We start from the raw sequence: 288358 nt of genomic DNA, 5'->3' as shown, positions 1-288358 counted from the left end.
GTGACCATCATTGCTTCTACCAATCCTGGAGCTCTAGCCCTTTCCCTTATATGCCATGCAGAAGTGGGAAGACAAATATTTTCTTTACAAAGTTGAATTGAATTTTTAAATCATATTATTTGGCAGCACCCATATTCTCAAGCTGTTCAATGCTTTCTTGGCTGCTTTTCAGACATGTAAATTAAACTAACATTTCTGCTCTGACTATTTGTGAGTGTTTCACAAGGTGACTGTTTTATGAAAGTTAGTTCTGCACCAGAACTTAAAACATTTTAAACATAACTTTCCAAAGAAACCACCTCATTTACCAGATAGCATGTCTTTTCCTCCTAGCAATTAGCTAAGTATTGCTGTCACATATTTTAAAACAGTGATCTCAAGGTGGTTGTCTACTTGGCTGTGGTGGATGTTCATCTGTAAGGATAAGATGCTGAGTGTGAAAAATAAACATCACTTATATCTGGGACTGGCATGTCCTACAGCCTGTTCCTCAATGAGAAACCAAGGGTCTCCAGTGTAATTAGGCAACCATTAAGCACTTAGCAACCTTGACAGCAACAAAATGTCCAATTATAGCAAATGAACCAGGTCGTCTGCTTTGCTAGGTAATTATGGCATTTGAAAAGTAAAATCCAAACTCTTTTTAAAATAGCGTGAAACAGAGGCAGGAATACAGAATTATGATTTTGGAATTAGATGCAGTGGTGTCTAAATTAGCTAGAGTGCTTTACTGAATGACTTCACTTCTGAGCCCTAATTTTCTCATTAATAAAATTCTCATAGAATTGGAGTAAATCTGGAGTTGTTTCTGCATCTTTTAATCTGCTCCATTGATCTTTGTGTCTTTTTATTTCAACACACTTTATCACAGTAGTGTAATTTCAAGTCAGTGTGGCGATGCCCCTGCATTGCCTTTGTTGTCCTGAACTGTTTTTGCTATTCTAGCTCTCTTCAGCTTCCAAATGAATTTCAGGATTGTTTTCTCTAATTCAGGAAGTAAGCTATTAGTATTTTGATAGAGATTACATTAAATCTATATAACAGTTTTGGGAGTATGGCCATTTTCACTATGTTGCTTCTTATCTTTGACAAAGGGCCCAAACACCTTCACTAGAAGAATGGTAACCTCCTTAAGAAATGCTGGAAAAACTGGATTTCTAAGAAGACTAAAACTAGATATCTCTCACCATGCACTAAACAAAGTTGAAACGAATCAAAGATCTACATATTAAAACAGAGACATTAAAACTGCTGAAAGAGTGAATAGGTAGAATTCTTGAAACTATAAAAGTATGAAAAGACTTCATGAACAAAACTCCAATTGCAAGATAAATATTACAGAGTCAACAGTTGGGTTCTCATCTTATTAAAAAGCGTTTCCACAGCAAATGAAATCACCAACAGCGTAAAGAGACAATTTAAAGTGTGGAGGGAAAAAATTGCTGGTGCTCTTCAGCCAAAAGATTAATATCTAGAATATATGAAGAATTTTTATCTACCAAATTTAAAAACCTACTACAAAAATACATAAGTTTCAGATGAAGAAGTACAAACAGCAAATAAATACATAAAAATGTCTTCAACATTGTTGGTCATTCAAGAAATACAAATTAAAACAACAATGCTGAGATTCCATCTCACCCTAGAAAGAAGGATACTACCAAGATATCAACCAATTAAAAATGCTGATGGGGCTCTAAGGAGAAAGAAACCACTGTCGGTGAGAGTGCAAACTGGAGCAATCACCGTGAAAATGTCTGTGAACGTTCCTCAAAAATCTATAACTAGAGGTCCCATTGAACCCAGCTATTCCCCTTCTTGGTATTGTCCCACAAGAATTAAAAGGAATATATCACAGAAATATATGCACACCCATATTTATAGCAGCACAATTTGTAATAGCCAAATCTTAGAAACAACCCAAATGCCTGTCAACTGACAAATAGATAAAGATACGCTTTTTTGTACGATGGAGTACTGTTCCGTTATAAAGAAGAATAATCTTGAGACATTTCTAGGTAAATAGATGCACTTTGAGATCATACTGTTATCTGAAATAAATCAGATACATGCATGTAAATATTTCAATGTTTCTCTGATGTGAAAGTTTTAATAAAGGTGAAAATGCATAATGGAGTGTGAAATAGGAAGAAGGTGTTCAGATGGGAAAGAGAACAAGGGAGGGAGAAAAAAGAATGGAAAAGACAAAAATGAAAAAATGAAGGAAAATGGGAAAAAAGCTTTTGTAAGTAAGGAGAGGTAAAAGGGTTTCCGGGGGGAATGAAATGAGAAAAAAATAGTCAAGATATATCATGAACATGTGATAAAAGCAGCATAGTATTGCAAAAAAAAACAGGCCTGAGGATGAGAGGAACAGAATAAAAGATTCAGATAAATCCTAAACACACTCATGCACCTTATCTTTGACAAAAGAGCCAAACAAGTTCACTGGAAGAAGGATGCTCTGTTTAATAAATAATGTTGGAAACACTGGCTCTCCCATGTTGAAGATTAAACCTAGACCCATGTCTATCACCATGCATTAAACTAAGGTCAAAATGGACGGGAGATTGAAATATTAAAACAGAAACACTAAATATATTGGAAAAGAAAATAAATAGAAATCTCAAAGAATTGGTGTAGCCATCTACATGAACAAAACCCAGACTGCAAGGGAAATAGTACAAAAAATTAACAAATGATATTTCACCTTATTAAAAATCTTTTGCAAAACAAAAGAAATCATTAACACAGTGAAAAGACAACCCACAGAGTGTTTAAAATTTATAGCCAGTTGTTACACAGATAAATAACTTATATCTAGAACATATAAAGAATTGAAAAAAATTAGACCCTCCTCCCACCAAGTTCAAAGACCCAATCCAAAAGTTGGACATCTGAGATGAATTCACATTTCTCAGATGAATAAATACAAATGGAAAATAAATATATGAAAAACTGTTCAACATCATTGGTCATTTGAGAGATGCAAATTACAACAGCACTGAGATTCCATCTCATCCTAAAAAAGAGTGTTTATTATCAAAAAGTCAGCCAATACCAAATGCTGGAGGGGATGAAGGGGGAAAGAACACTTCTCTACTGATAGAAATGTAGACAGATGAAACCACTGTGGAAATCAACGTGGCAATTCCTCAAGAAAGGTAGAATAAGAGGTCCCATTTGAAGCAGCTATTTCTATTCCTGGTATCTGTCCATAAGAATTAAAAACAACACACCACAGTGATATATGTGCACCCATATTCATAGCAGCACAATTTGTAATAGCTAAATCTTGGAAACACCCCAAATGTCTATCAACCAAGCAATGGATAAAAATAGATGTGTTTTTTCCTATAATGGGATATTACTCAGTCATAAATAAGGATAAACTTGAGACTTTTATTGGTAAATGGATGCAACTTGAGACCATACTCGTAAGTGGAATTAATCAGACCAATCAATATGTGTAAACAATGTATTGCCTCACTAGTGTGGAAGCTGAACAAGTAAATAGGATGAAAATATACAAAAGATGTTGTGAAATAGGAAGAAACTGTTCACAAGGAAACACAAACTGTCATGAGGAAATGGTGAAAGGAAGACAGGTAAAAGGAAAAAATATATATATACACACAAGATAGTTAAACTGCTAGTTCTCTTAGTTCCTTAGAGAGAATTCCTGGATTAGAAAGGATAAGAAGTGGATAAGCCAAGATATGGATCATGTAGTTTCTAAGAAAGTTCCTGTTACACCAAATAGTAAGTAAAGATTATCCATCTGTGTTTGAGATTTGTATACTGACATCACCAGAGAAGTGCATCTGACTTGGATCCTAGAGCAGGAGCTGACAGATGGACAACTGGGAGAGGGCACGGGCCTTGCAAAAGATACTAGCTCATAGCTGCACAGCAAGAGCATCTGAGAGGAGAGCCAGGTAGTGAGGGAACCCTTGTGTGGGAGCAAAAATGCCCAATGAGGCATTAGGCACTGACAAGCTATAAAGTTACATGGGAGGCATCAGTTTTACAGAAATGACCTGAGTCTAGGTGTTGCAAAGCAGAATGTATCACGCAAAAGGGAGGGATGAGTCTCAAATCAGAGAGTTCTGAGAAATTTGCTAGTTTTTCTTTCTTGGACCCACTGGAAGCAAGATAAAAAGGGAAGACAGGATATTGGAGGATACACTAGTTAGCAGGACTATAACTGAATATGGAGTCCTTAGAGAGTGGACAATGCTTTTGTTCTTGTAGTGATGGTCAAGAAGCTGGGGAATCTAGATCTTCATAGAAATTCAGAGAAAACAGACATGTAGGGGCCAAGGGAGAAAGACAGTGAGCTTTGAGCTTGTTGGTTGAGGGGTGCTGCCCATGGAACTAGAACCTGGCAGAGTCTAGAGTTTGTGTGACAGGGAGGCAGAACCAGAATAATTTTGCTTGAAGTCATTCAGAGAAGAGGTAGCATAAGGTGGATGCATCTGAAGAGCATCAGAAGGCCAACCCTGAGCTGAGGAAGAAAACATTACAGTGAGGTTACATGAAGTGTCTGCAGGTTGAATGGAGAAAATAAAGCTCTAAAATCACAGAACTCATGGGAGGAGTGGTTCAAGGCGGCTTCAGAAAATGTGGAGTAGGAGCCAATGGGCAGAGAAAAGGCCATATCTGGTTATCATGCTAAGGTTTAAAGCACAGGTTGGTCTCCGCACCAGGAGAGGCTGATACTGGTCACCACCAAGGTGTACAGTGTTGCACCATGCTTTCCTATCTGGAGGGCCTGATGTTCTAAACCAGTACTTCGAACAGATGAATACATAAGCAAAACTCCCTCCCTTGAACCACCAAGGCATAGGTACAGAATTTCTCAAAATCCTTCATGTATGCCTGGTACAAATTTGCACCAATTAAGTCCTAAGTTCTAATGAGATTCAGTTGGTTCATGTGGCAAAAACATTAATTAAGAACAAATATTACTGTTAAAACTCTCAGCAATACTGCCTAGGGTTTTAACTGCCAGGAAACTAGCAGTGCCAAGGATCTCTAAATGATGATACTCAGCCAGTAACCATCAAGAGGCCAATTGTTTTCTGGCCCATGCCCCTGTGGTGCCATCACTCCCATTTTTTTTTGCAGGGCTCTAGAGCAGCCACCTGCTTCCCAGTATATTTAACCTCTCCTTACCTACCAAGAGTTGGGAATCTTTGAGTAGAAAAGATCCTCTCCAGGAAAGGCAGAACAATTATGGTCTTGGATGCCAGGTTGCAGGTTCCAGTTGAACTGCCTCTTCCTGGGCCTCACAGGGTGTCTTGGTTTAGAGTGGACAGAGGGAGGGTGCGGCTGTGGGAGTGGGAATGGGAGGAAACATGCTCCTCAATTATTATGCATGAGCATCCAAGGCAGGATCATGAGAAATCAGGGATCTCTTATCCCAAGATGTATTTGTCACTGGTTAATATATCTTTGTTATCTACTGGAAATTCTTTCGATAGGAATCAAGTGATCATAAGCCATTTCTTGATCAAACATTATTATATGGAAACAACTAGATGAAAGAAATCAAAATATTTTCTACATGTAATTAGTATTTTTTCCTCTCAACTGTAGGTGAACCTTAATTTTTGACAGATGCAATTTTCACCCCCAGAGGCTGAATACTGATTGATGTCACCTGGTGTCATGGTGCAGTCTGAACTGATCCCACACTAACACAGTACAGAGGCTCCTTGGGTGACTAGTGGAGCCTAAAGGAAATGCTGGGTCCCTCAGCCTCATAAACACTTACTTACCTCAAAAGGTTCTCTGGACCATCTCAATTCAAGGGTTTGCCCCATGGTCTTGCTCTTCTGCCTCTCCTGAAGGGAAATCCACCTGCTGGTAACAGCCATTTCCCTTAATTTCATTTCCCTTAAATGGGAGGACCATCCTTTCTCAGATGCTCAGAGTCAGAAGGAGCCACATATCATGTTAAATCCAGTAGGTGGCGGGTAGAACTGTTGTGCATCTCCACTAGGTCCATCATGTCGGCACCAACAAAAGATCTTCCAATGGGTTAAGGACATCATGTCAAGCCAGTGAAGCTTCCACAAGGTCCACCTCTGTCTAAGAGCTTCTGGCTCTGTTTCAGGATCTGCCTCTGTCCCAAAATAAAGCAACTTGGGACCAGTCTCTGACTCTTTGTGGAATCTGCACAAGTATGAAATTCATCTCTGTCCTTTGAAGTCTTGGACTCTGAGAGCTCTTGTTACTTGCCCAAACCTCATGTGTCCTGACTGATATGCCTGCTGTACCATTCCCATTGCATTTTTTTCAGTCCTTCCCACCATGCAGAGCTGCTATCTATCTTCTGGGTCCCCTGTTGTTAGTTTAACACAGCTTGCATTGGGGTGTCATCCTACTGTAACACAGTGACACTAGTTTACTGTCTCTCTGCCTCTCTAGCTTCTGATCCACAAGGGCAGGTGCTGCATCCAGCTTAATTACTGCATGGCTCAGTGTGTGCCTAGGAATGTTGGTGGAGCAAATAAATGAATGAATGAAAGCTTTTAAAGAAAAATTGTCATGCAAGTGGCTAATCATTAGTTTACTGCTGCTATAAATCAATGTACTTTGTTAGGTTTTAAACAGGGGCACACATATTACACTGCTTCTGGAATTTAATTTGAATTAGGCACTTACGCTGCAGTTGATTTTAGTTCAGTCTTTTAAAGTCTCACATCATTCATTTTCAATTCTATTTGATACTTTATTCTCAACATATGGGAAACTAGAAAGAACTGGACTTCCACGTATTTGTCTCAAACTTTAGTCACTCAGACATGAGACACAAGGATAGCAGTGTGGAAGCTGTAGGGTGGGAATGAGTGTCTGTCTCTTAGACAAGTTCCAAGTGAGAAGAAGCCTTATAGGACTTCTGTAAATGAGAATCTTACTCTAGTTTTGTTAGCAGCTCTGTCACCCATTACTCTACTATTCATTCATTTCTCAACCCTTAACTGGAGGTTCATTACACATATATATCTGAGACACCTTGGCAGACACGCTATAGTCCTTGTCTTTGTGGAACTTTTAGCTTTTTCTTTCTGATCTTCTAAATACTTAGCATTCTCCCCCCAAAACACAAATATACATGCTTATTTCACACACAAACATAGATGTACTAACATTCAAAACACACACACAGACATACATGCACATACACATGCTTGCACATACATACCCATATACCGCTATGCAACAAGGCACACACATGTACAAGTATGCAAAGCACCTGTACAAGACAGGCCACACACAGATGCCAATATACATACAAACACTCTCACACATGCACACATGCATGCACACACTTTCAAGCTCGTAGCATAGAGGGAGCACCAGAAAGACAGTACTGGTGATGGCAACTCATCCTAAAATAGTTTCTGTGAAAACCGTCAAAGAAGCCATGAATTACTCTGGACTATTTTGAAACAGATACAGTAGCACTTTTGTCATTGTGATATGTTGACAAGTTTCCTGAGCACTGATACTGCAATCATTATTTAAGGGAAGGTTCATTATCTGCTTCGGGGAATTTCACCAAGTGCTTTTCCTTCTCAGTTTCAAAGGAAAATCTACTCGGTGTGCAGACCATATGAAGAGATAATCAACTGCCTTTGAGGAGTAAAAATGCTGAGACAGCAGGCACCGCTCTGATAGCTGCAGAACAGGACGCCTCTGTGCTCCAGCCAGGAAAACAGCTGCACTCATCTGGCCCAGAGCTGCTCCATGCCATCGTGGGCTACCTAGTCACGTGACTCGGATAGGCTACCTCTGAAATTAAGGGAGGCACTCCTCATTTTATTTGTTTGTAATTGTCCAATCGATGCAGACTACACCATTCTGTTTTACTAATCATAATTTCAGTGTTAGAGAATACAAATGAGGAGAATCCTCCAGTATGAGGCCCCCTTGTGGTGAATTTGCAGACTTGCTAGATGTTTTACTTTACGTGGGAAGATAAGCCCCCACGCACAGCATTCTTCTTGGACAGAGATTGAGACACACTGATGCCAGATGTCCGCTTGGGCACAAGAATGGGAGGCTGGCTAATGAGCCTCTGTTGTAAAGGGCGTCATCCTTTATGTTCCTCTTGCAGTCACAGATGATTGATGATGAGTGAAGAAAGACACACTAACAAGGGGCACTGAGAGAACCAGCCAGCTTCTCCTGTGCACCTGCCGTGTTCTGTCTTTCTTGGTGACATTCTTAGCAGTGAAACATTTTATGTTGTAGAAACTAAGTGACAGAGTTAGAAAACCTCCAGTCAGGAGAATTGAACACTGAACTTCAGGAGAGAAAGCCAATAACCTATGCCTTTTTTGGGGGGGGGGACAAGTTATCTCTCACAATTCAGGCATGTTTGGCTGTGAGCTGTGGGTTCAGAAAGTCAGCAAACTATTTCTTGCTAAGTGAAAGATAAAAATAATTGTACTGAGTAGGCATATTTTCCCACTGAAAACCTGCTGATTTTTAAGCTACTTTAGAAAATATCATCTTTCTCATTCATTTCTGTTGTTAAATTACAGTTTCATGTGAGCACATTTTGGTACCTATGCTCTATATTTTTATACAATAACTAACTATTGTGTCAGATTCTTGTACCAAGGTATGCTTTCATATTTCTTCAACTAAATCATCATTTGCGAACAGCCTGAGACTTTTTTGCAGAGCTAGAGGGTAAAATCAGAGACTATTCTTGCAAAATGATGGAAAACAATATGAATAGTTGACTGGTTTTCAAATGACTGACACATAAGTAATAAAGAAAATGGCTTCTGTGTACTCAACCTATCTACACAATAGAAGATACTACTTTACCTGAACCCGTAATAGTCATTTTGAAGCTCAAAGTAGAAAGATCTGATTATATTTAAGAGGTGTCAGGATTTCACATTAAACCTTATGATTTTAATGAGCTACATTTGTGATTCTGGGTAATTGTGGGGCATCCCCTTAACAAGATGTGAGCAGCCATGTTTTCTCTAAAAGTAGCTATGTGACAGCAGCGTGATAGTACTGTCATCTCTGATGATCATCATTTGTTTTGAATGTAACATCAAGCTAATAGCAAGAGTAGCTCTTGGCATCAACAAGGCCCACATAGTGCTTGTTGGAGGCATAACATTCCTCACATGGAGCAAGTTGGATAAGTTTCAGCCACAACTGAGGTTGCATACAACACTTTTTGGAACATGGAATGAAAAGCCACATCAGAGCATTTTTACCAGTGGGAGACATTAGTCTTGTATTTCATCTGAACTTAAATGTTTTTAGAAACCATCTGTACTCAAGGAACATAAGCCCAATGGTGTGTGGTACCTGGTTTTTGTTTTAAATGTGTCATTTAGCACCAGCAGGATTGTGGGGGTCAGTTTTTATATTTTAGGATCTGGTTGATGAGTCTTCCTGGAGTTCCTTGTCCCTGCTCCCACAAAAGTGGTAACTTTTGTCAAATTCCCACTCATGATAATCTTGATAGTAGCAGGAGGCAGAGACAACAGTTCAGGAAACATAAAAATTATTACATATGAGGACTCAGTAACATAGCACATATTTTATTTTGAACTAATTATATGGGGAAGAACAGAAAGAAGTAATTCATCCATGTTTCAGGCCTATCTTAAGCGAGTTTAAATAACAGAAGGAAATAGAGGTCTGGCATTATGGAGAATGGGGTTTGGGATGTAAAGAAAGCTTGTGAGCTGCAGTCTACCTCCTGCCCCCTATTTCTACAGAGATTCCTGGGATGGAGGCCCAAGCAAAAGGCATCAAGTCAGTGGCCACATCTCAGTGGGGACAATTTTACCTACTGGCATCCTTCTCCATTCCATGCTGAAACACATCCAAGTGAAGGGCTTCTTTCCCGACTCTGTACTGCAAGCTCCTGTGGTCTGAGATAAACCAGTTTGGAAGGAGGACTTTTATCCTATCACATAGCAAAGGAGAGAAGAGGGTCCATTGGTTCATGCTGGAAAAAAAGCCTCAGTAAATGGGAAATTCACAGCATTTGGCATCACTTCAAAGCACTTTCAGCTTCTATTTTAATAAGGTGACATTGGAAATAACCTTAAATTTCTTTGAAAACTCAGAGAAAGAAAAAAATCTCTTCAGATACTCTGCCATAAAAATAAGCCCAAATGTTAGGTGGAGAAATTCTAAATTATAAAGCAAGTGCTCTTTGGATCACCCTGTGACTTTAAGGCCCAAATTGATGTAGTGAACATGATCATTATTCTCTGCAAAGCACAGAAAAGAAAGGCAGAAAAGTGAGTCTCAAGTGCTGCATGTTCCTGTGATTTCTGTATCATTAAATGATAAGATAGTAAATGGAAGCTCCCCTAAAGTTTAGGGATGCTTTAAAATTGGGTTACAATGAAAGGAAAATTCATCCTGCAGTTAGGGATCTGAATCAAAATTCCTTCATTAACTGAATTTCATGGAGTATGCATGGAGCTATCCACGGTGCTGAAAATACATCGGGAAGGCAAAACATTAACAATTGTTGCCTTTTGAGATACAGAGCAGAAGAATCCAGCCAAGTACCACTGGAACCTGCCCTGGGTTGCACAAGCATGTGCTAAACTGTAGACTCATGGCCAATAATAAATGCCTAATGCTTTAAAATCAGAAAATAGTAAAAACATCTGAGTTAATAGTTTATAGTTTACATTCTAGGGCATAGTCAATAAACAAAAAAGTAAATGAAAGCTGTGCTGAATAAGAACTGCTATAGGAGAAACGAAGCATATGAGAATGAGAGTGACCCAAGTGCATTGTTGTGAGATGATTGTTCTTGGCAAAAGGCTCAGCAAGGGCTCAGTCCTAGGAGAATGTGTGCCTGGGAACCTAGAGGGACAGCAAGCTGACTTGGTGGCTAGGACTGAGCTCCCTTCCAGAATACAATTGAGGACCAGCAGACAGGCTCATCAGTGTGAGGACTGAAAGATGGCAGGAAGGCAGGGAGTAAGGCAGTGCAGGAGAGAGCCGAGGGATCCAGGGAGGAGAGCAATGAGGTGTGGTGGGACTCTGGCAGGTGATGCTGAGTGCATGATGCTGAAGTGGACATGACTATGATGCAGGGGAGAATCATAAGGCTGCCCAGGAAAGTGGCCTGAACCTTGAAAGAACAGGGTTGTCATTAAGTAAGAATAGGAGAGTCAGCTAGGAATTGTAAAGAGGTTTTGGCAGCGTCCAGGACACTCATGGGCTGGATTAGGGCTTGAAGTGAAGACAACCAGCAAGGAGCAATGTTTCCTAGGCCCATCCAGCTGGAAAGTATGGCAGGTGGCAAGTGGATAGCTGGCCTTGGCAGGTTGGTGATTCTGACCAAAACAAAGGGAAAGAATAGGTGTTTTTTTTTTTACATATAAAGAAATGAGAGTGATCCATGGAATGGAAGGAAGTGAAGATGCAAGGAGGAAGTGGAGAGGGGGTCAGGATCACTGGGTGACTCAGGCAGGAGGGCATGGTCAGAGAAGTGAGCTACACAGATAGTATATGGAATTCAGGAGCAAAACATTTGGCATTGTGACTCTAAGTGAATGCAGTTCTTGGCCACGAACATGGAAAGGAACAGGCATGGTGGAAAGGGCAAAAGAACAGTCAATCCATGTGATGAGTGAGTGCTTTTGGTGGCAATTTGAATAATCACAGATGTGGTAATTCCAAGAAAATCAAGAGGAGAAATAATCAAGAACTGAATGTTAAGGGTGGGAGTGAGGTTATTGAAAAGGAGTTTCTATTACTGGTCCAAAGTGTGAAAACATTGAAAACCAATCCTAGCTGTCTGTTCTCCTATAAGATACCATGAGGGGGTCAGGCCAGTGCTTATCAGGGAATGGATCAATGCAAAGATTCTGACTATTGGTGGGTGGACTGTCAGAAGATCAGTTCTGGTAGTCATGCCAGAGCCATCTCTGGTGGAGAGCCTGCCCTCACCCTGTCTGTTCATTCCCATGCCTGTTTCACCACCTGGAAGAAGAGGAAGGCTCTGGGATTCTGGGTGGTGTGTGATGAGGTGGGAGCCATGGAAACATTAGTAAATAGTTCATCTGGAAGCGATGGGGGAGAAATCCACATTTGCATAACACCAGTTGGTTGGCCTTCACCTGTTAGACTGATTTTGTTTTTTCAAATAAATAAACTAAAGCCCAGACAGTTTAAGTGACATACTGGCTCCATTCATAAAAGCTGTAATGCTGACCTGGACCTTCATTCTCCTCTGGGTTCTCTCCACCTTGCTAGCAGAGACACACTCAGGTAACCCCACTGGGAAGTGGGTGAATGGTTCAGAGGGGAGCCTTGATGGCTGCGTCAAGGTGATGTGCTTGGAGTCAACCCTGTCATTGACCTGAAGCTGTGAGTTGTAAATGGTCTTATAATAATGGAGGACCTTCTTGCATAAGTCACATGAAGAGCGGATTTCCTCACCCTATATGGCCTGGGCAAGAGTTCCCTGCCTATGATGTCCCAAGACCACTGCTCTACTTACTTCCCTTTCTCCAGTATGTACCTCTCAACTGGCTCCAGGCTGCCTCACAGGCTGACACAACAGAACTCCAAAAGAAGAGCCCAGACGGTCTCCACACCAAGCTGGGTCCCTCCTCAGAGCTCCAGGAGAAGCAGGATGTGGAGGATTACATTGCATCTTCCAGTCTTCCCACAGGGTCTCCTGGGTAAGATGGCATCTGACGGGGAGAATGTTTATGTTTCTCACTTTGGACACACACACACACAAAAAAAACAGGAATTGCTGGTGCTCTCAAACTGAACTTCAAAACTTGATCAGTGAGAAGTCATCCTCATGCATCCACCTAGCCAAGCTGCAGTGCTGGGAGATGTTAGCACATATTGCTTAGTGGGCTGAGGAAGGATCTGCAAATGTAGTTGACATTTGTAGTCATGTGGTTATGAGTAAAGGTGGCCTCAGTGTAAGGGGTTTTCAGCCTATCAGCTGGAGGTCTTTGGTTTTTTTTTTTTTTTTTTGAGACTGAATCACACTGTTACTTGTTTTAGTTACTTTTCTCTCATTGTTGATACAAAATATCCAACATCCAAAGTTAAAGAGAGGAAGGGTTTATCTAGCTCACAATGTGTTGAGGTTTCAGTCTATAATAGGCTTACTCCAAAACAAGGTGGCACATGGCAGAGGGACAACCATTCATAGTGGGGAACACAACAAAATCAACAACCAAAGGTGAAGAAACAAGCCTCTTTCTGTCCTTTATATTGTATGCAATGTAGGGTCAGTGAAGCACTCAGACCTTTAATCCCAGCATTGAACCATGAATTAATCACCAATTCCAGATTCAGCCACCCCCCCCATTACTGCATGAGGCTTTGAGGGACCACATGGGCACAGACCAGAACAATATGCCAGGCTGGTCTTGAACTCATTATTTAGCATAGACTGGCCTTGAACTTGAAGTGATACTCCTGCCTCAGCCTCCTCTGTACAGAAGTGCACCACGATGCCTGTCCAGCTGCAGGTTTAAAGAGCAATGACTAGGATTTCCCAGAGGATGAATTCTGCCTCAAGGTTGAGCATCTATTTTCAGCCTGTTCTGCAGAGTTCAGACTTGCCAGGCCCTATCTGTAAAATTATAACACCTTATACTATCCCTTGGCAAATGTTCAGACGAAGCTTGGCCTTTTGTCCACAAACATCTGCTAAGATGTCAGACAGTGAAACTAATCAGGAGTGAGGGACACAGGTGATCTGTCACTATTTCAGAAAGAGACCTGCAACTCTGAGCCACTCTCCTTGTGTGATAAAGTTATGTCAGGCTTCTAATGTTGAAAGAAAATTCAGAAGTCAACAGATTGAGTGCTGTTGAGTCAAATCCACTTACTACCTAATTTACTGCCTAGAAGCTGCCTCTGGGGGATATTAGTGAGTTGGGACTCAAATCATTTAATTTTTCATCAGCCTATTTTGCAATTGAAAATTTACAATACACAAACATTTATTTAACACATGAATTCAATTTTTGCTGGATGCTTCCTCTACTAAATTACTTATATATTTTTTATAAAGATAAAAAATGAAACAAAACAAAACCACTTTTCCAATTACCAGCTGCTCAGCCCCAGAATGAGATGGGGTCCCCTCAGGTTGGGAACCTGTTCATTATGCCAGAAACTGAAGGCTGAGCTCATGATGGTTCCATAGCTATTTGTGTCTGGAGAAATAACCAAAAGAAAATAAAAGATAAAAGAATACTACCAATTTTTACATTATTTGTCACAAGCTATTACTTTTCTTTTATGTTCAGAAATAGTTAAGTGTCAATGGTCTGACTTATATTTTTGTAGTCATGGAGGCCAGAGATGAAGATAAATTCGTGATGCTCTCCCAGGAAGCAGACTGTAAAGCACATTCCTTTGCTCACTTTCAGCCCTGAGGGTGCAGAATGAGCTGATCATATGGAAGATGCAGGGGTAGAGAGACTAAAAACCAAGGTCTTGTGGAAAGACACCCCTCAATCCAGCTGTGTTCCTGTTCCTTGGCCAGGAAAGCCCTCCCCAGGCTTCTGGGCTCAGGACCCTGGTGAGCAGTCGCTCCAGCCCTCCTTCACTCAGGCAGGCACATGCTACCAGACCTCCCAACCTTCCCTAGCCCCTGTGCTGCTCTGGATAATCTGCTCTAGATGGTCAGTAGTTCCAAGCCAGCTGCACTCCTAAGTTAAAATGGCAACTTCCTCCTTAGAAGACAGCTCTTCTGATTCAAAGTAAAATAATTTTGAACATGGCTAACTTCATCTGAAAATGACATTCCTGTGTTTTCAGCAAGATTATTATTTCTTTAGTAAGTAGGTCTCTGTTGTTCCTCCTGACACTGTTTGTTTGCATAGCCTACGTACTGGATGACTTTTGATGTCTTCAGTTGGATAAACTCACAAAGCAAATGTTATTCTCTCTATCCTACATGGGTCTTATGAAAGTTATGTGTGCCCAGATCTTGAGTGCTGACCCCAGAAGGGTTTTATGATGTGTGGGGAGAATGTGGAGTGAAGGATAAAAACTCAAGTCCTAATCATAAGTTTAAAAACTGGCTCTGACTCTGTTTAGCTGCCTGGTCTCCCATAAATTACCTACCCTGTCTACCTCACATTTCTCCCCTATAAATGGGGTTGATACTATTGAAAGCATTTACCGCATAGGCTTTCTGTGAGGGTCAACATTGTTACCTAAGAGTTCAGAGTGCCTTGGTATTAGTAAGCATCTGTTAATAACCACTTTGTTATTGTTATGAGGCCTATCACAACTCAGGTTCCAATCTACTTCATTCATTACAATGCTTTTCTAATTATCCAGAAATTATAGAGAATGTGTTCTTATAACTCAGGTCTCAGGAAATGAATTTAACACTGCAGGAGCAGGGAGCCACAGCTCCAGTCCTGATGTAGTAGGCATGAAGCCCCCCATCTCCAGGGAAACCTGAGAAAACTATAGCATTCTGCGCACACCACTCTCAGTCAGATGATCCAAAGAATTGACGAAAGTAGGTCAAAATAACAGCAGAAAGGAATTCTGCTCTCTAAGGGGTCTTTTTTTGGAATATGAGGGATCAGATGGGAGAGACAGAATGGTTGTCAACTGTGTACTGGTTCCTCATAAATAACGCTTGTTATAATGATTATGTATTATTGTGACATAATATTATAATGAATTATAGACTCTCATAGTATACAGTGTTTTCTTACCGACAAATCAGTCCATCAATCTTCAGTCCTCAACTATTCTCCTCAGTTGCTAAGAGGCAGAGGGAGATTTTGGATTAGGCAGGGGCCAAGTTAGGAGTCAGTACAAGTTCCAGGGCCTGGGTACCACACAGCAGGGATATGGGTATTGTTGCAGGACAGCGTTCCTTTGTCAGTGTTTTGGTGGGCTTGCCAGAGGGCCATTGCCTAGGCAGAAACAAAGCTTTTTTGGCACGGCTTCTACTGACCAACATGTGGGTGCCCTCCCCTCACCCCCAGGCATGCACACTTTGTAAGACTCAAGCCATCTCCACCATCTGGTGTGTGACTTCCCAACAGCTTCTCAGGTGACAGGTGGGTGTGCATCCACCTGCTCCCCTGGGATTTTAGGAACTTTGGGGAGCCTCCATCTCCCAGGGAAGGCTAATGGTTCTCATCTCACAACCCCCATACTCTGCCCACTCCTGACTTTTCTACATCTGAGTCTACGGGACACTGTCAGAGACTATTGGATTTCATCAAGAGATTATCCCCTTTGAGCAAGACTATAGTTTGGCTGTTCGAGATTTATGGACAATAAAAATTCTTCCTCACAATAACCACTAGATGTGTCTGGCAGCAGAACAGAAAAAAAGCCTCTTTGTTGTCAGTCTGTTGTCCCAACCACCTTCCAACCTCCCAGGGTAATATTTACATCCATGGTGTGGAATGTAAATGTGTCCTAATTTAGCCCACTGCACTAACTGGAAGGTAACTGGAGAGCTCTGGAGAGGAACTAGCTGAATTAGACAATAGCCAGGAGTCTGTCGGCAAATATCATATCAAATGAGGACACTAGAGTGAAATTGTTCCTTGGGTGATAAAAACTGAATGCAAAGTCTTCCCTTCAAGATGACTTAAACACCATAGAGTGATTTCCTGTTTGTAAAACCACCCCAGGTGAGGCTCTTTACTCAAAGCAGCTACACATGCATCCTTCTGACCTATGCCATAGGCACCATGGAAAGTGTGTCAGTGACACCTCTTGGTCCCTGCAGGTCTACACTAGGTTCATTATTTTCCTTGCAAGCAATGAAAACTTAAAGTGCTTCCTCCTAGACTATGCACACATGCCCCTTAAGACCCCAGGATGGGCCCAAAGCATGCCTGCTAATGAATGATCCGTGGGTGAATCTGACACAGGAAGCCAAGGGCATGCTACAAGAAACCCTTCCCCAGACAAGGGAGAAGTAGAGGGGATAATTCCCTTGTCTTCTCTTCCCATAAGTCTAAGTGCTATCTTCTAACAAGAAAAATAAGGCCAAAGGATTTGAGGGTCAAGGAGCAAAAGAGAAAAAAGGGATGTTGCAACCAAAAGAAACCTGGATCAAAGCATATGTGCTGGAGTTTCCCAGAGGTACAGATTGTTCCATAAAGGTGTGGCTGGAACAAAGACAGCAGGAGCAGGTGGACAAATAAGAGGCCCTAGCTTTCAGATCCTCCTTCACTTCTAGTGGCCACCTTACAAAGTACTGTGGATGGATTGCTGGCAAGAATTTCCCAAGGATGGATGGGACTAGGGCAGTGGAAGGGAGTTTGGGATTTTGCTGCTCATCAGGGCCACAGCAGAGCACCCAGAGCAGAAATCAGCCTGTGTGTCAGGGTTGGAGAAAGGCAGAGTGGAGACTTTTCAGGACTCCTCTTCCAGGCTCCTTCCAAAGGCTTCACTTACTCTCAAAGACTCTGTGACATTACACATGTGAGCACAGAGTTTCATATGCTGGACAAGTAAACACCCTCAGGGCTCCGACCCTGGCTGTTGATTAGCTTGCTTTTCTTTCTTTCTTTCTTTCTTTCTTTCTTTCTTTCTTTCTTTCTTTCTTTCTTTCTTTCTTTCTTTCTTTCTTTCTTTCTTTCGTACCAGGGATCGAACTCACAACCTTGTGCTGGCCAGGCAGGCGCTGATGCTGCAGAGCTAAATTCTCAGCCCATGCTTGGCTTTCTTCGTAATACTCAGAAGCTTTCCCAGACTTGGTAAGGGAGGCTGGTAGCCTAAGAGCACTCTGCCCAGATAGCTTGTGTTTGGCTTGTTATGATAAAGCCAAAGTTTGCAAGATAACCCTGATTATCTGAGGCTGGTGCTTGGGTCCCTTTCTGTCCGAGTTTCTAGAAAAAATTAGCCTGGGCCACATGTGCCTTTCCCTAGCATAATGTCACTGCCATGATCTATGAAGGGGCTTTTTGGAGAGGAACAAGCCCTGACCATAGCCACCGTTTGAGTTACCCACCCAGAGCAGGCTGGGAGGTAGGCATCTTCCCAGATTTATACAATAAACGTTTCTTAGAGTGCCATCCATCCAGTCCTTTTTTCCATGGCACCTTAGGTGCATGAACTGTCACTCTGATTCTTCCTTCCAAATCCTGCCACCCTTCAAATTTTCACAGTTTGCTTGAGTTTCTCAGTATTTTTGTTTTATTTTGATCATTTTTAACATAAATGAAATGTCAGCACCCATCTTCCAGGCCTGTCAGGGTTGTATGGGAGGACACAGACAAAAGAACATATAAGACTGACAGACATATTCTGTGACTCGTTGAATATACACAGTTATCTCTGAATATATACATCCAGACCCTCAGAACTAAACTGCAGCTTCTTTGTAGTAAATAATTTTTCTTTCAGTAAAATTTTAAAAATAATTTATTCTTAATGAAGTTCATCACCCTGGGGATAAGAAATGCCTCCCAATCTGTGGAAATGTTAACAAGTTTTTTTGTCTTCTTGCAAGTATATTTAGATCCAGGGAGTAAGGCTGGTGACATTATTCATGGAATGCTGGCCTTGTCCTCACCTTGAGGCTTGGAGAAGGAAATGCTACCAGTTTCTCTATCATTCCCTTCTGACATGGGCCAAATTTGCATGACTTCCAATGATGAGATTGAGGGAAACCACGTGGTGCTGAGAGAAAGCATACTGCAGAAAACAAGAAAAACAATATCACATCACCCTGTGTCCCTAAAGAAAGCAGACCAGAATCCAGTGACTTGAAAAGCAATGCATACCCTGGTTCCTTCAGAAAGACTTGATATCAGGGTCAATGAGATTTAGACTTTAGAGACATCAGAGGAGAACCCTAATGCCGAGTAACTCAGTGCCTGGAGTAGGACCTGAAAATATGCTATTCCAACATGCCCCAGGTGATGCTGCCTCTGAGCCTGGAGCCCACTTTGTGATCATCATTGGGATTTCCATGGGTGTAATGGGGAAGGAAGTCAGATGGAGCAGGGTGCTCTGCCAGGTCCAACTGTAGCAGCTGCATAGATCTGCAGGAGACTGATCTTTGAAGCTCACACTTACTCTCCTGCAACGAAATTGTCCTGAAAGTTCCTGGGCAAGAGCTGCATGAAGACAGATTCTTACAAAGAGCTTTTCTTATTCTAACCACAAGGAACGGATCACATTATGTAACAAGCCAGGCTCAGCATCTCCACCTTTAATTCTTCCATGTTACAATTCCACCTGCACTTTTCAGATTTTTCAACCAGAACAGATTAATTTTAAGAGACTTACAAAGTAAACCATCTACAATGGGCAGAAATAAAGCTGCACAGGAGCACTTCTATCATCTAGTACCTGGCTGTGAAATGCTTTATGAATTGTAAATCACGATCACAAATATCACTTAACCAAAGTATAAGTTTTATTCCAGTATTGTTATCATCCCTTGCTTGCTTGATTTGTCTCCCCTCTTGGGGAAAGAAGCCCAGAGGCTGGTCCTAGGCCTTCGAAATGGGTCCTTGGGAGGAAGAGAAGAAGGAGAGAGGGAGCAATAAAGCAATAGCAATGAATTACCTACCATGTAGTCACTGCAAGCTATAGGAGTCATGTGTCAGCCTCCGTTTTCTCAGACTGTGGCCTGGGCTCTGATGGCCCGACTAGTGTTCAATAAAACACTGAGAATGAACAAGTCTGATTGATCAGCAAAGTTACTCATCAACTTCTCTCTTCTTAACCTTGTGACAGGGGTCAGTATATGATATTAAACAAGTTTCCATAGCCTGTTTGCATGTGGCCTGGTTTAGTGTCCCCACTATCTACCTGGAGGCATATTTGATTTGGGAAATCCTTGGCTTTGCTGAATCTTAGAAGTGATTCTGTGGTATCATGCAGAAGTCTGGCCAGGCAACCCTGTGATACACTACAGAGGACTGGAAGACTGTTGATTTTGGGATGAGTGTCTGCTCAGCATTCCTGAGAAGGCATTTTCTTTTCTTTTTTTTTTTTTTTTATTTTTATTTTTTTTTATTTTTTTTTAATTTTATTTAAGGAGAAAAGAAAAAAAAAAGCAGAGAAAGGGTACAAGTTATACAGATTTGCAGAAAAAAAATGAACAGTAGGAAATCACTAGTTAATGGATTACATATTGTCATCTTAGAAATAATTGTTCAAGTCAAAAAATTAAAGCTTGTAAAGTGGACATTCCATCAATGATACTGCAAACAGTTCTGTTCAATGATCCAATAAAACTCTGTGATATCATATTCTATCTTATACACTTAAATATACATGCAGTTATATAGTTTAGAGCACTTTCTTTTCCTCTCTTTTGTACAATGACTATTACACATTTTGGGTTTCATTGCTCTCACGGTTCTTATTACTTTTTTGGAAGAGAGTAAAACCAAATGTGACATAACAGAACAGAATCGGTCAAGTCAAAAGGGTGGACATAATAGATAATGTGAAAACATAATACAAGGTGATCAACAATGGTTACCATAATGCCTCCTGCTATCTCTAATAGAATTGCCTATACCATTAGTTATAATACAATTGAACAAAACAGTAAAGAACAAAACCGACAAAACCAAACCATTGGAGACATTGTAGGTCTTCAAAAGTAGATAAAAGTCAACGAGAATGGGCGTTATAATGAATCTCATTATCTTCACAGCTGATGCCTAAATTTTCGAACCTGATACTATCCAGCAAAACAGAATAGGGGAACATCAGTTAAAAACCAGATGGTGAGAGTAATACAGGGCTTTAAATCGAGGTAATGGAAAGTCAAAGTGGGTTACTATAATATATCCTGCTATTTTTTTTCCTTTAATTAAAAGGATAAAAATTTTAAAAAAGTATTAAAAAAGTAAATAATGGAGTGGAGATTGAGATAAAAGAGGGCATAACAGCGAAACAGCACAGATCAAAACATAACCATTTAAGCAGAATAGTGTTTCACCACCAGATAATCCTGACCTAAAAGTAGTTACCATATTGTCTCTTTCCTTGAAATCCTTGAGTACAACTTCGTATACTGTAGCATTAAGTATATCAAAACAATGTAAAACCATTTAAGAGAATGACAGCATTACAGAGTATTTAGAATCGACTAACAGAAAATGAATAATGGTTTCTGTATAATCTCCTTGTCTTTAAAAGGTTTTTGCTTATACTATCGTACATAATAAAATCCAGTAAGATACAACCTATTTAGACCATTGGAGACAGAAGGACAAAAGCTAGATGAGACTTCAAAACAAGATGATACTAAATCAGTATTACCTATTAAGATGTCATTTTCTCCAAAATAGCTGTTCCTATCATCCAATCTTCTCTGCCTCATTTCTGTTGAGCTCTTATTCTGTCAGTAGCTGTCAGTTTGTCTTCTTCACTTTGTTCTCTGCTCCATTCGTTGTGGCCTCCACTATTTCTGGATTCTTTGTATTTTTCTTTTTTTAGAATATCCTGCAATACTCTCTGTAGAGTTGAATTGGTGGTTGCAAATTCCCCCAGTTCCTCTTTATCCTGGAAGCACCTTGTTTTTCCATCAATTTCCAGGGACAGTTGTGCAGGATATCTCAATCTTGGCTGGAGATTATTATCTTTCAAAGCTTGAATTATTTCCCCCCATGCTTTTCGTGATTTGATGGTTTGTGCAGAGAAATCTGCTGTAATTCTGATGGGTGCTCCCTTGTAAGTGGTCTGTTTCTTGTCTCTGACAGCTTTTAATATTCTGTTCTTGTATTGAATTTCTGGAATTTTTATTATTATATGCCTGGGTGTTGCTCTGTTTGGGTTGTAGGTAGCTGGGGTCCTGTATGCCTCATACATCTGAGTATCTTTACCTTTTGCTAAATTAGGAAAATTCTCCTGGATTATTTCTGTGAGTAGCTTTTGTAGTTCATTTGTTTGTGTCCCTACTTCTTCTTTTATGTTCTTAATCCTTAAGTTATGGATCCTCTTATCATCTTCTTGTCTTTGTATTATTGCTGTTTGTTTCTTTGTTATTTTTAAGAAGTTTTTCATTTCATTCTCCCATATTACAATTCTGCCCTCCAGTTCAGATAGTCTGTCCTTAGTTTCTTTCAAGCTGTTATGCCAGTCTTCGATAGACTTCTTAGTTTCTTGGTAGTCCCTTTGAACCTGCTTCACGTATTCTATGCTTTCCCTGTTTTCTCCATCAAACAATTCTCCCCTCTTTTTCTGTTTTTCCATTCCACCATCTGTTTTTTCTTGGGTGGGGCTTAGCATTTCTCTAACTATTTTGCATACTTCTAGCTTCAGGTCATTGATAACTTCATTCCTGAATTGGTCTATGAGGCTCTCTATATGGTGCTTTATGTGTATGGTGCGGTGTCCGTTATTGCCTGTTTCTCAGAATTGGGGGCCGAGGAGCCTTTCTTGTTGCTGCCTCTTCCCATATTCTCTGTTCCTTATATATGCAAGCTTATATGAGAGGCCCAGCTTCTCTCCCTGTCAGCCACAGCCTGATCGAATTGTGCCGGTTAGGTGTTCCCACTCACCGCTGCGCACCAGGCAGCCTACGCAGGGGCCCGCCCCTCCCGGCCTCCGTCAGGCTCTGGGATCTGGGTTGGGCCAGCCTACGGGGTCCGCCGGCAGCATCACGCAGGCCAGGCACTTTTCACCAATCCTGTCTGAGAGGGGAATGTGTGGCTGGAGTCGCCACCGCGCCCTGCTCCCACAGGACTGCTCAGGCCCAGAAAGTCCGCTGGAGTCAAACTGTGGTGGAGTGTCAGTTTCTCTCACTCACCTTGCCACAAGTCAGAACATGCCTCCCTGCCCGTCCTGTTTTCGACTCCGTTCGCAGACTCCCGTTCTCAGAGTTTCCGCGCGTCTCTCTCCTTGCCGAGCCGATGTAGAGGCAGCCAGCCACCGCGCGGTGGGAAACCCAAATTGCGGCTTCCAATGGCGCAGGGTCCAGCCTCAGCAGCGAGACTTTTCTGTTCCTGTTTTAGCACCAGGACTGCATTCCAAGTTGGTTTCTCTCAGCCGATTTCGTTCCTGAGTCAGCAGAGCATAACTCCACCTGCTTATGTCTCTTTAGTCCGCACCATACCTGGCTTCTGAGCCTAGTTTTTCAGAGAGCCTCCAGTAGTTGCTGTTATCTGTCCGCCATGTTCTCCCGGAAGTTGATCGAGAAGGCATTTTCCTTGGAACATCTCAGCACCCAACACTGGTCAAGCAAAAAGACCTTTGAGACTCTAAAACAAATCAAAATCTAGAAAAGGTTTTCATCCTGCTATGATCCTGGAAAATGCTATGAAAAGTTATAACAACATATAACTGATATTTTATCTGCTACATATACACATGTATATATGTGCACGAACAGAATATGTGTGTGTATGTATCTCTATGCATCTCAATGAGCCTCTAATGCAGAACTTGCCATAACCATTTGAAATCAGGGTTCAGAGGGACACATGATTAGCTCAAGGTAATATGACCAGTTTCAAAAGAACTAGAATTAAAAGCAGATAGTTGTTGAACCCACAATGAATTTCACCCTACTATGACAGCCTATAGGAGCTCTGGTGGGCATTTGGGGTTGTTGATTCAGGTGAGGGAACTGGCACAAAGTGATATGCAGCTAAGATTCTCCCCAGTGAGCTGTTAGTCACTCTAGGGTCTTCACTTCATGTCACTGTGGACCCTTGTGCACACCAACTTCCATGGTTACCATACCAGTGGACACTGATGGCTGAGAGTTGAGGAGGTTTCTTCCTTGGGATCCTTCCAACCAAGGAGTCAGTCACAGACCACGTGCTGGGAACCTGAGACCTGGCTTCCTGCTCTGAGATGCCCTTTTGCAATCATGGAAGACTTGCCTGCTCACCCTGTGTTCTCATCCTCTACCTCCTGGATGGTGATGCCACTTCTGCAGTCCCTGCTGCTGCTTATTGAGGTGTGGTGGCAATAAAACAGGCCCACAGAGGAGAAAGGCACATTGCTCTGGGTCCTAAAATCCAAGAGTGCCACCAAGATCACAACTGAGATAGACCATGCCCACCTATGGGAGAAAATGTCTTCAGAATACTGTTGTTATGGATTCAAAATGGTCTCACCTTCATCCCATCTTCTGACTCCAGATTCAGAGTGATGGGTGCTGGCACTGGGTCACAGAGATACAACCCTGAGCTCAAAAATTACTTTATGAGTTTGTTGTCTCTCTGTGACCTAGGACAGCCTGCTTCAGCCACTTGACAGAGGACCAGATAAAGGGAAGAAAACTAGGACTTTCCAGGTTTCTTGGACAAACCTGCTGTAGACACTGAGGGCCACTCAACCTCCAGGCAGGTGAAAGTGTTCAGGTAAGACCAAAAGAATCACTTGACCAACCGAAAGGCTCATGAGTTAAGTGAATATTTGTGTTTTAAGCCATTGAGTGCAAGGTCAATTGTTACATGGTGGCTCCTGTGACTGTAAGTAACTGACACACCTGTATCATTTGAACTGACAGTTATGACCACAGGCGAGGCCTACAACCAAGACCAAGAGTACTTGAAGGAGACACCTGCTACTGGGGCCCAGTGGTGTTCTCAGCTATTTCTGCAAACCCTGTCCTGAGGAATTGCTTAAGGACAAAGGAGAAGGAAATCAACTGGCAGACCTACTTGCTGAAGACCTATTGTGGGGGAACTCAGAGAGCCGCTGCTCCCTGTTTGTGTCTTAAATCATATTGAAGATTTTATGGGGAACGAATAGCTAAAGGAGTGGATTTTCTTCCTCTTCAGAAGTGAGCATGGTGCCTTCCTGGGGACAACCATACTTCCAGGGAAAGAACAAAATGGACTCAGTTCCTGAATAAAGAAAAGAGAAGCATGATTTTTCATTCTGAAATGGACTGTCTCATCTCACCATAAATGCAGCTATATGATTTGATGTGACTTTATAGCATGGTGCTATAGTAATCAATACTAAAGAGATAAAGTGATGCATTTGGACAGTGATGAGCCAGAGAGAAACAGGATTGGTGGAATCAAATTAAACAAAAATCTGGAACAGAAGCGCAACCCTGACTTTCCATTATTTGAGCTATAGAAAAATTCATTTCTGTAAACATTTTTTAAAAAGATTTCATCCAGTTATTTCAGGATCTCGATTACTCTTGGAAATGAGACAACTGGCAATTTAAAAAAGGTTCTTTTAACTATTCAGTGCCAAAGGAAAATGTGAGGAAGACTCTATCTGAATGAATAAGACATATGTGTGCTGTTGACCTTCACAATACCTTGTCTCATGTGAATATGCTCAATTGCATTGTGTGACATGCATTTTTCTTTCTTCTGGTCCAATGACATTTTAAAATATTTCTCAGAGTCAGGATAAATAATCAAGTTAATCTTATTTTTCTGAAGTCCAAACAAAGGGAAAAGAAAGAGCAGATGTATATTTATCACTGACAAAGTAGATAAAGTCAAAGTTCCTATAAACCCATGATTGCAAGGGTAGATCCTCCTCTAAACCCAAGAAAAAAGTTCTGGGGGTTGACATTATCATAAGCATGTACCTTATTCTCTTCAGTGATACTCGGCATCCCTATGAAACAGACTTGGGTTGACTCTGGACAGCACTGGTCTACCTCAAGGCCTACTATCTGCCAGACCAAGAAGCCCCCAATGTGGGTGGGATACTGTGAGGGAGTCTGGGGTTCTGCATTACAGGCACACGGGATGTCACTGTGTCTTAACTATCATTCCCCTGACAGCACCTGACTATGGCTTTTCCCTGGCTGTTTTGGCTGAATTTGACAAGCAGCAAGTGACAACTTTTCAACCAAGGACTTTGCTCAGAGTTGTTTTGTGTTTTTATTTCGTCAGATTTCTGCTTTAGGATCTCTGAATGGCCAGTCTCCCCATTTTGCCTGGAATCTGATATGCATGGATGTTAACCAGGTTTCCCAGCTCCTCCTCAGTTGAAGAGCCAAGTATCCTTGCTCACATCTTGACACAGACCTGAAGGTAATACACCAGGACCATGGGTCAGCACCAGCATTCATGCAAACATTCATTCATTCATCTGTTTATCTAAGAATGATTTATTGAGAGCCTGCTCTGGAAGAACAGAGTAGTATTCACGAGTATAATAAAGATGTACAATGAGCTGTGGGAATACAGAACGATGTGGGATTAGAAATGCCACTGAGGTAATAAAATGCTTTTCATGAGAGATATTTGATTTAGGCCTTGAAGTATGAGGAAGAAAAAAGTGTTCTAACCTTCTCTGGCAGAGTTTCCATGTGGAAGGGGTACTGTGTCATGGACTAATAAACAAAGGACATTGCCCAATGATTCACAATAGAAGACATAAATGTGGGCTTTGAGCTAAGAGCCATCTTTTTTAAGTGATTGAACCTCAATAGTTATGGGGTACATGTAAATCAAAACTATACAAAAGTATTATTTGTTGCCAAATAGATTAGAGGACTTAAAACATTATAGCACTCCATGATGCTTAATGAGCTGAGTTGACCACACTCATATACTACTGACTGGGCAGATGCACTCAGAATGTTAAAAAGGATCCCTGCCAGGTGGTCTTCTGCAATGTGAAATGGAGACAAAGAGCTGCATCCAAAGATAACCATTGGAACTATGCACATTAGCAATGTTGAGAACCCTACAAACTCAACCTAGGAAGATGAAAAGCTCATGCATGAATTATTATGTGCTCATAAAAATCATGTTTATAAGATATATTCAATGAATGACATGGAAAGCTCATATTCAATGAATGACACGGAAAGCTCATTAATGTAACAAAATGCATAATTAATGTCAGTTATACAAAAGTTGTGTGTTATGTTGCCTGCCTTTAGGGATAGCAATGTATGAGTAAATTCACTTTCCAGTATGGGAGTTTATCATCTTCAGCAGAAAATTTCACATGAAACTCTTTTAACTGATTCTCTGGTAGCTCACCCTTGCAGAATAAGGCCAACTGACCATGGTCCAACATATCTTCACTGAAGTAGACCCTGGGTGGAGAAGTACAAAATAAACCCAGACTCACTCTCTCAGGAAGTAGGAATCTATGTGTTCTGGTTTGAGTATGTCCCTTCAATTTCACTTGTTAGAAAAACTTGTCTCCAATGCATACATATTGAGCAGTGGGCTGTTCGCAAGTGGTGAAAGTTTTACTTTCACCAGTGAGTTAAGGGAAATAAGCACTACTGGGGCACTGAAGGAGTGGCTTTGTTTTAAAAGTGAGTTGTTTCTTGCTGTCTTGCCCTGTCTCACCATCTCATACTCTCTGCATGTTAGGATGCATCAAGAAGGCTGTCACCAGATGCTAAGCAGATGTCAACTCAAGGTCTTGTACTTCCTAACCTCTAGAGCCATAAATAATATAAATATTTTGCCACCTAACATCTGATAAAGGCTGTGTCAGTCTTCTTAGGCTACCACAACAAAATATGGGTTGGGCAGCTACAGGTATTTATAATCTGAACATTCTGGATGTTAGATGTCCAGGTAGAATATTGACAGATTTGGTTTCTCCTGGGCTTTTCGTGTTCTCCTATAGCTGACCACCTTCTTGCTGTACTGATTTCCTTTTACAAAGCTATCAGTCAAACTGAATAGAATCCTACTTTTACAAAACCTTAATTACTTCTTTAACGACCTAATCTTCACATGAAGCCACATCATGGGTTAGAGCCGTGACGGCGAAACTACAGTATGTGTGCTGCAGTGAGCAGATGGAGTCCTCTCTGCAATGACATCATGAATTATATTCAGGTTTAACTGTAGTGTTAATACTAGGTTTTGGGTTAAAGTTTGGGCAATTAGTTTCTAAAAGTTTCTTCATCACTGGGTTGGTTTCAATATATAAAGTTGAAGGGAGCACAATTCAGTCCATTACAAAGCTCCAAAATTTTTGTAGCAAGAACTGAGTAGAGGGAACTTGCTGTGGAGTAGAGAATGAGTGATCTTCACAATATCTTGGAGAAAAAATAACAAAAAGACATCGAATTTAAACAGTAATTGTCTCTGTCTTACCTTGAAAGTACAGCAGAGTTTCATGTTCTTTTATCACACAGGGAGAATTTGCAGAATAGAAGAAAGGAAGTCCTACTGAGAAAGACCCCCAGAAATCATCACGGGTTCCTCCCTCATTGTGCACTTAACTGGTGAGTTTAACCAGCTCCTGCTTCCATAAGGATGTGTCAGATCATGTGCAGTTGCATATGCACAATGTAGAACTCTATAAAGTTAGTAAACAAATAACTACTGGTTGATTGCAAGTTGCATAATTTCCAATGCCTCAGCACAGGTGAAGATGTTTTGGTTTGGACCAGGCAAACAGTAAGTGGTTTTTTTCAACACCAGTGGTCTCCAAAAACCTAAGAAAACAATTTGAAAAAAATCATACTGTGGAGTTTATAACATGCACAGGAGTAAAATAGCTGGTAATTAACATACAGACCAGACAGTGAAAATTGAAATATACTATAATAAATTTCTGTATTAAAGGCACAGCTATACAGTAGTTGAAGGTTATTTGTGGTATTTTAATTATGCATGTTTCCTATAAAGAATAATATATTATTTTTAGTGATGATTATTCCCAGAATACAAGAGTGGTTTACATTACAATCAGTCAATATAATTCACCATATTAAACAAACTTATAACCTCAGTCTACGTAGAAAATGTATTTGTTAGAATCTAATGTCCATCTCTGATGAAAATATGAGTAGGTAATAAGCAGAAGACACTTCTTGCTTATGAATGAACACCTGAACAAAAATGATTGACCTTGAGTTCTTTAACCTTACTAAATTGACATATACATCTCTAATGTTTTCTTTCAAATTGTTTTGACTTTTTTAAGTGTGTGTGTGTGTGTGTGTGTGTGTGTGTGTGTGTGTACCGGGGATTGAACTCATAACCTTGTGCTTGCCAGGCAGGCACTTGTGCTGCTGAGCTAAACACCTGACCCCAGTTTGTTTTCAATTTTTTGACAATCATCCTATGTATTTTTTAAATATCCAGTTTGCAAGGGGATAAGCAAGCACGTCAAATGGACAGGATGTCTTGTTCAGTGGAGAGTGAAGAGGTATTGGAAACTATTCTGAATTTCTAGGGCCTCTGGAATTCTGCCATTCCATTAAAGCAGTAAGAACACTATAAACAACTGTCAAAATCAATTTTTCCAGGACTCTGTAAATTAACCATAAGCTCATAACAATTTTAGGAACATTTATTGAAGAAAAAAGGTTGTATTTTAAAATTGTATCCAAAACATATAAATAACACATACAACTTGATAAAAAGAAAAACAATCCAATAAAAATGGTCAAAACATTTGGGTAAAGCCTTCAGTGAAAGATAATGCTAAATATTTGAACTATATGCTTTAAGTAAGTCCTTTTTATTCTACATAAACTAAATCCCAGTGGAATTGTTTTCAAAATTTTAATTTTAAAATCTGAGCAAAGTATTTGAGGATATATATGCTTAGGGATTATATATGAAAGACCAAAAGCACATGAAAAATTGCTCAGTAGCATTAGGAATTATCAAAAAGCAAGTGAAGTAGAATGATGTAATATCAGTATGTTAATACGTAAAAATTAAAAATTTTGGTGATGGAGAAGAAGCTACTATACTTACATTTCTGGGGGGTTAAATATGCTACAACTACAATTTTGAAAAACAGGGGCTTTTAAAAGTTTATTGGTACAATTTAGATGAATAATAATAATTAGATGAACAATCATCATATGGAATTTTTACCAATGTATTCTATATCCTGCTTCCTCTTTTTTCTTTGGTCCCCTCCCCTCCTTTCAATCACTATCCCCTTGGTACTTACAAAGGTTTCCACGGTATCTTTTATTTTTTTGTACTGGGGATTGAACTCACGACCTTGTGATTGCCAGGCAGGCACTTGTGCCACTGAGCTAAATCCCTGGCCTTATCCTCCTTTTTATCATCTTTTGTTTCTTTTCCTTTCTTTCCCAATCATCCCTCCAGTTCCTCTCTCCTTGAACTATTTCTTCCAGTTTCATAATACCTATTGTACACATTGGTCCTTATTTACTCTTTCAGTTTCTTACATCAAAGAAACAATGCAATATTTACACATGTGTATCTGATTTATTTCACTTAAGAGTATAGTTTCAAGATCCATCAATTTACCAGGAATGTCTCGTTTATCCTTCTTTATGGTTAAGAAGTATTTCATTGTATAAAAAAAAAAACACATCTTTTTATTGGTGCCTTGATTGATGGCATTTGGGTTATTTCCTAGATTTAGTTATTATAAACTGTGCTGCTATTAAACATAAGTGCACATATATTGCTTTGGTATGATGTTTCCGATTCTTTAGAGAAGGTACCCAGCAGGAGAACTGCTGAGTCAAATGGGACCTCCAATCCTAGTTTTCGAGGAATTGATTTTCAGGTCTGGTTGGTGTTGGTTTTTTCCCCAAAAAGTTGTTTTTATTACAGGGATTTTGTAGCATAATTTCAAGTCAGGAATTGTGATGCCCCTTGCCTTGTATTTGTTGCTTAGGATTGTTTTTGCTCTTCTAGGTTGCTTCTGGAACCAAAAGAGTTTTCAGAATGTTTTCTCTAGCTCTGTGAGATATACTAATGGTATTTTGATTGGGATTTTTCATGTTCATTAATATTTGCTTTATGTAGTTGGGTACACCAGTATTTGGTGCATATATATTTATGACAGTTATCTCTTGTTCTTAGAATTTTCCCTTAACAAGTACACAGTGACTTCTTTGTCTCTTTTGATCAGTCTTGGCTTGAAGTTCACATTGTCTGAAAGTAGAATAAACCCCTACTTTTTCCTGGTATCCTGTCACATGAAGTATTGTTTTATATCTTTTGAATTTCAGTCTATGATTTTTTGAGACAAATATGATTTTTTTAAAATTTTATTTAAAGAAAAAAACAAAAAAGAGTAGAAATAATACATAATTTCATAAAGAATAATCAGTAAGAAATCACTAGTTGATAAATTACATATTGTTCCTTTAGAAATAGATGTTCAAGTTACAAAAGTAAAGCATACAAAGTGAACATTTAAACAGCGAGACTGCAAAGAATTCTGTTCAACTATCCAACAAAAACTTAGTAATAGGGTGATCAATCCTACACACTTTAACATACATGCAGTTATATCCTTTAGAGCACTTTCTTTTCCTCTCTATTTTACAATAGCAATTATACATTGTGGGTTTTAATACTCCTACATTTCTTATTACTTTTTACACTAGAAATACAATGTGATGTTTATAAATATGATTCTTATTTATTTCAGTAATGGGAATAGCCTCAAGTTGTCTCCATTTGCCTATGAAGGCCTCAAGATCATCCTTTTTTATAGCTGAGTATTATTCCATTGTATTAAAATACCACATCTTTTCATCCACTCTGCAGTTGATGGGCATCTTTTAGCTATTACAAATTGTGCTGCTATGAACAAGGGTACACACATATCATTGTGATATGACCTTTTCAGTTTTTCTGGGATAATGTCCAGGAGGGGAATAGGGTGATTGAATGAAACTTCCAAACCTAGTTATTTGAGGAATCTCCATACTGATTTCCATAGTGGTTGCACCACTTTACACTGCCACAAACAGTGGAGCAGTGTTGCTTTTTCTGCACAGCCTCAGCAACATTTGTTATCAGTTAATTTCTTGATGGCAGCTCTTCTTTCTGGAGTGAAGTGAAATCTCAATGCTGTTTTAATTTGCATTTTTTGAACGACCAATGACGGTGAACATTTCTTCATGTATTTATTTGTCACTTGTATATCTTCATCTGAGAACTGTGTGTTCATCTCAGATACTCATGTTTGGAGAGGGTCTTTGAATTTGGGGGGCTTGATGTTTTTTAGTTCTTTATATGTTCTGGATATAAGTTCTTTGTCTGAGGGGTTGTTGGTTAAAATTTCCTATTCTGTGTGTTTTCTTTTCACTCTGTTGGTGATTTCTTTTGAAGTGCATAAAATTTTCAATAATATTAGATCCCAGTTGTTGATTCTTTAAAGTGTTTCCCATGCAGTTTGCATTTTGTTCATGAATTCTCTGCCTAACCCTATGTCTCCAAGACTTCTACCTACCTTGTCTTTCAGTAGATTTAGTTCTTCTGTTTTAATATTTAGGACTTTGATCCATTTAGACTTTAGTGTATGGTGACAGGCATAGATCTAGTTCCAGTCTTTGGCATGTGGAGAGCCAATTTTTCCAAAACCATCTAACAGCTTTTAGTATTCTGTTTCTAAGCTGTGTGTCTGGGATCTTAATTATTATATGTCTGGGTGAAGATTTATGTTGATTGTGACTGTTTGGCATTGTATATGTCTCACTTGTCTGCATATCAGATTTTTCCCCATTATGGGAAATTTTCTGCTATTACTTTTGTGAATATTTTAGTTATGTCACTTCACTGACTCCTGCATCTTCACTGATGCATATTAGTCATATATTGTTGCTCTTGGCATCATCTTAAAGCTGCTGGATTAAGTTCTATCCTTTCATGATCACTAATTGCAATCCTATTCTCAAGGTCTGAAATCCTATCCTCAGCTTCATTTAAACAGTTTTTGCAGTTTTTAATATAAATTTTTTGTCTCTTGGATGCCTCTGAGTTTGTTTCACAAATTCTGCTTGTTTTTTATATTGATCATTCAAGGTTTCAATCAGTTTCCCATGCTCCTGTACTTTTTTCTCTATTTCTTGCTTAACTCAGTAACTTCTTTACTAAGGTTATTATTTCTATCTTTACATGGAAGAATACTTCTAATTTGATGTCCTCTATGGCCACATGGAGTTGTTTTTTATTTCACTTGCTATCTTTTCAGAGACTTCAAGTGTGTTACTTTTGAAGTCTTCTAGTTCAGTGTCTCCTGTTCTTGCTCTTGGTGGACTAGATGTTTGAGATTGCATTTTGCTTTTTTGTTTTGCAATTTTCCCCTCTAGAGTAAATATTTGGTCCTTCAAACCCACTAATGTCAACTGTTGGTAGTATGTATCTTGGGGTCCTAATGTAAGGTTGATGTTTGCCCAATTGCTGGGTCCTACAATAAATAGGTGGGCCAGTCACCTGACTTCTCGTTGCAGGGCCTGTTGGGTGAGTCCTATATTCTTCCTGGGCTGACAAGCCTAGTAGTATTGATGTAGGTCAACTTTTAGTTCCTGCTATTACTGTATCTTCGGGTTATTCCAGGTCATCAAATCTCCCTGTATGTAGTGTTTATGTTGACTGAGGCCCTACTATGTCCCTACTGTGTTCCTGTGTGTCTCATAAGCCCTTTTGATTTTCTCCAAGTTGGGGGAGTCCTTATTGGCGCACTCCTCACCCTGCCTGATGTTTTCTGTATGCAGGAAGGAGTCACCCTCACTCTTATCAGACTCTCCAAGGTCTTGCAGTTAATTGGAGGGAGCTTACTACTGGCCCTATTTACCCACTTTACACCTCTATTATAGGGGCATACTCACTACACTAACTGGAGTGTGCTGAGACCTTCTGTTTGGATGAGGCAGTTACTGAATCTCCCTTCAAGCTAGCACAGTTAGTCCACTGTAGTCCAAGGTTCTGGGAGAAAGGATGGGAGCTGAAGACAAATAGCAGTATTAGGTCCAGGAGGTAGGGAGTGTTCCGAGGGGCCAGCAGATGTCCTGAGTCCTGGCATCTGCAGGGCACGGGCCATGGTCCCAGGGCAGCGTGGCGTTCTTCAGTGCTGACTGGAGTCATGCAGGAAGTGGGCAGCTCTGCAGGCCAAGGTCTGAGCACAGCATGTGTTTCTCGAAGCCAGTGGGAATTGCGCAGGAAGTGCACAGTAGCTAGGGCCAAGGTCCCAGGGCGGTGTGGCAATCTTCAGTGCTGGCTGGAGTTGTGCCCATTTCCAGATTTTGAACCATGTTTCAAAGCTTCTTCAGTGCACTGTGAATCATCTGGCTCACTTTTGGCTCCCAGGGCAGACTGCTGGCAACTGCTTGCCACTTGGAGCTTGCTGGGTGTGGGCTAGTTGGGTCCACGGGGACTCCATGTATTGTTTGGTGATTTCAGATGCAGAGCATGATCTTATTGCCTGGGAGTGAAGTTCTAAGGCTTTCCCATGTACTGGAATAACCTGCACTTGGTCAGGGCCTGGAACTAGATTCTCGGCCCTACTTGCTGCTTGTTCACTTGGCCTGGCCTGGTTACGTCCACGGGTACCTCATGTGCATCTGAGGGTGATTTCAGATGGCATGGTCTTACAGGCTGGGAGCGAAGTTCCAAGATTTGCCCATGTGCTGGGATTCAACCCACGCACATGATCAGGGCCGGGGACTTGATTCTGAGCCCTGCTTGTTGCTTGAAGTTCACTGAGCATGACTGTCAGACCCACGGGCACCTCTCAGATGTTTAGGTTGATTTCAGATGCAGGGCATGGTCTTACTGCTTGTGAGCAAAGTTTCAAGGTTTTCCCGTGTGCTGGAATTCAACCTGTGCACATGGTCAGGGCCCAGGCCAAATGTGATTCTTGTATGCAGCATATTGTCAGATCTTGCTTCATGATCCATTTTGCTAGTCTGTTTCTTTTTTTCTTTTTTTTTTTTTTTTTGTCTCTTTCCTTTTTATCGGTACCAGGAATCGAACTCAGGATTGCCTGCTTGCAAGGAAGGCACATATGCCGCTGAGCTAAATCCCCAGACCCCCAGTCTGTTTCTTTTAATTGGTGAATTGAAAGCACTGATTAACATAACTGATGTGTATTGCCTTATACTTCTTGTTTGTTTTCCTGTTGTTCTCCTGTCTTTCCCCTCTGTTTACTTGCTTGCTATGCCTGGTGAGTTCTTTCTATTGGTGATTTGTTTTTGAATTGTGGTCTTTCTTATGTCTTTCAACATTTTGGAGCACTTATTTGGTGGTCATTAATTTTGTCAGTTCTTTGTCATGGAAGTATTTTATTTCTACATTAATTCTGAAAGATAGGTATGCAAGATACATCAATCTGGATTGGAGATTGTTTCCTTTTTGGGCTTGAAATACTTTACTCAGCACTTTCCTTGACTTGAAGATTTGTGTTTAGAAGTCTATTGTGATTCAAATGGATTTTCCTTTATAATTGATTTGTTTCTTTTCTCTATCCACTTTTAATATTCTGTTCCTGTGTTAAATTTCTGTAATCTTGATTACTGCATGCCTTGATGTACATTTGTTTTTGATCATTTGGAGTTCTATATGCCTCTTTTATCTGTATGTCAAATTCTCTATCTATATTTGAAAGTTTTCTGCCATTACTTCTGTGAAGAGATTTCTTAAGGCATTTGTGCTATCTCCACCTTTTTCACTGACTCCAACCAATCTTAGTTACCCTTCTTTGCTTCATCTTTCAGGTATTGGCTTGATTTTCCATGGTCCATTGCTTATTTTTAAGGTGTCTTTCTTTTCATGGTTGCTTACTGCAATCCTATCTTCAAACCAGATATATTATCTTTGCCTTCTTTCAATCTGTTGCATATACTTTGAATGGAAGTTTCAATCTCCTGGTTATCTGTTCAGATCCTGTCTCATGGCTTCCATTCTTTTCTATGTTGGGCATTCATGGTTCCTATCATTTTCCTAAACTTCTGTTTTTATCTGTGTCTAATCTAGATTTGTTGGGCAGTCATCATTTCTTTTTTTTTTTTTTTTAACCTGAGAAATTAGTTTTTCTATAGCCACCTCCACTTTTTTTTTCTTTTTTTACTTCTGCTGCTATCATTTCAGAATGTTCCAATGTGTAGCACCTGATTTCTTCTATCTCATCATGCTCTGGACTTGTCTTGGGTGGACTGGAGGTCTGAGCTTGCATTTTCCTTCTATGTCTTGTCCTTTTATAATTTCTATGTTGGTGCTTCCAGATTTCTTATAGCTTCATCATTAGTATCATGGATTCTCTAGGAAATGCTTGTTACTCAGGGATGCCTTCATGGGTCTTGTGTCTCTCCCAATAACCTACCTTCCTAATTTCTTAAGGATGTGAAGTTGCTATCTATTTGCTGCTGCACTCCATCTTTTTGTACTCAACTGTGGTGATAGTTTTTACACCAGGCCATCACAGTGTTGTCATATGAGGAAGAAAAACTGATTACAACATGTATGACATACTAGCAAAAGTATTACTATTAGCAATAACAATAACACAAAGGACAGCCTAGCAACTGACCAATTGTGGTAACTATTACGTTAGTACCTTTGAATATTGGAGCAAGCGCTACAGTTATACAACAATATTTTGCATATACCAGGAACTTGTACATAATGAGTTTCCCTTGGTAGATTGATATTTTCTGCCGGTTTAGTGGATCTCCTCCGGAAACAGCTTCTTTTATTTTATTTTTTAATTTTATCTAAGGAGAAAAAGAAAAGAAAAAACAGAAAAAGGGTACAAGTTATACAGAATTTCAAAAAAAAAGTGGGAAATCACTAGTTAATAGACTGCATATTGTCATCTTAGAAATAGTTGTTCAAGTTACAAAATTAAAGCATATAAAGTGGACATAAACAGTGACTGCAAACAGTTCTGTACAATGATCCAACAAAAACTCAGTAATATGGTTATCTATCTTATATGCTTAAATATACATGCAGTTATATCCTTTAGAGCACTTTCTTTTCCTCTCTTTTTTACAATGACAATTACACATTTTGGGTTTTATTACTCCCACAGTTCTTATTACTTTTTTTGGAAGAGAATGAAACCAAATGTGACATAACAAAACAGAGTCAGTCAAATTAAAAGGATGAACATAGTATATAATGTAAAACAGAATACAAGGTGATCAACAATGGTTACCATAATGCCTCTTGCGACCTTAAAAAGAATTGCCTATATCATCAGTTATAATAAAATTGAACAAAACAGTAAAGAACAAAACCAATAAAACCAAAACATTGGAGACATTACAGGACTTCAAAAGAAGATAATAGTCAAACCAGAATGGGCATCATAGTGAATCTTACTGTCTTCAAAGTTGTTGCCTATATTCTCAAACTTGGTACTATCAAGCAAAACAAAATAGAGTAAAAATCAGTCAAAACAAGATGGTGAGAGCAATACAGCATCTCAAATCAAGTTAATAGGAAATCAAAGTGTGTTACTATAATATATCCTGCTATTTTTTATTTTTTTCCCTTAATTAAAAAGGTAAAAAAAAATAATAAAGGAGACTGAGATGAAAGAGGACCTAACAACAAAACAGCACAGGTCAGATCATAAACATTTGAGCAAAATAGTGTTTCATCACAAGATATCCTGACATAAAAGTAGTTACCATAGTGTCTCTTTCCTTGAAATCTTTGAGTATAACTTTGTATACTGTAACATCGCACATATCAAGACAATGTAAAACCATTCAAGAGAATGACAGTATTACAGGTTATTAGGAAACAACTAACAGAAAATGAATAATGGTTTCTGTATTATCTCCTTGTCTATAAAAGTTTTGTTTATATTATCACATATAATAAAATCCAATAAGATACAACATGTTCAGACCGATGGAGACAGAAGAACAAAAGCTTGATGGGACTTCAAAACAAGATATTAAATCAGTACTAGCTATTATGATGTCTTGTTTTCTCCAAAATAGCTGTTCCTACCATCCAACCTTCTCTGCCTCTCTGAGCTCTTTTTCTGTCATTAGTAGTCAGTTTGTCTTCTTCGTTCCACTTTCTGCTTCATTCATTGTGGCCTCTCTGCCACTGTTTCTGGAATCTTGGTATTTTTCTCTTTTAGAATGTCCTGCAGTATTCTCTGTAGAGTTGAATTGGTGGTTGCAAATTCCTCTAGTTTCTCTTTATCCTGGAAACCCCTTGTTTCTCCATTAATTTCTAGGGAGAGTTGTGCAGGATATATCAACCTTGGCTGGAGGTTGTTGACTTTCAAAGCTTGAATTGTTTCACCCCACGCTCTTCATGATTTCATGGTTTGTGCCAAGAAGTCTGCTGTAATTCTGATGGGTATTCCCTTGTAAGTGATCTGTTTCTTGTCTCTGACAGCTTTTAATATTCTGTTTTTATATTGGATTTCTGGAATTTTGATTATTATATGCCTGGGTGTAGTTCTGTTTGGGTTGTAGGTGGCTTGGAGTCCTGTATGCCTCATACATCTGAGTATCTTTACTTTTCCCATACTAGGGAAGTTCTCTTTGATTATTTCTGTGAATAGCCTTTGCAGTTTATTTGTATGTATCCTTGCTTCTTCCTTTACATTCTTAATTCTTATGTTATAGATCCTCTTATCATCTTCTAGCCTTTGTATTGTTACTGCTTGTTTCCTTGTTATTTTTAAGAAGTTTTTCCTTTCATGCTCCCACATTACAAATCTGTCCTCCAGTTCAGATAATCTATCCTTAGTTTCTTTCAAGCTGTTATGCCAGCTTTCCATAAAGTTTTTAGTTTCTTGGTAATCTCTTTGAACCTGCTTCATCTAATTCTACATTTTCTCTATCTTCTCCATCAAACAATTGTCCCCTTTTTTTCTGTTCTTCCATTCCACCATCTGTTTTTTCTTGGGAGGTACTTAGCATTTCTTTAACTATTCTAATTATATCTTGCTTTACTTGGTTAAATACTTCACTTTTGAACTCGTCTATGAGGTCCCAGAGACATCACTTTATGTCTATTGGTGCCATACCTGATATTGCCTGTTTTCTGTCCTCATTCTTCTTTGCATTTACTTTTCCTGGATCAGTGTTCTCAGGATTGGGGACTCAGGACCCTTTCTTGTTGCTCCCTCTTCCCATACTTTTTGTTCCTTCCATATAAACGTATATAGGAGGCCTAGTTTCTTTCTTTGTCAGTTACAGTTTGTTTGAATCCCGCCCGCTAGGTGTTCCCACCCACTGAAGTGTACTAGGGAGACACAGACCTGGGCAGTCTATACTGGGCCTGCCCCTCTAGATCAGTCAACCTGATGAAGGCTTCACTGCATTAGGGTGCACTGCCAGGCACAGGGACCTGGTTTGGGCTAGGCTACTGGGTCTTAGTCAGTGGCATCACCTAGGTCAAGCACTCCTCACCAATCTTGCTTGAGAAGGGAATATGTCACTGAAGTCACTGCAGCATCCTGTTCCGGCTAGTCTTCCCAGTCCCAGAATGTCCTCTGTCGCAGCCTCCTAGTCTATGGAAGGGTCCCTGTTCCTTTCAATCACTGCAGGTCAATGTAGGGCTCCCCACCAGCTCTGCTCACAATTCGGTTCACCAATTCCCACTCTCATAGCTTTCACGTCTCTATCCCTTCTGTGCTGATTCAGATGCAGCAGCAGCAGCAGCAGGAAATTCAAGCGCAGTTTCCAGAGGTGCAGGTTCCAGTTTTGGCACTGAGACTTTAGCTGTTCCAGTCATAGCACCAGGATTGCAATTCCAGTTGGTTTCTCTCAGCTTAGTTCATTCATGGTTCGGCAGGGTATATCTCCCCCTGCTTAGGACTCCCCACACTGCACCATTCCTGGAATCTAAGCTGGCTATTTCAGAGAGCCTCCATAGCTGCTGTTATCTATCTGCCATGTTCTCCTGGAAGTCCTGGAAACAGCTTCTAAACATTGCTGAGCCACTCCCACTACTGCTGCTGGGCTGTTTTGGTCTGGAGTGGTTCCCACAAGTGCCCCTTTGAAAAACACTTTAACAATCTGTGTGATAAAGTTAAACATACATTTGTTCACATAACCTAGAAAGTCCATTCATATCTCACTAAAAACAAATGAAAACATGAATTATACATAAATCATTATATCACTTTTTTTCATAATGACCAAAAACTTGAGACAACTAGAAAGTCTGTTAGTGGATGAATCGATGATGATGTACAGGCATGTCTATATTAATACTGCAGGATATTACTTCCTAATAAGAAGGAAGGCATAGCAGGTAACAGCCTATATATAGGCTTTCATTTAAATACTAGAATACATAGAGCTAATAGGATGCAAACAAGTGAGTGGTTGCCTGTGGCCTGATGTTAGCTAGTGGAATGGCTTTCTAAACTATGTTCTTGGAGTAACAGAGATGTCTACATTTTTATTATAGTGATGACTACATTGGTGTTTACATTTGGCAAAATCTTTCAAATGGGTGCATTTACTGCACAAATCATACACCTCAAAGTTTATTTAATAGATTATAAAATAAAAGAAACCACTGAAAAGAAACACTAATTTTTCTTCTTCTATAATAATTTCATCTATTTGAGAATTTTGGAAAAAATGGCATGCATTTCCAAAAACTGGAAAATTCATAGTATTTTATCAGAACATTATGTTCCCAGGAAAGTAAGACAGCTATCTACAGTCCCTGAATGGGTACACTGTGAATCAGCTCCTATCTATGCTACTGAAGTAGTCATTAATAAATGTATTGTCACCTAATGAAGTATTTTTTTCAGAAAGATATAACTGGAAAAGAAGCAATCTTGGAATAGCCATTAAAAGCATAGGGTGTTGGAAAGGAACAAATTTTTGGAAGTGAATTCTCTATAGACTACTAACCCCTCAGTTTCCCAGCACAAATCCAATTATTCCTCAGAAAGTATGTGGACGACCAGGGTGATGATCTCCTGACCTCAGAAATAGTAACCTATTTCATAGACTGAATGTTCAATTCTTGCCATGTGCCAAACATTGAGCTGAAGATCTCACTCAAGATCACAGAGTTAATGAAAAGTCAGAATTCAAATTTAGATATCCCCCACTTAGTGTTGCCCTAAGGGTGGTCATGTCTTATGCAGATAAGACAGTAGTGACTGTTTACAGTGCTGCTTTGAAACCATGAACATGCTGTGAAATTATTTTATTTTCTGCAAAGGGAAAATTTTCATAAAATATTTCCCAAAGTTGAGATTGCTTGTTGTCTAAAGCCTCTCTCCCTTTTACCAAGTTGAAGTCTTTAGTTCAGACCTTCCACCACAAAGTCTAAAACTTACATTTCCAGACACTGTAACAAACAGGTTCAGATGGGTAACTTATAATCTTCAAGTAGATATGGTCATGTTTCAAGCTTTCCCTTAAGGAACAACAGGCATGCACATATTACATCTTCCATATCTTGCTTGGCCTGTGGCAGAAATTCCATTTAGAACCATATGGGACATAGTAGTGAGCCTGGGTCCCCAGGGCACTAAGAGCAGAGCCCCTGAATTTTTGTCCTCAACATTTCTGGTTGTTAGAGACAAAACTCAATATGAGTTCTTAGATAAAAAAGATGGGAATTTATTGTTGATCCTCATTTTTACTGACTCTGATTTGAAAGAAATACTTGAAATTATCTTAATCATGGAGTATGTATTAAGTGCACTTATAGAGAAAATCATCTATCATCTGTGTAGAGAGTGGAGCCAATGTGGAGCTAAAGAAGGAAAATCTGAGGCATTACTCCAGAATATGAAATCGAGAAGGATATAGAATTCCATACATTATCCTGTGAAATATGCATCATGCACATGGGGTCAGGGGAACCAGAAAATTCCAATCTTGTGCTGTTGAAAGCAGGATATAAAATACTCCCGAGAGGGAGCATTTGACCTGGCTTTATAATGTCACCAAATATGATGCAATAAATGCTAGAAAGTTTACTCAACTTCCCAAAGGAAAAATTGAGCTGTAGGTATTGAGCACCTTGTTCAGTGTTTCTTAAAGAGTGGTTGAACTCAGTAGGGCCTTATCGCTGGCAGTGTGACCCAAAGATCACATCATCCAGAAAGCCTGATGCCTCCTAGAGCCTCTCAGCTCACTGGTGACAAAGGAGAAAATGACAGAGAATAAGGGCAGAAAGGAATGCAAAAAGGAAAGGAGGCATCACAGAGGAAAATCAGGTAAGTTGCACTAGATCCAAATCTAAAACTTGAGTACATGCAAGGACACGCTGAGTAAAGTGAAACAGCAACCCACAAAGTAGGATGACGTATTTACGAATTCTGTGCCTGGTAAGAAGCTGACACCAAAGATGTATAAAACTTCAATTCCACAACAAAACAACTAACCTTATTAAAAATAGGCAAACAATTTGAAAAGACTCTTCTTCAAAAGAGACATACAAATTACTGGTAAGTCCATGAAACATGCTCAAGATCACTAATCATTCAGAAATGCAAACCAAAACCATAACTAGATATTACTTCACATCTATTAGGATGGCTGTTATAAAATAAAGTAAAAAACAGCAAATATCAAACACTGGCAAGGATGTGCAGCAGTTGGAAGTCTTGTACATTTGGTGAAATGTAGAGTAGTGTAGATGGTATAGAAAACAGTTTGACAGTTCATAAAAAGGTTAAACATAGTATTGCCATCTGATCCAATTCAGCATTTTCTCTTCCAGGGGCAGACCCTCCAATTCTTTTTAAAGTTAAAATAAAATGAATGGAAGTAAATGGAGGTACTGGACCTGGAATTTTCCTTGTGGAAAAATACAGACAAAAAGAGAAAAAATATATTCACAAAAGGCAGAAAAATGAGGGGGCTAAGTCATTCGTTTTGGAAGTATTCAAATTCATGTGCATTTTGCTGAGGTGGAATTGGCCAGTGAATACATAGAAATAACTATAAAGATGATATGGAAAACAGGTACATATAATATTTTTCAGTGTCTTTTGCATCCCACCATCCACCCCCATGAAATATTCTAAATAAATTCTAGCGATCCACGTACCAACTGTCCTTTAATGCAAAGGCATTGCAAGGCAGCCCTTTCTAGGCAATTTATGAGAAATGATGAAACAGTGTGTGGGATGATAGTAATTAGTGCCTCAGGAGAAGTCTGTCCTTGGCATGGAGCAGAATCCCTCTTCATCAGCTGAGGGAGTACAGGCTTTGCTCTGCACTTGGGGTGCAACTGGGTGGGTTGGCTTTGCTTGCTTTGAGCCCTCCCACCTAACACCTGGAACAGCCTGCGGGACAGTTTTTACTTTTGAAGTTGCTTCTGTCTGGATACTCTGTATTATGATTGCAACCAAGCTGACTTACATTTTCTAGAAAGGGCTTTGAGTGTACACACATAGATCAAAAACCAATTGCAACTTTATACTTTTATTTATTGAAGGTATTTTAAAGTTATTCTGTATTTCCCTGTTTGTTTCATTTCATATTAATATCTGAGGTGTCAAAAGTGCTTTTTTAACCAGCTGTCTGCATCACTAACCATGTATTACAGGTGTTGTGCTTGTAGCCTTGTGTTGTTCTGTTCAGCCATTTACACATTGCTGTTTCACTGTGGCACAATGTCTACTATACGCAGCATTGTGCTTAGTGCTCAGGAAATCACATACATTCCACTTCAGGGAGGAATGACTAATACTATGAGATGTTGTGGTCATCTGTGCCAATGCTATGTAAACGCAGAGAAGACAGTGGCCAGCCTTGCCTTGAAATCTCAGGCGCACAGGACATGATTTCTGGGATGGTCCCTGAAGGAAGAGGTGGGTTGTCATAGTTGAAGGAAGTATTTGGAGAAGTTGTACATTGCAGGTGAAAAGTACTTCAAAGTATCCTGTCCATTTCGGAAGGGTCTAGTACCCAGACAGGCTGGATGGAGAAGTCACTATTCTGATGTCACTGGGGCCACAGGTTTGAGAACCAAGAGACTTTGCTCAAGCCTCACCCCATTTCTCCTGGAAATGGGTAAAACTGTCTTCTCTTTTCTTGTTTGACTTCCTGCGAAGCTTCTTCTCCTGCTTTAAGAATGCTTAATGATGCTCACCTTCTGCTTGACACTCTTGTAAAGTCCATGCTTCACTCATGTTCCAGTGGCTCCTTGTGGGGCTAAGCTCCTGTCCTATAGAACAAATCCACTATGTAGCTTAAACAATAAACATTTATTTCTTATAGGTCCCCAGGCTACAAGTTCAGGACCACGATGTCAGCAGAGTCAGACCTAGCCAGTATTTTGTTCAGGCTTGTAGATCTGTGTCTGCTCTTAATTCCCATGGGGTCTCTCTTCCTCTTTTAACAAGAATATAATCTCATCACAGTGACTCCCCCCTTATCATGTCATCTCACTTTCATCCCTACTCAGAGGCTCCATTTCCTACCACTCTCACATGAAGAATTAAAGTCCTCATAGTTAGATTTGGGGAACACTAACAGTCCATACAAAACCTTTGTAAGAGAAGCAAAGGAAAACACTGGCCCCAGAAATCAAAGTGCAATACAGCAAAAACTTCAACTCCATTTTTCTCCATTCCCCCAATCCAGGCAGGTTTGCAAGTACATGAGGACCATGTGTTTTTCACTAACATATTCTTAGAATTTCACAGTCATTGGATATTTAGCAGCTAAATCCACAGGTGTCTGGGCCAACATATATCAGGGTGATTTGGCCTTCAAACAATCTTTCCTGCATAATGATGGGCTGCTTTGATGGACTATACAGTAGCAGACATACCTCCATTTCGAAACGGGACCTGTAATCACAGGAATGCTGGAAATGGAAAGCACTCAGGCTTCCAGTGTGAATCTACACCTCACCCCTCATTCCCTGCATTACCTTTTTTGGTATCCCCAGAGATTTGCTCTTGAATTTTTCATTCATGGGCTTTTTATGAGCCAGGTCCCTGCATATGGGACTTGACTCCAGCAGGCACATGAATGGTGTTATTTTAAATTATTTTGTTGCTTGATGTTAACAGTGAAATAGCTGTAGGACAACTTATCAGTCTCTATGGTTTTTCATCTGACTGAGGGGAAATGAATGCGTTTATTTTGGGGATTGCAACTTTTCTTGATGTTATTGTATGAGAAATCTGAGTAAGGAATTGTCTTTTTCAAAAGTTTAGGTACTATTCAAGATCTGGGGATGTAGCTCAAAGGTAGAATGCTTGCTTAGCAAAGTAAAAACTAAACAATTCTTTTTTGCTTGTTTAAAAAAAAACTACCACCACCAAAAAACTTCATGTTGCTAGGCGACATTTCCATAGTAGCAGGAATGAAGACCAGTATTTCCTGAGTTGTGGAAGTACCAGACAACCAAAGCTGGTCCTTCTTCAGGTACTTCATCAGCCAGTGGTGAAGGAATCTTCACCAAGGTGAATAATAGCTTCTCAGCTCCAGCTATCCTGGTTGAAATGGACAAAATATGCTGGGCAGCCTTTGGGTAGTAATGGAGAACCTGTATCAGGGCATAGGATTATCCCCTGTGTCATTAAAGTCAACCACTAACAGATTTAGGGATTTATTTGTTAAGCTCAATTGGGTGCTTAGCCAGGTGACACAGGGAAATGGAGCTTTAGTCAGGAGTAACATAGTCATCTGAAGACACCTGTTTAAGATCAGCTCACCAAAGTGGTTCCAGGAGCTCCGGCTCACATGATGAATGCTACTGGACTGTGTTTCATACTGTCATGGAAGGTTTTGTTTGACCCTCTTGGCAACTAGACTGTATCAGCATGGCATCATGTTTCCCTTTTGTTTTTTTCATTTATGACACTGGTTCTCAGTGCCTATGTGTATGCATGTGAGGGGATCCTCTAAAAGACATCTGGCAATGTTTAGAGAGAATTTTTGGGTTTTCATGACTTGGCAGGGCATGTTGCTGGCATTCAGTGGGTAGAGGCCACAAGTACTGATAAGTATTCCATAGCAGCCCCAGAGACAGAATCATCCAGCAAACCAGGCAGGTCAGCAGCAGGTAGGTCATGCCTGCTATGACCTACCTCCAAAATAACATGTAAGAATGCGAAAAAATTCGTTGATAAGCAATTCTAAGGTTATTTCATTAGAAACTTTTACCCCCGCCGCATGATGCAAGTCCACCTGACTTATTTCACAGAAGAAAATGGGTATAATATACTGGTAATGTGCATATAAATAATACTAATCTTTAAAGTCCTTATCAAGGTATTTATCATGTTTAGGGTTATGTTAAGTGCTCTATAAAAATTACATCATTTAAATTTTTCAACAACCTAGGAAATAAAAATTAATTAGTCTTTTCATAGATAAGATAACTGAGGATAAAAGAAATAGAGAAATGTCAACAGTAAGTATTGACAGTGGGCTATAATATACCAGGTACTGCTTGGAGGGCTTTATACTTTCTGATTTATGGTCCCTTGAAGGTAAGTTTCTTGTCATTCTTGTCCTGCAGATGAGGAAGCACAGATGTTCTAGAGCTAAGTGAGCTACCCACAGATATGCAATTTATCACCGGCGACACCACCATATGAACCGGCAGTTTGTGACATTTTTCATAGCCCTCCTCCATCGCTTTTCTGAACTCAGCCTGCCTGTGAAAGGTGGGACCAGTTCTCCTTTAATTTGGGAGATTCTGCACCCAGAGCCCTTTCACTTAGGGATTGCACTTCAAGTCTTATGAGTAGCTAATGCCTGGACAGAAGGACAGTGCTCTGGACTCTCAGATGTCACTGTCCCTGAGAACTTCTAGGAATTCCACAGCAGTCAAGCATGTCATCCTGTGTGGAGCACGCTCCCAGCCACTGTGGCACTGGCAGAGGGAGGATCAAAGGGGAGCTCATCTAAGGGTGCCCAAGTATCCATGCTAGGAAGGTAGGTGGTGGGACTCAAGAGAGAGAGACCTGATTGGGTGCTGATAAGGTCACAAAGGTACCAATGCAATTACCTGGAGAGAAAAGCACTCACAATAGAAATTTTCTTTGTGTTAAACAGGTTTAATAAGTTTCTTGGGAATTACTGATTACTTGAGTTTAGGGAAGGGATGATGGACCATGAAAATAGAGTGAAAGAGGAGAGAAAATGTAAGAAGACTGAAAGACCATTGAGGAAGAATTGTTTATTTGTTCAAAAAAATGGTTGGTAGAGTGACGTCTCCCTTTTTCTTGGCTGCATAACACAGATGTAGGAGAATGTGTAATGTTACTGGCAACTTTACAGCTTCTGTTTCTGGTGCAGTGAACTTCCCTGCTCTCCTGGGTGTGACTATGGTCCCTGATGTTATATCTTGCCATTCTATTTTCCTTACCTTTTCCTTACACACTCATATTTTGAGTTTAAATCATTTTTGCAAATATGTAAACAGATTAATATTTTTATGTGTTTTTCTGCATTTTTTTGCTTTTACTCTCAGTGTTATGTAAATGAGAGCCAACAGGCTGTCACTCTGCACTGCTATGTAGTGCTCCAGTCCACAGTTCCTTCCTGACTGAACTTTCCTCCTCTCTGTGAATATTTGCTTCACTTTCAGTATTTCTGTAAACACATATAAAACACAAGCAAGGATTTCTTCACCATATATGCTAGAAAGCAGAATTATTAGGACATAAGCAACACATACTAGTAGATAACACCACACCCTGCCAAAGTTGCCATGCCAATTTTTAAGACTTTTTAAAAACATTCTGCTCCAGATCATTTCCAACATTTGACTTAATGTAGGGGTTTAAGATATATGATTACCTAAGGGGCATGTTATGATTACTAATGCTTTGGTTATCAAATGGTATGTAATGGAAACATATGATTTTAATTTGTGCTTTTATTATTAGTAATGGAGAACAATTTTTCAAAGTTTTACTGGCCATCATAATTCATCTAGAAAACCCTTACTGGTTGCTTTAGCAATGAATAAACTGAATTTTTATCTTTTAAAAAAATCATATTTTGGTGATAATGGGGATTGAATACAAGATCATCACACCGAGCTTCATTGCCATCTCTTTATTTTTATTTTTTGAGAAATCAGCTCTCTTTGACTTCTTGTTAAGTTGTCCAAGATGTCTTGAACTTAGCAATCATTCTGTCTCAGCCTCACGGCTTTCTGGGATTATGGGGATATACCACTATGCCCATTATTTTTTTTTTATTAACAATGAATTGTACATAGTTATGGGATGCAGTGTGGTATTGTGACATATGTTGTCTTAGTCATTTTCCCATCACTGAAGCACAATACCCATCACCTGTAACTTGAAGAACAATAAGTCTAATTTGGCTCACATTTTAGAAGTTTCAATCCTTGCACAATCAGCCAAGGTAGAGGGCCATGCTGGAAGACAACTGCTCATGGCATCCAGGGAGCAGAGTCAAGAGAAGAGCCAGGGAGAGATAACCTTCCAACTCACACCCACCTTCCAGTTAGTTTCCATCTTCTAATGAGTCAGATGTAATGCCCATATGACTCAATCATCTTCCACAGTTCCCACTTAGGATAGCATGAGACTTTAGTGGGATATCTAGATATGAGTCATAACACTTCTGAAGACCCAAATACTGATGCACATCTCTGTGTGAAAAATGCATTCACTCCACCTCTAAGAATAGCAACATTGCTGAAAAGTCTCCCTTTAAGACTTAAGGCAAACCATTAGCTGTGTCACTGTAAAAGTCAAAATCATGGTTAAACATTTTTTTGACACACAAACTTAAAAGCATAGGAGAAATATTCCTATTCCAAAAGGGAAGAATGGGGAATAGTGATCAATGGAGCCAAAATAAGACTGAAAGGCCACATGGTGAGTGCCTTTCCTGTATCTCCAAATCTAGCATTTGTGGCAAGTTACAATGAGATGTAAGTTCCAAATGGCTAGGGTGCCACTCTCCTCAATGCATTTCCAGTGGTTGTAGCTCTCATAATTTCTCTCTTGAGATGCTTTGCTCACTTCTTGAAATTATCCACAGATGTCCCACATTCCTGGCTTCTCTGAATTTCTGGGGTCCCCACTGCACTTTCAGTTCAGTCTCACAGTTTCAGGTACTGCTTTCTCACAGATACACTGCACTGAAACTATGCTTAAAGCCTTCCTGATCCCACAACTTCAGCACTGTGGATGATGCGAAGGTAAGCTGTCAGCTTGAGCTATAACCAGATCCTTTTGGATAATGACTTCAAAGGCCTCCAAGTGCCTGGGTAGCTGAGCACAGTAAAATTAATCCCATGGTACCAATTTCTAAGATACCAATTCCCTAGGCTGCCATTTTCCAGAACACTGCCCCAGAGCTATTTTCTCAAAGTGAAACCTTTCATTTTCATAATTTTGAGCCTGCAATGAGTGAAGTCTTGCTAGTTCCTCACATGCCCTCAAACCATCTTTTCTGTTGTCCTGATGCACAGTACTATATTTGACTTTTTAATGCTAACCTTTTCAGCACCCAGCTCTCTGTAGTTAAAATTATTCAAAACTGTTAAAATCATTCAGCTGTGCCATTTGCTCTTGATTCTCTATGTAGAGCTGGCTGGAAGCACTCTGTAGAACCCATGTAAAACATGAATGTTGGGCTTGAAATTTGCTTTGCCAGATTAATTGGCCCTTTGTCTTTTATCTTATTCTCCCTTAAAGTCTCAGGACATGAGTGAAATGTAGACAAATTTTCTGGCAGAGGATAATGCACTGCCAATGGAATCCTTCTCAACTAAAACTTCCAGTTGTGGTCAGGATTTGCAAGGAAAGTAATTATATACAGGACACATATTTATTGAATTATTATCTTATGAGAGTCATCCAAAGAGTTAAATACAAGAAGTGCAGGAAATATATCCACACATTAAGATCCAAGGAATCCATCTGAGGGACTGGATCCCACAGCAATGTCTTCATGAGTCCCATTTAAAAACCTAGAGCCTGTGACAATGCCCCTGACAAATTCAACTGGAAGCCTAGAGCCCACAGCAATGACTCATGCAAGTCTATTTCACAGATCTATGCTAAGAAAGCCCAAAGTCAGCAGTAGAAGCTAGAAATTCTGTACCAGTTGGATGAAAGTTCTGTGCCAGTAGGTTGAGGGTTATGCACAGGAACCAGGAAGTGATGCTCAAAGTAATAACAAGAGCTCCCTTGAAAAGTGCCACAGCGATCCTCATCTACAATGAGGTTCTGAGCTCCTCTGATAAGAATAGCTTAGTTCATATCTGGAACCCAGCATGACAAGCTTCTCTTGGAGATTTAGCAGTGCACTCTCTCCCACTCTGAAGCCAGGAGTGGTAAGATAAAGACCAGAGCTTCCCCAAAGTGAACCACAGCCATTCTTAGTGAAAAGGCCCCAAGCTCCTCTGCTTATGAGAACCGACAAGTTTATATCAGGAAAAAAGCTTGACGAAGTCCTCTGAGACAACCAACAGCAACAAGAGAACCAAAAACACCACTGAGAACCAACAACAGTATTTGCGCTTCTCCAGTTTGCCTTTTTATCTTGGCACCAATCCTCAGGTGGACCATCCATGCACTGCACTCTGCAGATTCATTTCAGCTGGTATTACAAATTGCCCTCCAGTTATCATTTCACACTTCCTTAGCCTAGTCTTTGCTATATGCATTTTTATCAATATTTTGATCTATGTTCTGATGAGCAATTTCCATCAATCTTGGCTTTCAGCCTATTAGGTCTGTTTATTCAGTTGGTACCTCTTTCCAAACTACTCCCTCAAACCAGTTCCAAAGACTTCTGAACCAAGGTCAGGAAACCACACAGTGATCCAACTTCTCTGATGTCAAAATCTGTTTTAGTCACTTTTCCTATCACTGAGACACACTTATATAATACTTAATGATCAAATCAGGGTATTACCATACATATCACTTCAAATATTGTTATTTCATGCTGAAAATAATCAAAATTCTTTCTTTTAGATAACTTTGAAACATATAAAAATTATTGACTATATCCCCTTTTGTGTACTAAAGAGTGCCAGAACTTAATCCTCTTGTCTGCCTGTATTTTCCCTTATCCCAGTTAACCAACTCTTCTCTATCTGTCTTTCCCTGATTCTCTTCCAAGTCTCCAGGAATCATAATCTTGCTCTCTAGATCCATGAGACAGGCAACTATGTTTCATTTATTGATTTTTATGATTCATTTACATTTATAAAAGTGTAGTATACTAGCTTAGTGTTGTATCATTTATTGCAAGCAGTGAGGCACAAGAACAAAGCTCATCTTCTCGGAAGAGAAAATACGTTATCCTGAAACTTGTAATCCTCAGGGCTATCTTTGTCATGGGAAACTATACCATACATGCGTGTTTCTGGGTACTCTTCTGTTCACTTTTTCTGTTGCTCTATTCCTGTATTAGAGGTCAACACTAATCAATTTAATTAGTTTTAAAATATGTGTTGAAATTTGGTTCTGTGAAAGTAGTTTGCACACCTTTTCCCTCTTTTCCAATTAAAATATAGAAGCAACACCTCCCCTCCCTAGAAAGCGGTGGTGGTCTGGCCGACTGTAGCCCTTCCAGGGGGAGAACCAGCAGTGTCTCCTGAGATCCACGCCATGTTGGAACTCAGGACTCTGGGAAGCCAAGCAAGCTCCTCCCCTCCCTGGTAAGTGGTGGTGATCTGGCCGACTGCAGCCCTTCCATGTGGAGAACCAGCAGTGTCTCCTGAGATCCACGCCAAGTTGGAACTTAGGATTCTGGGAAGCCAAGCAAGCACCTCCCCTCCCTGGTAAGCGGAGGCAGTGTGGCAGACTGCAGCCCTTTCAGGAGGAGAACCAGCAGTGTCTCCTGAGATCCATGCCATGTTGGAACTTAGCACTCTGGGAAGCTAAGCAAGCACCTCCTCTCCCTGGCAAGAGGTGGTGTTCTGGCCCTTCCAGGGGGAGAACAAGCAGAGTCTCCTGAGATTTGCACTATGTTGGAACTGAGGACGCTTTGAAAACAAATGACCATCCTGCTTCCCTGCTAAGCAATAGTGAACCTACTGCTACATGGCCTAGAGTCAAATATCCCACTTCCCCTATCCTCCTTCTACCCCCACCCCCTGCCCACTAGCAAATGGGAACCAGAAATCTGAGCATTTCCTGGGAGGTTGACCATAGCTAATAAGAGGGACTTCCTTCTAACATTTCTTTGAAGGCAAATATTTTTATTACTGTTTTGTTCTTTTCTGATTAATGGTACTGCTCTATATAATATTCTATTTTGATAAGTTCTATAGTGTTCTATATTTCATCTCATTTTGATATACGGGATTGAAAGAACAACTATTATAAAGATAAAAAAATATACTGTGATACCTATTACTGTTATCCCGGTAACCTGCTGTGAACTTCTGTACCAATTTCACTGTACAATTTTAGTTGGCTTTATTCTAACTTGTTCTGTTGTATACTTTCAAAATAAAAAATATATATATAATGTGCATCCTTCTTCACTCTACAAAGCACAGACTTAAAAATACTGGAGAGAAGGTCCACTGTCTAGTGATACTGGGAACAAAGAATGCCATGGAACCAAATTTCCAGGGCTTTTTTCCTCTTATATACCAGACTTGAAACTGAATAAGTAAACCTTAGACATGTCAGTGGACAGTGGCCAAAAAAATAGAAAGCTGTCTTCTTAAATTGAAGAGCCAGAAAAGGGAAAGTCAGCAGAAAGAGAGTGTTTGAACAGTGAGTGCAACGCTAGCTCTGTAAACACACACTCTCAGTAAAGGCTGAGATGGGAGCCTCATAAAAATAACAAGTTCAGAGGAGGAGCAAAGATGGCAGATAGATAACAGCAGGCTACAGAGGCTCCCTGAGATAGTCAACTTAGAATTCAACATAATACAGCATGGGGAGTCCTGAACAGAGGGAGATGAATTCTCTCGTCCCAAGAAGAAACTAAGGTGAAAAGAACCAATCAAACATACAGTCCTGGTGCTATTACTGGAACAGCTAAAGGTTCGGTGCTCCCACTGCAGCACCCGAACCCTAGTGGCAGCAACCTACCAAGCCACCTAAAATCCCACCGCTTCGACTCACTGGAAACGCAATCACACTGAAGTCAGGAGTCGGCGAGCCAAACAGAGAGCTGCACTGGCGAGGAACCTGCATCAACCTGTGGTGAGAGACAGGAATAAAGCTATTCCACAGAAAAAGGGGCTCCAGAAGACAACATCTGGAATTGGGCAGGACTGGCAAGAAAAAGGGGCAGCAGAGACTTCAATCAGTTGTTCCCATTCTGAACAGGATTGGTGGAGTGAGCTTGGCCTGGGTCACACAACCTGGCTGAGACCCAATAGGTTATCCAAAATCAATTCCCTAGGCAGCAGTGACATTAACACAATGACGGCCTCAGCAGGTTGACTGATCTGGAGGGGAGGGGCAAGCATACACTGACCCTGTTTGCAACTCACTAGCACACTGCAGTGGGAAGGGTCACCTAGCCAGCATTCTTCAGAAGAATTGTAACCAACAAAGAAAGAAACTATGGTCTTCTGGAAGAAACAAAAAAAGATGGGAAGAGGAAGCAACAACAAAAAATCCCCAGGTCCTAACCCTGAGAACATTGATCCAGGACAGGTAAATACAAAGGAGAATGAGAACAGAAAACATGCAATATCAAACACAGCACCAGTGGACATAAAGAGTTATCTTTGGGACCTCATAGATGAGTTTGAAAGGGAACCAGTTAGCCAAGTAAAGCAAGATATAAGAAAATTAATAAAAGTGACGCTAAGCATCCCTCAAGAAGACACAGACATAAGAATGGAGGAACTCAAACAAAGGAGAGAACCATTTGATGAAGAATATTAAAAAATATAGAATACATGAAGCAGATTCAAAGAGATTACCAGGAAGTTAAAAACTCTATGGAATGATGGCAAAACTGCTTGAAAGAAACTAAGGATAGATTATCTAAACTGGAGGACAGGTTTGCAATGTGGAATTATGAAAGGAGAAACTTTTTAAAAATAATAAGGAAACAAGCAGTAACAATACAAAGGCTAGAAGATGACAAGAGGATCTATATCTTGAGAATAAAGAATGTGTATGAAGAAGCAGGGGTACAAACAAAGGAACTATAAAGGCTATTCACAGAAATAATTAAGCAAAACTTCCCAAACATAGGAAAAGGAAATGATATGCAGATGTATGAGGCATACAGCACTCCAGCCATCTACAACCAAAACAGAGCTGCACCCAGACATATAATAATCAAGATCCAAGAAATTCAATATAAGAACAGAACATTAAAAGCTCTTAGAGACAAGAAAAAGATCACCTATAAAGGAAGACCCATCAGAATCATGGCAGACTTCTCAACACAAACCATCAAGAAGAGCTTGGAGTCAAATATTCCAAGCCCTGAAAGAAAATAACCTCCAACCCAGATTGATATACCCTGATAAACTGTCTCTAGAAATTTATGGAGAAATAAGATGCTTACAAGACAAAGAAGAACTTGGGAAATTTGCGACCACCAATCCAACTCTACAGAGAATATTGCAGGGCATTCTAGAAAGATAGAAAATTACTAGGATTTCAGGAACAGTGGCAGAGAACAGTGGTCTCAATGAATGGAGCAGAAAACAGAATGAAGAAGATAAGCAGACAACTGATGGCAAAAAAAGATCATAACAGAAATGAGGCAAAGGAGGTTGGTTATAGTCTCAAATATAGATGGCCTTAATACACTAAATTAAAAAAAAGAAGCACCCATAGAGTAGATCAGGAGGTAGGGTCCACCAGTATGCTATTTATAGGAAATATAACTAACATGAAAAAGAATACATGGACTGAAAATCAAATATGAGAAAACAATGCTCTATGTGACAGAGAACCAGAGAGTAATAGGGGCAACTAGACCAGTATTTGTGGACAGGCTGGAAAGACAGGCTGTAATAGGTAAAGGCATACAATTAGATATCAAGTCCAGGAGAGAGAACGTTTGGAATCACTTAGGTAAATAACAAGTTGCACCCTCCTCCAATTTAAAACCAAGGGTCTTGATGAGACCCAAAAATGCACAGTGTACCCTGGGGAAGTGGAAGGGGAGTGAAAAGGGAGGGAGAGTCTTAAAAAAGTTGGCAGAGGATATTGTTAATGGTGTATTAGGATTTAAAACCAACATTACTTGTACCACCCTGCTTAGATAGATTTTATTCTGTCCCAGTTTGTCTACTTGCATTAGACTTGAGGGCACAGACAGCTATCCCCAAAACATCAGAATATAGCACAGCAATCATCTTTAATTTCCTATTAACTTAATCTGGAGCCCTGTATGATTTATACTGTTTTATCATGGCTGATCTTAGTTAAATCTGGCTTGTTTGATTGCTGTTTAATATCAACAGATTTTATTCAAAACTGATATGATTGATAGTACCAAGTCGGAGAGTATAGGCAACTACACTGAAGATGACAAGACTTATTATGATACACATTCTGGTTTGATTACTGCTTATTTTTGAAGTTTTATACTATATACAAGGTTGTGTTTTTATTAATACTGTTATGTACTGATATATTCAATTATACTATGTCAGATGATATACCCAATCTATTGAAGATAACAAGAGACAACACAGGAACTATGGTAGAACTCCTCGTAGAGTGGTCTTATATGTCTTTTTCATTTCATGTGTTTAAGACTCATGCGTGTGTAGAACCTATAAACAGTTTGTGACCACTGATTTTATGACACATGATGAAATGAACAAATACTTTGAAGAAAAAGAGACACTAAAGTACCCAATGCTGAATCTGGAGTGTCCTACTGTGAAACCCAGCAATAGTATTATTGTTTGTTCAGAGTGATATTAGCCTACTTGGGTTTGTTCAATCTCAACATAATTGAAGATATGGATAACTGCATGTATGTTTAAGTGTATAGGATTGATAACCATATTTCTAAGTTTTTGTTGGATAGTTGAACAGAACTGGTTGCAGTCTCCCTGTTTGAATCCCCATTTTTATGCTCCACTTTAATATCTTGAGTAACTATTTATAAAAGACAATCTCTAATCATCAACTAATGATTTTTTACTGTTTATTTTTTCTTTGAAAGTATGTATTATTTCTACCCATTTTCTATTTTGTTTAGTCTTTCTTTAAATAAAATTAAAAAACAAAAAAACACTGCAGTACCCAGTGCTTATCCCAGAGTGTCATGATTTGAAATCCAGCAGTACTATTATTCTTTGCTCAGAATGATTTTACCCTGCTTTAGTTTGTTTAATCTCAACATAAAGGAAGATATGGATAACTGAATGTGTGTTTAAGTGTATAGTATTGACAACAATGTTACTAAGTTTTTGTTGGATAGTTGAACAGAACCGTTTGCGGTCTCACTGTTTGAATTCACACTTTATATGTTACACTTTTATATCTTGAACAACTCTTTGTAAGAGGACAGTATGTAAACATCAACTAGTGATTTCTTACTGTTTATTTTTTCTTTGAATGTATGTATTATTTTTACTCATTTTCTGTTCTAGTCTTTCTTTAAGTAAAATTTAAAAAAATAACATACCCAATGCAACAGAAACATGGAGATGACAGGAGAAGGGCCCTTCAGTTCCTTGGAAAATGAACAATAGAATTTACTCAGTCTAAATAACTGAGGCAGCAGACTGAAGAACTGAGCAGAACCCCTGACCCTGGGACACAAGGATAAAGAATCTATCCTTTGTGTCAGATGCAGTTCCAGGCAGAAAGGATGGGAAGTGAGTTGAAAATGTACTAAGGAAAATAGTGCCCAGGAATTTCTCAGATTTGACAAAAAGAATGAAAATCAGAAATTCAAGAAGCTAAGAAGGGCCAGAGATACGACTCAATGGAACAATGCCTCCCACGTAAGCACAGTGTTCTGAGTTTGATTACTGGTACAAAATCAAAAAATCAAAACAAGACAAGACAAAAAAAAAAAATAAATAAAAACCCAAAAACCTCACATAGGACAAATGTGATGAAATCATCACTAAGACACAACACAGTCAAACATTTGGGCACCAGAGACAAAGGAAGGGGTTTTGATAGTAAGGAGAGGAAATAGCCAGTTATTTAGTGGGAACAAGCAGCCTCACGGGTGTTCAGTATTATCAGGTTTTTGTTCTTTTCCTTTTAGGTACCTGATGGATGTAAAATGGTAAAAGAGCCTGTGGAGCCAAGAAGTTTCACAGCATATTTCAAGAACTGAAAGATGTAACACTCAACCCAGAATATTTTATCTTATAAAAAAATCCTTCAAAACTGAAGGAGATATTAAGTCACCTTTGCAGATAATGGAAAGTTAAGGTCATTTGTTATCGGAACCATGACCCTATATCAATAACCAAAGGGAGCTCCTTATGGGAAAGAAAATGATAGCAAAATATACCTTAGAATATCAGGAAGAAAAACAAAGCAAATAGTAACATAATGCACTTTTTTCATTTTTGTAAGTTGTTTATAATTTGAAGCAAATTTGTAACACTGTATTGTTTGAGAACTAAATATATGTAGAGGAAATATTAAAAATAACCATTTAACAGGAGAAAGCTAAGGAATGTGAGGGAAGGTAAGATTTCCAACACTTTTCTCATTGATATACCAGGTACCATTAAAAAATACAATGAATAAAAAGCTTTATCACAGTAAAAGACAAAGGTGCTATTAATCCTCCTCAAATACTCTTCTTCACTTCAATTATACCTATTTTGTTGGTTTTCCTACTTCCTGAGGGATTAGGCTGTCTTATTTTATGTTTTTAGTTGTGCTACCATGGCTGTTTCAATTTTTTGAAGTGGTTCAAAATATTTACCTTTCATGATCCTCTTGACTTTGGAGACGAGTCAGAAGTTGAATGGTGCCAGATCCACTGGATAAACTGGATAAAAACTATTATGTTTTTATGAGTTGCTTTCCATTGGAGGACACTTGAAAGTAGCCTTCACAATATATTTTATCAAAATTCTTAAAAGAGATTTACAGTAAAGGACTTCCAGAAAGTGACAAGAACAATGAGATAAATGTGTTCCATGCAAGGGTGAGTAATTTGAGAAGGATTAATGCAATGTGTCTTTTACTGTAACAATTATTTGAATCTAAACATTCATTGCATATTTCAAAGACATTTCATATCAGAACTCTGGTCGGTGTCACTTTACAGCCTTATGCTGATATTCAGTATTTTCAGTTTTTTTTTTTTTTTGGTTTAATTTTAGGTATTTTGATGGACATAAAAAATGGGCATTTTTTCCTGGTAATTAACATTTTCAAACATTTCATAAATATGTACTTTACTTTATGAAATGTCTAAAGTCTTTACTTATTTGGTTCTTCTGTTACTGATTTGCAGAGGATTTTTTTTTAATTTTAAAAAGCAAAACAAAACAAGAGAATAGAAAAGATACAGAATTTCAAAAATAGATTAACACTAGGTAATACTGTTATCCTAGAAGTAGTTGCTCAGGTTATAAGATCTAGGCATGAAAAACTGATCAAACAATCAAACCATGGGCACACAAATCATTATTTTTGATGAACTAACAGATTAGTATAGTTATCTGCCTTGTATATGCACACATACACATATGTATACCTATTTATATAAAATGCTTTCCCTTCTTTATTTTCTCCTTTCCACTGTCTCAGTTGTGTTTTCCTTTTGAGTACTGTCTTTCTATTTTGTCATCACAATATCTATTGCATATTTTGTATCTTATTATTCTTTAGGGACTTTTTACACAAGGGAAACAATATGATATGTACAAATGTGAGTTTGATTTATTTCACATGAGTATGGTCTCAAACTGCCTCCATTTATCTATAAAAGCCTCAATTTTATCCTTCTGTATAGCTTAGCAATACTCCATTGTATAAAACACCACGTCTTTTTATACATGCTGTGGTTGATGGTAGTTTGGGTTGTTTTCAATATTATCTATTACAAGTTGCACTGGTATAAACATGGGTGCACATATATTGCTACAAAATGATGTTTTCAGTTTTTCTAGGAAAATACCCAGAAGGGGAATAGTTGGATTGAATGGGACTTCCAATCCTAGTTTTGGGAGGAATCTTCACACTAATTTCTACAGTAACTGTACCAGTCTATACTCCCACCAAGAGTGGAGAAGCATTCCCTTTTCCCTACATCCCTGCCAACATTTGTTATTGGCTGATTTCTTGATGGTAGAGTTTCTTTCTGGAGTGAAATGAACCTCAGTGGTGTTTTAATTTGCATTTCTCAAATGACCAGAGATGTCAAATAATTCTTCATGTATTTATTTGACATTTGTATTTCTTCATCTGAGAAGTGTGTGTACATCTCAGATGCCCATTTTTGGATTGAGTCTTTGAATTTAGATGGCCTGATGTTTTTTCAATACTTTATATGTTCTAGATATAAGTACTTTGTCTGAGGGAAAGCTGGTAAAATTCTTTCCCATTCTGTGGGTTTTATTTTCACTCTGTTGGTAATTTCTTTTGAAGTGCAAAAAAATTTTAATGAGATCCCAGTTGTTGATTCTTTGAAGTACATCCTGTGCAGTTTACATTTTACCCATGAACTCCTTGTTTACCCAATGTCTTCAAGATTTCTACCTACCTTGCCTTCCAGTAGATTTAGTGTTTCAATTTTAATGGTAAGATATTTGATTCATTTTGATATTTGTTTAGTGAATGGTGATAGACATGGGTCTAGTTTTAGTCTTTGAATAGGAGTAGTGATAGTGGATCCCCTTGCCTTCTTCCTGATTTTAGAGTGAATGAAAGCTGTCAAGTTTGGCCCATTTAATGTGATGTGGTTTGTCATAGATGTCTTTTATCAGATTGAAGTAGATACCATCTATTCTGATTTTCTATAGGGTTTTTTTTATAATGAATGAGTGTTGGACTTTATCAAAGTCTTTTTTTTTGCATATATTGAGATGGTTATGTAACTTTTGTCTTTGGCTCTGTGGATATGGTGTATTACATTTACTGATTTGCATATGTTGATGCATCTTTGCATTCCTGGTATGAATCCCACTTACAGGATATAATCTTCTTGGTGATTTGCTGCATTCTGCTTACTAGTATTTTATTGTGAATTTTTGCATCAATATTCATTTGGAAGATTGGCCTATAGTTCTCCTTTTTGGTTGGATCGTTCTCTGGATTTTGTATCAGAGTAATACTTACCTCCAGAAATGAATTAGGGAGAGTTTCTTCCTTTTCAACTTCTTTAAAGAGCTTGAGGAGTATTGGTGTTAAATCTTCTGTAAATTTATTGTAGAATTCTTCCACAAATCCATCAAGACCAGGGCTTTTCTTTGTTGGTTATTTTTTAATAACATTTTAAATTTCGGTAACTGATATTGGATTATTCAAATTTTCATATCTTCTTGATTCAGCTTTGGTAATTCATAAGTTTCTACGAATTTGTCCATTTCTCCATGTTTTCCTGGCTATATGAGCAAAGATTTTCAAAGTAGGTATTGATGATCTTCTGAATTTCCACAGATTCTGTAGTAACTTTACCCTTTTTATTCCTCATTGCATGAATTTGAGTTTTTTCTTTCCCTTTCTTGATAAGATTTGCTGGGGTTTATCAGTTTAGGTTACTCTTTCAAAGAGCCAATTTTTCAATTCATTAATTCTTTGTATTGTTTTCTTAGTTTCAATTATTTTAATTTCTGCTCTGATTTTTATAATTTCCTCCCTTCTATGAGTTTTGGGCTTGACTTGCTCTTTTTTTTCTAGAAACTTGAGGTGCAGCATTAGGTTGTTTATTTGTGCTGATTCTATTTTCCTGTTGTGACAATTCATTGCTATATTTTTCCCTCTTAGGACAACTTTCATTGTATCCCACAGGTTTTAGTATCCTGTATCTGGATTTTCATTGAATTGTAGGTATCATTTAATTTCTTCTTTAATTTCATCTGTAACTCACTGGTTGTTCATGAGGATGATATTTAAATTCCATATGTTTACGTTTTACTGTTTCTTTTGCCATTAATTTCCAATTTCAGTGCACTATCGTCAGATAATACACATGGAATAATTTCAGTGCTTTTCTGTTTACTTAAACATGTTCTATAAACTAATATGTGTTCTATTTTAGATAAGATCCCACGTGAAACTGAGAAGAACGTGTAATCTGAAGTTGTTGAGTCGAACACTCTGTAAACATCCAGTAAGTCCATTTATTTACAGGTTTAATTCATTTCTGTTACTTCTTTTCTGGCCATTTGTCTAGTTCATCTATGTCTTTGTGACAATGGGGTATTAAGGGCCCCCATTATAACTGTGTTATTGCATATTTGTGCCTTTTCCTGTCTACTAGTATGTGCATTAAAAGCTGGATACTCCTGTATTGTGTGTATATATTTATGATTGTTATCTCTTCCTCTTGAATTTTTCCCCTAACAAGTATATGGTAACCTTCTTTATCTCTTTTTATCATTTTTGGATTGAAGTTCACATTGCCTGCAAACAGAATACCTATCCATGCTTTTTTCTAGGTTCCTTTCACATGGAATACTTTTTTCCATCCTTTGACTTTCAGTCTATGAATTTCCTTTTGAGTTAGGTATGTTTCTTGTATACAGCTTATTTTTGAATCCTGTTTCTTGATCCATTCTACCAACCTATTTCTTTTAATTGGTGAATTGAGGCCATTTACATATATGGTTATAACTGATATGTATTGGCTTAACTTAGTCATGTTATTTTCCTGTTGTTTCCTGCTTTTCCTCCTTGTTTAATTGCTTGTGAAGCCTGGTGGTTTCTTTCTGTTACTCTTCTGTGAATTATGATCATTTTCATCTCTATCTAATATGTTTTTCAGTACTCCTTCTAGGATTGGTTTGGTGGACATGAGCTTTTTCAGTTGTTCTTTGTCTTCATTAATTTTCAAAGAAAGTTTTTAAAGGTACATCAATCTGGACTGAAAGTTGTTTTCTTTCAGGGTTTGAAATATGTAATTCCGAGCTCATCACTACTTAAGAGTTTGTGTTGAGAATTCTGCCATGATTCTAATGGGCTTTTCTTGATAAGTGAGTTGTTCTTCTCTCTTACAGCTTTTAGTATTCTGTTTTTATGCTGAATTTATGGGATATTGATTATTATATGTCTGTGTATAGGTTTATTTTGGTTATGACTATGGAGTTCTATATGCCTCATTTAGCTATACATCAGACTCTTTAACATGCTTGGGAAATTTTCTGCTATTTCTTCTGTGAATAGTTTTTTTGTCATTTGAGGTGAGTCCTGCATTTTACCTTTCACTCTTACATTGTTTTTCTTTTCATCATCTCAAAGCTGTTGAATTGTTATTTCATGGTCCCTTGTTATTTTTAAGAGTTGTTTCCTTTCATGGTCACTAGATGCAATTCTATCTTCAAGGTCTAAAAGTCTATCTTCAGTTTAGTTCAAGTGGTTTTTCCAGCCTTCAATGGAATTTTTAATTTCCTGGATATTCCTTTGAATTTGTTTCAAGCATTCTACTTGTTTTTTATTTGTTTGTTCATGGTTTCTGTCATTTTCCCATTCTCTTGTACTTTTTAAAATCTGTGTCTTCTCTCTAACTATTCTGGGCAACTCCTTTATTATTAGTGTCATTTGTTTCTTTACCTGAGAGATTATTTCTAATCTGATTTCCTCCATCGCTTCAAGGATTTGTTTCTTTATTCCATTTGCTATTTTTCTGAAATTTCAGGTATATTACTTCCAATGTCCTCTATTTTGATGTTTCCTGCACTTGTTTATGATGTACTGGGTATTCAAGATTGCATTTTGCTTTATCAGTTTGTCTTTTTTTCCTCTTTGGTTTATATTTTGATTCTTTCAATCCTGCTACTCTCAACCATCCATTGTGTGTCTTAGTGTCTTACTGAATGGTTGATATTTGCCCAGTTGCTTGGTCCTACAATGAAGGGGAGGGGCCAGTCACCTGAAATCCTCCTGCAGGGTCTGTTGAGTAAGTCCTGTATTATTCTTAAGCTGACTAGCCTAGGAATATGGATGTGAGCCAACCATTAGTTCCTATTGTTAATGCAGCTTCAGTCCCTTCCAGGCTGTTCCAGGCTGCTAGGTACATCTGTCTATGGTGTGTGCTCCAATTTGAGCCTTACTGTGTCACTTGGGAGTCTTGCAAGCCCTTTCAGATTCCTCCATATAGGAGGAGGCCTCACCAGATTTCTCACCAACCCACCTGGGTTCATTTTATGGAAGAAGGACACGCCTACATTCTTGCCAGTTTGACACAATCCTCCATGTACGGGGAGGGTTTGCTGAGGCTCTCGTAGATCCCCTGAGGTCCTCTACTGGAGCGGGGAACTCACCACATTGTCACTAGTCTTCCATGATATTCTAGGTGGGTAGAGGGGTTGCTGAAGTTCCCACCTGCACACTGAGGTACTGCAGGTGGTAATAGGGTTCACTGATGATCCATAGGCTGTTGAGCTTTTTTGAGTGTGGGGGAAGGATGGCCAATGATCCCAGGGGCTTCTAAGGTTGTTCAGGTATGGGGGAGTTCAGCTGAGAGTCTCAGCTGCTGAGGTTGTCCAGGTTTGAAGAACAGTGCCTGATGATTCTGTTGGAGGCAGAGGTCTTTCAGGTGAGGAAGAAGGGTAGTCAAGGCTTCTGTCAGCTGATGAGGTCATCTAGGTGCAAGGGGAGGGCAGCCAATAATCCTGTTGACTGATATTGTTCTCTGGATGTGGGGTGCCGAGGTTCCCCTTGACTGATGAGATCAGTCAGGTGCAGGGGGACTGTGACCAATGGTCCTGTGGGCTTCTGAGGTCTTACAGGTATGGAAGAAGGGCAATTGAGGTTCTCTCAGCTGCTGAGGTCATCCAGGTCCAGGCGAAGAGTGGCCAACAATCCCTTAGGAGGCTGAGGTCTTTCAGGTAGGGGAAAGAGTAGTTGAGGCTCGCCTCAGTTGCTGAGCTTTTCTGGATACAAGGAAAGGGCAGTCAATGATCCCATTGGCTACTGAGGTCTTTCAGATAGCGGAGAAGGGCAGCTCTGCAGAAGCTTTTTATGTGGACTAGATATTTCTTATACACTCTGGAGTCTTTGTTAGATATATGCTTTACAAATTATTTCTCAGTTGTCAAAGTATTTTTTTCAGTTTCATAGTGATGTTTTCTAAAGGGCAAAATTTTAAAGACATATTGATGAATACTAATATATCCATGTTTCTTTTTATTTTTATACTTTCTCTGTCCTATAAAATTTTTGTCTACCCAAAGATGAGCGTGAGATTTAAACATGCATTCTTGGTTAGAGCTTAGCAAATAGCTTTTACATTTAGTTATATGATATATTTTGCATGAGGGAAGAGATCAGGCCTTCTTTTGTTTTTTTGAAATTTCACACTTTTATGTAGTAGTTCCAGAATTATTTGTTGAAAATATTTTTCTTTCCTTACTGAGTAAATTGTCAGGTCTTGACTAGTCTTGCCTTTGCAGTTACTTAATATATTTTAGGAGAAGCTTATCAAGGTCTATTAAAAACCCTTTTGATTTTATTTTTTTGATTGTACTAAATTTTAGCATTTCATAAGAATGTGAATCCTTAAAATACCGTCTTTCTGTTCTTTTTAAATGCTTTAAAAATATCTCAGTAAAGTCATACAACTTTATTCATAAAGAAATTGCATATTTATTGTTAGTTTACTCTTTGGGATCTCACCTTTTGTTGCTATTGTAAATAGTATATATTTAAATTACATGTACCATTACTACATGCATTATGGAAATGCAAATAACTTTCTTATATTGATTTTTTTACAAAAAACTTGTCAAATCCTATTTTTATTCTTTCAGTATTCACTCTAGAAATGCTAACATGCATATTTAATTTGGCAAAGTTAAATTTTAATAAGTATCTTTTACTTCCCTTCAAATCTACATGCTATTTTTGTTGAGTGCTGTAGTTCTAACTTAATTTTTAACTTCACAAAATATTCCTTCATTCTTTTCGCCTCACAGTCAAGGAAATATTCTCATCTGTTCCTTCAACTTGCTGCATCTCTCATCTTCCTCCTGAGACAATTCTCCTTCCTTCCTGCAGGCCCTATCACCACTCTGTTGGGGAGGTCTGTTGGCTCACATCCTCTCAGTTTTCATTACTTTTTCCACATCCTCACATTTTGTCTTTACGTTTTTATTTCACATTTTTACATTTTATTTGGGTACTGTGTTCCGTAGTTGTCAAAAATGAATTTTGGGGCTGGGAATTTAGCTCAGTGGCATAAGCGCCTGCCTTGCAAGCAGGCAGTCCTGCATTCGATCCCTGGTACCGATAAAAACAAAAAAGACAAAAAAAAAAAAAAAAAAAAAAAAAAAAAAGAAAAGAAAAGAAAAAAGAATTTTATTCTCACTCTATTCATTTCTTCCATATACTTGCTGATTTCTTGTTTCCTCTAGTTGTTCTGTAACTAAGAGACATATGTTAAAATTTCCCATTGCAATTATTTATGTGTCTACAAGAGAATTTCATAAGTGTATATCTTGTACATTATTGGGCACATATACATGAACAACTACTATATTTTCTTATTATCTCATTATGAGCTACCCACTCAACACTTAATAAGAGTTCTTTCTTAAAAGAATGCTTTGTTTGATATGAATATATACAAACCAGGCTTTTTCCCATTGGAGTTTGAATACCCAATTATAAATGAGCTCTCTTATGCAGCACCCCATCTATAGAGATAATTTGATGCAAATATTTGTTAGTCTGGGAGTTGGTCTGGAGCATAGTGGTTTGTCTAGAAAGACTGAGGACCATAGGTGGAGAAGAACTTTGATTACCGTATGAGTCAGGTATTGTTTTTTCTTTTCTTGATTACTATATGAGTCAGATATCTGTTTTTTCAGATAGCTTCTCCTCACATTCATTATCATCAAATACGCTATTTGTAGTCAACTTCACATCTTTCTACATAGCAAAAAGGCACACTCGTACAATTCACAGGAGCACAGCCCTTGGGGATGTATTTGTGTAGGAAAACAGTTTGGCTGTCCTGGATTCTGCAGTTTAACACTGTGTGATACATAACAACATTCCTACTTTAGATGTCATTCATCAATCCTGCTACCATGAACAATGGCTTCCAATGGGTTCTTCAATCTTTGTTCATGAGCTTCTTTGACAGTGCCCACAAAGTCTCCTTCAATGGATGCAGGAAATTGGCTGGCATTTAGCACAAGTTCAGGAACTGGGCACTTGGAATTTCCATAAATTCCTGAAAAATATTTGACTATTATTTCTCTGAATAGTGCCTGTCTTTTATTTCTTTTTCTTGAGATTTCACCAGACATGCACTGGCCATATCTACTTTACTGTCCATTTATTTTTATCCTCATTTCTGTGTGGGCCAGAATCACCACTGAGTGATTTCTGGGTATGTGATGCTTGTCCTGTCTTCTTTTGGGATGTGTCTAATCTGCTTTTTAATCTACAACTTGCATTTTAAATTTTAAACACCATTTTTTTCATTTCTAAAGGATTTATTAAATTAACATAGAAATTCACTTCCATGCTTTTATAATTTCTCATTTTTCAGTCTTAAGTTTAGTATATTACTTTAAAATATTAAAAAATATTTAAAAACCTTCATAAAGGGATACACTAACATTTTTAAATGTATCAAGCACTCAGATTTTATAACAAATATTCTGTGATTCCAACCATAGTTGAGTTCCAACCTTTTGTTTTCCTATAAATCTCAGCTGTGGGCTTCTTCCTTTCTGCACTTCTTGTTTCAAGATTTGTCATCTGCATCCTTCTCTGTGGCATGTCTTTGGGGGTTGGATTTACAATGCATCACTCCAGACTTTTTGTATCCCGCACTGTGAGAATCTGAGGTCCCTTCCCGTCCAGGGCCACCTCAGACTCTTTCCTGAGTCACAGAGCAGGTACTAATTCTGACTCCAGCAGCAGTGTGTGCGTGTGTAGTCTGGGGCTGCACATTGCATAAGAACATTTTCTCCCCTGAACCTGAAGGTCACTACTTCCTGTTGCAGAACATTATCTCTTGGGAGAACCCTGCTTCCCCATCCTCCTTCCAGGAGCATCATGCAGGTGAGTCCCTGTCCCCATGGCATGCACTTGGCTTTTCTTTTGCTGATGTCCAGGATACATGAACCCAAAGGAAAGCTATGAGTTGAACTTTGCTCATTCTCAGACATGTGGAGAAGTAAAACTAGGGACAATATTTAGAGAAAACACCTTTTGAATTTGGGTAGAATGTTAAAAATGTCTTTTCTTGTCACGAGATATTTAGTGGAGAAGTAGGCACTTTTGGCAAGTGTAAGGGATGGACTACAGAGGACAAGGACATTTAGACACAAGAGATCAAGCCACAGGCTTACTCCAGGCTCTGGGGCCAACTCACCTGTCCTCATCCCTTGTTTTTATCTGTTGGGAGCCCTCCATGACAGCTGCCGGGCAGTGACACAGGATGCAGTGGATGGTCCCTGAACCCCAGCAGTACATGGTTTCATTATTAGAAATCAGAGAAAGCAGCCCCACATCTCACTCTCCTGAGGGATGCTTCCAGATTACCCTGAATGGCCTCCTCTGTTTGCTTTTTGTGTTTAGCTTGGAAGGCCTTAGAGGGAAGTTACAGTAACTACGGGGATACTTTGTGCTTCTGCCATGTCATTGCCAGGATTGCAGATGTGGAGGGGTTGTCATTCTGTATGAATATTTAATTTTCTCAAGATCACATAGTTATCCTGGTAGAGACCAGAAAATAGGAGGGGAGGGGGAGAAGGGAATGCACAAGGACCAGTTGTAAACCTGGGCTCCCTGTCAGCCCCACCTGAGGCACTTTGGCTGGCCTGGTGGGGCTGAGACTTTCCCCATAATTGTCCCATGGGCTTCTTACTTTCCAAGACCAGTCATTCTCTGCGTAGTGGACATTCATCTTTCTGACAAAAGTGCCCTGGACTGAGTACAAGGAACCAGGATTCTGACCCTGATTTGGTTGTCCACGGACTGCCCTGCAAGCCAGGCAGAGGATCAAAGGGTTTGGTTAGGAGTCCTTGGCTCCCAAAGCTCCTGCATAATTCTCATCATTAGGGTTTGGGCATGGAGCTCCTTGGTGTGGTTCTTCCTCTAACCCAAGCCACATGCTGCAGCGGTACCCAACAGGCAGCCTGGTCCCAGTGGGTCCAAGTGGGCAGCTCAGCTTTGGACTGTGTGAATCTACCAGGTGGTGTGAAAGGACCTCTCCAGAAAGCAGAAGCCCTGGGCCCAGCCTGCTTTCTCTCCTCCCTTTTCAGTGCCTATTAAATTTTACTCTATTTGTGTGCTTTTTTTCTGACTATGTAGGAAAATATTTCCTTCTGTGGCTCAGGGAGGTAGCTGTGGCTGACCTGCTTGTATATGGTTCAAGGGCTCTAAGCTTGTGGATGGGACTGTCAGAGCTCAAGTCACCAGGTACAGATACACAGATAAATTCTGGGCAGGTTTTGGATGGATCAGAATACTGAAAGAGGCTACTGTTTAATCTTAGGTTTGCAGTCTCTTTGATACCTTCCCCTCCAACTACTCAGGCTCCCTGCACATTTAGTTTTACTTTGCAATGAAGTTCAGAACATTTTTCATGTTTGTCAGGCTAATATTCATTGAGCTACCATGTCCCACATCACTTATCTAGGGAGAGGGACATGCATCAGATGAAGGAGCCCAAAGGGATAAACGTGCTACTGAACCTGGCAGTGGGGTAAGAATGGAATTTTAAATGCTTATCAGTCCTTGCTGGCTTTCTCGAAGCCTGACCTCAGCTCAGACCTTGGGCAACATTTATTAAACTCTCTTTCATTTTGCTTCTAAGAGATCCTTGCTTTTGTTTGAGAAATCTGAGCCTGCAGAGATACTAGGACCTACCCAGACTCACCTGGCCACTCAAAGCAAAGCATGTCCAGAATGAGCTCCTGATGTACCTCCTTCAGTGTGATAATGGCTGGCTTGATAAAACCCCTCACTTATGTGCTAGACACCTGAGGTACAGCAGTGTTGGGGCTGGGAACTCCCTGACAGGTACTATCTTGAAGAGAAAGGTCTTTATGAGGAGAACTCTTCTTGAATAGAATGGTGATAGCATCGCCTTCCAACAACTTGAGGATGTCTTATGGGAGGGCTTTTCACTGGGGAAAAGGTCTCCTCTTGGTCAGGCATGAGCAGTCTATTCCAATGGCCCAGCTCTCTTGACCAGGATCCCCATGAAAATCTCACCTTCCTATAGCCCCATAGTTTCAAGTACACAGTTCTCCTTTACCACTTAGTTCCTTAAATGATCAAAACTCTTGCCCTGTCTATGCTGAACATGGACAAAGGTTAGAAGTAAGGTGCCCTAGGAGTTGGTCCCAAGGTAAGAATGTTTCAATATATTTATTAATGAGTTGCAAGGGTCAGAGAAAAAGCTAAGTGGCAGAATTTGCTGAATGCACAAAATTACTTAAGTTAACCATTTAGGGAAGAAAAAAAAACAGACTATATTCTGCGGTAATGTATTTTTTTCTTACTCTAAGACTATTTTATCAAGGTGAAATATATGAAGACAATCAGTGGTACAGAGGCCACATTTAGTATCTTCAATCTTTTCTGCTGAAATATAATTCATTATCGAGAGTGAAGAACCTGAATTTAAAGGATTGTGATTACTGGAGTTTAAGAGTTACCACTTTTCAAGAACCTCTGATGCAATGAAATCAGAGGCATATGGAAAGCAGTTGTCTGGCTCAAGAGTCTTCCAGAGAGGAGGGAACAAGGTAGGACACATCCTCTGGTCACAAGATATCCCATAACCTCTGCAATATCCCAGACCTTTGGCCTCCTTCTCTTGAAAGCTCTGTCTCTGGGATCAGGTTTCTGGGTCTGTTTAACAGCTCTACCCATATGAGCTCTGAGGCCTTGAATATATTGTCAAAAGTTTCCTTTTGTCCTTTATACAGGCACTTCTTGATGGTACTCTGGGATGAGTTTAGTGAAATGATATGTGAAATAGCTTAGGATAATATCTGGTTTTGGATGCATGGCCAATGATCACATGCTGCATTGTTATTCATCTGCATATAATCTGATGGAATTCAAAGCAAGCTCTCCAAAGAGTCCTGCACAAGAGCCTCGCCCTGGCTGATCAATGGCCTCTGGCAAGTAGATCTGTTCACTGAATGACACTGTCACTTTAGGTTTTTGTTGGAGTCCAATCTATAAGCATGCAGCCAACACTTTCGGCTGAGTTCAGTGCTTCTAACAGTGTTGTACAACAAGCCTGGAATGTGGGTCCAGTGTGTACTGATGTAGGTACTGCTAATAGAATGGGGGTGTGTTGGTGAGTTTTTAAAATTCTGGACAAGATCCCATAGGGAGATGCTGAGCTACAAGGAAAGGTCCAGATGTGCTTCTCTGAAAGTCTTGGTCTCTGTTGCCGCTGAGGAAATTGTCCTTTAGACTCCGTCTTGAATTGAGATCCTATACTTTGCCAATTTGAACTTGGTCACATCTACTTCTTCACTGCTTTCGGGGTAGACAGTAATAAGGTTTCCTCTTCCGTAAAGAGGAGACTGGTTGGCTTCCAAAGACAGGCAGGTGTTTCTCAGAGCCCTAACTGTCGAAACTTTGTCCCTATGCATTTAGCACTGTGGGTGCTTGCTCTCCTTGGCGGCTGGTTATGCCTCAAACTGTAAGACTGTGAGAAACACACTCTCCACATGGTCCTCTAGTTCAGACCAAGACATTTCCAATTAACAGTTCTGTTGGAAGGTGTTTTCCTATTATGACCCCACAATCACCAGCTTGGGTGAATCAGAATGTGCCTTTGCAGGAGGAATTGGGTCCTGCAAATTTTCTCGCCTCAACTCTAGTTAAAAAAATCAGAGGATATGTTGCTTTATGTTGGACAGATTGGATGGGGGTTAAGACAATTGCTTCCTCCACTATGAGATCAGCATGCTTTGGAATAATGAAATAGAACTGCAAATGAATATAAATGTTCGCATTGGAATGAGAAGTTTCTGTGCTTTCTGACTGGCAAAAGGCCTACTTAACGTAAATCATTATGGCTTTCTAGTTGTTTACTGGAGCTTTGAGGAGAAAATGAAGTGATTTCATGTCTCCTAAGCCCATAAATCATGCCACCATATGTGTGTGCTGATGAGGCAGGGAAGTCACACAGCTTGTGAGGATGGCGAGGACCGTATGGTCTTCCCTTCCCTCCTTTGTTGTACATGCCTGTAAATCACCTTTTAATAGGATTAAAGCTCCTGGCCCCTTCCCCAGCAACTGGTGATGTCACACAGCAGTGGGACCACAAAGGGCACAGAAGGCTTCATGGGCATGGAGGTGGCTTATGGCCTACCACTCTTGGAGCCCATGTTTGGAGACTGACCAGCAGTTTCTGATCTCCTCTGCTACCCATGACTTTTTTCTCTCTTTTCTCGCCATCCACACCTCCAGCTTTCCCTGCTTTTGCTGGATGAAAAGAGAGGAATGAATGGATTGGGTGGAGAAGGGCTCAGAGACTGGCTGTGTATGGACATTAATGGACACACTGAGTGGATCCCTAACCCTCTCCTCTCTTTCGCTGACCTTCACCTTGGGGGTGGATAGGCTATATAGGTAGGTTAGGTAGTACATAGAGAGACAGTAGATAGATGATAGGTAAGTGGCTAAGTAGGTGATAGGCACATAGGTGGATACTAGATAGATAATGGGGAAATGGGTAGATAATAGTAAGTAGAAAGGCAGATGATAGGTAGGTAGGTAAAGAGTAGATAATAGGTAAGTAGATAGGAATCACAGATTATGGGTAGGTAGGCAGGCAGAGGATAGGTAAATAGTTAAGTAGAGAGAAGAATGGCAGATAGATTTGCATAACTAGAAGAGCAGCAAGAGCTGCAGGCTGTTGAGGGGGATGCCCTGGAGGCAGTGATTACTGAGATATGAAACACTAGACCCTCTCTTTTCTGTGCTCTGCACAAGAGAATTCCTCACTCTCGGCCTCCAAGGCAGGGAGGAGGCTGCTTCTCTCCAGAAGTACTTCCCAGCCAGCCCCCAGGGGCTTGCACCACATCTCTGTCCCTGAGTGGGCAGAGCTGTAGGCAGGCCTTAGATATGCAGATTTGGCTTCAAGAAAATAGTGCCAGAGAGAGGGGGAAAAGTGGTGGAGAGAAAGGGATTGCAGAGCAGAAGAAGCTTCCACTGAACTTCTACAAGCCCGAGCCTAGACAGACTTGCGATGTCCTGTGGACACCCCATGCAGCAGGATGTTCTCACTTGCGATGTCCTGTGGGCACCCCAAGCAGCAGGATGTTCTCACTTGGATGATAGGGCCTGGACTAAAATGGCAGGAATCAACAGCAGGAGCATAGAAAGGAAGCCAGAATGAATCCCAGTTCTGGGAATTGTGCCTCTAGAAGCCTTGAAATCCTTATTGAAAACCAACTGACTCTAGCACCTGTAACCCAGAGAACAGAGGAGGGCCTACTACCTTCAAAATAGTTTGAAGACTTTTGCCTGGTTTTAACATTCTTCCCTCCTCTTGCCAAGATATAGAGGAGAAAGTGGCTGTGGGGAAGAGGAAGCCAGAAGGAGGATCCATTAAAGGATATCTCTACTCTGGGTCCCCAGGGGAGTGTCCTGTGCAGTGCTGGGTGCTGGACATACAGGACACCCACATAGAATATCTGGAAGCTGTAAGGTCACCCAGATCCATAACTCAAAGAAGAAGAAAACCCAGTTCAGTATGTCCCAGAAAACTAGTAAGACACAAGAGTAGTAACTGAACAGAATAGCAACCCAGCGCCATCCCCCCAACTCCACACCACCTACCGTGTTTGGACTGGTTATGTGTAGAACTGTGTTTATAATTCTTTGATTATTTAAAAATTATAGTGTGTAATTATTTTCAGTTCAATTAGCATTCTTCTATAACACCATTTTACTGGAAGAATAGTATTATATCCCAAATGAGGCTGCACCCACCAAAGGAGTTTCTGTGTAGATACATCTTTTGCAGGGATGCAATTCAGCCCATTAAAGCAAGTTTGTGATCTTTGCAGACTAAACAAGAAAGTGGGGAGTTTAAGAATCATACTCAAAGGGGGAAGTCTTTATGTGGGACCTTGATGGTGGCGGCCAACAGAAAGAGGAGACTTTTTACGTGTGAGGCTAAAGGTGTCACAACAGCCCCTTGTAAGATTGGAGGTGTGTGAAGAACATTAGTGAAACTGTTGTGGAATTGCATACCTGAAAAGCAGGAGGAGCGTTAGTACTAGGGCATCTTTGTACCTGTTTTCAAGGAAGAACTTGGAAGGTGAAATGATGAGATTGGCAATGACACAGGACCCCTGCTAAGGCTGGGTATGTCCAGGGAGAGAGTCAGACCGGCAAGGGTGACTGAATTCCAATGTAACAGACATGAATTCACAACCTTCTTCAAACCACAGGATCATTCTCCTAATTCTTCTCTCTCATTTGTGAGATATGTGCTCTGTATCGATGAGTGGGCTTCTTAAAATGTTTTCAATAACTCATGTACATGCTAAATGAAAAGTAAAATTTGCAGTTATATAGGATACGTTGAATTAAAGCTATTTATTGCATCTTGCAACTTAATGTAAAATTCAACATTGTACAATGTAATACAGTATATGTACACATTACATACATGCATGTGTGTATATTTCACATTATATGTAGAAAGTAATCAATATTTTAAAAATGCTGTGAAATTTGACATTTCATTTCATTTCATTGACTCACTATGCTTTTCTTTATTTTCCAGACATTCCTTAAACATTTATAACAAAAATTATAACTTATTACAGCATCCTTTTCCAAGTATGCCCAGCTTTGCTTGCTGGGTGGTCCATGGGCCTGGTGTGCCTCTGTTTCCCTAACTGTATACACATCCTCTTCTCACTCTGCACTCACATTGAATGATCCATCTGCATCTGCGATCTGGGTGAGTTCAGACAGCTGTCACTCTCAGTTCTAGTTTCCCTGGAGACTTTCCTTCTGAACTCCAGACTGAAGTTTCTAACGGCAATGAAGAAATTTTCCCAGGTGCCCCATCAGCCTTCAAAGTCAGTGCACCCAGGTGCTGTGGCTTTGGAGAGTGATTCTCAGTGGCACAGATTCTAAGACTCACAGGACTGTGGAGACCTTGCTCACATCCTCCTCCTTGCCCCACAACTCCCCACACAGGGAATGAAGTATCAAACTATGATTCCTTTCATCAGACCTGCTATTTGCTTCCGGTGGCTGGTTGCTTTGCTGGCTTGGATCCAGGACCTTCTCATGTCTATGCTGGTGGGTTTTCCCGGGGGAAGGACCAGGCTGGATCCTGGTTTGCTTTGCAAAGAAATCCATGTGATGAGTGGGTGGGGGCATAAATGCTCAGGGGACATCACATCCTAGCCCTCCTTCCTGTCCCCCTGGTATTTATTTTAACTTTGCAGGCCTGGAGTGTGGGAAATGTTTTCATCTCTCTCTCTCTCTCTCTCTCTCTCTCTCTCTCTCTCTCTCTCTCTCTCTCTCTAACATTTTTTGCCATTTTGCTAAAAACAAAAGGATACAAAATAAATTTTAAAAATCTTCTCCAGTCTGCAAAGTCTCATCCCACTCATCTCTCCCTAACATCCTACATTTTGTCTTCCTAAAAGGTAATACATATTTCAGGATTCATTAGGATAGTAGGTAATTCACATGTTTTCTCCTACCTTGAATCTTCACCTGGTTGGGCAACATTCTGTCTCTCCTTAGCTGGAAATTTCTGCTAGTTTTGCATATTAAGGATACATTTCAGATTATTTTGATTAGTTGGGAGAATTTGAGGCTAATCTGTGTATAAACTCTTACTATAGAAAGTTTTATACTTTTACAGAGAAATACAGGATCTGTGCCGATAGGGTGCCAGACCCCTGTCCTGCCCAAGTGAACTTCTGGGGTACTTCCTAGGGAGACCCCTGAAGAGTTGCTCAACAAGTAGATGTGCCCACCAAAAGCACACAGATGGGCAGGTAGCCTCAGATCAGTTTCCTAGTTTTTGGTCCTTGAGGAAATGTTGCTTTCCATCTATGGCATGTATGATACCCACGTATGCTGTGGTTGCTATTTGTCTGCTTTTGCCTTTGTCTGATAAAGGGGTATGAATGTCCCTACCTACTAGACGTCCTAGTATGAGTTTGTGTTCTCTAAAATCAAAGAATAAATCAAAGAATGAAAGAAACAATGGGGGTTAAGAGCAGAACGTATTTATTGAGAGAAAAAAGCTTCTGTCTGAGAGACAGAAAAAGTCCCGAGTGGGTGGCCAAAGACTGTGTTTTCTAGGGATTTTTATAGAGTAAAACCATGAGGTGAGACTGATCCAAGGTGGGGAAAAATGGACTCTCAAGGTGAGCATGAGGTGAGACAGGACTATTGTTAACCAATAAGATTAATTGCTCAGGTAAAATTGATTAAATTGGGGACAAATAGATAAAAGAGTAACATAGCAAGCAGGCATGCTTAAAGAACAGTGACTCTTTCTGTAGGGGGTTGGGGTGGTGACTCCTGGCTTTCTTAGGGTGATGGAGACCTATTTAGTTAGGATGTGGGTGCATTTGTTTGATCCTTTGTCTTGAGGTCTGGCTCACAATGGGAGGTGTCTGTCTGCCCCAAGGTTGCTAGGTGTCTGTCCTGCACTGGCTCCTTCTAGGACCTAGCCCTGTCGGACTGCCTATACTATTGCTTTCTTTCTTTCTTTTTTTTTTTTTTTTTTTTTTTTTTTTTTTTTTTTTTGTCTTTTTCCTTTTTATCGGTACCAGGGATGGAACTCACGACTGCCTGCTTGCAGGGCAGACGCTTATGCCGCTGAGCTAAATCCGTAGCCCCTGCCTATACTATTTCTAACTCAGTTGCGTGTGACACTACCAGATCAGCAGTGGCATTAGCATCTCACAGGAGTATGAAGCTTACTGTGAACTCTGCATGCAAGAGAGCTAGGCTGCGTGGTCTACATGAGACTCTAATCTCAACCCCCTTTTCATCTACAGAAAAATTATCTTCCACAAAACTGGGCCCTGGTGCCATAAAATATTGGGGACCTCTGTGATGGTCAATATGGGAAATGCTTGGATGAATTCCATTGAAACAGGAGCCAGAAACAAGGTGTTAGATTCTCTTGTGAGTCCATCCTCAAAGGAACTGATTGGTAGAAACCACTGTGTTTGTGTCATGCATAATTTACCACGGAGCATGGTACAGACTGGGGACTCACAGCATTGTGCTAAAGAATACAGCTGAAACTGTGGAGAGAAATAGCAAAAAGCAAGGGCCCCTCTGAGGTTCTTTGAAAACAGTTACTTGTGTCTTTCTGCTTTAGTTTGGAGTCAGGAGTTTCCAAGACACTCAGACTGCAGGGCAGTAGGCAGCCCAAGGAGGGACTTGCCTGCTGGCCAGGCTAATTAGCACAATCATCCCAAGAGCATCCTATTATGTGAGAATGCAGATGAGAGTTTCCTCCAATTCAGTGCAGCACCCATCCATTGTGGAGCTCCTGCTTTCCCAGGAGACCCGGATGTGGCTAGCTGGACCTTTCCTAGGAGCCTGAGCTATACTCACAGAGTCTTGCTTCTTGCTGAGGGCAGAATGCAAGCTGGGCAATGCCAATTTCATTCCCAGCCTCCAACCAACATAGAAGGGACCAGTAACTCCTACTCAAACAGAATGAATTTAGTTTAGTTATAAAACTCAAGATCAAAATGGTCACATTACCTAACATGTGTGCATATACATATCTGTGTGCATGACTTAGGGTTTAAGCAAAAAGTATCAGCCTTCTCATCTGCAGAGCTCTCTGATCTTAGGTGAGAAAACGAATCTTGTCAGTACGCTTGTATCAAAGAGAGATAAATTTACTAATTGAAAAATGGTTTGCGTGGAGGAAAGTATGGGGATGGCAGCTATGTAAATTAGCATATGCCAAGATCTTGGAGAGAACGGGAGGAAATTAGGCAAATTAGGAGAATGAGGAATCAACCCTAGAAGCACACTGACAGCACTGGGTATTTTAGTTTGTATCAGGAGGGGTTGCCAAGGAGCTGAGAAGTGGCGAGAACACTAAGGATGTCCCAGGTATGTCGGGGGGTGTCAGGTGGATGACAGCTGGGCAACAACCAAGATCAGGCTGGCTTTTCTAGCCAGCTCTTAAATGCGTGGACCCTACTGCCACCCTCACAGGAGGCTCCCAAGAAATGCTGGTTCCCTGGGGTCGAGATTTTGCAGAGTAGCAACCTGGAGTTCACGGAAGCCTCTTCCCTGCCCTCAGCACGATCTTCCCAGGGATGGGCTAGATCTCACAGCTGATGCTCTAGGCTGTTGTCAGAGGACAGGGAGGCCGAGAAATCCGGCCTCCAAACAAGGGACCCAGGTCTGCTGCCCTAAGAACAGCCCAATGACTGGGACAAGCGCCGCCTCGCGGTGATAAACCAGCATTTATCCAGGCTCTTTTCTGCAGGATTCACCTGAGCGCTCTGGGTGAAGCAGATTCTAAGAAAAGGGTCTGTCTGACCTTAATCACTGGAACCTCCAGAAGCAGGAGAAGTCACTTGGAGCAAAGCATGGAGAAGCAAGGTCCTGTGCCCCGAGGGAATCCAGGACAAGCTCAGAGAGGGCAAACCCACCCTGCAAAGGGGACATCTTGTGCAAAGGCCCTGAGGCCACCTGTTTGGTGCTTCACAACACAGCAAGTCCGGGTAGGCCTGGAATAGGGCCTACCAAGTCAGAGGAGGGGCTGAAGTCAGCAGACACCATCAGAAGCAAACTTTAGGCCTACTACCAACCCCTGGATTTCTAAGCCACGTAAGACCTTTCAGGAATTTAGGAAAAATATTTGCCAGATATGTCGAGGCGGAAGTCATACCTTGTCCAATAGTAGTTTCGGGGCGCCCACCTCACCATCGGGAACTACAATCCAGTATCAGTTGAGGCCCTGCACCCTATTCTGGGATTAAACCAGCTAATGCACCTGTGCCCTCAGCTTCTTCGGGCGGCAGACATGCCTTGCTTCTGTGCCACCACTTTAGCTTGGGCTTGGTATTGCGCGTGGAACCCGGAGCCAGGTCAGCCACCGCGCCTTCCCTGAGGTGCAAATCCTCTCCGAAAGCCGGCGGCCACCAGTGGCAGCACGGAGGCCAGCAAGAGGCTGCAAAGGACAGGCTCAGCCGGATCCTGACCCGGGAGTCTCCAGCCCCTGCCCGGTTCCACGGCCTCACTCCCCACCCTCTTCCCACGCACTACCGCCGGGTCCCGCGCCCTCGCCTCCCCGTGGCCTCCTGGGCGCAGTGAGGCCGGGGGCGGAGACGGAGTCCGGCCCGGCCCGGGGGCGGCAGCGGCGGCGGCGCGCTCGGAGTGGGGCGCGGGCAGGAGGAGGGGCTCCCGGCGCGGGGCAGGGGCGGAGCGAGCCATTGCGCCGCGGAACCAAGTGAGTTCGCTTCGGAGCCCGCCGCCGCCGGCCCGCACCTCGGGCGCCCGCCGCCCCGCCGCCCCCGCCGCCCGCGCGGGGATGTAGGATGCTGGCGGGCGCCAGGCTCCAGCGGCGGCGGCGGCTGCTGCAACAGCCACAGCAGCCCCGGCGGCGGCAGACCGTCCTCTGGCCCATGAATGCGGACCCGCCGCCGCCGCCCTGGCTTTGGATGGTCCCTGGCCCAGCCGGGCTGGTCCGGCTGGGTGCCGGAGTCGCGCCCCCGCCGGTTCTGCTCGCCGCGGCCCAGCCTCCCGCCGCCCCGCTGCTCCCCGGGCTGCCCGGCTGGTCAGCCCCGGGCGAGCCCTTGCTGCCACTGCTGCCTCTGCCCTCTGCGCCAGACCACGCCGCCGTGCACCACTATCCCCTGCTCCACGGACAGGTAACGTCCCCGTCCCCAGCTCTGTCCTGGGCGGCTCTTTCCTGCGCTGCCCTCGCCGCGCAGAGTGGCTTTGGTCCTCCCCCGGTGTCCTCGCATCCCCAGCCCATCAGGGCGCAGTTTGGAAGCCGTGCATCGGCAAGAAAGTTCACGCTTCGACGTCCCGTTTTGCCTCTCCGCAGTTTTTGCTGTATCTTTTCTCTGCCTCTGGACAGAGTCCTTTGGAAACCTTCATCCCGGGCCAGGATTGGGACAGCCTGACCGTAACTTTTGCCCTCGCCAGGGTCGCTGTGCAGAGCGCGGTAGCCAAGTAGCCGGCACCGGAGCCGAGCGATGCAGCCTCGTACAGCGGCTGACATCGTCTCGAAGTTAATACTTTTACAGTCTCTGCCAGACTTGAAAAGCGAGCTGGGAATCAAGAGCGATTTCTGATTCTCATCTGATTTCTTCCCCTTGCAAATAGACTGAGAAAAATGCTTAAGAGAATTGAATCAATGGAAACTAGCAGGGGAATCCTGCCTTTAATACTGACAAATGCTACCGACGATTTTCCCTCCTGCCCTAGGCCTGCCTGGGTCCACCAAATTCGCTAATGCCTATTCCACTTTAGAAGAGTTTGGCGTTTAAAGCCTGGAATCAGAAAGAAAAAGTGACTGTATCTTTGATTAACGGTGCAACAGAACAAGGCAGGTTGGTTGTGGCAAGACCCATTGTTGCCTAATTATGCAGATGCATTTAAATCAGAGAATAACATTTATTTCATGCGAAGGATTGACCTCATTAACATATTCAAATGAGCACTGCTGGAATTCACCTTTTAATTAATACCATTCTAATATTGTCTTGTGAGCTTTTTAAACGATGTAGTTAAACTCCTACGTTGTTTTTTAAACTTGATGACACATCGCATATACAGTACTGGATACCGTATTTTGATATATGATTGGGTTTTATTGGATAAACGCTGATTGCTTTTGCTATATTTTGGAAGGTTGTTATATCAGAGTGCTACCACTAGAGGTATATAGTGTCAAAGAACTACATTTTTTTTCTATATAGAAAACTGCATTTTTTCTTGCATAAATTTAAAAAGAAAAATCCAGAAAAACTTCATTGTCAATTACTTAAATATTTTTGTGCTATCCAGTTTTAAGTAACAATACTTAGAAACAGAAGTGCATTTTCACAGATCAGGAGAAAAGCAGCATTATGATTTTAAAACAATAGGTATTGAAGTGTTCCGTGCTTGTTGAACAATGCATTTTATTCATTCTGCCTTGATGAGGATCAGTGATTTTAACTGGGGAGTTACCTACCTTGGCTTCCCCTTTTGATATTTTTCTTTTTATTCTTTGTACTAAGATCATTAGTTATGTGATACTTACATTTTCTTTACTGTTGAATCTATTTGTGTTGATGAACCTTGGTAAACTTTGACTCTTAACTCTAGCTATTTGCATTTTGAAAATATTGGTTGAAAATATTGGCTTAAGATTTTTAAAACGATAATGGTAATCCATTAAGATGCTCTATTGAAAAGAGTGTCATAAACTATAGCTCTATGCTTGTTTATGAAAAGAATTGAGGGCTTTAAAAGGAATACCCTGTTTTTCTCCTTTCCATGGTGGTTTCTCATTATCTCTGAGCAGAAACCCATTTCTTACTGCATCTTCATGGTTTTGTGCTTAGTTCTTTTTCTTTATTGAAGAATGCAGTATTGGTAGTGTTTTTTGCTAATTCAGCTATGAAAAGTTCCATAAATTTCTCTTCAATTTGTAAATGTTTATTTTTCTTGATTGAGGAAAGAAATTTTTCTTGGAATCATATATATATATATATATATATATATATATATATATATATATACGCACACATTAAAATTCCTTTTTGGTTCCATTTTAAAAATTATTTTTATCAATACATGTTTGCAGTACATAATAATGACATTCATCATGGGGTATTGGTACATATGCATAACACATTTTAAATCTTTCTATGACCCCTTCCTCTCTCCTCTCTCTCCCTCTTTTCATTGTTTGGTTTCTTTCCCATTTGCAAAACATCTATTAAAATTTATTTTTTTGAAAGCAGTTATTCCAGTGCCTTTGGTACAACGCAGAGTTGATTGACTTGAGCTAATGAGGACTCCCTTCTTTCTTTGTGTTATAGTGGCTGTTGAGTGGCCCTTCTCCATCAATAGGACTGTCCCCCTCCTCCACTGTGGAGTTGGTGCCCATTTTCCCACATGTCTGCGCTTCGACTCTGCCACCTCCTGTTGGGAAGAGTTGGATAGATAAAAGGATACCGAATTGCAAGGTACAAGTGCAAATGTTTTAATTGAATAAGTGGACTTTTAACTATTAAAAGTTGTTGGATATTATCATATCAAGAGAAAACATCATGCATGTTCTAATTGTAATATACTGGCGATGTAGCAATAGAAATTGTTTTAGACTTAGATTGACCTTGTCAAAAGCATCAGCAGAACAGAGGTTCATTTTGTTTTAGCTTAAAATACTTGGATTCCATACAAGAATGTGACATTAATTTTTTTTAAAACTGGGAACTATGCTCCTGAGCTAAACCTGCAGCCCCTAGCCTTAATTTTATAGACTGCTTTGCTCTTAGTGTTGCTTTTTGTCTTTCTGATGGCTTGGTTTGACTTTTAAATTCAAATTTACGGATGACATTCTCTTACCTTAAATTGTGTGCCTTGCCTTAACTTTTATGCTTTCATTGTTTGTGGACAGATTTTTTTTAATGATTCCTTTGCTCTGGATTCAATGTGGATACATCCTGAGGAGTCCAGACTTTTTCATGGCTATGAGAAGCCTCACGTCCTGGCCAATCAAATAGCTCTGTCGCTGTCCAGACCAGCACCTGCATCCAGGCCTCTTTCCACCATGGTGTTAGCACCTCCGTCTCTACCAGGTTGGTTCCCAAATAATGGTGGCAATCTTTATCTTTGTCACAATTTAGTATAAAAGATTCTTTGTCACTTTACTGGCATATATTATTGATAAATCCTCTTGTAATTTAATTTATGGTGTGAATTTACTTTTAAAATGGTCTTGGGTAGCTCATTCACTTTCCTTCCTTTCCCTCCCTTCCTTCCTTCCTTCCTTCCTTCCTTCCTTCCTTCCTTCCTTCCTTCCTTCCTTCCTTTCTCTATCTCTGTCTCTCTCTCTGTCTCTCTGTCTCTGTCTCTGTCTCTGTCTCTCTCTCTCTCTCTCTCTCTCTCTCTCTCTCTTTCTTTCTTTCTTTGTTAAGAATATAGAACTACTTTGGTTGAGATTTTCCCAGTATTGTATCTGTGGTGCTCTCTTTGTAGAATTGGATCCTGGTTTCTGTTGACACCTCTTAATAGGGGCAATAATTGATCAGTCTATTTGTTTAAAAATGTTATTTGCCTCTTGTGAGGTACAGACAGGCATGGTTGCTGGGTTATAGGACATGGACACCCATATCTGATTTCTGTGAATTTTGCCTTTGTGTTGGGGGTGCTGGAGAGGGGCAGAGAATGGCTGCTTATTGGAGAATGGCTCTGGTTTTAACTTTGAAATCTGGTGACCCGAAAGAACATTTGTCCTGGTACAGACTCCCGTGAAACAATCCCAGGATGAAAGATTGGAAAATAAGCCTATGTCATAACAGGAGAATAAAATCATCTTATGAATTTTTAAGTTGATTTTTTAAAATCACCGTAACATATGATCATATTATAAAAGCAAATGCTACTGGTGCCAAAATTGTCTTGCGGCCCCTTCCATTATGGAATATTTTATGACTTTAGAATTACATTATCTTCCTGTAATTTCCTACCTACCAAGCTTATCTCAATATGTGTCTCTAAAATTCAGTAATAAGGAGATGTTCCTGTGATAATGCCATGCAAGTCTAGGAGAGATATATTTATTTTCCTCTGTTTGCCTACCTATTTATTTCAGTTTGCTATAAATCTTGTTTAGTGTTAAGTCGGGAAGAACAACACACCTATGGGTGTTGCTCACAGGCCTTAATGATTTTTGACTGAAATTTGTCTTCTGTCCTTTCGGTTGTGCATTATTGATTAGTTGAGCACTGTGCATGCAGACGTTTATAAACATTTTACACTAAGATTATCATGTTTCCTATTTAACATAGTAGTGATAAAGATGCTTCCCTGGCATGTATCATACCAAGGTGGCATGGCTTTTGGTGACTCTTAGTAAATGAAATTGTATTTCAGTTTTCTAATGTACTGGCAAGAACTGTTGCAAAAATAATAAATAAGTTCACTCTATAAAAAATGGTAAAATCAGTTCACCTAATTCAACCAAGACTTTGAATGAAGCTCCTCTGTTTCCCAGTGCGTCACTAAATATGCTATAGAGCCTTTCTCAGCTCACTGGAAATTCATTCTATGAAAATACCATTTAATTGGAGCAGATCCTCACAATGTATCATAATTTTTTTATCATATGAATATTGTTAACTTACTACTGTGTAGCAGATATGTAATACTTTATTCGCAGAATTTTCATTAATTTTAACTTTTGACATTTTGACCAATCTACTTTAAAAGACAAAAGCTGGTATTTCTTACAAATGTGATAAATATTAGAATTACTTTTCATTCAAACCTAGTCTACCATTTGTCAAATCTGTTTTCTGCTTTTTGACATATGGGTCACAAATGTAGTTTCATTTATCTTTTGGGGAGAAATGTACCTGCCTCCAAAGATAATTTGGTAATCAGGTTCATTTGTTTAGTTTCTCTGTTTTTTCACTAAAATTTTGATCTTTTGATGAATTTCTGAATTCTTAAAAGTTATCCAGCTCTAGAAAGCATATCTTAAATGCTTCTTAGTCCCAAGAAAATATTCAATGAGTTATTTATCTGATGTTAACTGCTTACCAGAGAGCCCCAAGAGAAACAAGTACTGGTGGAAGGTGAATTCCAAGTCAAGTATAAATACTGATAGGCTAAGGGAGGAGGATTACAAGTTCAAACCCAGTCTGAACAAGTTAGCAACTTGGTGAGATCCTGTTTCAAAATGTAACATAAAATTAAAAAAAGGGCCAAAGATGTTGCTTAATGGAAGGTCGCGGGTTTAAGTTTTAGTGCTGCACACACACACACAAAATTAAAATATCTCTTTGAAATTATAGTTTAAGTAACTACAAATTACAAATTTTTAAAACATTTACATGTAATTTTCAGATATAGTGTCATTAAAATTAATATTAAAATCTTATGTGCCATTGTAAATTGATAAATTTATATTTAACTTATATATTTATAAATGTATACAGTTCTATGAATGTGTGCTAAATACAAAATATATAATTACAAGTATATTATGCATTTAATATATTACATCAATCAATCTTGTCATATACTTTTATATTCAGAAATAAGTGCCTTTAGTATCAGATTTATGTTATTGATTCCATTTTAATGAATCAGAGAAGTTTAATTGGAAATCCCACAAAGCTTAACAAGTGAATCAAAACCTTCATTTAAACAGGTCTAGTGAGCTAAGCTCATTCTCTTTTCTTAGAGAGTTTTTGTGTAATAATTTCTCTTTAAGTAAATTTAAAAATTTTTTTAAATTAAAAAAAAATTTTTTTGGTATGGGGGATTGACCTGACAAGGTTGTGCTTGTCAGGCAGGTGCTTAGGCCACTGAGCTAAATCCCCAGCCCTTTAAGTACATTGTAACTATGCACTGTTATTTTAGGGATAGTAGCAGTTTGTACCATGAAACCAACATTCACACCAATGTGTGAATAACAAGCAGGTTCAAGAAAATATGCTATTGTATGAACCTAGTTAGAAGTCACTATCGGGGGGAGACTTGGGGAATGACCTTTACAACTGAGATTGATATTGTACGTCCTCCATCAATTAAGAATCAGCCACATGGTAGAAGGCACAGATAAAATGAATACACCATGAATGAATCCAGAAAGCCATCTAAAATTTAGATTACAAAGACTTCATTTGTTGAACATCTGTGGTAACAGTGATGGTGATGTCTCCTGCGATTATACTTAGATCTATAAAAAGTTGTTGGTCACTTTTGACTATCGAAACTCCTAATTAATATTCCACTTTTTCCTCATTCATTAGACATGTTCTTGCAGGCTCTGGTCTGTCCAAGGCCCTTGTTCTTCTCAGCTCAGACTGCTGCAATAATAATCAAAAGACAAATCCTGCTTGAGTGGCTTAAATAGTAGACATGATTCCTCCAGGCTGGAAGCTGGAGGTCAGGGGACCAATTTTGAGATCCGATGAGGACTTCTTGTCAGGATTATAGAAGACTGTCTTCTCGCTGTGTCCTCAAATGGCAGAAGGGACAAAGCAGCTCTCTGGGCCCTCTTTTATAAAGACACTGATCCCATCATGGGGCCCCACAATCATGGCGTCATTTCCTAATTCTCGCATCCTAATGGTCCTTGAGGTACTGGAGGCTTCCACATGTGAATATGAAGGATAACAAATATCCAGTCTCTAGCAGCACTGTGGAAGAGCTTCCAGTCTAGTGGGGAGCAAACCAGTCATAGGTAAAGACACAATGATGCTGTGCAGTTTGAAGATACCCTCAGGAAACCTCAGGAGGAGAACGGACTTCCTTCAAGGAAGTCCTCAGGGTAAGAAGCAGGGAATAGATTCTGAAGCAAGGGTGTCATGTTCAAAGATGCAAAAACGTGAGAAAGATTGTTTGCCAGTTAGTTGCAGGCAGCTGGCTGTGGCTCAGCCATACATAGGAGGAGGAGACTAGCAAAAGGTACTTGGGTTACCTGGCTCTCCAGGCAAGATGCGTCCCTTTGGAATAGTGCTATGGGTTTCAGGCCAGTTATGCAGTGTTTCAGGCCTGTTATGGAGTGTTGTCAGATTCTATGTTACCCTGCTTCACTGAAAGAAGCAAAGGAGCCCCAAGAAGGCAGACAGCATTTTAAATGATCTGTAAATCCAAACATGCAAAATTTTGCAGTTGCAAGTACATTAGAAGCTAAGGCCTCCAACAATAACCTAGTGGCTAAAGGAAATTGTCTCTAATTATAGTGTAAATGGTCGAGTTGGGGAACAATCTGGGACTCTTTCATTTCCAGACCTTGGTGGCAGTTGATTTAGGGCCATACAGGCAGGAAGGAGGCAGTAAGTCTGAGCACACTGGCTGCTCCTTTTCTGAATCGTGAAGCAGCACTCACCTTTATCTCTTCACCAGCCTCTTTCCCTTGCAGTGCTTCAAGTCTTTTCGTTTCCCAGGGAAAATGAGTGTCACTGCTTGGTAGGACAGGAGGTGAATCTCAGGCAGTGGTAGAGGTAGGGCCAGGGTAGAAATAGTTCTGAAATAGTTTGTATTCCATTTCTAAAGTAAGAGCTTCAGAGTCCTTCAGGCTATTCAGAAACATAATTACTGAGACAGAATATCAAGAAATGGGAGAATCTCATTAACTGTGAGCCAAAGTCCAGTAAAGACATGTAAAATAATAATGTCTTGCTGGAAACTGAAGATTTATCTAGAAGCTGTCTGTGTGACATTGCTTGTCATCTTAAGACCAAAGAGTCAGATTCTACTAACACCATATTGGGAAAAAGTGAACTGCCATCAAGGAAACACTGGCTGTCCTTCTTGTTAAAGGATGACTGGAGAGATGGAGAGAAGATACAAACCAGTCTGGGAAGTGGAAAGTACTCAGACAGAGATGAAGAGGAGCACTGATTTTGCACAGGACCTAGTAACATTTTTCAATAAATTGCTTTTTGGCTTACCTTAACATGCAAGTGTAAATAAATAATCTTAGAAAAGCAATAAAAGATTCGATCAAAAAAGAGGTGCCAATATCGAGTGACAATGGAAGTCACCAGATAGCAAGAACACTTAAAACCAGCTATTAATGCAATTAGAGAACTTGTGAGAGAAGACCATACAGACACATTCTGAAGCATAAATAGTTGTAACTATGAAAATGAGATAACAGTGAGAGATGAATAATGTGTAAAGCAGAGAGCCAATAATACCTGTTTATTGGGCCTGAGTGGCACACAGCAGAAGTATTAAATGTGACAAAGTGTGCTGCGTGCCTGGCTTGTGGACTAGTGATATCCTATGAGTGGAAAACACCGTATAAGAGAGAGCAGAAGCTGGCACAGCTTTGTAGCTTTGATTTCTCGCAAAATATTGAATATTATAGTTCTTGGAAAAATGTTTAGAGACCTAGTGAGTTTTGTGAGTGAAACAAGTGAGTTTTGTGAGTGAAAAAGCTTATGCCTCATAAAAGTCAGACAAGTGCACAACCAAGAAAAAGACCTTGTGAAAGTAGCAGTGGATTGACTTTGCCGTGTTCAGAGTTTTCGCCTCAAAGTGTACTTTGCCTCACGTTAATTTTGCCACCTTGGCGCTGCCTGCATCTTGTATTTTATTTTCCTTATCAGTTTATCCCTTGTCTTTTGTTTTAAACTCAGGTTGACTGCTTAAAAACGCAATTTCTACCTTTGCCTTTTAAAAATGCAGTTTAGCATATTTATATTTTATTTAATTTTTATATTTTTCTGTTACTATAGCCTGAATTTTTATGTTCATTTGTTATTTGTTTTGTTTCTATTTTCTTGGTGACATTTATGTTTTGTTTACTTTTGCTTGTATGGTTATTTGGAATATGTCCACATTTCTGTTATTTTCTTATGCAATTATCAGAAAGAATTTTATTGTATTTTATTTTTGTTTTAAAATACCTTATTGGAATTGTTTTGAAACAAGATATTTGCAAAAAACAAAATAAATGTAAGTAAACACTTTCTACTTAACCCAGAGTGACTCAAAATTTCCAGCCAGTGTGCTGGGAATATAGCTCAGCGACACAGCACTGCCTGGCAGGTGTAAGGTTGTGAGTTCAATCCCTGATACAAAAAAAAAACAAAATCAAACAAATTCCAGCCAGCTTTTTGCCCAGTGAGATGACACCTGTTCATATAGATTACTACAGGGTTAATGTAAGCTCTCAGGATCTACCCAACATCAGAGAGGAGACATCCTTTGCCAGCAAAATCCATGGAACTGAGAGAGGGCTAGCTGTCTGCGTGTCAAGGCAGGAGGATGAAGTCTAGGCCTCTTAGGGACTCCAAACCCAGGGAAGGAGTAGTTTCCCAACCTTCAGTTTTCAGTCATCAGGTTAGAGCAGGATTTCTGGGAAGGCACTCTCTCCCTGGTTGGGGTTTCAGAGCTCTCATGCTAGAAAGATGATAACAAGACAACCACTAAGAACGAGCACCTCTCTGGCCTCCCAGAGAGCCATGAATTCAGCTCCCTAAGTGAGTCAGAACTGATCTTAGACATCAGGACCAGGAAGAATTTTTAAAAAACAGAACTAACCTTATGCTTTTTTATTTTTTGAATCATGATAATCTGATTACATTACAATCTTTTAAAGAAAAATGATGAATTTGGAAAATGTTTATATTATAGAATTTTCTTTTTTCTTTGTAATTTGCTCAACTAAGAAGTCAAAGGCAAGAACTAAGAATGATGGAGTCAGATTTCAAAATATCTGTAATTGTCATCAATTTCTGTTAACTGTCTAAAATCCATGTAAACATTTGTTTATTTGGTTACAGAAATGAATGAAAAGCTTCAATTCTCTTGATGGAGAAGAGATTATTGTAAGAATTGCTATTAAATACATAAATTCAACTTATGATGGTAAAGGGAGATGTGGGAGTATAACTTTCAAATATCTCACCTTGTTTAAGAAAAAGAAAGAAGCAGTCAGAAACTGCTATACTTAAAGTTGGTAAGAAGGTTACCAGAGACTGAGTCTGGACCAGGACCCTGACCAAGCACCAGTTCAGCACCTACCACTCGTTCAGGGGGGAAGTGAGGTACACACTGTATGGGGAGCAAGAATGTGTGATGTCTAAAAGCTGGTGCAGGAACACAAATACCGAGACATATCATCAGATACTCCAGGACTCACCCTAGGCAAAAGCTGTTTTTAAAAGAACTTGAAGTATGAGGGCTTTAAAAAGCAACTATGACAGAAAAAGCAGAATCCAGGTCAACCCTTGAATGTATTGACTCAACTTTAATACAAGGGGCGAACCCATTCCTAATTATCACATTTTCTGTTCTACTTACAACGTCTAGTGTTTGGTAAAATATTACAAGACATACCAACCAAAGGAGAAATGACAAAATATTATCACGATACAAAATACTCAATGCAACCAGACCCTGAGATGGCACTGATGTTGAAATTATTAGATAGGGACTTTAACATAACTGATTAACATATTAAATGATCTGATGGAAAGTAAAGTGACATGAATGGTATGTGGAGAGTTTCATTGGAGATATGGAAATATAGAAGGTGAAACTGAAAGATTAGAAAAAACAAGGCATGATAGCATGATATCAGACACAAAAATGATATATATAGGCATGCTTTTCATTATATGTTTTATGCATAAATTCTTACATAAAATTCTTTGTTCTTTTGATAAGTGACAGCAATTGATTTCCTAATATAAAATCAATATTGCAATTCGATTCTGTGAAACAGAGTAGACATTTAAAATTGTGAAAAAATAAATCAATGAATCATAAAAATAGAATTATAATATTCAACTCAACCCAGAAGCAGACAAAAAAAAAAAAAAAAAAAAAAAGAAGAGCAAAGATCAAATACAGATGGTACAACAACAAACTATAAAATGACAGACTTAAATGTAAAGGACTAAACTCCGTACTTAAATGCCAGAGCTTTCCAGATTTTCAGTCTCAAATATGTGATATCTACAAAAAACTCACATTTAGTATGAGGGTACAGAGAGGATAAGAAGGAAAGCGAGAGGGAAGAGACAGCACCACATGCTAGTCAGAAGAGAGCTGAGATGGCAGTATTGCTCGGAGGCAAATCAGAGTTCAGCGAAGAAGTATTGCCAGGGCTAAAACATAGATACCACATGACTCAAAATTATGCAAGGAGAAAACTTACAAAGAAAACAGCAGTTCCAGTAAGACAGCTTCAAAATACATGAAACAAAACTGATAGGAGACAAGACATAGATAAAGTCATAATTAAGGGATGTCAGCATTCACATGTTAGCAGCTGAGCAGCTGGAAAGCAGAATAGCAGTTAGGATTTGGAGAACACCACCCTGACACACTGACATCAGCAAACCTCCACCTCACAGCAGACAGCGTGTTTTTGTGGGCATATGGAGCATGCATTAATCACATACTCTGGATTCTAAGTTGAGCTAATAGATTATAAATGATTAGTAGAATGTACACTTTTTATCACAAGAGAATTGAGTAGGAAATCAATAACAGAAAATATATACTGGAAAGAAATGTTCCAAAAATATGAACATAGAATGAAATGCTCTCAAATAACACATGGGTCAATGAAACAGAGGGAATCAGAAAATGTTTTGATTTAAATGAAAATGAAAATCGATAAGAAAATCTTATGGGACATAGCTTAATGCAGTGCTTAGATAAAAATTTATAGTATGAAATGCGTATATTATAAAAGGAAAATCTCAAATCAATTATCTAGTCTTCATTTCAAGAAACTGGAGAAAAGAGACCCACTTGAACCAAAAAACCCAAAGGAAGTACAAAAGATAAGAACAGAAATCAAAGAAATTAAAGACATAAAAATCTATACAAAATCGATGAAACTCAAAGCTGAATTTTTAGAAAGATCAATACAGTAAATAAGCTCCTGTCTATATTGAATAAAAAAGGAAAGACATCACAGATTACTAACATCAGGAATGAAAAAGAGACATTATGCTAGGTCCTAATAAAATGTAATAGGAGAATTATAAACTACATCTTGGTAGTAAATTTAAGATCTTTCATGAAATAAATTCTCTGTAGGTTCCAAGCTGCCAGTGCTCACTATAGAAGAAATAGTGAGCATACCATGGTACATCCATTTAAAACATTGAGTGTATTGCTTAAATCTTCCAGTGCTGTTTATGTCATTCCTGACAGAGAAAAGTCCAGGTCCTGAGAGCTCCATTAATAAGTTTCACCAAATATTTTGAGAAAAAGTAATACACAAATTTAAATAAATTTGCTCAGATCTGAGAATAACATTTCCCCATTTTCTGAGGCCAGAATGCCTTGAACACAAAACCCCATAAATATTACAAGGAGACAGTAGCAACCAATATACTTCATGAACACAGATGCAAAAGTGCTCAACATATCAACATGCCAGATCCAGCAATGTGTACGATTGATAATATGTCAAGGCAAGTGATTGTTTTTCCCTTCTTGAAATGCAATGCTGATTCAACATTAGAAAATCAATCCATATTATTTATCAAAAGAACAAAGAAGAAAAACAATAGAATCATTTCAATAGATTTAGAAAGCACTTTGGTCAAACTCAGCACCCTTTATGTTAAAAAATTTTTAAAAATTGAACTTTTAATTCAACTAAGAGTTGCAGAGATTGACCTCAGATTGACAGAAGACTTTTCTGAAAGAACTAAAGCTAGCATTGTGTGTAACAGTGAAAGCTTTTCTCCGAGATGTGCTGTGAACCCTTGCATGCAGATACTAAAAACCATCAGCAAAAAGAGACCAGGAAGGAAAGAAGAAAGTAAGTAAAGAAGAAAGGAAATAATTCAGGCTGGAAAGGAAAAAAATGAAACCATCTATGTATGCAGACAAAATGATTATCTGTTTAGACCAGTTTGAAAAGTTGCCGAAAACTACTGGTACTAATTTTAATAAGTGACTTAGTAATGTTAAGTATGCAAGGTTAATGTAAAAAATCAGTAAATGTCCATGTATTACCTGTCATGTACAGTTAGAACCTGAAAAAAGATAATAGTATAATTAAAAAAGCACAAAGCATGAAATATATAGGGATTGACCTATATCTATATTATATCTATATCTATATATCTGTATCTATATCTGTCTAATCTGTATTTCTTGAAGATTTCAAAATGTTGGTGAGAAAAATTAAAGAAGACATGCATATCTGAAGAAAGAATTTTTAATCACAGACTATATAACTCATAATGTTTAAGATGCTAGTTCAGGCAACTTTGAACAAAATCCCAGTTTCATAGAAATTGATAAGGAAATTCAAAAATTGCCTCTTAAAGGAGGATATCCACACCAATTTTGATAAAACAAACAAACAAAGGACTCACATAACTGATGTGAATGTTCCAGTGGTGTAACAGGATTAGGCATTCGTGGAATTAATGGAAGCATAGGAATACACGTGATCAACAGAATCCAGCTGACCTAGAAAGAGGAATGCACCTAAGCGGTCAGTTGATTTTTGACAAAAGTATAAAGAAAATTCAGTAAAGGTTAAAGTAAGATTTCCTTTCCAGCAAAAGGGCTGAGCCATTGAACATCTATCTTCAAAATAAACAAATCTTGATCAATACCTTCTACCAAACAAAAATAAACTCAAAAATAGGTTATACATCTAGTTATAAAATAAAAATCCATTATTTACTTTGAAAAATACATATAAGAAAAATTTTTTGATCTTTGGGTGAAAATTCCTTAGATGTGACACAAAAAGCATCAACCATAAAAGAAATCACGTTGATAAATTGAATTCCATCAAAATGAAGAGTGATTGCTCTTTCAAAGAACTTTTAATAAAAGGCGCGCATTGAGAGAACAGATTCATAAAACATAGAGCTGATAAAAAGTTCATATGTGGGTTACACAAAGAACCCTCATAAATAGATTATGAAAAATCAACCCAACAAAATGGACAAAATATAGCACAAAATACATCAACAGCTAAGAAACTGTGGCTTGCAAATAAGCACATGAAGAATACACTCAGTATCTTATATCATTAGGAAGTGTATATTAAACCCGCTGTGAGAGTCCCTGTGCCTCACTTAGAGTGGTTATAAATAAAACCTGAATTCAACAGGACTGAGTGGTGGTGCAGCCTGAGAGCAGCCGAGCCTTTCAGAACTGCTGATGAGGATGCAGCACAGTGATAATGTTGGACATTAGCTCTCGATTTGTCAAACACATGCCCTTAACACATAGCAGTCTCATTCGTATGTACTTATCTAAGAGAAGTAAAGGATACAGACACATAAATAGCTGTTACATGTTTATCCTGATTTTCTTCATAAGCAACATTAGCTGTGTGTTGATAAAATTGAATGTATCCAAACAATGGATGGTGACACAGAAATGAAAGGAATGAACTTATGTTAAAAGCAATAACATGATTGAATTCCCCAAAGCATCATGCTGTGTGAAGGAATCCAAAATAAAAATATACACTGTATACAGTTCTACCTGTGAAATCCAGGAAAACCAGAACTGTAAGAACAGAGCATGTTTTAGGGCCTGGAGATTTAGCTCAGCGGCATAAGTGCCTGCCTTACAAGCAAGGCAGTCATGAGTTCCATCCCCGGTACCGATAAAAAGGATAAAGACCAAAAACCAAACCAAACCAAAACAACAACAACAACAAAAAAACAGGCCATATTTTAGTGGGTTGAAGTGGGTAAGTGTGGGAGGAGGGGCCTCAACTGCCAAGCAGAAGGGATATTTTGGGGTTTGAGTTTAGACAGCCTTACAAGCCTGTGTGTTTTGGTACAACTCAGAAAATTTCAAATGTAAAAGGACAATTCTATAATGTATATGTTGTACCTTAATTCATCCAACTATTAAAAAAAAGACTTAGAAACACATGCAACAAAACATGGGGATTTTATTTGATCCTGGTGAACATATCAAACCAAAAATATGGAGACAATTGGATGAATCCAAACACTGATCATATATTTAATAATTACTATTTAAGAAATGCTATTAAGTTGTAGGAGTTAGAGTTTTATACTTGCAATTTAGGATTTCCCTGTATTTTAGAGACATCATCTCCACTTCAAAATAATTCAAGCAGAGTAATAGCTGTGAGACAAGGCTGGGCTGACCTGATTAATATAGTGGATAGGTCGTCGAAATGTGAGCTCTGTCCTGTATTTCTGTAAAAAATTAAAGTTTTTATAACAGTTAAAAAGGAATCAGAAAGGAAAAAAAGTATAAAATGTGATGTACTTAACATGATGAAGCACTTCAAGAAATTACAAAAAAATTCTATAGGTTTTGCTTGCATAGCAAAGTGTAACTGAACTGAAAAATAAGATGGACAATAAAAAAATTCGGAACCTTGAAGTAGACTGTTGAGTGGTAAATGAATGAAACAAAAATCAAAATTGCAAAAGCACCTACTGTATAAGACAGCCAGACAAGAAGTGAATATATTAGAAATAATAAGTAACCAGTAGTACTAACTAGGAAATCCAAACCTGGAATGATGATGGTAAGCACTTAAGCACTTAAGTATAAATGTATGTGCACAGTACAAATTAGTTTTCAAATCAAGGGTTTGGAAAATTAGAGGAAAAAATGCAAAATGTGAAGACGCAAATGATACAAATAGACAAATAGTGGTACTTAGAAAATAAATTGTTTAAAAATTTCCCTCCACCTCAGTGGACACAAAAACAAATTACTCCGTGAAAAGTAACAAATCAGCATTATCTCTGCTTGATATTGTGTCTCTTTAATTAGCAAAACTGTTTTCTGGAACCCAAGTGGGCAGGGGCATAAATCTCCTAAAGTCTCCTGCACTCACCTGATTGGGCAGGATCTCGCTGATATCATCCTGGTCCTTGAACTTGAGACTCTGCAGGTTATTACCAGGAAAATTCCCCAAATTCCAAAGAGAATTTTCTCATAATATAGAGATTATTTTGAAACATAGGAAGTGGTGAAACTCTAATTTGCATGTTAGGAAAATGGTTACAAACTTTATTACTATTTTCTTAAAAATGAAAAAATTAGGATCAGATAAGTTACATAAACAAATCTTAAATTTAGCTGTAAAAATTCTAAAAGTATTGAGAAATCACAGCAATTAGTGGAGTGCATTTCATGATCACAAAACTACAATAATAAAGTAAGCATTCATAGTGACATCATGTCTTTGTGTTTAATAAGAAAAAACATGTCAATAGATTATGTGAAAATGGTTTGTTAAATGCAGCAGCCAAAAGTCAAAAGGTGAAGGGAACCTGGTATAGAAGAGTGACCCAAAGCTGCCAGATCACACCAGTGTTGGCGGTTACAGCATCAGCATCATTGTCATCTGACTTGAAGGGTTTTCAGGAAGTTGTAGTTCATGTAATAAGAAATGAAACAGAAATACTCAATACTACCTAGAGAAATATTTATACTTCAAAACTCAGGACGGTCAATTTAAAAATACACAGAATTAATTAAAACAACAGTTCCACAAAGTGGATTGATAAAATATAGATGTACAAAAGACAATCTATAGCCTACATTTTAACAGTTCCTTAGACATAGATATGGGTACATTTTTGTCACATAGCATAAAAAACTGCCCCAGATACCTGGAAACAGTCAACATGGTAAATGAGTCCTGGTCTTTACTATGAATCCATATAAAAAGAACTGCAAGGTTGCAAAGAAAGTGTATTTTCAAAGTAGAGATGTTCACTGGGATTTTGGCTTGGGAAGTGCATATTGGGAGAGTATTGGTCCTTCCCAAGTAAATTCCTGGTTATGATGTGGTCCTAATTGCATAACATTTTTCAAATGGGAGAAAATGATTCAGAAATGCTGCTTATGGGATGTACACGTGTGATCAACAAAGCTTACATAAATGTGTAAATCTGGCAGCTATTGTTGTAGTTACATCAGTTTCTTAAAAAATATGGTGCTGATGTAATCTACATATAGATCAATGTAATAAGTCATAAAAGAATTGCTATTAGGACAGTTTGTTCTAAGACTATAATAAAAATACAGAAACAGATGACTTATATACTAATTATGAATGGTCATGATGAAATGCACAGTTTTTCCTGGGCTGCACATTTCAACAACCAGACACAATATTCTACTACTGAGTGACTTTCACCAATCACTGCAGTGGAGGATGCCTTCATTCTTCTGCACTCTCAGGATTCATGCAGATTATTAAAAATCAATTCAACTCTTGATAAAATCATATCTAGAGTATTATTTAATGACAAAAGCAAACATTCCAGTTTTGTTTTGCTGATGTTTATAAACGTGGGTTTCAAAACTGATGAATAATAGGGTCCAAATTTTGAGAGCAATGTACACGTGGATGCTCACACAGTAACATAGATGAATGCTGATGAGAGAAAGAGGGAGGAAGAGAGAAATAGATGTCCACCAAAACGTTAGGAGTGGTTATTTCTAGATACTAGACTAAGAAGTGCTTTTATTTTGAGATTTATAGTATCTTCATTTTCTATTTTCAGTGGGTATTATTACTTTTGTAATCAGAAAAATCCATAAATGCATGAAAAGACTTCTGTTTTACTCATGCCATTGAAAATGAGAAAAACCAGCAGCTGCTGGAGCTGCTTTCTGTGGTGTAGCTCATGCAGAGAGCAGAGAGTACAGGCTTGCTCCTCTGTTCCGTGGAGGAGAGGCCTTATTAAGGATTGCTTTACTTTTTGTTATTTCAGCTATTTTACTATTTGTAAGTATTCTGTTTAAAAGTTTAGTTTATTTTTATATTATCCCAGGAAACAGGAAGAACTTTCTAAATTCTGTAACCCTGAGTTTAGAAATTACATGTTAGTTTTGGTTACACTTACTCTTTTTTAAGGCTGTCATAACTAAATACCACAAACTGAGTATTTGAAGTCACGGAAATCAGTCACAGTTCTAAGGACCAGAAGATTGCAGTCAAAGCTTCAGCAGTGCTTGTTCCCCCTGGAGGTTGATAGTGAATCTGTCTGGGCTCTCTGATGGCTTCTGTGGTTCTGGAATTCCTTGATGTTTCTTGACACACTGCAATCTCTGTCTCCAGGCATGATCCCCTAGCCATAGTCTCTGCAGACATCTCTGTGTGTTTCCTAAGGACAACAGTTTTTGGATTCAGGGCCTACCCTTATTTTAGATAATTATATCTGCAAATACTATTTCCCAATTAAAACTCCATTCTGAGATGAATTTTATAGTCATAGCATCTTCTACTGTAGCAGAAACCATGCCAAATGAAGATGCTCTGCACCAAAGAGTTGGTGCAGCTGTTTATTAAGCCAGTGGACTGGTAGGAATCAGTTCCAAATCACCAACCCCAAGTCAATTTGGGTTTTGGCTTATATAGATTTGAAAGCAGGAAGTACAGAAGCTTGAAAGTGTGGGGGGTTTTCATTGGGTTAGGCTTCCTATAAACTGTTGCCCTGTTGCTGGGTAGAAAGTACTTGCAATACGTTAGAAAAACAGGATATATTTTTAAGTGGGAAAGCACAGACGTGCAGCTGGACATGGTCAGGTTGACTTAGGTCAGGCTGTCAATGAGAAGCAGCTGGACACAGTCAAGGCTGACAGGGTTTAGCATTCTAGCTATGTGATAGGCAGGATAAGCATATCTTGTCCCAATGTGCTATCAGGCTGCTAGTTAGTTTTAAAATTTTAAAATTTCTGTCACACTAGAATTTTGGGAGTGGTCTTTGTGAAAGCATAACATCATTTATCTTGGGTCAGAGGACACATTCCAGGGAACACACAGGTAGCAGCACCTGCCTTCTGCTACAGTGAACATCTCCACTAAGCATCCAACCCAGAGGGTTGGGCTGGTCCCTAGGTGCACCCTTGTGAGTTGGGATGTATTGCTACAGGGTATGGGAGAGTAAAATGTGAATTTAGAGCTAATTGTTCCTAGTCATGACTTAGTACTGACTTAAAAGAAAAAACACTGGTGTCAAAGCTCCTCGGCTTCACCTCAGTGTATCAAACAATGGTGGGTGGGGAGGGGGAGCCCCACGATGCTGAACATTTCTGAAATCATGAGACAAACAAATTATTCTGTATTTCCAATTTTTGTAGACATAGGGGATACACACATAATATGGGAAAACAGACATCTCAGTGGAAGATAAAACCGAGTTTGGTTTATGAATGACAGGTGAACCTTTGGAAATTTTGAAGCTTTTGGTGGCCAATCTGGGCTCTGTGCTTCACCCAGTGGGATATGTGTGCTTCTTTCCAATTCTGTTGTCACATGTGATGTGACATCATAATTACAGTTTCATGTTTCACTGTGACTTAGTATTTTAATGAATATTTCTCCATCATACTAATATATAGTTTATTTCACCTTTTATATGTTTTTAAAATCTAGCTGGTAAATTATGTCTTTCTTATTATCAATATACCATGGGAAACTGTTTCCAAATGTTCACTTCTACATAAACACTTTCAAGAGTTTAGTTTACTTTCTTTATAATATTTTACCAACTTTATAATAGTTTACCAATAGTTTAAAGTTTTTTTAAAGACTTCTTAGTCCAAGTTGTTAAAGTATTTCCCCTATCTTAGGAGACGTTCAAAGGCCATCTTGCAGGAACCACTGAAGTGATGACATTCAGAGAAAGGTTTTTCTTCTTATTTGTGCAGTTTTTCATTTAAATTTTTGAAATTTACTTTTGCCTTTACTCTCTAGGACTCCGACTGCAACGTCTCATGTGTTAGGACATAGCTATTGTATTATTTTAATGTTTAAGGAGAGGGTTCTGATACTCTCCATTAACAGTGATACACATTAGGGATTTTATTAACTATCCTTGGTCAACTTGGGCAAGCTTCTCCTATTGTAGTTTGCTGGATTACCATAATTTAGCATTTACCATACTTTAATGCTGATTTTTTCCATTTTTCTGTTAAGATAATCACATTGCACTTCAATTGGTTATTTTGTTATATGACATTTAAACATGTTATCATGTTAAATCATTGCATTCTTTGGAAAAATGCAAGTTCTTCATGGTGAAATACCTTTTTATGTACACTGATGAAGTTATTGCTATTATTTTTTCTTTAATATGTATGTTGTGAAAATGCTCTGATTTTTTCTTCCGTTTTATTTACCTGGTTTAGTATGACAGGTATACTGTCTTCATAGAATATATTGGGAAGTGGTCACATTCTTTTTAATTCTTTGGAAGTTTTGGTGATATTATATATTCTAAAATTCCTATTTGCATTAGTTTGCAAATTGTCTTTGGTGTAAGAATGTGCAATTGTGAAATACTTTTTGATATACTATATTAACAGTTATCTTTTTAAATGAAAGACATCATTTGTACTTCATCATACAAAAGTTGACTTATTTTACATAGAACTTTGTTCATTTAATTATTTCTTTAAAGAAATAACTTTCAGACTTTAAAAGTATTTGTTATATGTTTTCCAGCCTTGTTGATTTCTGCTCTTGTCTGTGTTTTATTCCATTTTCTTGAGATTTGTTCAGTTTTGTTTCCTGTAAATCTTTAAGTTATATATTTGCATATTAGTTCTCTATGTCCTTTTCTAATAACATATTCAAGGTCATAAAGTACATTGTTTTCTAATTAGCATTCTCACTGTATTTCATAAACTTAAAATTTGCTACTTTATTATCACTCAGTTATATATGTGTGTATTTTAAATTTTCATTGTAATTTTATATCCTATAGGCTTTCTAAGAAAGTTCTGTTTAATTTTCTGACATACAGTGGTCTGTGTTTTTTTTCTTTTTTTTTTAATGTTTTGGTATTGTTCTGTGTTTTTTCTTGGTTCTGGGAATGGAACTCATGACCTTACATTTGCCAGGCAAGCGCTTTTGTCACTGAGCTATATCCCCAGCTTTGTAGTTTTCTTTTTGTTATTAATTTGAAGTTTAAAAATTTTGGTCATATAAATGACCTATATGCATCAGCAGTTCTTTTAAACTGTATAGAGGCTTCATATTTTATTAACTTTCACAAATGTCTCACGGATGGTTATTTAGAATGCATCTGTTAATGTTAGGCTTTATATTTGTCCAACTGAGTAAAGTTGATTATTATGCTGTTATGTTATATTTCTTCTTTTGAAAATATTTGAGAAAAGTAGGCTGAGGGTCATAGGGTATGATGAGAGTATGGTGGTTGATATCTCAGGGGCTGGGGATTTAGCTCAGCGGCATAAGCGCCTGCCTTACAAGCGTGTAGTCGTGAGTTCAATCCCTGGTATCGATTAAAAAAAAAAAGATATCAGGATATCTCAAAAAGTTTATTTATAGTCTCATCAATTTTTACCCTATTTCATTAATTTTGCCCATATTTTAAATTATATATTTTTATAGTGAATTTTACTTCTTTCTTCATATAGTTGCCTGCTGCATAGGAAGTCTGTTTGTATCCCCTTTCAGCTGTGAATCTATTTTTTCCATACAGTTGCTATCAACTTTTCTGCGTTATGTCCTTAGAGTTAAAGTGTGTGACTTTTTTCCCAATTAGCAATCTGATTTTAAACTCATCAGCCAATTTACATTTGTTATGAATATTGATCTCATTGGACTTGCTCTTATCTCTTTAGTTTTACACTTCATTTTTCTCATTTTTGTTTCCTGTTTTCATTTATCTTTTTGTTAATTGAATTTTCCCTTTTAAAAATTTTATTTTATTTCTGTAATTTATTAACTCTATTATTTGAATGTATGCTTAATTTGTACTACACACTTTGGCTCTAAAAAGCTTGCGGTGCTCATACCCCACTAAGCAATTCAGGAATATGCATGATACTTGGTAATGGCATCCATTTTTCTCGGTTTTGCCTTAGATGTTCTTACTTTTCATTATGTACTCTTTTAAATATTATCTTCATTCCTATTCTATATTGGTTAAATGCTTGATTTCCTCAGATGGTCCTTTGAAGATCATTTTTATTATCAAATCTTGTTATGGTTTTTGTCCCCAAAGCCTCGTGCACTCATAGGTGGCCTTTTGGAAAGTGATTGAGTCACAGGGGCAGTGCAGCTGCCTTGCTGTGAGGAAGTGGCCTCTGGGGAAGAGCCTGGTCCTGGTGGCCTGACCTGGAAGAGAGCGTTTCCCTGCTAGGATGCTCTCTTCTCTCCCTATTTCCGGATTCCATGATATGAGTAGCTTTTTGTCTGCTAGTCCTCTCTGTCACAGAGTTTTCTTCCTTGGACCAGCTGACCAGTGACTGCAGCATGAGCCAAAATAAACCTCTGCTCTTTTGAGCTGTAGGCGTTGGATATTGTGTCTTAGTGAGGAGAAAGTGACTAAGACAGATCCTTTAGCATTTCTTTAAATAGAGGTCAGCTAGAGAAATCCTTCTGAGTTTTTCTCATCTGAATATACACATTTATTTTCACTTTTTTTTGAAGAGTATTTTTTCTTGTTGACAGTTATTTTTTTGCCAACTCTTTGAGAATATTTTCTCAGGGTTTTATGATATTCATTAGTTAGTTTAAAATTCTTTTATTAGTGTATTTGTTTGCTTGTTTTTTGATACAGGGGATTGAACTCATGACCTTGTGCATGCCAGGCAGGTGTCTTGCTGCTGAGGTATATCCCTTCCCGCTTACTAGTGTATTTTTGTAATATGTAAAAAGTGTATTCTTTGGAGGATACTTGTATGCATATGTAACATTCTGTGGAGATTTATGTCAATCTAAATGATGTTTCCAGGTAGAGAATTCACCTTTTTTGTTTTGTTTTGTTTTTCTATATGCTTTAGAGGTTTTACCTTGACCATAGGATTTATAGTTTCATCACAAGGTATCTAGAAGTGGTTATGCTTTTATGGATTCATGTTTTTCTTTATTTCTGGGACCTCTTTTAGGTGTTGCCTTTCTCCCATTTTGTCTGCGATGCTGGTGAATGATGTGTGATACTTCATTATTCTAAATCTCATCTCTCTTGCTTTTTTTCATAGTGTTTATCTCTTTGTTCTCATGGTCATTCATATAATTTTTTCAGCTATATTTTGTAGATACTAAATCTCTCAACTTTTGCCTGATTTACATTTTAACTCCCTAATTTTTTTCATTATAAAATTTATAATTTTAATCTCTAGAAATTTCATAATACGCTTTTTTCAATTGCATCATTCCTTAGAGTTTATAGATTCCTGTCCCTGTAGTACACATTTCACATGCAGTTATTTTATATTCTTCAGGTGAAATTTTGATATGTCTATCACTGTGAATACAGATTGCCTGTATGTGGATTTGCTGACTCACCCATTATGGCTTGCATCTTTATGTATCTGGTGTTCTTAATTAGGAGCTTATCATTCTATCTTTGCTTGCAGCACTCCACTTGAGTAGATTGGCTGTGTCCTCCTCTGATTCCCTGCACCTGCAGACCTGAGAGCCACCACCAATGCAAGGCCAGACCCATCCCACTGAGAGTCTGTCTCCTGCTCAGTTCTAAGGTCCTGGGCTCAGCTGCTGTAAACCTATGGCAGACTTTCCCCTCCTGCTTGCTGCCTGTGGACCTAACCTAAAAGTCTTGGAGCATGAAGGGAAATAGAATCCTTAGAGACTAGCTCTATTTTTCATAGCCCTGGCCATGCCTCTACCCAATGTTATTATTTATTGCATCTAGAAATCCCTCAGTGAGCCTTACTGGTAGCACTGTTGAAAACCTAACTCAGTTTGGCTGTTTCTACTGAGGAGATTGGTCAGCCCTGTAGTCTACATGCACTTATCTCTAAATTGTATAGTAAGAAATATTCTTCAACACAGAATACTGTTTTGTCTCAAATTATCCATTCTCAAATTATATACTCTGATAGCTGGGCAAAGGGCCAGATAAGCAGGTGCGTAGTTTCCTCTGAGGTGCAGCAACCGCAGGAGCTTTAATTGATTAGAAAGTTAGGTTCATGACCTGTGCAAAATTAAACTATGAGAAGTGATACCAGATAAAAATGAAATATTCACTTTGATGTTCATTATTTTCTTCCTTTGAAAATCCAATAGTAAGGGCAAGTAGGTAAGAATGTGAGCTCTTGAAGGCAGAATCCCTGTCTGTCTTGTTTCCCTGTCTTATCCCTGTCATGGGGATATGGAAGCCCTGGAAAAGGCCTGGTGTGACAAGGACTTGACAAAGACCAAGTCAGGAAGCAACAGGAGCAATATGGGCTGCGCATCTCCCGTAGAGCATGTACTGGACTATGTGCCGAGAGATACAGTAGTGAATGAAACAGAGGCCGAATTCTGCTTCCATGGCTCTTATAGTCACGTTTATTTTGTTAATATTTTCCTGTATTAACTTTTCCTTAGATTATTAAACTTTTGGCAAGAGCTTTTCAGGTAGGGAGATCTTGTCTTCCTGGTGCTACAGCTGCTTTTGTTAGTGTTTTTGATGGAGAATCAGCTGCATTCTGCCTGTGATGTATCATTGATCACAGTGCATTTTCAAAGCAATCACATCAAGAATTCTAAAAAAAAAAATATGCTTGCCCTAAAACACCAAAGTATCATAGTTTTATTTCACATAACTGTGGGTCCATGTGAATGTGACTTCATGTTAAATTACAAGAATCTTGCAAGCTTAAAATCTGAATATCTGGCTATTATGTGTGCTTTGAGGGTTGAAGATTTGGGTAAATTTCCTGTAAGTGGCTTTGAAGAAGGATGGATTTCCCTTGTCCTACTCCATTTGGTAAAGGTGACAGGCAAACATAGACAGTAGTTTTTGGGCTTGTAAATTTGTACAAATTTGGTGGAAGGTCCATTTTAAGGAGGAAAATATAAATTTAGCATTAGGGAGCTAAGAACAGAGCCTGGAGAGGTGCCCTAGAAATTATGCCTCATTAACTTCAAGGCAGATCTAGGAACTTAGGAAAGTGAGAGTTCCCAGTGAAGGAGCTCTGCACTCTTCTTGGTGGTCTCAAGGTAAATTTAGACCCTATTTGTTTCCCCTTGTTAATACAAATGCCTTTCATATAAGCAATATGGTGCTCACTTCTCTACAGACTGTAAGTATTCTTTTCAGGCAGCATTATCTTCATTGCAGTGTATGTTAAAAAATTAAAAATGAACCTTGAGTCTCCTTTTTTCTAATTATCTCATTTGCATTCACTCTGCATGATAGAGAGGTGTATAGATTCCCTTAGGCATCCGGGAATGCAGGGCATCCTGGCACGTTCATTGCTGAAAAACCTGGCAGTGAGGGACACTTGAGAAATGCCTGTCCATCCTGTTGAAAAGAAGACTGAAGGCAACTTGGAAAGCAAAGGATAGGATTTTTGAATTTGCAGTAGAAGTGAGAAGGCAGGTAAGTGTCAGTGGTGGATAATGAGAAGGAGCACATTTAGATAAGAGAAAAAGAATTCTCACTGAGGGCCACAGTAATCACCTGAATAGAGACATTTTTTGATTGATTCTTAAAGGTCAAGATGTGAGTATGGGGAAAGTGTGGCTACAGACTCGCTCATGTCCCACAAGTAGCAAAATGTCTTTGCTTTATACTTGACAAGTGAGAAAGTAGACTGTAGCCTGAGTGAAGGTGCCTCTGGTTGGTACTGGGGTGGATGGCTGGGATGCAGATGGCAGAGCTCACCAGGGGCTGCCTCTGCAGGGCCACATGTGACTGTATGCACACATCACAGTTGTAAAAAGAACCTGAGTGTACGTGTATGTGTATGTATGCACACACATGCAGGTCTCCTTATGTAGTTTAATAGATAGAGGTGCTCACTATCTCCCCTAAGGGAACAGCTGGCCTGAGCAATGCAAGGCAGCAGTGAGGCTCAGGTGTGGGGTTAGACTGGGTTTACTGTGGGAATCTGAGTTATCTGAGATCCACTAAATCTCTGAACACATTTTCCATTCCATCGGATCATTCAGGGACCATTTCCCTGGTGCATTTGATTGACAGGCAAGCAAGAAAGAATGAAGGGAAGCGGGAAAAGAGGCAGGGCAGGTAGGGAGACAGAGGCATTGAATACTCCGTGTAGCATATTTCCCCATAGATATCATCTCAATGAGTAAGTTCTGGCATTGTTCAATTTAGGTTCCCCAGGACTTGACATGTCATCCACAGCACAGCTGAAAACCCATCCTCATCAGGAGTAAAGTAAGGGGGGAGTTGGACTGAATGACATTTGTCTAGATAGATTCATGTCATACCACCGATGGTACCCAGATCAAAGAGATGACTGTGGGCTACATTGACCTGGAATCCATTAAACAAAAGAGAAAATTGAAGTTGACCTAGAAGGAGAGTCATGTCCTACCATGAAGGTGATTTTAGTTCATTCTTTGAACCCCAGCTATTGAATCATAGAAAGTATTTCCTAGGCGAAGTGCTACAAAGTTGTGCTACAAAGACAGTCACCTCAGTCTCCTCTTTCATGTGATGTCTCTAGTACAGGAGGCAGCAAGCGTCTTCCAGAGCCCCAGAGAGTGACCCCTAGGGAAAGAATCACCCTGTGGGATAAAATTCCCCTGAAGTCTTGGTGTGGTTCATTACCTTTCTACCTCATACCCATTCTATCTTTTGTGGGTGGCTCTTGCCCTACTGGCTTCTTCCCCTTCTTTGAGCAGCTTAGTAGCTTTTTGAGGGCCTTTGCAGCAACTGTCTCTTCTCTTGGGACACCTTCCTTCTGGGGCTCCTTATGGCAGCTCATCCTGCTTCCTCTGCTGATCTGACTTTGGAAACTTCCTGCCCACCTACCTTGTGAAGGAGCACAGGAGTAGCTGTCTCCCCTCTCCTGCTCCGGGCACTTTCCTTAGTGATGCCAACTGCATCATTGGTTCTTCTGTTAGTTTGTTCACATGTTTCTTTCTCAGGTTAATCCAAGCCTGCTACATCAGGGATGGCATGGCACCAGAGTTGGGAGGGTGCCATGGATACCTGAGTGCCCAGACATATCTGTGGATGGATGTGGATGTTCTTGCTCTTGTGGGGAGTCTTCCTGGTGGTTCAGATTTAGGACAGGCAACCTCATTGGTACGTTCAGAATTTTTTAAGTATCTATTGGTGTGACTGCAGTGACTGGGGTGGCTAAAGCTTCACCGTACACACACAGCCTAGGAGATACTTCCTAAGACTCCATAGCTAGGGTTCAAAGAATGGGCTAAAATCACCTTCATGGTTTACAGAGTCTCTGCATCCAGTTTGTCAATGTTAAGCACCTTTTGTCCTCTGTGGTCACCATTCATTGACAGATTTGTGTGAGGTCCTTCTCTTCTGGGCTAGATCTACACATGTGAGGAGCACTTTCCTGTATTAGCTCCTGCCTCAACAAGCACCTTGTTCTCCTTATTCCCACCAATGCCTTAATTATGGAATCCCAGGCTCTCAGATTACTTAGGGCATTCATTCCAGAAGGACAGATAAAGTTGTACCATATTATAACTCTGAAAAAGGAACTCAGTGAGACACATCTCAACGGCCTCTGCATACAATGAGAAATATTTTCTGACAATTTTTCTGTCTTCTATTTTAATTCTCAAATACTGCATATATCCACTCGGGTATGCATAAAACCCTAGTCTAGAGACTGATTCCTGCAAATGTGTTTGGGTTTGAGAAATGAAGTCATCCATGTTCACTTGTTTATCCGCATCCTTAAGTCTGGGCAGCAAATATCCCTGTGCATTTACCTGAGAAGGTTCAGGACCAGAACACATGCACGCAGGTGGTAAAGTGAAAAAAATATATCTTGTATCTCAATTATGAGGCATTCAGTCATTTTAATTTCATAATGAATGTAGGCATAGCAAAGAAGGAAAATTCCTAAAAACTGTCAGCTGGCTGATTGCACCGCTGTCTAAATGGGTCTCTGAAGAGAAAGATATGAGCTAAGAATAATTTCCTGTGTTTTATTACTGCTGTGGGATATTGCAAGTAGGTAAGAGGTGAGTGCAAATTGTGTGTGTGTCAAACATAATGAAGTGGTTTGAAAATAGCTGCCTGATGATAAACAGCAGCACTTTGCTTAATGCATCAAGGAACCCTCTGCAAAACTTTTGTTGTAGAGCAAACAAATAGGATTCTGTTCCACATTCAAGGTCAGTGAGACTTGCCTGCCTGTTAGGTTTTGAGTCTACCTGCTACGGTATAATTTGGTGAACACGTGCATTTCAGGGTGAAGGGTTAATCTCTCCTTTGCCATTAGTACGGTCACATTCTATAAAAGACACTCTTTAGCAGCAGTCACACATGCTCCTGGGACGCCCTTAATATGGGTATTACTGAATTCCCTAAAAGACAGACCCTCGAAGGAGTGAATTTAGGAGTCATAACTGGGTGTGTGGACCCTTGTAACCCACTAAAGCCATTCACTGAATGGATCTTCCAGGAAACCAGTTGTATAGCCTGTTAACATGTATTTTGAACATCAACTGTACACACAAAAGTGTAAGGTTTGTGTGGCAGAGGTAGGTAACTTTTATGTTCTGATGACAAGTGAATCAGGAGGAATCAAGAGGCTTTCTTCCCGTGGGGCTTGATTCTAAAAACTTGCTGGCCCATGGGTGCTGGCCAGAGTGAGTGGATGGCCGGATTCATAGCACTCAGACTGTGAAACTGTTGCTGTGTCTCATGAAGAAAGTAGCTACTACCCAGCTCTTTCTTCTTGTCTTCTCTGACTTGGTTCATTACAGTAAGCAGGATATTTAAATTACTGAGTATTAGCAGCAGTTTGTTCTTTGAGGTAGTGTAATTAATCTCTCGTTTTAATAAAATGAATATTCAGATTATTGTGCATCAAGGTACGTGAAATAAAAATAACAATACATTAGTATTCCTAAACTGATGAACAGAGGTAAATGAATTTTCCACCTTCTTGGCATTAAATAACTCCTGCGATCTTGTCCTGTACATCCACATTGCTAAGGCAGGACAGAAAGTGTGCTATATGCAAATCTCAGGTGACTCTGATTGGACATTTTGGCTTCTATATAGTACATAGGGAACAGAGCTCGCATCATTGGGATTTTCTAAGCACACAGTCAAAGCTGTGTGTGTAACTGTAGCAGTTACAGTGGAAGGAGACCCAGCTGAAAAGGTCTGATGCTGTGAGGAGAGGGATTAATCCTGGTTGCAGCCCCTCAGGCCTGAGCTAGAAAAGGTGGGCACTTTTCATCATGGGATCCAGTGACAGTGATCAGGCAAGGAGCGTTGGTTACGAAGTAAGTATCTCAGAACACCACTCAGGACACTTCTGTGTCTTGGGTTCCAATTGAGGTCCTCAGCCTGCCAGTTCCATCCAAGGTAGTAGTTGGTTTGAGAAATGTGGAGACAGGAAGACCAGTCTGCACTGTTTTCAAGGTCACCACAGCTAAAAAGTGGTTTTACTAATGGACAAAAATTGGAAGAGTAGAAGGGAAAAAGGACATTTTGGGCTTTCAGTAAGTCCTCCCAGCTCTGGGGCCTGGGAGGCGTCTTGGCATTATATGGAATAGATGTATAAATGTGTGATAGTTTAAAAACAAGCAAATCTGGGCATGAGGGTTACTTGAGAGAGCAAGGCACGAGAATTCTTTGAGCCCACGAATTCAAGACCAGTCTGTACAACTTGTTGAGACCTTGTCAGAAAACAAAAACTAAAACAGCAACAACAAGAACAGCAAAACCAGCCAAAAAGCAGCAATGCCTCATGGTGTGAAAAGTAAGTTACTTTTGTTGTTTTTAAGTGAAACACAACTAACATGACACCAGCCCTTTGCAAAACAATTTCTTTATACAGACAGGTTATACTTAGAGATCAATAAATGTGGAGAGGCTATGTGGAAAACTAAAGGAATTTGTGCAGGCAAGTCACTTTCAAAATTCCTTCAGGGATAGAGATGAAGAAAAAGTTATAATATGGAAACTCGCATCTCCCGGTCTCGGTTTGCTCGGTGTTGGGACGGTTAGCACAGCTGAACAGAGGCAAATGGGAGTGGTGTTGGAGCCCTTTGCCCTGGTCAGTGTTATCGTGGGAGACATTTGGTGCACATTATCCATCAGTTTTTCACGTCTCCTTTCTGTGTGCTGAATATTATTTTGAATAAACTGAGTGATTGTTTTAGATTATGAAAGCATGGTTGTCTATAGAAACACAGTTTATTGGAATTTTTCCTTTCCACAAGTTGCCCGTGATCAAAGCAGAAGACGTGGAGCAAAGCATGTTCCACTTCTCTATGGCATAAGTGGATGTTAGATGGTGATTACTCTCCCAGGACACAGAGACAAGAGAACTGGAGATTTAGATAGGAAAGTTTATTTCCATGGTGGTGTGTTTCTCAACACATTATTTTCTTTCTATTTGGGAAGCTTTCTACTTGTTACTGGCTGTTACTTTGGACTAAGTCTTGAAGTTATTTCTTAGCAAGTCCCAAGAAGAAGGGCTCATACCTTCACTCTGGTTCTGTTTAGCTTCGTGAGTGTTACTAAAGACCTGTCTTCTCCGTGTCCATGGTGAAAGGGGGAGGGCTACATGGTAGGGACCTATGTTAAAAGGGAGGCTGTTCCTGGACCAGTGGCTCTAGAAAGAGTACTGGGCTCAAAGGGACCTTGGGGACAGAATGAAGGCAGTATAGCCAGGTATCATTATTTTTCAGGACTGCGGTTAGTCTATGTTGAAGGAGAATAAGTTGCCTGAGAGCTGGGCCCTGCAAAGAAGCTAGTGCTTAACTTCTTGGGGAGAAGTAAAGGGGAGGCTACTGAAGTTTCCAGGAGAAGAGCGAGAGACCTGCCTTTAATCACAGTTTATTGAAGTGACTTGGAAGCAGTTTGGAGAGGAGGTTGTTGAGATGCCAATAAGCTGACATGAAACTTGCAGCAATCCAGGTTGTGCATATGTGGATCTGGGTCACACTGATGGTGGATACAAGGGCAAACATGGATTTGGGAATTCTTTGCTCAACTGGCAGATCTGACACTAATTTGATGGAGAGTCAGAGAGAAGAGGCAGAATTAACTTGGGAACAGTAGTGGCTGAGACACCTATGGGATTATCCATGTACCTGTGTGCCTAGTGTGGCTTGTTGAGAGGATGCAGCTCAAGAGAGACTCCAGTACAGGGATCCCTTCATTCTTGGAAGGTGGAGTATAAAGAGATTGAGTAGGGAATGGATGTGGGCAACCCATGCATTCCTAAAATCCAAGTCAGATGTGAGAGATGCATGGAGGACACTGGATATGCAGTCAGAGAAGTGAGGCAGAGGCACAAAACCCAAGGGTGCATGGGAGGTAGCCACAAGAGTCTGTGGTTGTCATAGCATCAAGAGTGTCGGAGGAGTTAAATCATTCTAGCTGCTGAGCTGGGGGAATGGGAACCTCAGGAAGTTCATGGACTTGTAGGTTCCAGGCTTGCTGGGCACCTACTGGCTATCTAGGAGACCTGTGAGAGCAAGAGCAACATGCAGGTGCATGGAGCATGAGAGTTAAGCTCTGCATGGGTCGGAAGGAAAGGAACAATAGGATGCCTGTGCCCTGACAGGCAGTCAGCACTGTGTCACTATGTGCGCTGAAGAAGGAGGCCTCCCTTTGGGACCAGACCTCTCCACAGCTCTGGCTGCTGACATACAGTGACATCAAAACCAAGGCACTGAACAGGGATTCTCCAGAAGGCAGGTGACTATTTCAGGTCAATCAGTATGTGACTTAAAACCCAGGGTAGAGATCAGTGGGAAATGCTCTCCAGTGCCATTTGTCCTCTGATCATGCCACCCAGGGTGACCCTTTTATGGTTTTCTCAGGAACCTGGATGTGCTGACAGTGCCTAGAAATCCAGTCCAGCCATGTCATTGGTGTGGCACAGGCCCGGTAAGTGGAGGAGGCCAGGCAGAGGAGTGGCTGGCAGAGGTGCCATGGTGAGGCTCCCTGGGCCTGAGGTGAGGCCAAGCTAACCCTGATCACTATCCCTACTACTCCACCACTGTTGTTTGAAGGCCCCCTCCTAGCCTGATCTTCATCAGGACTTCCTCTCCCCTGCCCCACAATGCCTGATCATGTCCTGCAGGAAGAGGTTCCATGGAAGATCCATGGCCCACCATGTTCCTAGGAGCTGGGAGACTGAAGATTCTACACAGGTCTGTGCTCTTATCCAACGTGGGACACCGTGGTGCCTTGGAAGGATAAGAGGGAGTAGTGTGGCCTTAGCCCCTGTTATGATTTGAGTCTGGATGTCCCCCCAAAAGCTTCATGTGATCATGGGGGGTGAGTTTTTCAAAGGCAACTGAATCTAGAGTTTGTGATTGGTTCATTGTTTAGTGCTGGGATTGGGAGTGCTGCCCTAGGGCATGTAGCCCACTCAAAGTGTAAGGGAGGAAAAGAAGTTAGCTCCTCCTCTTTTGATTTCTTGGTCTTTTACTGCTAAAGTTCATCACTTTGGGCTAAGTCTTGAAGTTATTTCTTAGCAAGTCCCAAGAAGAAGGGCTCAACCTTCACTCTGGTTCTGTTTAGCTTCGTGAGTGTTACTAAAGACCTGTCTTCTCCGTGTCCATGGTGAAATGAACTATTGGCCCTCTAACGTGTGCCACCCTGCTTTGAGTCAGCTGATTATGGACTGAAACTTCCAAGCTGCAAGCTAAGTAAACTTATATTCCCATAATTTGGGCATCAGGTATTTTGTGTTGGTATTGAGAAAAGTGACCAAGACAGTTCTTTACCTGTACAGTCTTTAATGGCATATTCTTCTCTCTCTATTCATCTTTACTTTCCTGTTAGTTGGCTTAATCTTTGAACTCAACAGTTCTATATTTACTTTTAGTATGTTTCCTGGCATGCAGATTCAGCGACTAGCAACAGGAACTTTTAACTGGCACCACATGACTTCTTTTTGTGCCAAGGAGATTGTGCCAAGGAGATTGGTCTTTATGATCCACAAAAGCACCAACATAGGACCAGAGGGTAGCAGTTGAAACCATAGCATTGCCCAACACAGAGAACGCTAAAACACAGTCATCTATGGAGGTACCAGGACAAGCTCTCAGACGGAAAGAGGAGGAAACTGGGATGCAGTGAACATCATCCCATGGCCATTTGGAGCTTTAGAGAATATTTCACAGATACAGGAACTGCTGTGGGTTGCTGCTGAAATGGATCCTGTCCTGGGTAGCCCAGGCAGTGGCTTAAGAGGTCTATGCTTTCCTCTAGGATAGAGACTGAGAGTTCCACCTCCATCTGAATTTGGGTTCAGCTCTCACTGACTAGGAAGAGGTAAAGATCAGGTAAAGGAAGGAGTGCCCATCCATCCCACAGGCCACGAGGGGTCTGTGCAAATGGGACAGTCTCTGAGCACTGCAGTACTACACTGCCCCTATTACTCAGAAGAGAGGGAAAATGAAAACAGCAGGTCCTTGAGAAGTCCAGCAAGATCCTAGCTGTAAAACAGGTCACTGGGCAAGGGAGAGGTGTGGGTCTGTGGAGCTTGGCAGACAGCACAGCCAATTTAAAGGTTTGCTTCTTTGGCACATTCAAAACATATAATGATATCAGGAGTAGGATGTCTGTTTCAGAAGACAATCAGAACAGCAAACAGCAAAAAATCAAATATTGGTCACATAGTTAAGTAGCAACTCAAACACTCACACCAGATTTGCGTTGGTATTTCACTTAGATCTGAAAAAAATCTGCTTGTCTTTCAAAAAAGAATGTATTTAGATCTTTATGGCTTCCTCTGTTGCTTGGAGCACAAGAACAGGATGCTCTCGGAGGACAGAAAGGAAGAAAGTGTCTGTCTGTAGATGCTGGGATCTTCATACCGGCTCACTCTTTGCTTGCTGCACATTACAGATGTCACAGCCACTGTGCCCACAAGGCCCCAGACTCATCTGTGGGAACAACCTGCATGTGCTCTTCACGCCAGAAGATACTGTACTGATCAAGTAGTTATTTTTGCAGAAATAACTGCCAATTGGTAGTTCCACCAGAGCTGAAATCATTTGCTAAATAGACAGTGTACACTAATAATTGTTTATTTCTTTGAATACGTTGTTCAGCATAGAGAAGGTGACAGCTGGCATTTGTCAGCTTCTGTTTTCCCTCTGACAGAGGACTCTTGCCAGCCATCCAATTGTTTATCTGACACTCTGTTACCTTTGAGTTCTAAAGATCCTCCCTGATGACTGTCTTCACAGGTAGATATGGCACCCTGGGCCTTTAGCTGGGTATTCTGTAAAATGAAGTTGTGTACTTAGCATCTCATCTACTTTGCAACCCACATGGTTATAATTTCCAATTTATTGTCTGATGACTCTGGTATCCTGGGGTGATACATCATACTTTTCTGGGCCAAGCATCCTGTGGCAGAGTGGAGGAGCCTGGGTGAGTCTGGCTCTCTTCTTTCAGATCTCTTCTGACATTGTCTGCCTGGGTCCCTTCTTGGCAGAGCATCAGGAGAGACTGGTGACTGAGGGGTCTCCTGTTATACAGTATGCTCAGGAAGAGAAAGTCCAGGCAAATGTTGCCACTAGAGTGGGTAATCTTGAATTTGTAGCAGCTCAGCTTCCTCAGCTTTATGTCAGTGGCTCTGGAGCCTGTACCTGCTCCACTATCCCAGCCCCAAAGACACCATCCTATCCCTGTCTCTGTTGAATTCTAGGATGAGCAAAATCCAGCTGCTGAATGGTCTGTAGGCTTTGGAGACAGGGCAGGCAGCATGCCAGTCTTGTCTATGTGCAAAGAAGCCTATACAAAGCTTGCCATCCTTCCTGCATTGCTGAGGCCAGTGGCATCTTAAAAAGTTGGGGGATCACAGCTGGAAGCTTCTTGTGCTGGAGACGTCAAGGAGAGTCTTAGAGAAGCTTGTCCTCAGGGGTGTCAGATGTGGGAGATACATCTTCAACGAGGTGGGCCTGGGCCCAGCTCTGCAGAGTTATACTCCAAATGTGTCCACCTAGAGAATGCTGGTGCCCTCTCACTTTGGCTTTCCTGTGAATATGTTAAACCTCACAGAGCCTTGGCATCCTCTGTGTGGATGTATAACCCATAGCTGTCTCCTCTGTATATGGTTAGTACGATGACTTGAAATAAAACAATCGAAGCTTCTTTGCCAATGTGCTAACCAGAGAAGGTAGGAGGTGGCAATAATGATTCCAATGGCAGTGTCATGAGGGTAACTGAGCATGCTTGGGTCTTCTGGAGCCCCTTGTGCCTGTGTCCTCTTCTCTGGCTGTCTTCAAGGGAAGCACACGGTTAATTACTGTTTTGCTTAAAACATTGATTTTTATAAGTAATCCTTATGGGATAGCATTTTTGGCTTATCTCTTAGCTGGTTTAGCAGATTTTTTTTTTTTTTTTTTGGCTGGACCCATCTTAGCTCACTATTTATTTACTCTACTAAGGGATTTTCTACAGTCCTTAAGGGAAAGCAAGTTATTATCATTATTTATCAGTCAACACAATTGATTGAGTGCCTGCTCATCTTCCAAAGGCTTAAGAAGCAGATCTCAAGAGGAGCAGCTGGCGTCTAGGGCTCTTGTTGGCTCTGTACTCTTTCTGGCTGATGTCCTCAAGCAGCAGTTACCCGAGGGTGTTTATCTGTTTGCATCTGTGTCTTCTGTCATATCATCTTTCAGTCCCAGAGCTGTGCACAGTCTGCTATAGAGGTGTGGTAGGGAAGGAGGTAGAAAGGAAACCATAACACAGTCCACACACTTTTCCCCAAAGCTGGGACAGTTGTATGGTGTTGTTGTGTCTCCATCAGTGGAAGTGCTTGAGCATCCTCTTCCTCAAGTGCATTCTACTTGCTTTCAGGATGTGCTAGTCTGTGCTGGAGGCTTAGTGCATTGGCTGCCTGCCACAGAGGATTTTGGTTCTCATAGTAATCATGGTTGTCACTAGGTCCCAAAGCTCCAGGAAGTCTTACATTGAAATGGAGACCTCTCATTTCCATCTTATCTACCAATTATGAAAATCATTTCATTGATGCAGGTTATTAACTTCTGTCTCCACTAATATTCAGGTGATTTTGTGAAGGAAAGTATTGCATTTTTATATGTAACCAAGTGAATTCAAGGCAGGTTAAAAACTGGCCTTCTAAGTGGTTTTGTTTGTTTGTTTTTGAAATAGTGGGGATTTATTCCAGGGCCTTTGCAATAAGCTATCTCCTCAGCCCTTTTCATATCTTTTGTTTTGAGGCAGGATCTCAGTAACTCAGTTGCCCAGCGTGAACTTGAGCTCACAGATTTCCTACCTCAGCCTTCTAGACTGCTGGAATTACAGGTGTCTGCCATTATACCAAGTTTATGTTTAATTCATATTAAAAATATGTACCTATTTATTTTTCCTTGTAGTTGACAGATGAATTTTGGCACCAAAACACCTGGTGTTAAAAATATTTTTCCACTTGCGTCCGCAAAACACTCTCACTTTAACATGTTTCTTTTAAAACAGTGTTGGTTACTTTCATATTCATCGTGAAAGGTCATCTGCGTTTTAAATAATAGATCAAATTTACTTCGAAATATTACTGGTCAGTTCACCCCTGAGATCATGAGACTTGGCCCTGTCTTTTTATAAAAGAGAGACATTAAGAAAACAAGTCCCCTAAGCACCATACTCATTAGCAGACCCCTCTGAGAGGTTTATGATCACTGCCTGTCTCCTTGTAACACATTTTAAAGTTGCTTGTTGAAAGGCCTTGTTCTTTAAAGCATTGCCAACATCTGAAGCACATAGTCATAGAGGGTGGAGGCTCCATAGCAACACCCTGATCTCATCTCCCCTGGAAATTCTGATAGACCATATAGTCTGGCTGGAAGGAGAACCTCTGAAGTGGGGAATTCATCCCATCAGGAGCTAAGGTGAGCTGAGAGACAAAGGTGAAGAGTCAGGGTCAGAGGACTGACAAGAAGGCATTGAGCCTTATCCTCCATTGCCAGGACAAGAGTCACAGAGCCGACTCTCTGGTTTGCTCCCTTCCCCTGCATAACAGTGCAGGCTCTATGGCAGGGAATCAGGGCAGACAGACAAGGGCCCTCTCATGGTTGGTGAACAAAGAGCTCTTGCAGTTTTATGGACCCTCATGTGGAGGAGGGCAATGGGAGTGCTTGGAGGGGAAATCCCAGGTCCTGGGTGCCAGTGAGAAAGTGTCCTTAGGGTCCTCTTCACCTTCAATGAGGAGGTCTCAACTTAGGCAGTGTGAGAAGCCATCTTTCTCAGGCCTCAGATGGATAGGCCCAGATGTGATGGTACTGCCCTATCTAGGACCATAACTGATCACATGGACATGAGTCCTGATTGTTGTGCCCTCTTGGTCTTCCATGCAGCCAGTCTTGTGGGGAAGGCAGCTGCCCAGGAGGGTGACTGGGCACAGCTTTTGTAACTGCCTGTGGCCAGATCTGAAAAATCACCCATATTTTTAACCAGGAGTCAGACTCTTTGGTGTCAACCAAAGAGTTGTGTGCTATGTCCCAGGACAGCTGCTTTCTAATTTGATGTTACAAATGTGTTAAATCGTGTAGATATTCTGTCCTGACCTTGCCTTTCTGATGATGGTGGCCTTTCATGACCATCATCACGGTGGATTCTCTAGGTGTGAGACTGGCTCCCCTGGTGCTTCTCCCATCCCAGATTGGCAGACCTTACAGAGTGGCAGGAACAGAGATGTATTGCTGCTGTGTCCCTCCTGGCCCTGGAGTGGGTTATGCTATAAGGATGAAAATCATGTGCCTATGGAGGGAAGCTTCTTCAGGACTGATTCCTGGGGCTCCTGGGTTGGGCAGGACTTGAGCATTGGGCAGGGGTGGGGGACAGTGGTTGGGTAACCTGGGGGCTGTGTACTTTTCCACCCCTTTACATCCCCTCTGCTTTCAGTAGGAGTCAGTGGCTTCTTTGATTGGGCCATTGTGATAAAGGAAGTGTTTATTTTGCATCACCTCATGGAAAGAGCATACAGTGTGATTGTGATGCATCACAATACTGGCTGACATTGCTGCCAGAAAACATCCATAAACACAGGATCTACAGTGTTCTGAAAGGTGGGGCTGGGGGTATTTTCTCACATGTAAGTATTCTACTCTACCAGTTTTCTAGTGTATTTTTATTAAGATGATGTATTTGAAATAGCACTTGTTTGTTTCTGATTTTCTGACATAAGCAGAATTCTACTACTCACCTATTAGAATGCACAAAGCCCATTACTCTTGCTGACACTAAACACTACCAAGTGCAAGGAATAGCAACAATTCTCGTTCATTGCTGGTGGGACTACAGCATGGGATAGCCATTTGAGAGGACACTCTTGACAGTTTCTTAAAAGACTAAGTATACTCTTACTGTATTATCCAGTAGTTACACTCCCAAGATGCACATTAAAATCTGCATACTGTTGTTTGTAGCAGCTTTGTTTGTAACTGCCTAAACTTGAAATCAACCAAGGCACCCTTAGGTAGGTAAATTGATACATTGTGTACATTCTTATAATGAAATATTATTAAGCAGTAAAAAGAAATGAGCTATCAAGCCATAAAAAGGCATGAAGGAAACTTAAATGCATATGGCTAAGTGGGAGAAGTGAATATGAAAGGCTATGTATCATTTGGTTCCAATTATACTACATTCTGCAAAAGGCAAAACTGTGGCCACAATAAGAATATCAGTAGCTGCCAGGGGCTGGGGGAAGAGAATGAGGAGGTGGCATGCAGGATATTTTTAGGGCAGTAAAATTGTTCTGTTTGATACCGTACTGGCAGATGCATGTCATTGTGCATTTGTCAAAAGCCATGGAATTTACAACACCAAGAGTAAACCCTGTTGAAAACTGAGGGCTTTATTAATAATGGGTCAGTGTGAGCTCAACAGATGTGACAGGCATACTGCACCAGGCAAGGTGTTAATAATCAGAGAACTGGGGATGGGACCATGCAAGGGAACCTTATATTTTCCACTCAGTTTTTCTATAAATGTAAGAGTACTTGATAAAAAATTTAAAAATCCAGTTAAATCTTGATTAAAAATTAAAAGTTATTTTCAAAATATGTATATGTGATTTTGGAAAATATAGAAAGACAGGAAGTAGAGAAAATCAACTATAACTCTGTCATATTGATATATTCACATTCAAGTTGCTCTTTCACTTTTTACATGCAGTCTGTATATTGCATAGTATCAAACGTCTTCTATATATTCCCAAATTCTGTGTCCCATCTGGATCCTTCCTTGAGACCAATATTCAGTAAGTTCTATCACTGGGCACATCCAGAACTGAGCCCTGTTTCCTGCCTCCAAAAGCAGCCCAGAAGAGTTTGCCCACATGAAGAGCAGAGCAGACTCTACCAGTCTGCACACTGCACCCCTGCTCATGGCCTGCCTCACTCAGAGCAAAAACCCAACTCACTGGTACACCCGAGTCCACCCACACAGCATGGCTGTCCCCTGACAGACTTCGTAGCCTCATCTCCCGACATCCTTTCCCTTGTCTACTCCACTCTGACCTCCTCAGTCTCCTTGCAGCTCCAGGAACACACAGGCTTGGTTTTTGCCACAGGGCCTTTGTGATTTCTGCTGTTTCTTCCTAGATCTCTTCACTCACAGTTCCACTGCTTGCCTCAGGAAGACTTTATCTAAGTGTCCCCTTCCCAGTAGAGACTTTCCTGACCACCCCACGTTGAGATCTAGTTGAAAGCACTTGAGTCTTTCTACTTTTACCTTTGTGCTCATCAATCTATAGCATAAAATTAACAAATAAAAATACAGATACAGTGTGTCCTTCCTCTCTGGGAGGGACATTTCTGAAGGCAGCCCTTCTAAGTGGCTCACTGCTCTGTCCCTAAAATATGGGTTATATTTGGCATCCAAATAAATGCTTGTCACTCAAATAAATGCTTGTCAGTTAAATGAAGATTGGTTGACTTAATGTCTAAGGTGTAAACATTTAAATGCTTTTATGATCTGTTTTATTAATGTCTTGTGAGCCACCTGCATGGCTTTTATCTTCATCCTAGATTTCAGTTTTGGAGTCTGAGTGCTTGAAGGGACTCCCCAAATTTAAATGTTTGTCATTTTCCCCACGGGGCCCTCAGTGGTCTGGTGCATCCTGCAGTGATAAGCTGGCCCTGTGTGCTATGGAAATCTGCAAAGTCTCACTCATATTCTGTGTGTTTCTCCCTTGGCTGACCTCAGCAAATTCTCTGAGTGACAGCACACTGGTCACACTTATTACTGATGACATGTCACTTGTGTATTGCAGCAAAGTATTCTCTCTTTATGGCACACATGTCCTGCTTCTCCCCTCACAACTGTCAACTTTGCGGTACCCTGAGCATCACACAGTGATGTATGTGTGTGTGTGCGCTTGGGGCACAGCCCCTGCTTTGATAGCTTGAGAACTCATCAACAACCATTCATTCTGAAACAGTGACACACAAGGTGGGCTCTTTTTAAAGGGAGCTGGTGCTGCTCTTGCTTGGTTTCCAGGTTCTGGTGTCTTGACTGAGTGAAGTTGGTATCAGTCACACATAGGCACTATTTGTCCCATGCTAACTTTTTGTCTCTCTTTCACAGGTAGTTGCCACAGCAGCCTTAAGCCGATTAACAACAGTCCCACCATTGCCATTGCTGCTGCTGCAGCAGCCGCTGCTGCTGCCATGGTCTCTGTGGACCCTGAGGGACTCCGGGGCCCATCTGCCTCCAGTGTGCAGCCATGCCATTTCCTGACGTTGGCACCCATCAAAATACCTCTGCGGACAACTCCCTTCTCAGGTAAACTCAAAGTGCTATCCTTGTAGAGTGTGTACTTTTCCTGGACTCTACAGCTTGTGAGTGAGGCTGGGCCAGCAGGCCTAGCTTGGTGATTTCCTGGTCTCTGTGTCTGGCTGTAGATGTGTGCTGTGGGACATTTGAATGTAGCTCCTAGGAGAAACATTCAGTGAGATCAGGCAGAGTTTGTTCAATATCAAGTTGTACAAATGTTCCTCCATCCAGAGTCAGACTGTCTTAAAGCCACTCTGGCTCTGTGTGTGTGTGTGTGTGTGTGTGTGTGTGTGTGTGTGTGTGTATGTGTGTAACACTTCCAAGGGATTGTGCGAGAACCTGACCGGTGCTGAGACTTCTGAAATTTTCTTATATGGAGAGTATTAGAGAGCAAAGGCAGTTGATCAGACAAGCCAAGGTATCTGAACCTATGATGCACCAAGGCAGAGAATGAGTTGCATATAACTGCCCTGGGCTGGGATTGTCAGATGGCTCTCCTGGGCTGGAGAGGCCATCTTCCAAGAAGACTGGCTATGAGATGTGGATTGCCCTAGAGCATTGGAGCTACTGTTCCAGAGCAGGAGGCACTAGCAAACATTCTTGTGCTGTAGAGGTACAGATTTGTTGATGTGGGGACGCAGGAGAGAAAAGAAGGTGGAGTGCTGGAGAAAAGAAGGGTACCGCAAAGTTGACAGTTGTGAGGGGAGAAGGTGGAGTGCTGGATCTGCTGTAACCACCACCCTGTGTCTGTCTGTTGACTGGAATCAGCATGCTGTGTGGCCCAGCCATCTTGTGCAATGCTGCCTACTTTGCATGCAGAGTAGCAACAATTATTTCCAAGGGCATGGAGTAAATCCTTCATTCTTATGAGTGGGTGCTATTGTTTTCATTTTACTTGTTTACATGATATGAATATTAACTTCTGTGGAACACAGTATTAATTTGTTGAGCATTCTAAATCTGAAAATCCAGAATCTGAAATGCTCTAAAATCAGAAATTTTTTGAGCTCTAATATGATATCACAAGTGGAAAATTCTATACTATGAAACTTTATTTTTTGCAGGTTTAAAAATATTATATAAGTTATCTCTAGAATATGTATGTAATGCATCTATGAGATATAAATAAATTTAATGTTTAGAGTTGGGTCTTGAACCCAAAGTGTCTTATTGTGTATATGCAAGTATTCCAAAATTTTAAATGATCTGAAATCCAAAACACTTCAGATCCAAAGCACTGTGGATAAGGGATACTCAATCTGTTTAATTAATTCTTAGATTCTCTGTAACAGGAAACTTATCACTAGGTCTTCACTTTCTCTCTCTTTCTCTCTCTCACTCTCTCTTTCTCTTTCTTTCTCTCTCCCTCTGTCTCTGTCTGTCTCTCTCTATTTGTAATAGAAAGACAACCTAGTTTAATGCTTCCCTATTCTCTAGAGTGCTTTTGGTTTGTTGAGTTTTTTTTTTTTTTTTTTTTTTTTTTTTTTTTTTTCTGAATAATCTAACCTTTTTCTACTGGACCTTTGGCATTCTGTGTTTCTACATTGGTTTACTAAATTAGTTGATCAGTAGGCAATTCTATTCTCAAGAATGAAATCTCACTTCTGTTTTTACATGTCAGTGAACATGCACATAGAGTGGGGCAATAAATAAATCACATGGATAATGGATAATCTCTGTACTGAACCCACATTTACAGTTGTATCAAGATGTTTGCTGAGATCATTCAGTCCAATAGTAAGGCTTATGCTGTTTTTCAAGGAAATTCATCTTGGAACATAAAACTGTGTATCTTAGGATGGTTTTTACTTTCCATGTTCTTATATGATTTATTAAATCTCATTAAAATTAGACATCTATTCATGTTTGTAGTTCTTTAAGGTTTTGTATCCAATTCAGTAATCCTGTACACTCAGTGAAAAAGGCAGGTATCAACATGCAGGCCTGTAGCATCTGCCAAGATGATGCCATTGGAACAATTCTTTGTATCTTAAAAACCAAGCTCTTGAGGAGAGAACATAGATTGAGGTTGGAATGCAGTCAGGGCTGGGTCAGGACCAGTGACCTCATCTGAACTAAGTTGAAGAGGTACTGGTGGATGCACTCTTGCCAGCGTGTCCTGAGTGAACTGTTCTTTGTGAAATGCAATTACTGAACAACGTTGTCTCATGTGCCTCCTCCCCATGTATGCAGTGGTGAGGATGGTCATACTCAATGATGAAACTTTTATCACTTTTCCTTGAGTCTTTTAGAAATCCAGAGCTTAAGGAACAGGAGGGATGGACAGCTCCTTACTGATCAGGGCTGTTCAGGGCTGATTCTAAAACACTGTCAGTCACCTGTAGAAGAGTGAGATTGAGGAGTTGCCTGTCCTGATGAGCACTAGGGAATTCTTAACACCCCTTCAAATAGGTGAACCAAGAAGAGGCAAGAAAATTATAGGATGTCTCTGAGGTGTTAACTTGTAGGGGACTGGACTTGTAGGACAACACTAACAGCCAAATATCAGTAGGCTTCTGCAGACAGAAAATGCAAGTCTTGTGAAGTTTGCTCCCTATGCAAGTGATGCTATAAATGTCTGTGACCTTTGATGTAGTTACCAGTGAGCAATCCTGTTTTTCACTGGAAGATATTTATCCTCGTTTTAGATAAGTGGCCTGGGCTATTTGATTTATATCCTTGACATGGTGATAAAGGTCAAATGGCCTTGGATCTCATGTGTAGGGGCTGGGGGCTGCCTCACACCCTACAACCCTTGGGACAACCCGATGGCAAGATTTCAGTTTTAAATGTTAGTTAGTGCTAACATCAAGAGAACAATGCCACTTAACGAATTTTGAGATCCCTTGTGAGGACTCAGAAAAGCTACTTTGGGAAGGTTCATGGTCTATTAGCTGCAAGACTCTGGAGGAAATAGGCTCTGTTGGAAAGAAGATAGACCCAGGAGAATTACACCTAATTATGTGCATGGCTTGCAGTATTGAGTAAGTTACCAGAGAGTATTTAAAGAGCCCCACAAGCCACTCCAAATTTAAAGTAAACTAAATTTTCTCCCTCAGAGTGCTGTCAGCACAGCCTACCTCTGTGCTGCTTGGTCCTCTATATAGGCCAGGCACCCTCTGACTTCATGCCCATGACAGTCTGTTCACACAGATGTCCTCTTCTCGGCTGTGTCTTCTTTTCCTGCTGCCTAAACAACTTGCAGGTAGGCTAAACTGAACTTAGCCATGTCCTCATTTAAAGACCACGAACTCCTTGCTGGGCTGAGCAGAGTGGTTCTGCTCATTGCATGATTTCTAATGCTGTTGCCAACCTGTCTGCTCCTGAATCAGAGTGCAAGGCACAGGGACAGTTTGAGTGGAGCGCAGGGTGTACTTAGAGCTGTGCTGTCCTTTGTGTTGACAGTGTGAACTGGGACAGCTGGAGGGAGCCATTGAAGAGGACGCCAAAGCAGTGTCTCTGTGACACTGTTGTCTGCAAGTAGGTGTCAGTGAAACAGTTTGGTTCATTTCTTCCTGTTTATTTATATCTTAGGGCTTTAGACTATTGCAGAAACATCTTCAGGGCCAAAGATCTAGGTTTTTTTTTAACCTCTTAGTGTTGATGAAGAACATGCTGTTTATCAAGGGCAGGATAAAAGTCAAGTAGATCTTATGGAAGAGAGCAGAAATACTCCCCTGGATATCCTGAGGATTAAATCCCCCAAGCCTGCAGCAGCAGCTGATCCACTGTTTTGGTCAGACCTTATTCCAGGGTAGCAAGAATTTTCTGTGAAGATTCAGATGTGCTAACAGAACTCCGGTGCTCATCCCTTTTGGATGGGATGAATGGAAGGATTAGTCTTTTAAAAAATGATGGTAGTTATTTTACAAACTTGGCTAACCATTTCTTACGCATTCAAGTGAGAAAGGTGAAATATGAGAAAGTAGTAATCGTCTCTAGTAGCACAAATTACTATGAAATACAAATATTAAAAAGGACCATCTGCCTTGGAGATCATTTGCCACCTGTTCTTTTGCTTCCAGAAATATTTAATGGTTTAAATTTAACATGCTGTCTTGCCACAGAACAGCTGGGGGGTGACTATTTTCTTTTTCTGCCATTAACTTGCCAGCCAAACTGCATAAAAGCCAGCGAAGTCTTCAAGCCAGAATGCTACCACCAAGCCTTTTCATGTGGCCGCCAGCTTTCCTCATTAGCAGAATCTGCAGATGCTGAAACAGGTTCTGTGACAACAATGATCCAGTCATTCAGGATAAATTCTTTCTTTTTTAAAAATCCTGCAATTGTTTTCTCCTCTACTATAATAAAAAAATGTCATAATACATATTAGCATTTTAGAACTTTCCAGGGATAAAAATATTCTAACACTGTAATAACATAATTACATACACTACAAAATGTTGAAATTCTGTGGATTTCTGTGAGAAAGGCAGGCATTTCTGATGGGAGGGACTATGATGCCTTTAGTAGAAAAATTATTTGACAGAAACCAACCAATAAGCAAAACCTTTGTATAGTTTATTACCTGTGATCAGTGAACTTCTATTAAGAATGCAACTGCAAATATATAAACTGACAGTTTTACATTTAGTTGCATCAGGGACAGATTTGTCTACACTATTAGGATCTAAAAACGAGAACTGGCTTTACACAGTCCTTTCAATCAGCAAGATGTTGATTACCCACCTAGGAAAGGGTGTTTTTCTGACCTCATGTACCCAGAAATCTCCCATCTCTGTTCCTTTCCTTGAGAAATGGCAGGCAATTTATCTACACTAGTGGTCTATACTGTTAGCTCCAGCCCATTGGTTTTTTTCTTAAAGAAAAACTAGAACTACAGTATATATTCAAAAGCACATATATGATTATGTGGAGCTCAAGGATTGTTAACGCAGCAGACACTCAAATGCCTTCCTCTGAGAGAAGAAATTAGACATTCCTAGTCCCCTTCCCTCTCTGCAGCCTTGCTCTTCTTTATCCCAGAGGTAGCCACACTTCTGGTTACATGCTAGTTATTCTGCTGCTGTTCTTTAAGAATGTTACTGCATGCAAATGTATCATCCAGGACAATGTACTGCAGAGCTCAGACTTCCTGCAGTTTTCCATAAACATAACCATAGTCATGAGTTCTTGGATGGCTGTCTCTCTGTTGGGATGTATGCTCCTTTGCATTGCTGCTCTGAGGCTGGTGGTACAACACAGGCCTGTGCTTTGATGAGAACCATTCATCCTTATGAACAACATCACACAGCACTCTTCTGTGGTTGGCAGTGCTGGGGCTTCCTGAAGTCCCAGACACTGTTGTCTCCTTCATTTGGAAGTGCTTTCCTCTCCTGAATTGAACCTGCTCTGCTAGAATGAAATATGACAGTATAGACCACTAGTGTAGACTTCTGGGACTCTTGCCAGCACTCTGGAGCCAGGGGCCTCCTCTGCCTTTAGGGTATCTTCTGTCCTCATCTGAGATAACTACCATCTCAGCTTGATCACCCACTTCCCTTGGTTCTTTGGCTTGCTTGTGCTTAAGATTACAGAGCAGTTTCTCAATAGGTACCTCTGCTTTCCAATGGGAATCTCAAACTCCTCTGTTCTATTCAGAAACTTTTGATTTTCCAACTCAGTTTCTACTCTTCAAAAAACAAGAGAAAATCCTTGTGTTTCCTATGGTTGCCTATGCTCTGGTTCCAGCGGGGAGTTTCCATTTGTCTTCTAGGCCTCAACCATGTTGGCTGCTGCTGCTTCCATGAGTATGTCAAGCCCCTGACTTCCTCAGAGCCTTGTAGTGGCCTTTCTTCCTGCCACAAATACTCTTCTTCCAGTCACCTAGCACTGCATGTGGCTGGTTGTATTTCTGTCACTCTGGCCTCAATTCTGAGAGGTGGCCTGAATCCTCTCATTCTGAAATGCCCTCTGGAATAAACTTACAATCACTTTTTAGCATTTATCTTAGGCTAGAATTTTCTTTGGTGTTTACCAATGGTTAATTTCCTCTTCTCTGAATTCTCAGATTTATAAGGGCTGTGATTCCATATTTCGTTCACCATTGAATGGTGAAATCTTGAAAAGAACTATCTCTCTAAAGCTGAATGAACACAACCGAAATGTGTGAGGTCTTCTCCTCAGAGATAATTTGGGGCACTAGTTACTCCATTTCCCACCTGGCCCAGACACCACAAACCAAAATCCACTTGCTTCAGGCCTTCCCCAGTATCACAGATAATACTTCTCACTCTTTGGTCAGAATTAGGTAGAATCTCTAGGAAGCTCAGAGTATTTGATGAAGAAGCTTAATGCACTGTTCAACCTCCAATAATTACATTCTTGTAGGATTTGAATTTTCTGGAATCCAAATTTTTCAACTTAAAAAACCTTTGTAGAAGGGCAGGAAAAGCCAGAAATTAGCTCCCTTTTCCCAAATATTTCAAGCATTTCTTCTTAACTACTGCATCCATCCACAAGGCAATAACAATCATCTTGTTAAAATCAATGATCGTGATCGAGGACTGTGGCCAGGTTGCTGGTACCGAAGAGATATTGGATAGGTTGAGCTTTGCTGGCCAGAGAGACACAGGTATAGAGCCTGCATGGACTGGGTTCTTGCTGCACTGAAGGCCCACAACAAGTGTCCAGCCTGGGCAGAGAGGGACTAACCTCACTCACACAGCTCTGCATAGTGCCACCCTGAGCAGGTCTTTCTGATCTTCAAGGTAGGGCCGTCTTTAGAAGCCCCTGGAAGGACTGTGGAGGGACTCTGAAAAATAGGTTGGACTGCTTAAGGAAAAAGGAATCGTTCATTGCTGCTTCAGGGAAAAACATCCTATGAGAAGACTTGTTGCTGTGTTAGATTGTGCTGCTTGGTCACAAGCCAAAGCCTTTTCTTCACATACTCAAGGTAACCAGAGCAGGGGACCCCTTACAAGCGTGGCCACTTCATTTAATTTGTGAAATAGTAGTATTGGAAATAGTATTTATGCTTGATGGCTATCAGAAGCAGGAAAAATGACACATGTTCTAGGACACATGAAGGAAAGAAGCCCTAAGGTACTGTGGACAGGGCTCCCGCTAAGAGTCCAGGTCTCAAGCAAACCTCTGTAGCACATAAATAAGAGTGCCTTTGGGAGGATTGCACATTCACAGGGACCTGGGGGCTGTGTTTATTGGGAGGCCATGTGGGAGCTGCATTTGGGAAAACATTCCTAAAGCAATGTTGGTGCTTGAAAGTAACTCAACCATGAAAATATGAACAACATATTTTTGAGTCCTCAAAATGTTTAACATGTGATTCCAGATGATCCAGAAAGTCCACTTCTCAATATATACCCAAAGAAATTGAAAGCAGGGTCCCTAGTACCAATTTTCATAGCAGCAATAGTCAAAATAGAGAAAGGGTGGAAGCCACCCAAGTGTCTGCTGACACATGAATGGGGAAACAAATTATGGAATGCACATAGAATACAATATTGCTCAATACAATACTGCCTTAAGAAAGAGAGAAAATTTTGACACATGGATGAACCTTGAAGACATGTTGTTAAGTAAAATAAGTGAGGCACAAAAGCACAAATACTGTACTTCTATGCAGCACCTAGATCCTTAGAGACAGAAAGTAGAATGGGGAGTATCCAGGGCTAGGAAAGAGAATAGAGATTTTGTGTCTGGTGGAAACAAAGTCAGACTGAAAATGTGGAAAAGCTCTGGAAATGGACAGTGACAATGGCTGCACAATTTCATGCTGCACTGGACTGTATGCTCAGAAATGGTTAATGTGGTAACTTTAAAGGCTTATGCATTTAACTACAATTTTTTAAAAAGCAAGAAGAAGAAAGTAGCCCAGGGTCTGTGTGTACTGGGCACTCTCTAGAAGAGTCCCCGGTGGTGTCTGGGCTCCATTAACCTCCATGTCTGGTAGAAGTGTGTTCTCATAAGCATGTGCATGGCATTTATTTTAGGGAATTTGCAAAGTGTCAAAACAATATTGATTAAGAAGAGGATAAAACATCTAATTGCTTACACTTTCATGTAAGTTAAATTTCTGATGGTCTAGCACCTGTATCCTCTTACTCAACTCTTGTGACAGCCTTCTGAAGCCAGATTTTGGGCAAAATTTCTGTGTTCTGTGGAACACAGAAACTAAACAGTCAAGAGGGAAGGATACTTCTAAGCAAGAGTGCGATACCTCTCATCTGTCACAGAGCTCTGTGCCCCTCTGGGGCAGCTGGGAAGCTTCAGTAGGAGTTGGAGGAACTGGATGGAGGTAGAGCCCCTGGCCTGAGGGCGTAACTAAAGGGTCTCTGCTTATGGAAGTAGCAGGAATGAAGGGCTACCCTGAACTGGGATGAGCCTGGGGCAGTAGAGGCAGAGAGCTTACCTGCAAGGCTGGAGCTGTGTCCCAGGAAGACAGGGATGAGAGTGAGAGTGATGACTAGACAGGTGGGGACTAAGGTTGGCACCTAGAGGACTAAGGATGTGGCAGTGTTAAATCTGGAAACTTAAGTTTTCCTGGAACTTTTTGGAGCCCTGAAAGAATACTGTATGCTAAAGACTCTGAAATGGACCTGTTGCCTAAGAACATGGTGACATCCTGTAATCCTAACTTCAGCTCTCCTAGGCATGGCCGTGTATACACACAGTTAGAAAACAGAATCACTCTGGCTGTGACCCATAAGAAGAGATCAAAGATATTACCCAGGGCCAAAGTGCCCTGGATGCTGTATGCACTCCAGATCATAAGGACAGAAGTGAGGACTGGTAGTCTGCTTAGTAAGGGAGAGAGGCATGATGTGAAATGGTCATCTACAGTCTGTGGAGTTTTATGAGTGAGGAGAAGGCTGAGTTTACTAATCTCATTACAGGCAGGATATATGGCTGCCTAAGAAGTCTGTGAGGTGAGAGCAGTCTCTGGCTCTAGTAGAAAGAGAGAGGAGCAGCACTGAAACAATATGAAGGCAACTGTTCTCAGACTTGTTTGTGGTTTAAGTACACAATTCTGTTCCTGACAGGCCATATCTCCTGGGAAGGATGGGTCCCACATTGGGCACCCAGGATGCCTTTCCTCTTGGAGGCCCTGCTGTTTCATGATGGCTACAGTGGCACACATGCTAAGCATTCTCCTGGGACCCACATTTCAGCTTTAATATTCTTGGTGTATCCTTACCCTCTCACGATAGCAGTCAATAACTGTGCCAGTCGCATCCTGTCCTTTCTGTTTCCTTCCTCCTTTTAGTGAAATATTGTTGTACAGTGTGATTTTCACGGATTTAATTGGGAATTAGTAGCCTCTGTGATTGGGTTAGGGGACAAAGAATGGTTCTGGAGACCCTGAAACATTGTTGAGAAACCCTGAGAGTTTCTCCAAGGTACCTGTGCTGTTGGGGTACTGAATTTAAGTTTCTTCCAAGCCAGCCTTCTCTACAGCCCATGCACAGACATGCTTCCATGGAAATTCCAAGTATTTCCTCCTCATTCCATGACTACAGGGGGTATATGTGTTTAGGAGTTAAAAAATCATATAACAAAATTAACCATGACCTGTTTTGCAGTGTTTTATTTATTATACCCACAGCTCTTTGTGAATGATGGGTCATCCCGTCCTAGTACCTTTACCTTTTCCCAAAAGGAAACCCCATATTTGTGAATCTTTTCCTTCCCTTTGGGAAGCCCTGGCCATGGGCAACCACTAATCTGTCTCTGTGGACTCAAGGCCTCCAGAAGTTTCATAAAATCAGAGGATACATGTTCCTGTGTCTGGAACATACCTGGTCACAAGTTAAGCTCTCTTACATTCTGGAAGAATCTCTATAAGACTGGTATAATCTCTTTCTGGAAGTCAGAACTCGATATATTTGGCTTTTTTGTTGTTTAAAAATCTTTAATTATTCAATAACTTTTGCTAATTTCATGATTATCAGATTTACTGTATGTTATTTAATCAACTTTAGAATTATTTTTCCTGAGAATTTTTCCCTAGGTTTTCAAAAGTACTGATATAAAGTGGTTCGTAGGATCTGATTAATTTTTAATTCCATGCTGTGCCTGTATATTTGTTTTTTAACAGTAGCCCTTGCTCTACAATGATCCAGCCCTGCCTCCTGGGCCCAGCTCCTCTGCCATGGGCTCTCAGGACACATAAGTGTAGTGTTCCAGCCACCAAATTTGTTCCTTCTCTGCTTAGTGAGGCTGTTAAAGACAGGGACATATTTTTCTTTTTTTTTTTTAAATTTTATTTAAGGAGAAAAAAAAGCAGAGAAAGGGTACAAGTTATACAGATTTACAGAGAAAAAAAATAAACAGTAGGAAATCACTAGTTAATGGATTACATATTGTCATCTTAGAAATAATTGTTCAAGTCACAAAATTAAAGCTTGTAAAGTGGACATTCCAACAATGATACTGCAAACAGTTCTGTTCAATGATCCAATAAAACTCAGTGATATCATTTTCTATCTTATACACTTAAATATACATGCAGTTGACAGGGTCATATTTTTCTCACTTTTTAATCCTACTGCTTGACAGAGATTCACACACTGGTTCCCTTTGTCTATATTTAAGATATATAACACACTACTATCAGATATGTATAAATAATAGAATGGTTACTATGGTGAAACAAAATATTCATCATCCCATGTAGGTACCCATTTATTTTCTTTTCTCATGATCAGCTATAATCTATTCATTTAGCAAAATCCTGAATGCAGCATACTATTATTATAATATTCATATTGTACATCTTCAGATTTAGTTCTAAAAATATCTACCACTTTGTATCCTTTGTCTTAAATTTCTCTAATGTTTTATTTATCTGTTTATTTTACCTCAATGTGTTTGACTTTGTAAACAAATTTCACATATAAGTAACATCATGCAATATTTTTCTTTCTGTGCCTGCTTAATTTCATGTAGTATAACCTATCCGCATTTCTGCATCTTTCATTGGTCTGTTAATGGACACCTAGGCTATTCTCATGTCTTGGATCTTGTACATAGTATTGCAGTGAGCATGGGGGTGCAGATACCTTTTTGAGGTGCCGATTTCATCTTTTTGGGTATTTATCTCAAAGACAAACTATTGGTCACATAGTAGTTCTATTTTTAGTTTCTTTACAAACTTCCAGACTTTTTTAATAAAGGCTGTAGCAATCTGCTTTGTTTCTGACATCATGCAATTATTTGCTTTTCTTCAAACCCTTGGTGACATTTATTATCTATTGTTTTTTAAATAATAGCCATCTTAATGAGTGTGATATCTCATCATGATTTTGATTTTCATTCTCCTGACAGTGATAATGCCAAGAACCTTTTAATATACCCCAAACTCATTTGTATGTCTTCTTTGAAGAAATATTTATTTAGGGTCCTTTGCCCATTTGTTTGTTAGGTTATATCTCCTTGTGATTCGTGTATGAGTTCTTCACAAATTTGGTGTTAACCCCTTATTGGATGTTTAATTTGCAGATACTATTTCTCAATTCCTAGGTTGCTTTTCATGTTTAAAAATTTTAATAGTACATCTTTGTAGTACATAGTGATGATACTTATTGTGGAGGGTTGGTACATGTACACAGCACACCTTTCTTCATCTCCTTCCCTTCTCTTCCTCATCCTTCCCACTATCTCTTGGTCTTCTTTCCTTTTGCAAAGATCTATCTCCCTGTTTTTTTATTATCTATTTTTAATTTTGCTCTTTCATTTATTTATACTTTGGGTTTCTCATATATGAGAAATTATGCTATAAGAAACGTTGTTGGAAAGAGGGAAGGAGGTGATGGGGGGGTCTTAGTGGAAGAGTGGCAACTTTTGTGGATGAGGGGATTCAAGGAAGTAGACATGGTTCTATCCCCAGTACCCAGAGGAACTGAGTGGCTGCTGGAAGTGGATGCTGTGAGAGTTCAAGGGCAAGAGCTGGGGCAAAGGTTTTTGTGGTGTAGGGAGCACATTCATGACTTTGGAAAAGGATCAAATACCACAGAGCCATAATCTGAACTATCTGCTTCCATGACTAATGGCTCATTCTGAATTGCACTCACAACAGGCTGTGTCCAGGAAGCTTCTATCAAGCCTCACATTCAGGCAGAATGAAAGCCTTTTTTTTCCCCTTGAAGTCACTCAGGACACAAATGGGAGACACCAGAGCCATGAGATGGGTAAATACACTAACCTGATTTGAAATTAATGCTGCCAGATTGGCAGATTTTGGTATTTTTCTCTTTCATTGTTTGGGGTGAAACTGTGTGAGGACAGTGTTATTTCACCACCTAACACCTTGAGCTCTGAATTACAGAACTAGGTTCTGAGAGACTGTTTCTCTCAATCTCTCTCTTCTCCTCCTGTTCCTCTCATCTCTTGTGTGCCTCCCTCCATCTCCATCTCTGTCTCACTTGCACGCACTCTCACACTCACTCTCTCACTCTACGTTGTCCTTGGAGCAGCCACCTTGGGGACACTGAACCTCGCCTGCTCACCCTTATGCTGTCTTCATGTTTGACAGTTCCCACTGGTAGTTTCCTTTTCTCTTTGCCTCTCGTCAACTCCTATCCCAATCCGGTTCTGATTTTAGTTACATCTGGAAATATAACCCTGAGAGCAAGAAAACTTTGGGGACAGTGAGTCACCTATCCTTTTACAATTATGCCAAAGTCCTGATGAGGATGCCTGGCAAGTTTAGAAGTTGAGGAACCAAAGGTATTTTTTTCTCTAAGTTTTATAACCCATAGATTTTCCCCAGTTATTGATGTGATGAGCACTCATTTGAACATTTATAAACATAGGTAGAGGAGCATAAATAAGAAAATAAAGATTGCATATCTTGCATCTGTCTACATTGTGTGTAGGCTACAGGTTGTACCCTGCGTAAGCACTTGCAGTTCCATTTTGCCTCTTTAAAGTTACAAACTGTAAGGCCACATGAGCTTCTCACTCTGACTGTGTCAGGTGGTTTCACATAGATGTCTCTGGAAGGATCTGCACTTGAGCAAGTGTGATCTAACTGAGTTTTGATTCTGTAGGACTGAGCACCTTGTGTGTTAATCCTCGTTGTTAATCACTTGGCTAAAATGGTGTTGCTTCCAGAGAGTCTTGGCCTGGCATGATCAGTATTTACTCAAGGTGTTCTTTCCAGATGCCCAGCAGGTATCTGCTGCTTTTGTAAACACAGTCTTATTTTCTGGGAGAACACTGTGTTTGCATTGTTCTTTGAGCAAGCACAGAGCACTGTTTTCTGTTTCCAGGTTCTCATTTGCTATGCTGAATGCTTTTTCTTCCTGCAGTGGTTCAGTTGTGTAGGATAAACAACCACTGCTGTGCATGAGCAAGCATGCACCAGTGTGCACACACATGATGTCCCCAGCCAAGTAGAACTCAGAGAAGAAGCTGGGGTAGCCATTCCAGTTTTAAGGTGGGGGGATTTCTATCATCTGACAGTTTTCACAATTGAAAAGACAGCTTGTATCTTAGGTGTTTTTTTTTTTTTAATTACTGAAGTTATCAAAGAAAGAGAACATGCTTTTTATGCTGGAAGGACTCAAGTGTGTTTGCTGCAGTCACCTCCCAAGGTCATAGAAGTCAGAGTGGTGGTCATACATACTCCCTCTTTATTTCAAATGGAATTGTATCTGCTAAAGTGTCAGGAATGACCTGCTTCTAACTGCTTAAGAAAATACGTTCTTCAGCAGCAAAATGTCTAAAACTGACTTTTCTTAATTAAATCATTTTTTCTACCCCTTTTCTATATTGTCCACTTTATTGTCCTTGGGCCCCCTGCAGGTGGAAATCTAAATATTCAGTAGTGAGCACACAGAGGCCCCCTCTTTCCCAGGAAGAAGCCAGTGCTTGCATGAGAGGACCATGAAACTCCCACTCTTCCTGCCTCTTTCTGGCATTCATCAGTCTTGCACAAGATGGTCTGGGGAACTTTCTAAGAGTGGGCCTAATTTGGAGGGCAGGGCAGACACAGAGCCTTTGCAGAGTAGGATACCACGTGGGCAACAAGGCTGTTCTGTGTTGCTTCCCTTACTGGCGAGTGAGTTGCCAGCCTGGTGTGTCTTCTGTGGTATGCCCTGCTGTCAGTATTCAGGTCTCTGTGATATATCTACACATCATATAGACACTTTCATAGGCTGATTTATTTATTTTTTGGGCCGGCGTGTAGACACTGCTGTGATAGAGGCAAGTGAGAGATGCTGCAGGCTTGGATTAAGCAGATGAAATAGGTGCTGAGGAGTGGTCAAGTTTTGGATCTGATTTTAAGGTTCAGACAACAGCTGGATGGGATGCTTGTGGGTGTGAGAGGAATTAAGAGTCAAGGATGACTGCCAAGGTTGCATCCTGAGCAACTGCATAGGAATGCCCTTGTGAAGGGAAGCTCTGAGGACTAGAGCTATGCAGATGTGGGAGTCAGGTCTGGGGGCTTCTCTAACTCTGCCTCTGGCCACCTGCCTGTGTCTGTCTTCCTTAAACAAGATTCCTCCAGATAAGGTTCCTGTGGTTGGCAGTTCAGTTTCTCTCCTACTATTCTTTATCTTAATCCATGTTGACTTTGTCCCCTCCGCAGCACTGAAATAACTCATGGAAATCAGCAAACACTTGCATTTTCCTAAGTTCAGTATATTCTCTGTACTCCTTTAGTGATGTTTTATCCATATTTGATAGAGTTTCTCTTTCTTGGAACTGTGTGGCTTTTCCTCCAGGTTATTCCTGTGCCTGGTTGATCTGACCTCTCTCCATCATGACCTGCTTTCCCTTCTCTCCCCTGTCAGTATGGGCTGACCTGAGCTCAGCCTAGGCTCCTTGTTTCTCAGCCTGCTCTCCATTACAGCACAATAGCCTGGGCTATGGGTAAAACTTCCAGTAAAACTACCTAGTCTCAAACATCTTCAGCCTCCTTGTTACTGCCCCTGAATCCAGTAACTTCCTCGTTACTGCTCCTGAGTTCCTTCTAACCTGACCACTGCCCTAATTCTGGAACTGAGTGTACAAATGTCCATGTGACATTCCCACTTCCACTGCTATTTGCATTGCATTGAACAGATCCCAAATTGAGCTCAAACACCCCTATCACTTTATCAAATAGATATAATTTTTATTGTACTGATTTTTCTCATAGCAGCACGTGGGGACAGAAATAACAGAGGATCTCTGGTATGAACAGTGAGATAAATGTGATAGCCATTGGGCTGAGAGGTGGGTCAGTGTGACTGGTGGCCGTGCAGACGGTTGCTGTCAAAATTCTGAGGTCGCAGAAATGTGCCCTTATTGCTAGATATGGACCTAGAGACTTTAATAAGAGGTCTGTGGTCTAACAGGGAAACATTTGTTGCTACCATATGAGCCATCAGATCTGCGTTATATATGTGACATAGATGCCACTGGCTGGATGTTGTAGAATAATGGAGTCAGTAAAAGATTGATTTGGGCTTGTGAAAGGACATGTACGAGATAAACAACCAATTAATAAAGGGCATTGCCTCTAAATAGTCACCTTTTTGAAGATATTCAGGTAGCCACCACAGAGGCTCAGTATCTTTAGTCATTAGGGAATGCAACCACAATGAGTTATCACTTCACACACTCCAAGATAAAATAAAAAGGCAGGCAACAATAAGTGTTGGTGAAAATTTTCAAACTCATTAAACAGTTAAATTTTTTTCAATGGACACTAACAAGCATTGGCTTTGAGAAATCACAACCCTCACATTAGCGGTAGGAATGTAAACTGGTATATTTCCTGAGGAAAACCAGATGTGGCAGATCCTCAGACAGTTATGGAGTGACCTGAGCTAACAAGTCCACTTCTAGGTACGTATTCAAAGGACAAGAAAACACTTGTATACAAGTGTATATATATATGGCAGCACTATTTACTATGGCAAAGAAGTGGAAACAATGTAAATATTCACCAACTGATGAGTGGAAAAACTAAATACAGACTACGCATAAAATACAAGATTATTCAATAACAAAAAGAAGTGAAATACTACATGCTACAGCATGGATTAAATTTTAAAACCTTTATCCACATGCTATATGACTTATGTTGTAAGTTTTCATTTTGTTTAATGTCACTTTAATTTTCATTTTGTTTAATTGTTAATGCCAAATGTGCAGAATAGACAAAAAATCATAGAGATAAGTAGATTAGTGTTTTCTGAGGAATGCGTTTTGGACAAGCTTGGTGGATAAAGGAAGTGACTGCTAATACAGGCAGGGTTTCTTTTTGGGGGCAAAATGTCATGAAATTAATTATGATGATAGCTGTGCACTATGTGAACCTAGGAAATGACATTGACTGTACACTACAAGGGAATGAATTTTACAGTATGTAATGCATGTCTGAATTTACTCATTTACATCCCAGCTCCTGTAAGAAGCTTTGTTGGGGAAGGTGTAAAACCACATTGCCACAGGCTTGAATTTCTCTAGAGAAAGACGAGGGAAACCTACTTCAGACCTGACAATTAAACATGCTTCTGTGGACAAAGAGGGCAGAAGTGGACTATCAAACAGATTAATTTCAATAATTTTCAATTTAAGCATATCTTGAAGTCATTTTCATTCCTTTGCTGGTAGCTTTGAGGGTCTGCATGATTGTTGTCTTAAAAGCATGGGGTTGTTTTTTGTTGGGAATGCCCTGGAGTGGATGTCCAGGTTCCCTTAGGCTTTTCTTACCAGGCAACATGAAGGGTAAACAACATGAGATGTTCTAGGGTGGAACTGCTGGCTGACATTTTGAAACAGTAGTGAGTTACAGGTCCAGGCTTCTGCTCCCAAGACATCTGTAAGAGACCCTGGGCCCCACAGAGATGATCATGGGGACCTCCCTCACCCTCTGAACCTAGTATTGCTGTTGATCTTCAGCTTCCACTCCTCCTCCCAGATCCGTGGACAGCAGTAGATTAACTGCTGGGTTGATGGGAGACTCAGTAACTCCTCATTATTACGGATACCTCAGCTCAGCCTTTCCAGGGGAACTGCTTTGCATTCATTAAATGTATCACTTTAGACTTGCGCCAGAGCATGGATGTTTCTTAAGGTTGCTCATATTAAGGAACAAAGGAGTCAAAAGGTGTTACTATCTAGAATTCATAATCTTTTCCCTTAAAGTTTGCTGAGCAATTTGCATATGTGTACAAGTTAGTGTACTCAAGGATATATTAACAAGGCTGTAAACATAGATGCTTCTGAGTCCAGCATATGTGACAGTGGTTTTTACAAGTGTGTGTGAGTGTGATCTGGGCCTGGCAGGTGAGAAGATATGAGTGATGGTATGGTGGGGTTGGAGGAGGTTGCTGTGGGCATCAGATGTGAGGCTGACCTGGGACATGTTCAGGGACCAGTAACTTGATCAGCGGAGGACAGTAGACAGGAAAGTGAAAGATGGCTTGTTCTAAATCTCAATTTTGACCTGTTGTGTCTTTGAGAGTTTTTATTCACTCATGGTTCTTTTTGACATTTCTGTTATATCTTGCTTATCAAGTGAACTTCTCTGCTATAGAACCTTATCCTCTGTCTATGTACTTGTTATAGTTCATGTCTAGATGTCCCCCAATGTATTATGCACTTTTAGATGGGGCTTTTTTGGCTGAACCTAGAGTTTATGAAGAATTCATACCTTAGTGCTAGGTTTGAGGATGCCGAAATTAAGAGTGTGTGATTGGATTGGTACCACCATAATCCCAGCAATCTAGATAAAATAAAAGGGACAAACAGAGCTTGTCTCTCTCTTTCTTACTGCTTTTGCTGTTCTCTCCTGCCATGAATTCTTCTGCCATGTGCCACCCTGTATTGGAGCCAGCCAATTATGGATAGACACCTCTACAAGCAGAGCTAAATGAACTCTCCCCCTTTGGATTTTAGATATTTTGTCTCAGCAACAAGAAAAGTAACTAAGAGAATATCGTAGTGACAAGGCCAACAGAGGGCCTGTGGACATTTAAGCATTATCTGGGAATTGAGTGAGCATGTAAGGGAAAGGAAAGGCCTCCTATACCAACCAGATTATGCTGATTTATATATACATACTTCAAAGTTTGTTAATGGTGAAAAGGAGCATACCACTATGATTTGCTATAGCTAATGCATATTTTAATATATACTAAGATATAGTAAAAATGGAAATGGTTTTACATCCCTCTAACTTCTCTGCTTTCTTCACATGACAAATTTTCCCACGGTTTTCTTCCTGCCCTGGGCTTGTCTGTCCTTCCCATAGCTGCCTTAAGCTCTAATTTTCCCTCTACATATGTGATCCTGGGCTACTTTCCTCCCCTTTTCCATTGCTGGGTCTTAGCCTGGCCAGCAGAGCCTTCTTGGTCCAGCAGCTGTCCCTGTGCAGAGCCCCATAATCTTCTCTTCTTTCTATGCCCAGTCTTACTGCATCTCTGGGCCATGAACCTTCTTCTGCAGTGTTCTGGGCTGACTCTTGACCCTCCTCCACGCAGCTTGTCATCCCCAGACAGTCTTTCTGAGTGCATCCTCCTACTCTGAGCTCAACAGTGCATAGGGTTGCTGCTGAACCCTGAGCCCTACCTGAGGCCTGAGGTATCATTTGCTCTCTAGCCTTGCTCAGGCACATCCAGTCCTTGGTGGTTGGTGTGGGAAGCTTTCAGAGAGCAGGGCACTGTTTGAATCTCTTGACTTTGCTTCTCTAGTAGAACCCAGTGCTTGGTGACTGCTTGGGCTCCGTTTAATAAAAATACCAGTCATTTCTTTCATCTGAGGGAATGCCCCCTGTGTCAGGCTGTGGCCTTTTCCTTGCTCCAGGATGCTTTTTAGTGGTACTTGATTTCTCCTCATGATGAGTACATGGAGGGGCAGCATGGCTTCTAAGCAGAACCGACAGTGCTTCCCTAACCCCGAGGCAGATAAAGAGTATCAGCATGGAGCACTGTGTGCTGAGAATGAGTGGACTAACCACAGCCTGAGTTTGCCACCCACCCTTCTATTATACTGGAACCCAGTTTCTTAACTGGAATTCGTTACACCTGGAACTCTAGTCAGTCCTGCTTTGGTCTGCACATTTGGGCTGGAGATTTCTGGAGAAACAGTTTTCTGGGAAGGATGTGATCTGAATTTTCCTGCTGTGGAGCATTGCTGTGGATGGGTGAAGTGTGCCCCAGAAGGAGCTGACACTTTCAAGTGAAATAACTCAAGGTACTTAGCAAGTTAAAGCTGACTTCATCTCTTGGGATTTTCTTTTTAATTTATTATTTTAAACTTGTTAACAAGCTGTAATGTTGGCTGTTATTCCCCAAAATAATTAATTATAGGCAAACTGAAAAAATTCCAAAGAGGTTAAGCTGGGCAACTCCACCTAATAGATTAAATGCTGTAATTAATATTGCTCCAGAAGCCTCCTCTCATTTGACTCTTAATTATATTTTGCTGATTCTTTTTCCAGCCCATGGCAGAGTCATGGTTCCTGCTCTGCACATCAGTGGCAGTAATACCAATGAGACCCCTTCGGGAGCTCACAGCCCTGGCAGGCTTTCATCATACAGACCTGTTGCCAAGAAATTCCTGATTCCTTTGACAGGAGCATGTAACTCAAGTCAGGCTCATTTTCAGAGGAATGGCATGATGAACAGTGACAGTCCCACAGCATGGCCCTGTTTCTAGGGTTGGAGATTGGTCTCATTGAAGTACTCACACCTGGGACTCTCCCCTGTGCACCTGCCTCTTTGCATTATTGCCAGACTCCTTCTGCTCCCCTGAGTGTGAGAGGGAAGATGATACTGGGCCTATAAGGTATTTATCTCTCTGAGGGGAGCGGCGCCCAGGCTCTAGGCAGCAGCTGTGTACCTGGACCAGATGATAGCCCAGAGAGAAAGCACATTTTGGCTTTACTGTGACCTTAGTGACAATAAACTGTTGAAATCCTCTTGGGCCTGCCTGACTGGAAACTGAGTGGAAGGGGAGGACATCCCCTGCATCCTGACGTTCTGGAGACTAATTTAGGCTGTGGCCAGTGGGAACCCACAATGCTCTATGTGGTGAGCTCCTTGCATTTCTCCTAGCTGCTCCTCCCAGAACACCTGAATTCACTCTTACAGGCTGCTGAGATGGCCTACTCTCACATCCTGCATGCCTCCCACCTCTGGCAGTGAATATCTGCATAAAAACCTTCCTTTCTCAGAGACACACTCAGCCCCAGGTGAGGGATGTAACTGTGACTGTAATGTGGGGTACATCTGATACTTCTGCTCCCTAGTATTTTTCCTCAGTCTGATTTAACATCTCTTCTCATTTATTTTTATTCACCTACACATGGAGTTAAAAGTCTGATGATAAAAGATTGAGAATCTCTTGTCCCAAGGAACTTCCCCATACACACACAGGGGTGGCTTCTTCAGCTGAAGCTACTTTTATTTTATATTATATAGTTTTTTGAGTTAACTTTCCATCCTAGCTTGATATTTTTTTCTTGAATTGTCAACCTTTGACATTCGCTACTGGAATTTTATGAAAACTGAAGATTGTGCTGCTGCATAGGGGGAAAGTAAGCTCCTTGTGAATACTAAGTCATCCCAAGCAGAGCGGCTTAAAATGGTCATTTGTGTAACTTGTGCTTCTATAGATCGCAGACTGGGCTGGGCTTCAGTGGGTAGTCCCTTGGTGCTACTGGATCTGTTTTGGATGAGTTTTGTGCTGCATTTTAGACTCAAGAAAAGCCCACATGCTTTTAAGAAATAACTCTCCTTTAGGTTGACAGTGCATATAGGATTATACTTCTGTCAGAATTACACCTGAAAGATTTCTGAGAATCTGATAAGTCACCCATCAGAGATCAGTCATCTACCAGGTAAAATGGCAACTGACAGCAAGGTATAAAGAAACAGCTTAGGCAGCAAGAGAACTGTTCAGTTGGGCTACCCTAGGGTCTAAACCCTGGATTAGGAGCTTAGTACATGGTGGCTGGTTTAAGCCATTGTTTTCAGTGTTTTTAATAACAGTGAATAACAGGGATCCATAAGTTCATACTGGAAGTATTGGTCAAGTTAAAACTGAATAGAAAATTTCTGAGAAACTGAAAGGGGCATCTAGTAAACCTTTAATGTAGGTGAAATGGGTTTTAGGAAATCTAGCAGGTGTAGTTCTACAGAAATTTAGTCCTATCCTAAATTCATCTTAACCTCCTGATTGTGACTTTCCTTTTGGTCATGTTAGTTTTGATGCTTTCATGCATGTGCTTCTTATCATGGCTGGTCATAGGCATGGGCCTCTTGTCTCTGGTTAAGAAATCAGTCATTTCTTAATCAGTCATTTCTTAAGTGTGAGTTTGGGCCTTTTCTGCTCTAAACAACCATGGTCCAGGGGCTCTGAATATAAACCAAAGGTTCTAATGTCTCTGCAACCCTGGAGGTGACTGGGCAGAGGTTATCTTGCCTTTCACCTCATCACTGCCCCTGACCCCTTCTTCCCACCTTTGTCAGCCCTTCAGAATTCTCTCATCTGCTCAAGACTGCCTCCCCTAGCATCTGCTGGGTCTTTACCTTTGCCTTTTCTCCATTTTTGAAGGGGCACAAAGGAATGAGCAGGCGCATTTATCTCCTCTGAAAACCTGAAGGGCCCTGCTGGGCTCTGTTCCCCCAAAATATGTAATCCCTGTTCCTCCAGCAGGCAGTGAGCCCCAGCACCAAGCACAGTGCCTGCAGTCCTATTCCAGCATGTGGAGGGGGTGCAGCCCCAGGGATAGATGCACATTTACTCTTTCACTCATCAAATACTGAGACTCTTGTGCCAAGGTTTGTGCTAGTGCTTAACTTTGTCAAATTATGAAAGACTTCAAAGCCTTCACTCTCAAGAAACTTATGGGGAGCAGGAAGACACAGATAAAATAAATAAAATCTATCATGATTTATTCAATAGGTAAGTGAATAGGAAAAGTGAGGTAGGAGGAAACATTTTTCTTCCTTGGTGGGCAACCAAACCCTGTGACCAGAGTGAGGATCACACCCTTGTGTCTTGCATACAGCTCCCAGAGGCTGCTTTGTACTTGGTCCATGCTCCTAGCAGGGCTTGATGAGGACTGCTGAAGGCACAGAATGTGTTTCTGGAAGAAGGCCACACGGTTACATGTGGAATCCATGACATGGAGGCTGATTGGCTGCTGCTGGGCTCCTGTGAACAGGTGTCCACAGACTGGGGCTGTGTTCTGTTACAGGGGCCAGCACAGCCAGGCTGCTCTGGGAGAAGGGAAGGACTCCTTCCCCAGTTTCAGATATCCTGTCTCCTGAAACCACTTGGAGTGTGCTTGCCTGTTGGGTAGGCCCTCCTGTGTGTGAGAGGCCTTGAGAAGATATCCCAAACCATTTGTGGGCTAGGAGGGGCCTTGGAGGATCTTGGCTCTGAACAGAGGCTGGAGTTTCTGAACCTTGAGCAGAAGGCACAATCCTGCATGTGCAGGGCCTAGACAGAGGGTCAAGTGGCAAGATTTCTCTATCCCAGAGAGCAGTGCCTGCTCAATTATGCAGTGTCTTAGGCTGTCAAGTCAATCCTACAAAAACCTTTCTCCTCTGCCTCTCTGCTGACCCCTTCTTGCCTTTTATCTCCAGCATGTCAAGTTCTAAGCTGCTGACAGCCCCTCTGGATACAAACCCAGAGCCCTGAGTATGGTGTTTTGAAAGACATCTGATTATTACCAAACTTGTTTCCATTATTTGAGCACTTGTCAAAATCTGTAAAAGGCTTTCTTTAGAGGTAATAAATAAATAACAAGGAAGTATATTCCTTTTTGGACATGCCTTTATTTTTAGGAGATAAGGTGTCTGTTGACATTTCATTCTCATTTTTATTCTGGGCATTGCTATAAATGTCTTTAGGAGGCTCTGTTCTATCTGCATATCTTTGGTTCCCATATCAGGAAACAATTTATGGACTTTTTTTTTTTTTAATGTATAATTGAGGCTGCATCCAAGTGAGGGCATGGAATTACATTTCAAAAAGTGAGTGCAGAATTTCTTTTCTGTGAGGGTGGGAAATGTTCTGTCCCAGACTCGACTCTGAGCTCATGGTACTCCAGCTCTCAGTGTATCAGCAGCCCCGGAGGACTGTCCTGTGGGAGGGCAGTCTGCTGGTTCACGGCAGAGGGAAAACATGTGTGGCCCTTGGGGCTATGGGTTGTGTGTTCTCAGGCAGAAAAGTGAAGAGATGCATGTCTGTCTACCCAATGAGGAAGGGTATCAGTAGGAGGCCAGGCTTTGCCAAGGATTCTTTAATGACAAGAATGACATTCCACTGTACTCAGCATGCTGTTCCCCCACTGCCAATGCACTGAACCCTCCAGACATTTCAGATGAGTCAAAGTGTGATCCGGCTTGCAGGATGGGAAGCATGCTGACCTGTCTAGGCACAGCCAGCCGTGAGGGCCCTTTTTCAGCATGCAGCCAACAGCACTTCTGGGGTAATCTTTACCATGGTTACAAAGAGAAGAGGGCTTTTCTGTCTCACACAGTCACAGAGCTGAGCGAATGCAGAGATAAAGAATGTGAGGAACTCCCAATAGGCATGCAGGGAGCATTCAGAAATCCTCTGCTCCATAAGGCATTCTCCTTTGCTTCACTGTGGTCATGTGTAGAATAATAATAATTTTCTGCCTTCTCATTGGTGCCTCTCACTGGAGCTGCCGCTGTCTCATGACCTGTGGGTGGACTTGTGCACGGCAGGCTCCTGGTTGGGCTTGGACAGTGTAGGGGAGACCTCTGCCCTGAACACTCTGCTCCTCCAGACAACAGTCCTCTTTTGGGGAAATCTTCACCTCTTCTGCACAAATGACACCACATATGTGTATAGGGGAACCACAGTCATTATTTGTGATCTGGTACGGATTCCTTACTGAGAGGACACACAAACTGGAAGAGCCAACTCCTGGGCCCTAGGCTTGGCAGAACCTGATGGAGGGCATGGCTGCCTGGGTGAGAGTGAGGGAAAGCTGTAAGCAGCTTGGGAGGCATGCCTACCCTCATGTCACTGATGGTTGCTTGATTTTTCTCAAAACAAAACAATTTGATGCAAACAAGACAATGTAAGCTGCCATGCTAGGTCAGAAGTTCTCTGAAGTAGGGTGTTGACAGTGACAGAGTTTCAAAAACTCCAGCTCCAAAATGGATAGATATCTAAGGAAGACGCACATAGATAGCCAACTAGCTTAACACTCAGGAAATGTTATGTGGGATCCCTGATACCACTGTGAGTCCCATAGTGTCTAGTGTCTTTGGATTGTAGGCCCCTTCTACCTGCTGGAGATCTTTAGAGGAAAAGACGTTTAACTGGTTCAGCTGTGGAATTGACATTTTTCACCCAGGTGACCACTGTCTGCCCCACTCGCAAAGACAGGCTTTTAGGCAAGCTTTCATAGTCACTGGAAAGATGACTGACTGGTGATACAGCATCCCAGCAGTTAGGAATCCCATCCTGGTTTGTCTCTTTTCCCCCTTCTAATTCCTTACTATTTCAGAATAAATCCACAAAGTTGTCCTAACCCAGCTTCACTTGCTGCAATGCTGTGAAGGGTTTCTGGGTAAGATCAATTTCTGCCTCCCAAGCACCTGATATCTTTGCAAACTCTTGAGTGGACACAAGCCTGCTCAGCTCTTGAGCTCAATCAAGTGTGACGCAGCAGGACTTTCAACCCTCTGTTTGCTCCACAAGGATTTATGACTCCTTTGCCACATGCCAGACACAGAGGGTTTAAAGGTCAATAGCACCTGCTCCCTGGCTGCACTGAGCCCAAGATGTGCCAGTTTTTACAAGTACCATCTAGGGATCTCCCTTCTGTCCAAGTGAGCCTGCTTAAAGTACACCTGGGGATTTAACCTATTTCCTTTGGACTCATGAATACCCTTATCAGGTACTTTATAAAATGATGAAATTTCATGTGAATTTCTGAAATTATCTATCTGCAATTCTACTTAATCAGGTACAATGGAACTGAATTATTAAACTAGTTGATGTAGTAGTTTTATTTTTATGCATCCATTCATTTCAGTTAACATTCATCAAGCTACTATTAAATGTCAGATACTGTTTTTGGTACTTGTGAATGCAGGAAAAACAAAACAAAGATCTCTTTCCTTCTGGGACTGTGCCCCAGCAGAAGCCCACATAAATGGAAGGTGTCGTATATGGGTGACTTATATGGGGTGCTAAGAAGTGACAAACATTCTGGAAAACGGGCCCCACTGATAGGTAGAGGATGCCTAGCACTCCATGGGGCTATGCTGACAGCGAGCTGGGGTAGGCACACTGAAATTATGATATTTTTTTTGCACACAGTCAAAAGAATTCTCTCTGTGGAGCTCAGAGAAAGAGCATTCTAGAAGAGGGAATAGGTCACAAAATGGCCTCTGTGAGGAGTGAATGTGGTGTGTTTGTAGGCAAGTGAGAAAGAACAGAAGAAAGCAGAGGAGGTAGGATTAGGAGGCAGTGGGGACTTGGCTATGAAGGACTTTACACAACTGTCCTTTGCTCCAGGCAAAATGGGTCCACCGCAGGGTTTGTACCAGAGGAGCCTGTGAACATCCTACAGCTTCCAAGAACAGACCATGGAGACACAGAATGAAATGAAATGTTAATAGGATGAAATGTGTAAAAACAAAGGATTCTTGATTCCCACAAAGCAAATGGATTAGGTAAGCTTTTTATTTGCACCTGCCCATAAGGACAAGTGTACACATTCTTACTTATCTGCCTTAATGCTTGTCTTCGAGGATAAGCTCCTGGCTGATTCTCATTATAGACACGATTACCTCCATTCAGCATCCTCGCTCCTGGACAGTCAACAGCTGTGTTCCAATATAGGGAGAGAGCTGATAAAAAGACATGAAGCTCTTCTACTGGGCAGGGATGGCTGTAATTGAGGAAATGTCATTTTAATCCATAAATAAGCTAAGCAGGAAGGACATGCTGCTGGGTGCTGTGATAGGTGGATGTGGAATTTCACCTTCAAAGAAAGCTCCATAAGTGGCATTAACCAGGTGGCCCTGAAACGTTGACATCTACTTAATGTGGCCTGATTGTCATTTAAGGCTGACTTCTCTGGCTCATGAGCACATGGCTATTTTAGTCAAATTGTTTAAAGATGGCAGTAATCACTAATTTGTTGGTAGTTTGGGAATGGTTTTCATGGTTAGATTTGTTATATTGTAGATCATAGATCAAGGCTTATTTGGTCCTTTTCTGTGTAGGCATTAAAGGCTAATATCTCCTGCAAGCATAGCAAAGCATAGGAGCTGAGGGTTTGCATCTAAGCAAGGTATCTAGCATCTTGGCAGATAGGAGTGCAATGCTCACCTTAACTTTGGGAGTTTCAGTTGGAAGTTTTGCATGATAGCTATTCAGCCGAATCTTATAACAATGGAGTATCTCATTTTTCATACTGAGGGGGTACTGTTTGCACTCCAACCATATCATATTTATTATATAGTTGTCTAACTCTGTAAACATTTTTATAGGGATATATATATATATATATATATATATATATATATCATTAAAAGCATGAGTACCCAGAGTCAGACGTGTAAGTTAGCCACCCAGCCACCCCAATCCTTATCGGCCACCCGCCAGACCTTGGTCTATGCCTCAGATAGCTGTGGTTGTCTCTGGCCAATTTGCCTAAACAGAGTCATATAAGTTGTTCTATATGCTTGACATTGGAAACTTAAGTAGGGTCAGAGATATATCTCAGCAGCATAAGTACCTGCCTGGCAAGTACAAGGTCCTGAGTTTGGATTTCTGATAATCCTCCACCCCCAAAAAGTGAAACTTAACTGTTCTTGGAATGTTTCCCATATCAATACATAGAAGTCTACTTCATTTTGTTTAAGTGTGTTAGAATATTCCAAATATTTAAATTGCCCTGATTTACTAAGTCATTTGCTTGTCACTACCTTTTTTAGTTTATCACCACAGATGGTATGTACACATTTTTGTAATTATTTATGCCTAGGGAGTTCGTGGATGATAATTTTAGGGTTTTAGTTGACCTTGGCCCTACCTGAGTGACATTTTCACCTTTGGGGCACTTCCTCCTCCTGAGAGAGGCTTACCATCCTCGATGGCAGTCTGCCCTCCACCTAGCAGAATTGTCCACAGTTCAGGAACCCAACAGAGCTTCTCAATGATTTCCTCCAAGATGTTGCATCAGAATAGAGTGAGTGGACTCTGCCCATGAGATGGACTAGGGTAGATTTGAAGTAACTTTCTCAACCCTTTTGAATCATCCTCCATCAAGCCAGGAACCAGATGCTTTTTAAAAATCTTCCCAAGAAAGACTTCAGTGATATTTCTTTTTAGATTTCATAGTTTGTTCCTTCTTTCCACCCCACATTGTGGCCCTGTGCTTGAAGAGCTGAGGTAGTAATCTGACAGAGATGATTGAGAACAGAAAGCATATTATGAGTTCCTTTGAAAGGAGTCCCTTTAAAACCATATTAAGAGTTTATGTCACTGGCTTTAGACATGTTCCTGTCCTCTGAGCAATGATATTCCTTAGGGGTACTAAACCTTGGGATACAGACCCTCTTCCAATAGGGAAAGCTATTTGTGGCAATCTGTGTTTCTGGTAGTAGTATATGTATGATATTCTTTGAAGTCACTGTCCTGTGCAACTTTCTAAACAGCTATTTGCAAAGGCCACAATAACTTGAAGTGCTGTTTATTTAGAAAGTTTTTCAGAGGCACAGCTTTGAGGTGGTGGGGACATTCTAGTCTTCTGCTGGCTGCCATAGTTTCCCTGTGAGCTGGAGAGGGACACTGCCACAGTAGTGTAGGAATGAGGGATTTCTGTACCCCTTTCTCACTTTTCAGTGATCTGCTCCAAATTCCACCCTTCCCTTGAGATATGGAGCAAGCTGTACTTTGCACAACATTTTTTCACAATTCAGTTTTGAAAAGAAAGACCAAAACCTGTTGTAAAACTTTAGGCTTCATCAACTTCTGTTATTAATACTCTGTTACTAAAAATTGGGCATGGACCAGAGTGCTTGCCATCAGTGCACTTCTAACAGTGGGTGCTGGGTGCTGATGCTGATCACAGTTGTGACCCTGTTGTCTGATATCTTCTCCTCTTAGTGCTGCATAACAAACAGCACAGTCTCCACAACACCTGGCAATAACATCTGGCTTATGCATTCCGGGTCTTTGGGCAGCTACCCTCTTGACTGGGCTTCCCCACATGGACGAGTTTCATAAGCTGCCATGGTTACAAAATTATTTATGCTCATTTTCCATGGCATAGCTCTGCCCTCACAGGTTGGCAGCACCCTGAGAAGCAGCTGACCCTGCTGGCTTCTCACTGTCAGAAATGCTCAGCATTAGCTATGCTGTAATCAAACTGGCATTTTTCAGGTAAGCCCTTTGTAAGGGACTCGCTATGATTTTGGGAGTGCACTTGTAACTAATTTGCCTTGAGCTGGCAACCAGTGAGGCCACTGCTCACCTCCTAATCTGATGGTCACACTAAGGTCCTTTTCTGTGTATGACCATCACATAGTCTTTAGGCCAGATCTCAATCTTGCATACTTTCAGTGGTTGTGTCTCAGGTCACTCACATGTGTCTGTAAGCATTTAAGAAGGGCCCTGTGTTTTGCCTGTGTGTATCCCACCCCCCACTACACACACACACACACACACACACACACACACACACACACAGCATCCCTTCTGATGGTCAACAAGTGGACTACTACACCCTGGACAAACGACTGCCGCATTCTGTCTGGAACTGTCTGCCTGAGGCATGAAAGTGGTGGCATTTCTTCCAAAGACTGGTGAGCTCAGGTGCCTGAGAAGGTCCTGGAAGGTGTTGCCATGAGTGGGCTGTGAGTGTCATGTCTGAGGGTTGAAAGGCACTGCCATCTATCCAACATATGTGCTAGTGACCAACCATTGTCCCTGTCTCCATGGTTTTATTCCTAACAGGAATAGGCTAAAATATCTTTGCTAAAATATGATTTACCATGGCTTCTCCCTCTAGTGAGTGGCCCATCAGAACCATTAGCTGGAGCAACACATCCCTCTGCTTTGCACATTGGTTGTTTTATCTACATTCTTCAGTCCTTTAGGATTTGCTACAAAGGATCCCTGGTCTGACCTGTTGTGGGTGGCAGTCAGGGTCTTCTTGCTGTAGGACAGTCCTGTCAGAGGAGGGAAGAAAGTGGGGAAAGCCTGGACACATGTGCATAGTGGACACAGAGTTGATTACAAATTACATGTTTTTTGAAGTAATGCATGGAGCAGAGAAGTAGGACCTGTAAAGAAAGAAAAATAAGTGTCTTGACAGTGGTCTTGGGATCTAGATGAGGCCACACATAAGATTGGATGTGGAACATTCTGAGATTTCTTTTTTGGAGGTAGACACACTCACATACAGAACCCTCCTTTGGGAAAGTGAAAGCATTGTCTCAGCCTGCCTGGTGTCCGGTTGTGCCCAGATGCTATAACTTATGTTTTAATTCTCCCATCCTTACCTTGATATCATAATGAGTAAAACTGCATGCATGCGTGGGCTGGTAGCTGCGGGAATGATTAAGACCATCATTTTGCTGGTAAGCTTCCCCATGGCACTGGGATAAAAGCCCCAATCCAGGGACCTGGGATGGCTCCATGTGAAGTAAGTGTAAGAGGCACATAATTAAAACTGCTTTATAATGCGTGGCCCTGTAAGTGAGTCAGTGCTTAATCAGCAATCCTTTTATGGTATTACTGAATTACTACTGCTAAAATTAAAATTGGTCATATTTGATGGTTTCTAGTTTTGGCATAAGGCAGCAAGCATGAGCAGAAAGTCACCTAGAAGTCTGTACTTAAGAGGCAGCAAAGTGTAGGCAAACTGAAGAACTGGCCCTCTGCACAGGTGGGAGGAAACACTGGAAATCAGTTGGTGGATGAGTGGCTAGGGAACTGCACTCAGATGGCACCAAGGGCAGGTGAGCGGACAGCAAGTGAACAGATAGAGGCAGACATGGAGGTAGGGAAGGAAAGTGCTCATGTCTGAGCCATGTGGCTCAGGGCCTGGGCCCTGGGACAGAGATCACTCTCATCAAATAAGATGTCCTGACTCAGGCTTGCACTTTCATGCTCAGGCACCACTTGCGAATCTTATTAAATTAAGAATTTGACTTAGAGGTGCACGTGGAGTCTTGAGGCTGCATTCTCAGGCTTCTTACAGGGGCTGGTTATGATGCTGGGCTCCAGCCACACTGGAGTTGCATTTGGTTTAGTGTGGCTAAAACTATAAATGAGTATCTGTTCATTGCCTCATAATGATGAGTGAGGTTTTCCACCAGTGTATATTTAAATATTAATTAGAAATTCTAAATCATACATAAAAATGAAGGGCAGGTTTTAAACATATGCATATGTTATTTACATAAGTACAGATCTGTGTACATATATGGTTATGTTAACACATACACATGGACATACACAGATACAAAACTGCCCAACTAGACCCTACATGCTTATGAAAGACACTCTTATTCTGTTTATGGATAGTTTATGAAAGTGTCCTTAAGTGTTAAAGCTCTCAGATATGTTGAATGCTGTCACCATTGCAATTCCTACACTTGAACTTTGGAATCATGTATTCTCATCAAAATAGGAGTTCCTTCCATAGTCCCTGATTACTCTCAGACGTTGACTTTAGTTGACTTTAATATATAATGACCCAAAAGACATGTGATCACTAAACACTGACTTCAACACCGAACCTTGCAAACAACCTGCAAAATTTCGTGTCAGTGGCTGGGCTGGTGGCAGTTAGCAAAAGACATGCATTCATCCATGACACCAAGGTCAGTGCCCTGGCCTAAGGAGAATGTCTGCTGTGCTGGTGAGTGTGTCTCCACTTGGTCTGCTCTCTGAATGTTTGGCAGTTGGCTAGAGTTATGTGAGGCCCTCTGAGGTGTTGAGGTAGAATATATATTAATGTTGAAACTCCACTCGGTAGTATATATCTCCAGTCAGTATCCCCGTCCTGAGAGTTTTATCTATGTATTTGACATTACTGCTGCTCAGTCTCTGTTTCAAAGAAACCTCAGGGTTCAAACTAGTTCTGAGAGAGGCAAGCCAATGAGTTTCACCCTGTCTTTGTAAAGTGCAGTGCAAGAGGATGAACCAAAGGGAGACAAAATCACTTTCTCTAGAAATCAGACTTTTGTGGCATGGAGATTTCATTTATCTCCTGCAACTGGAAGTTAACACCGTGCTAACTGACCGCTGGCATGTCTATGTGGTATTCTGAGATTTTGCCAATATTTCATCTTCACCATGAGGACTTGTGTGGGACTGCTTTTGCCAGGGATGTGTAGAGTTGCCTAGGCATTAAACTGGTAGAAACAGAAAAACAAAAATACTGGTTTTCTGTCATCAGGGCCAAGACTTGTTCTTAATGATGTTCATACTGTATGCAAAGGTACATAATTTCTTCCCTGGCCATCTATTTGGAAAAACTAAAAAAAATTTTCGATACATTTCTGAAGGGAGAGGTGTTGTCTTTGAGCAGTGTTGTGCTAAAGCAGTGGGACTTGTGGTATTGTCTTACAGGGACAGTGACACAGAGGTTAAACTAAGGTAGACACCCCGTAGCATTGATAGCTGCCTTTTAACTCTGAAGCATGTGAAACTAGGGCACACCAAAACTGTGGATGTTACTAAGAGAGAAAAAAATGGAAGAGGATGAGATGGGAGAGGTGGTTGACTGATCACAGAGGAAAGAACCAAACTCAGGTGCTGAGGGGAGGGTAGGAGAAAAGCAGAGGACAAGTGAGTGTGAAGGCCACAGAACAAGACAAGCCTCCTGTTGCTGCTTTCAGATGGCAGGTGACACTGACACTAAAGATTAACGTGCTCAAATTGAAATTTAAATATTGAACAGAGACTATGAGGAGGATTCCCTTTTCTTGTTTAAAAAATGAGAAAACGGGAACATTATTCATAAGTGATCAATATTTTAATGAATGGGACTGTAATCTTGTTATAGTAATCAAATGTGACCTGTTTGCTCATGTCTCATTTATCTAATCTAAAATGGCCAATTTAGGGAGACAGTAGCTTGACTGATGGAAGCACTCCAGCTCATGTGGTGGTTTGGGCAAGCTGACAGCCAAGGTGTGTGTGTGTGTGTGTGTGTGTGTGTGTGTAGATAGATGTCTAAGCCCCTCCTGCTCATCCCTTCTGAGCCTGAGAGGACAGCCCCTGAAGGTGTCACCATCTTACATTTGCACCTGGTGTATGGAGTGAGGAGGAGGGGAGGTGATCACTTTCATAATCAAGCCAAAATGGAACTAGCCTGAGGCCACTATGTGGGACACATTCAGTCCACCTCTGCCTACTTCACACCTTTCCCAGTGTCCTCTGCCTTTTTAGTCTGCAGGCTCCAAGCCCAGATTTCCTGAATGAGGACTAAGTTCATGTTTATCCTTCATATGCAGACGGAAGCGGGAGCTGCCTCAGGACAGGTGCCAGATGGGGTTAAATCGATCATTGTCACTTCCAACTGCGGATGTACATTTCACATTTAAAAAAGGCTCCTTCCTGTAGTCAGTGATCACACTCTGCAGAATACTGTAGAGGAAAGATCTCTGGATGAGGTGTTGCTCTGTCTTGGGGCCTTCAGGGCAGAAGGACACCACAAAGTTCAGTTGGGAGGCCAGGTAAGTACCCGAGGAGGGTAAGGGAAATTTTCCCTGCCTGTAGCCCATGTAGCCCTAGGTAGCAGGCCCCTGCCTCTGGGAGATGATAGAAATGCCAGCAAGGCTAGAGCATCCATGTCTGCTTTGTTTAGCTGCTATGCTTTATTGTGAAGCAGGACACTTGCATTTCCTCTAAGTTTTACACAAACATGAAAATACAGCACTGTATGTATCCATCTGCCTAAGGCAAGAACAAGTCTTATTTTTGTTCAAAAATGAACCTAGTTTTTGTTGCCTGGGCTTTTAAATTTCTAAGCTATAATTATTTTTGATTACATGTATTTACTATGTGGCTAATTTACCTTGAATGCCTTAAAATTGAATTTGTGAGATGTATTTTTCTCTCTTTCACAACAGCTGTTCCATTATTTCTACTTCCTTTAGTTGTCTGCTTAATAAGACCATGCTTTAGTTTTGTGCACAGAGGAAAGCCTACTTCTTCTGAATGCTGATATTCATAGCTATAATCCTGATTTTTATGCTTTTGAAAAAACCTGGAAAACCAGTAATTTTTTTTTTTTTTTGATTCTCCATGATTCTGGAAGATGGTCACCTATTTCTGAGATGGATAAGAGTTCTGCTGAGTGAATAGTTATTGGCAAAGTATACTAATCACTTTCCTTATTGAGACACAATATACACCATCTGTAATTCAAGGAAAAGAGGCTTAATTTTGGCTTGGTTTTAAAAAGGAAGGTTTACGTGTAAGTCAATGGTCAGCTGACTGGAAGGCAGAAATGGCATGGTGGAATGATCTGATATAGTGGAATGGTCTTGTGGAGGAAAATTGTTCACATCATGGTGACCAGGAAGCAGAGAGAGAAAGTTTTAGGCTGGAGAGTAGATCTTCCCATCAAGCTCATACCCTTAGTGACCCACCTGTAACTAGGCTTTACCTCCTAACAGCAAGACAGTTATAACACCCTCATGATCTAATCATCTTCCAAAACCTCTGCCTGTGAGTGCATAAGAGATTTGGGGGTCATTATGATCTAAACCATTACTCTGGGTTTAAATGAAACGTACATTTGGATTGCTGGTTATGTTGCTCTGACAAATGCATTCTTCATTAAGTTCATCTCATTAGGATGGTTTAAAACAAAGTCACTAACTTTGGTACACATTCATGAGACAGATAACCCTTGCTTGTAACTTAAAGCTAACTCATGTCATTCTACACTTGGGTCTGTGGACATGATGTGCAGTGTCCAGGGACATGTGCTGACATTTTCTGCCTCTCACACAACCCATCTGGAGTTGAGGGGACCACTTCTGTACTAGTTGTGAGACTGGGGTTTCCTTCAGCTGTGTTGCTTTGCTTATAAGCACTAAATGGTGACTGAGTCTTGAAATCAATTGAAATGCATCCTCAGTCTGAAACAAAAACAGAAGTGTTGGTGTCCCGCTAGCAATGCGAAGCTGAGGCATTTTACTCTGAGGAGGTTTTGGAAGCCATTGCTTTTGAAAACTGGGGGATGCCTCTGTTCTCCTTCCTACATGTGAGTAGAATAGTATCCTTGAAAAAGTAGATGTGATTATCTTCTCTAAATTATTGATCTTAGGATCTTACTGATGACTGGTTATTACCTAGTGTTTCCTGTCTGTGCAGCTTGACTGGTATCTGGCCTCTGGATGTTGCTATTGGACTTGCTTGTCTGGCATGCATGGCTCCTCATAGACTGACCTTCAGCTGTTACAGCCACTTTTCTCTCTTAATCCTTTCCTTCTAATGGGGTAATAAAATGCATCATGCAGAAGAAAGCCCAAGTTCTGGCTTCAAATGTGAATGAGTTGTAATTTCTGTGTCTGTGGGCTGTGAGACAGGGGCTGGACATCTGAGAACCTCTGTACCCACCTGCAAAATGATTTTTCCAAATTGCCATGTCTATGATAATAAACAACAATGTCCGGATTACCATAATTAATTATTATTAGTGTCTCTGCTAATAATATGTTCTACTAACCTATTCAGAATTTGTAATGCTTAGGTATACTAATTAGGGTAGAAATTATGTTTTTAGCACAATATGTACTTGCCAGAAGTTACTATTTTAATTTCCACAGATTATTTATATTTCCTTCTACTTTTTACCTGGAAGACTTAGAGGAGGGCATTCAGAACAGAGCTGCCACCAGAAGTGTAGTGGGTGCTCTGCTGGGGATTTTCCATGGCTTGCCTGTTAATCCTGTAGAAGACCTGGAAAAGGATGGATCTTTTTCTGTCCTGAAGCTGGTGAGTTCAATAACTCGACCAAACAGTGCCCCAACTCACTGTGATCTCCCACCCCTGAGCATGCAGCAAATTAGATGGAATCCCTGCTTCTAGAGTTCCAAGGAGAGGAGAAAATAGCTAATTTGATGGACATTTTTACAACAGGTTTTTCAGGAAGAGTGTTCCAGGGGGCAGGAAGGAAACTCAGAGCAGAGGATTCCAAGTTTCGGGACAATTCGGTGGAAAATAGGAAGTCAGTGGACTGGCAACTGGACCCCAAGTGGGTGCAAGGCGAAGTGTGTATGTGTAAGTGGGTGCAGGTATGTGTGGCTATATGTGCAGGTGTGTTAGTATGTGTGCAAGTGATGTGTGAGTATGTGTGTCTTTTGCTTTTGTAGCTGTGGGTTTTCAGAGTGAAAGACACAGGATATGTTTTATATTCTAAGTAAAAAGAGCTGACAAATAGCAAGAAATTGCAGATACAGGAAAGGGGGGACTTAAAAGAATAATGAATAAATCATAAGAAGCATGCAGTTTACCCTTCTTGAGACTGAATGCAATCTGAGCTGATAGGCTAAAGGAAACTCTTAATAATGAGAACTCAAGGAGAGCAGCAGAGCGGGGCTGCCTGCAGTCTTGCTCCATGGCACCTGTGGGTGGATCTACACTGTCTCTGCTAGAGCAGGGACACTGCTGTGTGTCATTTTGCTGAGGAAGGAAAAGTGCCCAGTTCTTACTGGAGTGTTTCCATCGCTGAGGTTATTGGTTCCTGAGAGCTGAGGGAATTTTTATTTGGCAGTGAGGCTCAATCATATGTGAAATTGAGAGGTTCCTCCACTCTAGGGGTGTGCTCAGGTTGTGCTGGTCTCTGTTCACTTAGAGGCCTCCATCCCTCTTGATTGATTCAGAGGGACACAGAAGCCATGTTTGTGTACTGTGGGGCTGGGGAGGAGTGGGAGACAAGTCATTTTCAAAATGAGATTCTGCAGCAAAGTCCAGTCTAGGTGGTCATACTGTCTATTCCAAGGCTACTGTCTAGTACTGACTTCACACAGGTGTGACACAGTTGCTTCATGGGACCTTGGAGGCATTTCTCATAATCCCTACAGTGCTTTCACATGGTAAAGGACCTTCTCTGCTCCTGAAATCTCATGTGATAAGGAAGGGACCCAGGAAGGGATCAGAGGGCATGGCCATCTTAATGATCATGATAGAACTACATTGTTTATTTTCTGATAGTTGGTTCTAAATACCCTGTAATACTGTCATTTCTTGAATGGTTTTACATTGTCTCGATATGTTTGGTGCTACAGTATACAAAGATATACTCAAAGATTTCAAGGAATGAGACACTATGGTAACTACTTTTATGTCAGGATATCTTGTGATGAAACACTATTTTGCTTAAATGGTTATGCTTTGACCAGCGCTGTTTTGTTGTTATCTCAACAAACTTTGATTTCCTATTAACTTGATTAAAAAAAAAAAAAAAAAAAAAAAAGAACTACAGGGACACAGTGCTACCCCGCTACCCCAGGCGTCCAGGATACCATATGTCCATCTCAAGGAGGTCCACTGTGGGAGCCTTTTCAAAGTCCACTTTGCTGAAAAAGCCATCTGAAAGTGAAGAATGGGGTGTCTTGGTGGGGTGTCCTGGTGTCAGAATTGACTCTCCATGAGCTCCATGTTCTCCAGTTGCCAGGAGGAGGAGGAGGAGGCAGAATCTTGTTCAAGCTGCTTATACATTTTGAGATTCAAATCCATTAGAACACCATATCTCATTCACGAATGGCAAGCAAAGTGTGGTTTAAATTGCAATCATCTCTGTCCAATCAAAACTATAATCTGCCAACAAGCATTGGTATGGGAATGATAGTCTTTTGTAGTATTCATGTGCTAATACTTGTGTGGTGCAGTAAAGTAGCCCTTTTTACTACTTTGGAACTTGTAAGGCCGTTTCACAGTTGTGTCACACAGTTGCTTTCTGGAGGAGGGCAGTGGTCACCCTATACTGTTTGGATAGCTGAGAAGCACAGAGGGACCCATGAGTATGTGAGATTAATATGCTTTCATGTTCTCTGGAGGAATAGGAATCCAGAGCTCTGCAAACTATAGGAAATAAGCAAAAATGGAAGTTTCCTTATGACCACTCCCTGGTCTCTTCCAGTACTTAGAAGTGAGGTGACTTTTAGACCTTCCATAGATTCTACACTACTTACGCCACAGTCGAGGAAGGGGTCTAAAGACCCCATCCATTCCTGTAGGATTTCTGGGCCACAGGATAAGTGTTCTCCAATTCCATGTTCTCCAGTTTCCAGGAGGAGGAGGAGGCCCTCTGCCACCTTCTGATGGTCCTGAAAACTGAGGAGCGTGTAAGATAGTTTATATCTAGATGTCCCTGAAAGATTCGTGCACTCATAGGTGAGGCTTTTGAGAGGTGATGGATCATGACTTTTTGATAGTGGATCATAGTTGTATAATGCTGGATTAGTTCACTGATAGGTTTATCTCTGGGCATGATGTTGGAAGGTGAAGCCTGGTGGGGCAGAGGCAGGTCACCAAAAGCATGATGTGGATCTTCTCCCCTGAATGCTGCTACCTATCATGCCCATGTTTTTCTTATGCAATCCCCCTTTACTATTTCTGCTGTATGTGCAGACAGCTTGCTATGGATTGAAACCTCTACAAACCATGAGCCAAATTAGACCTCTCCGCCTATAACTTGTGAATGCTGGATATTTTGTCCCAGCAACAAGAAAATAACTCAGACAATAAAGAATTCAGATGCTCTACATTTGGATCAAATGTATCTAAGGCCTGGTCAATAAGCCCTCAGAAAAAGCCTGAGGAATCTTTTGAATGAGCTATTTTGGTAGGTTTTGGAAGGCTAATCTGCATTTAATGAACTACAATAACAGACTTTACTTTAAACATATGCCTAGCACATTCAAAAGGTGTTATCTTCTCATCCCTTTTATATATCTTTCACTTGGAGCCTCGAGTCCCAGTTAGAAGACTCTTTGAGGCCTTCTAATTGCACAGGGAACTGGGTATCACTCGAGAGTCTTCCCCTGCTGCCTTGCCTGCCTTCCAGCACTCAGCCCTTGGAGTATCCTTTGGCCCTTTCTGTACTAAGCTATGAAGAGGAAATCCCATGAATCTGTTTCATGGTGTTATTATTCATGATTAGAGTTTCAGCAGCATACATCTTTTCTCTGAAAACAATAGTAGCTTTTTGTTAGAATGAAAACTCTGTGTATAAGTGACTAGACCAGTTTAGCATAAAAGAAAAGCCATGTTTAAACTTTAAAAATTAACAAGAAATATATCCTTCAGGAATCTTTATAAATTAAAGGCATATAAATGCACAGTTGGTATTACAAATGGAGTTTTGCCTCTAAAAACAAGATGATTTCTTTAATAAAATCTTTAGGTATATTCAGCTCAAAGTGTATAAATTACAGAGGATTGCCAACACTGGGTGTGCTCATTTTCTAAACTCAGACAGTGAATGTAGGACATAACACATTCCCTGGGCAACAAACTCTGGAGAATTACAAGGGAGACTGAGGTTTCAGATACCAGAGAAAAGATCACTCATAACTTACCATCTTCTCTCCTTTGGAGACTGAGACCTCTAACCTCACCTGTTACCTAGACATAAGGAAGGAATAGATCTTATGGCTGTGAATCTGAGAAGACCTCCTAGTGTGTGCTGTTCCCCAAATGGTGCTTAGAATTTCTAACCATTGGGTCAGGTTTCTTGTGTCTGTAAAGAAGGCTGCTGTTCAGAATGACCCTGTGCTGCTCGTTGTCTCACACCAGCCCCAGCCCACAATCACAGCCTTTCTGCTCAGGATCTTCCCATCAGTTGGCAAAGGTCTAGAAAAGATAGGGCACAAAAAATTGTTGAAAACCAACAAGTGGGAGAACATCTAGCATCTGTTCAGCTCTTACTACAGGCTGCGCTGTTTTCACATGATTTGCCTCATTAGTCTTCTGACAGATTCTGGAAGGTTCATGGTGAGTGTGCCTTTCAGGAGGCAGAGTTGGCTCAAGATCAGTATTTGCAAGCGGAAGATCCAGGATTGAGGTGCATTTCTTAAATTGCAAAGACAAGGATATGCCACAGAGGATAGCAGAATCTAGACAGAATGTGTGTGTTGGGGGGGGGGTGAACAAAGCAACCAGCAATAGATGCCTTGGTCCACATTGTTGCCTCTGAGGTCTATCTTTTTCCTTTCAGCTGCCTCCTTTTTGAGTCTAAGCTTATTATCTCATTCTGTCTCTAGGCTTTGACCTCTGACCCTAAACATCTTGACCAGCTGTGGTGCACTGTACACACTCAGGCTTAGGGCTGCCTCCTCACTGACCCTTGTTGACATTCCGCAACTCCTTAGGAAAGGTTCTTAAGCCCCAGAGCTTTTTGATCCTTGGAACCAGGGGGAGCCCTCAGTATAAAGCTCCTGTAGCACCCATGGGTCTATTTCTTGCTCATTCTATCCACAGCATCCATCATTCAACTGTGACCACTGGTCCCAAACCGGTCCAATGATGGTGAGGATATTTGAGTACAAGGAACTTCTTTGGCCTGCAGTGTGTTTCTGTTTCTATGTTTAAGGTGGTGATGGGAGGGAAATCTTGTGCGATGATCCCAGTGACTCTCACAGCATTGATGGCTTTGGGTTAAGCCGTTCTTCCCACTCTCTCCTTCCACCTGGATAGGTAGGCCCTGACTCCAGGCCCTCTGCCACCTTCTGATGGTCCTGAAGACTGAGGAGTGTGTAAGCCACAGGGCCAGTGCCATCAGCTGCTTCTGCGATTTAATCACAAGCATGTTTAGAATTCAGTTGTGTCTGGAAAGTTATGTATTTCTGATACTGATGCTCTTTCCTTTGAATAAATGTGCAGAGGCACAAAAAGTGAGCCACTTAGAGAAAACAGCACTGGTGCTGTGGCTATGACTGAAGTTCAGAGGCTTGGGGTCAGCCTGTCCCTAGGCTACATCAGAAGAAGAGAGACAAGAAGGCAAAGGATGGGATTAGCAAGGGCAGTATGAGTGGACTCAGTGGAGGTTAGCATCTAAAAGCATGTGACCGCTCCATCAGGAGAGGGAAAATTTGCACTTTGCTTGATACTAATATCTAGCCCCTGACTGATCTGCATGTCTGTGATCCAGGTCATTTTTATTCAGTCTTTTACAAGATCTGGTCTGACCCTGACCAAGTCTTGCTGGGGGAAATAGAGGAAGTTGGAAAAACCCTCACCATCAGTTCTCTTTGGAGAGTGTGGGTTTGTAGATGGATGGTGGATGGATGATAAGGTGGCTAAGAGCCCATGGAACAACCACAGTGGAGCACAGTGCCCAGGCTGGATGTGGGAAGTTGAGGGGGCCTAGAGAAAGCTACAGGCACTAATGGTGGAAACACCAGTGGTGCCAGTCACTGCAGGAATAGGTAGAAAAGTTGAGGGGACAAAGGGCCATCTTGCTGCTGCCATGAAGTACCTTTGCAGAGAAAACCCCTGTGACAACTCATCCTTAGCCATACATTCTTTTGTCTGAGTGGTAAAGCTTTAGGAATGTAGCTGTCTAGTATCGGCTTCTTTCCTACTGATTCTTTGTGTAGAAATGCTGTCTGAGTTAGGGGATCTTGTGGGCCTTCCCGGGTTGTGTCCCTGTCACTTTGTCTCCCTGACTCTTTACTGTGCCCATTTGGACAGGACAGACATGGTGATCTCTGTTTTCAGCTTTGTCACAGCCCTCCTGAAGGAAGACCTCTCTCCTTGGAAACTCTTGTCTGTCACTATAGCTAGGAACCAACTCTGCAAACAAAGCTCTGCTTGTGGCTTTCTCTGACTTCTGTGCCCTGCAAGTACTATAGAAAACATACACCTCAGAGCTTTTCAGAGGTCCCTGTAAGTCTGTTTTTCCCACTGAGGTGACAACTAGGGTTGGAGATTGGGCAGAAGCATATATCCTACCTCATTCCATCCACAGCAACCATCACTCAGCTGTGACCAGTGGTCATTTTGGCCAGGCAGCCTCCTGAACCTTTACTGGAGCAGAGACAGAACACACTGTGGAGTTTGGGAGTCTAGTTTTATTTATGCATTTAATTCCAGCATTTCATGCATGTGCATTTTTCCTGTAGTTACTTAGCCTCTCTGAACTTCCTGCCTCATCTCTGAAGTGGAGGGCACTATTCCCACTTAGGTATATTGTAAGATCAGAGACTGTGTTTATAAAGCAGGCAGAGCACACTGACACAGGACAAGTCAGCAAGCAGCAGTGCAATTGTTATTTCATGATTAAAGCAGTATCGATATCTCAGGCCTAGCACATATTTTGGAGCAGGCACAGACACACAGAACACTCACACACACTCCATCCATACACAAACTATGCACTGAAATTAAAGCCTAATTCAATTCCACTTATCAAGCCAAATTTTCCAAGTGAGAAAATTAGATATTAAAATTCTTCCTAAAAGCTTTCTTAACATAGGGGGCATCTTTAATGGATGCCATTAAAAGTCCCTCTCAGCCCATCTCAGCACACAGACTGTGCTACCCCTCCTCTTCCTTGCTATGCTTCAGTGCCCTGGAGAGATGAGAGGTCATCTGTGCAGCCTTCACCTTGGGTGCAAGGATTAGCTGTCATCTTATTCCGTCCTTGAAGGGTGATGTTTGTGAATTTCTAACTTTAGGTGTCTTTCTCTTTAAGAAATGCATTCAAATGATGGATGTACTTTTATGACCACACCTTAATTTTTTCTAACACTTACAAGGCATGACTTTAATTTTTAATACCAGACTTATTTATCTGGCCATTTTGTTAGTTGTCAGTGGGACTGCGATACACCAGAGTTATAGGGAGTTTGTCTCTATCTTTACAAAGTGCTATGGTGGTGGGATGTGCTGTGGGTCAGTCTGGGGGCAGAATGAGACCTGTGAACTTTTCAGTTTTGTGCAGTATCTCTTGGCTTTGACCTGGGTAGTTCATATGGGCCTCCTGCGTCTCCACATTCCTGATACCACCTGCTAGAATGCGAAGCCTCATCTCTAAGGTGAAAGCAGTCAAAATAGCCTCTCCAAGAGCTGCTATGGTAGCTGGTCCCCACTGTGTTTTTACAAGATTTGAATCCTGCTAGGCCCACAGTAGATTGTCAGATTATTAGACTGTTAGAACTTCCCCTCTCTGGCCAAGGGGTGGGCTCCAGATGCATGCAACATACCTCCCTCCCAGATTTACCTTATGGTAGGTACAAATCACATTTTCATAAGTGTCATACATTTTGTATCATTGACATCATAAATGGCAGTGATATCTGTGTGATTGGCATGAAGGTGCGGGTTAAATCCAACTGTACTAGGTAATTTGGCAGTACTTTCACATAGAGCTATTTTCATAGCTCTGTTTTCATGTTCCATCCCTGATAGCCCAACTAAAGAGGAAGAGAGAGTGACCGAGTATAAAAAAAGTAAGTTCTTTTTTTGCCTCTGGCTCTGAAGAGACTCTGTGTCCTTTGTGATAGAAATGATCAAACGAGCTGTAGAGTTTCCAGAGCAAGTCTGTGTTCACTTTCCTTCCCACATTCTCAATACTTGGAAGAGGCAAAGCACTGTCCCGACTGCAGGCCTCACTGTAGCTAAGAGAGCAGGCAGTAGTGAGATCTGTGACAGCAAATGGTGTAGGTCTACAGGCTGAATGACTTCTTCTGAGCGCAGGAGCCCCACACTGCTGCAGGCTCTCCCCTTTCCTATTGTATTCTGTCAACAAAATTTCAATAGGATGGAATTCAAGAAGCAAAACAAGGGAGACTTTATTCCCATAAAGAAAACAGGTTACAAACTAGGGGAGACTGCAGGAAAGGGAGGGACTGGCTTCTAAAGAGAAAATTCCTACCAGTTTCCCTCTGCAAGCCTCCCACATAGATAAGGCACCCGGTGTGCCAAAGCCTTCCCTCGTGATTGGTTGATTGCAGATCATGGCTCCTTGGCTAGGTCCGGGCAGCAAGATCAGACATTCTGGGACCCTTTATCTTGGCAGCTGAAAGAAGAATAGGTCACTGCAAATGCCACCAAGCTTAAATTGTGGCTCTAAGCAGAACACAGTGTATGTATGTGACCCCACAGTCAGCAAATGACCACACGGCTCTGTTCTGATATAGGCCTTACTGGTCACTGGGGATCTACCCTTGGGATGCAGCATTCTTCAGAGTTCACACAGCTGACCTGCTTTTGTCTGTCTTCTCTCTTCAGGCTTCTTGGCACTGGTGGGACTGTTTCCTTGTTGTCCATGCTAAACAAGGGTAGAGTGAGCAAGCGCCATCTTGCTGGTGATGGTGAGCTGGATACAGCCAGTTGTGGTACTTCCAGGCTACCTTAGGGTCAGGGCTGTCTGTCTGCTCACTTTCCTTCCCTGAGACCTGAGACCGCGGTACTGTCTTTTTGGAGGCTACGTCACAGGCTCCTTGTGACACAGTGTGGTGTTAGATTCAAACCAGCGCAGGCATTGACTGTGCTGCTCTGGGCATTTGGGTTGGGCCGCTATTTGTCTTGTTCATGTAACTTTTTCCATAGTAAACACTTTCATATTTCCCTGCAGCAAAGGTTTGTCTTTGTCTATGGATAGGTGTTTTGGGTTTCTGATCCATTAGGGGGTCAGAGTAAACCCTTGGCCCAGGGGAACTTTCTTTCCCTTCCTTAGCGATAGTCTCTGAAGTCTGAGGCATCTTTGCAGCTTAATTTCTCTCTCTCCGGGGTAGGTGAGCATCTTGCTGGGAGCTGGATTAGGCATCTCAGAGTCTGGTCCCCTGCATACCACTCCTAGCAGGTGGCACTTATCTCAATTTGGAATGTGTTCTTCCTGGCCCTGAAGACATGCTGTGGGCTTCATTATTTCCCATGAGAGGTTCATTCATGTCATCAGTGAGCTGGGAGCATCCTCAGAGAATTAGACTTTCTCTAGTAATGTTTATTCAATTTTAATCAAACATTTCCATTTACATTTAAATATACATTTTAAGGTAATTTTCTCTCCACAGTTGATGTGTTTATCTAGTGGCGAGTTTCCAACTTAAAATTCTTCCTTTGCCTTAAACAATGCTCTTCTCTGATTAACCATTTCTTTCTGGCTCCCTTTGGGGTGGTGTAGTCAATATGAAAATCATAGATGGGCAGGGAGGAAAGCAATCTTGAGTAGTGTGTGGTCTAGAAGTGTGCAAATGGTAGGAAATTAGTTGTGGAAAAGAACGAATAATGACTTTAAATCAAATAGCATCAAGTGGAAAGTATCAGACCTGGAATGCATCACAGTTAGGAAGGGTCAGCCTGGCTTGGATGGCATCTGCCACTTTCTCTACCCTGTGACCTTGGGAAAACTATTCATGACTCTGAGATCCAGGTTTTCCATCTGTAGGAGGGGCAGTCCTGATGGGGCTATGCTAGAATTCGATGATGTGTTCTTTGTAAAGGCCATAGAGGAGACTTTGCCTAGAATAAGTACTAAATGTACTCATTAAATAAATGAAAATCAATTAGTATCAGTGTATACCGCTGGCTCTCTATATCAAATATCTTTCTTACTGGAATGTGTTCAGCAGCTCTGACCTTAGAGAGTTGACTGGCTCACTCAGCCATCCCTGGAGGTGACTCTAGGCATTTGCGCTCTCTGAATGGATTAGCTCTCCTCTCTTGACATCCATTCTGTCTTCAGATGTATGTAAAGCATGAGAAACTCTACTCAGAGCTGAGCTGAAGCTGTCCCTAGAAGCATTATATGACATTTCTTGAGTGTTAAGTTTTATGAAAGTGACTTAATTGAGCCACGTGGTGCCTTTGCCATCTGGATATGCTTAGAGGAAATAGAAGGCCTCAACCATGACAGCGAGCCCTTCATTACAGCATACATGGAATCACTCTAGTTTCCCATAAACTGTGCTCTGACTCTAGAATGGGAAAACTCACAAACCAAGGGCAAAGCAATCTCAAGAGTGCCTGAGAGCTGCTAAAAAGATACCAGTTCCAGCAAGGTCCCAGGAAAGAGAGAGATGACCAGCTTATGAGTACAAGTGGCTTATGGACCAACCCTGACTTGTGCCCTGGGCCGGTGGGAGGGTATGCAACAGACATGGGAGGGCCCTCGGGCCAGATGAGGGCAGGGTGTATATGAGAGGCCAGGATGGTCAGATCAGTGCTGAGCTTCAGCTCCACATCTGTGATTGTAAACAGTGATAGCGCCGGGTTAAAAGGTGGTTACAAAGGCCGCAGTCCCTGCCTCTCCCTCGCCAGGATCTCTCAGGAAGCCTGATTTTTTTATAGGAGCTGTGGATTCCCAAACAAGTGCCAGTTCTGCAGACAATAGATTCACTGTGTTTGCTTTGTTTTGCTTAACAAGAAAAATCTGCCCTCATCCTCAGATAAGGAGGAAGCCTCTCCCAATTAATCGATTGACTTCCTTAGCATCTGTGTTATCTTTTCTGTACCAGTAGGGTAGACTGATTCTTAGGAGCACTTGCTTAGAAGCTGTGAAACTGCATTTCTTCCTGCCAAGCATGGTCTCTGTAGGACAGGATATTGTTTTCTTTCTACTAACCTGCAGCTCCCAGAGCCAAGCTCAGCATATGGCCCTGTGTTTTGGGGGAAATGAATTTATACATCTGTGTTTGTGTCCAGTGTTTGCTCATTAAGGTGCCTCCTCCGCAAACATGCCAGAAAGCAGTGGACAGGGAAATTCTTAGTACCACAGTGCTGCAGAGGTGAGTCTCAGATACGCACTCATTGTACTTTCAACACTGTCCTGGAGACAGCTGTGAGTTGTAGACAGGCACGATTCTGTGGATGGGGACTCTGCTGCATAGCCAGTCCGAAGAGTGACCCAACCAAGCTAAAATACGAACTGAGGCTGTGGCCACTTGAACCATGAATGCCTACCTGCCCACTGGTATTTTACAAAGGATTCAAAGAACAGACTGTGTTCAGATAACTTATGGGGACTTACAAATATCTGGTCCTAACGAAAAATGGTTTTGTAGCGTGAATTATTTCAATTACTTCTTTCTGTTTGCATTTCTGTAGAAATTTCTAGGAAGTGTCAAACCCTCCCCAGATCACAGGCAAGCAGGGTGCTGATGTGAATCCTATAAAATCTGAGCTTTGGTCTTGCCTTCGTGATGTGCATCTTCCTGGTGGCAGGATCTGAGTGTTGGCAGAGTCTGCTTTCCTCTAGTCACCAGGCCAGCCACAGAGGCGGCCTTCTCAATTCTGGGGGCTATGATGAGCCTGTGCTCCACTACTGTGGATGCAACCCCTGATTGAGGTTTTATTAGGGACAGCCTGCCCCACAGGGTAAAGAAGAGCATTTTGGGCTAATGAGTGATTAGTATAACTGAAAGTCAAGGGGTGGGTGGTCAGAGGAGGATACATTGGGAAGCTTCTGTAGGAAATACTTCAGGATGCAGTTCTGGGCAGGGTGCTTTCTTGTGCCTGCCACTATGCATGCAGTGGAGTCGTACCAACAGTCCTTTTTAACCCACCCTGACTCAGTAGGCCTTTGCTGTTTCCATCTCTTGTGAAAAATAAAAATAAAAAAGAAGCCTTTATTTGCATTGTGGCTGCTGATTCACATTCACAACTGAATTAGTTGTTTTATTAGGCACCTACAAATAAGCCTAATTAGATAGTCTTAAGTGTAATTAAGAATCTTGATCAGCAGACTTTTGAATGTAAGAACCAGAGTGGACAATTTCAGTGAAGTACTGAACCTTCAAAGAATTAACTGTATGCATTCATCAAATCACCTGGCGCCTCATCCTTTTTATTTGCCATATCACTTTGCAAGATATAATTAATTATAGACAACTTAGTCAAGGCCTAGTCATTTTGATTTTACCAACTGATTCTAAGTTTAGGTGAATGACATTTCTCATCATGCGTGAAGGCTAGATGAATGAGGTTCCTACATGTTTGTGGCATGAATGAATGGATTTTCTTATCATGCATTGGAGAAACACTTAAATTCAACTCAAGGGTAACATGAAAAGGAGGAAATCATTTAGGATGTGAGATGTTTTTTCCATCCACCTAGGAGATCAGAATAATGGAATTGACTGTATATTTGGTCAAAAAAACTTGGTGCTTTGTATCTTTCAGTTTTTTTAGACTAAGGGTGGAACTGAGGACTAAACTTAACTGGGAGATTTTAGCAAGGTGGTAGCTATAAGTTTTCAGTCTGGAAATAGAATGATTCTCTCTAAGCCTCATAGTTCTAAATTGCTTACCACTTGAAATTATCTAGATTTTCCATGTATTTATTATCTTAAACAATTCTACTGAAGAATAATAATGTGAGGAGCAATCGCTAACTTGTTTCTTGGGTTAGGCAGGGATCTAAGTACAGTTGCTCTCTCTTGCTATGGTTCAGATATGGTCATGTGCTAGAAACTTGGTCCACAGTGTATCAGCCTAGCACAAAGTAATTAGGTTACTGGGGTATTACTCTTGGAAGAGATCAACATAAGGCTCATTTCCATGAGAATACCTTGTGATAAGGAGCCTGGCACCTTTGCTGAATTCTTCTTCCCCAAGCATATTTGCCTCTCCTGCATTTATTCATATCATTACGATGCTGTCTGCAGTGAGGCCCACAGAATAGCCAAGCAGGTGATGACATCATGCTTTTTGAACTTCCAGAACTGTGAGCTAAACCAGCTTCTTTTAAAATAAAATATCCACTCTGGAGTATATTGTGTATCAACACAAAATGGACTAAGATATCTTTCATTCATAGAAGGGATGTTTTAAGATCTTTGGAAGCTTTAGTACTAAATTCTAAGTATACTGGGTTTCCCCCCCTCTACATAATGCATGCCTATAATAAAGTTCAGTTTATAACTTAAGGGCAGTAAGAGATTAATGACAATACTTCATATAAAATACGATAAGTTTAATGATATACTGTGGCATAAGCTGTGTGAGTTTATTCTCCTTTGAAATATCTTATATCACTCTTTTTTTCTTGTGATGATGTAAGATGATGCGTTGCCTTTCTGATGAAGCAAAGGGTGATGAATGATATGGGCTTCATGATGTAACTTTAGGCCACCCTGACCCTTGGACTGTCTTTTGTTGGTTTTTGCAAAGGCTTGATGATTCTGGTGCAATGTGTTGATGCCATTCAGAATATATTTTCTGTTCATGTTTTCAACTCAAAAATTGTACACCTTTTCCATTTGAAATGAGCACTTACATACTGTGACTATACCTTTTGCAAAATTTGAGATGCAGTGGTAAATCAAACATGAATTTATTTTTATTTTCATGGATGTAAGATTTGTTCTTATCATTAATGTTAGCAAGCTCAGCTTATGATGATTTTTTTAACCTTTTTATTTTAAAGGAAGCACTTTAGTGCCTCTCTTTGACATATTCAATTGCCAGCATCATTGACCTTTGCATTTTGGGACCACTGTTAAGTAACATAAGAGTCACTTGACCACAAGTACTGTGATACCTTGACAATCAAGCTGAGAAGCAGGACAGCTACCAACTAACTAATTAACGAGTATCATAAATGTGCTGCACAAGGGGTGACTCGTGTAACAGCTAGGACTGTTTAAGACTTCATCATGCTACTCAGAGTGGCATGTAATTAGACACTGGCTATTTCTGAAATTTTCATTTAATATTTTCAGAGCAAGGTTGACCATGGGTAACTGAAAAGAGGTAAAGCAAAAGTATGGATACAGGGTTCATCTTACTCTCCCTGCAATCCCATGGTGAAGGGCCTGTGGAGTGTTTTAAGATTCCCTCTCCAAATGGGGCAGCTGAGACACAGAGAGGCTGTGCATCTCTTCCGAAGCCGCACTGCTGAAGAGGCTGAACATTCTTTCTCTAGAGTCCTCTTCCTTTACTCCCACACAGAGAGAGCATGTCCATGTCTGTGTGTGTGAAAGTGTTTGCACAAAAGCTTAACCTGCTTTGCTTTATCATTTGTCTTTGCTTCATAATCGGGGAGTGGAATAAAGAAACTAAGGATGGTCAGCAGCAGTAGAGAGACTTCATGCAGGCACCGGTGCTGTGGAGATTCCAGCTGGTTTGTGCATGTGGACTGTTATGGGTTGAGAACTAGGGGTCAACTTAATGCCAGCTGGATTACATCAGCATGCATTGAGCGAAAATGCTCCACTTGAGGAGGGTTGCCAGGATAAATAGGTGGAGAAGAAGGGAGATGTAGAGGGTTGAGGCATTAAGGAGGCACTGTGGATTCTCCTACGAGTTGCTGTTTGAGTGGTTGGCTCTCCTGGAGAGGCTTTGGTTCTCACATCGAGCAATGCTTCCTGGCTCCAGACGGGAAGACATGTGCTGCTTGGTCTCCAGGATGAACTTGTCACACTGCTTCCTGGCACGTACCCAACTGTGCTTATTGTCGGGCCCTTGTGTCGCTGAGGACAGCTGTGGTGCCTTTCAGGATAGCCCTGGTCTTTGTGAGTGTGACTTCTTGGCTCCAGCATAGAACCTTCATCCCACTAGCACAGCTCCTTAATCCTACTGGCATAGACTTTCTGTCTTCCACCACTGACCCTTGGGTCTTCCCGGCAGGGATCTGTAAAAGAGACTGGCATGAGTCCTTCTTGTGGGCTCTGGCCTTCCAGTTGGACTCGTGGGAGGCATTGTCCTGAGCTCTGGGTTTTTATCTGGACTCATGTGGGACATTGCCATGGGGTTTAGGCTCTTGACTAAATAATCTATGTGTTTGGTGTTGCAGATAGATTTCTTGCATTTCCCTGTGTTAACTTCTGGTGACCATCACAAAAATATTACAAACTCCATGTCCTAATCCTGATTGTCCTCTGTGTACAACCCCTAACTACAACATGGACGTTTTATACTTCTTGATTATTCCATTTCCATCACAGCACTGGGTGCTCCTGGGTGGACTGTTTTCCTTTTTTGTACATGTTTATATTGCACAGTGGACACATTCATTGTGAGTAGCTGGTACATGTACCAGATTCTGTCTGACTTCAGAAAGAATAGTTTTAATACTTTTGATTGTTACAGGTGACTGTTGCTCTCTGGTCTCCCACCCTCATCCTGGGTGCTCATGGCTCTGTGCAACTCTGAGGTCCCAGTAATGATAACGCTGCTTGTTTGCAGGATCAGACACTCCTACTCATGCTGTCCAGGCCTGTTTCACTTCTTGTCTAGAGTGTCTACTCTAGCTGAGGGCTTGCTCTCCCTGGACTCACCATAGGATATGAATGAAACTTTCAGTGCACACTAGGACATTACATGTCATGGTACCATAAAATAGAAGTTCTGGCAAGTTGAGCTCTCCACTGTCTGGGTCTGAGCACTGAGAAGAATGTGTAAGTGGGAAGACCCTCTGCACATCCTGTGGTAATATGGAAGGGCAAACCAGAAAAGGTTTACCACACCTTGGCCTGATGTGAGGCAAGCAATCTGCTTGCGTCCTGGGGGTCCAACGTGGTCCCTGCACTCTCTTGGAGCTGACTTCGGTTTTCTCTTGTGGGTACAGGGCTGTACTGTCCCTGGCAGGAGGGTCAGTCATGCTGTTCTGACTTCTCACTGCCTAATACACCCATCAGCCCTCTGCTGCTCTCTCTCAGGTGCACAGGATACAAGTGGTGCTCAAAAATGGATATTCAGGCTGTCCTCGAGTGGGTGTGAAGCAGAGGGAAGACTGAACCATGTCTGTAGACATTTTATTTTGATTAAAGCATTAAAGTGCATGGCAGTGCCTCATGGAAATTGTAAATCTTTACTGGAGGAAAATGAGAAAATAGTAAACAGCACAAAATAATGACTTGGTGTTTCAGCAGTTTGCAATGCCTACTTGATTTTTACAAGGGAGACTGTTGTCACTCCCAAATTAATTTTTGGAAAATGAATTACTGACTATAGATATAATTTATTACTAATAAGCAAAATATGTTTGTAACCTGGGCGTGATGGTGTAGTTAGCAAAGCAAGAAGAAGGAATAATTTGAAGGAGAAGAAAGCAGGAGGTGGCAGAAGGGAGGAAGAGGCATCTGGATCCACTGAAATGGGCTTGGCAGACATCTGATGGCAGGTCCCAGGATCCAGACAGCAAGGTACTTTTAAGCATCCCAGTTTGCAAGCAGAGCCAGTATGTAAGCATTGCCCAGTGGCGCTTTGTCCCCGTGATAATGCCCTTACCTTATTCCCCTTCAATATTGACTGTGAGCCATGGTCATTTGGTTGTTTCCCTCCTGGGAGTGTTCTAGAGAGAGGACATGGCAGGGGTGCGTCTGGTGCCACGGAATGGAAGTGAAAACAGTTGTATGATGGGTGGGGGGTGGGAAGGGAAACCAGGAATCCCCTGGCTTGGTCTCTGAGCTCACATGACCTGCACACTTGCACAGCTGCTGGGAGAGCTTTATCCTTTCCCTGTCAGTCTCCTCATCTGTGGACTGGGCACAAGAGAAGCTCCCATTGTTCTTCTACCAGTAACAGTACTAGTAAAAGAGGAATGTTTGAAAATCTGTATTATTTATGCTGAGTTCATGTCAGATCCTTTTTTTCCCCTCCGGGTTTTCGCATTAATATTCTTTGTGCAAGGGAAAAAGAGCATTTTGTTGTTGTTGTTAACTAGGGAGGAAGTGTACCCTCTAGATTTTTAATTCTCACTTCACTTCTGTTGATATGAAGACCAGCCTGGTGAAATGATTGTGGCATCACAGTGTAGTCTAATCAATGTGTGCTTGTTTCTAGGTTTAAATATATTTATAAACTTGCTATTTCGGGTGTTACATCATTAAAGTTCTGATTTATGTACCAATGATATGTTGGTGGCATTTATATTAGAAAATTAATACTAAAAACATAAAGACTTCCAAAGGCTTAAAGTTATTTAAATAATTAAATATATTTAGATAATTATAAAATGGTTTGTTACTTATTTTAATGATTACTTGGATAATCATAAAATATAATTATTGCCCAGCTAAGATATGGTGTTTGTCACTGTGGTGGGGAAACAGGTGAGGGTGTTTAGCCACAAGGTTCTATAGAATGAGAATTTGAATGGTTATTTAGAAAAGGCTGGCAGGGCTCACAAATGGTGGAGGCTACATATTTTATATTTATAAGTACATTTATCTAGAACATATTTGTAATAGCAGAATTATTATAGAAGTCATGCCACATGCATATAAAATTGTCTGCTCGTTAAAGTTCTAATAGTGATTTTCTAATGCTTTAAAAATTCTTGTTTTAAATCATATTACAGTATGCAGCTATCCACTTTCTACTTAGTGTTAAGAAGAGCACTTAGTGTTACTGAAGAAATCTTCAGAGGCATCTATGATCTTAGATCATATTTCTATTTAAATAGTGATTTTCCAGAAGTTTGGTTATTTGTTAAAGCCAAGCTAGGAAAGCATGTTTTGCCAAGACTAAGGCTTAATCTCCTCCCTAGAAAAGGCAGGCAGAGTATCAGTACCTATATTACTTTGGCTTCAATGATGGGACTCTGTCTGCCGAATAGACAACAAGAGACCGCTGAGGACTGGAAGAGCTGTGTGGCTCTGGGGCGCTGCTGGGTCCCACAAAGTACCATGCAAACCACATCCTCATGGAGCTCAGCACACTTGCTATAGCCAAGCTAAGGAAGGCGAAGCTGTAAAGCTCCATGGGGGTATTGTGTCATCCAGCACTGTTGGAAGGAAAGAAGCTTTTCTAATTGATGTAATTGGGCACTCATAGAAGATGTGGATGTTTGATCTGAAAATTGATGGCTTATGAAGGACGATACCTTGAACTGAGCACCAGAGGCCATCAGAAGTGACTAACAAAGGTCATGCTGATTGCGCCTGGACTTATATCTCCTGGTCTTCTGGGTGAAACTCAGGGTCCCTTGAAGACTAAGCGAGGCTAGTACATCTGTGATCAACTAGTCTCTGTAGAGTATCTAGATGGCTTTGTGCCAGTGGTCATATCAACTGCAGGACTCAGTCACCTTTACCAGTCTCCTGGCTCCACTTCCCTTTGAACCCAGCCTATCAAAACTGTCTGGACCTTTGGGGTTTCTGTTCTGGACATAGATATGAGCCCTGCAGATGCTGACCATCTTTTTCTTTTCATGGATGGTTACTTATGAAAGGCCACTGAGGTGGAGCCTAAATTTCCTGGCTTTTCAAAGTTGGCCAGTTTGAGGCCAACAGGATGATTGGAACTGGCAGATACTACATGGGCCACAGGATGTGTGCTGCTAATGAGACCAAATGAAGACCTTCTCAATCTTCATGACCCTTTAGGCTAATGGAGAGAACTCTTTTCTGTTTTAGGCTTTGGTTCCATAGATATTTCTAAATCTGACAACTCTTTCTTGTATGCAGTTGGATTCAGGGAATAGAAAAGGAATAACAGGTTAGTGATACAGGAGAGAGAGACAGGGAGAAGCCAGAAGCCTCACTTCAGAGGAACCTCTATGTTTATTTTGGAGACACTGGTAACCAGCAGATAGTGTACTTGAGCTCTCCTCTGCCTGAGTTGCTCCAGAGCTCAACCCACAGGGCCTGGCTCCTGCACAGCTTACAAGGAGCATAATGGCCTTAGCCACGAGACTCCTCTCCAAGAGGGCCGAGCTTGAAAATCATGCCTATTTTGACTTTAAGCTGGTTGGAAAATCATCTATGCGCCCCATGTTTCCACTTGTTCAGTTTCCTTTGGAGCACACTTTCTGGATGATTCTTGGATTAGGTCTAAGGAGGGTCACTGGAAAGAGTGGCCAGTCATGGGATATCAGCACAAAGACCTCCTTGGGAGTTAGAAATAGGACAGAAGAGAAATAGAATAGAAATAGTCTAAATAGTTAGAATAGAGCATTTTGAAGGTCATCTGCTTACTTTGCCCACTCCTCTTAGTCTCAGGGTCTTCTTGATCCTCCCTAAGAAGGACTCTACTTTCCCTCACTGACCTCATCCTCTTTGTGAAGAACCTGGACCTCAAACCTTGACAAGTCATCTTGTCCAGGGAGCCCTCTAGCCCTGCTTCTGCCCATGCTGAGCTCAGTGCCACTTCTGGGCTCCTGACAAAGGTGTGCTCATCTCTTGAAGCTCTCCTTCCCACCCATCACTTGACTGAGTCATGGCTGTTTCCATCCCTCCTCCATACACCTGCCCACTGAGTGCTGCTAGGACCAGCTCTGCATCCTAGATTAATACAATGTCTGCATCATAGGTGCTCCTTAAATGGATGAGATGTCCAGGTTGCTGCCTTTTCCTGTAGCCCTCTCCCTCAGTATCTGCTTTTCTCTCTGAGGCTGTGGTTTCTCATCGAGCACTCGTGTTGTATAGATGAAATTGGTCCTTCTTATGTTGTCTGGGGACTAGTGGGCCTTGGAAGCAGCAGCAAAGCTCCCTAAACTGATTTTCATCCCAGTCTTCTCACTCCCCATCCCTCCCTCCAGTTCTGACTCCCCTGGGCCTTGCTATTCCTGTTGGCCTTGGCTGTAGCCCAGGTGGATGATTTACTTCTCACCCAGGGCACTCTTCATGTCCTACCTGTGTATTTTGTTCCAGAATTCAGAGCCCTTGTATCAGTCAATCTTCACTAGAGAAATAGATATAACATAAGATATGTAAATACATAAGAATTACAAGATTGGCCTACAGTGGCCACCCACAAAGTCAGATGTGGAAGAGTACAGAGTCTGTCTGCACACTGAAGATCACAAGATTTAGTCAGAGGTCTGGGACTCACTGCAGTGTCCCATGGGAGTCCGTATCAGAAAGCTTATAAGTCTGTGATAGGTGGCTGAAGAGCTGCACTGGAAGCTAGGAGATGATGTCCAAGGTAAAGGCAAAGACTGGAGCTCCTCTGAAGAAATAAAAACAGATACACATCCTCCCCTTTATACCATCCAGGCAATAACCCACCTTAAGGTAGGTCTTCCACACCCTAGGATATGAAATTGCTGAGCCAATTTAGTGGAACTTCTCTTACTCAAATTGACACAATCAGTCAACCATCACAGTTCTTGAGCCCAGAGAATCCTGAGTTGTCTGCAGCATTCCTCACCAGGCCCCTTATACCCAGAGCTTGGAAGACCCTACACGGAGACCTCAGGGTGGATTGGGTGGGATGGGATCTGGCCATGTGGCCATAAGTCATTAGCTATGCACTGGCCTCTGCATCTGTCCCAGGGCTCCCTTTGCCTCTCCTCTACTTGATCTTGTCTCTAGGGAAAGATAAGCTCTGTGCAGCTGTGGGCCTGTGGAACACCTCAGTGTGCCTTTCCCGGAAGAGGCTTATAAGGAATCTGAATGCCCATGGCCCCAGCCCAGGAACACTCGGTGGCGAGAAACCACAAATGGTGTTCACTTCAGTGCAAACCGGGCTTCACTGGGGCCACCAAGAAGGATTTTTTTAAAAATAGATGATCGTTGTGTTAAAGAGTGTGAGATACAGGCTGGAATGAGGCAATTCCATAGAGAAATCATCCTGGGAATAATTCACATCTAATGTAGTTTCATGGAAGATGCTGTTTCCAGAGTCTAAGTTTTTCACCTTTTTTCTCTCACTTTTTGATTTTATTACCATTTTCTGACATTAAGAGAAATTGAAAACCTGTTTAGATTTCATAGCTTCACATTTCAGAAGTAAGTAACATAGCCAACAGCCAGGACGCAGCTGATTTGTGCTTCACAATGAAACCTTTGCTTTGCTTTTTAATTATGTGGAATTCCACAAAGGAAAAGTATTGGGCTAAAAGGATAAATTGTTAAGATTAACATTTTCTTTCCTTTTTTAAGGGTACCACTTATCAGTCACAAAAAGCAATAAAACCAGGTATGATGAAATTGGATTGAGAAAAAGGATGGGTTTGATTTTATGAAATGGGGCCACTTGGTCTGATATGGCTAGATTCTCAGAACAGCCCAGAAAGAGCAAAGAAACAAAATGGAAAAAGGAGACTTATGAGGATGTTCAATGCAGTGGGAGAGGCTTGAGACCTGATCTGGGCCTACAGTCAGGGCTGCGCCCTCTGCCCTGTAAAGAACCTTGAATGTTAGACAGAAAGAGTACTAAATTTGAAGCTGGTGATGACCTTAACCTCCATGGACAATCATTTCTTCCTTATTCACTGTTAAAATAAGAGATGATGTGATTCTTTTTATGTTTCTTTTTAGTACGAAGAGCCAGGAACCATCACACATTTGTGTATCACTGTGTATTCTTGGTAGCCAATCTCTGTGCAAACTCCTTAGTGTTCATTCAACTTGGAACAGGTTGGAAACAGGAACCTTAATTTCCTTATTACTTCTAAATTTAATTTACAAGGATCCTAGGTTGAATAAAGGCCCTCCAAATTTACTCAACTTAAAACCACAGAATGTTACCTTATTTGAAAATAGACTCTTTGCAAATGCAATTAGTGAAGAATTCTGAGGTGAAATCATCTTGGATTTGGGGTGTACCATAAATCCAAGATCTAGAGTCTATATAAGAAAAGATAGCCACATGTGGTCGTGCACATCTGTAATTCTCAGCACGTTAGGGGACAAAGACAGAAGTATCTCAAGTTTGAGCCCAGGATGGGCAATTGGAAAGACTGTCTAAAAACAAAACAAAAATAAATAAAAATAAAAAGGTTGGGGATGTAGATCAGTGCCAAGGACCTCGATGCAATCACAGCAGAAAGAAAGAAAGAGAAAAAAGAAAGAAAGAGAGAGAAGAATGAAAGAGATAAAAAGAGGAAAAGAAAAGAAAAATGAAAAGTAAGGAAAAGGAAAGGAAAAAATAAGAGAGGAGAGAGTACAGACATGGGATTGAGGCCAGGTAATGGTGGAAGCAGAGATTAGAATAGTGCAGGCAGGAACCAAGGCTCAGCAGGAGCCATCAAGAGCTGGAAGATGTACAAAGAATCCTTCACTGAGCCTTTTCAAGAAGGGCCATGTTGCTTACACCTTACACCAGACTTATGGTCTTGAAAGCCATGAAGAAATATGTTTCTGTTATTTTAAGGCAACAAGTTTGTGATAATTGTTCTAGAAGCTCCAGGAAACAAATACAAACAGCAGTGTGAATTATTTAGAAAGGCAAGAGCAAAGTCTGGCATGTTGCATATGGCATAGGCATGATAAGCCTCCAATTCCTGCACACCTTTAGCCATCCAAGCACGTACACAGAAGACCTGGCCTGTCCACAGGACCGTAGAGCTGGCTTCTGCTTGCATGTTTTAGGGATGGGCTATAGGGGAGTTGGATGGAAATAGTTCCCTAAGGAGGAGGACAGTCTCTGAAGGGAGTTGGCCACCTGAAAGACAAATTTCCTCATAGGCTTACTGGTCAGAGAAAGAATCTTGCAAAGTTGTCCTTTGATTCAACTGTACATGCATTTCAGGGATCTGACCTGGCCAGCCCCACTGGAAGCTGCTGATGACTACTACAACAACTCAGTTGGGCAGTGGGGGTCAAGGAGCCCTGATGGAACACTTTCCATTAGAAGGGGCTTTGACAGCTGCTTTTGAGCCCTGACCATCTAAACATCTCATTTCCACTTTACAGTGTGCAGGTGCAGGCTGAGAAGCAAATGGCTTGCCAGATTCTCAGGGCCTGCTAGATTTGACTCAGGGTCAAGATCAGTACTCACCTCTGGACTCCAGGACACCTCATTCATTGCCTTGATTCAGAACTTGCTCAGTTCATAGAAAACAACAAGTCTTTCATACTGACTGTCCCCTCTCAGCTCAGATCCCACAGGGCTCTCCCCATAGTGAAAGGGTCAGTGCACTCTGTACCCAGTGCTTCATGTATAGTTAGGATATGAACAGTAATGGTAGAAATAGATGAAAAAGGAAACTGATGTCAAAAGAGGTAAAATTTAACAGAACTTGGAAGCAAACAAGAACTATGATGTTTTATGTGTATGTACTGACTTCCCTTAATGAATATAATCATTGTTTCAAATACACACTAATAAAATTTCAAAACTTAAAATAACAGGACTGCAGTTTGATAAGGCATCCATCCTTCGCTGCATGTTCAGAGTAGATTGATGAAAAAAGTTCATTTGAACAATTTCATTTATCTCTGAAATGCACTGTAATGAACCCTTTGTGGACAAACAGCTCAAATAGAATGACTGTGATGACAAATACTTCTAATGAAATGATTTTGTGAGGGATCACATTCTTCCGGAGAACTCTTGTCCTCCTTAAAGCAAATACATGAATTGGAAGACCACAAGTTAATGTCCAGGACCCTCATCCTGGATGTGCAAGGAGACACCCTGGGACTCTGATGGTGAGCACAAAGAAATTACTGAGGTATTGTGATCTGGACTAGGAGAATTGTGGACCACCTGGCTCCACTAGTGGAGCTGGTGGAGCTGGTCACACCAGTCCCCTCCTGGCTTCTGGCCCACAGTGCTATTGTTTGCAGTTAGCCACATCCCTTCCAGCTGCCCATTTGTGATTTATCCCCCTTTTCTCACCCAGTGTGTAGAGTTGTGACTAGAAAGTGAGTGCAGAGAACAACCACATTCTCAGTCCTCCCTGAGTCCATTAAGGTCCAAGGTGAGCACATGGATGTGTCAGCTTCCTGAGTTAGCAGCAAGGAAGGGGACCTGCCTCCCCCACCATGCTGCAGTCCAAGCACACTGGGACTGGCAGGGCACCCAAAAGGAAGTAAAATTTTCCCTCAGTCATTGTTGCTGACCACTGCACAAGGCCTCCAAACTTGAGAGATTGAATGCAATCAGAATGTTTTCATGGCAGAAGTTAACACACGGTTAATCCCTGCTTTTCCTCCAGATAGAAATGTATACAGGCTCTTGCAATCATGGTGAATATTCTAGCAGAAATGGTTTGTCTCATGATAGAAGAGCCTTCTCAGGGAACTTCTTGGTCATCAGCCTTGCTAACCATCCATCCTTCACTGGAATGAGGTGGGAAGAAGCAGTGAACCAGAGAGTGTCACTACAGTAGCATATTAAAGTTGTAAAGAAGGCTATTTGCCACACAGCTGAAAAAGAAATAGAGTGAGTGTAGTTAGAGGGAGGACTCCCATGAGGCTTAAGTACCTTTCAGGATCATAGTTCCTCTCCATCCAGAAGGCTCCACTGCAGTCCCTCAGCAGGAAGAGCTGAAGTTTGAGACAGGCATGGGCAACTTGATGAGACCTTGTATCAAATAAAACCATAAAAGTTGATGGAGTTGTAGCTCAGTGGCAGAGTGCTTGCCCTAACATGTAAAGCCATCTCCAACACTGCAGGAAAGACAAAACAAAACAAAACACCCTGTACTGGTGCCAAGGTTTAAATTTACAAGTGGAATTCCTGGCTGATAAGGGATAATTCCTGGCTGATATGGTAAGAAATAGGTTAGTATAAATCATCACCGTCATTTTTTTCTGTATCATTTAACCCAAAAGTTCAATCAGTCCAAAGCCAATAGCCTCTTGCCCCTTAAATGGTGAACCAGAATAAGCTTCTTCACCCAAACTTCCACATAGGAAGGCAGTTGATTAACATAAATCACAAAGCAATTTAAAACCAAGGTATATGTTTCTGTAGAGATTTAATTATATAAATGTTTATATTTTCTAATTAAGCTGTAAAAAGTGAACATGTTCTATTTTAAAAATGGAAGCAATTTAGAAGAACATGGAATCTACCTTCTCCTTTCTCGTAGAGGAAATTTGTGGCAGTGTGGTATCATTAACACATTAGGTGGACACATATATATTCATGACAGTGTGGAGTTTTAAACTGGAGGTTGTGTACCACATTTTTTTTTTTTTTGGCTCAGTGCTTCTTTTACTTAGTAGCATAACTAAAAGAGCAAAGCGTGATAACGTACAGTGTTTCCAGGCTTGCTTGTTCCACTCTGGTCCCAGTGTGGGCACATACCTGCTTTGTTCGTGGTTGAAATGCTAGGCTGTTTCTAATGCATGTTGTCATAAGAAGTTTCTAAGGAGTCCTTTGCACCTTTTCGTGCAGGCAGTAGTGACCTATACACCTGGTAAGAATGTGACTTAGTACAATGTTCTGGGAAGAAATAGGTTAGTATAAATCATCACTGTCATTTTTTTCTGTGTCATTTAACCCAAAAGTTCAAGTCATGAGCTCCAGTCAAGCAACAGTCTTCAAATTCATCACCTTGCCTGCACTCCACTAAACCTGGGGTAGACCAGCTCTGTCCACAACTGCACCCCACCAAGCCATGGGATCTGGGCCTTTTTGTACCTTCTTTGATCTGTTCTTTCCTCATTTTTAAGGATGGTTAACAGGTGTACTTTTTGCATACCTATAATGTGAATATGAGTGAAATAAAGTGGTGACGAGATTTAGCAAAGTCCTAGCAGATCCTAGATAACAGCAGTGAATGGACATTTAGAAGATCATTACAGGCTCAAAGAGAGTGATACATAATGATATCCCACAGTTTAAAGCAGGGAAACTAAGAATGAGAAAAGTCCAAATGCCCAGCAGCAGGGACTGAGTGTGCTTAAGTCTGTTTTTGTAGAAGCACTGGGACAGCCATTGAAGCCCTACCTACCAAGAACTTTGGATATCATGGAGAAAAGTAAACCAAGCAATTCTAAATTTTCAGGTATCAGTTATTAGCACAAATGAGGCTTGAGCCCTGGGATTCTTCTATTTACATTTCTCCAAAGCCTTGGGTACTCCTGCACTGTGCTCATGTGATCCTGTGTTCCTCCACAATAGGTAAGGGCATTCCACTGCACAACTGAGGTTACCATTTGCTTCCGGTTAACCCTCAATGGCTGTTCACATCCTGCCAAGGGGTGCTGTATTTGTGGGCACGGCAGTATCTGGCCAGCACATGTGAGTTGGAGTCATTTAGTTTGGGTGCAATGGGGATTTTTGTGGGTCTTGTTGTCACTTTCCTGTAAGATGGAGCTAATCATGCCAGAGTTGGCATGACTAATGCCAGAGGTCATGATCTGAAGGAGCTAGACCAGGATATATCTTATATACCTGGCACTGGGGCACCAAGTGGGCACCAGGTCACATGGGAACCAGGTGTGATGTGTGTGGAACTGGATACTGATCTGCAAAAAATTCTTCCCATCATTGACCTGTAAAATTATAAGATGAAGATTTATTCCCAATATTGAAGATATAATGAACAGAAAATGAGTCCGCAAACCTCTATCAGGCCTGACAGATATAAGTTTGGTATAGTAATTCATGCCCTCTTGGATTGCAAAACCTCATAATCTGGTTAATTTTAATGTTTAACTACTTTGGCTTTATTCCTAGCAACATTGGAATAATGAATAACTTGGAGAATATCTTATTTCTGCTTATTCCATTTTAACTTGGATTATTCAACATAAATGATTAATGGTCAGTCAGTGCCCTGTACTGTCCTCTTCGGTGACCCCAACTGTACTAGGAGTTTGCTGGAAACTTCTACTTGTGCTTTTTAAAAATCTTTAAATCCCAAACCCTTGGATATCCCCATGGTAACACTTATTCTGGGCAGCTAGACATTTTGTGTCTCTTGGGTGGCATCCTAATTTTGGCTTGGATAAACTCTGTTCTCACCCTTGGCATATGTTAACTCATTTTTTAGGTTGACAACTCCAACTAGTCACATTTGACTTCTCTCCTGTCCAAATACACTTGATACTGAATCGGGTACACAGATATAAATCCCTCACCTGGCTGAAACTTCCCCTGAAATCCCACAGAAGTGACAGAATTCCTGGATTTTGGGACAGCGCCTTGCAGAAGTTCACACATATGAACACATGCATCTATCTGTATCAGCAGCTTTGACATGGAAACTGTTAGGGATGCAGACAATTTCTGTTCCATAAAACTGTCACACAATTTTTTTTGTGATGAAATATTTAATAAAAATACACCCCAAAACCTAGCTGAAGGTAACTTGGAATTGTGGCAGCAGCTGATAAAATTCTTAGGCTACTTTTTTGGATTCTGTGATATTTAAGTTTTTGTAAGTATTTGGAATGAGTGGTAATTTCTTTCCACATTTTAATCAAAGATTTCCATTTATATCTAATTTTGCCTTTGTAATTCTGAATTGATTTTTCCTGGAAGAGGCTCCTGACTTGTGTAAACGCTGACCTAACTGTCTACATGAGTGTCTTCTATTTCAGGTCATCTCACCCACAGAACCCTGGGGACTGATAAGGATGGGAATCTAATGAAATAGCCTCAGAGTTTACACTCTTTTCTGATATTAGTTTGTGACTAATTTCTTTTTGTTTCATTTTGCAAATTGTACTTTTGCAAACTGCCTGTATTTTCTGTAGGAAAAAAAAAAGTAAGAAGGAGTAAAGAAACTCTTTGGAGAACTAAGAGAGAAACATGAACTGGGTATGTGACTGGGAACTAAGATGAAACTTATGATCCCTGATGTGACAGGACCCCTCAGGCAGGACTGTGTACAGAAAGGGATGCCAGGACAAGGAGCTGTGGCCTCCACCTTGGCTATGCATCCTAGTGACAGCCACTTCATGTCTGTTTCCCTATAGTGCTCCCCTCCTCTTTGAGGTTCTGATCCCCAGCGCCTTTCCTTGCCTCATTTGGGTGAGTCAGGTACCCTTCCTAAGTACCTCATTGTCTTGGAATTTTTTCTTCTTTTCTTGGTAGAATTAGAAAATAGGAAGACCAATTACCAAGTTATATTAGGAGGTAAATGGCTACTAGACCCTCATACTAGCACAAACAATTGCTTTTTTCTTCTTAGAATATTTACTAAGTCTAGCCAATTGCTTGTTAGGTGCATCTGAGCCAGTCTGGGGAGGTAAAGTGTGCCTATTCAAGCAGCAGGAAACTAGAAAGACTCTGCCATACAAAGGAGAGCCTTTGTCCCTGCTCCTCCAGGCCTCCCCTGTAAGCCTGCACTAGTGAAAACTTGGGCCATGTTCATGGAAGTTTTTAGGATGGTGAAGACTGAACCCAGGCCTAGAAGATGAAAGGAAGTTCCTGAAGATGGAAACTGTCTTTGGAGAATATTCTGGAACTGGGTGTGGATTCTCCTTGGGCATATGGAAGACAGTGGCTGTGGCAATCCTAGCCAGGGCTCCTGATGCAGAGCATCCAGTCCTTGTTTTTCTTCAGTATAGCCTTGGCAGTACCTGGCCTGTGGTTTAAGGGTTGATGTGATGGCCACATACTTTAGATGTGCTGGCTGAAGGTGTTTCAAACACCTGAAGTCCACTGAGAAACTCCACCTTCAGGGGGAAAGGTCAGATCTCCATCTGCGTTTTACAGCTGTCTAAACATTTTGTCAATGCCAAGATCCATATACTTTTATCCTTTGTTTCTTCTCTTTCTTTCTTTTCTTTTGCAATGTGATCACCATGCCCACGGGACCTTAGGGTAATTATTGTCTTTAAGGGACTGTTGAGCTGGGGCACAAACGGGAGGCCACGGTCACTAGGGAGCCAACCGCTCCTTCACTGGCCCAATTCAGTGTGTTTTCTGTGTACTGGGTTTGGACCAATCTCTGCAGACATGGCTTCACAACCAGAGGAGGCTACCAACACTAGTGGCTGCACTTGCTGTCTGGTGCCTTGAGTGAGGTGTCCCATGAGCACAGTGAATTCTGTGTGTCCCCAAGTGGAGAAGGCTTTGCACAGGGCATGATGAGAGGCCTAACCACACCTCATAAGAGGCTTCTTTCCTAAGATAGAGAAAAACAAATATAGGAAGAGGCAAAACAACCTAGTGAGGTCAAGTGAGGAGGTGGCATGTGTGTATGACCACAGCCCATTTGTGGGGAGCTTTGGACACCTGGGATGAAGGAGGCCCCTCCCCCTTTGTCTGGATCCCTGGGCTTCTGCTGAAGAAAGCTCGCTGGAGGGGCTCCTGAAGAATGTTAAGGAGAACCTCCTTCTTTAGACCTAAGCCAGCATGCTTAGTCTTGGATCAGAAAGTATTCTCAACACTGATCAGCCTTATAAAATGATTGATTGTTCTTCTTGGTTTCATTTTGATTTCATAAGCTATGTCCTAGGGTCCTTGGTGTGCTAGATCACCTTGTCCATTTGTTTGTTGCTTCTGGAGTAAGATGGACTCTCTTGAGAGGGAAGGTCACACTCATGCCAGATACATTGGAATTCCTATAATCAGTTTTGGTTCCAACTGTGCTAGATAATATGTCCTTATGTGATGCAGAGTATGCCAAATAAAAATACTTATCTGCTTCCCATGTCACTTCTGTCCCTTGTACCTATAAGAGCAATTCTCAAACCTTCTCAGCCCTGACACATAAGATGGGCGGTGACTACTGGTACATCCATTTGGGCACCAAGAGGATGGATCTCAGTCTGAGACCTCAGTAAATAGTGCAGGGACATTTGGCTGGATTTAGTCGCCCCTGTTTTTCATTAGCCAAGTTTTACAGTCAACCTCCATTACTTTGATCTTAAAATAGTGTGTATATGTATACACATGTACAGATGGCCATTGTATAAATGTGATGCGTAGTAGACTCAGATACCTTCAGGTGTGTAGCACACAACACAAAAAGCTTTTGAAACCAAGAAGGAAAATGGATTGTTGGGAGAATAATGTTCAGAGAGCAGTGCAGCCATTCAGTGAAATATAAGGGTATGTCTATACCTCACACCTTGATAAAGTACAGATGGAATCAAGAGTGTCACACAAAAAGAAATGGAACCATGAAACTGGTGGAAGAAACCAGGAGAAAATCACTGTGTAACAATGGAATGAGGAAGGCTCCTCTTCATACAGCAGAAACCCAGAAGAAATGGGAATCTGATCATTGAAAATAAAAATGTGAGGCATCATACACAAAGACAAAGCAGTGTTCTCTGTTGAGTCTTGTCCTACACAAAGGATTCATAAACCTATGAGGCAAAGGAGTACACAGTTCACAGGGAAATGGGCAGGTATCATTAATGTAAAGCTTACTAGAAATGACATGCTTAATATCCTTGGGGGCAGAGAATAGCATCTATTTGCTCCTTCTCAAACTCACCTAGGCTAGGAAGGGTGCCTGGCACACAGCAAGTTCTCAATAATTGAGAAAAACAAAGCAAAGTGAATGTTTACTAAGACATAGATTTTCATCCTTCAGACAATGGGTAACACAGGTCAAAATTCCATGCTGCATTATGTGGGCAGGATATGGGAAGCCCACAAGTGCCCCTTGGGGTGAGAAGTGTGCTCACAGAGCGTGACATGGTTCACTTGGCAGGATTATCAGAATCATGGAAGTGTGCGCAGTCTGGACCTAGCCCCTCAGTTTCTGGAATTTACTATCCTAGTTTCAGTTGATGGGTGATGTGTAAACAAAACTGCCTTTTTGAAGAACACCTGCAAATGTTAGAGTCAACCTGGAGGTTGTATATTAAGAGTAAAGCAATTGCTATCAATCCAGTAATGGACAATCTAAGTCATTAAAAAGGATGATTAAAAAAAGATGATGTAGATTTTGGCCACTCAGTTTTCAAAGATATATTTCATTTTTTGAAAAACACAAAGTGTGTACTCACGTGTGCACTATTGTATATTATGTCTATGTGAAATAAACTAAACTCAGAGTGGTAACATTCATTACTTTTGGTAAGAGTTGTGTGACTGGATTTGGGATTGCAGGGGGACCTTTGCATTACATCCATCTCTAACTTTTGAAATTTGAATTCTGTGAATATAAAGTTTTGCCTATTAAAATTTTAGATCAATTCAAAAATCATAGTCATAGCCCTGTGTATAATTGATTTGCATGTAAAATAAAAAAACCCGAAGTCAAAACTACTGAAGCATTTGTGTAAAATAAATCTTTCAAATTTTGTATAATAATTGTTCTGAGTTGATGTTTGTTACGTGCGCATCAATAAAAGTAGGAGTAACTGATACACAAAAATTCCCCTTGATTTCTTCTATACTAATTGGATACAGGAAATATCCTAAAAGTAAAATATTTTTTTGTAGACACTTAGCTTTTATTTCAGAATTTCATTTTTCTTGACCGTAGTCTGTGTTTTTCTAGTGTGGATAAAGCACTTGTACAGGCAAAAAGAATCTCTTATCTCCCTGTAGAAACTTTATAACCCATTTTCTAGGTGTTTGGCATAGAAACCAGCAGAGCATGCTCACTTTTATTGTGTTCTATTGTATTAGACAGTACTTTAATTTCCACTATTTCAACTCATAAAACTTGTCATCGATGAAACTAATTGCATCAGAAACAGCCAGGGAACTTCGCATGCATTCGAAACACATAAATAACGCCACCAATTAGCCGCCAGGACACCGAAGTGCTCCATCTTCTTGTCAAAAGCTGGAACATATTGCTCTAATTGCGCCAGAAGCAAAGACTGGAATTGTGCTCCCTGCCTTTGGTTTGGGAAGTGTGCTGGGGACAGGAGGGAGAGGCTATCTTTTGGGAAGCAAAGTACAATTTAGAATACAGAGTACATGTTTAACTCGCTTCTGAATGGACCACTTTTCATCACCAGGCCCACGCCAAACAGTGCAAGGGCTGGTGTATGGAGCACTTACCTCTTAGCCAGTTTGCTCTTCCCCCTCCATTTGACCTGTTATTGCAAAACCCTTGCAAGACACCATTACTCTGTTCTTCATAGGTGACAGCTAAGCCAGCGGATATAAGAACCCTGCAGGAGCACAAAGTGGTCTGCCATCTGCATGTAGGGTAATTTTGTGGCCAAAGGATGATGAAGTAGACAATATGGAGAAAGAGGGACAGCTCATCATCCCAAAGGGGCCCATAGTGTTACCCCTGGGTTTTCCACCATGGATTTAGGAAAGATGGAGTGTAGGACAGGGTAGTGGCAATATCTTATAAAGCTGCTCCCTTTGAAGCACAAGACAGGAAGCGTTCAGTCCTAAGTGAGGCTATCTGATTTGGATTTCAGGTGGCCAGTGTTTTTGTGGAATCATCCTCATGCCCAGGACAAGGGGAGGGTGGGCAGAACAAACCAAATACCTGTTGGCAATGGTATCGCTCTGGGTTAGCAGGAACTTTGAGAGCTGTACATATATAACTTTGTATAAATATAATATGTGGTGTGATTGAAAAATACAGTATGCATTTAAATTTTTAAAAACTTTATTATAGTAAAAGACACATTGCCTTTAGACCCATCAAAATACTCTGTCTTAGTTCAAGCACACTTATCCCATCATTCTTTTTACTCATGAACCAGTTCTAGAAGTCCTTTTTGGTGAGCATTGTTAGTTGTGCTGTTGTAGCTGCCTCTGTGTTCTGAATCTACTGGAAACATTTCCCTTTCATGACCATTTGGACTCTGTGTGTGTGTGTGTGTGTGTGTGTGTGTGTGTGTGTGTGTGTAAAGCTATTTACCCAAGTTTCATGATCCAAACTTATTTTAGAAATAAGGACATGGTTTACATTAGGAAGGACATTTTGAAGATTTTTTACAATATGACAACCACAGAAAGTCTTGTTAACTCACACACTTCAGACACACTCACTGTAAAAGCCAAGCCTTTCCAGGGAATCAGGGCGTTCGGATGATCCCCCAAACCAGAGGAGGTGAAGACTGGACTTTAGGGTTCTCCTTTCTCATCATGCACCACAGAATGTTTTCCCACAAAAAAACATGTTATCACAAGCATACCGACAATTCTCTCCAAACAATGTTTCAGTTATACCATCTGCATGCCATCTGCATGAGGCAAACATTTTGCTGTGGACTGTCCCATGACTCTGATCATTTAGTATATTGCTTCCATGTTAAAATACTTATTAAATTTTAGTAATAATGTTCAGCTCTCACTGATTCTTTATTAAGTTCCCATCATTGTAGATGGCAGATATAAACATTTGAAAGTAGGATAATTTTACCTTAAATTTTGACACTTGCACTTTGAAGATTCAAAATGGATACACCATTTTGACTCGTGACTCACACGATGCCAGATGCAGTGAATAAAGTGGAACAGGGCACACTGGAGTATGGAGAAGCCTACTTTTTTGCTGGATGGCACTTGGCAGCAGCATGCACTGTTCCTTTGACCACATTTTATAAATACACGAAGGAGGACTCCCAGAACTGCTTCAGAAAGTGGGAAGAGCGATGAGACAAGTGGGTTTGAACTAAGGGGGTGAATTTTGAGGGATATTAATGACAATGTGTCTTTTATGAAATTAATTTTTTTCAAGTTAACATTTACCATATTTTTGACCACTCTTTGCATCTGTGTACGTATTAAATTTCCCAGAATTACCTTGTGTTTTCTTATTGTTTGTTAGTGATAGCATGGTGCTGTTGTCTTCCAGAGTACCTAGTCTAGTCCCTTAGGAGACACAGTTTGAACCCTAAACAGGCCTGATGCAGGCAACGTGTTCCACATCCTCTTCTTTCTTGCCTGAAATCCACTGTCACTTGTTGACTTGCTTCCTAAAGGCTTCCAGGTTCCATGCTAAGATTAGCTCTGTGGCCTGGCAATCCTCACGTCCCATCACACTGCAGAATTGGCAGCAGCGTACCTTGTGGCAATCTCTCTGTAGACCCACCACACTAGATTTTCCTTGGGGTTATATATACCAGGAACGTGCCATTCGATAGTGAGATTCCTAAATGAATGGACTGGGAGGGGTCTTTTGGCTTCCTTGGCTTTGTCAAATGCTACATCCTATTCCTTGTTTATTTGCCACTTGGTTTCTTTGTACATGGGAAGGACAGATGGCCACCCTGTTTGTCTCTTCAGTAGAGAGTGGTTCTCTCATCTATGTATGCATTTTTTCAGCCTTTCATTTATTAAATGACTATTTTGTGTCCATCACACAGTTGATTTAAAACAGATTTAAAGATTAAGAGATATGATTTGTGTTTCCAGAAGGCTTGCAAATATGATATGGGTCATTTAGTATTATACTAAAATAGAAACATGCATAACATTTTAAATCAGATAAGGACAATAAATCTTGCTCCTTGTAGCATGCTATGGGCATAGTCTGTGATGGAGCCACATTGGAGCTCTGTATTTAGAATGCCAAAAAGACTTTCTCAGGTAGAAAATTCCAAGAAATGGGGATATGGAAGCAAAAAAGGGGAGGTGTAAGTCCTGGGAACAGTCCAACTCTTGGCTACACCAGATGCAAAAGTGAGGGGAGATGGCAGGTCTGAAGAGGGTGGTTGAGTCCCACTGATGACATAGGTAGCTAATGCTGAAGACATGTCCCATCTCCCAAGAAGGAGGTAGACACGTGAGCTAATAACTTTAGTATAATCTATGTGGAGGTGATAAATGTAGAGTGGAAGGAAGAATAAAGATACTGCCCTCACAGCAGAATTCTAGTGTCCCAGGCAGGATGAGGGCCAGAGCCCAGCCTGTCCAGTAACAAAGATGCAGTCACTCCAGAGAGCAGGAGCCTGAAACTGCATGTCATGCTTGCTTGTGGGGAAGGTACGGAGAGTGAAGAATTCCTTGACAACAAGATACCGAAGCATGAGATACGAGGTTAGTTTTTTCCCTTGGATGCTGAGCAGAACCAACACAGGGCAAGGAAGGTTGAAGGGCAGATTTGCAAATAGAAATGCTGCTGTGTGGGCCAGAGATTCTGATTCTAGTTGATAGAGAGCTAGCTACTGGGGAACAGCCTGACAGAGCTGGGGAAGGCACATTCCAGACACAAAGGCTCCACTGTACATTTGCCAAACAAAGGAGCTCTTTTTACCAGATGCTTCATAGTAAGTATAGGATTGATCGTTTTAAATATTTAATATCTCTAAAACAGTCATTCAAAATGCAATTTCCCTCTAAAATGTCTGTATACTGTAAGGCAGAGCAAGACCCCATTAATGTATAGTGGCAAATAGAGCATAGTCATTTTGGATCTCTTTCTCCCATCATTTGAAACAGGGCTCTTCCCTTGATGTAAAAATACATTTTGTGTGTGTTTGGGTCTGTCCTGGCTCCTTGAAGACCGTGGCAAGGCATCAGTCTTTCAAATGCTGGGTGGTTTGCTTTGATGCCAACCCAAATCAGATTGTGCAGCCTGATGTTACAAATCAATGCACGGGCTCAGCTATGCTTTCATCCTTCAGCACACGATCGGCAATCCCAAGCTTGTATCCGTTAAAGGTTATGTTTGCCTAAAACTAATTAAAGCTATTTGTATCAAATGACTGAACTAACTTCCCTTTTGAAAATAGATAAGATAACTGAAAGAAGTTGGTTAAAAAAGAAAGTCCAAATTAATTTCATCAACTGAGATGAGAACTGCACTATTGATTTTATTACATCTAAATGTGAAAATAAATCAGTTAGGTGAGAATTGCATTTTCATGTAGATTAGCCTGCAAAAGTCAGCACTGCCTTGATCTGAGCTCTCTGGAGAGGACCTGGGCTACCTGTGCTGGAAACTGTGTGTGTGTAAATCAAGGCTGCCCCAGTTGATTGTGCAGAGAGACTCCTAGCGCTCTCTCACAATCACTTTTTGTTTTAGTCATGGAGCGTAACCAAAAGCATACATATTTTTTCATGCATTGGGCTCACAGCTTTGTAAGTAGCTATTCATTTAAATCATGCAAATGGGCTACATTTGCATGAAACTATTACAGTTCATGACTTTTATATCTAAAAAAAATGTTTTGAGTACTTTGAAAATGTATTTTTTTTATTTATGCACTTACTGGAACCCTGTTGATACTAGGTTCTCAACCAGGGGCAGGGGACAAAAAGACAATGAACATTTCTTTAATAATGAGAACATGAGTATTTTCTGCTCTTTCAGGTAATGATGATGTAAGATGGTTTATAAGAGGAAGAAAAGAGTCTTCAGTCTTTTTTTCCTGTGCCCACTCACAAGACAAATCCAAGACCTGACAAAAGGAGCTTGAATATGTAGTATGAACAAACACACACACACACACACACACACACACACACACACACACTCCTCTGTGCTCTCTCCATACACACAGATGCATTCTGTGTCTGAATGGTGTGGCTCCTTGTGTCCTAATTTACAGCTGCCTCTTAGCATGAACAGTGCTACTTTGGAAGAATAAGTGGCCTCCCAACGTATCTGCAAAGACTGTCAGGTTTTGCCCTTAAAATGTTCACAATAAAATAATCACTACCACAAATTCTCATAAGCCCCAGCTGAATACACAAGTTGCATTTTGCAAAGAAGAAATTTTTATCCTGAGAGACTGAGGTTTTACATGATACAAGTGCAGACATAGAAAGCCCCTCTCTGCTTCTGACCGATGGGGTTGACCTGGGTCTCCTTCCAGGCTGGGGCTCTCTCCTCATGTCACCCACAGGCAAACCCTATGTGGTGAGTGAGGCTGCTTCAAATGGATTTTGCCCCTATGATCACCAGGATCCCACAACATGAGCACCCAACATGAACAGATATTGAACATAGCAGTGTGCAGTTAGTGTTTTTAGCCATAGTCAGAGTCTTTCAAATGACATTATTGACCTGCTCCATTGACAGAGAAACAGGTCAGTGATTGCCACATACTTCTTAGCTTGTAAGGGCTGAGATGTAGATTCCTGGCCTGTCTGACCTAACTGCAGCCTCTGCACTGAACCCAGACCTACCTGTGCTGTGATAGTGGCTGCTGTCTCACCCCTATCCTTATCTTTGACCCTCCCAGGAAGGGTGGGAAGCAACCTGTCTTCAGCTGAGCTAAGCTGCAGCATGGGGCTGTGTGTTTCTGATCTGACCCCCACTGCTCCTTGGCCTTGAGAATGGAACTAGCAGGCAGGGGCGCTGGGTGAATAGATAATCAAACCTAGAGACCCATCACGCATTCCCTTCGAGTAATAGACATCGCTAATGACAGGATTCATGTGGTGGCCATAATAATTCCTATTCCAGAACATGTATTTCAAAAATCTCATTTTTATGTTACAATCACTTTAATATTGAATTCTTTTTTTTACAAAAATGTTCCCATTTAATAAAATTTAATGATGTGATTTAGAAAATGAATATACTTAATCATGCATTTCTCTTTTACATTGAACTGAAGGTTATATAAGAAGGTACTTTGAAGAAGTTTTAACATATGAAGTTGTGTTCACTCGTGCTAAAATAACTAAAATCTTAAACATAGCGTTTGAATTTGAGAACTGAAACACATATTTTTGACATTGTTAAAATGCTCCCAAGACCAGCCCAGGTTCCTCTTGACTATTCTTCCTTCTACAAACTCAAAGTGACATTTTCTTACATTTATAAAACTATGTACTGGGCTGCATGTGACATCGCATAATCTGAATTTAGCATTTTATTAACAGTTTAATAAATCAGTGTCCTGGGAGAGTTTCAACTGTCAGTGCTCCCAGTGATGGATGAATGAGGAATATCTGGTCTGAAGACTGACCCTAAACTGGCTTTTGACCTTTCTGCACTCTCTTCTGTCACCTGTCCCTGTCCCTGTGCCATATCACAACTGTCTCACATTTGCTCTCTCTCCCCTTCTTGCCACAATCTACAAAGATATAATACATACCTGTTTTGCTTACCTGCTCCTGTCCACTCCTGGGGGCCCTAGTTTACTGTCCTGAGTCCTGAGAGTTGGTTGGTTACCATCTGCTCACCAGTACCAAGTCTGTGCTTTTCTCTTCTCTCGGACACCCTAGGGCCTGTACCATGCGTAGAAGAGGGTGATGCTTGGCATATGATTCTAATTAAAGACAGTTTGTCAGTCCTTGTCTTGAGGTAAAATTGCTGGTGGTCTTTTCCTGTGGGTTAGTCCAAAGGCAGCTGCTAGAGAACGAAGGGTGCAGCACTTTATGTCATAGAAGTGTCCCCAGTAGCAATGTGACAAAGCCATCCACAATGTCCAGAGCACTTCTCTTACAGTAAACGATAGTTTAAGGTTCTGTATGTACCCAGTAGAAGTTTTCACTCACTTCCAAATCAAACACCCAATGCTTAGAAGATTGCTGAGAGCCTCCCAGATCCGGTGCTTGGTGGTGGTCATATTGGTGGGACAGTCCTTGCCTGAGCTTCTCTAGATCATTGCCAGCCTACCTTGGTTGCCATGACTACTATCCATGTTGGAAAAGGCAATGTCTAGGAGTCCAGGGCTACCCATGGACTCTAAGGGAGGGCAGTACTGTGTTCCTCAGACCATTCTTGAGAGGTATGAGGTACTCTGAAGGACCATTCTCCGCACTTCTGATTTGGATCCCCTTGAATTGAAAGAAAAATTTAAAATCCCATTGAGTCATGCAGATTTTTGGTGTTTCTCTATTTATACTTAAGATCCTGCAGTTCCATCCTTCAGAAAGATTTCTCTCTCTCTGTGACCTGACACCTGGAAACAGCCACCTCACTAGTATGGCTTAGGGCTCAGGTGACTATTTGAGTTCCTGACCTGCCCTCATGCTTTCTCAAAGAGCCTGGCTCAGGTCCCCATATTGCATAGTCCTCATTGTGCACACTTATTCTGCTTCAGTCCTCTTTGGGAGGACAGAGGTGAGTGTCTGCAGAAGCTCTTTGTTTAGCATCACCCTGACTATGCCACTTTTCTTAGCTAAGACTACAAGGTGTTGACAATACTAGAGCATGTGGTGCTAGCGAGCACACAGGAATTATCAAATGCGTGACTCTGATGGAATAGTTAGCAGGTTACTACTGGAATTGCTTTTCTTCTCAAACAATTAATTTGTGGCTCTCTGCAGTGTACAGTGGAGACCCATCTGTTGATTCTGTTATTTAACTTGATGAAAGGGAGAACCATGAAGTGTGAAAAACTGGATATTCAACCATGGGAGCATTTATAATGAAACAGGAGATTTGGGAGTGAATCTTAGGGGATCTGAGAGATCTTGGGGCCTGGGCAGGTGACAGCTGTGTTCTGTATGCATCTCAGGATCCCACAGTATGACCAGGTATGACCAGGTGTTGGGGTGACCTTAAATTTTGGGGAGAGTTCTTACTTAGTTTTCGCTGTGGCCCTTTCTCTTGCTGGCCTTTGAGTGAGTTCAGGAAACCACCTTCTTCAGTAAGACTCCAGAGCATACCTATTATCAGCTGTCTTTGTCCCAGGATCATGAGATGTTTATGGTCACATCTAACAAAGCTCAACTAAGAACAAAAGACTGAAACACAAAGCCATATCATTTTTTTCTCCCAAACCTCTTCAGAGACCACATGCCTGTTGGCTTTCTTGTTTCTTACATTAGCTCAAGAAAGTACCCACCAAGTTCCCAGGAACATTGCCTATGCCACTGCCTATTTTTAAAAACATATGCCTATTAAAAGTAAAATACACAACCTGCAGGTACAAATGATTAATGCATCTGCCACAAGCCAGGCACTGTTCCCTGGAGAAACCCCAGCCACACAGCAGAATCTTTAGAGTTCCTTGGGCAGCACATGGACAGCGTGGTGTGGAATATCGTGGAATCTCCTTCCTCATTGTATCTGCCCCCTCTGACAGCAGCTGTTGATTAAAAATCCAAGGAGAACATGAGAAGCTCAAGAAAGACTGGGACAAGGGGCAGGGGAGAGACTTAATAACTGTCCAAGACTATAGAGACTGCTCAGATACACAGCAGCACCTTGCAGAGTCCATTTCTAGGACTCAAATGTAAGTGAGAACAGACTTTGAATTGCAGCAGGGATGGAGGAGCTGCAGGATGCCTGCAGAGCTGGGCTGGAACCAGATGTGAGCTTCAGCCAAGGGAAGAGGGAGACATAGCATATGATGTTATCTGTGGTGGTAAAACACTATCATTCTGCTTGTTTGAGCATGTGTATTTCTCAGTGTGCATCAGTGCCTGTGTGTGCACTTATTTGTGTGTGTATGTGTGTGTGTGTGTGTTCACAGCAGCCTCTCAGAGCTTCGGGCACCTCAGCCACTAAGGACAGTACAAGTATAGGGATAATGCCTGTGACAAGCCCGCTCTCACCTCCATGATACCAGTTTGGAGAAATAACCACTGCCGGGTATATAGGCTCTCACATCTACAGGACGTGGGATAGTGGTGGCCAGTGTTTTCTTTCTTTCAGCACCCATCAGACCTGCTCGGCTTTTAGCACTGAGTGCTACTTGATAATAACTTGATACAGTGAATTGAATTTATGCTTTCTGGAAAAAGATGAATGCTGTACTTTGCATTCCACTCAAGTTGAAAGAAAATGTTTTAAAAGAGTTCTCTCTCTCTTGCTTTCTTGCTCTCTCTCTTTCACTCTCTTGCTCTTTCTCCTCTTTTCATGTCTCCATTTCTGTTTTGCTCTCTATCCCCACCTTATGTATCTCTATTCCAGTCTCTCACCTCCTTCTCTGATCAGGTTCTATGTGATTATCATGTACCTGAGACCAGAGCCCTCAGAAGATGTCTAATTTATTACAGAAATTGTCTGGCATAAAACACACAAGCTTAAATACTGTATGGTATCTCTCATCCAAGTGAGACAAAGTACAAACAATGAAAATAATACAGGATGTGTAGAAGGAGACAAGGGGATGAATCTTACAATTGGGAAGGACCTAAGTGACCAAGGGTGAAGGGTTAGGGGAAGAGAAAAGAGAAGTAAGTAGCATAAGGATGTGCCATGTACAGGAACCCAGTAAACTCAATGAATGTGATCATAATATACCATACACATGAGCTAAGATGAATAATATTGAAAAGAATAAAAATAGGTAAAGGGGAAGTAGAGGAGGATGAAAGGAAAGAGGGAACAGGAACAGGATTAAAAAAAAAAACAAGAAACAAATTATATAATGTACTCACTCCCCAAGTTGTTTATAAATTGCATTTACTGCAAACATGTGCTAATAAAATACAAAGATTTAAAAAAGAAGTTGTCAGCGGCTAGGGATTTAGCTCTGTGGCATAAGCGCCTGCCTTGTAAAGCAGGCAGTCATGACTTGGATCCCCGGTACTGATAAAAAGGAAAAAGATAAAAAAAAAAAATGTCAGTTTTAACATGTCTCTTTTCTTACTTTTAACATTTCTACCTTTGGATATTGGAATATAATTTCTAAAATTACATGGGACCCAAGGCTCATCCATTCATCATCACACATGTGTTCATGGAAGTTAGAGAGGTGGTCTGGAAGCTGGCTGTATGTGTCCCTGTCTGGAGCTTCCCTGTGCCTGGTGCCAACTTTCTGTGGGCACAGCAGGACACTGTCCTCTCCAGGGCAAATGGTCTGCCATAAACCAGTGACTTGGAAGCACCTTTCTGGGAAGGGCATAGCATCAGTCCTTCTCCATCACAGATCCTAACGTACCTCAGGGCCAGGCCTGCCATCCAAGTGCCAGCCATTCCATTTGAGTCCACATTTGGGGAGGCAGAGCCTGCATCCTCTTTGCTTTCCTGCTGAAAACTAAGTGCAGTTATGTCATAGTCTCTGTCTCTGTAGCTGTGATTGTTCCGGATGCAGCCTTTCTGATATCTAGCATATATTGCTTCTCCTCAACTAAAGCCTGCCTGCATCAAACATCTACTTTATTTCAAGTTCTAAAATATTCCATTGAAAATGACTCATCACAACAATGGGCCATTGTCCACGCTCATTTTAATTCTTCTTTATTCACATGGATCAGCAGAAGAACTAGAAATTGACTAGAGGTCAAGGATTGAGTCACATTACAATGGTAAAGTGTTACTGGTGTGGCAACATGTTGTAGTGTGGGTCACATCCCAAGGTTAGAGTTGAAACAAGGGGAAGATGAAGATTCAATACCTAACCCTTGAGGAAGCTCAGCCCCTCTTCTCCTGAGAGTATGTTTTACCACCTTTGTTAGTACAGAAAAAAATCCAGGATGTTAAAAATCGGTGGAAAATTATCACTGCTACTTGTCAAATGTGTGAAATCACCACATATGAAAAATTTAGAAGGATTCAGGAGTGATTTGTGTTTCTATGAAAATCATCTTCAGGTGCCATGGAGTTCAAGGAGTTGCCCTCTGGCCTCCTGTGCCAGTTCATGCTGGGGAGAAGGTAGCAGTGGAGGCTGCCAGGGCTATTTCATAGCCAGGCATCAAAGAGGCTTGGAGCCTATGCTGAACCAGACCATCCCTAGCATGCAGTGCCCTGCTGTCTTGCTGGCAGAGCAAGAACAGCAATGTTCATCATGTCTCTTACTCCCCAGGAGAGGTTGAGGATGTGTCCAGATGTGACCACCACCTCTCTTCTTACCATTATGCATGTCCCTGTGCAAGCTTCAGCAGAGGTTACCTCAAAGGGTAAGCCCATTGTCCTGCCTCTAGAGATTATGTATCAAAGGGACAATTCCAAACCCTGCTGTTGTCCTGTACTCCAGTTGTCTGGCTACTTTGATTTGTGGCTGCATATACTGTGCTTGGCTTCCTCAACATGCATGGCTGCATGTTCACTATGGGATGAAGGCCAGGAAGGGAGGTTCTCTGATATTTCCATTCTCTACCTCTTCCCTCCAAATTCTCAGATGAGTAAGACTCCAAGGACAGTTGCTATATTGACCCCTATTTTGCAAACTCCTCACCAGCAGGATTTTGCCTAAGTGATACTATCCTAAACAGGGCTCAGTGGGGTAAGAGCTAGGCTGTGTGCCTGTCTTAGTTACTTTTTACTCATCACTGAGACAAAATACCTGATGACCAAAGTTGGGAAAGGAAAGGTTTATTTCTTACAGTTTTTGGAGGTTTTAGTCCACACTCAGTTGGCTCCAAGGTGGGGTGGCATGGCTGGGCCGCAGTTCCAGTTCCATGGCGGCTGCAAACCACAAGGAGCAAACAAACAAAAAGAGCAAGACACATCTTCTTCCTGCCATGACATTACATCCTGGCTCCACCCATAGGGCCAGTGTAGGACTCACACCCCCAATCTAAGCATAGACAATGAACTAATCACAAATGCACAATGCAAATGCATGAGGCCTGGGGGCCACCAACATAAACTATGACAGTCTACCCGTGGACCCAAGGACTCATGGACCTCCTTTATACAAAAGACATTTAGTCCATCTCCAAGAGTTGCCAAAATCCTAATAGTTTCAGCATTACTGAAAAGTCCAAGTCCCAAGTCTCCTCCAAGATCTATGGCAAACTCTTAACTGTAACCCCCTGTACAAATGAAACAAGGTTAAACATTTCTGAAATGCAAAGCCACAAGATAAACATTACCATTCCAAAAGTTACCTATAGGGGAGTGTAAAGCATTGGAAACAAAGAAAGTCCAAGATCCAGCATAGAAGAATATTAAGTCCTAGAGTTCCATGCTCAACATTTGAAGCAATCTGGTTGCAAGCTGCAAAAGGCTTGGGTGATTCCACCCCTATGGCACTTGCAGGGATTTCAGCTCCTGCAGCTTCTCTCTTAAATCCTCTCTGCTAGCTTTTTGCAGCTTTCCTTGGATCATCCACGTTCCTGTCTTTTCCAAACTTCTGGGGTCTCCACTGCACCTTTGGCTTTACTCTTACATCTTTACAAACTACCCTCTTGGGTACACTACTAGGCTTCCCAGGCCCTTTGCAATTGAGGTGGAAGCCATCTTACCCTCAGAATTTGTACATTTTCCTTGCACCTAAAATAGGCACCATGTGGATGCTACCAAGGTTTGCTGCCAGCTGGAGCAGTAGCCCGGCTTTCCTATCTCTTGGCTGTAGGGGTTGATTGCCTGGATCATTAGGCTTTGAGAACCTGATTGTGAAGAAAAGCTTCTCTATGTTTCCATCATTCTGGAACCTTATGTGGCCTCTGTCACCATTCTGGAACCTCATGTGGTCTCCATCACCAATCTGGAGCATGGTGCTCTGCAGCTTTCTCCTCTGAGCAAATTCTTTCACTTTTGCAGTTTTGAGGCTGCAAAGGGTAGAGACCTAATGCTTCCTGGGATGCCCTGGGGCCATCTTTCTTCTCTCTCTGTTTCTCCTCAGCAATCAAAGTCTCAACACCGTATTTACAATCCACAACTTCCCTGGAATTTTCCTTCTGGCCAAATTCACAGAGTTGTAAATTATCCTTCTGGGCTCTTTGCTCTTGATTTGCAACATAAACATGGCTAACAGCCCCCAATAATAGCCATGCAACAGCCTCAACATTCAACTATCTTGAACTTTCCTTTTCCAGATTAATCAGCCCATTGCCGTTTGTCTAAGTCTCAGGCAAAGTCTCTGGGCATGAGCAAAATTCAGACAAACTTTCTGCCAAGCCATAACACACATCATGGGGAGTCAAACAAACAATTCAGTCCTTCTTCCCAGCAGAAAACTCCCAAGCCTGGTCTTTACCATCAGGCTATCAGCCTTCTGGTCTCCTGAGCTCTGACCAGAATCACCTCTACAGAACAGCCTAAGCTGCTCCATCTCTATGCATCCAGGCAACATGTCCAAACCTTTCCAAACTCTGCCTACAAGCCATTTCCAAAGCTTCTCTAAAAACACGGTCAGGTATAGTCACAGCAAATGACCCCACTCCTCAGTACCAAATTCTGTCTTAGTTACTTTTTACTTGTTGCTGAGACAAAATACCTAATGACCAAAGTTAGGAAAGGAAAGGTTTATTTCTTATAGTTTTTGGAAGTTTCATTCCATACTCAGTTGGCTTTCAGGCAGAGTGGCATGGCTGGGCCTCCGTTCATGGCGGCTGCAAACCTCAAGGAGGAAACAGGCAAGAACAGAGAGATACACCTTCCTGCCATTACATTACATCCTGGCTCCACCCCTAGGCCAGTGTAGTATTCACACCCCCAATTCAAGCACTAAACAATGAACCAATCACAAATGCATAATGCAAATGCACGAGGCCTGGGGGCCACCAACATAAACCATGACAGTGCCTATGGGTGTCTAGGGGAGGGGTTAGCTGGTTTAAAAAAGATTCCCCATTGTTGTCCTGTTTCATGCTGCCTTGACAGCAGCAGCTAAGTCTCCCCAGCACACCACTGTCTGGGTTTCACTGGCTCTGGGTTTCTCTTGTCTTTGTTTTTAATCTTGAAATTTGTATTCCTTCTGCCTCTGTCCTGCTTTAGCCCAGCAGCCCATGCTAATTTAAAGCTCAGGCAGCATGAGGACAGGATTCAGATGCACTTTCCCAAGGAGGCATCTCCTTTGATGTCTTAGTTCTCACTGCAGAGGCAGATTCTGAAATCAGTGTACTCACCAAGGCTCATTTGCTGTATACAAGGGACCTCAAGTGAGTCATTTCTACTGTCCTAAGCACAAATTTCAATTTTCCTTTTATTCTATTGTCAATTTTTTAGAGGTACTTAGTGCTACTTATATTGTCGACAAATATTAGCCCTTTCTCCAGGTTTACTTTGTAACCAAGAAAATGATGTACCTTGTCTACTTTCCTAGGTGAAAATGAGATTTTTGTACCTATTTTGCCTGAGCATTCTGGATGTTATTTTAGAGTGGTGCTCATGGGAAGAAAGGATATATGAATACAATGTTGTTCATTATCCTTCTAAGCCAGTTTTGTACATGGACGTGACCCTGAATAACCTTGGAAGAAGAAACTTTATTTGTAGTAACAGGGTCACCAGATGGTGCAAATACAGAAAATAAGAGTTTCATTTACTCTGGGTTTTCCCATATCACCTGCATATCTGGCACTGGCATCCAAACTAGGGATGGAGGTGTCTGGATGGAGGTATTGATTGCCAAATCTGTTTCCTGAGATGTCTCATTTCTTTCCAATATCTGTGCGTCACTACCCATGCACATTATGTGGAGTTCACTTGAGAATCTTCTCTGTGAACCTTTCCTTTATCACGTGTCTGCTGAAATCAGGGCACTCAGATCTTTTCAAAAAGGTGCCTCAAGAAATTCACTGTAAGGGTCAAGTGGTGACAGCCGTCTGTGGATCTGACATCCCCTCAATAGAAGATCAGGTTTCTTGACAATTTCTGAATTTTTTTTAAAGTTTGGTTCCACAGAACAGTTGTTAAGCAGTCTCCATTGATTTTCAGAACAGAAGGATTGAAAGGGAAGAATGTCTTCAGGATTTATTCATTCCTGTGTGCGCCCCTTCCCTCACAGGAAGTTGGAAGAACATTCTTAGAGTCCTCCAGGATACAGCTGCTGCTTCTATTTCTGTGAGATATACTCCCAACTGATGCTTTGGGGTTTTTTAGCATCCCACAATTGGAAGAGATAGGAATGGACACTTCATTGTATTCCAGCAGAGGCTAAGGGAAGTCAATATTCACTGAAAATTAATTTTTAATCACTCCTTGAATCAGGAGATGCTGACGTGCTTCTCATATCTTTCTGACAAGTTAAATAATTTTACTTAACTTTGACAACTTTTCATTTTATTATGCTTTTTAAAAAACGTTAGCAACTTTATTCATTATCAGTAGCATGCAGAAATCAGGCAGGAGAATTACTAGACCTTGCCACCAGTCGGGACTTGCATACTTAACTTATTGATCTGTGGTCCAATATCAGCTGACAGCAGAGACCTGTAATCTGTGGTTCAATACCAAGAGATGACAACAGAGGCCTTTGAGTCTTTGTTTTGGGAACTCTTACGATAACAGATGTTGTAGACCTGGAGTAATGACCAAGATGCCAAACCTGAACCCTGATTAGGACACCTTCAAGTCTCCTGTCTCTTTAGGAAACAAGGCTGACTGCTGACCTACAAGCATTTACAGGGCTAAATTGCCTGAAACATTGGGCCTGGTTTTACTCTCATCACTTTGGATAGAGAAGTTATCACCACTCTGAACTTCCAATGGCTCTGGTATACTTTCCTGACCCTCCATCAATTCGGCACTGTGAGAGAGCAGTGTCTAACTACTCACACCACTTCCCTCACTTCTCCCTACAAACAGCGGGGATTTTATGGGATCATGTGAGCTATAAATAAGTAAACTGCCAGTTGATCACTGCAGCTATTTGCAGCTTGAGCCTCTGTCCTCCCAGAATGCCACACGACCTCCCATTTCTCCTTGTTGCTCAGCACTGCCAAGAGGAAAATCAAAGCAGAGGCCTTTGGGGAGCACTTAAAATCATGAGTCAGGTTTGATCAATAGATGAATTGCAGGGAAGATATTACCATCATACCCTGCTGTGAAAGCGTAATATATCCTGTGCTCCCCTAGGTACCTTGGCGTCTGTAATCTTACAACTTGTTGATTTTCTTCCATAAACTAGTTCTTTTTGCCACTCAAGGGAGTACTTTACAGCAACATCATCAGAGTTTGTGGAGAAGCCCAAAGCAAAGAGTACTTAAGCTTGTCAGAGTGGACCCTGGAAGAGGCCCATAGAGAGCTGTAGAGTAAGCACTTCCTCAGTGGAATGGCCAAGATGCAGACCCAATTATGTGTTTGAGTCTGCATGGCCTACCTATACACCTCCACAGGAATCAATGACTGTTAAAAAGTGCCAGCTATTAAGGAAACTACTCAGGGCAAGGCAGTAACATTTGTCACAAGTATTCCAGGAATATGTGTTTGTGATTAGGAACTTTAAAATGATCATCAAAGATGTGTTCAGGACGAAGCACTCAGAAGAAGCAATGCAAATCCATTTATCTCAAAAGCCAAGTTTTAAGATCTGATTTTTACAGAGGTCAACTGTTTTCAGTAAAATAAAGGTTTTAGTATATTTTCTCAAGATAATGAAGGGGTATGTATAAGCAATGCTATGTTAATTTCAGAATAGTTTCATAGGAATATTTTCTTACTACCAATTTCCCTAGCATGTTTTTTACTATACATGTTTATTTATGTGCTCTTACATGTCTGTTGATATGATTGTTGTATGTTTTGTAGGTAACCACAGTGTTGGATGACTACAGACCATATGGTCTGTAGTTCAGAAGTAAATGTAACTGTTTCTTTGAACAACTCTTCCAGTGTTGTTCTGTGGGGCTTCTGCTTTGCTGTACTTTGGATAAAATCCTTAACAAATGGCTTTTGGCTTAGTTTTGAATAGTAAAAATCTATCTATGCATTTCCAGTCTCAAATAGAAGTCAGTTCAGTAATTAAATATGCAGAGTTCAAGATAATCGAAATATTCAATTCTGTTTAAGGCTTAATTTTTCTCCTCCCTTACCTGAGTCTGCTTGTGCTGGGTCACTAGGAGCAGTGGGTTTAACCTGTTTGTGTCCTCTTCCTTCTCTAGATGGGCTATGAGGTAGAGGCTGAGGGATAGGAATTCTCAGCCTGCCTAGCTGGCTTTGGAGCTCCTGTGATACCAGGTTCTTAGGGCTGGCAGCACTAAGGTACTCTCTTTCCCACAAAATCTTCCCTGTGGTTTATTGAGAGATCCTTTTCTCCAAAGCTGTATCATCACAGTTCACTAGTGACTTGGTTACTTTTCTCTCATTCAGACAAAGTACCTGACACCCACATTTAGGGAAGGGAAGGTTTATTTCTTACAATTTTGGAGATTTCAGTGCATACTCAGTTGTCTCCAAGTGGCAGGGTGCCATGGCAGGGGTGCTATTCATGGATGCCGCAAGCACAAAGCATGAACAGCAAAAGAGAGAAAGACTTGCTTTCTTCTCAGTGTTACACTATATGTTGGCTCTACCCTGGGCAACTGCTGGACAATAAACAATCACAAATGCTATATTTGGCTGTGCCCAGGATTATATGAGGTTTGAAAGGGGAATCTGAACATGAACCATAACAACTAGATACCATCAGTTCCTGCATTTCTTTGGTTAGTCCTTCTGAAGCTGCTGAACACCACACTTCACACCTCTGGCCATCCAAACTGTTCTCTCCCTATCCCCTAACCTAGGCTGCAAATTGGGGAATAACCAAGGTTCCACATTTGTCTGCAGAGGCATCCTGAGAAGATTGCTCTCTGTTATCACACACCATTGAAACACCATAGCAGTTCTGGGAATGGAGTATCTGCTTACCTGCATGTTCTTCGTGTGACAAGTTAGGCAGATGTAGGTAGCAAGAAAATCTGCTTAATGATTTAACTGAATAGCCTGATACTTGCTTCATGCCTTGTTTTCTTGTTTCTGAAGATTTCCAGATATTTAGATGATTAAGGCTCTGTGGAATATAAGAGAGAGGAGGCAGCCAGGTAAAATATGGACAGAAGTAGCTTTAAAGTTGACATCCAGTGAACTGAGAATTAATTTGAGCATCAGAAATTTAGACGAAAATATTCCTGTGATTCCAAGAAGAAAAACCTTCTCCCAAGATATCTGGTTAACCAAGTTGTGTTAGTCTATTTGTTCTTTCAATTAATCCTTCAATTTCTGCTTCATTTTTCCTTGATGTCATATGAGAAGTAATTATTTTCTTAAGCCATTTTTCTTCTCTTAACTTCTCTCTGTAGTGGAGACGTGGTAATTTGCTGTTCTTGCTATCTCCATGCTGTGGAGAAAGATACAGAATTGAGTCTGGAGACAGGATTTCTCAGTGCAAAGTTGGGACCAGAGACCCCAGGTCTAGGCTTCTTCTTGTACTTTACACTTTGGCAGGATTGTTTGGGGAATAGTTCCACAGAGAACAGGAGATGTTAGTGCAAACCCTTGCTCTCTTGTTATCCTGAGTGATAATAAAATATCTTCACTGCTCTTCAATTTAGTTTTATGATTAAGATTTGCGTATCCAATTCCTTGAATATTGCTAGTTCCTCCCAAGACTCATCCTTCTGGGGAGAGACTTATTAGGAATTGAACACAGAGAATATGCTAGGGAGTACTCTCCACTGAGCTACATCCTTGGTCCAACCAACTTGAAATATATCCATAGATGGTGTTGCCACACTGGGATATAAATCTCGGAGTTGCTCATGGTGTTCCTGGAGTCCTGTGATTGGCACAATTGATTCATATGTAATAGAAGAATAGGAGACAGAACCTCAGCCTCAGACACATTTGCCATAGAGCTAAAATGACAGGAGGGGAGTTCAGAGATGTATGCTTTATTTGTTGCCAACAGTGTGTTAAGAGGAGCTGCTTCTTTAAAGGCAAGAACTAACCCTCTGTCCTATGCAGAGTGTCTGTGACCCAAGTTACTCTTCAGAGTGACAGTGGTGGACAAGGGGCCTTGCTATGCTCATTCATCCATCCCATTTTTCCATCCACTCTTGGATGAGGAGAGGAGGCCAGGAAGGAATACACATGTTTCTATGTAGTTCTGATGCAGAGTTTTTATGGTCCAGGGCTGTTAAATCTGTGTCTAGATCTTCCCAGTGTCACTGCTCTATGTTTGAAATAGTTGCCAATCCCAAAGTGAGTGAGGGGCTTCCTCTTTGATAGCTCTAGAGAAAGATGCCCTTCAGGTTGTCTGGCTCAGCAGCCATGGCCTTCCAGGTGCTGACACACACTATGGGCGCAGTGGCAGTCCCACTTGAAGTTCAGGGATGTGTGGCTCCACCAACAAACCTACACGGGTCATGGAGTTGGCAATAGATTAAAGAGAAATGGTGGAAAGTGAAAACTGCTAAGTTGGCTTCCTAGCATTGCCCTTTCCTGCCCCAATTTGCATGTATAGAGGTGTTGGGTTGAGGGAGGCTAAAAGGTACCGTTCCTGTGTGCATGTCTGAGTGGTGTGCACATATATTTGTATATGTGCACACATAATGTTTGCTTTCCTCCCTTCCACAGGAACCTCCCATCTGAACTAGATGGGCAAGAGCTCCAGGTCAAGCAATTTTCTGCATCCAGAATATCCTAACCCTCACATCCACAGGATTCTGTGACTTTATCTCAAGATGTTATCTGTTGGCTACTTGAACAGTTTTGAGAGTTAGATAGACATGTTTAGAAAATTTACAGTTTATTTCCATATTTGGTGTCATAAAGTTTTGTCTATGTTTCCTTTCCTTCACATCAACTACTTTTCAAAATGCTTTGTAGTCTACTTTATGGAAAAGCCAGTGTACATATGATGATAAGCAAATGGTAACCGGAGGTCTGACCAGTCTAGTGTCTTCCTGTCCTGGGAAGGGTACCCATAATGTCCACTAGCTGTCAAAGCCTCATCAAGGCTATTTCTGTCTCACCTTGGTCTTTTGTCCTACCTTTGGAAGGCTTGTGTTCTGTCCATTGGTAAGCCATGTGGCGTGGCTAGAAGTCCTGGCCAAGAGTGATTTAAATAGTTCTTAGCACAGGCACAGGAGTCCAGTGAGCAGATTGACCTTACTGAGGAAGCTGCTGACTGCCCAGAGCATGGGCACCCCTGAGAATGCAAGCGAGAAGGTTGATTTGCCCATACATCTTGGCAGGACCTAACTGGACTGTATGTCTCAGCAGTGGTGACCATTTGCTGAGAGCATTCTCATGGACTCCCTTTGTGTGCTGAATCTTCAAGAGCACTGCCCACTTCCCCGTACTTCCTTGATCAGCAGACAGCTATGTATATTGGCCTTCCCATGTGGGTATCCATTCTGCGCTTTTCTATCTAAGAAGCAATGGAATTTAGGATGGAAGTGTCCAACCCCATTGAGGACAGAGACTGAAATTCAAGAGTAGTGCTGGGCTAACTCAGGAAGTAGTTTAGGTCTATGGCCCAGGCCTTGTATACCCTGCACACCCAGTATCAAGACAAGAAGCCAGTTGCTGGACTACAATGGAAACACCATATTTGTACAACTTTCCCTCAGCATATGGAATGTTGAAATTTCAAGCCCATTGTGGAATGATTGCTTTTATCTTTGCTTAATTTTTCAAAACCGATGTGACAAATGAAACGTTAATGAAAATTGTTTTGTCCAACAGATAAAAGCAAAGAGCACAGCCGAGCACCCTGTTCTTCGGCCCTCGTGCTACACACTGCAGAGAGGAAGAGCCGGGCCAGAGACAAAGATGAAAAGGTAGGTCTGGCCATTGAGAGTGCTGTAGAGACAGAAATCCCAGCCATGGAGGACCTGGTGTCAGGGCACTTCCACTCCTGTTTCTTACGTGGTGCTTGTGAAATGATTACTGGTCAGCTCTGAGCAACAGCCAAATCCAGCCTGCAATTCTATAACATTGAGGGACAGAAGGGCATTTGTAAAGCAGACTCCTGTCCTTGTCAGATGGGCTCCCAGATCACTGGTGGGCACTCCATCAGGAGTGCGTTTGGCTTCCTCTTTACATGTTGTCCATTTTCAGAATAAAGAGAGGACATAGGGCATCCAGGCTGTGTGAAAATAGACAAGACTTGGCAAAGACACAGTATATACTTAGATTCTTCTGTTAAAACCCAAAGCATCTTTATTTTTCTTAAAACATTCAAATTTGAGGTCTGTCTTTGCCATTTGCTAAATGCATTTTAGAGATTGACCAGGATGGTGTACTTGATATAGTTAATGTTTTTAATAGCACAATCGTTCATCTGAATAACTGAAGGAATTCGCTTTGCTGCTATGTTTGAAAAAGTCACAGACCACATTTAGTCTGTCCTGCTCTGTCACATATTCTGGGGCCCTGGCCTACTCATCTTGCTAGTGTTCTCTCCTGCTTTACTTTATTAGGTATTTCTGTGTCATGGTCCCTTGCAAGTTTTCTGTTCTTCTGGTCTCTATGCCAGCTCACTGTTAGCTTTATTTGAGGATATAATCACTGTGGGGCTTACGTTTTCTTACCAGCCCCTGGTGCTGTTAAGTGCTGATCATCAATCACAAATGTTAGTTAGTGCAAATTACACCTTTGGCCCTGATGTATGACTTTTCTATGAGATAAGAATTCTAGCCAGAATCACATATTAATTACACACATAGCCTTGCTACTGCTTTCCATAAATAGTTGCTTTATCACTGGTTTCCATGAACCTAATTCACTTTTATTACTTCAGCATAGAACAGGAATTTTATACCATGATTAGCCATTTTTATCACCAACAGGAAATCATAACCACAGCATGTGCTTCAGGAAGAAAACCTTGGTAATTAGCTGCAGAGAATCCTAGCATTGCCAAACTAAATGTTCCTCCCCATCACAAATTACACCATACCATATTTACTTGAATAATTAGTGGAGGTAATCTGGTACTAAGAGACTCCTCGTTGAGTTCTATTGTCCAATTAACTTCATAATGAAAATCTCCTCCTGTTTTCCTAATTGGATTAGTAATATAAACTCTGGCTTGAATATATATTTTTTGAGACAAGTGTCTCTGAATATTCCCGGTTAAGCTAATTATTTATCTTGATCTTGTTTTCTCACAGAAAGCAAAGATACTTTCTACTATCAGAAAATTCTAAAAAAATTTTAAAAATTTCAAACTCACAGAGAGAAGGTTATACAAATTACAGATCATTTGTTGAATGTACTTACTTGTTGAAATGAATGGGGTTTTATGAGAAACCCCAGCAAAATACCAAGATGAACAGTGTCATTCCTGTTCAATAGCTGCCCTTTCCAGACTTCCTTTGTAGCAAAGACCATGCAGGGATTTATGTGGCTGACTTCTTGTCTCTCCTCTTGGCAGGGCTTCTTCCTACACTGGCTCTTCCTTCTCAATAATGTGATCAAAGAGAGGCAACTTCACTCTGTTATCAAGAGGTTCAGTAAACAGCTACATTTGATAGGTCTCCTTCCTTGGATTTCTTTCTTTGATTGCTTAATTTTTCAAAACCGGTGTGACAAATGAAATGCTAATGAAATTACCTTACTTGGTGTCCTTAATTTTTATTTGAACTTGATTCTTTAGCCCTTCCATAACTTAGCACCTTCCTCTATCACACTAAACTTGTACTGGGGGTCCTGCAGCAGTGCTCAGAGTATCAACTTCATTTGATTGTGTTCAGTCATCTTGCAACCTACACTGTTTCATATAGTACTGACATTAATACTAAAAGAAGCAGAGATTCTAAGATTTTAGAATGACATTCAATTTTTTTAAAAAATTGCAGCTTAGAATCAGCATCTTGCTTGGATGGTGAAAGGCTTTTACTTTCACCTAATTTTCCAAAGACATGAAAAGCATAATCTTTATCATAGTATCCTGAGTTTGAGATCAGAACCAAGGAAACAAAAGTATTCTCCACTAGAATTTACTGTTTTCTAGTGTGAATTCATCTTACTAGCCATGCCAAAATTGTGATGATATATCTTTATTTAAAAATAAATTTTCACTGGGACTTTTTAATACCCCTACTAGGAATTGGATTCTGTTTGCTCATTATTAGACAAATGGCCCATGTCTGTCCACATGAGTCTTGAATCTAAGCTCAGATTGAAATTAGGACTGTCTGTATTTTCTAATTTTGAACAGTGTTTGTTTCTACCAAAATTCTGCCTGTCACTGACACTAATCAAGTGTACCAGTCATAGGTGTGTATGTCTGAGTGTACCTGTGTGCATGTATTCAAATTTGCTTTGTTTTCTAAATGAAGACAGAGACACAATAACAGTTTTCAAACCTGGAAGAGAATCAGAATCATCCACATGTGGCAAGATGAATGACCCTTAGATCCTGCCCGAGTCAGATGCTCCAGAATGCCAAGGTGTGCCTGGGATCTCCCAGTGTTTTAAAGAATGAGTTTCCTGTAACAATGTGAACTTGCCACTTCCTCTTCCCATGACAGATCTGGTTGGACAGGTGTTTAGGACCTCCTCATAGGTCTAAGGTTCTCTGCCATTACATATAGAATTTTGGTGGTGGGGTACAGGACTGCAGCCATTAGGTCAGACTTATTTCTAGAGATAAATCCATGAAGATTTGCTGCCCCAAACACATCAGAGCCAGAATCATTCTCTTTGTGGCTACCCATCTGTCTTCCATTCAGAAAAGACATTTCAAAATAATTAGGGGGTACTTTTGCTGAGTTATCTGTTGTAGGTTTTTTTGTGTTATTAATTCTGTATCTATGCATGATTGCTCACCCTATTACTTTACTATTTTGCTTTGAGAAGGTCATTATGTGATGGCTACCAGAGGCAGGTCTGTCTGCAGGAGTCTTTATTATTTTTCACTTGATTGTCTATAACTGAAGACAAGTGTTCAGAATTAAAAACAGCACTCTCTCCTTCTCTTTTTGTTGAAAGGAGCCTCCATCTATGTTAGTGAGAGGGGAGGACAGCACAACAAAAGGCAACAGACCTGTGGCTTCTACCCCAGTACCTGGATCCCCCTGGTAAGATGCCCAGAACCCAAGAGCAATGAGAAAGGCCATCATCTTATCCCACCATTTGCTTGATGTTACCAAAGAGAAAATGCGTATTCTGCAGGTATATTGTGTTTTAAAAAATGAATCTGTAACTCATTGCAGGTATAATTCTAATTGGTTTCTACAGTTTTTATATTCTTCAGAAAGAAAAATGGCTCTTAAGTGATAAGTTCTCCCACTCCGATATATTTGTGAATATGGATTAAAATACTAATTTTGTTGTATATGTATACATGTATATACATATAATTGTACATATATAATGAGAAAAACATTTCAGAGATAGCATAGAAGCTCGAAGTAAATGTAGTGTACTGTCACTGCAAAGGATTCTCCTCCCTTTCTTTCAAGAAAAGGCAGCACTGAATGACTGTTAATTAAAGTTGGGTCTCGTTTGCTTCAGTTGCCCTATGAGGATTCCCAATCTTTGAGTATGCCATGCTCAAAAATACCCTCCACGAGGGAGCCACAGTCTTTGGCTTTTAAAAATGCCCTTTTATAATGGAGTAATTTGGAACCAGGATAAAAAGGTTATTATAGTAAAAATTAGTTTTAAAACCTGAAGATTAGAGTGCAGTATGCAGCTGGGAGGAACTGCTAATTTGAAGAACAGAAATAGTAGCTACTTGCATCAGTCTGACTTGCCATCCATGCACAAAGAAGTAGTCTGCTGATGGTCCCACAGCCTCACACCAATGCTGTATGCTAAGCACAGCATCTCTTGTGACTGGAGCCCATGGTACCCTGTGACTGTGCCTGGTGAGCTGTGTAGGATGGTAAAACTGTTCCTATCTGTAGGGTCCACATTCCTTCCTTGTTTATGTAGGTAGCATCCAAGCACTGGGGGTTTCTAGCTCTCTGCCTTTAGCTGAAGCTGTTTTATACCCAGTATCTTGGGGAATTGCTTCCTCAAGACAGGTCTCTCACCAGGTCTCCATTAGGTGTGATTCAAGTCTGAATCCAGCAGTTGGGCATTAGAAGTTGGTTTCAAACTCTGAAGCTCAGTCCACAGGACTTTACTACAAGTGGAGCCCAGCAGGCTTCCTACACTTCTGCCAGGATGACTATAGATTCAGAGCTCTCTCTCATGGCTCCTATCAGTTTCGGTAATCTTAATCTAGAATGATTTATGGAAGTCAAGAAAGTGCTTTAATGATGATTATAATTGTATTATGAAACATTTAACTTTGGAACAACCAAATGGAAAATATGCATAGGTCAAGGAGTTGGTTGTGATCCTAAAGCTCCAATACATCTATGGGCGCCTAGAACTGTTGCATGTTCATGGACCAGAGAGATCCCCTAGTTCATTGTGTCTGTTTCAATGGAGATATCCTTATGTAGGCATGACTGGACTTTGGCCAAGTGATTTACCACTTTCTTCTACTCCCCTCTCTTCCTAGGAAGCTGGCACGAGGTTGAAAGTTCCCATTATCACATGATTAGGCTCTGGAAATCAGCTCCCATTCTAAACTACTTAGGGGTGCTCTATTCATGTCATTAACAAAGCTTGGATGTGGTCATGGGTTCTTGCCAGCAATAGTGGAGAATGCTGTTATCACTCATCAGATCTCAAAAGCTTTAGGAGTTCTGTGCCAGGAACTTTTTTCCAAGAAGAGAGGTATTACACCATAAATGCAGTTTGGGAATCTTTGGTAACATACTTTGCATTTGTGCTTCCAATGCAGGAACCACTCAGCCCATCACACTGAGGGAATCAGGATAGCTCAGGGGCACTGTAAACCTCTTGTGGCTCCCATGGAGCTATTCTTGGCGCATTGTCACTATATAGAAGACATGACCATAGGTGCTAGTACCTTCCAGTTATAAATGATGAAGATTTTCTTCCTTAATAATACAACACAGTTCAGACTGAGATCCTGGACATCAGCAGGGTCCTCAGCCATGGCTTGTTGCCTTTGAATGGGAGTGTTCAGCCTATGAATTATAAATAAGTACACACACATTCTTGCTTTGGGCCTCTTGAGTGTCCTGTAATCATGATGCAAGGGAGCTCCATCCCTGAGGCAGAGGTTGTTCAGGGCTGCAAAAGGAGAGCTAGGCTCAACTGGGGCAAAGACCCTGACCCAGGAAAATGATCTTGCGCCATCCTTGTATCCTGACTGGACAACTAGGCACTTTTTGATGATGTAGTGAATAAGGACAGATGTGATACAGGTGGTGAGGAAGACTTCTGGGGAAAGCTGAAAGCAGAGCTCTGTGTCTGCGGAAGAGAGTAAGAGCCACAGGGAACCCACTGGATTTACAAATATCTTGATATTCTTGCTATAGATCCTAGTGGATGATGATTCCTGCCCTCTGGTATCCTACTGGCAAATCTGATAGAGAAAGCAAATTCCCCATAGAGCTCAGCTGGGCAGTGGTGTGAGTTATCATGTTACAGGAGGAAAGCTACATGCCCTCAGTTGACTGATAAGATTCTTTTCTTGGTGGGTACTGTTTGAGTCAGAACTAGGTCTGAACTAGTCAGAACTAGGTCCACTTGATAGAACTTGTGTAGTAACAGAGATGCTTCTAATATTCCCCTTGCATTCCTCAGTTTCTATCCTTTTAACTTGATTCCAGTTGAATTGAAGCTCTTTGCTTTGCTGAACAGCCCTTTGGCTAAGAATGCAAGTGTTGACATCTGACTTGAGAAGCAGGGTTTATACTTAACCTGAAAGATTGATGTTACAGAGGGCAGGGTCACTGCCTGATTCTGGCTTCTCCTATGGCTGTTGCTTTGATTGAGAAAGAACTTTGTGTGCATTGTGGAATGACATCCTCACAAATCTTGGCGTTATGCATATGGGCTCCTTAGGAGCAGAATGCTTTTTGATACTACCATCTGCCATCAGAAACAGAGCTCCTCTGCCAAGGAGAGCAGTGACTGTCTTCCTCAATTAACTCAAGCCATCCTCTGCAGTCCTGCTCTTGGAGTATGCTAGTGTCAGGTTTTTCTCAGTGACTCGAGTGTTCAGTGGGACCCCTGAGGGCACAGAGGGAAAGGCACGTGACTCCATCATTGGCTTCCCTCTGCCTTCCATCTAGAGCCACTCATGGGTGCACAAGCTCACATAAGAACGTTTCCAGGAGTAGTGGTTACCTGGTGAGCACTTCCTATAAGCACTTCATTCAGCAGTAAGAGCTCAGAGGGACTTGTAGGCAGATCTGCCAGGACTAGTAAGGCATTCAGAGTGAATGCCTGCAAACAACTTCAACCTCGGTTGCAACTTCCCATTGATGTTCCAACTGAGTAAGCTCTTTGGCAAATGCAGACTAAGAGGCCAGAACCATGAAGCCTTTGCAAGGCTCTCTGACCAGTTGATGGGGAGGCTGTGATTTGCCTACCTGGCTGACTGGCAGAGGCCCTTTCTCTTGGTTCACTGTAACTTCCTCCTTCAGATATTCACCTTAACCTACAGGAGAGAATGGACAGGCAACAAAGGAACAAAGGTCTTGGACTTGGGGCTCAAGGTGAGGCATTCCTGGTGAAAATGATTGAAAGAGTGGTGGAAAGTGTCAGGTTTCTGGGAGTCAAGCTCCAGGACCCTCGGTGTCCTTTTGGAGCTGTCATCTATCTGATGACAAAAGGGCAGACAGGATCACCAAGGAGGTTCTGATGGGCTACACAATGAAGCTGTAGTTCTCACAAGGCTTGGCCAGAGCCCTTTGCCTGTATTCAGGGAATTTGTTTTTGTTGGCCCATGATGTGTGGGCCATCATTTGTTTAAGAGTCTCCTAACAAGTCCAGCACCAGGCCATTCAGCAAGGTGAGGAGCAAGGCCCAGGAGACCAGCTCAGATCCCTGAATGAGAATCTCCAGCAGGAAGTCTTTATATCTCATCAGACCAAAAGCCTCCTAAGACAACCTGGATGCATGAGAATTCCATGTTGACTGGGCTAAGATAAGCTAAGCTAGAACTGTCTTAAATTCAGGGAGCTCTCTGGACCAGGCTAGAATCACAAGGAGACATGAAATTTGGGAATCTCCTCAAAACATGTAAAGTAAAAATTAAGTTGTTCTTTCTCTTGGTTAACATTTTATTGTGACTGTATTTTTAAAACTGTATTAGAATTGAAAAATAGAATATTTAAGGGACCATCAGGGTAAATAAGATCCTGTATCTCGTGTGTGTACTTTTAAGGAAGAAACATGCTTCTGAATATGAAAACCATCCAATAATTATTCTGTTTGTCTCCAATCTGCACAAAACACCCCAGAAAATGATTAGGCAAAGAACTCAATGTAAGCGTGGGGAAAAGTGAGGGAGTGGTTACTCCTTGTTCTCTGTAGAAGTTGCTTCATACTAGAGAGCTAAGTGAATCCATTGACAGTACCAAAAGGAAGTGGGTGGTACCTTAGTCACTTGTAGTTGTATGCAATTCCCTTTCGGAGTCTGATTGCTGAGAGATAGCTAGACGGATAGCCCTTTTCATGTATTTATGTAATACCAAGCACTTGAGAAACATAAAACCAATGCTTGACAGTGACTAAAAATGGAGCAAGAACCATCTACTCATCTTTGTCTTACTGCTTCTGCCAGTTTAACCATTACAAATGGTTTCTGAGCCCAGAACAACTTCTTTAGCCAACTCTGCAATTCACAATGCATTTAGCTTAATATTCTCAGATGGTTCCAAGTATGCTCTAATGGAAGCATAAAGTTTAGAGAAGAAATGAAAAACTGAAGAGCACACATCTGCTTTCTTGTAGAGTGATTCCCTATCCTCTTCTCAATGAGAAGACTAAACTTGTATCATAATAAAAGCTGCAGTGGAATTTGAATCACTTTTTTCAGATCTGCTCTTCTTTTTAGGTTTGTTAGTACTAGATTAGCGTTGTTTCAATCTCTTCATGAGCTTCTGTTTCTTTTTTTTTTTTTTCTTCTTTTTATAATTTCTCTTTTGACCTCAATGGTAATTTTGAGAGAATTAAACCATTCTCTCACTGGGAATTAATTAAAGTGTTTATCTTGAAGTTGCTGATGACATGGGGAAATTTCAAAGATAATTGCTAAACAAAGTGAAAATCCATGAGCTTTTGTTTATATGACAATAAATGTCAACACCAATGATTCATTAGCATATTAAATTATTTAAAAGAGTATAGATTTATAAATAAGTGAATGTGTTCATGAAATATGTAACATGGATTTTAGCATCCTGTCATTTTTCTAAAATGTCCAGATTGATGTAGTGTTTCAATTATGAAACTGGTCTATTAATAGCACAGCACAAAGCTCTCTTTGAAGTGACTTGGGAAGATGTACAAGCTTGCATTCAGAGAGTTAAGGGACTGCATTAGTAAGAAAGGTGGCACTTCCACAAGGTGCCACCTCCAAGCAAAACCAGTTCACAATATTGTAGTTAAACTACGGGAGATGCCTATCAAAATGAGCATGGGGCATTCCTGGGTGTTGGTAACTGGTGTCACAACCAAGCATTCAGTGGTTGATTTCACAATTCTGCTGCAGGATGTGAGCAAGGTGGGCAGACCTCGATTGTGATTTGATAGAACCTCCATAGATGTCCAGCAAACCCTCACTGAGCTAAGCAGTGTTCAAAGTCCCAAATACATTCAATGGTCCTCTAATTTTATGTTAACAATTCATTTTTAAATTCTGACTGTATTTGACATTTCAGTATCTGTTGATGGTATTAATTAATCCAAAATTATTAATTTATTGGGTATGATATTTTAAAAACAAGTTCTCTGTTTTTTTAAAATAAGTATTAAAACTGTTTTACTTTAAAAGAATTGTATCAAAGTATATTTGTGAAGGAAGTTGGCAGAACTCCAGAAAAACAGGAACCATTTCTTAAGACATGATACATATGGATGATGTTTGACAAGAGAAAGGTAATTAGAAATTACGGTTATTGAGAGCAGCACTGGTATTGGACACATCACAGCGTATCTATTTTTCATGTGCACTTACTTGACACACAGTGACACTTATGAGCTTAAAGACAACACCACATCACTCTTCCCTGAGTACATACTACTGAAGGGAAACCAAATGTCACTTTGTCCCATTTGCATAATTGAGTCCTTTATTATGTCAGAGAAGGAACACGTGAGGAGTTACTTGCTGGGGAGGGAAGACTAATGCTGACTTAAATGTCAAAGTGCTTAGTTATGGGAAATACAAGAGGAGGCATGAGGAAGCTGCCACTTAGACCCACGCTTTAGAGGCCTCTGGAGGTGGCTGCCTTGGAGAGAGAGAGAGGAGAGAGAGAAGTGTGCTGCTTCCAGCTCAGCTCATTTTTGTTCTTCTCCAGGTGGCATTACTTTATTTCTGTGACACCTCTAGGCCTCAAGGATCCACTGTTCGCTCCTCAGTGGTGACTTTGCCAGTCCCAGATGCAGCAGGGAAAGCAGAAGTTGTGATTTCATTGCCATGGAAAATGAGTCCCTAGGTTTTGAAGAAAAGGGGGGCCCTGATCAAATGAAAACCAAAAAGGAGTAACTTTACATCTCCACAAAGGTAGATACTTCTGGAAGCCTGTGATCTCCAGGAGCTGGTGAGATGACCCAGAATCCTGGCCAACTGTTTGACCAGCTCTGTAAAGAATGGATATAAACCTCTCTGGAGCCTGTTCTCAAGGTTTTAGAGGAACCAAAGTCAATTGAAAGCTGGCAAAATCTCTTGAAAGTGACTAAAGATAGAGTTTCAAACCATGAACATAGGATTTCAGCTAACAATTGGGAAAGGAAGGGTCCCTTAAAAATAACAAGGAATCAGGAAATAACAATTCGACTGCTGCAAGATGACACAAAGAAGCATAAGAGTGGTAAGTATCAGTGAAGAAATAGGGGTCAACACAATGAAACGAAAAGGCTGTTTACAGAAGTGATAGCAGAAAACTTTCCAAACGTGGGAAAAGGATCTGGCGTGCAGATAATTGAGGAATATAGAAATCTAACTAGCCAAACCAAAGGAAATGTACACCCAGACATATATAATCAAGATCCCAGAAATTCAGCACAAGAATAGAATATTAAAAGCTGTTAGAGAAAAGAAACAGAGCACCTATTAAGGAAAAACAATCAGAATCATGGCAGACTTGTTCAACACAAATCATCAAGGAAGAAGTGTTAGAAGTGAAGTGTTTCAAACTCTGAAAGAAAACAACTTCCAACCCAGAGTGAGCTACCCTGAAAAACTATCTTTCAAAATGGATGGAAAAATAAGATGCTTCCATGACATAGAACAACTAAAGGAATTCATGGCCACCAAACCAACCCTACAGAGAGTGCTAAAGGATATTCTAGAAAGAGATAAAGATCCATGGTTCCAGGAGCAACAGCAGAGGAGGATAGTCAAATAGGCCAGGCAATTGAATGAATGGGGAAAGTGGAAGGCCAACAGCAGGAGGATAGCATGGAAGAGACAAATCAATGTATGCTGGTTGTAACCATTAATGTAGGTGACCTCAGGTCAGCAATGAAACACAGGGAGAGTAGATTAGGAAACAAGATCCATCAATATACTGTATAAAAGAAAGGAAATTCATGGAATGAAAATAAAAGGAGAGAAAACATTGTTTCACATGACAGAAGACCAGAAATAAAAGCAATAACTTGCCCATCAACCACGGAATGGATAAGAAAGATATGGTACTTTCATACAATGGAAAGCTACTCAGCTATAAAGTAGAATAACCTTGGGGCTTTTGTAGGTAAAAGGGTGCAACTGGAGATCATGTTCATGGACAAAACAGTTTGAACTCATAGGAGTGAACCCTAGCATAAAAAACAAGAGGAGTTAATGCGATCCAGAAAGTGAAACAGTTATTGTAAAGGTGATAGTGGAGGAAACACCTAAGAGCAAAAGTGGGTAACTACTGTTAATTTCTTACTGCCTTGTCTTGAACTCTTGTATTGTTTTCACAATTTTGTTAGATTTGGCCTTGTTCTGTTTTGTTTTGCTAGGTTTTACTTTGTCTGATAATATGGACAGCTATTTTGAATATGATGGGATATATTATGATAATTATAGTTGGTTTTCTATTGTCTTGTTTTGAAGTCTTAAAATGCTTTCATTCATTTGTTAATTTGTTTTTTTTGTTTGATTTTATTATGTGTAATGGTACGAATAGCTATTTTGAAGAAAATGAGACATTATGGTAGCCTTTGCTGATTTAATATCATCTTGTTTTGAAGTACTGTCATACCTTTATTCTTTTGATTGGTTCTATTCTTTTGTGTTTTATTTAATTTCATTATGTATAATAGTATGGACAACTTTTTAAAAGAAAATAAGATATTATTGTAGCCATTGTTCATTTCTTGTTATCTAGTTTTGACGTCCTATAATGCTTTCATTCTTTTAAATGGTTTTATACTATTTTGTTATGTTTGATATTATTGTGTGTGAAGGTATGGTCAATTATATCAAAGAAAACAAGAGACTTTATGGTAGCCACTGTTGCTGTCTTGCTTGTTATAAAGTTCTGTGTTGCTTGCATTGTTCTGTTCTGTTTTGATTTGCTTTGTTCTGTTTTGTTTTATTCTCTTTAAAATAAATAAAAAAAAACCTCAAAGAACAACCCTGGGTATGTGAACCAAGGTACCAAAGTTGGTAAACCTTGCGATTTTGCTCCTGTGGTCTGCATGAATGCCTTGCGGACAGTGCATCTGAGCAGTGCACAGATCACACTCCAGCCCTTTTCTCCTGTTCTCACTGTCTCAGTGCTTTTATTCTCTTATCACTCAGCATACTTTCCCAGCATAATTTTATCTCACAAGGAAAAAGCAGAGAACTACTGCTCTCAAGAGCGAGGGCCCCAGTCTCTTTGACCTGGCAGTGCAACCTCTACTATCTCCTTGAGGATCTTCCCTCTGGAATGACCTTCCTGCTTGAGCAATCATCCCTTAGGTGTCAGAGACTCTCATATCCAAAACTGAGAGATATCGCAGGAATACAGAGCATGCCCCTGAACACAGAACTGTTGACAACCACATGACAGCCAAGTTCCATGGTTGGCTTTATCCCCATTCTGAGTACCAGACCGGATGTCTGTGTTACCCATGCACTCTTCCCACAATACAGGGTGGTAGTAGCCATGGCCAAAGAACATGATTAGTCTCTTCTTGTATCTTTGTCTCTGCAAGCTTCATACTTCCTTCTCCCATCTATCAATTAGAAGAGACAGGCCCTTTGGTCCTGCCCAAGTCATTCCTTCTGGAGACTAAGCTCCAGACAGAGAAGACAAGGAGGGGGTGAATGGATACTTCTTGGCCATTCCCAAGGATCTGCACCTGGGTAGAGGAACATCTAGCAAACAGGACACTCTGGGGACTGAGCAGGCAAAGGCAAAGTCCAGAACGAGGGGACACAAGGTGCCTTTGTGTGAGGGGAGTAGAAGCAAGACACTGGTCATAAATCCTTAACTCCAGTGAGGTGAGATGAAGCCAGGGATAGAAACCTAGATGTCCTCCACCACATAGAGGTTAGACACGTGGAAATTTATGTTTGAAAGGTGACTGTGAGAAGATATTTCTGCAACAAAACAACTACCCTGGTTTTAATTTGATAAAATCCGGATTCTTATGTATTAGGGCTGCTCAGTGGAGATATCCTGTATCATACTTAAATAACTCTGATGTACTAATTATATCCTCCGGGATATAGGGACAGTTAAAGAGAAGAAAGATATGGCAGCCATCCAGGAATTATGCAGCATGATTAAAGAAGGGGAGCTATCCATGTTACTTAAAATGGGCATAAAATGATACATAAAATTAATTTTGCATGTTACAGCTGGCTCTGTCTAGTTGAAACCAACCATAACAAGTGAATAGGCAGATTTCTCTTGGGAACTACATTTATTTACCTGCCATCAGCTCTGAGGTTCAGTTCCACATGCTTCCCCTGGGTTGAGGGACTGGCTCTTATAGCTTGGATATAAATGTGCACTGTGTTAATCGTTGTCACTCCTTCCTCTCCTGAGCCATACTCCCTGTTAAGTTCCTAATTAGCTCCACTCTTCCTTGGCTTCAGAAGTTAATGTTCAGCAGATGCAAGTTAGGGAGCTGGTGATGTTTCCTATGCTGTGTGGTGTTCCAGGGAGCTGTCTGTTCCCAGATTAGGTGCACATGAGGAGCAGGAATGAAAGAGTTAATGTATCCCTGAAACACTGAATTTTCAACAGACTGATCTGGGATCTGGCAGAATTTGGCCAAGGAAGTACAAATACCCAAATGTAAAGTTTCTTCTTTAAAGATGGAGCTTCAAAGCCAGAAGGGGAAAAAATCTCATCTACAAGTAGATGAGTGGGAAATTACATCAGAATAGCTTTGGAATACTCATGTTTCTTGGGTTTCCCCAACTTTGATCCTTCAGAAAAGAAAGTGTACCCCAACAGAGGCTAGTGGCTAACAGCAGAAGTGTGCAGAAAGCCTGGCTGCCTTGAGTTGCAGGGAAAGTTTGGTTTCCTGTGGAAACCAGGACATATGGAGAATTCAGGTAATTCCCAATGTTCCTGACAGAATCAGCCTAACTTGGGAGGCACTGGAGGAGGCCATGTGCCCAGCATCCTTCTTACACTACTGAGTCTAGTATTGCGGGAGGTTTTCATAGAAACATTAAAGCCCTGCTGCATTTCTTTCCAAAACCTTCTTCCCAAACCCAGTGGCTTGCCCTCCACCTGGTGTTCACCTGACATCTCTAAGCAGTTGCCTGGGCCCCACAGCTGAAATCCCATTGCCCTTAACCTTAGCACTTCACAACAGGGCTCCTGACCATTCCATGCCTGAGCAGTAGGTTGTGATCACTCAGCTCTTCTATCTTCAGCTTCTTCTAGCCTTGCCCATAGCTTTCTCCTCCCACCTCCTTCTTCTGACTATAATCTTTTAAGAACCTCAGTGTTCAGAACAGCTAGTGAGTTACAAGGGAGGAGCATCCAGTACATAGCCAAGTATGAGGGTATAGGATTAGATGAGGCCTTGTCCTCACTCTGGCCTCTGAGTGTTACCTGCAGCTCACTGTGTGCTACCTTTGAGCCTCCAATGTCTCCCCTCAGTGTCTACATTCCCTAGGCCCCCAGCTCCTTAGTAATCCTCACATGAAATATATTTTTCACTTGTGGCATGAATTAAACATCCCTGTAATTTCCCAAATTAACTGATCTTAATTAACTGGACTCTGCTTAATGATGATTTCTTCTTGTTACCTCTGTCCTGGCAATGGCAGAGCTCTTGCTAGAAGTATCTTTTTTTTTTGAAAGCCCAGAGCACAGTTCTGCCAAAGAATCTGTCAGTTTAGGGGCTCCTCTTGATAAAGACCAACGTGTTGTTTATTGGAAAGCTCCTCCCTTCCACTCCCCTTGCAGTTTCTTTTGAGTGGGGCTCCCCAGATTCAGTACCCAAGATAAAGATTTGGATGCCTGTGAATTACTGAGGATGCCTTCAGGGAAAGATGAGGAAGGGAGCCAGTGAAGTGCTCAGTAAGGACGTGATGGCCTTGGTTAGAGCCCAGCCACACTCTGGACCCTGCTGTAGTATACTGAAGACTTGGCTACCCTGAGTACTCCCACACTTAGACAGGGCCAGAAGACTGCCCCAAGGATCCAGCCTTGAGCAGCCTGTGTTTCCTGTTGCTGGAGGTAGGCACCACTGCTGGGGAAAGTGGATCTGCAGGGAAGGACCTTCACAATGGCCACAATGACCTATGACCTGGCCCCAAATTGGAAAATGAAAAGGAAGGAAGACTAAAAGTTAAAACTGAGAATGGAGGGACAAGTCCACCAGATTTCCTTCATAAATGAGGTCATGGAGAACCACTACCTTGAATCCATTCTTTCCAATATTGCGAAAGCACACTGGACACAGGCCTACAAGGCCTGATTCCTTTCCAAGGTCTCTTGCCATTCAGAGACACTAGAGAAAGGAACACGTCATTCAGCTCTAATATGAAGTCATAGGATCTGGGTGCCATGCTCAGATCATGAGTGCCTGTAGGACCTTGGGGCTGAATTATCTCCAGACAACATAGTGGTGCCCACCAGCCTGTCTGCTATGGCTGAACCATGGAGAGCTGTCCTTTCTTCTTCTGGGGAGACTGTGCAGGTGTACAAAAGATCATCAATCTTCAGTGGACAAGGATGCAGAGATGTGCTGCTTTTAGAATGTCCCATTCAATCCAGGTTCAGTCAAACATCGTTGAAGAAAGATAATTCAAGTGAAATTGGTGCAAATGGATAGATGGATGTGAGGTGCTTTGGTCTTGGAGCTATTTTTCTAGCTGCAGCCCAGTGAAGAAGCCTGGATGTGGGATTGGGACAGGAGCTTGCTTTTGCCACCACCAACTTGACTCTAAACAAGACCCTCTTTCTCAACCCACTAGTCACAAAAAACTAGATTAGTGAGGTCTAACTAGATTGTATGATGAGTTCTGCACATGGTCAGTTGTAAGGCCCATAGGGAAGCTCCCACCAGAAGATCTTCATCCAGAAGAAAGAAATGTGTCTTCTATTAGGAGTTAATTCTCCCTCCTGGCTCTATCTTTGGAGCTCATTAAACAGCTGAATCATGCATAATATACTGAACAGCATAATTACTCTCAGTAAAACTTTCTAACCAATCCAAGTTCTGTACTATGGATATACACAGCTTCCCTCCAGGCTCCTTAGAGATTAATCATTTCCTCTCAACCTCTCAGGGCCAGAATCTAGTCTGGCCTATGAGCAGGGACCTGCCAATGAGGGCTGAGACCCTGACAATTACGCAGCCTTCCCCAAGTCTCCAAACCCCTGGTGCAGACCTGGACAGCATGAAAGCAAGGCCTTGGCATGAAGGTGCAGTGATGTTCCATTCTGTTTTCATGTCCTCCATTGAGGTGGATACAGCTTCCTTACCAATAATGAGGGCTTCTTAGGGTGCCCTGAAGAGCTGCCCTAGTGTGAGGGCATGCTGGCTGAGTGAGTCACAGACCTCTTTCATGTTCCATGATCATCTCAGCTGGGCCAGTGCTTCTGGGTATGCTGCGTAGAGTGTGGGCATTGCTTGTTGGATGTGGCCTGCAGGAGTGAAGACCAGGTAAAGTCATTGACTAGTCTATATACATTGATCCCCTGCAGTTCTGAAGGTTAAACATTATTAGCAGTAATTCTGAAAGCAGCCCAGTTAGGACTCTACAGCCAAAAAGTAGCACACTATGGGCTTAGGCATTTCTTAAAGGCTTATATAATACAGAACTGGGCAAGTTAATAGAAACATCATGAAGAAAAGTAATTCAGTCAAGACTGATGTCAATGAACTGTTGACTAGAGGATCCTTTGGTATGGGAACTATTTTTCTAGCCACAACATAGTTCAAGATGGAGCCAGAAGCCTGTGGGGTTGGGAACAGGAACTTGCTCCACTTTATTCTATCCCTGGATTCAGGCCAGAGCTGCTGCTATAGCACCCAAGGTCTGAACTGGAATGATGTCATTAAAACATGGACACTTGTGCCCAGAACAGCTGGTCTTATTGGGCTAAACTCAAACAGTGTCAGCTGGGCCGGTTCCTTCAGGAGGCTCCAGGGGTGAATGCATGTCTTTGTCTTTCCCAGCTTGTAGAGGTTACCCATGTCACTGGACTCATAGCCTCTTCCTCCACTTGCAAGACCAGTGAGGGATCTTCCAGTCACTCTCTTGTCTCTGTATATATGTCTCACCTCTGCTTCCATCCTCACATCTCTGTCTGTGTCCCTTAATAAGGACAACTGTGATTATATGTAGTGTCTGCCTAGATAGCACATATACATTGTAAAATCCTAATCATTATATTTGTAAAATGCTTTGCCATGTAATATAACACTTTTACTGGTTCCAGTAATTGGATGTGGACATCTTTGGGGCCATCATTCTGTATACCATACCTTTGAACCTGGCCTGGCCAACAGAGTAAATCCACTAGACTTTCTCAGGTTCATTTCAATGTAAAGGTTCTGATTTTCCTAGAGTTGTCCATCTCTGAACCCTCTGCCTAGCCCAGAGAATACAGCTAGCTGGGTTGAATATGGAGTGATTCTCTCTACAAAACAGTGAATTATATTGGCATGGACTCTTGCCAACTGAAGACATTGTGTATGACCTGCTGAGATTAATTACAAACAGGCTGTTGGGGTCCTGTATAGTACCTAGCAGTTACCTCTACTGGTCAAGTGTTCTCCCTTGGAGGGAAAACTATAGCCAGAATATTTCTGCATGTGTAACGTGTTCCTACCATTTGCACAGCATCTCTAAACTTCAAGCACTCATGAAGCTAGAAAGACTCTGAGAGAGAACTGCAGGAAGCTGAAGCCAAGAGAAGGAGTCATCTTGTTCAAGGGAAACTTTATAGCAGGCCCAGATAAGAAATTCTCTGAAGTATTGGAAGGGAAGTTAGGATGTGGGACTGGGACAGGAGCCCACAAACCACAGGGCCAGAGGCCAGCCTTTTTGGACTTGATAGTTATATTCGTTGGATACTTTGAAGTCAGAATCTCGAGTCACTTGTGTATTTCATATTACATACACACTGTTCTACATTCTCTATAAAGAGGCTTTTATCATCCTTTATTTATTTTTCATTTTAATCTTTTGTTATAACTGGCTACAGGTAAAGGGTTTGGTTAGAGTTTTTTAAAGTGCACATTATTCCTTTTAGATATTTTAGATTATCATTTATGAAAATGTGAAACTTAATTCTTTCCTTTTCTGAAAATGATCAGGACAGCAGGGCTTAATTGCTGATGAAAATGGCCCATTTAGTATTTTGCTGCCAGACAGTGATGAACTGTGGACTTAGGCATATTTTTGATGGCCATCCAGGGCTGAAATACAGAGAGCTAGGGAATTGGTTTCCAAATTACTCCATCCCATCTCTGGAGCTAGAGGTGTCCCAAAGCCCCAGAGTTTGAAATAGATGGCATTAAACAGGGCACTCTGTACTAGGAAGAATGCTGAACTTATGTGATTCTGTCTGAGCTGCTTGGCTTCTCTGAACTTTCATGTCTTGTCTTGTAGAATAGTCATAAGGACATCACCTGTTAATCAAAATGAGATACAATGTGAGGGAGAAAGCATTCCTGTTAAGTCAGACCTTGTCATTATTATTTATATTTTGCATAAATGATTTTTGCAAACTGTAAATTGCAGGCTGCAAAGGCATTTTGGGGTATCTTACCTAAAGTGGTAATAGCTTTTAAACTAAGTGTCTTTGAGGATAACTGAGACGAGTTTCAACTCAAACAGGTGCGTGGTCTGGACAGGCGACGACCGAGTTTTCTTCTTCAACCCAACAATGCAGCTTTCTGTGTGGGAGAAACCCATGGACCTGAAGAACCGCGGGGATCTCAAGAGGATCATTGAGGACCCACCTCACAAGCGTAAGCTGGAAGCCTCAGCAAGTAAGCATGCGTTATTACCTTACTTTTAAGTGTTTAAACTCTCTGTTTATGGCCATGAAGTGAGAGCAGGCCTTTCCTGGTTATGTTGGAAATTGATTATAAAGGAGTGAGTTTTCATGGCACTTTCTTCAGAAATTTCAGCCCTTCCAAGCAGTCACCTCAGGCTCTTCTTTGCGCCATGTAAAGGTCATTAGTGTACAGATTCTTCTTATTGCAAAGCCACTCCCACCTCTGTTCAGCAACCCCGCTGGTTAGCTGCATGCTTTTCTTCCAAACCTCTATTGAGTTCCACTGGAGAGAGCAGACATGCACAGATAGGAGAATATTCCTTTTACTCTACATGCTCATCTAGACCTTGAACTGAAGCATGCATTGATATGTCTGAATAGATTCTTTAATTCCATGGAAATCCCAGCAGGGAGGGGCAAGGATTCCTTTTGATTGTGGAGCAATGGACTGCTGGGCAGAAATGTAGCTGTTTCTGATGAGGCCCTTGTAAGTCTTGTCTCATTAAGAGTCAGAAAGGAACTTTCAGCATTTTCAGAAGAGATCATTTTCTGATTATATCTGATACATTTTTTATGAGCTGCAGCATCAGGAAAGCCCTGCTCCTTATGCACTGAAGAGCTGTGTGAATGGCAGCTCTGCCACCTTAGGAGGTACAGATGCATTCCTGAAAGGCTGAGCCTGGGTTGTGGAATCTTGACCCTATAGAAGAGAGGCTTTGTTTAGTGGTTGTGTGGTGTTTAATGGAGTTTGTAATGATATTTTTGATTCTATATTATATAACTAAGGCAGAGCAAAGCTTCCAGTTTTAGTCAAATAATGAGGTACTTAGAAAACAGTGTTATTAAGGGTTTTTTTTTTTTTTGCCACTTTTATAATGGAAATTGTTCCGTAAAGCTGGTTTTAGTCTCTTAAGATTGAGTGATGACAAGTTTAATATGTTTATCTCACTTAAGATAATGAAGGCTTTCTCCAGAAAGCTTGAGTCAGCTGATGTTAGGAAAAGAAAAATGTTTTAAATACATATTTAATTGTAAAATCTGTAAACGTGCTGCTGCATTCAAGGACAATATGTGTGGGATTTGGTGATTTAGTTTTTTGCCTCTGATCAAGTTGTATCCAGTGCTAAAAAAATACTTCGTATCTTGAAAGAAACTTAAAATCATTTTAGAAAAAGGCCGCTAGTAGTGGGCAAAAGAGTAGTACACAATTTAGGAAGATTATAAAGTCTTCAAATCCTGTGATATATTTTATGGTGCACCTTATCCTAACAGTGATTCTGTTTGCTTGGCAAAAAGCAAATATCAAATACAGGAAGATACTTTGCTCCTTTCTCTACCTTGTCTTCTTCCAGAAAATTGGATGCTATTTTATTTTCCCCTCCAAAGAACTGATAGGAATGAGAAAGAAATAAAGGACCATTTTTAAGGACCATGCGTAGGGGCATGTTGTCTAGAACCAGTCAGGCCAGGTCTGAGGAGAAGTAGGCAGGTGTTCTCATAGCCTTCCTCAGGGTCATCTGATGTATCCAGGCTTGAGACACCTGTCAGTGGGGGACAGGAACCTTAATTGCCTGTCATATCTCAATTCTTCTTTTCAGTCTAATAAAAAGAACCTTATTTTATACTGATGAAGGTGATGAAATGACCCTTAAACCAAATACAATCAAAACTATGTGGTGAATTCAAATTTAACTTATTAATGTAATGTCTTCCATCAAGTTTATTATGGTGACCCTACTTATTCCATCTCATAACCAGACATGTAACTTACCTCCTCTTACAAAGAGAGGAAGAGATAGTGTTAATCCATCTTAAAGATATACATGTGATCTCAGTTTTTAATTTTCATTTGCCAGGAAGATTTGGTGTTTTAAGAATATAATTTATAATTTCCTATTGCCCACACAGAAAGCTTTACAGCCAAACAATTAAGACAGTATTTTTGGAGGATAAATCAATGACAAAGGTGCAGACTTGGTAACCTCTAGCTCTCAGCAGCCAGTGGCATTTCCCCGGACTGGTCATTCATCAAATGAGTTGACCCCCCCCCCATTATTATAATAAGCTCCATGATGATTACTCTTGATAAGGACTTTTGTTTTCATATTTCATTCAACCATGTGTCATTCTAGATTTGAATATATTAATGCCTATATCAAATCTGACATGGAACAATTAAGCATTGTACATGATTCCCGTTATATTTCAAGAGGTGAATGAAATAAATAGAATGGCTACCACATGTAACTGCCATTACAGGGTGTGTCTTGTTGTGTGTGTGTGTGTGTGTGTATGAGAGAGAATGAGAGAGAGAGAGAGAGAGAGAATGTGGGGGGTGTCTGTAGTGTAAGTTTATGGGGTATAGGATACAGGCAGCCCAAAGCTCTAAGACATCCATCATGCTGCAGATAAGGAGAAAGTCTTTTTTTTTTTATCCAGTTAACATTGCTGAAAAATTCGAGTGAAGACCTGAATTATTTTCTAATTACCATGCAATGCATCCAAATTTTTTATGACTCTGTAGCCTTGCTGTTAGTTGAGAATAAATGCTTGTTGAACTAAAGAGAAATGAGAAGCACCAGGCTTCACCCCAAACCCATCTGTTATATGCTGTGATGTTCTTAGAGATATTACACACTCCTTAGTTTAGAGGGTACTCCCTTTTGTCTTTCCACCAAACCTGTAAGAGGGCCAATTCGTTTTTATGTTTACCAGCAATAGCAAAGCGCTTTAATCCTAATGATGGGTAGGAATCTCCCTGTACCCTGACCACTATGCCCACAGTTTTATCACCTTGCCACCCTGCTTACTATCATGATGTCCCTACACTGACAAGTCTGGTGCAACCCGGGGGATGAAGTAGAGGTAATCGGATATCAGGTTGTAGGGCTCATCTGGGGTGATGAATAGGAAACAGAGAGGGAGAGGGAGAGGGAGAGGGAAAAGGAAAGGGAGAGAGAGAGAGGGAGGGAGGGGGGAATATTAAATACCCTTCCTCTTTTCTTGCTTGTTTCCTGCCAATGCCTCCCAGTAACACGAGGCCTAGGACTGAAAAGGAGAGAATCTTCCTGGCAAGGAGGGTAGAGAGAAATGTGCAACAACCTCCCACACATGGATCCCTGTAATCTTCCCAAAGCCCTGCAAGTGGGTGTCATGGGTATTGGATATCAGTGGCTGCATCAGAAATTATCTCAAATAAGCAGTCCTAAAACAAGACAAATACACTGGCTTGCAGTTCGGAATGGTCTATTTAGTCTCCTAGGCATCAGCAAGATAGTGTCCTTTTTGGGACTTTGGGAAGGATCTGTCCTCTTCTTTTCCAGCTTCCAGAGTCTACCTGATTTCCTTCTCCAATAGCCCCTTCCTCTATCTTCAAAGCAGCATAATGGCATCTTCCAGTCTATTCTGACTCTGAATTTTTCTTCCTCTTTCACCAATAAAGTTCCTTGAGATTATACAGGGCCTATTGACATGATCCATGATGCTGTCTCATTTCTAGGCGAGTTATTTAGCAACATTAGTGACCCCTTGATAATAACCTAATGTATTCCCAAAGTCCAGACTAGGATGTGGACATTGGTGGGTGGCATTATTCTATGCTCATGCTTGTTATACCCATTGGAAAGGATGGGGATTCATTAACCTGCTAAGTCACAGTTTCATCAAATGAGGGACTAGGACTTGTACCATGGTGGATCTAACTAGGGCAGTGTGGCCAGGTCTCCTGTAGCTGCCCTTTCTCCTTACAGGAGAAAGCAGGGGTGAGCAGCTTCCTGTGGCTCTTCCATCCCCACCCTTGATTGAGATATGAAGGGTTCATTCAGCTTCAATAGCTTTGTGAACATTTCAGTCATTTATATTCAGGACAAATGTGGATTCATAATGACATTCATTTCACTAAGTAGGATATAAAATCATCCTGTGGGTAAACACAGCTGTGACTGGTGAATGGGTCACTTTCTCCAGCATTGTTTGACTGAGACACTGTGTACTGGGTCTCCACATCAATAGAACCAGGTGGTCAAGGTGCTCAGCAAGACCAGAGGGCTAAAAAGCAAATCCTGGAGCTTCTCCAAGATTAATGATTTTGTCTGGCTGGTGTTTTAGGCTGGTGTGGGAGGCTCTCCCCACATAAAATCTGTCTTCCAGGCTCTCATATAAGCTATATTGGGTGCCTCAGCTCCATACTGGGCTCTTTCTGATTCCTGTAGGGCTACTGTGCTTTTTGCACAGTGAAGGAAACAGGTGCTTTATTTCCTAAGCTCCATTTCAGTGACCAGATTGGGCAGCTTCTCACTTGACACCAGATAAGCAGGTGAGGGGAAAAATCATTCCGTGAGAGCCTGGCTCTTTATGGAGCCATCACATGGAAGGTGAAATTTGCCCTGCAGGAGTCTCAGTCTAAGGAAGCAGATCCAACAGACTGGCTTGCAGCCTGCCCAGTGCTGCTGTCTGTGCCTCTGTAGCAGTTTTTCAGGTGGGACTCCCAGGATCCATCCAGCCTCTCACCAGGGTCACGTCTGCATTTTGCATTGATCTTGGTGGTAAGCAGCGTGTGTGGTGCTTGTTGAATGCCTGTAGAGTTTGCCAGGTGGTTCCTGTTAAGGAGGAAACAAGCCTTGGATATGCTGGTGCTAGTAATCTTTGGACACTCTCATGACATGCACTTTTAGCTTGCTGTCACCTTAGCAAGGGAGACTGAAGAACAGGGGAGGTCAGGGCAGAGCAGGGCAAGGCAGAGGTGAACAGGCACCAAGCTGCTCCCCTTCCTTAGCGTGATGAGAAGGCTGCGTCACTTCTCTATGCCTTCACATTCCCTGACTCCTATATGGGAGGGACTGAGATAGGACTTAATTTAAAGTAGTTTCCCAGACCTTAATACTTTAAACTGCTACCTCTTCCTGGCCCTGGAGCAGAAAAAGAAGGGAAAGAGAAAGGAGGGAAGGAGTGGTGAAGTTAATTCCATCATAAGCCAATCATTTCTTTACATAGGCCATGGCTGATCCAGCCCTGGGCTTGCCACAGCCCTACGAATGTCAGCACATTTCAGCAGAAAGTGCTGATTCATGGGTACAGTGGGTGTCCTGGGTGATAGAGGACAGGAGTACTCAGGCCATTAGCTGAGCAAGAACTTCTGTGACACTTAGTGTGGGAAAATCTAGAAGTTCTTGAAACAAGGGACTGAGGGCAGCTTCCCTGCAGCGCATCAAGATGAATGGAGACTTACCTTAGAGCCATCAATGGCCAAACCCAGAGTTCTCTTCCTGAGCTTCTGCAGGGAATCCAGGCCTAAACAAACAGAACACCCTGGGGAGCCAAGCTTCTAGATGGGCAGTCTGAGATAAGTGGCTTGGCTGGCCAGCTCTGAACTTCATTATATCTGCCCCATAGCCAATGCATCTGCAGTACAGAGAGGCTTAATGTTGGCATCTGTAGGGGCCTTCAGCAGGGCATACAGAAGGAGCAGGTGATCAGTGGAGGGTACCTGCTCCTCCACTGAAAGGGTAGAGTCCCCAGTGCAGGCTAAGCCCCAGTCCCACCCCACCCTTCCTGGCTGGGGTGCAATCCCTTTAGGACTCTTGCTGCCAAAGAACCGTGAGCATCCTACCCTCCCTGTTCTGTTGGGGTGTGCTCCTGTCAGCATCCCTCTCTGACCATCCACAGGGCCCACCTACCCAGGATTTCTCTGAGGTTCTTGCCCAGGCAGAAGAACCTTTCTGTTGTGTCCCTTTTTGTGCCCAGGCTTGGGCACCCAGTCACTCTTCTGAATCCCAAAGGAGCCCAGGTTCCTTGGGGGTGAACCTCTGTTTTCCTCATTCCTATTTTTTCACTCACAAACCTGAGCCTTAGGCTAGGAAACAAGACAGTTTGTAAATGACTGAGCTGTTCATTGTGAGCTGTGAAGAAAGCTGTCAGCTTGGCCCTTTGTGGAGCTGTTGCATGGAAAATAGAGGCTGTCTTCTGGGATTTCGTTCTAAGGAACCAGAGCCAGCAGTCTGGCCTGCTGCCTGCCCAGAACTGCTGTCTGTGCTTGTGTGGCAGTTTTACAGATGGGACTCTGAGGGTCCATCCAGCTTCTGACATAGGTTTTGTCAGCACCAATGCTTGCAGCTGTATGTGCAGGTGCTCAGGAGAGATTACAGCACCACCTCAGCAAATGCCCAGGGATCATGACCTTCACAAGTCCACACAGAAGTGCTGCCCCACCTCATCTGTAGGTTCCTGAGTTGCCTTATTTGCAGATCTCCCCAAAACCAGACTGAACATAACTCTGACTATGGAGGGCCCTACCACCCAGGAAAACCCTCTCAGGCTAGTACTCAGTTGGTCAATCTAGGCCTTGCCAGATGGAAAGAGGTTAGAGATGCTCTCATATCTTGTTTCTTGAGTGATGTGTGTATTTCCTTGGCACAGAAGTTGCTTAACCCATTGTTAAGTCTTTTCTGCCAGTTTCTGAAGACAACTAAGAAATTCTGCTTAATTTGAGTCATGCATTTTGCTCAGATGTTGGGAGCAATCCCCAGAATCCTGGGCAGAGACACTAAAGTACAGCATAAATTTTCTATTGCCTGGCTGAGAAATCATGGATCGTAGGCATGGTCACCATTTGGATGGGAGCGACTGCCTTGCAAGAATGACCTGGGGATTCCTGTCTACTTTCAAAGGCACTGAATTTTGCCTTTCTAGGGAGGTGCCATTCTTGGAAAGATTTACTGCCTTCTACCTGACATCCACTGTAGGACTCAGGTGCATTGCTCACAGGAAGGATCTCACTTGAATCTTATTGGCCATGTCCATCACAATTCACCTCCTGTGATTCTTTGGCAAGTTTTAAGCTGACATTGTGCTTACCCATACATAGTGGGTACAATCCATTCCCCTCCCAGGAAAAAAGACACTAAGCTCACAGAAACATGGAGGACTTTTTATTAACTAATCCAACCTCACTCCACAAACTCAGCAGCTGCATCATTTTACAAGTACGTCTACTACGTGATTTAACATTATTCACATTCTAACAAGATACAGGCATCTACATTTTTGACAAAATATTGCCAAGTCTTCCAAAGGGGGTTGATCAGCTGACACTCCCACTAATACATTCTGCATCAGCACTCTGGACCATCAAAGCAATTTTTAAAAAAGCAGTCTTTGTTTCAGTTGGGATTTCTTTAAATTTTAATAAAATGAAACAGTTTTTCACATGTTTGTTGGCCATCTGTTTGTCTTGTGGTCCTATAAAGTACTCATCTTTTTTATTGAGTTATATGGACTCTTGTAAATCAAGATACCCCTGCATTTTGGCTGAAATAAATGTCCAATATTTTTCCTCGCCTTTTGATCGTTTTATTTATTGTGGTTAAATGTACATGACATCAAGCTTACTGTTCAACTGTTTTTCAGTGAAAATTCAGTGGCATTGAAGTCATTCATAATGTTACATAACCATCACTGCCATTTCTAAAGCTTTTTCCTCACCCAAAGAAACTCCTTTATAAGGACTCAAGAACAACTCTATGCCTTCCGCCCATAGGCCCTTGTTAATCTCTAATCATCCAAATGTCTCTTGTCTTGTCTTTTTATATGTTCTGTATGAGTGGAATCAGGCATGCATCCTTTCATGTCTGCTTATTTTAATATAGCATCTTCAAGTTTTATTCAAATTGTAACCTGTGTTAGAATTCTATTCTTTCTATGATTCAATAATATTCCATTGTATTATGTTCCGCATTTTGTTCATTCATTCATCTGTCAAAGAACATGTAAATTGTGTCCACTCTTTGGCTATTGTGATTTAGAGTGCTATGGATATTAACATGCAAATACTGTTTGATGCTTTGCTTTAAAATTGGTACCTTATATGATAATTATTAACTTTTTGACTAATAGCTAGTTTTCTACAGTGGCTACACTATTTTACATTCCAATCAGTTTTGCGTGAGGGATTTACCTTCTTCACATGCCTGCTGACATTTGTTACTTCCTTTTGTGCTGTTATTGTTGTGTGCTTGTTTCAACCCATAAGAATGAATGTGAAATTGTATGGAATTTTATGTTTGATTTGCAGTTGACGATGTCTAGTAATATTGAGCATCTTTTCATGTGCTTCTTGCCCGTTGCATATTCTTCTTTGCAAAAATGTCTGTTCAATTCTTTTTCACTTTTTAATTGTGTTGTTTCTTTTGTGTTGTTGAATGGTAGAAGATTTAATATATATTCTGGATGTTGGTCCTTTGTTGGATACATAATTTGTAAACATTTCACCCATTATGTGGGCTGACATGTCACTCTGTTGGTAGTCTTTTGCTGCACAAAGCTTCTTTATTTTGACTAAATCCAATTTATTCTTTCTTATTGACTGTTTCTGGTGTTGTGTTTAAGAAATCATTGTAAATGCAGTCATCAAGTTTCCTCCTCCATTTGCTTCTAACAATTTTACAGCCTCAGATTTTTAATAAACTTAAAATGCATTCTGAGGGACTAGGGATTTAGCTCAGCAGCATAAGCACCTGCCTTGCAAGCAGGCGGTCATGAGTTCGATCCCTGGTACCGATAAAAAGATACCAAAAAAAAAAAAAAAATCCATTCTGAGTTTTTGTGTATGAGCTTCTTCAGAGATGGTCTCTGTTAAATTCTGTTTATCAGATGAATGACCTCCAACTAACTGACATTTGGGTTGCAAATTTTCACAGATATATGGTGTATGATTCACAGGTGTACTGTGAATCTGACTCACTTTGTCAGATTATGAAGGAATCCAATTTATGAGTGTTCTCCTGAAGTGAAACACATTCTTAAATCAGGGGATCACTATACTTTCTTGTTTTCTGACCATTTTAATATGGTAACTCTGAAAATCTTCTTCCTGTTTCACAGCAATTGCTAATTAAGCTGAAAGGCCTGTTGAGAGCTGTAGCCATCTGTTGGTGACTTTCTATGTTTTTTCTCGTTAAGAGTGTGGTCCTCATTGTGCAGGGTTGCTGTTATGTCTGTTCCATCATCTCTGTGATCAGCCAGGGAGAACAGCCTCTCCTTTGCCAGCGCTGCCTTTTATTGTTAGAATTGTGGACCGTGTTCCAAGCTCTGGTGTAGAGATCCCAGTCTGTTTCAGCATAAATGAAATTTGTTGGGGGACCAACCCCAAAAGTTCTCTTTTGCAAGGTAGTCCCTCTGGTCTTGTATTCCCAGAATCATTCATTTTTACAAATATTTTCCTTTATTGTTTTGAATTTTATACCTTAACAAAGAAGACTTTACACACCTTGAGTTTATTAAAAATGAACAAAAACTGTAGCTAATAACTAATATTTTGTATATTTATCTTAAATAACATAATTGTGTGACCTTATTTTTTACACTGTATGAAATTTCCCTGCTTCATGTTTTCTCTCCTAGAGTGTGTATAGGTGTAGTGTGAAGGATGTGGTCTGTCTCTCCCATGGGTTTTCTCTGCATTTCTCTTTCATTTCCCAACTCATCTGCTTGGAAGACAATTGTTGCATAGGTTTTCTTTTTTTTTTTTTTTTTTTTTTTTTTTTTGGTATGGGGGATTGAACTCACAACCTTGCGCTTGCAAGGCAGGCGCTTATGCCACTGAGCTAAATCCTCGGCCTTGGAAGACAAATGAATGACAAACAATTCCAACCAATCTTTAAAGCAAAGATGGGATGTCATACCTCTAGACACACCAGGCAGGAGGCACCCTGGTGAGAGATTTTAAATACCATGAGTCATAAACAGCAGCAGAGGGAATGTAACATTCCATTGCCCCTGGTGAGAGGGAACAGGCAGGATTGTGAGAACAGGCCCTGAGAGTGTCCCCTGGAGGGGTGCTGGTGGATGGAAGCTGAGCCAGGGTACAGGGTGTGCACAGGTGAGCTCAGTTCATGCTGAGCTGGGTGCTGTGGGACATGGCCACGAGGCAGGCATGGGCCTGAGGATCAGAGGAGCTACAGGGCTTCTTTTGGGGCTCACCAGCATAGAATCATTTGGAGGAAGACATCAAAGGGAACATTTTTCAGTGCTTCTTTCCCACTCCCTGAAATACCAATGCTATCTGTTGACTGGGCCAGTGACCTTCAACGAGAGGAAGCAGTTATAACCATTTGAGTCATTTACCAGTTTCTGAAGACATTTTGGTTGCCACTCTGGATGGGGAGCTGCTACAGAGAAGTCTCTATGGGCTAGAAAGAGTTTTCTTGCTAAACATTTCCCAGGACCCAGCACAGTGTCTACGGCAAGTAGTGACTCACCTATGAATCAGCAGGGCCCAGGAGGGATCCCTGACCAAGGGCCCTCGGAAACTTCCCTTGGAGTCCAGCTGCTTCGCTCCCATTACTGAAGCCTCACCACCCTTCCCATCCTACCTTTGAGAGATTGATGCTGCCTATAGTGCCCTTTTTTTCATGAAAATCTTGCTGGAAGATTCATAGGCAGCTATGGCTGTACCAGTGCTTGCCTAGGGAGCATTTCTTGGCCTTCCAGGCTGAGATGAGTTGGGTGTGTGTAGTACAGTATATGGCATGGACAGGCCATGAGTGGGACAAGTATTAAGAGAATTGTGCTGGACTAGCATGAACTGGAAACTTCTAGAACTTGACTTATCTTATCCATGGCCCCATATTCCTCAGTAAAAGCAAAGCTAGAGGCACTGTTAGGATTACAAACACAGGCTGAATGAGAGCTGTCAGGTTTCAAAAGAAATAGCATGGTGGTCTTTGTGATGTCACAGCTGTGATTTCTCATGACCCCACACTCAGCAGGAACATTTGTTGCAGCCTCCCTGGGAAAGTGTGGCCCAAGTGAGTGAGTCTGGAGGAGCTTCTGCCAAGCTCCCCTTCCCCTTCCCTGCAACATGCCTAGTGACCGGAGGAATACAGACATCTGCAATCCCTTCAACCTGCTGAATCCAAAATGATGATACTCTAGAACTATGTCTTACTCATTGTCTTTTCTCTGTTGGAGATAGTTAAGGAGCCCTAAAGTACTTTTGTAGGTTTTTATTTCAAAAGCACACTGAGGGGTACCCACTCAGGATATCAACAGAGGACTTGTCTACAAACCAGTTTCATTTGTAGAAATGGATACAGGACTGAGGTAGCCTGAGGATATATTGTCAGGGATGAAAGAAAGCCTTAGGGTCCCCAGGAGCAGTGGATAGCAGTCCACTCCTTCATTAGCCAATCAGTGCAGAGACAGCACAGAGTTAGCTATGGTTCACCTGCAAGTAGGCATGCAAAGTCGGCAGGGGTACTAGGTGTTTCCCCACCCTGAATCCCCAACCCCTCTGGAAGGTTTGACAGCCTCCAAATGGTCAGCAACTGGAAGTTACCTGTCGTTACCAGAAGCAAAATCTGGTTTCTTTTCTGCTGAAATAAACAATGTGTTCCAGGAGAAATAGCTATAAGAAGTGATAGCATTCTATAAGAGACTCTGCTTTCCAAATTTCCAGATGTGCTTGCTTGAGTGAGAGAGTCGCCTGGTGGTCTGCTAAGCCCCTGAGTGCTAACCCTTCAGACTATGTCATTTTCTTTCAGCCGACAGCAGCGATGGATCCAGTTCAGAAGATGGCAGGGAAGAGCAAAATGTGAAAACTAAGAGGAATCGGTAGGTAGCACTGTCCTTTTCTAGTATGTCTTTCCTTAGTGGATACCTTGATGGTGTGAAAAGAAGCCATTCTGATTCTACTGACTATGAGCATCATGTTGCCTATATTCACTTTGGTGAAAGAAATAAGTTAACTGATAAACAGGTGGTAAAATGATTCAGATTCTCTCCAAGCATGTGCTTTGGACACCTGTTTGCTGCAGGTGGTGCACAGGCTGTGGACACCTCTGACACAGACAATGTTGTCCCTCCTCGGTCCTCAAACATGCTCATGTGCTTAGCCTTAACTGTGTTTCCAGAGGCACCAGAAATACCACTGTGTTTCCCGTGGCTGAGGTGGTCCAGGCTCTCAAGGAGTCTGTGCTGGGAGGGGCTCTGGCTTGATACCCAGCTTTGTGTCCTGCTGCTTAGTCACTGCGGGTGATTCACCCACCCCTGATTCTAGAAGTCTTGTGTGTAAGGTGAGATAGCATGGTACTAATGGCAGCATGAAGTGATGGCTACACAGCTACGTAACAGCATGTGGCCATTGGCAATGGAAAGCTTTCCTTCCAGGCTAACTTGTCACCTTTTGGCTATGGTGGGTGCAAGAACAGGGAGGAGAATCTGTCTTTACACTCGGGCAGCGGTGACTCTTCCCCTTGGTCCCTTGTCCCTCAGTGCTGCTGTTCTATTCTTGCTTACTTACTGCTCACATAAAGGGACAACTTTGAGGGGAGGAGATTCATGTCAAGGTCCCCAGAGTGGAGAGGATGGAAGGAATGGCCTGGCTGCTGGGCTCTGCTATCAGCAGAAAAGGCTGAGTGCATGTTAAGAAAGCAAATCAGTGAGGGGTTTCACATGTGGCTTCCTGAAGTCAGTTGCTGGTGGCCCAAATGAAGCCCAATGGGTGGCCAAGGTGGGGCCCAATGAGCAAAAACTGGAGACTGGGTCTCGCCTCTCCCCAGCAGGCATTCCTCTTGTGCACCTGGTTCATGTATCAACCCCTTTAAGATGCCCAGGCCTGTGGCAGGTGTCCAGGGGCAGTGATCTTGCGTGTAGACACTGTGAGCATTTTTTCTTTTAAAAAAGTGCTTCAGAAGAAGGAATGCTTTTTCTATGGTAGATATTTGCTGTAGCAAAGGAAAAATGAAATTTTGAGTCAGATGCAGTGCTCATTCTTATCGCATAACTCACCTCAACTTTTTCAGGAAAAGTGAAAAGACATTGGTAAGAGAAGGAAAGCCCAGTGTGTGTCCTGCAGCCAGGGGCTTCAGGGGAATCTTCCTTCTGATGGATGCCTGAATTGTTTGGTAGTGAGACCTGAGGAGTTCAGGAATGAGCTGACACCCTAGAACTTTAAAGCATAATGTAGGAAAGGTTAAACATTGTCTTCTTCAAACCAGGGAAAGGCTAATGGGGTGAAAATATCCTCCTCTCTGGCAGCTGCCACTTCACCCACAGCACTTTGGAGGCAATGCCCTTGTATGGCATGTGTACCTAGCGGGGTCAAGGTTCTGTGGCTCTGGGGTTGGGAGCCCCACTCAACCTTAGGGCCTCTGTTTTCCAGTCTCCCCACATTTTCTTAGAAGGTCACCTAAGTTGGCCATGGGGGATGGACCCTGAGGGCATTGGGAAGAGAAGTGAAGGGCTGCTTCTTGGCTTCTCCATCCACCTTGGACATCAGTGAGGCAGCTCCTGGTAATCTGTGCATAATTACACTGACTTTAAAAAGCAGGGTGAGCTTCCTACAGAGCAGAGGAAGTGGGAATGCAGCTGTCACTTAGTGAATTTGAGTTTGTATAGGAGGAAAACCTTGTGGCATGTCTCCTTCATCACCAGACTTCCTTCCCTTCCCCAGGGACTGGCCTTGAATTCTGAGCAGTTGGCATTTACATAATGTCAAAATTTTTTTGTTTGTTTTGCCTAAATGATTCTCAGAATTGAAAACTAAGTTTCATCAAGCACGAATGTGTTGAGTGGTGGCAGTTGTTCATGTGCATGTTTGCTTCAACCTTTCAGGCTCCTGTGCGACAGAGGTACACTGGCACCTACCTCATTCCGTCTCATGTACCAGGAACTTGCCAATTGCTGTGGTAGGGGAGCTTGGTCCTCTTAAGAGCTTGCAGTGAAAAATGCCCCGGAGGAGATATGCAGCCAGAGTTAGACAGGTTCTGTCATGCCCCAATCATTCACTTATAAATGAGGGTGAAAAAACCTATTCTGTTTGGAGGTTTTTCTAACTCTCTCAGAAGGTCTCATCTGTGTGTGCAGGCTCCTTGCTCAGATCTAATGGCCATTGGCTAGTTGAATACCAACTTCACTGGCCTTCTAATTCATCTTTCTGAAGGTTATCATCATTCAGCATGAGGATTCCTCACAGTCCCGAGTATTTTTATTTTATTTATCTGGTAGAATCTTGCATGCAGACCAAAAGAACATGCTTCCATACAGCGTACTCAAGGTTGGTCAGATTTGTCCTGCCCATTTTGTGTGAATCATGTCATTTCTCTTAATCAAAAAATATTAAAATCCTCTTGCAGTGTATGACTCCTCAGTGGAAGCAGTGTTTTGATGTTTTAGAAACAAGGGGATGAACTGGCAAAGCAGGCTCTGGAATACTAATCATTTCTTCCTACATTTTTTAGAAGCTCTGGCACAATTGATATACATTTTGATTGATTTTGCAAATACCTTGTGCCTAATGATACTTTTCCTAAAATTCCCTTGGAGGAAAAATATGTCACAATGACAAGCTTTCACATTACTAAAATATTTTAAACTACCTTGTGAGTGCCATTTCAGAAAGCTTGTTATTTACTATTTAGTGGAACGTACTCATGATGCAAGATCATCCATCTTCCCTGAGACCAGAAAATTGATAAATTGTTGTTCATCCCCTTTCTGTGCAGTACCCAGAGGTTCTTCCGGCTTCTGACACATAGGCCTTTGTATTGTTCAAACCTGCCTTTTGAGTGTACTATCTATTTTAAGGCATTGGGATTTATTTCAAATAATTGAGTGGAATAATTTTAGGGATTCAGCAAAAATACAACCTTTGGTTTAGAAATTAGAATGAAAACACTTACAAAACACTTTAGAAAGGGAAGAACAACTGGGATGGGGAAAGGAGAAAAGAAGGAAGGGAATATACACACATACACCCACACAAAATTGCTAATTGTACTACTCATTCTATTAATTGATTGAAAGGAACAGTTAGTGCCTATATTTTCTGATTAATTTTTCATGCCTATATCTTGTAATCTGAGCAACTATCTTGAAGATAACAATAGCAGTATACTAACCATCTCATTTTGAAATTCTGTTATTTTTATTGTTTTTTTTCATTTGTTCTACTTAAAATAAAAAAAAATTAAGAAGTTTCTATGAATTTATGTGACTTTTAACCCCTTCTTGAAGAACAAAGTTTTGCCAGGAATGAGCCAGGGAATTTCTGCTAAATTAATGGCTTTTTGTAGGATCAGAGATTGAAACTGCTATGTTGTGTTTTCAGTTATCATTGGTCTAGTAGCTTTGTAAACATATTTATGTTTCTATGACATTTGATATAGATTTCTCATAGTATGAGTGACCAAAAGAAATCTCTAGAATCAGAGTATAGTTCATTACGGTGATTCATAAATTTTGGAGATGCCAATTTATGGCTTTAGATATGTATTGTCAGAATGACCTACTGTGTAATTAGAATGTTAAGTAGGATGCTGTCTGGGGCGCATATAGATCTTTGGCCAAATACCCAAGGGCTTGGAATGAATAAGAGGTGTCCTTGATGGCCATTTTTCTACTTCCTTCAAATATGCCTGCGTTTCTGTACTCTTAGCAAACTGAGGTAACCACAGGATGCCCAAAGCATGGAAGGGGCCAAAACGTAAAAGAATTTTCAGGCCGCTCTGAGAAGATAGTTCACATAAGTTATCCCTGCCCTCATTCCTACCCATCACCTTAAGGTGCCCTGCAAGGAGTTGTGTGGCTATGAGCTATTCTCCTGGGGTTCTTCATATCACTTAGGCTTGACATAGGGCAGATTGGGTCCTTCCAGAGAGAGAGAGAAAAAAAAGGCAACGTAAGAAATGAATGGTAACTTTTGATTCTTGTAATTCAAGGCCAAATCTGGAGCTTTTGCAGGCAACACCTGTGAGACTGTCCCCACATCAAACCCATGTCTGAGTAGAGTCAACTAGGGGATAAAAATGAAGGGGATATCCTGTACAGCCAAAAGTTGCTGTAGCCTGGCACAGAGGGAAATCATAGTTACTGAGCATGCTCAGCAGGGAGGAGGATGAGCACAGCACGCCTCTATTCTCACATAGTATGACACAACCCCCTCATTCAGTGATTCTTAAAATTCCAAAACAATTACCTAGTGAGAAATAGGGTGTTTGAAAATGCTAAAATGCTGTAAAATAAGTGAATGCTAAAGGTTATTACAAATTACGTCTTTAATTTGTCTTTAGATTACTATAGACTTATCTGCCTTCCAGTTACACACCAGAATCATATGTAATTCTCTAGGGATTTCATAAAACACAGAGTACATTGGTACATTTATAGTCTTTGACAGACATGAAAAACAAATGATTTACTATCACTTACTTTTTTTTTTCTTAAGCGCAGATATCCTCTGACATTTATTTTCTTTGTAAAAAGATCTGTGAAACTTAACTGAGAGAGGAGATCAAATATTGGCCTTAATCCTGAGATCTGTGCATCACGGTCTTTGGTAGTGCACCTGGGCACAGCCAGGGAGATTTTCTTGCTGCTAGGGGAGCAGAAGGTGGTCTTTTCCAATTCTTGTGAAACTTTTCATTCAAAAAGAGAAGAGTCTGAAATCTGACTGTCAGGCAGCCAATCTAAAATCAGGGCTGGAGCACTTGACCTCTGAGTTTTCTTAATGGATTCTCCTTTGACCCTTTTGGCCTGCTTTCAACCTCACTGACTCCATTGTGTTGAAGACTTGGCCTTTGCTGTTATCATGATCTTCTCACATGGCGAGAGGGCTGACATGCACCCTGGGAACTGCCCTGGCTGCCATTTGGCTCCAGAACTCTGAGATTAAGTCATGATCTTCCTGATAGACCTGATCTTCCTTTGAATGAAGAGGAGGGACTCCCCTTGTATAAATCTGTTGGTGCGATCCATGTATATGCCCCAGTGACTAATGTTTGCTTGATGGGGAATGTCAGGGATTCCTATCTCTGCAACACAGCCTCCTGCACATAGATATGGCCTTGCTTATGGCTATAGAGCAACAAGAAGCAATTCCCAAAAAGAAAGGGAAGAGGTTCTGTTTGTTCTTCAGCACTGGGCTTTTTGTTCACTCATCAAATGCTGAGTTTGGTGCTCAGCATGTGTGTGGGTAGGACACAGTACTTCTAGTTCCTTATTTGCTAGTGGAATGGAAATTTCTGGGACCATGTAATACCCACATCTCCTGTCAACTGGTTGTACAGAAGAAGGCTGTGTGCTTCTGTGAAAAGTCATGATTTGGTAAGGCAGGCAAAGTGGCTAGATGAATAACTAAATGGCCATTCTCAGATTATATGAATTCAGTCTCTCCCAACTCTGCATTTAAGGCATTGACAAAATGTCTGTCATCATCCAGTGTGTGCAGATCAGAGGGCCACAGAGACAACAGCACAGATGCCATTCCATGTTTCTTGGAACTGTTACCAGGAGCAAGGGAAGGTTAGCCATGTGACAGGTGATCTCTGACTATGAGCTCATGGCCCTGCACTACCTTTCCCAGCACCCCAGATGTTCACAATCCGTAATGCTTCAGTGAATGCCCGTAGGTGAGCCCCAATTCTTGCCATGGTTTGAGGCATCTTGGAATCAGCTTGTTATAGTGCCAGTATTGTGTTTCCTGTTTCATTTCTGTTATCACACTTTCCCCACCCCATCCACCCTGCTGCTTGGATTTGCTACTGGCAGTCTCATTGTATCAATGCTCTCTGGCCAACACTAAACTATACTAAGCCACAGCCCTGCTCCCTCCTGACACAGAGACCCTAACCCTACTCCAGTGTGGAGCAAGCATGGATTGCTAATCCAGGCTTGTCTTTGGGATTCTGGTCTCTCCTTATGTTTTTGAATGGACAAGTTGAGGACTCAGTGTGATAGGAGCTACAGTCACTTTTCTATTTGAGTCATAATCCTGGATTGCAGAAGGCTCTTAGGGAAAGAGTCACTGAGTTTTGTCATCACCAGAGCTTCCCTGCTCCATTTATGTTGAGTACCAAGCTGGGTGGATAGTTCGTAAAACCGAGTGGTTACCAGGCAACCTGGGAGTGTTGCTTCTGTTGAGTCTTAAATAATGAGCAAGGTTTGGGCAGGTTTTCCAAATGAAGAAAAATATTGCCTAGAAGGAAGAATGGAAGAGAGTTGATAGATCAGTAGTGGCCAATTGATGGCACACATGCCAAAGCAGACCATTTGTATCACTGAAAGCTCTACAAAGTTCACCATCATTGTGTTACCCCTCTTCTTTTGCCCCTAGAAAAGCACCAGAGTCGCCCAGAGGCTACCAACAGGCCAAGTAAAGGCTGATGCTCCCAGCTCACCCAAGAATCTCTAAAGAGCGTCCTTCTATATTTTAGGACTTTCCCTGAGCCCTAAAGAAATAAACTCTCTGAAAATGGTCTTTAACTGTAAACGACAGCTGTGATTTCCAGCTCTACTTTGATTTTAGGACTTGAGAACTCTCCCTTTTAAATAGGATCTGGAAACTTCTTATCCTCATAACACCTTCCATTCCAGTAAGCAGCATGAGCCTGGGGTGCCTGTCCACACTGAGAGCAATCTCCACCACTATTCTCACCTTCCCTCAGGAAGAAGCGATAGAACATCAGAAACCTGGCAATGGTGGCCCGACTGAAAGCTATGATTTCTGAAATTGCTGCAGCTTTTTGAAGTTGAAATACGTTTTCTTAAGCCACCAGTTTATTTTCACAGATGTGCCTGGGGGTGATTGAAATGAACTATGCATAGCCTGCAAGTTTAGTTTCACTGGAATGCTCTACTAGTTTATTTCCTGACCAGAAAGACTTCTGTCTATCAATTTCTTTGTGCAATTAAGCTAGCTCATATTTACTGTTTGCTCATAGTCTGCCAGGGGGCTGTATGCCTGCCACTGCAAGAATGCAGAGACAGTGGCAAGCAGGGTGGACATATGCAAACCTCACCACTTTCTCCACAATGCTTGTCATTAACAATTGTACAGGTGCATTCCTCCATAACTCCTTGGAAGCCTTGCTATCATGTGAAGTCGCTTCCTTGTGTTGCCCACAAAGACAGTGCATTTTCATATGTGTATGATACATTCTAGGCTAATTCTGAGCATTCTGATATTTCTATTGTGAAAACTACTTGATTTGAGCAAGATAGACAGAGATGATTCCAGGAGACCAGGCGACAGCAGGGAATCAGCCAGGTTGCCTCTGGGGGCATGGAGAGCCAATGAGAAAGCTTCAGCACGGAAACTGGTCAGGTACATTCCAAACCTCCAGGGACACTGAAGTTGTTTCTATCAGCAAACATGTCTCAGGATGGCGGAAGGAAGAAAGCAAATCATATACCAGGCTAACACAGCTGTATGGGGTCCAACACAGTGAAAAAGACAACTAAGTCCACTCAGCTAAGGACTAGGGTTTCTTTTGTTTTTCTGAGGTGGTGCTGCTGAGGATTAAACTTAGGCAGTCTCTATCACTGAGTTACACCTCCAGCCTTTTAATAAATCTTTCAATTTTGAGACAAGGTCTCTCTGAGATGCCCAGACTGGCCTAGAACTTTCCATTCCCTTGCCTCAGTCTCCCAAGTAATTAGAATTACAAGGTCTGCATCATTGTGCTGGCTGAGTACCTGCTATTTTACCTAATTTCTAATTTTTTACTTTTACTTACTTATATTTAAAAAATATGCATAGTCTTCAATTACCCATTTCTCAACTTCAGCAACTACCTTGTGGCCGGTAAGATCTCAGGCCATAGCCCTTTGAGATTGTTTTAAAACAAATCCAGGTAAATTTTTTGTAAATACCTACTAACTACATACATAACTAAATGTATACATACATAACTAAAGTGTAAAGATTTCAAAAATATAATAACAGTTAAAAAGCAAATGAACAAAAAACCAACAGTAATTCCCTAATATTATCAAATATCCATCCCACTTTATTATTCAAACTTCCTTATTTTATTTTCTCTGCAGTATGTTCAATGTTTCTGCCAAATCTCTTCTAACATATACATATCTACCCTTCCATGTCACTCACTTTTTTCTTCATTTGATCTAAAGGAATCAGTTTCTTTATAGCTTAGAGTTTCCCATACTTGGATATATACTATGGTGTGGTTTACTTAACATTTTCTTCTGTTCTCCTTGTATTTGGTGAATTTGTAGTCAAATCTAGATCAGATCCAGGCTTTCTTTCTGTTTTGGGGAGAATGCTTCATAGTGGTGTTGAGTTCCTCCCACCAGGACGCGTAATACAACTGGACAACTGTCTTCCTGTGATGTGAGCCAGTGATTTGCTTTTATCCATTATTTTCTTCAGGGTTGTTAAATACTAGTACCTTAACTGTATCACTTTATCTGTGTTTATTAATTTGACTTTGCTGCAGAATCTTTTGTCTGAATCTTCCCTTCATTGTTCCTGAGGTCACTGCAATTTCTCTTGAATGTGATGTTTTATCTTAGAATGGAGCATTCCCAGGACCAGCCATTACCTTCATCCTTTCTGGAGTCTCTGGGGTCCTGCAAATTTGGATCATAAAAGGACCCCCTGCCTCACCTGTGGCTCCCATGACCTGCTACATGGCCAAGGCTGGGGGTTAGAAAAGAGAGTGGTTATCTGTGATCTAGTGACATTCTTCACAGTGGTGTTTGCAGGCTTCCTGGCCTTGGGATGAGCCTCTGCCTTATCCACCTCCTTAGATAGTTACTGTTGCTATAATAGTGGCTCAGATAGATCTGTTGGGGTTGCTATGCCCACTCTGAGTTGGGTTTCTGAGGATACCTCTCTGACCCCTTAGTTTGTGAAGATGTTATCTGAGGGCTTTTCATTCTCTTATTCTTACAGCTTTGTCTGCTTCTGTGTGTTTATATAGAGAGATTAAAATGCTTTTCCTTTGCTTTTGCTTCATTTAGCACTAGGGAGTCTATTAGTTTTAAATCTTAGAATTATTTATAGAGTCCTGTGTCCTGAGATGGGTATGACTAGGCTGACTTTTTTTCTCTGATGGTTCCCAAAGCAATACCTGGAGGCAGCAGACTGAGGTAAAAGCAGGTTTTCATAGTTGTTGTTAGTTTACTTAAAGGGGTTAACCAGCCAAATCCCAAATGCTGAAGCCTGAAGCTCTAGCTCCCCATCCACCCCTCTCACCCATTGAAGATTAGATGTTCCCAGGAGTGCTCTTGGCAAGTGGCTTGGTGCACTGTGCTGTCAGTGAGAAGGTGGGTGGGAGGCAGAAGGTGATAGATGTCATCACTCTTGGTCCAGTGATTGTAGTTCCCAAGTGAGGTGTTACAGGCACAGAAATATGACTCGGTCAGGGTGCAAAGACCTCTTCATTGCTGGGGAACTTTTCAGATACATATAAACTCGGCACTGAAGAGTGAGCATGTTAACCAGTGAAGCCACCTTGTATGGCTGCTGCTCCCACTAGGGACCACTGCTTGGTCAGTGACAAAGCTGACCTGTTTCTAGTGCTTCAGGGAGTCTGAGGCATGTGATCACTGGAAATGCACCGCAGACCAAAAGAGACCACCTGCCATAGGCAGTCACACACCTTCCAATGGATGCTTACTACTGGCGAAGCTATGGCCCTAGAGGCAAGGGTCTTCTCTTAGCAACACGCCTCTGAGGAGTGTCACAATGCTCAGCACAGTGGAGAGTGCAGGACTCCCATAGTCTGACTGCTGTTCATTCTGCCTCCCTATCTAGCAGTGTTCCTGGCATGTAATTGGTTTTTACAACCACAACCATGTGGACAGAAAATACAGAAAGGGACTGATAAGTGGGATCACATTGAAGACACAGGGAAGCTGTCCAGCCATGACAGGCCTGCCTGGTCTTGGGCAGAGATGAACAGGGATTTGGTCAATCTTTCAGGCCCTCTGAGGCAAGTGTCATTAGGACCAGAAAGACTCCCCACATCAGGGACTAGAGGCTTGGCTCAGGGAAGAACTAAAATAAGTAAAGAAAACAGAGCAGGGCAGGGCTGGTAGGAAGTGAGGAGGGTAGACAAGCAGAGAGGTTGAAGTGAGGGGGAAATGTACCTAGGGATCCCAGTCAGCCCATTCCTCCTCTTCCAGGCAGATTCTAAGCCCCTGTTTAACCCACAGTCCTGCCATTCTATACCGGAAAAGTCTTGCCTCTGAATATAGCCAAGAGGAACAACTCTTCAACTTTCCCACTCACTAGTCTCTGGCATAATTCCTGCTCAGGGGTACACTAATCCCTTGTAGTCAAATTTTTGCCCACAGCCACATTTCATCCTGCAGAGGCATCTTTTAAAGTCCTTATTGCCTTTGAATCTCCACATTAGCAGAGCTGTGTAGGCAGAGCTGTGTGGGCAGAGCTGTGTGGGCAGAGCTATGTGGGCAGAGTTCCTGTGCTTTAGTCCTGCACAGAGACCTGGAACCCCTAATTGATGTGCCAACCTGTTCTATAGCTGTCAGAATCACACCTCAGTACTGCACAGTGTTGAGACTAAAAACCAGACACTAAAGAGCTTTCAGATTGTATCTCATCTGAAGATCATTTATTACAACTGCACGATAGGGTGCCTGAGGCACCATGGCAAAAAGATTCACAGAAATTTTGATTCCTGCAGAATTTTATATTGTGTCCCACACTTGAGTTATAGGCTGATGATATTTTGATAATAAATTCCCAGCCCTCTTTGCTGGGAGACAGAACAATTTTTTCTCAACTATGAAGTCAAATAAAAGATGAGATATACCCCGATGAAGAGAGGTTTAAAGCTAACCTACAAATGTCAGGTGTAGATGATCAAAAGCCTGCAAGACAAGTGAATAATCATAATTACCACCATTATTATCAGTATCATCACAGTGACACTAACATTAGTATGGTCATCACCACAGATGCCACCACCACCACCACGATTGCCATCATCATCTTATCATCACTGTCATCAGAGCTACTCCCACCATCATGACCTCCTTAGTATCACTGTGATCAGTATTATTTACGTATTTTCTATTGTCCTAAATAAATTAAAGTGCATTATCTCAGTTTAGAGGAAGCTACACAGAGAGTTGTAAACAAATACCAGATGTTTTTATTTCATTTAATTCTGGCAATCAAATCTCATGAGTTAGGTACTATTATTTCAACACAGATGAAAACAAAGGACAGAAGAAATACAGTGTTGGTGAAACTAGGAGACTTACCTAGGAGCACACAACATCTCACTGGAAATGACCATGGCCTCTATAAGTATGGAAATGAAAATTTTAATTAGTGCCCCATGTTCTGCCTCCTTTCTCATTCCTGCAATGTGGATCTCTTCTTGATATCTGGGAGATCGAGAGGTAGGGCTTGAAGAGGTTTATGCTCATTCATGCCTAACAGATCTTTTGAGACCAACTGAGACTTCTAGGCATGTTTGATGCCCAAGGTCTTACCCTTTGCTGGAGCAGTCAATAAATGTCATTCAGTGATCACGCATTCAGAAGACTTACACAAACGCAGCAAGAATTTCCTGATAGACAAATTCTAGTCATCCTTCTGCAGAGCAGGTACAAAAACTGGAAATGAGAATGGCCACAAGCACTGAGGCCCATGCATCGCAACAAGGCTGAAGTTTGTGGCCTTTGTTCTCTATAGAAGGTGGAACTTGGAGCTCACCTGCAGTGAATGTGTCTCCAAGAAATCCATAAGAAACAAACAGGATCCACAAAGCATTTATTTCACTGCTTGTTCCTTACCAAAATCCACCTCCTTTGGAAACAGTCAAATGACAAGGCAAAAGCTGAGTCTAGACTTGGGGGGGACATGAAGCTGGAAAACCATGTGGGAAGAGGATGCCTGGGGGCAAAGGCAAAGAGAGATGCTCTAGGCAAAGAAGAGAGAATGAGTGTATGAGGCATTCAAATCAGGCTGGTGGAAATAGAGAATGTGAAGACACTACCTTTCTTTTACCAGGATGTGTCCTTTGAAGGCACAGGTGAGGTGTCACAGACCTGGTTCCCCTGGATATGTGACAGAAGACACTGGAGAAGGGCACCAAGGAACCAGACAGATAGGAAACACGCCATGGAGAAGCTGAGATTTTATGCAGGCCAAAGGTGAAAGTTTCCCAGAAACCTCTTGAAATGTGGTGGTCATTTTTTGGCTTGGGGAAGATGGCAGTGCTATCTGAACCAGGCTGGAATTGTCCCAACCTCCACCTTGCCCTAAGATTGTCCCATCCTCCACCTTGCCCTGGGATTCTTGCTATCCAGCTCAGTGCCTCTCAAATTAACCGTACGAATGATCTGGGACAATCCTGGCAATGCCTAGATTTCTTATCCAGTTAGGATAGACCATGTCATGGATGGAACTGTCTCCTTCAAAAATTCCTCTGTTGAAGTGAGGCAGAGGAGGAGGGAGAAATGAATGAATAAGACACTAATATATCTTAGATGACTTTCTACAACTTGGAGTCTGTTAAACGACCACTCAAATATCCCCCTTATGACCATTAAAAAATAACCTTGTTGGTACATTGAAAGTCAAAGCACCAAAAAAGTGGCCAACCACTGATCAGAGACCAGATAACCTGTGCAAATTGCCACTGACTTTATAACAACAGTCAATCAAAGAGATAGCACTTTTGATTTAGGAAGCAGTGACAGTAAATTTTAACACTGCACCCAGTGGAGGCTTCCACCCAGGGTGCGAAGTGCCTGCTTGGCATGTATTACTATCTTCTACTCCAAGCAGCAGCCATCAGATTATATTCCCTTGGAATGAAGGAAGATTTCAAAACTATTTCAAAGAAATTTTCACTCAGGAATGGTGTGAGAAATTGCAAACACCCTTGCCACTGAGGAGTCTCAGTCATGTGCCCCAGGCCAGCTCAGGGTGCCAGAAAATGCCTCTGAGCTCTCTGTGCACCCCACGTCTCAGGGGTGCTTGGGCGCACAACAGGGAAGTCTCATGGGGACACAGGCCTCAGGAGCAATGTCTTCCAGGATGCCTCACTCTTCTTCCAGCCCTTGGGGATTCCCATGTCACTTGGAGTAAAAGGTCACATCCCTCCCCTGGTGAAGGAGACCAGAGTGACCTGGCCCTTCACTGATCTCTGTATGCTGTCCTCCTGTGGTTCATCCTCTGTGATATCCTTGGTGCTCCTCCTCGGGGCCTTTGCAGGGTGAAGCACTGGGCTCAGGATGTTCTCTCAGGTCCCACAGGGCTCCTGCACCTCTCTGTAGCATTTCTTCATGGCTGTTCTCCCTGCTAAATTGGACCTGGACTCTCTCTTCTTCTAGGCCTCTTCACTCTTGTTTTTTTCTTTTTAAACGTCCTAAATATGAAACGTATCTCAGTACATCACCCATTTCCTCATCAGTTGCCTGTGGGTTTCTCTTGGTCCTCCCTCCATAGTGTGAGCCTCAGCAGGAAAGTTTCTCTAGCTCAGCATCTGAAACAGCAGGGTCTGCTGAAGACACTAGCAGATGCTGCTCAAGCAAGGGTCCCTGTCCCCCTCACTGCACACTTCCAGACAGAGCTCCTTGGAAAGTTTTACCAAGGTGTGTAAGGATCTGTGATGTATGAACATGGAACTTTCAGAGACACCAGCAAGAGAAGCCATGCAGCAGGGCCTCCAGAAACGTCTAATGAAACAGAAACCACTAGACCTATGCTCTAACAATACTTTTCTGACACCAATTGGATATCCTATAATTTTCCACAATTCTTACACTCTGTGGCCCCAGATAGACTGTTCAGGTCAAGAGCTGACCAGGGAGACTACCCTCTCTGCAGACCAGCTGCAAATGGGTCCCCATGTTTCTTAATCTACTTTATGTTGCTATAGCTGGTACCACAAACTGAGTAATTTACAGCAAAGAGAGGTTTATTCAGCTCATGACCTGGAGCTACATGGTTGAGTGACCACATTTAATGAGTCTTTCTTGCTGGTGGCTCTGTCCAGAGTCCTGCTGTGGCACAAGGCATCTCATGGTAAGACAGAGTAAACTTGCTAACTTGTCTCTTCTTACAAAGCCACTCTAATGCAATCATGGTGGCCTTTCCCTCCTAATCTCATCTGATCCTAAATATCTCCCATATTTCCCACTTGGTTCTACCTTTTAATTACTCTAAATGCCACATGAGTTTGTTGGGAACATTAAAATCACAACACAGGCTTTTTGAATATGCATGTACCCCCATGCAGCTACAAATTTGGGAACTCTCACAATCAACTCTCTCTTAGGGTTGGTAATTTGCTAGTGACTCAGAATTCACTGAAAGTGATATGTTCATGGTTCCAGTTTTGTTATAAAGGTAACTGTTTGGTGGAAAAGAAGGGTAAGATCAGGGAGAGTCCAAAGGAGCAGTTATGTGCTACCATCTCAAAACTACAATGATCCCTAGCCAGAATGTTCCTAAACTTCAATCTTTAAAGTTCTATTTAGTTTTCATTACAGAGGCATGATTGATTGCATCACTGACCAAGTGTCTTAATTGTATGCACAGCCTTTCTCTCTCCACTCTGTATGTTGTGTGGGTGGGGCTGAAAGAGGCTTAGCTCCTGGTCCAAGACAGACGGGACGCAGCAAGGACCACAGAGGTCACTGGCTATGCACTTCTGGCCCTCTTGCCTGTCACTAGTACAGATGAATGTGGCTGCCTGCCTGCAAGGAACGGCTGGTGGAACCTGCCAAAGGTGTCTGTCTTTGCCATTTCTCGCTGAACATTTTATGAACAAGTTGGATGGGGACACAGAAGATCTGTTTATCAAACTTCTAGGAACTACAAAATTAGGAAGCTGATTAGTTAATGCTGAATACCAAGATGTTTAACTATTTCAATAGGACAAAATTAACAGGATTCTATTTATATTGTAGGGTTGTGGTTCTGTAAAGCATTTTAAGAACTTACTGTCTTAACCATGTATCCTACTGCAAATAAGGTCCAGGGAGTTTCCAAAATTTATCCAGCACTTGGAAAATTATATCTTTTTCTCCAGAGCCAGCTCCTCTGACGGCACTTTTTCCACAAGAGAAACTGGTGGCACCATACCAACTGCCAACCAGTCTTGATTTCTTTCTTTTTCTTCATTTATGGTTCTGCTTCCATCCGGTGGTCATCCTGAAGGCCTTATGTTCCTGAAAAACCTCTTGGAATGATAATTACCATTACAAGACCAACCTATAACCCCTACACTGGTCCCCATTTGCTAGAGACTTCAACTCTGGCTCCAGTTTCAGGTGTGGTTGATGTGCATCCACTGGTATTCAGTCCATTCTCTACTGGGCTATCATCCATGGAAGGAGGGGCAGGGAACCCCTCGTATAGCTAAACTTCCCTCAGTGCAGGTCACATGGTACACCAAGGGAGACCAGACAGTAAGGGATCTAAGTTGCTTTGGGGAGGGTGATGTGGACTCCCTCCATGGACCTTGGATAGCCCTGCCAGGTGGACCCTACCATCCTCTCACTGAGAGGTAAACAGACCTAGGTACATCATCTGTCTTAGGAACACAGACTTCAGTGGATTTTCCCAACAGAAGTTTGAAACTTGATCCTTTCAGTGCTGAAGTCTATGCTTCTTTCCTTGTAGGTGATAGAGATGACACATGTGGCCCTTGCTCCCGAGGGCGTAACTAAATGCCTCAGACTAGTAGAGAAAAGGAGTAATAAAAAATCACTTTGTTTTCTCACAGTCTGTACCAGGGGACTAGTTGGTGGTTGTGACTCTTTGCTAGGAAGCCATTTCAGATACAGTTTGGTTGTGTGGGAAGTCTCTGGGTGGCATGAGCTATGTCTGTGCTTAAGGTGACCTCTAATGTGGCAGATGTGCCCAGAGGACTGAGCTAAGGTGCAAAACTGGGAGAAAAAAGCCCCTCTTGTAGGGCTTGGAAATGATCACTATGCTGTCTACACACAAAAGTGAAGAAGCAAAAGAAAAGCAAGGACCATCCTATCCTTCAGAGGAGAGCCAGAGCAAGAGTGCCAGCATTTCGGTAACACCATGGTGAAAGGTTGGAAAAGACCAGCACTTTCAGCCCGTACATCAGACACAGAACGCTTCCCAAGGCAATACATCAATTTACTGAGATTTCTGTAACAGTAAAAAAGTCATTCAGCCCCAAGGATATCACAAGTATATTCAGCAGATTGTATTTTCTTCTTACCAATTCTCACTGTGCCAATAGCTGAGCCCTCTGGAAGCTGCCCACTGATTCTGAACAAAATATTTTGTTGAATAAGCAATAATATGTGATCATCAATGTGCTCACAATGTCCCAATTAATCTTTTTTCAAGTTGCAACAATACAGGCCTTGTTTGCACACTTCTATTTTTAACTAATGAAAATTTGTTACAAAGAAATCTTAATTATCCCTTTCAGAATATAACACAATTTCAAATCCACTGGTAATTTCCTTTTTTGCAAAATTTCCCATAATAGTGGAAGACTTTAAGTTCTTCTAAAATAGTCAGTCTATAAATAAAATTCTCTAATGAGCTGAGCAATCCTTTTGCTTTCTTTTTGTGTGAGTTTGGATAAACCCATATTATAGCCCTGTGAATGAATCCCTCTTGTTAGACAGAAAACACTGAATATTGTCAGCATCAGCTAAAAGTGGTAACTGATTCATTTCTATAGCTTGTAGGACAGACAATGACCAAAATGGTGTGGATTTGGCAGGGGGAGAAAGCCCTGGACTGGTCTGGTTTGGGCAGCTAACTGATCATATGTCCCTTTTATTCTTGGTCTCCCTTCCTGTTCTCCAAGAGGAGGCAGTGTAGGATTGACTTGTGTCCATATATTCTGGAGGAGGCCCACTTGGGCTGCCTAACTTCAGGAAGTGGGAGCCATTCTGGTTAACATTATCCCTGGTTGCTACTCCTAGAAGCTAGTGGCATTCCATAGTGCCAAAAATTCCCAGAGGCAAACTCACTCCATTGAGAGCATTCTGCTAAAAATCAAAGACACCTAGAGCTGGAAAATAGTAAAGTGTTAAAATATCATAGTCAAGACTAGCGTATTAGAGGGAAAGAGATCCTGGTACAGAATTGAGCTCAATTCCAAACACAGCTGGGGCAAACAGGAAATTACATCAGAGGAGCAGGGCGTGGCTTACGGGCAGGGCATTGCCAACAAGATACAGCAGAGTGCAAGGAAATTCTGGCTAAGCTGAGCACAAGCCATAGTAGCCATATATCCCTCTTGGGAATGGAGGAAGAGGAGGGGACTTACTAGATATCCAGGTTATAAAGTGTCAAGGATGGAGGTTTTGGTGAAACAAATTCATCAGTGTTTTTGCTCATATCGTACAATGCAGAGATGAATATGGAAGTACATTAGAAAGTTCAGGAAACTGGACAGTTTGGTATAGGTGACAATATTCATCAGTAGCTTAAAGTTAGGAAGTCCAGACTAGGTATGAGGCTGGTTTTAAAAAGAAAAGACGAGGCTCCTACTTCTTAAAAGCCTGATGCTTTAGGGTCCATCCACTGTGCAGGTAGCACTAAGTTGCCTTCCTCCTTGATGACCCCTTTGCACAATCCCTGGTCTCACTTAACCTCAGCACAGCAGAGGTAAGGGTGCTGCAGAGCAATGTCCAGGGACTGGAATTGGTCAGAGAACCTCCCTACATTACACCTGCCACTGGGAATGGTCACTGCCAGGGACTTCCATGGGACAGAGCCAGGCTAGAGAGGTCAGAGTAAGCATGATGAAACTGTGTTCCAGACCAGTGTAGGTTACTACTGCAGGACAGAGGAGGATCAGGCTTCATCCACAGGCACAAGAGGTCCTGGCCAGCTGCTACTTCTGAGGCCAGGCCAGGTCAGGGAGGTATAAAAGCAATATATGAGAGGAAAGGTCTGCATTTGGCTAATAATTTTCTTACAGCAGTGAGCACCCGAGCTTTTTAGGAGGTTTCCAGTGACAATAATGCAAGTACAGAGTCCATATTGGAAAAGCACAGACCTCTCCTCTTCCTTCCATGAGAAGAAAGCCCATGACCCCTGGGACTCCAAAGAAGCCATGTTGAGCTTTCTAGCATGGCGGGGCACCTTCAAAGATGCCTTACTCCATGCTTTCTCAGGGCTTGGTCCTATGATTTCCCTGCCTAGGACATAGTCAGTGTCCTAGTGCTTGACTAGGGCCACCCCTCAATGTGGGGATAAATATTTCTCTGGGACCCTGGGGTTTTCTTTTGTCTGTAGTCTCTGTGCCAGGACAAGTCCTAGTCTCCCTCTTTTGATAACTCCCCTCTTTGAGCTCAGTCTCAGTGCGATGTGTTCTTTTCCAGTTGCCATCTTCCACACATCTATCCAATAGTGCAGGGAACCAGTGAGTACTCAGTTAAGAAGGCTCTCTGTCCTCTGCTCCCTGGATGACTGCCTCTGTGCAGTGACATGTAAATCTCAGCAACCAATCTGTGGGGCACAGGCAGGGTCCTGCCTGGAGTATCCTGGGTGACATCCCTGGATCCTGCCCATATGTGTCCTCCAGCTCTTAAACTGGTGTTCATTGTCCATCTACTAGGGCCTCGGTCTCACCAGCTGGCCCCAAAGCAGCGAAACTGTTTGCACACCAAGGGCAAAAGTCTCCATTCTTGCCCAGCCAACTATATCTGACTTTAAAAAAATGTTTTCAGGTTCTTTTTTCTTAAAGAGTTATCTCAGAGAGGGTTTTTGAAAGTGAAACACAGATGGGTCTCTCTGGCTGGGTTTAACTGTCTGCCTCTTGTGCCCCAAAAGGATGGAAGGCTGTGAGAGTCCCTGTCTGGAGGAAGCTGAGCAGGAGGACAAAGGCACACGGACACCACCTCCCAAGATTCTCCTGCCCCTGGAGGAGCGCGTGACCCATTTCCGAGATATGCTCCTGGAGAGAGGGGTAAGAAACCCTAGAGACCCCCCAAAGGACCATCAACACTGAGAGGGGCTGCTGAGGAGCCAGAGCAGGCAGACACTTGTGTCTTGCTGAGTCCATGATCAGGCTGACTGATGTTCAGGTACTAAGTAATTTGAAGCTGGGAAAGCAAATCAGTCTGGAAGGGATCCATGCTTCTTATCTCAAGGTGGAAAAGCAAAGTTTGTAAGGCATGTGGGAAGCTTTACTGAGCAGCTTTGCTACTTATGAGTAAGGAGTTCTGAGGAATAGGCAGAGTAGGATCCATGAAGGAACAGGTTAGGAGCAGGCACAGGAAGCTCTTGCTTGTGTGGGGGAGATTCTTGGTGTTTTCAGGTCAGGCCGCAGTATCCAAACCTTAGCAAAATGCTCAGGAATATCTTATCCATTAGGGCAGTGATGGTGAAACTTTTAGAGAATTCAGTGATATAAACAGCCTGCTGTGACACATGTGCCACAGGTTCGCCACAGTTGCACTAGGGACTACCACAGCTATGGAGGCTGTGACTGTTTTTAAGTAAAATTAGGATATCTTCATTGCAGCTGATTTGTGGGTCTCATTTTGAGTAGAGGAGGTTACATTTGAATCTCCTGCCAATGACTTTTATTTCTTGCTTTGGCTTTTGGGTATAAAATGAGCCAGACACAATATTGCAGCCCAGTTGGATTTCTTCACAAAATGAAGCTGAACACAGAAGGTAGTAATGGAGCCTATATGTGAAGATAATTATAATGAGCACTTTAATGGCTTTGTGAATTCAATATCAAATTCCCTCTGTGGTCTATGAGAAGTCTCAGACTGTTTCCTAGCCCTTTCCACAGCAGGTGCTGCTCAGGACTGGGCATGAAGGTGGGTGGGCGGGAAGAGCCAGAACAAGCTATGGTGGATTTAGATTCCCCCAGGGCCAGGTGTCACCCAGAGGGAGAGGAAGACTGAGGCAGATCTTGCTCTTCAGTATTCTAGTAGGAAGGGGCTTATCCCCTCTTCTTCTTAGAGACCTCTCTTCATTTATACCATGAATTTGTATGTGTAGATCTTCTTATATAGCCATCCACTTGAAAGAAAACAGAGTGCTTGGCCTCAGGAACTAGAAGACAGACTTCATTAGGCCAAACGTGGCGACAGGGTATAAGTGAAGTCAAATAGCTATGTCAGACTTGGAAAAGGAGTTAAGGCAGCCACTCTATCACACAAATCTGCACAGTGTCCTTGCTCTGGGATACCCTGCCAGGCTGCAATACGACATTCCTGGCATCACCCATCCTCCGAGGATCTAGAGCATGGGGAATCTCAGTGCAGCTGGGGCTGGGGCCTGGTATGTAGAATATGCATTTTCCTGGGTGTCCTATAAAAGCTGACATTATCCTTATGCATCCTTGGCCTGGGTACCACAGTGGCTTTGGAGAAAGCCCTAGAGCTTGCAAGAGTGGGCCACTTTCCAGAAGGACTACTCTTCTAGAAGGGTGGTTCTTTGCTACCCCTGTGCTACACTCCTGTGCACAGTTGTAGGACAGAGTTGGTGGCTCATCACAGGAATGGAACACAGCACTCTCTCTCCAGAGACTTAGTCCTGTTCTTTCCTCATGGAATGAATGCCCCTCTAGGCTCTCAATGGCTTGGACTGTCTTTCAGAGGTTTTCTGTCCATTACCACCACTTCTATTTACATTACAAGGACATTGCAGAAATATATATGTTTGTTTCTGAGTTTCTGAATTGACTCAAGACATCTGATCTAACTAAATTCTTTGGAAGGCAATATGGTTTTTCTTCCATTAGATACATTGGCATTATGAACTTTTAATTTACTCCTATTATATAACTTTTCATCTCTTTATTTTGGAAGCAGAGATCCCAATTTGCCAACACAGTTTTATATTAACCTACAATGGGATGAGCACTGCCCTATAGGCAGAAAGGCTGGCAGGGTATTTTTATGTGGGCTCTTGGATTTATCCAAATGGTTTGCTTGAGAGATTTTACTATGACATTAGCAGGGAATTCTTGACTCATTGAGTGTGAATGATTCGTTTCAAACTTTTAGATTCTTATATGAAAATCAGCAAGAATAACAGAGGCTGTGAAACAGCAGCCATGGAGCTGTGTTTACCCTGAGAGAGCCAGGGGCAGCCTGCACCTGTCTGATGGGATTTTCAGGAGCCTTCACCCAGCCCATAAGCAGAAAAGATCAATCTAAATTTACTACCCATGTTATAAAGCAATGTCACCGTTTATGACTTTTGGACTTTATAAAATATGCCAGCAGATTTCATAAGTTGCTCATGTTCATAAGAATTTGATAGCTCAACTCTTAAGAGTTTTAGTTGCTTAAAGAATGAGGCATCTAAAGGTCACTCTTTCATGGACTGAGTGATTAATAAGGTTTTATAATGCATTTTTTCAGTACTTCAGTTCAGAAATTCATGTACCAAGGGAATTATAAGGCCACATCCTGGGGACTTCTAACACCTTGCAAAGGGCAGAATTTAAACTATTCCAAGGGGATTGATTATAGATTGAGAAGGAGGCTATGGTTAGTAGGTAAATTATGGCCCAAGAGGCATTTCTGTGTTGCATTTCCCCCCACTGTGTAGTAGTACAAATCACAGTAGATCTTTCTTTTAAAACTTCAGTCTGTATAGGAGCAAATTTAGCCCTACAGCAAGTTATTAATTTAACCTGTCTGTTTAGGTATGTCCATTAGAGACATTTTATTGGGATATTTTCCTTTGCAAAGTGTTTCTTGGAAGTTGATAATGTTCACTTATGGGCAAGGAGGAAAAAAATCTCTTCTCTAGAACAGTAAACTTGGACTCAAGGACTGAGGGACTGCCCCTGGGTTGTCTCAGGGTCCTTGGGTTGGTGATATCTGTTCAGCTTCTAAGAAGTGGGAGTGAGCCTTGAGGAAATGACTAACCCCTTGGCCCGTCACGAGAGCCCCCAGGGATGGGCTGGCATCTGCATTGTGATGAGAAGGAAGCTCAAACCCTTTCCCTTGCCAGCCTGGTACCCTATTCCTCTCAGACCTCAGCAGGTGCTAAAGAAGGGAGCATCGTCTTCACAAGGGAGGTGGCCATGCATAGGAGTCCTGGGTTCTGGGTGCCTGTGCTGTTTGCTTCTGTCCCTGATTTGTTCTAGGGGAAGCTCATTGGCTTCCTGTTCCTATGGCAGCTCTTCCAAGTCCCACATCACATAGTATATGGCTAATAAAATATGACGTTACAGTGTAACCTGTGTTAGCACCAAAAATTTGTTAAATATAAAGGCTCACAGTTATTACTTGTTAATAAATACATCAATTTAAAATAATATTAAGGAAAAAGTCACCTTAAATCTTACCCTAAGATGTAATTGTTATCACTAGTGGGATATGTTTCCTTCTGGTCTTCTTTTTCCTAAGATTAGGTTTTTGGGGTAGCATTGTAGCTCAGTGGTACAGTGCTTGCCTTGTGATCACAAGGCTGTAGTTCTCCTTCCCAGCGCCACAAAATAAAGTGAAATAAAATCAAGATACTTAAAACTCAAGAAGGACAATTTTTGTTCTAAGGTAGGTTCCATAATTGAAGTGCAGAGTTATTTAGCAATCAGTTTCATAAAGTTCAAGCTAATTTGTAAATTTCTATGTTACTTTCTTAAGTGGTTTTAAAATTAGCATGCATTCTTGGGGAACACTTTTGATAAAGTATAACAGCTCACCCATTGTTACTTCAGAAGTCTTACATTTAATTTTTTTAGTGTAGTTTCAAGTTTGCTGTTTTATTTAAAAATAAAAATAATTATTTTTATGCATTCTTGCAATACTGGGGTTTGAACTTTTATACTGAGCTGTTTTAAACCTCTTTCTTTCTTTCTTTCTTTCTTTCTTTCTTTCTTTCTTTCTTCCTTCCTTCCTTCCTTCCTTCCTTCCTTCCTTCCTTTCTTTTTCTTTTTGAAAAGGGGTCTTACTAAGTCACTAAATTGTCCAGGCTGGGGTTGAACTTACTTTTCCCTCACTGCAGGCTTTCTCCGACCTCAGCACCATCACATGCTTGTCTCCAACTCTACTGTGTTAAATAATAATCTGATGATAATATAGCTATGTAAGCTATGTGTGTGTTGGATTTGTTTTCCATAAGATAAAACATTTGACCCATTAACCAAATCATTCATTTCTTTAAAAAATTGTTTAAATTGTTTATTCTCTCACCAATAATGTTTGAGAATCCCTGGAAATTGGATTTTCTGGCACACTATATCAGCCTTGAATAATAAAAAGTTTAAATATTTACTACTGATTATTTTAAAAATTCCATAATATTTGTCCTTTGAATTGTGCTTCCTCTGTGCCTATTTCTATACTTCCTGGCCATGTAACCCTTCAGATGTGACTATGGTCATCTCCCTAGGAGCATTTTTGAATCAAGTTCTAATCAGGAATCATAACCTGGTTATTCTAATTCTAGGTGAGAATACAACCATCCCTAATGTTACAATAATCCTCAAAGGCAAATGAGGTCAGCTGAGTATATTGTGAAATAACAGTATAAAACTGAGTGTATTTATTAAAACAGAAAAACAAATGCTGAAGTGGCTAATTGCTAACTTCCTGGATTGAAGACAGGTGTGGATGGGTCCCTGGGTGAGAACAGTGCTGGCATGTGTGGTGGTGTTGGCCTCACTCTGCAGGTCTCCTAGGCTCATCTCTGCATTCACCTGCAGTTCACCTAGCCTCCAAGGACTTTCTAAATACTGACCACTCTCACCTCTAATCCCTAAGGGCAATCCTCAGTCATTCCATAAGACCCCACTTCCTCTCTTTAACAAGGCAAATTTCTGACAAGTTTGGGCATGTACTGCTTGGGGCTGTCATGAAGTCTGTGCACCACTGCTGGCTCCTGTCCTTCTGTGAGACAATTTCAAGAGATGGGCATATGTAACAGGTTGTGCCATCTGTAGAATGTTTGTGCTCATAGGAGAAAATATTACCAGTAATTTGATTAACAGTGGGTATTCTGGGTATAGTATCGCCATTTTAATATGCCAAAGGTGTAGGAGAGGAAATACCTTTTCTTGGTAGTAAAATTTGTTGAGAAACTTTCACTTCTGAAACAAGTAGGTTTGTGTCTGAGGTGGAAATCCTTTTGAGACACAGCTTCTGAAGACCCATTCCAACAGCAGCTTCTCTATGTCCAGTGCCTGAGGGAGTACAGACAGGGCTATGAGGATGGCAGACAGAGCCCATACAGACAGACAAGCAGACAGGCAGGCAGACAGAGTACATCCTCCTACAGGTGTGCATGAGTGAAGACGACTGCAGACACTGATGACAGGAGGGAGTTAGAAGTCCCTGCGTGATAACAAGAGGGCCCAGACTGCTTTCCCTGTCAGCAGCCTCCCTAAGACTGGGGATTCATTTTCCTGGGTGAGACTTGGCCCCAACCATCTGATCCGCTGTCCCTTAGAATCCTTGGCCTTTTGGGTTAACTGAGTGTTGAAAAATGCAAAAGAGCCTTCCGATGTAAAAAGATTAAAAGACACTATGCTTGCCATGGCAGACTGGATAGCAGTGGTAGCACCCAGAGTTCCCACCTGTCAAGGTCTGTCTAAGCAGTAATAACCCAAGATGACTGGCTGGAGTCAGGTGCTGACAGCGCCTACTTCGTTGCTCTTTCCAGCCATTTCTGAACTCATCTGGACCACTTCATGTAAAAGGAATCCATTTATCTCAAATCTGAATCATCTATAAAGACAACACAGTGCACCCCCACACACACACACATATACACACACACTTTTTTCTGTTTTTGAAGAAATTTTCATGAAATGGGAGTGACGTTGGAGCAGTTTTCTCTGGTTGTATTTTTGCAAAAGGTCATTATCCCAGGTAATGTTTCTTCTTTATGCACAACCCCTTGGTTATCTTTTTAGTCTGACTGGGGTGCATCTCCTCTGTCCACAGAAGCAGCCACCAGGCGTAGGACATGCCTTGGAGAAGAGGTCTTCCCCTCTGCAGAGTCCAGTGGCCCGGTGTGGACACTTAGGGAGATGTGTGGCCCAAATGGGCACAGTTGACCAGGGCACAGTCACATTAAGGCGGGGAAGATATGTAGAGCCAAGCAGGAAGTTCTTAGGCACCCAGCTGAAAGGGTGGCTGGCTGAGGACTCAGAGGACAGGTTTGGAGGAAGCAGGAGCTGTGGGTGAAGGGTAGATGGTAAGGAAACAGAGCTTTTGGGAGACACCTGGCTAATCCATGCACCATTTCAACCATCAGGTCATCCTCTTGCTACTAAATCTAAAAACCTCTCAGGTTTTTCACACAAGGTTATTTTCCTGGAACACTGGAAACAACTTTAAAAGGAAAGACTTTTTACACTGTAGTTTTACAGATAATTTCCCTTGCTTTCTACATAGATTATTAAATTCTTTTAGGGACATAATATTAATATATATATATATATATATATATATATATATATAATTTTTAACATTTTGGGATATATTTATTATATCTCTAGACCTCCAAAAATTCTCAACAAGCTGGAGGAGTTACTTCTGTGACACCAACTCCCAGTCATCCTCTAACATTCCTTCTAAGAAAAACTTCCCACCTGACTGACAGAGCCAGATATATGATGGCCACAGCTTATCTTCATTGCAGCTCTACACACTCATGTTGGCAAGAGTCCTCTGTCTAAAGAAAAGAGAACAATCTGCAGTGGCACTTTCCCAGAGAGCCCAGCCCACAGTTCCTGGCTATACCAACGTAATCTAATATTCTCATCACCTGAAAACTTCCCTGGTGGGAGCCATACCATCATCCTACCTACTAAAAAAGAGCTTGTGTAGATTACAGAGAGAGCTTTCATTTAGTTTATTGAAGGTAGTAATCACCATTTAAGAAAACTTATCTATTATGATGTACCAAATAAATGTTTATTGAAATGAGTCTTCTACCAGTGATGTATTACAAATATGAATAGGACCTTGTTTTTGTACATTTTCGGTTAGCCTTTCACTCCTACTTTGACCAGGCATTCATCCCCTGCCCAGATAGCAGAAAGACCTTCTTAAAATGCACCAGACTTATTTTTTCTTGTTGCTCTCAAAGAAACGTCAACTCTCCTAATCATGCTGCATCTGGGTGCATCTGTCCCTCCTACCTCTCCCCGGCTCCTCCATGGGCTCTTAAATTCCAGACATGTTCTACTCCTTGCAGTTTCTGCCTTCCTCACACATAGTCCATGAACCTGAACCTTTGTTGACATGGACATCTAGTTCTCTAACAGCTTTCTATGCTCCTTCCTGAGGCATGGTGAGTAATCAAGTTCCAGATTCTTCACTCTTAGAGGCTGCCAAGGATGTCCCTCTTCTGTGTCCTCTCAGGTCTAAATGTGCCTTCTGTGGCACTAAACTCTTATGGAAAGTCCATTGGTTTGCTCACTTGCCTTACCTTATACCAGGGGCTTCCTGATGTCAAGAGCCTTGATTTATTTTCTCTGAATCCTTGACACTCAGCATGTGACCAACGCGTAGTCAGTTTTAAGCTAGTGTTTTAAAACAAATCAAAGTGGTTTAAATATCCCCTTTTACTGTGAGTCTGAAAGCAACACTCTTTCAGTAGCAACAAAGAGTGTCCAGATGTTGGTTATATTTCCATTCTCTAATAAAAGGAACCAAGGCTTATTGGAGGATTGGTTGATTTGAATGCTAAGAAAGGAAACACATCAGGAAAGCCTGGAGCACTGGGTAGAGCTAGTAAGTGAAAGCATGCTCACTGGGTAACTAGTAAGTGAAGGCAGGATGATGTGCATATGCCAAACAAGCTGGACGAGCCAAGCAACACCCAGTGGCCAAAGCTGGAACAGTTCAAGCAGCAAAATAACTTAAATGGTGCCCGATTATAAAACAAACTATGAACTGCAGCTCCATGAGTTCATATAGATGTAAAGAAACGATCTAAAGAATATGAAGAATGGTACTCATTTTGGCAGCACATATACTAAAATTAGAATGTGAAGGATAGACAAGAATATCATCCAGTGAAACACAGACAAGAATACTATCATGTGAAGGATGGACAATCATGTGAAAGATAGACAAGTATACCATCATATGAAGGACAGGCAAGTATACTATCACAAGAATTCTGAGTCACACATGTAGCAACTGGCATCAACAAGTAGTGCATCACCTTACCTGTAGGCTGCACCTGACAACTTCCTCCCAGGATGCAGTACATAAAGGAAAAGAGAATAGTTTGACAGTGGAGATGCCTGACATACCTGGTTAGCCAGGAAATCAGGTTCACCCATTGTGGTGTGGACCCTAGATATGAGTTGCTAAAAATGCCACATTAGATCAGTGTTCTTCCTCCCCAAACCTATAACCACTATCTAATCCTGAGTAAAAGCTCAATAACTCACAATTGATAGATATGTTACAATAAATCTGACTAGCACTCCTCCAAATGGTCAAGGTGATGAAAACTAGGGAAAGCGTGAGAAACCATTACAGTGTAGAGGATCCTAAGGAGATGTGATACTAGATGACATGTGGGATCCTGGGGCAGAAAAACAAACTGAGTAAAACTAAATAACTTTGAACCATGTGTAGACTGGTGTTAAGGATGGTGGAACAGCTTCCAGGAAGATGGCAAAACAGTAAGCCACAGAGTAAACAGCCTCTGTGAGAGAAATAGTCCAGATGCTGGAATACAGCACTGTCAGGAACACAAGAAGGAAGTGGGTCCCCTGGGCCCAGGAAGAATCTAAAGTGAAAATTGAAGCCTACAGAGAAAGTAAAAATGAAAAACTTGAAGGAAGAAGAAGACAGTAGCTGGCAATGTCTTTGCCCGGAGCTGGACCCACTGTGCAAGAGGAGCTATTGGAACCTGGGGATGCACAGTCACAGTGATGGTGGAGGCTGGTGCACCCAGCAGCCTCTGCAAAGAGACGTGGTGGTGCAGATGCAGATGCAGAGGACTGCACTGGCTGGCAGTGACTGTAGAGGGCTCAGTCCTCCCACAGGAGAGAGAGATTGGATGGGAGCCATTTTGGAGTCAGGCCACATAAGCCCAGAACCAGAACTGGGGCTGGCTCCCTCCAGCAGCTGCTAGCTGGGAGCCTACTTGTGGAAATTTCTCAGGCTGAGCCTGCAGTTCCACAAGGAACACACATTCCAGCAGCCATTGCTGAGGTTTCCCACTGGTTACCAGTTCAGCCTGGAGGTGATGGCCAGCCCCCCACTCCCATGCGTACTCCACCAACCATGGATGAGCCATTGTAGGCTGGGAAAAACAGCAGGCAGCCCTCCACCAGTATACCAAATGGCTACCATCAGATGCCTCTGCCAGCACTGGCTAGAAGAACCAAACATTCTTGCTTTAGAGAAATTGTATCCAGTGTGGGAAGTGCCCATTACCCACTTGTCTGGAAGAATCCAGGAATATGCCAAGATGAAGAGGCAAAAGGCAAACTCTGGCCTCCAACTAAAGCAGAGCAAGTCCAGGAGATTTAAACATGGAAGACATTGGGAGTCGCACACCTGCAATTTCTAAATGGCAAGTGAAGTAAAGAAACAACTTCATGAGACTATAAAAGAAACTAGAACATAAATATTATCTCAGGTAAAAGAAGAATGAAAAACATAATAAATCAATTGGTAAGTACCTTTAAAGAAGACAGATGGAAGAATGGAGGAACATAGAAAAATGAGGGAAACCTGGAATGAACAATATAAGAAAATTAAAATACATAAAACAGATTCAGAAAGATATCCAGGAAATTAAAAACTCCATTGAAAGCTGGCAACTGCTTGAAAGAAATTAAAGATAGACTTTCAAACCCTAAAGACAGGTTTGGAGCTTGTGATTGTGAAAGGAAAGATCTCTTAAAAAAAAAAAACAAACAAACAAACAAGGAACCAGGAAGTAGCAATTCAACAGTTACAAGACAACCCAAAAAAACATTACTTAAGAGTAATAGGTGTGAGTGAAAAAGCTGGGTTTAGCACAAATTACATTAAAAGTCTATTTACAGAAATAATATCGAAAACTTCCCAAGCCTAAGAAAAGGAAGTGACATTCAGAGCAGTGAGGCATGTAGCACTCCAGCTAGCTATAACCAAAATAAATCTACACCTAGACATATAATATTCAAGATCCTAAAAATTCATCACAAGAACAGAATATTAAAAGCTGTTAGAGAAAAGAAACAGATCACCTATAAAGGAGAATCCATCAGAATCACAATAGACTTCTCAACACAAGCCATCAAATCAAGAAGAGCTTAGTGTGAAGCATTTAAAGTCCTGCAAGAAAACAACTTCTTACCCAGATTGATGTACCCTGCAAAACTATCTTTCAAAATTAATGGAAAAGCAAGATACTTCTATTACAAAGAACAACTGAAGGAATTCATGATCACCAACCCAACCCTACAAGAAATACTGAAGGACGTTCTAGAGAGGAAAAAAAAAGACCATGGTTTCAGGAACAGCAGCAGAGGGGCTCACCAAGTAGGGCAGACAATGGAATGGATGGGAAAAGTAGGCAGCCAATGGCAGGAAAATAGCATGGCAGTGATAAGGCAGAACATGTTGGCCATAACACTAATATAGATGGCCTCAATTCACCAATAAAAAGAAACACAGGCAGAGTTGATCAGAAGGCAGAGTCCATCAATGTGTCTTATACAAGAAACACATTTACCCCGAAAATGGATTCATAGACTGAAAGTAAACGGAGAGAAAACAATGCTTTATGTGACAGGGAACCAGAAAGAAGTGGGGGTAGCTTGCCTAACAGCCGCAGACTGGATAAGAAAGTCATGGCATTTTTATACAATGGAAAGCTACTTAGCTATAAAGAAAGATAACCTTGAGGCTCTTGCAGGGAAATCGATACAACTTGAGATCATGCTAGGGGTGAAAAGGTCCAGAGTCACATGGATGAATATTGTGTTGTCATCCTAGTATTAAAAAACTAAAGAAGTTAGTGGGATCCAGAATGCACAATGCATTCTGTAAAAGTGAAAGGGAGGAAATGTCTAAAAAGGGAAGGCAGGGGCCATTGTTAATCTATTATCATGACTTGAAACCCATATTGTTTTTATTGTTTCATTTGGTTTTATTCTGTTTCACTTGTCTAATTTTATTATATTTTATGGGATGGACAGTTATTTCAAAGATAATGAAATATATTATGGTAGCCATTACTGATTTCCTATTAGCTTGTTTTGAACCCTGTATTGCTTTCATTGCTTTGTTGTGACTGATTTTATTTTATTTGGTTTTGTTTAACTGTATCATGCCTGATGGTATAGGAAACTACTTTGAATTTACAAGATGCATTATGGTACCTGCTGTGGTTTTACTATTATCTGGTTTTGAGGTCTTTTACTGCTTCCACTGTTTTGGTTTTATTGGTTTTATTCTGTACAAGTTTGTTCTATTTTATTATGCCTGATGGTTTGGACAGTTCTCTTGAAGACATCAAGAAACATTTTGGTAGCCATTATTGATTTCCTTGCATTTTGTTTTAAAGTCATGTACCATGTTCATTATTTTGTTTTGATTGACTACTGCTTTATTTAATTTGGCTTTATTCTCTCAAAAAATGGTGGTACAAACCTGGCTCACTACTATAAAAGATGCCTATACAGGAAACTAGGTGTGGGAGATATGGGAGCTTCCTGCTACATACTAGCAAAATTTTTGGAAATCCAAAACCACTATAAAATGAAACATTTTACTTCGTAAAATAACCTACCTAAAAAAAGTCACATTGGTTTAAGAATCATTTAAAATTATGCTAAACCAAGCATTTTTTTCAAGATGGTTGCCTTTTGTTATGACCTGTGAGGTTCTGGGAACTCTTATAAATGTCCTCTCTCCTGTTGAAATGTGAGACTGTGGAGTTCCTTCCAGAGAGATGGGTGGATCTTGAAGACACCCAAGGAAAAAACAGTGTCACATGTCTAGAAATTAAATTTTCTAATGGTCTCAGTATTGATTCTTGTAGAGGATTTGACATATCTCACAGTTTTATACAACGCTGCATCACAGACTCCATTGTACCTTAATGCTACCTTTTTTTTTAACCATTGATCATTTCAGTGTGACTCCAGGCTCAGCATCTGATGCTAAAACAACTCTATTGAATATCTTTTTTCAGGTGTCAGCATTTTCTACTTGGGAGAAAGAATTACACAAGATTGTCTTTGACCCACGCTATCTCCTGGTAAACTCTGAGGAACGAAAACAGGTAACATCACAGTTAGAAAAGGTGGCAACCATAGAGACAGAGGACTGCTTTACCCTGAGACCAGGAAACCTTGTCATTACTGACAGACAGGTGCCAGCTGTCTTAATTTTGCTGGAGAGCTTATGAAGTAAGCCCTCTAGCTTGTGAGCTTGTGAAGGGCACGCTAGATGTACAGAGGAAACTTCTGTATGCCAGGAATCGTTTTTATTTAACCATTCAATCATGTCCCTTAAGGAAACATTTATAGTCAAAGATAAGAAAGTAAGTTTAGGGAACATTAATCATATTTCATATTTCAAATGACTGCAACTACTATGTTTGAAATACCAAATACTTAAGCATTTACATAATGAAAGTGATACAGAAAAGGTCCAGAGAACAATTCCAACATAAGTAATGGATGAAAGGTTTAGAAAGCAGGTCCTAGGAAAGCAAGGACTGGCTTGGGGGTGAGTTTGGGGAAGAGAAGGAAGCCAGCCATGCAATACTTCAGCATCCAGAGAGCATCTGGTTAAATGACTGCTGATGGGGAAACTGCCCTGGCAGTGACTTGAGAAGTGGTATTGGAGCTGAACTGAGGAAAGAAACAATATTAGGGACCTTTCTAAAAGCACAGTCCTTTTTACAAATAACTTGAGTGAGCAAGGATCAAACCCAGAATCTGCATAGGACCAAATATCACAGTGTTTTCTTAGGGAAACTAAGGCTTCTGTTTGAACACTGCAATATTCCTTTACTAGGAGGGTCTCCAAAGAAGATACAGTGAGCCTAAATAGAGATTAGGGTCCAGGGAGCACTAATCAAGCCTGTTTCTATGGTAACATGCAGTGTTTTATTTTATTACTCCAGAGTATACAGAAACGAGATAATAGCCAAGGCTATCACTTTTTAAAAGTCATGTCCCATTTTGAATAACTGATGTAATTTATTAGAGGGGGAAAAACTCCTGCTACATTAAATTATAGTGGCATAAAAAATGCAACAGAAAGAAAGAGAAAAAAGAGAAAAATCTGATTACATGGATAAATGGTTCCAGGCAGAGAGAGATGCAGATATTTCCTTTGAGCTCTGAACCTACAGCCAGCCAGGCTTTCTATCCAGATTTAAAATTAATAGAGTAAAACTCTCCTTAATGATGGAGCCACATGCTTTTACTTGGATAATAACCCTGCCTTCACCTTTTTTAAAAATTAAATTATAAAACAACTAGAGACTATACCTATTTGCCTTGAAGGTAAAATAAGCCAATCATATTCTTAAATATATATGTGTAACAAATTTAAGTCAAATTCATGAATATTTCATTCTGCCACTGAGTCCTCAGGAGGTAAGTAACATTTTGTATTTATAATCCTGCAAAGATTTGCCTTGAAAGAAATAGGTTCTGAAGCAATAAGGAACAGTCAAAAGAGACCCCGTTAAGGGGTTTTTGTCTGCCCTGGCGTTCGCTTCCCCACCTTCATCACAGCAGGAACTGAAGCCCCACTCCAAGATTTCCATGACTCCGTACAGACTTTCTATTCACTGCATTTGTGCAATCATTTGGGGGTTTTTAAAATCAATATCTTTATTTCTGTTTGCATAAACATTTAAATTATCACTGGTTTATTTTTTTAATTGTCTAATGCTTACGAATGAAAGAACTTCATGACCCCTCCCCCAACTTTATAGTCTGTAAATGACAATTTTTTGATGTGACAACGATGTGTAATATTATTCCAACAAAAGAGTGAGCATTCTGTAGACCATAGCAAAGGGAGATTTTTATGTGGATTCCTAGCTTTCAAAAGAGAATATCCTAGAGTCTTAAGTGGATTTGTTAACCACAAAATACTCACATGCTGTACGCTGAGGAACAGAGATTTCCTACAGGGTCAGCCTCTGAAACCTGCCTCTGGCCAAATAAGGGTATGTACAGTGCACACAGTCAGGTCTCCTTATTGGTTGTGTTGCACACTGATGGTCAGGATGACTTGGAATTCCCTCATGCCTCAGGCAATGAAATAGTTTTCTCTGTCAACTTGCTTATCACTGCCATAGAGTTATTAACCACATCGGGGTCCTTAATTTGTTCTAGTTGCTTCCTATGGTAGTATAATTGGCTTTTGAGGCTCCAAAAATAATTTTAACTAGAACAAAGTAAGGACCCTGATGTGGTTAATAACTCTATGGCAGTGATAATCAAGTTGACAGACTGTGTATCCCTGCAGCTGCTTCTCTGTCTCAAGTGAGAAGCATGGTGGCTTTCAGAGCTGGTGTTGCCCAACTGACCAGGGCTTCTATGATGCCCCAGAGAACATTACTAAGTCATTTCTAGGACTCCTAAAGTAGGGCTGGTGGAATGTTTGACCCAGAGATGCTACTTGTGTGTGTAGAGACAAACTGGGACCCCTGGGAATCCAGGCTTAATCAGTTAGATGCCTATGAATCACTGACAGTACTGCAATGTAACAGTTATTGCTTACCTCTCCAGGAACTGGGAAAAAGAATTATCTCAGATTCTTGCTAGTTTTTCACTATGTGTTTGGAATACAAAAATTTCATTTCTGGTAGCCAGTTCCATAATACTTCTATGTATGTGTTTTAAGATATTTGAACAGTTTGTCAAGACAAGAATAAAAGAAGAATACAAGGAAAAGAAAAGTAAATTGCTGCTAGCCAAAGAAGAGTTCAGAAAACTTCTAGAAGAATCTAAAGTGTCACCCAGGTAAGGAGGGGGAAATACAGTAGGTGTTTTCTGAGGCTGGAAATTTATAAATTTATTGTGAGAGAGTTTTGAGAAACTAGTTCATTAAAGCATATAACCTAACTTTCGGTAGACACCAAAAATGTTACTTCAAAGGCCTGTGAATACAGAAGCCTTGCTTTTCTATCAGTCCATGAACTTTAGAACTCATCAATCTAGCTCTGGTTAACTCTGTATTAGTCAGTTTTTCTTCCCTGGGACCAAATCCCTGCCACATATAGTTTAAAAGAGAAAAAGTTTATTTTAGCTTACAGTTTCAGAGGTTTGGACCCATGGTCTGCTGTCTTCTGCCTTGCAGGGATATCCCTTGCCCAGGTAGGGATATCACAGAAGAAGGTTTGATGAAGAAAAGCTGCTCAACTCATGGCAGTCAGAAAGCAGAGAACAGGAAGGACAGGAATGAAAAAAATAGCCTTCAAAGTCATGCTTCTAGTAATGTACATCCTTCCATAGACTCCCCTTCTAACAGCCCTTTCAACTATGAACTCATCCATGGGCTAATCCATCCAGCAGGCCAGTGTCCCTAATGCATGAGTCTTCAGAGGGCACTTCACATTTAAACCATAACATACTCCTCCCTACGTGTTTTCCAAATATCAGCATCCCTGTCTCCATGACCTCAGTAACAAATCAACCATGAGCCTTTGTTAGATGTAGACCAGCTTATGGTATGTTGCCCAAAATTCAAAACCAACAGCTGGCACTACCACCTCTCCCTACACAAATCCTCCTAATTCCCTTGGTTTCAGAGGGTTTGGCAGATGGTCTGAGGGAGGGTAAACTGCAAACCCGCTAGAGCAAGTCACTTCATAAATTCAGAGGTTTCCACCCATGATCTGCTCGCTCCAAGGCAGAGACATCATGGCAGAAGGTTGTGGTAAAGAAATGCTGCTCAGTGGGAATCAGGAAGCAGAGAGCAGGAAGAGAGTTGGTTGCCCAAACTACCTAAAATAACAGATAAGACATTATTTCCATGAAAATAAGAATACAAATAGGAAAATAAATGTTAGAAATTATAAAAATACCTAAGCTTAATTCTTCCTCAAAATTAGCCTTGACTCGTTTTTTTAAACAGCAAATATCCACTAGTCGTACTTGTACAGTCAGTCCCCAACTTCTGAACTTTCACAAGTGCGCTATATAAGACTCATTTTATGAGCTTGTGAATGAATCAGACTTATGAACAATTCTTCCAGAATGAAACTCACTACAGTGTTAGCTGTAGTTTTGTTAGGGGCTCTGTTGTATCACATAGTCCTTCAGCCTGACCTTGACTGCCCTTCTCAGATCCCTCTTGAGTACCCTGCAGGAATATTGGCTGTGAAAACAGTCCTGAGTGCTCCTAGAGGGCCCACATCTGTTCCTCTCTGGATTCCAGGAGCCACCATATGATTGACACCTGAGGCTTTGCAGCAGACACCTACTACCCTGGCTATTTGGCTAGTGTCCCTGTTTTTCCTGGAGGGAGAACTAAGGTGCATTGTCAGTGACTCTCACGACTTCTCTCAATCTTGGGAACAGCTTTTGAGAGCCAATAGGAAGCCAACACTGTCCCTTGATGTGGTTAAGGAACTGAGAGCTTTATTTCTCCCTTCATCTTCAAAGACACTTTGCAAAGAGATGTCTAGCAAAGGACCTGTGTAGGAGTTACCCCTGCACAACTCCCAAGTGAAAAGACCTGGGATCCCATGCAGATAGGCAGAAGGTGTAATGAACCCCATCACTCTCACCACTTTACTTTTCACATACTGTCCAGTGAAGAAATCACAGGCAAGTGTGTGCTAGCTATGTAGGACCAGCTATTAAATCATGCAAACAAGGAAGAGAAGAAGGGAGGGAAAGCAGGAAGACAGACTAAAAGAAAATGCTTTTCTTCCCCCAAGAAACCTGTAAACAAGTTGCCCACCAGCAAAACAGGAAGATGGCAGCTGGGTGGGGAGGGAATTGGGTTCACTGTCTGTAGATGACAATGAGGCTGAATCTAATAATGATTTGTCCCCTCTAACAGTGTGTCAGTATAATATTGTTCATACATACACAACTTAGTTATAATAATTTAATATGCTAATTAAATGTCTACAGAAAAATAGAAAATCCTCTCTGTAAATGAAATGGAGAAAATAATAATAATCCCATGGAAGAAGAATACTTTGTCCATGTGCCCCTGGAACCTCCTCCAGATAGGTCCCTGCTCCTGGGTGGCAGACAGGATGTCTGTGGCTTGGAAGAGAGGTTCATAGCATCACACAAGCTCCTGTAGACCTTGGCTATTCTGTTGCTGCCACTGTCCCTGGCTTTAGGTCCAAGACTTGTGAGATGGGCCATAGCTTGTCCCGCTTATTCTTGTCACTGCAAAGTCTTGGCCACTTCTTTGTTCTGTGCAGTGCCCCAGCCTTTAAGTATGGCCTTGCCCAAATTCTCTTGTTCAGGACTCCCAGCACTGTAATTGTCCTCATCTCATCAGAATTTCAGTGCTCCCTACCTGGTGGCCATGGCTCAGTGGAGAACAAGGTTCCTTAGATAAGGTACAGAGGAGCAGAGGCTCAGATAAGGTACCTCTGTTCAGTGTGAGAGGATCAAGTCAGATTGTACACTGAGGTTGAACAAGGTCACAACGTGACCTAGTCCATGAAAAAGCCATCGCAAAAGGGTAAGTTTCCTGAAAAGGTCACACTGATCCTGGTTTCTAAATAGAGGGCACCAAATGGGTAGCAATAAATAAATAAAAAGAGAATCATGCATCAAGCAGAAGGAACAGCATGTACAAAGTCCAATGAAAAGGAGGCTCATAGTGGGAGCAGAGGATGGAAGAAGATGATTCCAGTGGCCACAGAAACAATGAAGGGTGGGAGTGAAAAGGGAAGCCAAGACTCACTTTCAGGGACAGTAGCTCAGAAAATGTTTTATTTTCCAGGACCACGTTTAAAGAGTTTGCTGAGAAGTATGGCCGGGATCAGAGGTTTCGACTTGTTCAAAAAAGAAAGGACCAGGAGCATTTTTTCAACCAATTCATACTTATTCTTAAGAAGCGGGACAAAGAAAACAGACTAAGGCTACGGAAAATGAGATGAGTTTGTGAAAAGTGCAATAGGAGGTGTGGGGCAGCTGAGAGTGCAGCTGGGGAAGACCTGGGAAGCAGGGCCTCTCTGGCAGAGCAGAGGCAGGCTGGGGCACTGCAGGTCTTTTGTTCTCAGAGGATTACTGTTTCATATTGAAGCTCTCTCTTTTGTACAACGTTCAGAGTTTGATGCATTTCTAATTACCATGATATGTCGATCCCTTAATTGTTTTAATTATGCAAATTACTTGTAATATACATAAATTATAAATCTACTGCAGGTTTGTAACTAAACAGAACCAGGCAGCATCTAGAATGATCTCAAAGCATTTTCATCACTCAAAAGGATTATCTCAAACTTCTCTGAAGCCTTTGCGTGTTACTTCATTTCTGCAGGATTTCTGTGGTGTTGAGGAACTCTTAACTCCAGTGTCCCTAGGTTTCAGTCTCGTTTTCTGAGTAGCAGCAATAGGGTTTTATCATTCATCATAGTGACAAGCAAATGTTTGGCACATGGACCCTGGATCCCCTGCAGGTAGCTAAGGGTGACCTCATTCATCTGTGAGGGGCATCCTGGCCAGGAGAAAGAAGCCACATCAGCTGTCAGTGGTCCTACATAGAGAATTATTTTGTACAAAATCATCATACTAATATTTAAGTTATTTTTATTGTATGCCCAGAGTTTGCATGAGATTTTTCTCATCATCTTTGTATAAAAATTTTAAATTTTTTTAATTAATAAATATTTTAAACCAGTATAATTTTGTGGCTGAGTCTTCCATTACTTCTCATGCAGAAAAATTGCTCCAATTAGAAAGATCCAATCACAAGATTCAAGGGAAGAAGTATGATTGTAAATCTGTGTAAGTTACTCATCCAAAATCTTGCTCTCCAATTTACTAGCGCTGGGTTGAACAATGTTTGATAATGATAATGGGGCCTTTGTTCCGTAGCAAACAGTGACAGCCTCTTCATCTGCCTTCACCTTGGTAGTCCTGATAAGAACACCTTTCGTCACACATATTAACAAGTAATTGGGTTCCTTAGTCACTTTCCTGTCACCAGGGCAAAATACATGACATTGACAGCTTAAAGGAGAGGTTTCTTTTGGATCACAGTTTCTGTGCATAGTTACCAGGCTCCAAAGTAGAAACAGGATAGCAGAAGGGCATAGCAGAGGAAAAGGTGCTTAACCAATGCAGCCAGGAAGCAAAGAGTCAACAAAGAAGTCTGGAAGAAGTATGTACCCATGAAGTTAGGTCATGTCCCCAGTAACCAACTTCCAAATGGGTCCCACTGCATTCAGCTACTGAACCTCTCAGTGGATGAATGCACGGTGAGTATAGCACCCCCATGATCTGATCTCCTTTCACACACAGGAGATTTGGGGGACATTTTAGACCTAAACTATAACATTGGGTGAAGTGGGATATATCCTGGTCTTAATATCTGGGTTGCTAATATGTCCCCTCTGTCAGGCATCTCCTGAAGTTTCAGAGAGTTGCTCAGGTTCCAACCATTAAGAGAGCTGCCCTCACACCTGGCCACTACACAGCAGTGTGGAGGAGCCTCCAAAGCAGGGAACAAGGGTGAGACCTCAGAGGAGTCAGTACCAATTCAGGGGCAGCCACGGTCCAACTAGAAATGCAAAACTATCCTGTACTTTATACTATTGTGGCATTATAATTATTTATTTCACAAGCAACTGGAGTCATAGGGTAAGGTCAGATAACAGCAGATAATATAGGATGACAGACAAATGGAGCAGCTATTCTCCATGGGACTCAAGAGCGCCACCAGGAAAAAGTCTCCTTTCTAATGCTGGGATGGCACCTTGTTGTAAAAGGTATAACCATGGCTCAGTGAGAGGCAGAGGAAGCACTGTGGTCTGTGCTCATGGAACGTGCTGGAGTCCACCCTCCAATGAACCCAAAGAGCCACTCATGAGTTACGGTGTCTCATTGGGTGCACTTTGCCCCAAACCAGCCAGGTGGGCTTCTGGGTGTTACTTACTCTGGAGACCTCTGAGTAGGGGCTGGAGAGACCCCAGCCGCTTCAGGGGATGGGAGCTTAATGGCCTCTGGGTTTGCAGGAAGGCCAGGCCCTTCCTGCCACTGAGTAGCATACATTTAAAGGGCTTTTCAAGTAGGTTATTGTCTTAGTCAAGGCTGATCATCTGAACACAGTACTCCAGGTTGATGCAACCTGAATGACCTGTCTTCAACTGTCATCTCACCCACCCAGTACTCATTTACTCAGCATATGAGTACTTCATGTAAAATGAACACCATGGACCAAATGGGCTGGACTGTTGTAAAAGGCATTATTAATCCACATCCCCTGACATGTGGCCCTTGCACTGTGGCCCTTGCATCGTGGCCTCTTCCACTATCCATACCTCTGCCTCTGGTTTGTCTCCTTGCCATCTATAAGAGAAGAGGAAAAGGTACAGACTGGGATCGGTAGCTCAATCTCTCATCACAGTCATGCTCAGGAGTAACCTGAAGGCAGTGGTGAGCTTCTCTCTGTGACCAGAGCCTATGGCTACAGAAGATGATAGTTCTGCAAACTGTCATCCATGCTGTGACAGGAGGCACTGATATTTAGGCTGTAGTTTACAAAGCGGATTAGGGATTTGGAAAGCACGAGGAGGATCAGAGCTGAAGAGAACTGTGGGAGGCTTGTTTTATTAGTCCTTTTACTATTGCTGTAATTCAATGCCAAAGATGGATAATTTTCACAATACAGAAATTTGCTTAGCTTATAGTTCGACAGGCCCAAGAGCATGACATTATTTTCTGCTAAGCTCTGGTTAGGACTTTATGGTAGATGACCTCGTAGTGGTATGAATATGTGAGTGAGGGAGAAATCAACTGTGAGATGAGCCAGAGGGGAGCAGAGGGCTCCCATGCTCTTTTATAACACTCATATAGCAAGAACTACTAAAGACCCCAAGAGAATTACTTTAATCCCTTCTATGCGCAAATTCTCTAGTGGTAAGGTTTGAAGCTGGAAAGTCCCCTTAATACTCACATATTAAAAGCTTGATGCCCAGTCCCACTGGCACACCAAAGGAAAGGCAGGTGTGGTGATGGAAGTGATGGAAACTTCAGAAGGCGAAGCCTAATGGAAGTAAGCTAGATCATTGGAGGCATGAACAAGATGTTAGGACCTTGGCCTAGGGAATGGGGATAAGGAGTCTGTATCTGGAACCTGTGGATTTAGTGGTCATCTTTAATATTGCTCTTATCACAGTACTGGCTGGCAGGACACTCTTTGACTATAAACCAAGAATAGTGGAAAACTTAGGGCAAAAATATCTGGAACTCTACTGTGTTGAAAAGCAGCTCCATAGTTGTTGGTTGGGGTAAGAGAAGTCTGAGACCTTGGCTGGAGGTTTGATTGCCTCTAAATAGTCTCGTAACTGTCTCTAGAGGTAGGCCCTAAGTGGTTATGTTGTTAGGCTTTCACATTAGTAACCTCCTCCCTACCTTCCCCTATTATCTCGTGTGGCCAGTGATTACTACTTTGGGTTTTTGGTTGGTGACTATGTTGACCTCACCTCAGCCCCACCTGCACTCAGCTCCTGCCTGGGTGTCATCTCACATTGGGCCCACAAGTTTTCTCTTCTCTAATGACAGCAGGTGTTCCAAGGGTATAGGCCATGGTCTCCAGTATGACCTGCCCTTGACTTCTTCTCTAGCATTTTCTCTCCTGCCAGTGTTCTTGGAGTCTCTGGACTCTGAGCTAGGGGACTCTTGAGATTCTGCCTTTCCCTTGGTGTGCCAGTGGGAAAGGGCAGCAGGAAATGAGGGAGAGGAGATGATTTGTTTGTTTATGCTGCATCTTTCCCTGCTTATTTTGGTGGCCCCTGTCTGAGGCTTGTGGGCAGCTCTCCCAACACTGAGTTCTTCCAGGGCTTCCCTGACACTTTGTCCCCACCCCTTGAGACCTGAACTGGAAATCCTTCCAGGAGAGCCTTGTTTATTTGGAGACTTGTAATCTCTGGTTTTTCTTTGACTCCGCTATGATTCTATCATAAACACACCTCCGCCAAGCCCTCTTGATGACACCTGTTGTATGGCCGTCTACTTATCCACTAATAATCATCACCAGCATTACAGTTCTTGCACTGAAGAGTTATTATCACAACTAGACACAGCCACTCTCAGAATGACATCAGCAGTGGGAAGCCCAGGATCATGTGATTGTAAGCTTCATCCTGGAAGCAATGTGACAGACACCCAGCTCTCAGCAGTTAGCAATGCCCTGGTCTCTGTGATGCTGAAGGAAAGCTGCCAAGGGCTTTGATTTTTGTCCAAACATCTGAAAGCTTATAATTTTATTCATATAATTATGTTTATGATTTTATAAATAGTATTTGAAGTTTTAGATAGATGATTGATAGGTAATTTCCAAATTATATCTCCTTTTATATTCTTAACTACCTGTGGATGAGTTGACATGTTGAGATGGAAAGTGAGCTTGGCTGTAATCCAGTAAACCTTCAGGGAGAAAAATAAGTCTTAAATATCCTCATATTTATAGGCAGGTGGATGATGTTTCAATTATTTTTCTGCTCTAAGTTTTGTATGCGTTATTAACATGTTAAAGTTGTCTACACATTTTTAAAACATTGTGGAAAAACTGGATTATGTGAAAACTTGAACTTACAATTTCCTTTAATTTTTGCATGTGTCATGTTCATTTAAAATGCCACTAACATAATATGGGTGAGCTCTATAGTAGCTGCTAACTATTAAGTAATAATGATAAATGCTATGCCAGACATAGTCAGTACACAACACAGAATCCATGTGTTGGAAGGAGAGACGGGATATTGTGCCACTGACCGTGTTATCATACCTTCCTTTATGCTGCAGTAGCCAGGGCCTCAGGACAGCCATGGCTTGGCTGCACGCACACTTCCCAGACCTCACCTCCCTTCCCCTGGACTCTACTCCTCTCTCACATTCCTGCTTGGACCTCCGCTGACTGGCTCTGTGTTCCTGATGCCATCTGGTTCACTGGTGATGCTGGGTCTGTCTTTTCCTCTGTACCCTTGGGGCTTCTCATTCAGCTCTATCATCTCTCCAGGATCTCAGTGCTTGTTTCAGACTGTGTGCCTCAGCCATTGTTAATCCTGAGAGGATGAGGGCCCTGGGCCCTGGGTCTTCCTGGCCTTGAGCAACAGTGACCAGCATAGAAATTTAAGAGTCATCAACAGGCATGGCTAGGGTAGTAATCTTGAGTAGATTCACATCCCAGCTGTCACGTCATGGTCAATGATGACAAATTTCTTAACCTCGGTTTACCAAGTGTTTATTTCCTTGATCAGTGCTGATGTTCCTGCTGTTTATTTTCTTGTTATTCATTTAATGAATTGCTGAATCTGTAGGCAATAAGAGAAAGTTATTCATTAGCATTTTCTTCAAATACTTTTGCAATGCTTATAATTACTAAATTACCTATGACTCAGGTCAAAGATTCTCGATTATTCATAAAATTGATAAAGACAATGAAGTGCTTCTTTGCTGCAACCAGTGGTATAGAGGGTGTTGGAAGAATGATCTTTTCAGAGTCCCCGTGAGATTTTGGGTCATTCTAACTCCCATTCTTTGAGAAGTACCAACTGTCAACCAGCAAAACAGACACTAGGGCCACCCAGACCACAGGCTGGTGAGTAAAACAAAAGGTGCCATTAATGCGAGCCTCTGTGTCTGGGTGACTTGGTGTGAAGTTGCTGTGATGGGAACCCCCCCCCCCCACGGTTCTAAATAACCACGACCTTTGATCTAAAAATAATCCAAATATTAATCCTAACATGTAACTTAGCAATGATCCTTCTAGAATAGGTGTAGCAGTCATAAAGCCAAGTTCCTTTGTTCCTTGCTACATTCAGTCCCTCAATAATTCTTGAATGTAAGTTTCCTCTCTAGTCTCACTTTGCAGAGAACACAGGATTAGGAAAAAGATACTTTACCCACAGTCACCCAGAGTGAGAGATATAGCCAGCATTGCATAAAGTCTATTTGGCTCCAGAGTCTGCAAACCTGTACCTGCCCTTGTCCATGTCTCAACAGGCTATTCAGGGCCTCTCTTGCTCCATTCTGCATCCCTTCTATTATTCCTGCAATGTCCACTGTGCAGTTCCTGACCCAGCACTCTGGAAGAAAACCACTGGTTGCCAGCAAAGGTGCTCTTCGTTGTCTTGAAGAATTTTATAAATAATTTAAGAATCTTTGACTTGAGTCATACTTTAATTCAGTAATTATAAACACTGCAAAAATTAAGTTGAAGAAAATGCCAATGAATAATTTTTCTCATTACTTATAGATTCAGCAGTTCATTCAATGAACAACAAGAAAGTAAGCCAGATCTACATGCTACCCAGAGACAAGTGGGAGGACCAGTCCCATGGCCGAGCAGCTGGTCCACCAAGTCAAAAGTACTGCTGAGGGACACAGAGGACCCAGTTCTCTTGGACAGTGCTTTGTTACTACATTCTCACAGGACCAAAAAGGCCAAAGAGCTCACTGAAGGCTCTTATGTCGGGGTCCTAACTCACCCATAAGGTCTCTACCTCGAGAACATAATCCCCATCAATTTGGAAATAAGTATCAACATGAATTTTGTTGAGATGCAGAAATTGAGACCACAGTAAGTGGCATGGACTTGAGATGAATGTTGTGAAGAACACAGCACCTGAGACAGGTGTACGAGAGTATGTGCTCCATGAGAGGGGCTCTCTGGGCAAGGGATGTGGGCTGAGACAGAAGGCCCTGGTGCCAGGAAGAGTTTGGGCCAGCAGGGCAAAAATCAAGGGGAAGGGCCTGGAGTACGAGGACACCAAAAACAGAAACACAGCTACTTACAGGATGAGTCTGAGACTTTACCTGAGATCATTCCTTCCCTGGAATCATCCCACCAGAACACTCACATGGGACTTCCCACAGGTAACTGCATTGCTTGTTATGTTCATTGGCTTGAGACTGTACAGGCTAAGACAAAATAAAAAATCAGACTTTCTGACCACTCAGGACCCAGTGCCCCCAACCATGGGAACCATGCAGTGTTACTAGGGCCAGACAGGTCTTCTGAAGGTGAATATACCAGTGTAGCATCTGCCTTTTCTCAGCTCTAGGGAGAGTCTGGTGGTTTCTGATATCAATCCCTGGAGCTGTGGGGTCTAAGTCAGGAATCTGCTCATCTGAGCGGCTGTCTTCCCATCTGTGTAATAAGTAAACCTGTCCTGCCTCTTGCAGCGATGGTGAATACTGAATGGATGGTGTTATTGCTGTGTTTGTTTTCTTTAGCACCAATCTTCCTCGCAAGGCAGTAAGGAATCAGATGAAGACTTTGCCCAGCGGCCTGCAGTGGGCAAATCTCTAGGAGATTGTCTGTACCAGGTACCCACTCAAGGGAGTTGAAATGACGGGGCTTGGCCCCTGCTGGACAGATGGCTAGGGCACTAGTGCACCTGCTCTTGGCTCTCAAGGAATATGCCTATGGAAGCTCATGCCATTTAGAATCAATGATTCAGCAATCCTTCTTTACTCCCTTCTTTTTCTGGTAGTGAGGATGAAACTCAGGGCCTTATTCTTGTCAGATAAATGCTCTATCACTGAACTCTCACCAAGTCTTAACAGTTTTCTTTATAATGAAGAGTTCAGATTTCACAAGGGCCAAGAGGTTTTCCTTGAGCAGGGCAATTCTCTTTCCTTAGAGGCAGCCCCTCTTGGTAAGGCAACGTTCAGAGAGCCTCTTTGCCAAGCACAGAACAGGTGCAGGAAGAATACCTCCATAATTGTCCATTGACCATGGAGGGAAGCTCAGTTTAGGCCTATTCATCTCTATCAGAGGAATATCTTCCTCAAGATCCCATAATTCTCACGACCTTTTAAACAGTTTTCCTCCAGTCATGGTAGCTAGACAAACTCCACTGATACCTTCTCTGTATTTCCCCCGTTCTTCTGAACCCTACCTTTCTTCTCTCACTGGTGCCTCTTTTTTTAGAAGCATGAACAACTATTATATCAAAGCCACGTTGTATGGGGTTGATACCCATTCTCAGCAATTATTTTGATCTCTCATTCCTGACCCATTACCTGTAAGTTTATCTTGTGTTAATTTAGGGTAGGAGTTGTTGGCAGGAATATTCAATCTAGCCCCTGCTTAGTCTTCATCTGGCCCTTGTTTGAGATGTCAGCATCTTCTTAAACCAAGAAAGCAAATGGATAACTGACTGGAAGGATTCTTTGTAACTGTGAAATACCAGCTAGACAAGCCCTTTGTAGCCCATTTCTCTTCTGACAAATACTGGATGGGACAGGACAGGATGTGCAGGCCCTGTTAGCTGACTATTCTTTCTTCCATTGACTGAAAACACGGCCACTGGACATTTCCAGTAGTTTGTGTTGGGCACTGGGCGAATTTGCAATGTTAGAAATGAGAACATCCTGAAATGATAAATTATTTCCAGCCTGGTCACCTTGCCCAGTGCGCTCAACCTACTGTGACCTCTGCTTGCAAAATGCAAATGAAAACAGCTGCTGTCCTGTTTGGAGGCATTACTCCTTCACACACAAAAGTTTGCAGTCAGATAACTGTGCCAACTCATTGTCTTCAAAGCCTGGTGCAGGCATTTTGCTCTGGGTACTGATAGAGTAACCCACAGACAGAGATTGGGGTGAAGGAGACTCTCTCTGGAAATGAGTAACAGCTCCATCTCCGTTCTGCCCAAGCATCAGGCACCAGGCCAGCAGCCCTAATGAGGGGTCCTTCAAGCTTGGCTTTCTCAGTCCCTCTCTGTGAAGCCAAAGAGGATACCTTTAGGAAGAGATAAAACAACTGGAAGTTTTCTTTGCAGTCCACCAATTTAGGGAGAAGATGAGAAGGGCTGGAGGTGAGACAAGGTTTCACATATCAGGTTAGGATTTTGCCCTAGATTTTAGAAGCTTAAATTTGCTCCCAGACCAATATGTTCTGCAGAAACTTCCAGAATGACAGGTGGTTTCTTTTGTAGAGATCAACAAATGGCAGTTCTCTCTCTGCCAGCCCCAATGTAGGGCAGGAATCCTACCACCACGGGAGTGAAACTTGTGGAGGCTAATTCTCTTTCCTGAGGTTGCAAACACCCTCATTTTAGCTTAGTGCTCCCCTTAAAAGGAGTGTTGCACTGGCAGGTGAATCCTCATGCCAGCAATACCCTGCCCATCTGGTCATTACCAGCCTGGTGCACCCTGACCTCTGCACTGAATGGTACTTCTGTACCTTCTCTCCTCCACAGAACAGTCCCCTCTCCTCCTGTTTTACAGGCTGGACCACCTTCAAAAGACTGTTTTGAGGACCTGTCCAGTCTTCTCATAGTCCATGCACACTTGGATGGGTAGGCTCATCTTGCTTACCTGGTCAGAAGTTTCAGGACTGCAGGCTCCAGCAGGCCACCTGCCAAAAACCTCTCCATCGGTGCTGGCCAGCGCTCTCTTGGAACATGGAACTTTTCTAATTGTAGTTTTTATACTTTTGGCAACGCCAGAACAAAGAGGAAGGGACAAGAACGAAAGAGTAGTCTACAGTCAGATTCTTTACTTTTAGGAATAATCCAGGCAATCCATCTGCTCCACAGTGACTGAGAACCCTGTGTACCCACTTTATCTGCTAGGGGTCTAAAATTCAAACCTCAAATCCCTGGAATTTCAGATCTCATCTGCACAATTGCTTCACCCTGTGGTGGGCTGCTGAGCAAGTGCCCAGTGTGGGAGCCCACATGGGGCCAGGTAGAGGACATTGTGCCTGAAACGATTCAGGAGCCTGCCAACCTGCAAGACACTGTCAGAGGTCATAGGCCAAGCAAGGCCTTCACTCATCCCTCCACCTGTTTCTTAATGACTCCCATACCTATGCTCATAGCAAGTCCCTTCTTCTTCAATCCAGTCTTCAGAACTCCTCCAGTCTTCATCTGCTGGGAAAACTAGGGAAAAATATCTCCTCTTGAATCTGTGCTCAGTTCAACCTGGGACAAAGTGTCTTCATTCTCAGGACATCACACGCAAGAACATAGCTACTTTGCTGGGATTCCAGCTCCCATACAACAATGTTGCCACCCACCGTTTATGTCTATTAACCCAGGTAGCACCTACTATCTCAATCCAGTGGCCATGGCTGGTACAGATTGGCTATGTAACACATACTTAGAAGGGACTTTTGTTTTATGGTTTAGATTTTTAAATTTTCTCTGCCTTTTATGATCTGGCTCATTTCCTGAGAGGTTACTGTTTTAAGGATGAAGCTCCCTCTACAGGGCCAGCCTCCATTGTTTCTGCCACCTACTTCCACATCCTGACTTCCTAGTCTGTAACTGAGACTGACCAGTCCATCTGCTCTATTGCTATCCCAATAACCTGGGATTTTGCAAAGAGAGGAAGTCAGCTGGAGGGAGAAGATATGCTAAGTGGAACCTTTCATTTCAAAAGACTTTTGTTGGAAAAAAAATCTCATGAACCTGCCAGTTTACAAGTACAATATTCCTGTGAAAATCACAAGGCATACCATCTCTATGGGATTATGTCTTCCTGTGGGTGGGAACTGGGATCAAGGTCTCAATATCCCCAGTGCCTGATGGTTGTTTCTAGAAGTAAGGTCATGCCAAGCAAAAATGTGTTGAGCAACACAGTGGAGCTTGCCTCCAATGGTGTTGACACTGGTTGTGTGTGTGTGTGTGTGTGTGTGTGTGTGTGTGTGTGTGTACATATGCATGAGCATTTATGTGCGTGCCTGTGTGTACACTATGAATGATTTGTGTATATGTAAACAGCCAATGCTACAAAATAGTCTTCCTCTCCAAATCTTTCCATCTCTCACTCTTGTCCAGGTGAATCCTTCTCTGTTGTGTGGACACAGTTCACAAGTGGAATGTTGAAGAGCATGTGAGCCTCCACAGGACACTACCTGGATGGGTCTATTCCTAAATTCCCCTCTGCATTGCTTCCAAAGGACAAGGTCATGGCCATGCATGGTCTCATTCGGAGAGGTAATCTCTACCAGAGTGCATATAGGACAGGAAAATGAAAACAAACTGGCTGTCATTCCCAAGTGAGGACAAACTACTTCTTTCTCCATACCTCCAGAAAATATACCACACTGCTTTCAGTGAGGATTTACTTGATTCATTTCTACGTCCATCCAAGACAAATCTCTCCATTTTGATCCTCTAATTCTGCCCATGAAGTGGCAAATGTGGGCGTCCCATATGCTCTTTACAATAAATCACCTTCTGGCAAAGTGTGCTAAGGAATGAATCATTTTTACTACCATTCTAGCTCCCCCCACTTCTCCATCTCTCTAATATAGTAACAAAGTCAGAGATCTGCATCCTCATTTTTGGTTGCTCAGACTAACAGAATAAAAATGCTCTCCTGATTCAGATATGTTTATAAATTTACTGTCTTCACTTTATGCTCAGCCAAATGCAGTGCCCTGCCAAAGATAAAAAGAGGAATCCTGATGTATTTGTGGTTCTCAAATGAGAAATTGCATATTGCATGCAATCATCCTGTCTCTGCACTTTGAGCAGTGATTCGTGTATGTCATCTGACTGTTTCCTGTATGAGTGGGGCTCCTTTCAAGACAGCAGCTACAGGATGAGCTCTTTGGACCATGTACTGACTGCTTTCCAGAATGACCATGCTCAGAGTTTAGAGACTACTCCACAGTAGCTCATGTTCACTGCTACTAAATTGTGGCTAAATCACAGGCCCAGAACTATAATGGAAAGACATAAAAGAGACTCACAAAACACCCAGAATTTTTAGGTTTTATTTAGGATATTAAAAAATATTTATTATGGTCCTGCATCTAATAAATATTTCTTGCCTTTTATATCAATGCCTGCAACCTACCCCATATTTTAGAAATGGAAATGACCCATAAAGGTCCTAACTATTCTGTTATGAATGTATCGACATAGCCCAGTGCCTTGAGAGCAGATGAAGTTCTCTCTGCCCTTGCTTGGCAGCCTCAGGCTTCAGCAGTCTGGCAGTAAATTGTTCCTTGTGCTAATTCATTTTGTCTGAGCTTCCTTGGCCAGTGAGAGCTTTGTAAGCTGGGGCATTTTCTCAGGAAGTCAAGAGAACAAACCCCAGGTTAACAACAGGTGTGGCTACCTAGGGAGGTCATTTGGCTGCTCAGTTCCCCACTGCCAGCTTCTCTTCAGCTGTGGATGGCTAAACAGTCTAGTCACTCATGATGATTTTGCACTACAAACACAGAATTCTGAGCCAGTGCTATGTGATAGATGCTGTAGTGTTCTGTGGGCAGAAGTGGGAACATAACAAGTTCTATCATAGAAGGAGGTCCACAAGACAGCTTTTATTGAACAGGCATTGAACTGTGTCCATCCATAGAGGAAACTTCTCCAGTGCCCATGGCATCTACAGCGTCTACTCCTTATGCTCAGTAAGGGATTTTTCTCAGGCCTACCCTTACAGCACACATTAGACGCTGGCTTTCCTTAAGGGCCCACAGATTAATGAGAGCTGTTTAGAACCTGCAGGTCAGACAGCAGAGGGCTTTGGTGGACTTACTTGGACCTGAGGATTCTCTGAGCACTTGTGATCTCAGAGTAGAGAACTGCAGTGTGTATGAGCCAAATGGGGCAAAGCAGGTGAATGCTCAGAACCCAGAATTCTTGTTCCACTAAATAGCAGTTCCCATGTAATAGGGGTAGCAGAATAACTCGAACCATGTGTGTAAGTGGCTGGAACAAAGGGGCTTTCATCAACACTAAAGGCATCACCACAAAAAACTTGTTTCCTCCAAGGAATTCTTATCATGTGGAGTAGGGGTCTCAGCTTGAGCTGTCCTGTCTGTGGAGGTGGTGGTGGGTGCAGTCAGTTGGGTTAGGGATCTGGCAGGTAGGGGATAAGTACCACCGGTATGAGCTGGGATGAGCTTTGCACTGGATTGCTGCATTTAATCGCCTCTGCAGAGGTATTATTATAATCCTGTCTTCTTATTTTTCAGATCAAGATAGGAGAGAGAATATATAACCTGATTATGCACCATATAATGTATTAAGCTAGGAAGGTCTTAAAATTAAAACATTTAAAAAGAACTATCTAGGGAGGTAGTTAAAATCCATTTAAATCCTTATCAAATAATGAAAATATCTTCAAAAAAGGCATCAGCCTCTTAGCTATGTGTTCACCTCCAGAATCGTTTGTATTTTTAGCGTGAGTCTAAAGACAAATTCACATAAAAACACTGAGGATTAAAAATCCCCTTTGGGTCTCGTGCTGAGTATGCAAGTTGGGTTAAGGGTAGACTGATGGAAAGGTCTTTAGCTGTAGAAGGAACTGGTGGCTGTGGGGCGATGTGGGTGTCCTCAACTCCACACCGCCAAGACACACACGGGTTCCTCCTCCTCCATTCAGCATTTGTTCATCAGTTCATATGTTATGGACTAATGTCTTCTTTCTGGAACTAATAGCTCGGATTCTGTCATGCTCTACCTGCTTTGTACTCCAAATTTTAGGATTTGGGGTCATGGAAAAATGAGATGATGTGGGTTGGTACTATACTAACTGTGGCTTTGTTCCCAGAACCCCAAGAGGAGGCCTGCAGCACCTACAGCCGTTTCAATGCTCTGTGTGGACCCACTGGCCCCAGCTGCCCCGTTCCGCCTTGCCCTAGCTCCAACCCCCAGTATCTCCATACTTAGGCACTCTGGCCTATGGGTCTCCAACCCATGGATTTTGTTCTCCTTCTCTGAATTATTTCAAGACCAGTAGTCAGTATAGCCAGCACATATGGGCAGTAGCAGAGGCTGGACATTGCTGGGCAGGAGATGAGCTCAAGGAAAGGCTGAGTGAGTTAGTCTGGCCAAATTCACACAGGAACCACAGCCCCAGTAAAGACAGAGACCTGAGGATTCTCTGAGCACTTGTGATCTTAGAGTAGGGGCCTGCGGTATGTATGTCATATGGAGTAAATATGTAGCACTCTTATGCAAGAATGTGTATGGGGTGCCTGAGTGTGGAGTGTGTCCTGGGAAGGAGAGGGTAAATCTGGATGGTGGATGAGGTATCCACACTTGGGGTCAGGGTGATGTCACAGGCAATAGCATGGCAGGGACAGTAGTTTCCTGACACAAAGGTAGGTGCATTTTTATTCAGCAAGAACCACAGGACACCTCTTTCTACCCACTTTGGAAGATGCAAGTATTTGATAATTTGTGGTTCTGAAATTATTAAATGCATAATATCTTCTTGAAATATTAATTTTGTTTTGCTATTAAGTTTTTTTAAGTGCACATAAACAGAGAACATCTTGTAGCTGTTGTATAAATGAAATCACGAATGCATGGACTAGTATGAACAATACTCCAGACATAATTCAGGAGGAGGGAAAGAAAACGTTCTGAAGCACCTCACATTGGGACCTGAAGACGAGGTGCAGTCAGGCACAGGAAAGACTTGCAAGCAGTGGGACCAAGGCCAGGAAGGTCAGGCCTTCTCCAGAACTGAGGAGGACTGTCTTTCCCAAAGTGCCCAGGGTCACACGGCCAGGCTCCTCCCCTCCTCTGTCACCTGCCTCTGAGGGCTCCATCTGATCAAATAGATATGCTCTGACTTCTCTTTTGTATTAGTGAGTGGAGGGACCGGGTAATCTTTGTACATATCATCAGTCACCTGTTTGGTACTTTGAAAATGTATTTAATCCATAGAAAACTTGAAACTAATAAAATGAACTGCCTATATTTTTAGACTTGACCTTTGAAAATCATTTTGTCACATTTGTGATCCTTCTGCTTCATACACACATATATAAACACATTCATTTTTTCCTAAGATGGTTGAAAGTAAACTTCAGATTCTTGACACTTTATCTTTGAATATTCAGCAAGAATCTACAAATAATGACTCTGGCCATCTTAATAAAAATACTTATGTTAGCCTGAGCACACTTTTAATACCAACTCAATAATAATGTCTAATAGTCACATTCAAATTTCATCTATTTAAATAAACATCTTTCATACTATTTCTACCCTAGGATCTGTTAAGTTATACTCACTACTTTTGTGATCACATTTCTGGACATTTTAAATTCCTGAAGCCCCAAGGCCCCGATTTGTCTTTTACATGACCTTAGTTTATGTAGAGCCCAGCACCAGCACCAGCACTGAGAATTGTCAGATTGTTTCACAGTGATTCACTCCCAGGGGCCGCCTCTCTGCCCAGAGTGTCAGCTGGCGCTGTGTCCATCACTGACCATTAAGAGGCACAGGATATAACATATTCTAATGTAAATGTGACTGCTTCCTCCTGTGTGTCTTCTCTTCT

The 288358-nt window shown here is 41.5% G+C and overlaps 1 protein-coding gene across 1 annotated transcript; it reads left to right on the top strand.

Moving 5' to 3' along the window:
* The first annotated feature begins 78084 nt into the window (after positions 1-78084).
* Tcerg1l (transcription elongation regulator 1 like) lies at positions 78085-273775 on the top strand. The gene is made up of 12 exons (XM_063244957.1): positions 78085-78494; positions 80661-80807; positions 81242-81422; positions 118785-118982; positions 205495-205589; positions 208747-208835; positions 224096-224250; positions 235796-235865; positions 254818-254953; positions 267121-267210; positions 269799-269917; positions 272871-273775. Exons 1-12 carry the CDS (start codon positions 78162-78164, stop codon positions 273025-273027), a joined length of 1770 nt encoding a protein of 589 aa, XP_063101027.1. The 5' UTR covers positions 78085-78161; the 3' UTR covers positions 273028-273775.
* The last annotated feature ends 14583 nt before the right edge of the window (positions 273776-288358 follow it).

The sequence above is a fragment of the Cavia porcellus genome, unplaced genomic scaffold (assembly GCF_034190915.1).
Source record: "Cavia porcellus strain 051 isolate PalLab524CR breed Dunkin Hartley unplaced genomic scaffold, mCavPor4.1 scaffold_2, whole genome shotgun sequence".
Lineage (NCBI taxonomy): Eukaryota > Metazoa > Chordata > Mammalia > Rodentia > Caviidae > Cavia > Cavia porcellus.
Note: the sequence above shows the minus strand (reverse complement) of the source record. Positions and strands in the feature narration are given on the sequence as shown.

Excerpts from the sequence above, each read along its gene's own strand:
- Tcerg1l (XM_063244957.1), top strand. The coding sequence starts at position 78,162 with ATGCTGGCGGGCGCCAGGCTCCAGCGGCGGCGGCGGCTGCTGCAACAG. Across the intron at positions 81,423-118,784 it reads AGCACCTCCGTCTCTACCAG|GTAGTTGCCACAGCAGCCTT; the intron begins GTTGGTTCCCAA and ends TCTCTTTCACAG. Across the intron at positions 208,836-224,095 it reads CCAGTACCTGGATCCCCCTG|GTGCGTGGTCTGGACAGGCG; the intron begins GTAAGATGCCCA and ends CAACTCAAACAG.